The sequence below is a fragment of the Pinus tabuliformis genome, chromosome 3_1 (genome assembly GCF_031772625.1).
Source record: "Pinus tabuliformis cultivar Carrire ecotype Pingquan chromosome 3_1, CPIR1, whole genome shotgun sequence".
In the NCBI taxonomy this organism is placed as follows: domain Eukaryota; kingdom Viridiplantae; phylum Streptophyta; class Pinopsida; order Pinales; family Pinaceae; genus Pinus; species Pinus tabuliformis.
In genome coordinates this window covers 52634354-52922711 of record NC_142301.1, presented here as the reverse complement: position 1 = coordinate 52922711, position 288358 = coordinate 52634354, and the positions used below count along the sequence as shown (strand labels likewise).

At 38.3% G+C, this 288358-nt stretch overlaps 2 protein-coding genes across 2 annotated transcripts; one reads left to right on the top strand and one right to left on the bottom strand.

The window, feature by feature from the left end:
* Positions 1-215534: 215534 nt before the first annotated feature.
* On the top strand, positions 215535-219676 carry LOC149185729 (uncharacterized). The gene is made up of 2 exons (XM_089409126.1): positions 215535-216740; positions 216968-219676. Exons 1-2 carry the CDS (start codon positions 215535-215537, stop codon positions 219674-219676), a joined length of 3915 nt encoding a protein of 1304 aa, XP_089265252.1.
* Positions 219677-238505: 18829 nt separating this feature from the next.
* On the bottom strand, positions 238506-239297 carry LOC149185728 (uncharacterized). Its single transcript, XM_089409124.1, has one exon. It carries the CDS (start codon positions 239295-239297, stop codon positions 238506-238508), a length of 792 nt encoding a protein of 263 aa, XP_089265250.1.
* Between the last annotated feature and the right edge of the window lie 49061 nt (positions 239298-288358).

The following is a 288358-nucleotide window of genomic DNA, read 5'->3' as shown; positions in this document are numbered from 1 at the left end:
TGTTTGAGCGGGAAAACAAAGGGGGCCAGCCCCTAAAGGCCAGCCCCTATACCATATGACCAGCACCGAGAACCAGGCGCTTAAACACTAACCGCCAGCCCAAACGGTCATCACGCAATCCGAGGAAGACATTTAATTTGACTGCAGTCAGTTGGTGGAAAATTTGGCGGACATGGCAAATTTGGCGGTCCCGCCATATTTAGCGGGCTTAACTGGCCTCCACTACAGTTAACTGGGGTTTTGTTAGGCCAAACTGGCAGTCAGGAGTAAATGGCCATAACTTTGGCCCAGAAAGTCGGTTTTGGACGATTTTTTTTTTTGTTTTTGGGTAATTTCGACCTTCTGAAGCCATTGGTGCAAGTTTTACAGCCATCAGAGGTCATTTGCAAACGTTTTGAAGCCATGAAAGTTCTAGGAGCCACTAGGGGCCAGTATTGGGAAGACTGTACAGGGTTGCAGGTATCCATTGGAGGTGATCCAATAGTCAATCCTGAAGGATTCAAGTGTTCTGAATCCATTTCTACCATCTATTTCTCCTGTAGATGCTTCTATTAAGCTGTATTTTCAATTTGAGCATTTAATAAAAACAAGGACAAGCCCATTTGGGGGCTTTGGACCGAGCAGACGTAGCCCTGGAGGGGGTGAAATGCTTTATCAACTTCTTTTGCATATTTGGTTGATTTATTTTGCAGAACAAATTTGTTTTTATGTGTTAAACAGTAAAAGGAAATAATTCTGCTATGCTTAGATGGGTCATAAACAACTGAAAAGTTCATGTGTTTCCTTTCTGCAAGACATGGAAGTCTTTTAAACATGTTTATTTCTGAATTGAATACCTTGCAAACAAATTTCAAGTAGTTTCAAATTCAGATCAAGTTGGTATCAGAGCTAGATTGTTGCTTCTTTGTATCAAAATCAGTCAAATAAGCTATAGACAGAGCCTGAACTGAGCCAGGAAGCCTTCGAAATGCTCTTGTTATACAATTGCAAAGTAGATAAATGCTCTTTTCAGTCAATCTCTGGTGTAGTTGTCTTTTGATTGTTTTTGTGCAAAGATCTTCTAATTGTCTTGCAAGTATTGATGCTTACCAGGTTGAAACTTAAAAGAGGGGAAGGACAGTTGACTAGAGAACGAGAGAATCCTCAGTCAAGGAAGGCCAGAGAGCCATCACCTCCACCTTCAATTTCACCCTCAAGAGTCTCAGCAGAAGCTTCAAGGATGTCTGAACATGAAGGAGAAATTCCTATAGAGACAGATCCAAGAGAAGAAGAAAGAGTCTTCAGAAAGGCTTTCTTAGATCTCACTGAAATGGTGAGGATATTGTACCAAGAAAGAAATGAGAAATTGGCTGGAGAAGGGTCCAAACATCCACATGAAGGAGAGGGCTCTTCAGGAGGTAAGAAGGATGATGATCATTCCAAGAAAGGACATGGAGGTAATGGTGATCCACCACCCCCATCTTCACCTTCTTCCTCTTCATCCTCGTCTTCTTCTGTTCATAAGCATAGATCCTTTGGAAAAAGTCCTTTTTTGAAGCTTGATGTAAAATTCGAATTACCTATGTTTAATGGTGAAGTGAATGCAGAAAAGCTTGACAACTGGATTAGGCAGTTGGAAGTTTACTTGAGGATCCAAAATATGCATGATGATGCCACAAAGATTCAGTTGGCTTCTTTGAGAATGGATGGAGCAGCCTTGGTCTGGTGGGAGGCCAAGACTAAAGAGGAGATCAAGAAATTTGGTAAGGTTACCTTAACATGGCCTGAATTTCTGTTAGCCATTAAAAAACAGTTTTATCCTCTTGCTCACATGCAGAAAGCCATTATGAACTGGCAAAATTTCAGACAACTTAAGGGTCAGAGTGTCCAAGACTACACCTGAGAATTCAGGAGAAGAGCTCTCTTGTTAGGGGTAGATTTACAGACCCAAGACACCTTGCTGAAATACATTGGTGGCTTGCATAGCTACCTTAGACACACCATCTTGATGTTTAACCCTATTAGCCTGGAGGAGGTTTGTGTCCAAGCTACCCATTTAGAGGCAAGGGGAAAAAACACATTTGAAGAGGGTAGAAACAAGCCCCCCAAGGGGAAAAGAAAAGAGAAAACCTCCAAGGGAAAGGGCAAAAAGAATGCATCTGTCAAGCAGGAGAGTGAGAAAGTGATATGTAAACACTGTTCTAAACCAGGCCATGAGGAGAAAAATTGTTGGAAATTACATCCTGAAAAAAGACCTCAATCTAACAAATCCAAAGGAAAACAGAAAACTGCTGCTACTACATCTACACCATAAGATTTAGGGGAAGATTCAGGTGATGAAACCAAAATTACAGCCATGGGTTTGAAAAACTTGAAGGGAAAAGAAGTTGAAACTCAAGCCAACACTAGTACCTCAAACTGCCATGTACAAGCTCCTAACGAGGAAGAAAGAATTGAACTGTTTCATGTGAGGGTGATTTCAAAACATACTAAGATTGACACACTTTTTGATAGTGGGTCACAAGCAAACCTTATATCAGAGGACTTGGTCAAGCAGCTTAAACTTGAGACCGTTCCACATCCGAAGCCATATCCACTTGGATGGATTTGCAAGGATGCAAATTTACAAGTTTCAAGAAAGTGCACATTGCGCTTTGCAATTACTGCACATTTTATTGACACAGTTGAACTTGATGTGGTACCTTTTGATATAGCAGGAATTGTTTTGGGAAGTCCCTACTTGTTTGACAGGAAAGCTATCTTTCATCGCCATGAAAACAAATATCATCTTTTCAAAGATGGCAAGGAGTTCATTGTTAGAGCTCATCGCAAGAAGACAAATATAGTGATGGTGAATGCAGGACATGTAAAAAGGCTGGTCAATTCAAGTAAGAATTTTGTTCTTCTTATGATTAAGCCCAAGGTTGATGTGAATCATGAGTCATTTGAAAATTGTAATCCAAAACTTAAATTAGATCTATATGATGTATTTGATGCATATCATGAGATGTTTCAGGAGCCAACAGGTTTGCCTCCTAAGAGGGAGATTCAGCATGAAATCCATTTGCATCTAGATTGTCCTCTTCCAAACATAGGCATGTACCGCATGTCTATTATGGAGAATGCTGAAATAAAGAAGCAAATCAAGGACTTGTTGGACAAGGGTTTCATAAGGCCAAGTACTTCGCCATGTGGGTCACCGATTGTATTGATTCCAAAGAAAGATGGCACTTGGCGTATGTGTGTTGATTTCAGGGCCTTGAACAAGATAACGGTAAAGAATCGTTACCCACTCCCAAGGATAGATGATTTGCTAGACCAGCTGAAAGATGCTCGATATTTCACTAAGCTAGACTTGCGCAGTGGATATCATCAAGTAAGAATTGAAGAAAGTGACATTTGGAAGACAGCCTTTAAAATCAAACAAGGACTCTTTGAGTGGCTTGTGATGCCATTTGGTTTGTGCAATGCACCTGCAACTTTCATGCGGGTAATGGATGATGTCTTGCGTCCTTTTCTTGATGATTTCGTTATTGTCTACTTAGATGACATCTTAATTTTCAGCAAGTCTAGAGAAGATCATGTTAGAAAAGTACTTGATGTTTTGAAGAAGAATCAGTTATTTCTTAAAATGTCAAAGTGTGAATTTGGAAAGACTTCTTTGGTTTATTTGGGACACATAGTAGGAGGAGGTGCTTTGAGAATTGATCCTGCTAAGATTGAGGCTATTGTGAAGTGGCCTACTCCCAAATCCATAACAGAGGTAAGAAGTTTTTTGGGTGCAGCTCAATATTGGAGGAAGTTCATCTCTAACTTCTCTTCTATATCAGCTCCTATGCATGCAGTGACAAGTGTGAAGCATGCTTTCCAATGGGGAGGCAAGCAGCAAAAAGCTTTCGAATCTTTGAAAGAGAAGATTAGTTCAGCTCCAGTCCTTGCATTACCGGATTTGAGACAACCATTTGAGATACAAACTGATGCTAGTGATTATGCTATGGGTGCAGTTCTTCTACAACATGGTAAGCCTATTGCTTTTCATTCTGAAACTTTTAATGGTGCTGTTGTAAATTATCCTACATATGATAAGGAGTTGTATGCGTTGGTACAAAGCATCAAAAAGTGGAAACACTATTTGATGGGCAAAGAAACTGTTATACATACCGACCATCAGCCCTTACCGTACTTGCAATCACAAATCAAGTTACAACAGTCACGACACTTCAGATGGATGGGCTTCTTGCAATAGTTCCATTTGGTAATAAGGTACAAGAAAGGTACTTTGAATAAGGTTGCTGATATGCTTTCGAGGCCTATTATTGGTGCTGTTACTTTACTTAAGAATGATTCCATTGTACATGATAGTTACATAGAACAATATGCATCTGATGATGACTTTAAAGATGTGTATGATAACTTGAGTAAAGGGAATCATGTAGAGGAAAATGATTATCACATGCATAACAATTTGCTGTTTCATTTGGACAAGTTGTGTATACCACAGGGGGAGCGGATAAATGTCATAAGAGAAGCTCATTCTTCTCTTATTGCTGGCCATTTTGGTGTGAGCAAAACAGTTGCACATCTACAGAGGTATTGCTATTGGCCTCGCATGGTAGATTCTATTTCAAGGTTCATAAGAGGTTGTTCATTATGTGCTACAAGCAAGCCTAGCAATAGGAAGCTTGGTTTGTATACTCCTTTGCCGGTACCTTCTAGACCATGGGAGAGCATCTCTATGGATTTTGTAGCATGTTTGCCAAAATCTAGAAAGCAACATGATTATTTATATGTAGTAGTTGATCGTTTCAGCGAAATGTGTATCCTTATGCCTTGTAAGAAAACTATAACTGCTGAAAAAACTGCTGAATTATTTTTTCATCATGTATGGATTCACTTTGGTTTGCCTACTTCCATTATTAGTGACAGGGATTTCAGAATTGTGGGGAATTTTCGGTCCAACCTATGGGAGATGATGGACACAAAGTTGAAGAAAAGTACTGCTTTCCATCCGCAAACAGATGGACAAACCGAAGTTGTGAACAGAACCATTGTGCACCTCTTGAGAGGTTATTGCAGCAAGCATCCCAAGCTTTGGGATGAACATTTGCACTACATACAACATGCTTACAACCGTGCCAAGCACTCTTCCACAAACACCTCACCGTTTGAAGCTTGTTTTGGTTACTTGCCAAAATCACCTCTTGATTTCATACTTGAGAAAGATGTTGCCATTGAGGGACATAGTGATATTGACAAATCTCGTTCATTCATTGAAATAATTCAGCAAATACATCAACAAATTCAAGAACAGCTTGAGAAGAGTCAAGGCAAGTACAAGGAAAGACACGACAAGCATAGAGTCGATCACAAGTTTTAAGAAGGGGATGAGGTATGGCTGTACATTAGTAAGGAAAGGATGCAAGGAGAAGGTAAAAAGCTGAAGCCTATTCGTTATGGTCCATTCAAAATCCTTAAGAAGGTTGGAAATAATGCTTTTCAATTAGATTTGCCTTCCTACATGCAAATGTATTCTGTTGTCAATGTGGAGAACTTACGTTTGTATGAACCTCCTTTGATTGCTGATCATGAAAGTGCTGTTCAGCTTCCATCTATAGAAGATTTCTCGCCAGAATTCTTAGATGAGCTGAAAGAAGATACAATCCTTGACAGAAGGACATGCACTTCAAGGAGGGGCAGTGTAGATTATGTTTGGGTTGGTTTCAAAGGCAACAAACCAAACAAGGCAAAGTGGATGGAGGTGGACAGAGTGAGGGAGCTGTACCCTCACCTCTTTAACAGGTAGTTGAAGGCTTTTGGGGTCCAAAAGCTTCCCAATGGGGAGGCGTGATCAGGTGCTCATGTCCTAGGTGTCGTAAAAATGCTCAAAATTCAAAGTGCTCAGAACTGGTTCAAAGCTGAATGACTGCAAAGTGATCGTCCTCCCGATTCCGGCGCCACAAACGGTTCGAAAAACGGTCGCCGTATGAGGAAGATATGGCCAAAAGAATATTTTGCCCAAAACATTAGAAAATTTGAATTTTTTTTTTTTAAAATTAAAAAAAGAATATTCCGTTGAATATTAGTTGGAATATTCCAGAGAATATTCCCTCTGCAGCAACCAATCAGAGGCTGCCACGTGGCAGGCCCAGAGGGCGCCACGTGGCCCAGATGACATCAGCAGAATATATGGCGGTGTATGTAAAATGGGTTTTTGGTCGAATGGGGTTTTGAACCCCCGACCTCATGTTTATTAATTGAACGTGGTACCGTTAGCCCAAAGGGTCTGACGTTGTCCTGAAGGCGGAATAAACTATTATTAAAGTTTAAAAATGTTTGAGCAGGAAAACAAAGGGGGCCAGCCCCTGTACCATATGACCAGCACCCAGAACCAGGCGCTTAAACACTAACCGCCAGCCCAAACGGTCAGCACGCAATCCGAGGAAGACATTTAATTTGACTGCAGTCAGTTGGCGGAAAATTTGGCGGACATGGCAAATTTGGCGGTCCCGCCATATTTGGCAGGCTTAACTGGCCTCCACTACAGTTAACTGGGGTTTTGTTAGGCCAAACTGGTAGTCAGGAGTAAATGGCCATAACTTTGGCCCAGAAAGTCGGTTTTGGACAATTTTTTTTTTTTTGTTTTTGGGTAATTTTGGCCTTCTGAAGCCATTGGTGTAGGTTTTACAGCCATCAGAGGTCATTTGCAAACGTTTTGAAGCCGTGAAAGTTCTAGGAGCCACCAGGGGCCAGTATTGGGAAGACTGTACAGGGTTGCAGGTATCCATTGGATGTGATCCAATAGTCAATCCTGAAGGATTCAAGTGTTCTGAATCCATTTCTACCATCTATTTCTCCTGTAGATGCTTCTATTCAGCTATATTTTCAATTTGAGCATTTAATAAAAACAAGGACAAGCCCATTTGGGGGCTTTGGACCCAGCAGACATAGCCCTAGAGGGGGTGAACTGCTTTATCAACTTCTTTTGCATATGTGGTTGATTTATTTTGCAGAACAAATTCGTTTTTATGTGTTAAACAGTAAAAGGAAATAATTCTGCTATGCTTAGATGGGTCATAAACAACTGAAAAGTTCATGTGTTTCCTTTCTGCAAGACATGGAAGTCTTTTAAACATGTTTATTTCTGAATTGAATACCTTGCAAACAAATTTCAAGTAGTTTCAAATTCAGATCAGCCTCCCCTACCTCATTGAGGTCTGGTACCACAACATAAAAGGAGACTTGCATTAGTCTCGCCCCCTCTATCCCTATCCTCTTTCAAATTCAGCTTCATTGGTCTCTCTCTGTCTCTCTCTGACTTCCCTGTGTTGTCTAAGTGATAGTGTCTTTACAACGTACTTCGATCATATGTTTTGCTCCTAAAACTCGTACATTGGGGGTCAATCTGTTATCACCAAAAAATTGATCATCTAGCAAAATTTACTAGATGGATCGAAGTACACCATGTACAGCCAATTTTACCATAGTAAAACTTCTTTCAGTGTGAGAAATTACTTAATAAACCACCTTTGTTAAGTAATTTATGGTTAAACCTATGAAGAATAATTAAACAAATCATTATTTATTTTATTTTCTTCTAGGAATAATTAATTCAACCACTGTTTTATTATTATTCCTTGTCAAATTTGACCCAATCATGAAAAATAAACAGGTATATCATTATTTTTCTTATTTTTCTCTAAGAGTAATTAATTAATCACTAATTAATTATAATTCTTTGTTAAATTTGACTAAATCCCTTGAGAGTAATTAAATAAATCCTTATTTTTTTTATTATTCCTTAGCTAATTCTTTGAGATGATAAATAAATCATTTATTTATTTATTATTTCTAAATAAAAGTTTAAATACTTTTTCCCTCCTAAACAAATATAATAAAATATTCCAAATGGTTATTCCAAGAATGGGATCAATAATATTTTATTATTGCTCATTATTCGAGGATAACTCAATATTTTGTTATAAACAGAAGGGTTTACCATTCATTATTCACTTTTGATTATTTTCATTGTTACACTCATTGTTGTAACTCTGACTATTTTCATTGTCGCACACCATATTTTTATTGGGTTTATGCATTATAGAGGAGAGAGACTCTACACAAGCTGAAGACGTTTGAGGATAGCCAAGAACCCATCCCATAGAGGGGGATTGGTAACATTTATATGTTCCCTTCACAGGTGTTATAATAAAATTATTCTTTACATATCCGGTTTCCATTGGATGATTGGAGTTATTACTCTTTATTTTTCTTGTTTAACTATGATTGTGGCATAGATCTATACTTTGGCAGGTTTTGTTTATATCAGTTGCTGCAGATCTACAATGTTTAGCAGCAATTTATATTGTTGAGATTGTTTGTCATCCACAATATTAAGTGGGTTATTTTCCTACATCATTGATAAGAAACACTACAACACTTCGGTTCTACGTGAAACCACTCCCTAAAAGTCCAATGAAGGCCACTTTGTATGAAAAAGGTTCTTCCACAGGTCCTCCTGGATGGCCCAGAGGCGTGAGATGTGATATGGAGGTGGCCTTGGCTCAACTTTTCCCTGCAAAAGAATGTACCATCCTTCGGTTCTATTGTCCATTGATCTGGAATCGGGTGATGAAATTATTACTGGATGAGTTGGTTACCCACCGTAATCGCACGATAAGATGCATGCCCAACACCCACACCTCAAAAATCGATTATTAAATCAACAAGGGAGACATTCTAATCGTGTAACAACTCATCGGATGAAGCAAAGAGATGACAGGAGGGCAAGGAGGGGAGTTCATCCTTCAGCGAACGCCTTACGACATAATTATTGTGGGCCAAAAAATTATTCCCATTAAGTTTGTAATCTAGCTAGCTTTGCTACTTGTTATTTTCTAATTAATTGTGATTGACATTTTTCAAGTGTTGTAGGAATTTGCAGGGTAAGTTTCTCAGAAAGAATACCAAAAGGACACCGCTCACAACCAGATCTCAAATCAATACACCAGTATTTTTGACGTGGTTAAAACCCTCAAAGTGCAAGGAGGGAAACAGTCCACGGCCTGTCCCAACGTGGGTACTACAGGCAATTTATTAATCAAAGAATGAAAATTTACATAAGCTTCTCTCATGCACGGATTACCCGAACAATGACCCTCCATGCGCTTTAAATAGAACTCATGGACCAATCGGGTGTCAAGCCACGGATCAAGTGTCGGTAATACTGAGGTGAGAGTGAACCTTCGGATCACTACATATCGTGACCGTCGGATTGTAAGTTACAAAATGTACAACGGTAAAGAAACACACTTTACCTAACTCTAACCTAACTCTATACTAGACCAAGTTGAACTTAACTATATCCTATGTGTCGGAATATCCTAACATCCCCCCTTAAGAACAACTTGGGATAGGATTGAAGGATTTACAAATATGACACAATAGGAGAAGGAAGGAGGCACTAGAGCCTATCCCCCCTTAGTGACAACTTCCTGAACTCCAAGCATATATCGAAGTTTAGTGAACTTCGCCTCTGTGAGAGCCTTTGTGAAGATGTCTGCAACCTGATCATCTGTTGGACAATATTGCACTTCAAGAACATGGTCATGAATGAGCTTTCTGATGAAGTGCATGTGTAGTTCAATGTGTTTGCTGCGCTGATGCTGAACTGGATCTTTGCATAGCTGAATGGCACTTTGATTATCACACCAAAGTGTGGTTGGATGCTGCTGCTCAAAGCCAAACTCTGATAGGATCTGACGAAGCCACAAGGCTTCCTTACTAGCTTCCACGGCACCACGATACTCTGATTCTGCTGATGAAAGAGAAATGGCAGTCTGTTTCTTACAAGCCCATGTAATAGGTCCTGAACCAAGAGTGAAGACATAACCGGCAGTAGACTTCCGATCATCAGGGTCACTAGCCCAATCAGAATCAGTGAAACCCACTAACAGAGGAGTTGCTTTGGCACTGTAATGAATCCCAAACTGTACTGTACCTCGAACATAACGAAGTATTCTTTTAGCTGCTTTCCAATGACTTTCACGGGGGTTTTGCATAAAACGAGCAACAAGGCCAACAACAAAGGAAAGATCAGGACGAGTATGGGTTAAATACAAGAGTTTTTCGACAAGTTGACGGTATAAGGTAGCATCAACTTCAGGAGAAGTACAAGAGACTGAAAGTTTGACTCCAGACTGAAAGGGAGAAGGGGCTGGCTTACAGTCTTCCATGTGAAAATGACGAAGAATATCACAAGCATACTTGCACTGGGAAAGGAAAATACCCTCCTGGGATTGCAAGACTTGAAGACCGAGAAAATAGTGTAAGTGTCCTAAGTCTGTCATTTCAAATTTCTTTTTAAGGCTGGACTTCACATGGTTTATAAGGTTGGGATCACTACCAGTAAGAATAAGATCATCAACATAAAGAACAAGGATGATAAGAGAGTTGCCCACTTTCTTGGTGTAGACAGTATTGTCAGAATGACACCTAGAAAAGCCAGATTCTAAAAGAAAGCTATCCATTTTGGCATACCAAGCCCGAGGAGCTTGCTTGAGGCCATAAAGGGATTTCTTAAGTCGACAAACAAGGCTGGAGTCTGTTTGTATGAAGCCAATGGGTTGTTCCATATAGATTTCTTCCTGCAAGTCCCCATGCAAGAAGGCAGATTTAACATCCATCTGATGGACTTCCCATTTTAAAGAGGCAGCAAGGGAAAGAACAAGGCGGATAGAGTTCATTTTGGCAACAGGGGAGAAGGTTTCAGTGTAGTCAATGCCTTCAACCTGTGAAAAGCCCTTAGCAACGAGACGAGCTTTATGTTTATCAACTTTCCCATCTGGTCCATACTTGGTTCTGTAAACCCATTTACATCTAACAAGTTTGCGTCCCTTTGGTAGAGGAACAAGATCCCATGTATCATTTGTCATCAATGAATGATATTCTTCATTCATAGCTGCTTCCCAATGTGGATGGCCTGAAGCTTCTGCAAAAGTGTCAGGATCATGATTTACTGGAGCTTGAGCCAGTAAAGAAGAGGCTCTTTCAAACTGAGAACGTGTACGTCGCTGATCTGTAGGATCACCGGCAAGATCACCTGCTGCATCCCGAGTAGCACGGACCCATCTTGGAAGTTGAGGATCCTGAGAAGGTGGGGGAGGATTATCATCCTCGCTTTCATCATCTGAAGAAGAAATGTTTTCAAAAGTAGAAGAGATAGGAAGAGGTGGCACATCCGCCGGACTAGGCTCGCAGGCCGATTTATTTTCATCAAACTTTACATCTCTTCTAATGATAACATTTTTGGACTTAAATGGAATAAGTCTATAACCTTTTACATCTTCAGAATATCCAACAAAAGTACATTTCTCACTCTTAGGTTCTAAAGCTTTATGCTTTTCATCTGGAATATGGGCCCATGCTTCACTTCCAAACACACGAAAGTGACTTACATTGGTTTAATGGAACTCCAAGCTTCTTCTGGAGTGATATTCTCTAGAACCTTAGTAGGAGTGCGATTGATTATATAATTTGCACAATTAATTGCTTCGGCCCAAAAACTAAGACTGAGTCCTTTAGATTGCAGCATACAATTAGCCATTTCCTTTAAGGTGCGATTTTTCCTTTCAGCTACACCATTTTGTTGTGGAGTGTATGGAACAGTATGTTGCATTTGAATTCCATTTTCGGTGCAAAAGTTGATGAATGTGTTTTTAACATATTCTCCACCATTATCAGTTCTTAGCTTAAGAATTTGATGTCCAGATTGTTTTTCAACAAAGGCTTTGAAGGCCAAAAAAGTGTTAAATACTTCGCTCTTGAGTTTTAAGAAGTATACCCAAGTGCGTCTGGAGAAATCATCAATGAAAGTTAAGAAGTACTTGCAGCCAGAGAATGAAGCAACAGGAAGAGGACCACATAAATCACTGTGCACAAGCTGTAAAGGGGCTGAGGCGTGCCAAGAGGCACGTTTGTCAAAACTGTCCCGATGATGTTTTCCGAGTACACATAAGGAACAAACACCATCTCTGCAAGATACCATAGGAAGACCTGTCACCATATTTTCTTTACATAGATGCTGAAGGGAGCGATAGTTTAAGTGACCAAATCGCTCATGCCAAAGTTTGCTCACTTCATCATTATGAGCAACAAATACTGAGGGAAGATTTGATGACCCAAAGTTGTGAAACTTATACAACCTTTTGGAATCATCAGCAAGACCAGTAGCTAGAATCTGTTTAGGATCTTTTAGATCCTTGATTACAACATCATGAGGTGAAAATTCAACAATTTTACCTTCACCTGAATGAGTTATCTGATAGACAGATAGAAGGTTGCAGGATAAGGTTGGAACACATAATACATCATTAAACTGACCATTGTCTAGATGAACAGTTCCAGTCCCTACAACATTAAGAGATCTATCATCACCAATATATATATTTTTGGTGTTACAATCATTTAAAGAAGAAAACATGGCTTGGTTTTTGGCCATGTGACAAGAGGCTCCAGAATCAATGAGCCACTCATGAGAATGAGAAGAAGAAGAAGATACATTTAATGCATAACCAGACTGAGATGATTGACAATGACATGCAGAAAGTGCCATTCCGGAAGTTGAAGTTGAAGTAGGCTCCACATGGATGTTATGTTTCTTCATTGCGGCTTCCAAGGCTTCCATCTTCTTAAAGCATTTAGATTCTAAGTGGCCATCTCGATTACAAAAGTTACAATGTCTATCAGTCTTCTTCCATTTGTTTTTATTGGTCTTATCATTTTGCTGAAATGATCTTTCATTTTGAGGCTGAGATGGTTTAGGACCATTCTTTTGAGGATATGACTTCTTAGGATTCTTTGAATTTGGTTGCTGCTGGGCGGCTAACGCTTTCGTGGAAGAGTTTCCAAGATTAAGAAGACCAAGGTGTAAGAGTTTTTCTTGTTCTCTTATTAAGGAATCACAAAAGGAGTCAAAGGAAGGGGCCTTGTAGTCTTGTCCTTGACAAATGAAAGCTTCTCTTGTAGAATGGAAAGTGGAAACAAATACAGAGTAGGCTGGTCCCAACTTAGTAAGGATGGAATAAATAAGGTTACCATTGTCTTTCTTAACTTTAACACCTTCCAAGAGATATCTAAGGTTCTTGAATTTGGACAAGAAATCTTCAATGCAAGAAAAATTATTAGGATCCAAAGTAAGCAGCTCATTTTCAAGTTGATGGGCTCTAATTTCATTTTTAATCCCAAAAACTTTAGCAAGTTTTTCTAATGCTTCATGAGGAGTCTCAAGTTCTGCAATGTGGAATCTAAGATCAGGAGAAATAGACATCCCTATCAAACCACGTGCTTGATCTTGTCTATTTTCCCATTTTGCCGCCTTGTCTTCATCTTTTGGTTTCTTCTCTTGGTCTGTGGCTATTCTGAAGAGACCTTTACTTCTAAGTAAATCTTCGATGTAGGCTACCCATTGGAAGTAGTTAGTGCTGTCAAGAATGACTTGGCATGGGCTTTCCATTAAAAAAAAAAAATGAAGCTGAAGATGCTGAAAGTAAGTGTTCCAATGGATAGATCTCGAAAAAATAGGCGGTTTTAAAAAAAACGGCTCTGAAAAAGGCTTCCGGATGAAGAAGTTATGGCTTTTTGAAAAATAATTGTTGAAGTTGCCGGCAAAGTGCGCGAATGTGCGGGAATGAAAAAAAATCCGCCCCCACAAAATGGAGACTTGAACCCAAGACCTCTACTCTCTTAAAATAGCTTTGAACCAATTGATCTATACAAAAAATTTGAGAGAGAGAGAGAGAGAGAGAGGGGGGGGGGGCCTTGGTTTGCGTGCTTGCCTTGAGAAACCTCTTTTTCCCTACAAAACACAAAACACAAAACCCAACACGAATATGCAAAGAAAAACGAACCTTGCGGCTCGAAGTTAGCTTTAGCCAAAAAACTAGAAATTTTATAAAAAAAAATCTCAAAGTTAGCTTTAGCCGAAAAACTAAATATTTTTCTCAATGTTTCTGATTTTCCGAGATCACACTAAGGTGCAGAGAAAAGAGCATACGCATGAGAAAAATCCTTCCTTTCTGTTTCTGATTTGCCCAGATCGCATAGAGTCGCAGGGCAAAGAGCATACGCAGAAATGAAAGGTATAGATCCGGTTAAAAAAAAGGTTAAATAAACCGAAACCGAAATAAGCAGAGAGAAAATAACAGTAAACTGCAAAAAAAACACTATATACCTCCCGATCTGAAAAATGACGCAGCTAGGGCTACCGGAAACCTTTTCGCGTGAAACGAAAGGGGTTCCTCACTGGAACAGATGCTCCGAACTCAACAGAGCAGTCCTCTCGGCCCGAAAGCAGTCAGAAACAGCAGATCTAGGAAACAACATCCGCATGCAGTTCTACTGGCTTCAGATTTGGATCACCAATGGACGCGGCCCTCAAATAGCTCCGATACCATGTAGGAATTTACAGGGTAAGTTCCTCAGAAAGAATACCAAAAGGACACCGCTCACAACCAGATCTCAAATCAATACACCAGTATTTTTGACGTGGTTAAAACCCTCAAAGTGCAAGGAGGGAAACAGTCCACGACCTGTCCCAACGTGGGTACTACAGGCAATTTATTAATCAAAGAATGAAAATTTACATAAGCTTCTCTCATGCACGGATTACCCGAACAATGACCCTCCATGCGCTTTAAATAGAACTCATGGACCAATCGGGTGTCAAGCCATGGATCAAGTGTCGGTAATACCGAGGTGAGAGTGAACCGTCGGATCACTACATATCGTGACCGTCGGATTGTAAGTTACAAAATGTACAACGGTAAAGAAACACACTTTACCTAACTCTATACTAGACCAAGTTGAACTTAACTATATCCTATGTGTCGGAATATCCTAACAAGTGTTAGTATAGTGTACTAAAAACTATACAAATCATATATAATATTGTTACAAAAGAGAATTGATTATATTATTTATTAAAAAAAAAACTGTTATAATATGTGTGCTTTGTTTATAGTTAATTCCATGGAGAGGGGTTACATATGGTATTAGAGTGGAATCATATTTGCTAGTGTTTATGGACCCACATGCTTAGTAAAAAAAAAAAATCACTTAATTATATTTGTTTGATATATATTTTTGGAATCAAATATGTAGAGTAAGTCATTAATCTATGAATATGTACATAAGTATTAGTCTCAAGTGACCAATTTTTCATGATTTTGAATATTCCACTCATCACTCATTGCATCAAGTGATATGCATAGTGGTTGAAGAATGGGGATTGATACTAGTGAAATGAATCACATAGCATCAACCACTTTGAGGCTTGCACCCAGTAAACAATATTTATTTAAAACTAACCCATCCCGAGGCTCTTGATATAGGCTCAATCACTGTATATTTTTTTTCATGCATCTCAATCCTTTCAAGGTGGAAAAATTAGAGAAAGCATATTATAGGAGCAGTTTTAGTGGTGGGACCCAATTTGGAGAATTGGGGTCAAAAACCTTCTGGGGCTAGTTTGAGGCATTAAAAACAATTTTTTGGGGATTAAAAATATACCACTTGAGAATTGCACACTACTCTGCACTAAAATACCTTTTCAATGGTGCAATAATCACATAAATAGAAGTTCGAACGCAAAATTTATGCCTCCTGGAAGTTGATATATTATGATTGGCCACCATAATTCAACAAGACATAAATTAAATCTATAGTTTTTTGGCTCTAGTTTTATTTTTTATTTCATGTTGCAAATATCAACCACCAGTAAAATCATCAAGAGCCCCTCCATCAGTGAATGGTTGTTATCGGGAAATCTAGTGTCTATGTAAAGCTGCTAGTCACACTAAGGCTGGTAGCTACCTTAGAAACAAACAAACTAAAACCACTTTCATTTTCCTTTATGAGAGGTAGATAAGAGGGGAAAGAAGGAGACCAACCTCTGTCTTGCGCTTGGTTCCTTGCTTGATGCCTCTCCCTTCTGATAGATCTTTGCCACTTGCTTCCTCGTTTACCCAACTTCAAAGAGTACCTGCAGAATCAAAGCAGCATAACACTATCCAAGAACAGAGATCTATTATCATAAACAATATAGGACCAGATATATATTGACCACAAAAATGCATATATCATCAATCATACAAGAATGTGGAGGAAAAATCGAATAGCTTTATTAATAATCAAGAATAGCAAAGAGGATTACAACCAATTTTTCTGACCCAACGTCATCCTCTCAGCAGGAAAGCCCTTCTTCACCTCATGAAAAGCTTAGATCACCCAACACTGTGATGTTACACCAAGAAACCAGCAGCACTTCCTTACAAGATACAAAATTCCAGCCTCTAGATCTCTGGGATGAGGGATCCATATATAGATGTTTGAAAGGGGGTTGAGTCAGCTTCTGAGATTTGATTAGTGTCCTCTCTCTGATAGTTCTTGATTCCACTTGGAGATTGATGATCTCTTACTCATCCCTGGGCAAATGCAGAGAGGCAAGTGTCATAGGAGAAGTTTCTGGAAGATTCCATGATCCTCCACCTCACAGATTGACCCTGCCATTTGTCCACTCTCACCCATCGCACCCCATAGAAGGTCTTTCCAGTATGCATCGCACCTCCCGTGTGCATTTAGGTGGGATGCAGCACACTTTGACTATGGAGCAGGTGAGATGGTCCAGTTTTGACTAGTTCTGAGTAGTTTTTCATGGAGAACTTCTGGGAGATGCTGTAAAAAGTTGACCTTGTTCTTTTATCGGTTGGAACAACACTTTTAGGGACTTAGGAGCCCTTGGTTTATGGGCATTTATGATTGGGTTTGCAGTGCCCAAAAATGTCTATAATAGTTTCCCCCTAAAGCATGAGGTCGTTAATCTTTTGATGTCGGGTGAAATGCTTTATCATGAGGATCCGAAGTTTTTTCAAGCTGGAAGGCGACCTGTAATAAGATACAATACAATACATTATCTTCATAATATTTTCATGATCTAGCTGAGTCGGGCATTCCCATGCTCAGCTTTATAAATTCATTTTCATGTACATAAGACAGACAATCGTCTGAATGCAGATTGATGATTTTGGTAGAGCCATCATCCCTTGGATTGGATGATTATTTGTGCAGTAATGATGTACATTTGATGTCTTTATTTTCCTGAATATATATTGCAGCCTGGATGGATGAAACTAGATCCGGGGTCTTCAATCTCGTTCGATCTTTACTCAAAGTACAAGTCGATCCATGTGAGAGATGTTCTGGAGTCGAACATGGAAAGACATCGCCTGACTACCAGCCAATGATGTAAGTTGTTAACAGGCGCGAGAGGAATCACCGATAATGATGATGAGCCTCAAGGTACTATAGTACAATTCACATGGTGTGAATAAGGGACTTGGCGTCAAACACCACACAAAATCTTTCAGTCGAAGGCCATTGATGTAAACCTGTCGCCGGAAGTGAGAAACTTGCCATTGAGGCATGCAAGCTTCAAAGTACTGAAAGGGTTGTTCCTAGATCGACTTCTTAGATAATGAGCTGATGTCGACAAGAAGCGATCCGTCATAGGAGGGACTTAGTGAATCCCACATCAATGACAAGGGACGGAGCAAATGATTTTAATGGAGGTGAAAACGGTCTGATGACATAAGGTTCAGGGTGGCGGTCACGAAAGAATGGAGCGTAAATGTATTGCAGTGGATGAGACACAGGTAAATTCTCTGAGTGACTTCTCTTGAACATATCGGCGACACTAACATGATGGATTGGTAGTGTTAACCCCAAATATGGATGGTGTGATGGACCAATGGTGATATGACCAGTGAACGGAACAACCCAACCTGACTCGGATGCGGAGTGAAAGTGTCATGTTCAAGAGCGACTTGCTACCAATAAAGTTTCTTCAAGTTTTCTTCCCAATTTTTCCCCAGTCATTGCTAACCAGTACCTCTTTATTTTTGTCAAGCTTGAGGAGGATAACATATGCTTGTTCTATAATTTGCCCTTCAGGCAAACCCATCGCTATGTTTTAACGAGCCTAGTGATAGTGAAACTCGTTCTTGTATGTATGGACAAGTTTGTCGCTATTCGGTTTTAACGAGTTTAACGACAAAGATAACTTAGTCCTTTTCAATTTTAGAGAGTCTGAAAAGGGACGTAAAGAAAACTCCAACAATCCTTTTTCTTCATATAATCCCTTAAGTCCGAAAAAGTATAAAATAATACAGAAGGGATGAATTTTCGGTAATTTTAACGAGCCGGACAAAACAAGCACTCGCTCTTTTTGTGTAATAATCCCTCAGGTCTAAAAAAGATTAAAGTCTAAAGGAGGGATAGCACTTCTGGTCACTTTAACGAGCTGGAGAGGCCAATTGCTCGGAAATATTTTCATATTTTACGAGTCAGATGAAAAGAGCTTAAAGGAGACTCGTTTTTCGAGGAACGAGTGATAAATTTGGGTAGCAGCTAATTCCAGGTAAGGTTTGGAATTTTCCAAACAGCAGTGTCACAAGGATGGCTAACAGGATCACTCTTCGCAGCTGCTCCTAAAAAAGGGTAAACAATCGAATGGAGGTGAATGATCGGCCAATATAGAGTGGAGGTGATGATGAGAACACGACCAAGGCTTAAAAGGCTGATGATAATGCATTCACGATGGTTATTTACTGGAAATTGGTTCATTTTTTAATGAGCTTAAACTCTGGGGGAACATTTGCTCATTGCTTATGTTTATTTTTTAACGAGCTTGAATTCCACATTAAAATTGTTCGATCCAGTCGTATAATAAGGATGTCTCATCTAAAATGGCATTTTTTCAAAGCTTTGCCCCACATCCTTTGTTTATGCAAGTTAGGAAACGACCAATCTTACGAGTTTAAAGGGTTAGAGGACCTACAAAATTTAAAAAATAAATGGTCTCTCTTCGCTTGCATGCAAAAAGGTTTGCATGCCCCTGGGTATAACGAAAAATTTCCGGGTTACCAGAGACTGTTCTATCCATACTTCAGACAAAACACTTCCTCGGCGATGTCTACCAAAATAAACAAAGGTGAGTGGCGCAACTGGCTCCACTCACATAACTTTGATGAAGGAATCTTATTCCATTCTAATCTCATAAACCAGTCATATATCCTTAGCGGAAACCTACCCTATACCCAAGGTTTTCCTGTTGAAACAGGCCAGGGTGCATGCCCCTTGGGTTTCAGTCATGTCCTCCGAATCACTTGCGCTCATCAGGTGGACAGACTGGGGATTGATGAGACATTCCTTACGTGAAAAGACCATTCAAGGATGGTATTTGACTATTTGCTATGTGTGAAGCAGGGAATGAAAGCTGGTCTATGAGCTTGACCACTCTTCCTTCATGCGGAAAACACATTACACTAAAGAGTGAGGAGACAATGGCTCCCATGCAATAAATATAGTCGCGTCCAAGGAGTAGATTATAATCCAGGGGTCCTTGGACTACCATTATATTCAAGTGAACTTTTTTCCTTCTCAAAGTTATCGGCACATTGGGAAGGATCCCTAACGATCGACTGGTTCCTTTGTCAAAGCCTGTTAGATTTCTCATTTCAGGCAAAAGCGATGGCGAACCAAGCACTTTCCAAGCAGTTGAGGAAAGGATACTCACAGAAGCCACTTCATCTATGATGGTACCGACAATGACCATTCTATATATTTGAGCAATGATTCGAAATGGTACACTAGCCGGTAAATGGGGTCTTCCTAGCAGATTCCAATCGAAGGAAACAACTAGATTGCTTGGAGGTGGGACCAAATAGACGGTTGGATATGACTCTGACGAACTTCCTTCCTGGGGTAAAGGAATGGGTAGACTGCCCCCATGTTCGTCGAAGTCTATGCTTACGAATAGAATTTGAACGGTGTCGTTCTTGTTCTCTCCGGTGACTGTATCATCCGAAGATGGACCTTCTGAAGGAAAGACCGGGTCAACTACCACCTCGACCTTTTGACTTTCGTCTGGTGTGGATTCAGAGGGTTCGTCTTCAATGATAGATGCTTCAGCTGACCACAATGGCGTGTCAGCCGGGTTTTCAACTAGTGACGGACTCGACAAGAGTTTCTTATATCCAGGAGGAAGTTGTAACGGTAAAACAAGGCGATCGTCCAAAACTCTTTTGGCCTCGTCTAAGAAGGGACAACGGTGGACGGCGTGATCGCCTTCACATAGTTTACAACAAAATTTACATTTTCCTTTTTGTCTAGGGACTTCACTTTCGCTAGTTGACGGTGTATCTTCAACATGATCGTCAGAGGTTGATGACACCGGATTGTGAAAACGAGGAGACCAGTCCCTTAAGATCCAAGGGATGCAAGGACAATCTCGATGATAGTGGTCTCCTTTGCAAATGACACATGGTGATTTAGGCCTGGATGGTGCAGTGTGTGGATTTTCGCTAGATGATGCCTGGTTTACCCTTTTCGCCTTTGGCTCCTTCTTCTTCTTCTCTTTCTTCTTCTTCTTCTTCTTCTTCTCAGTTACTTGATTTTTGGCTTTACCAGCTTCATCAAGCGAAGAGGAAGGAGGAGAGGGAGAATTGGACGAAGTAGAAAGTTGGGGGGTAACTCTGGTATCATTTAGTTGCTAATTTGATTGTTCAGGAATCACGGTGTTCTGAATGACAGAGGTCGAGAAGAGCCATATGGGCAAGCCGAATGTCAATCCGAGAAGCAACAATGTGGCCATATGGGGTGCACCAACATCTCCCCAAGAGGAGAAAGGACTAGGATATCCTCCAAGGGGAAATCCTTGGTTGGTGGACTCCATTTTTATCAACCTAAGACCAACTTAGGAAGGGTGATGTTTATTCCGATTAAAATAAATTTTAGACGCATTGACACAACCTGTTTTTTCAATTTTTAAGAGTTGAGAAAAAGCAAAAGATGACTCTAGTTGCCTTTGTTTTTTAATGAGCTTGAAGTGACAAGTGCTCAGATGGACCTTTTAATTTAAGGAGTCTGAAAAGGAACAAAAGAGACTACTCTGGAAATCTAGACAGAGGGATTACCGAACAAATCACAAAACTATAGAATACTTTTTACGATACGGCAGCCAATCTTCCCGAATGCTGTGTTCAGTGCATTGCAATTGATAGGGTGGCAGACACGGCTTCCTATGGATAAAGGATAAATCCTTTTGTGGTCTCCCAATATATACTCGACGGTATGTGGGAGCACAAGTCCATACTGGCACTCGGCGTCTCAAAGTGGAGGAATCACCCAACCAGCAATGAAAACAATAGTTACCAGGCTTTACGACACCAGAATACGTCTCTAGCCTAGACTTCTAAATGTTGTGCATTAGGTTCCAAAGCGTTTTTAGATTCATTAAATTTATTTTACAGTTGATCACAATACATAAAAACATTTACAGTTCTTTGCACAATAGAGGCGGAATAATGGAAAGGAAGGGGGTTTCCAACAGAGGTATACTGACTACAGACAACAAAACTCCTGAATAGAGCTGAAAAGAGTGAAAAACCCAAAGTCTGAAGGCAAAATTAGCCCTTTCTGATCAGTGCACCTGTTTCACAGGGATTCCAGTATGCATCCCACCTACAGCACATGGGAAGTGCGATGCATACTGATATCCTTGAAGGGAGGGTGCGATGGTACAATGCGAGACTTTTGATCCAGTTCTTGATCACAGTTTGCAGCACAGTTCAGGGATTTTGACCGAGCAAGTGGTAATCAGTAAATAAATCACAGGGATAGATCTAAGAAGGTTACTAGAGCCACCACAAGGGCAATTAGAGAGCTTGTAAATCGATTGTTCAGTTCAGAAACAAAACTCGGAGATAAACTGAAGCAGCATTGATCTACATTGCACTTGCATAGCAAATGCAGTTCGAAGGCTAGCTGGCTTGACTTCAGGCTCCGTCTGTAAGTTTATAAAACAAACAAATATAGACACACACAACCAATCTATTCGTTCCCCAGTGGAGTCGCCATTTTGTTATCGGAAAATCTAGTGTCTATGTAGAGCTGCTAGTCCCACTAAGGCTGGTAGCTACCTTAGAAGCAAACAAACTAAAACCACTTTCGTTTTCCTTTATGAGAGGTAGATAAGAGGGGAAAGAAGGAGACCAACCTCTGTCTTGCGCTTGGTTCCTTGCTTGATTCCTCTCCCTTCTGATAGATCTTTGCCACTTGCTTCCTCGTTTACCCAACTTCAAAGAGTACCTACAGAATCAAAGAAGCATAACACTATCCAAGAACAGAGATCTATTATCATAAACAATATAGGACCAGATATATATTGACCACAGAAATGCATATATCATCAATCATACAAGAATGTGGAGGAAAAATCGAATAGCTTTATTAATAATCAAGAATAACAAAGAGGATTACAACCAATTGTTCTAACCCAGCGTCATCCTCTCAGCAAGAAAGCCCTTCTTCGCCTCATGAAAATCTTAGATCACCCAACACTGTGATGTTACACCAAGAAACCAGCAGCACTTCCTTACAAGATACAAAATTCCAGCCTCTGGATCTCTGGGATGAGGGATCCATATATAGATGTTTGAAAGGGGGGTGAGTGAGCTTCTGAGATTTGATTAGTGTCCTCTCTCTGATAGTTCTTGATTCCACTTGGAGATTGATGATCTCTTACTCATCCCTGGGAAAATGCAGAGAAGCAAGTGTCACAGGAGAAGTTTCTGGAAGATTCCATGATCCTCCACCTCATAGATTGACCCTTCCATTTGTCCGCTCTCACCCATCGCACCCCATAGAAGGTATTTCCAGTATGCATCGCACGTCTCGTGTGCATTTAGGTGGGATGCATCGCACTTTGACTATGGAGCAGGTGAGATGGTCCAGTTTTGACCAATTCTGAGTAGTTTTTCATGGAGAACTTCTGGGAGATGCTGTAATCAATTGACTGTGTTCTATTAGGGGTTGGAACAACACTTTTAGGGACTTAGGAGCCCTTGGTTTATGGACATTTATGATTGGGTTTGCACTGCCCAAAAATGTCTATAACAATGGTGGAAGATCATGCAGCTCTATAGTGCCTAAACAGATGGTGGCAAAGTATTTCAATAAATGCACTATTGAAAAATTCACATTTACATTGTCAATGGTCAATAATTCATAGGGTATTAAGCCCGTGAATATCTTGTTGGATTCAATTGATGATGTTTGTGTTGTAGATTTTGGGTTTGCTAAGATTTTGAACACTATCACCATCAAACTAATCAAACATAAGAAATGAAAACAAAGAAATTGAGGGACTAGCAATAATCAAGGACCTCTATTATCATCAAACTTCCCCCCTCGAAAGAAAACGAAGAGAGAAACAATAATAAACAACAAAAAATTGGAACTTTGTATGACTTCACAATCAATGAGACACAAGGGAATGAAGTCCGCACACATCTAATCAAATGATTCCATGAGCATCCACCGATAAAACCGCAATCAGAGATCAACCAAGCCCATTGAGGTTTATTGGCTCTCATCTTAATGTTTTTGGTACTTCTTGATTGGAGTGGGCTTAACAAAGTCACCAATCAAATGAGAACTATTGCCTCAAAATGAGAAATCTAGCCAAAAAAACATGAAAAACAACTTGAAAATTAAAACAATTGATGATGGAATAACATTTGTTTTCTTTCACGGTAAATTTTCAACATTTTTAAAAAATGGCAGTAAAAGCCAATAAAAGTCAATTTTTTTTGTGCAAAAAACACCCTGAAAACAAAAAGTGTTGATGCTAGAATAACACATTTTATTTTTTAAAGTAAGAAAAATTTTGGTAAAAATCACATCATCAGAGTGTTGTCAACGCGTTTTGAAATTTAAAATTTATTTTATTGTTTACCTATTATATTATATTATATTTTTATTTTTACCATTTCAAAATTTACAATCATATAAATTACTAAATAAAACATGGAAATAATTTTTCATTTGTTTTAGGCATATTCATAGAAACATTAGGCATATTCATGATGTTATGTATATACCCGGGATAAAAAAGAACCTGATTTCTGTATCTAGAATAACAGATCAGGATCTTAAGGTAGATTTCTTTAAATCTTATTGTGTAATTAAAGACATGTTGGATCAGATGAAGTCATAGCAATAGGTTGACATGTAGGAGGATTGTATAAACTAGATGTCAGAAGTGTGTCACATCAAGCATTGGCATCATCAGCCATGTTTGCAAAGAATCTCTGGCATAAGATACTTAGGCCTATAAAATTTAGTGACCTACTACTTCTTCAAAAAAAGGTAGGGTGAATGGTCTTCCTGTTTCGAAGAGTATGCATGTTGACTGTGAAGCATGTGCCCTTAGTAAATTACATAGAGATGAATTTCTTGCTATTGTTGATAAGAAGCAAAGGGATATACTTGAACTTGTACACATTGATCTATGTGGGCCAATGCAGACAAGGTCGTTAGGAGGGGCCTACTATTTTCTTATTTTTGTTGATGAAAATACAAGGTTCACCTGGGTGTATTTCCTAAAGAAGAAAATTCATTCGTTCGAATACTTCAAGCAATTCAGAAGTATGATTGAGAAGAAAATTGGAAAGTTCATCAAAATTCTTCGATCATACCAAGGTGGAGAATTCAAGAAGGGTGACTTCATCAAATACTGTAAAGAACATGGAATACAATAGTAGTTCACAACACCTTACACTTCTTAGCAAAACGGGGTTGCGGAAAGGAAAAACAGAACCCTCGTGGAGTGTGCCCGCAGTATGTTGAAAGGTAAGAATCTAACCAATGGTTTTTGGGCAAAAGTTGTAACACTACAATGTATCTTAAGAATAGGAGTCCTACTAAGTGTTTGGATTATAAAACTCCTTTTGAAGCATTGTTTGGCTTCAAGCCTGCATTAAGTCATCTTAGAGTTTTTGGATGTAAGGCTTTTGCTCATGTCCCGAAAGAAGATAGGAAGAAGTTATGTTCAAAGGCCATTAAGTGTACTTTTGTTGGATACAGCAGTGAGTTTAAGGCTTATAAGTTGTTTAATACTTCTACTCATAAGGTGTTTGTAAACATATATGTGGTATTCCATGAACAGGTAGACGATGGTAACCCTGTTCGGAGTGATGAAGAAGGGCATGTACCTTTACTGTTAGAAGAAGGTGATGAAACAGGGGTCGGTGAGCAGCAACAACAACAACAGAAACAATAACAATAGCAGGAAAAGGAAGAAGTGGCAAATCAAAACAGGTTTGAAGCCACTCCACCACTCAGAAGATCAAGCAGGAAGATACAATTACTGGCCAAATACAGGGATCATGCGCTAATTACTGGTATGTTGAACATTGTTGAACCTTCTAATTTTAATGAAGCTAGTCAAAGTAATGAATGGAGGGAAGCAATGCAGGAGGAATATGAATATATCATTAAAAATAATACCTAGGATTTAGTTCATCTTCCTGAAGGCAAACAACCCATAGGGTGTAGATGGCTATACAAATTAAAGTTTAAAGAAGACAAATCTATAAATAAATATAAAGATAGGTTGGTCGCAAAGGGGTATTCCCAAAAAGAAGGTATAGATTACGAGGAAACCTTCACCATGGTAGCTAAATTAAACACAACTAGAATGATTATTGCATTAGCTACTAAACACCACTGGAAAATACACCAGCTAGATGTAAAGTCTGCTTTATTAAATGGAGATCTGAAAGAGGAAGTATATCTAATGGAACCCGAGGGATTTATTAAGAAAGGGGAAGAGCATTTAGTCTGCAAATTAAAGAAGGCTTTATATGGACTAAAACAAGCTCCCAGATCCTGGTATGACAAAACAGATTCATTCTTTCTTAAGCATGGGTATATCAGGAGAAAAACTGATCCTAACTTGTATACTGTGTAAGATGATTAGGGGCGGATTGTATTGATTTATTTGTATGTAGATGATCTGATTATGACAGGAAATGCAGACAAACTCAATGAAGAAATCAAGCAGCAGTTATCACAAACATTTGAAATGAAAGACCTTAGAGAACTGCATTACTGTTTGGGCTTAGAAGTCTGGAGATATTCAGACCAGACTTTCTTGTCCCAAGGTAAGTATGTCAAGAGTTTGTTGAACAAGTTTAAAATGGATCAGTCTAAGGCTACATTTGTACCACTACAACAGAACATCAAATTACAGGTTAATGATCGTTCAAAAGAGGTAGATGCAACATTGTACAGAAAGCTGGTTGGGAGTCTCATCTATTTGACTACAACTAGGCCAGATCTGGCTTATGCAGTTAGTGTACTGAGCCAGTATATGTCTCAGCCTCATGAGAACCATTGGGTTGCAGCAAAAGGAGTGCTAAGATATCTACAAGGAACCTTAGATTTTCACATTTTATATTCTGATTCATTTGATGTTAGACTGATAGGATTTACAAACTCTGACTAGGCGTGAAACTTGGACGATAAAAAGCATTCCCCCTAATTACAATATCATTATGATTAGCATGTTTTAGCCAAGTTGTGCAAGCTTATCTTGGAAAAGAAAATTAGTCGTTGGTTTGAGATCCATTGTAAAAGAGCTAAAGGCCAAGCTATGTTTAGGAAATATCATTCAACCATGGACCATATTGTTACTCTTAAGATGATTGTAGAGAAATGCCACAATAATAAAATTGATCTTTTCTATTTTTTTTTTGTCTTTAGAAAAGCTTTTGATACAATTCCTAGAACAAAGTTATAGAAGATACTAGAAGAGATAATAGTTCCTCTTAAGTTGAGGGTTGTTCTGACAAGGATGTATGAGAATATTATTGCCAAGCTTAGGACCACTGAGGGTTGCTCAGAAGAAACTAAATGAAATATTCAAGTCAAGCAAGGGTGTCCCTTATCCCTCTACCTTTTTTGGCACATTGATAAGCTAGAAAAAAATTAGAAGAAGCAAGTTGTGTTGGCCCTGCACTAACTAGTATGGTCATAACTCTTCTCGTTTATGCTGACAATATTTTTTTTGCAATGAGCCATTGCAATCTTGGAAAGAAACTCAAAATCCTCCAATGTGGATATAACTGCAAATACCGACAAAACTAAAGTTATGATAATTGAATCTAGAAAGATCACTTATGAAACTTTCTTTTAGGACAACAAATCCTTGGAGAGAGTTCCCTCATATAAATATTTAAGAATCAACATCCATCATAAACTCAATTGGAATTATAACATTGAAAAAATGATAAATGGAGGTTGGAAAGCTTACTATGTGCTTGAAATAATTGTATGTTGGAAAATATTTGAATTTGGAATAAACAAAGCTCCTATTTGACACTCTCGTCACTCCTATTATTTTATATGGATGTGAGGTTTGGGATTTCACTATATCCAAAGAGTCGTGGGGAAAATTGAACAAATCCAAAAGAAATTTATAACTTATAACCCCAAGGTTAAAGAAAATACTCCATAACCTATCCTCCTAATTGAAGCAAGTATTTCCCCATTGCAAACATGGCTATGACTAGGTATCTTATGTATAAGCAGATGTACTTATACAACATCAATGTTAAGAGGTTTCCTAAACTTGCTTCTAACTATAGCCGAAACCCCCACCTTTGGCTCAAAGAATATGGCATGAGGTTGCCTAGTATTAAGGAATAAATGAGGATATAATCTTGTAGAATTTGGATAATACTAATTACTTTCAAAGTTAAAGAGAAATTGTGGGGAAATAAAGAGCTAGAGGGAAAAAGGAAACTACAATATCATAAGGAGGGGTTCAACCCCAATCTTCAAAACCAAAATTATCTCTCTATCTTCACTAGTGTTAAGAAGAAAATGAACATTATAGGGATTAGAAATAGTTCTCATGAGTTTCTTGAGGAATTGGGTCTCACTCAATTCCCAAAACCAGTTGAGATAAAAAAAATGGTCACCTATTCAATCCAAAAAGAATTAAGATGAAAAATATTTTCTCTTAAAGTATCCATCTTATACTCACATTAGATATATAAATATATAAATATAAATTCTTTATCTTCATTATATATAAATATAAATTCTTCATCATTTTCTTCGTTTTATATATATAATATTCATAAATATTAAATAATTAATGATAAGATGTATTTTCTTCATTTTATATATATAATATTCATAAATATTAACTAATTAATGATAAGATGTATTCTTACCATTATTGGAAAAAAAGATGTATTCCTACTGTATTCTTTGTATCTTTGATGCAAAACTTATTTATAAATGAATATAGAGGCTTTTTTTTATTCATTTGAGATGCCATTTAATTTATTTTTTTAATTCTATTCGTAATTTTAAACTTTCATTAAATTAAATTCGTTATCTATTTTTCTTTTTTATTTTGTGTACGGTGGAGAGTCCTTTTGTGTGGAGAATCAAACTCGGTCTCCCACAGGCAGCCGGAGTCAGATTCCGGGTGCTTCCAACTTCCAGGTCATGGCGGCCGTTGCGGCTTCCTTGACGACAATCGTTCCAATTCGTTGACGCCCTCCAATTCAAATTCGAAGACCCCACAACTGTGTTTGAAAACACATTTCCAACGGTGCCTGCTAACAACTGTGTTTGAAACTACTTCCCACATTCCAACTAGGTCGTGCTTGCCTCACAATTAACCCCCATTCCATCCTATTAAATCCTGGGTCCTCACCACCTTACTTCCCTTCTATCCATTTCAATTTTTCTTTGTGAGATCTGAAATCTTGCTTCTTCTAGAGTTGTGGGTTGTCGAGATGATGGACTTCATTTTCTACTTGGACACTCAGTCCCTGCGAGAAATAATGAGAAGCATAATTATAGCTTTAGGCTGGACCTATATTGCGTTGTGGTCGTTGGATCAGCATGCCCGGTAAAATTCTTTCCCCCTTTTCTCCTGAGGCTTTCTTGTCATGAATATCATTTGAATTTATATATGTCATTTTAGATATAATGTATCGTTTTCATTTTCAGAGATTTAGGATGTAAGGACAGATGGTTTAAACCATAAATGGAAACTGGATCGTCCACGGCCCGAAGTGTAGGTCAAACACTTTTCAATATTTACAAGCTTTGTCGATTCGCTGTGGACACAGGGTAGGTTTAAGCCATACTCAGAATACCCTGTTGAAATTATAATTTCAACTGCAATGAACAGTTGAACAGCAGCAGCTATTTTACTTTTAAAAAAAGCCACCGCCATTACCGTCTTTTCACCCTTTAATTGTTTTTGTGTTCCCGAAGGAGGAAGATCAGATCCAGCGCTATACCATTACTTCTAAACAACCACATTAAAGAGCAGAATGGCCGAAAGTGAAAAGAACCAGCCTCGAGCCATCGCAACATTTATCAGCCATGGGTTTTAACACCACCGACTCAAGAAATACAGCAAAAGATCAGATTTGTTCATCATGAGCAACAGATTGTAGAAGAGACTTCATCAGCAAGTTACAGCGGTTGGTGGATAAGTTATGACCGCTTCCCACACTGTAAAAAGCAGAAAATGTAATGCATTATAAAACGCAGACACAACAGTGTAGAAAATAATAGAGAGTTCCTTTTTAATGCACAACAGTGCAGAGGTTTTTTTTTGATAATACGCAGTAGCGCGTATGTATGAACAAAAATTTACACACAACAGTGTAAATTTTTTTTCAAGAAATAAACAGTGTTACTGCAGCGTTAATTTTGAGCAGAAACAGAGTGTGTTGTAGATGCACAAGAGTGCAGACACAACAATGCGAAGTGTAGACACAGTAAGTGCAAAAGCAGTGTGTTGACTTTTAGAGGAGATAGAATATTTTGCTTTCTGTAATGTACAACAATGAAGACACAATAATGTTTTTTTTAATGTGAAGCTTTTGAAGTTTTTTTTTGAACTGTCTTTAAAGCAACCTTGTAGTTATCCCTTTGTTAGAGGAAGTATCGTTAATGAATACAAAGTCCCTTTTGTTGTGCGTTGTTGAAACTTTGTTATCAGAAAATATTTTTTTTATTACGAGGCGTCAAAACAGAGTGTTGCTGAAACACCGTTGCTGAAACACTGCATTCAGCAATTGACGAAACTGCGTTGCTGAAACACCGTATTCCGCAAACAATTTTTATTTCCGCTGTTTAAAAACAGAGCATTTTTTTTGTTTTGTTCAGTTTTGTTTGGAATTATCAGAAATTCCCAACATGTTATTGGAGCTTGTCTAGGCTCTTTGAAGACATCAAAGAAGCTGAAAGAAGGTTTCTTGCTGCAGCAAATTATCCAGCAAAGTGAAAACACTGTCAAGTCAAGTATTGCAAGAATGGCCAGCACCAGCACCGGCGTGGGTATGTTTAATACCCAGCTCCCACAGTTCAATGGGAAAAACTATGACTACAATAACCATGAGAGCCCTGTTTGCCTCACAAGATTTATGGGAACTTGTTGAATATGGATTTGAAGAGCCAGCAAATGAAAATGAGTTTAATGGATTAACTCAGGCAGAGAAAGAGCTGTTGAAGAGAAATAAGAAGAAGGATTCAAAAGCCCTTGTATTTTTATATCAAGCAGTGCATGAGAGTGTGTTTCCAAGGATAGCAGTAGCCAAGACATCCAGAGAAGCATGGCAAACTCTCAAGACAGCCTATCAAGGCATGGAGAGAGTGAAGACAGCAAAACTACCGTTGCTGAGGAAAGATTTTGAGAACCTGCGCATGAAGGAGTCAGACAATATTGACTCATTCTTCACACAGGAAATTGGTTTGGTCACATAGATAAGGTCTCATGGAGAAACTCTTGAAGAAAGGAGGATTGTGGAGAAACTATTGAGGTGCCTACCCTCAAAGTTTGATGTGATTGTCACCACCATAGAAGAGACAAAGGATCTCTCAAATTTTTCAGTTGATGAACTTCATGCATCACTGATAACACATGAGCAGAGGTTGAGTAGAAATGAAAACTCATCTTTATAGCAAGACTTCAAGACCCAGATGTCATTTGGAAGAGGAAGAGGTCAAGGCAGAGGAAACAAGAGAGAAAGAGGCAGAAGCCAATACAGAGGTGGAAGAAACAGTTCAGCAAATGCTCAAGGAAGAGGCAACAATCCAAATCAGAACCAAGGCCATGGCAGCAGCCAACAAAGTGGACAACATCATGCTCAAGGACAAAGGTATGAAAAATTCAATGTCCAATGCTATTACTGTAAAAAATATGGGCACTATGCAAATGAATGTAGGAAGAAGTAGCATGATATGAGTAATAGATCTAGTACAAATATCACTAGAGATAATATCAGCCAAGATAATGTGTTGTTAGTTTGTAATATGGTTGAAACAAACAGTGAAGATATATGGTTTCTAGATTCTGGTTGCAACAACCATATGACAGGAAACATAGCCCTATTTTCTGCTTTAGATCAGAGTGTGCAGTCACAAGTCACACTTGGGACTGATAGTAAAATTTATGTTATGGGAAAATGAGAAGTTAAAATATTTACAAAGAAAGGTGAAAAGAAAACCATAGCAGATGTCTATTATGTTCCCGGAATGAAGTGTAACCTCTTGAGTATTGGACAGCTTGTTCAAAAGGGTTACAATGTTTTCTTTGAGAATGATGTATGCACCATCATGGATAGAAAACACAGCAAAAGATGTATTGCTAAAGTGAAGATGACGAGGAACAAGATGTTCCCTCTCAGAATAAGGGCAGATTTGAAAAATAAAGAAGTAATTGCAGCAGTGACACAAGAGGCTCTCCAAAGTGTACCAAAGGATGAAAATTGGTTGTGGCATTTGAGATTTGGACATCTCAACTTTGGAGGTCTTAACTTGTTGAGTAGAAAAGGAATGGTAAGAGGATTACCATTGATAGAGAAACCGGACAACCTTTGTGAAGGTTGTATCTTGGGGAAACAACACAGAGAAAGTTTTCTATAAGGGAAAAGCATAAGGGAAAAAGCACCCTTAGAGATTGTCCACTCAGATTTATGTGGACCGATGAAAACCCCATCATTAGCAGGCAGCCAATATTTTCTAACATTTATTGATGACTTTACCAAAAATACTTGGGTTTATTTCTTGAAGAATAAGAGTGAAGTTTTTGAAAATTTTCAAAATTTCAAAGCACTTGTAGAAAATCAAAGTGGGCTGCGTATCAAGGTTTTGAGAACTGACAGAGGAGGTGAGTATATCTCCAAATAATTTTTACGTTTTTGCAGAGAAAATGGAATACACAAACAATTTACAACTAGGTACACCCCGCAGCAAAATGGAGTTGCTGAAAGGAAGAATAGGACCATCATGGATATGGTGAGGAGCATGTTGAAGGCAAAGCATTTGCCAAATGATTATTGGGCTGAAGCTGTACATTGTGCAGTATATATTTTGAATAGGTGTCCAACAAAAGCAGTCATGAACAAAGTGCCGGAAGAAGCATGGAGTGGGAGAAAGCAAGGAGTCACCCACATGAAAGTTTTTGGTTGTGTGGCTTATGCACACATTCCAGATCAGCTAAGGAAGAAATTGGATAGCAAAGGGGAGAAATGTATTTTCATTGGATACAGTGAGGAATCCAAAGCTTACAGGTTGTATATCCCATCCACCAAGAAGTTTTTTGTGAGCAGAGATGTTCAATTCATTGAGGAGGAAGCTTGGGATGGAAGCATAGAGAAAACAGTGAATGTTAAAAACTGTTTGTCTCATGATGAAGATGATGAGGAGATGGCTGAAACACCCCAAACAACAGCACCAACACAAGGACAGCAAGAGACACCCTTGAGGAGAAATGAGAGTGCTTCTCTAAGCACACCACAAGGAGGAAATTCAAGTGTGTCCTCAAGCACTTGCACACCAAATGAAAGAGGTAAGAAATTCAAAAATTTAAGTGACATTTATGATGAAGGAATGAATTCTTTGTTTGCTTTGTATTGTCATATTGATGACCCTGTTCATTTCGAAGATGCAATTAAAGATGAGAAATGGATAGAAGCTATGGATGAGGAGATGAATGCCATAGAAAGAAACAAGACATGGGATTTAGTTGAGCTACCAAAAGGTAAAGAAGTCATTGGAGTTAAATGGGTCTACAAGACCAAGAGTAATGCTGAAGGAAAGATAGAAAGGCACAAGGCAAGACTTGTTGTCAAGGGATACAAGCAACAATATGGGAGAGATTATGAGGAGACTTTCGCACCGGTTGCAAGAATGGAAACCGTGAGAGCAGTGTTATCCATAGAAGCACAAAACAAATGGAAAGTTTACCAAATGGACGTGAAGTCAGCATTCTTGAATGGAGTGTTAATGGAAGAGGTTTACGTTGAGCAACCTCTAGGCTATGAGAAGAAAGGCCAAGAGCACAAACTTTGCAGATTGAAGAAAGCTCTTTATGGGCTGAAGCAAGTGCCAAGAGCGTGGTACAGTAGGATAGATTCCTATCTACTGGAGAATGGATTTGAGAAGTGTGAGGGAGAACCCACTATTTACATCAAAGAAAAGGACGGTAAAATTTTAATTGTTGTGTTATATGTTGATGATGTGATTTTTATAGGTAATGATGACTACCTCATTGAAAATTTCAAATCAGTCATGAAAGAAGAATTTGAGATGACTGACATGGGTTTGCTGAGATACTTCTTAGGAATAGAAGTAGATCAAAATAAAAATGGAATTTTTATTTCGTAAACAAAGTATGTAAATGAAGTGTTGGGCAGATTTAACATGCAAGACAACAAGGCAGCAATCACTCCCACAGTAATGGGATTAAAACTCAGGAAAGAGGACAACAACAAGGATTTTGACCCTAGCGTGTATAAGAGCATAGTTGACAGCCTTATGTATTTAACTGCAACTAGGCCGGACATAATGCATGTTGTTAGTTTAATTTCCAGATTCATGGAGAGGCCAAAAGAAACACATTGGCAGGCAGCAAAGAGAATTCTGAGGTATGTTAAAGGGACAAAAGGGTATGGCATTTTTTATACTGTTTCAGAATGTTTAGATTTAGTTGGATACACAGATAGTGATTGGGCTGCAATTGTAGATGACCGGAAAATCACAACTGGTTACGTTTTTCACATAGGTTCAGGAGCCATTTCATGGGCTTCCAAGAAACAACGAATTGTGGCGTTGTCTACAACAGAAGCAGAGTACGTGGCAGCTACAGTAGCAGCGTGTCAAGAGGTTTGGATGAGGAGAATGTTAAGAAGTCTATGCCAAGAGCAGGCAACAACAACATTTATTTTTTGTGACAATAGCTCAGCTATTGCGTTGTCCAAGAATTCTGTGTTCCACAAGAGAACAAAACACATAGACACAAAGTTTCACTACATCAGAGAATTGGTGAACAATGGAGAAATCATTTTACAATGTTGCAGGGCTCAGGAATAGGTTGCGGATATTCTGACCAAGCCATTGGACCAGAAAAGTTTTGAGTTTTTAAGGAAATGTCTGGGTATGACTGATAACCCAGCAGTTGAAATTAAAGGGGAGTGTTGAAATTATAATTTCAACTGCAGTGAACAGTTGAACAGCAGCAACTATTTTACTTAAAAAAAAAAGCCACTGCCATTACCATCTTTTCACCCTTTAATTGTTTTTGTGTTCCCGAAGGAGGAAGATCAGATCCAGTGCTATGCCATTACTATTAAACAACTGCATTAAAGAGCAAAATGGCCGAAACTGAAAAGAACCAGCCTCGAGCCATCGCAACATTTATCAGCCATGGGTTTTAACACCACCGACTCAAGAAATACAGCAAAAGTTCATATTTGTTCATCATGAGCAGCAGATTGTAGTAGAGACTTCATCAGCAAGTTACAGCAGTTGGTGGATAAGTTATGACCGCTTCCCGCACTGTAAAAAGCAGAAAATGTAATGCACTATAAAATGCAGACAAAACAGTGTAGAAAATAACAGAGAGTTATTTTTTAATGCACAACAGTGAAGAAGTTTTTTTTTGATAATATGCAACAGCACGTATGTATGAACGAAAATTTACACACAGCAGTGTAATTTTTTTTTCAAGAAATAAACAGAGTGTTACAACATCGTTAATTTTGAGCAGAAACAGAGTGTGTTGTAGATGCACAGGAGTGCAGGCACAACAGTGCGAAGTGCAGACACAACAAGTGCAAAAACAGTGTGTTGACTTTCAGAGGAGACAGAATATTTTTCTTTCTGTAATGTACAGCAGTGCAGACACAGTAATGTTTTTTTTAGTGTGAAGCTTTTGAAGTTTTTTTTTGAACTGTCTTTAAAGCAGCCTTGTAGTTATCCCTCTGTTAGAGGAAGTATCGTTAATGAATACAAATTCCCTTTTATTATGCGTTGTTGAAACTTTGTTATCAGAATTTTTTTTTTTTTGTTACGAGGTGTCAAAACAGAGTGTTGCTGAAACACTAGTTTCAGCGTTGTTGAAACACCGTTGTTGAAACACTGCATTCAACAATTAACAAAACTGCGTTGTTGAAACACCGTATTCCGCAAACGATTTTTATTTCCGCTGTGTTAAAAACAGAGCATTTTTTTTTTGTTTTGTTCATTTTTGTTTGGAATTATCAGAAATTCCCAACATACCCAGCTATAAGATGGATTTAGAAAGGGCATTCTAAAACCCTTTAACGTTTTTCATTATTTTGAGGATATTTTATGATAATTTATGTAGATGGTGTATTTTTATTGTTTAAAATATGTGGTTAAATATATAAATGGATTCAATTTCTTAAAAAAAAATTAAGACATTATGGAAAACACTAAAATTGCAAATTTAATGAATATATCAGTATTGAAATCAAATTTTTAAAGCATAAACAAGGGTACCAAACAGAGGTGTTTTCTTACCGCAAACATTACATGCTCACTTATGTCTTCTGTTACGAACTGTGGACAACCTTGTTGGGAATTTTCTGCTAAATTTCAAAACAAGATAAAGAACAGAGAAAAAAGCTTTGTTTTTAACCCAGAGAATAATACTCTGTTTTTGCATAAGATCTTAACACAGCGGAAACTAAAAATTGTTTGCTGGAGATGAAGAATGTAATTTCACACACCAAAATAAACTTGTATTCCTTAATCAAACCTGCTTGTTACAAAAAAAAAGATCTTCAACTTAACAGAGGGATTACACAACTGTTGTTACAAAAGAGTCTTCCTCTTAACAAAGGAATTTCACCAGCACTGCTTCAGATGCAGTTCCACAAACAACAAAAGAGTCTTCCTCTTAACAAAGGGATTTCACCAGCACTGCTTTTACAAAAACATCTTCCTCACACAGAGGGATTCTCCAAGGAATGCTTCACTTCCACAAAAATTTACTCTGTCTCTTCAGGAACATATACTTTGTCCCAGCTTACAAATTTACACTCGCGTGTTGCTGCGTTTTTCACCTTACATTATATTTCACTTGCGCTATTGCACATTCCCTTCCTGTTTTCTCTCAACGAGCAACCACAAAACATAACACACACTGCTGCGTGATCCCTCTCATTTTTCAATGTATAACTACACCATTATAATCGCACTGCGGTGCATAAAATTTTTCCTTGGCGCTGCTAACCTTACCTTTCAACGCTGCTCCTGTTCCCTCTTTCTTCGCACTACTGTGCGTTTTTTTTTACTTGCATATATCTGAATGAACAAAAACATAACATACCCTTTTTGTTTGAATTGTGTCGTGTTAAAAAAATAAAAATAAAATTAAAGCTTTTACCTAACTTTACTGACTGCCGTAGATTTATATTAATTACATTAATATGGTTTCCCCATTTGCTGGACAATTCTTCAGCAATATATCTCACGCTACCTTCTGCCAAAAAGTACCCTGTAACTGGTCTTAAATTCTTCACATGGAAATATAAATAATTTCTGGAACATAGGTACTCATCTGCAAATTCACTGCAGCAAACAACTGTCAAACAAAAACTTCACGCAAGCTCCATGTGCTGGATTTTATGCAGCTTCGGCTTCAATCAACAGTGGATAGCCATCATCTCAATCGAATGGCTATCGCTTGAACACAAAGAACGAACTTTATCGGCCGGGAAACAAGTGGTTTTGGAACCATACTGTGGACACGCGTCGCAGTTGGACGTGATCAGAGCTCTCAGAGGTAAAACCACAAACGACAAAAGGTGGTGTGGGGAACTGTAGTGGTGGTTTTCCAGAAATAAATGAAGCGGCACTGTTCAACTGTTACGGTAGTTGAAATTACAATTTCAACACTCCCCTTTAATTTCAACTGCTGGCTTATCAGTGATACCCAGACATTTCCTCAAAAGCTCAAAACTTTTCTGCCTATTTGTATCAGCTTTCCTTTCATCGCTTTCACTGCTGTGCTCAGGCACTCCAATCATGTAATATCCTCTTTCTCTCTGCCTCAGGCAAGATTTCCAACCTTTGCATCTCTAAGCTATCTTGCAACCTTTTCTTCTCTGCTTTTATGGCAGATTTAATTCCATATCTCTCCCCTAACTGTATGCATCGTCTCCTTTTGGCAAACTCTTCTCAAAATAAACTTAGATTGGCTGGAGAGCTCATGGGACTTTCAGACTGTATTTCCTTCCTTCTCCATACTTGTGTAATTTTCTTCTTTCGCATGGTTCTAGTTTGTGTAAGAGCCCATGTTAAGTTGCAATCGCGTGCCATATGACCAATGTTATGACACTTGAAGCATTCTACATTGTTCATGAATAAGATTTCATGATTTCTTCCTGTAAAATTGTTTCTTGGAGGTTGTCGGAGACTATAAGATCTATCTCTATGAGATGCCTTACAGTCTTTTGCCATATGACCAAAGTTTGTACAAGAATAACAATAACCCAAAAATGAACTTTGGTACCTGGGAGATGGAGGTTTCCTTGATGTACTTCTGAAGTCTTTCTGCTTTGAGATCCTTTGATGATAACCATTCCCTCTTGCCTCTTTGACATCATTTACATTTCTTTCTGGAGCTGGTTTTCTACATGGAGTAAGATTTCTTCTTGGAATAGGATTTCTTCTATTGTAGCCTTGATTTTTCTCCTTGCCTTTGTTGGAACTAGGAGCATCACAATTTCTTTCTGGCTTCTTCACATCTCTTTTGTTTAAAGCATTTTCATTCTTGTTTGAGGGTTCACCTGCATACCCGAGTCTTGATTTATCAGATGGACATCTATGATTGCTGAGCATGTCATCCAAGGCTTGAGAGCTCTTCATGATTTTATTCATCCCTTCAACCTTTTTTCTGAGGAGGACAATCTCTTCTTCCAATCTTTCACACTCATTATTCTTCTTTGCAAGTTTTTCCTCAGTTTCTTCCTTGCTATGAGTAGCTTCAGCTGCTACTATTTTAAGGGAGATGATATCTAACTTCATTTCTTTATTCTTTGCTTGACTGCTTTCCATTCTCTTCTCAGCTTCTTGTGCCTGTTTCCTAGCTTCTTGTAATTGAGACTTAAGGGAGGAGACCTCTACCTTGTAATGACCAATCTCTTCTTCAAGTTTGTTCATGCTCTTGTGCCTTTGTTCAAGTTGACTTGACAAGGTATTTTCTTGCTTCTTTGCTTTATTCAGTTCCTTCTTAAGCTTGGCAAGCTCTTCATCCCTTTCTTGTACTTGAAGCTTGATGAGGTCAACTTTCTTCCTTGTTTGATCTTGGTTACCAGCTGGATCTATCTTCTTAAGTGCCTCATTTTCCTCTTTCAAATTGTTAATCTTTTCAATGGTAGTCATAAGTTGAGCGAGGAGTTCTTCTACAAAGTCCGTTTCATTCTTTTCATCTTCTATGATGGGTTCATGATCTCCTTCTTGATTGATGGTCATGGTCAGTGCTCCTTTTAAGTGAAGGTCATGAAGTTTGTCCCATATATCCTTTGCTGATGAATATTTTCCTAGATTCTTCTTTACAGAATCAGGTAGCCCATCCAAGATTTTCTTTGCTACTTTTGCATTGTACTCCTTAGATTCTCTATCCATCTTTCTACCATAAATCACTGATTCCAAAAGTTCAATCCCTTGAGACTGTAAGAAAGTCCTCATTTTTACTTCCCATATATTAAAGTTCACATTGAGCCTTGGAGCCTCAAATAGAATGCTTTCTAATTGATTGTCTTCTATTTTAGTAGTAGAGGGAGACATATCCTTAGGAGGATTGAAGACTTTCTTCCTTGACCTTGCCATTCTTAACTATGCTTCAAATACCTGACTATGTATTTAAAATAACTGACTGTCTTCAATAGCAACACAGAAAACTAGTTTGAGAAATACCTTGGATTTTTGACTGAGTCTTCACTCTGCTGGAGAAGCTACTGCAACAAAATAAACCTTCCTTCAGCTTCTTTGCCACCTTCAAAGAGCCTGGAGAAGCTCTGATACCACTGTTGGGAATTTTCTGCTAAATTCCAAAACAAAATAAAGAACAGAGAAAAAAGCTCTGTTTTTAACCCAGAGAATACTACTTTGTTTTTGCACAGGATCTTAACACAGCGGAAACTAAAAATTGTTTGCTGGATATGAAGAACAGAATCTCACACACCAAAATAAAATTGTATTCCTTAATCAAACCTACCTGTTACAAAAAAAAAAGATCTTCCTCTTAACAAATGGATTACACAATTGTTGTTACAAAAGAGTCTTCCTCTTAACAGAGGGATTTCACCAGCACTGCTTCCGATACAGTTCCAAAAACAACAAAAGAGTCTTCCTCTTAACAGAGGGATTTCACCAGCATTGCTTTTACAAAAACATCTTCCTCACATAGAGGGATTCTCCAAGGAACGCTTCAGTTCCACAAAAATTTACTCTGTCTCTTCAGGAACAAATACTTTGTCCTAGCTTACAAATTTACACTGCTGTGTAAACATTTTCTCACGCGCTGCTGCGTTTTTCACCTTACATTATATTTCACTTGCATTGTTATGCATTCCCTTCCTGTTTTCTCTCAACGAGCAACCACAAAACATAACACACGCTGCTGCGTGCTCCCTCTCATTTTTCAATGTATAACTACACCATTACAATTGCACTGCGGTGCATAAAATTTTTCCTTGGCGTTGTTGCCCTTACCTTTCAACGCTGCTCCTGTTCCCTCTTTCTTCGCACTGCTGTGCATTTTTTTTTACTTGCATATATCTGAATGAACAAAAACATAACATACCCCTTTTGTTTGACTTGTGCCGTGTTAAAAAAATAAAAATAAAATTAAAGCTTTTACCTAACTTTACTGACCGTCGTAGATTTATATTAATTACATTAATATGGTTTCCCCATTCGCTGGACAATTCTTCAGCAATATATCTCACGCTACCTTCTGCCAAAAAGTACCCTGTAACTGGTCTTAAATTCTTCACATGGCGATATAAATAATTTCTGGAACAAAGGTACTCATCTGCGAATTCACTGCAGCAAATGGCGGTCAAACGAAAACTTCACGCAAGCTCCATGTGCTAGACTGTATGCAGCTTCAGCTTCAATCAACGGTGGACAACCATCATCTCAATCGAACAGTTATCGCTTGAACAAAACAAACAAACTTTACCAGCCAGGAAACAAGTGGTTTTGGAAGCGTACTGTGGACACGCGTCAGTAGCTGGATGTGATCGGAGCTCTCAGAGGTAAAACCACAAACGACAAAAGGTGGTGCGGGGAACTGTATTGGCAGTTTTCCGGAAATAAATGACGTGGCACTGTTCGACTGTTACGGCAATTGAAATTACAATTTCAACAAACCTCGTCTCTGTCCATGTAGTAACAATTAAAAAATCTAATATTAAGATTGCAGATATTCACAGTGCTAATTAACGACAATCTCCATAGAGTTTGATTAAGAAAAACCGAGTTGTGGAGTTGCTACACCTGTACTTTGTGGGCCTGTGCCCAGGGAGATCTACCGATGTTTTCCTTTACCTAATATGTCCAGGAACCCACAATCACCAGCCCTGATGAATCCATGTAATAAGAATTGGTGTACAAATCATGTGGTTGGCTAGTTGCAAGACCTCTCCATGAATACCGATTTCAAGATATTCACCTGTAATCTTCTTTGTTTTCATAGAAATGCGGGTTAGCACTTTCTTCATTATTCAACCTAAATCTGCAATTAGGATAAAGTTTAAAAACTATCTCTAAATGTTGATAGGCATATTGAATGGTATCAGAATCATGAATCGCTAATAATGGTTAAGAATAATGAATGAATGGTATGGTATAATATTATTAAAAGCCAACATTTCATATTTCATAAGAACAATGAGGAGAGTAGAGAGGCATGCCACTTTTCACTAATATAAAAATATTCACCTGTAATTTTCTTTGTTTTCATAGAAATGTGGGTTAGCACTTTCTTCATTATTCAACCTAAATCAGTAATTAGGATAAAGGTTAGAAACTATCTGTGAATGTCGATAGGCATAGTGAATGGTATTAGAATCATGAACAGCTAATAATGATATAAGAATAATGAATGAATGGTATGGTATAATAAGTATTAAAAGCCAACATTTCATATTTCATAAGAGCAATGAGGAGAGTAGAGAGGCATGCCACTTTTCACTAATATAAAGATATTCACCCGTAATCTTCTTTGTTTTCATAGAAATGCCGGTTAGCACTTTCTTCATTATTCAACCTAAATCTGTAATTAGGATAAAGGTTAGAAACTATCTGTGAATGTCAACCGAGATAGTAAATGGTATCAGATTCATGAACAACTAATAATGGTATAGGAATAATGAATGAATGGTATGGTATAATATTTATTAACAGCCAACGTTTCATATTTCATAAGACCAATGAGGAGAGTGAGAAGCACTCCACTTTTCAATAATATAAAGATATTCACCTGTAGTAGTCTTTGTTTCATAGAAATGCAGGTTAGCACTTTCTTCACTATTCAACCTTAATATGTAATTAGGATAAAGGTTAGAAACTATCTGTGAATGTGGATAGGCATAGTGAATGGTATCAGAATGTTGAACAGCTAATAATCGTATAAGAATAATGAATGAATGGTATGGTATAATAATTATTAAAAGCCAACGTTTCATATTTCATAGGAACAATGAGGAGAGTAGAGAGGCATGCCACTTTTCACTAATATAATATACAAAATTAGTGAAATGTTAAAATATAATTATAGATTTAAAAATTAAAGTTATTATTAAAAGTGTCATTTATTGATGGAAAGGAGATATAAGAATAAGTTAACATCTTGTATTTTGGATGCTAAGATTAAAAGAGAGATTAATGTGCAAACTTCTACTAAGAAAAGGAGAGGAAAGGATAGGATAGGATGGGATAGTTATGTAATTATTATTTTAGTTGAATTTTATTTTTGGATTTAAAATATTTAGTAAAAACAATTAGCTGTAATTTTAATTTAAAAGGTTAACAATTAAGTTACGATAGTTTTCTTATTGTTTTAAGAAAATTTCAATTTAAAAGTTTAGGAAGATGGATATTATAAGAAATATTTTGAAATTGTGCATTTTTAAAATTCAATTCTTTTAATATTAGAAATATGACAAACTCTTTTGGTATACAATATTTTTGGAATTGTGGAATGTCTTTTTTTGACATACACATGTTTTAAGAATTCTCAAGCACTCATTTCCATGTAAAGCTTATGGGAATTTGATCATATTTTAACAATGCTATTTTTTTTCTTTAAACTAGTCAAAAAGAATATTTTTTAATGTTTTTATTTGGGTTGATATCCTTTACAAGATAATTGCTTCTTGAATTTAGATATAAAAATATTTTTTATAATATCATTATTCTATAGAATGGCAGCTTCCATTTATTCCTCAATGATTTAACCAAGATTTGGCATCTTTATCTCAACACTAGTTAAGTCAAAAGGGGTTTTGTGTTAGACAACAAACACCCAAATAGTTTGAAAAAGGAAAGAAAAGTAACTACACCGTTGAGAATTAGATAAAAGAATGAAGGATAAGAATCTTCGAGTGGGAAACTTCCTTTTATAATAGAATAAATGTATAAGATGAGATGACTTTAAATCTAGGCCTCTTTTATATATATATATATATATATATATATATATATATATATATATATATATAGTAGATAGATAGATAGATAGATAGGTTACATTTATAATTAAAGAGTTTACGAGACAAAACCCAACACTTGATTGTTTATATATTTTGTACATGAAAAACTTATCTTCCCATGTCACCCCTTCTACTAATAGGTTCTTCCACTTGATGAGTAACTAAATAATTACTTGATTTTATAATGGCCTTATCCATGCCTTAAGGATTATTTCCAATTCTAATATCATTTGTCTTTCTTCATTAATATATGGTAAAAATTTTTGGACTAGGATCTTGTCACTCATTATCTTCTTTAAGCAAGAAATCTGTAATACTAGATGTACATGTGAAGATGGAAGAAACCCCAATTTGTGAACCATAGTTCCATTTTTCTGCGACACCTTAAAAGGACCATATTAATTAGGTGATAATTTATGTTTTTCTTTTATTTCTTGAGGGGCATCTATTATATATTATTCTAGCTTCAAGAGTACTCAATTCCCTACTTCAAATTTCCTTTCACTACTATATTGATATACTTTTTGTTTCATCCTATTTTGTGTTGTAACTAAGTTGTCATTCAATGGATTAAGAACATGTTGTTGGTGCTCTATGCAATCCTCCACTTCTTGAAGTTTTTCTTTCCCCCTCAAGGGTGAAGTGAATGAGAATAGATTATATCCACAAAGTACCATAAATGGGGACATTTTTCATTAAGTATGGAATGACATGTTGTACCACCATTTTTCCAAGGGAAACCTCTTGACTCATTTTATATTTTTAATAGTTGCAAAGCAAAACATACTTGTTTCTACATGTTTATTCACAATATCAATTTTCCCATGAGATTGAGGATGGTAAGAGGCGTCGAAATCCAGTTGAGTACATCTTACCCACAAAAATGTAGGTAACCCCATAGGAGAAATTTTTTCTCCTTCTTTGGACAGACAACCATCTAGCACCCCTACATTTCTCAATATATGTTGATATGTCATATTCCTCTATCATTTGCGTTGGTCAAACACCACTCACCATCCAACATTCCTCTTGAAGGTGGGTCATCATTCGGCGGTACTTTAACCATTTTGCAATCATGTTCTTTTACTTAATGTTTTGGGCATTTCTAACATGGATTAATGGTGATCTGGATGATTGACCAATTTTAACTGAAATATTATTCTTTCACCTTACTAGGGATGTTAGTTTTTTACCCTAGTCGAGTGAGACATCCTTTCAGGCCTTAGCATTTTAGGAGGGGCATTACTTGGGAAACCTTGATTGAAGTAGTGTGTCCATATTGATCCCATACTTACCACTTTCTATCATTCCCTAGATTTCATATCCATTCTTGATGCTTGTTTTCATTGGTTCATTGGGATTTGCACCCCCATATCCTCATCCTTGGAATTGGCCTAGAAAAACTACCTTAGAGGTTGATGCATATGAAAGAATGAAAAAAACATAATATCGCCACAATAAAAGAAAATGAAAAATATGGATGGTATATTAATTAGTGCATGGGAAAAACCCTAGCATGAGTTATACCCCTCTCATTAACCATCACCCGGGACATGAGCACTTAATGCTCCATCACATAATGAAGGAACCCTTTACCATCCAAGCCCTAATGAGCAAGAATCTACCGCATCGTTAAGGGGTAAATAAATTCTAAATAATTAAAAGAAATCTTGGACACCAAAGTTATGCTTCCTATCAAAGAATTATTAAAAATAAGCGCACCATAAGGGTGGAAAAAGCGGGTTGGGGAAAGGGTTAACTCATGGCTCCATCATTCCTCCCTCCTTAGATCTATAAAAGTAGGATGATAAACCTCCACATCTAGTCCCATGACCATGGTACCTCACCTTAAAGTTTTTCCTATATATTGCTATTAGTATGGCATGCACCTATGGATTAAATGGTTGACCTATGACATGTTGCATCCCCTTAGGGGTTGAAAACACTTAATAGGGTTGAACATTCATCCATCCCTAATATAAGTAGGGAACCATTTTACTGGACTTGTTCTAGTTAAATATTTTAAGGTGATCTTTGTTTGAAGTGTTATTATTCCCTTAACAAAAAACTATGGTACATTATGATGCATATATGGTCATTGCCCCTAATTATTGGTGAATTTCACTTAACTTTGAGATGGTTTTCTCATATGGTCCTTCACATAGTAGTAGATGCATTTCAGTGCACATTATATGTCTCTGCTACACATCATGTCCAGATCATTTTGCACTTCCATGGAGAAATGATGACCTTGCAGATGCACCATTTCCCCTCTAGAGCATAGAATTGGGAACTTTCATGACTCCAATAAATGATTGAAACCTTAGAGCACCCCCAAATGTTGAAACATTAATATCCTCTTTCTTGGTGTTGTATCCAATGTACCCAGCATGCCCCAAGGTTGGCCTTGACACCACTTGATGGGCATTACTTGAGTATGAGTTTAGACAACAATTGCCATCCCTAGAATCACAAGGGAGGGCTTTTAATTTCAATTGGAGCCCTAAGGCGAGAGAGAGGATACCATGTCACCTATCTAGCCCTTTAGAGGGTGACATAGAGCACCCAAAGCATGGTTTTGATACTTGAAGGCATTTTGGGGAATTTCTTGATAGCTTACCCTTACGGATTGGAGTCGATTATGATGATGGGACATCTTGCTAGCCCATCCATGCAATTTCATACCATTTATGACCCAAAAATGGCATTTTTCATGTTTATGGACGATGTTGAGCCACACTTGTGGGATTTTATGGCATTATTATGTTGTTTTGAGCTTTGAAATTGGCTTCTAACCCCTTGTCTTGGAAAACTCTCAAAATTTAACTTGCGTATGGGCTATAGGTTAATATTTTGTTGTGAATAAAGGTAATGGGCCTGATATAAATAGAGGGTCCCTTCATTATTTTTATTTATCATCACACTATAGAATTTAGCCCCTCTTCTGGGGCACAAATTAGCCTTTATCTAATTCGCTACTTTTGGAGATGACTTTTATGTAGTATTTACTATTGGAGTTTTTATTTTGCATTGGAGATGTTTTTTTTGGATTGAAATAAGGTATTTTCATGGAAAAAATTATAAGTTAATTGTTGATTTTTATTTTTATGAATGTAAAGAAATTTATGCTAAGGTCTTTCTATGATCCATGACTAGAGCATATTTTTGTGGGAAATCATAGTTAGATTTTGCATGTTAAATATTTCTTCCTTGAAATCCATAAGAGAAATCCTAATGTGTGTCTCCTATTTAATTTCTCCCCTCACAAAAAAGATAGTTAGTGCTTCAGAAACTAGAAAACATATCCCCCACCTACTCCAATCATCAGTCGTTTATCTTTAATAAATTTTCCCTACAACTCCATCACCCAAGTAGAATTAGGTACTATTAAATTTTGTGTTAGTCAAAATCCTCCAAAATTTAAATATTTTACTTTTTTCTATTTTTCCTAAGCTTCTTAAGGCAAGCCGGTAGTGTTTCTCACAAGGATGAATTTCTCCTAAGGCATTGTGGATACACGTTGGTGTATTAAAAACCTAAGATCTCATTTCTCCTTTTTTCACGCAAAATATTTTATTATGGTGAATCTTCACCTAATAAGGTTGATTTCATCCTCCCCTATTGAATTTTATTCCCTAAAAACCCTAACCCTAGCATAGCTCTAACTTGGAAACTATTTTGAGGGTTTTGTTCTATTTCCTTTTTGATCCAATTTTCTATCAAACCCTTTCCTTGAGTTCTATATTTCTAGCCATTCACTTATTATGCAAATCAAGAAACCCTAGTTTGTAAGAGTCTTCATCTATCCTACGTGTATGATACATTGTCCCTTCAAAAAAGAAGAACATAGCCTTCTCCAATATAGAGTATTCTCATCTAGCCTAATTTCCATCACCTTGAACTGTGTATTTAGAGTTTACTTATAAGTGAATATTCACTAAAGAGAGGGAGGGAGATTGTTGAGGTGATTATGGCATTATCTCCTCATTATTGTTACAAGGTCTATCCCTCGTCTTGTGAAACCTATCACAATGTTGGATTTTAACTCTCACCTCATTGGGAATCGATCAAGTGGATTAACCACCACTACAGGATCCACCCTAAGACCACTCAAAGAAATTAACAAAAATGGTTCAGAAGTTTACTAATTCTTGCAAGTTTTGGTGTAACGGAAAACCTAACATGGTACCAAAGCCTTAGCCAGGTTCGATTCCCCAATTTTCTTTTGAGGGGGGGTGTTGGATTTTCACACTCACCTCGTTGAGAATCGATCACGTGGAATAACCACCACTCTAGGATCCACCCTGGGACCACTCAAAAAAGGTAATGATAATGGTTTAGAATTTTACTAATGCCTGCAGGTTTTGATGTAACAAAAAACCTAACACACAAGGTTTTCTATATTTTGCGACAAAAATACCCAAACAAGAAAATAATTTAGTCCAAAGAAGTACCAATGAAACTAGATCTATATCACTTACAATAATATTGCAGACTCCATGTAGCTTCTAAACTATTTCAATGAATTTTGTAGCTTAGACTATACTTCCTTTAAAAGGACGAGAAAAAGACAAAATATATATATATATATGTTTTGTGAATCGATCTACCACTATGATGATAGAATTCTTTTCTTCAAACTTTGGTACATCCATATAAAATCCATGATACATTTTCCGAATGTTGAATTGGTATGTCTAATGGTTGTAGGAGATATGGGTGCTTGATTGTCTCTCCCTTATTATGTTGGTATACCGCACATCCAACCATAGAATTTCAAACATGAGTTTTAAGACTTTCCTAGAAAAATATGTCTTGATCTTATCCTATGTTTCAAGAACCTTGAATGACCACTTATACTAGAAGTGTGCAATTCAAAAAGGAAACTTTATTTTTTTTAATTCTTACATAAATGTAGGTGATTTTGATACCACAATAAAAAATTATTCCACATAAATTTATCCAATGCATTTGGTTCCTTTTATAATTGTTGAATAGCATTGCATGTCTTCTAATCTTGCTTTCACTCTATCATTGATTCTTCCACCCAACCAATTTTTTGGAATGGTAATACCACACAATAATACTATTATGTCTTTTTATTTCCTTGAAAGTGCATCTACAACCATGGTTTATTTTACTTTTTTGTAGATAGTTTTGAATTCATAAAATAACATCTTTGGAACATTTTTTGTTTCTCTTCTAAAGAAAATTGTTGTTCCAAGGAGCATTTCAAGTTATCATGATTTTCTTTTACCCTAAAGTGTCTTCTTATAGGGTTAAGACACCATTTCTTAACTTCATGTAATATAGATAACATGTCCTTTTCATAAATGGATTTGAGTAAGTTATTTTCTTTAAATTAGTTGCTTTAAAATCAAAGTGTACTCCCTACTTGCATTAAAAATGCACCACTTCCATGCATTGAGGCAACACGCTCCATAATAAATGTTTCTGTGAAGTTAGGTGTAGCGAAGAGATGAATCGTACACATAGCCTCTTTAAGTTTTTCCGAAGGTTTAGTTGTTTCTTGAGTCCAAGAAAAACCTCCTTTTCTAATAACATTATTAGATATGTTTCTATTTGACTATAGTTCCTAATAAAGTTGTAGTAATAACATGTCAATCGTAAGAATTCTCTAAGATTATTCAAGGTTTTTTAAATTGGTCTTTCCATAACAACTTTAATTTTGTTAGGGTCCACTTTGACACCTTTATGAGATAAAATATGACCAAATATTCTAGTTATTGAACCCCAAAGACACTTTTGGAATGCTTTGCATATAGTTGTTTCTTTTCCTATAGTTGAAATACCATGTCAACACATTGTACATGCTCTTCCCAAGATTTTTTGTACATTAATCAAGAAATAGTGATGCAAATTTTCTAAGGGAGGGATTGAAATTAGAATTAGTAAATTTTTGAATTATTGAAGGTGCATTTGTAAGGCTGTGTGGCATCACTGAAAGCTTATCATGACCCACATATGTTATAAAGCCTATTTTTTGGATGTCCTATTGTCTCATTCTGATTTCATGATATCTATAATGAAGATCCAAGTTTGAGAAAAAAATTATCCTTGTAATTCATCTAATAATGCATCAGTGGCAAGAATAAGAAACCTAAATGGTCATTTTGTTGTGCTTTTTATAATCTAGACACATACACAATGAAACATCCTATATTTGAACTAGTATCACTAGTGAAGAGAAAACACTTTAGTTATGTTGAATGATTCCAGCCTCTAACATTTCTTGAACTTTAAGTTCAATATCACTCATTTTTGCATATCGGTACCTATGATGCCTAATATTGAGTGGTACATTTCTCAGTTACAAATCAATAGCATGATAATGATATTAAGTAGTTGGATGACCCTTAGGCATCCCTCCAAATACCTTGGAATTATTGTCAATAACTTTGTAGAGGTCCACTAGAGTAGAAATTCTAGATGTTTAAACATCTAGTGAGCGCAATTGTGCAATTATACCATGGTCTCATTCTTTTAGTAATGCACTTTAAAGATTTTCCCTGGATAATTTTGAGTTCAATTTCCTTTTTTAAGGAAAATATCATGAAAATTTCTTGAAACTTAAGAGCCTCTATTCCCAATGATTGTAACCATTAGATGCTTAATATAACATCAACACCACCAATTTGTATTACAATCGCGAGACTATCCAATAATACTCACCCATAGTGAGCTTAATACTATGGTATTTCCTTAAATAATTTATGGTACTTCCACTAGAATTGTTAATTGAAACTCTGGCGCTAGATATATAGAGCAATTGAAAAGTTTCACTAATTTCGAGTTAATTAAGTTATGGGTTACTACAAGAATTAATCATCACTATTATATTTTTTCATTTCAATATATCCCTCTATCATAGGATTCATATAATATTGATGCTAGCTGATGCATGGAAAAATATGGTTGTAGTAGTCTATTTAAGTTCTATATCCTCTGATCGTTTTGATTCTTAATATTAATCTCTTCACAACTTGTAGGATAATTTATTCTCACCACAATTTTGCCCGTTACCATATTTTCTATACCAATTGAACCATAATACATCTTCCCTTATTTTATCCATTTGTTGAGGTGTTAACCTTATAGGTTGAATGATGTTAAGAGAGGGAACATGGTGCTCTCTATAAATGTTAATAACCACTTTTATAGTATCCATATTTTTACTTTCAACATTCCTAACTACACTGAAACGATGTTAAGGATTTAAGTTTGAAGAGATGAACCTCATGTTTCTCTCCTTTAAAGTGACCATAAAGATATCTAATAAATTATCATCTGGAATATTCTTTACCCTTAGACTTAGTTTTTGGAATTGTTGAATGTGTTATGTAATTGGACATATTTAATAAAGATAAATTTGTTTACTAAATAATATGTTGCTCTTAATATTCACATAATGTGTTATCAATTCATCCATAAAATCTACCAAGAGATTATAAAATCCCATTTTTTTCACAAAATTGTTGGTACAAAACAAATTTATTAGGGTCTAAATGCAAGGATGAAAGAGTTTCCTTCTGTAGTGGGAAATTATTGTAGATAAAAGAGTTCCTCCATTTGGAATATCCATGTAGTATGATCTATGCCATCAAATTTTCTCATATCATTCTTTGGAATTAAGTAGGTCCTTGATATTGATTTGAACCCCCCATGATGTAGATCTAAGAGTGACGAGTATTTATTATTCTTGAACTCAATCCTGATGTTCTTGAATTTGTTAAAATATTTCCAAAATATGACTAGGATTCAACAATTTTTTTATCACCATTTCAATTATTTTATTGTATTCCAATATCAATTTTAGGGAACCTCTCTTATAGGGTAGAAATTTGTGAAATTTCCATATTTCGGTGTATATTTTGTTCCGTATTTTCTATATTTTGTTCCAATTATCTATGTGTTTATCATATCATAACTTTTCATTTACCAATCACTCAAATTATTAAATTGATTCTATAATTTGGATAGTTCATTATATAACTCTTCACTTTCTTCATGAGTCATGGCTAAGTTATCTAGAGTTTTTAATTGGTGTAGTTTTTGTAACATCATTTGTCATGTAGAATAACAATAATATTTATCTATATTTATCATATTTACCACACCTTTTAAATCATCCAATACAATTATTTCAATCAAATATACGTCAATTGTAAGTTATGTACCTTTAAAATAATAACTAGACTTTCTTCCCAGCGTACCATTTTCCTAATGTATCTTTAATATTTCAATCCATATAAGTTTAAACTTTTGGCATATATTACTATGATATGTGTTTTTTAAATGCCATATGTTTTACCAAAATTTGATGTGCCAAGTGAAAGTTATGGTAACTTTCCTAAAACTTGTTGGTTCTAGGCCCTTTCTTAACGACAAACTTGTATGAAATTCCATGTATCTAATTTTTCTAATTCTAAGATATATACATCCTATTTCTAATGAAACTTGTGGCACTCAATTTGGATATTTTTAGAGTTAAATATGAGTTTTTTACCTAAAAAAAGTTTTGAGACTAATTGTTGGACTACTAAAAAACCCTACTATCCATAGCTCATAAATTTCAATGTATAGACCATCAAAATTTGAAACTTTTACAACGTGATCTATGATGAGTTTCCTTAGGAAATTGAAATTTTTTCACTTTGAAATGTCCCAAAAAAACATATAGTTGTTTTACCAATAACACATGTTTGAGACTAGTTTTAGGTATAATTGAAAACCTCAATTTCCATAAGCTATGACTGTAAAAGTATAATAAAACAAAGCCTAAAGTGTTTATCACGTGTGCATTTTTATGTCCTCTCAAACTTCCTAAATGTTTTCTCTCTTAAAATTCTTACAAAAAAAAATGTTAGAGTGAAAATTTCAAGGTGACTCATGTGAAGAAGAAAACCCTACGATCATGCCCTAAATCCAAATGCTAAGTAAGAAGCACCTAAATAGACAAAAAATAGAAAAAGAGGTAACTCCACATCTCTATAATTAGATAGAATAATGAATGATGTACCTATTAAAGGGGGAAATATCGTTTTACAATAAATAAATAAAATGTATATGATGAGATGATTTTGAAGCTAGCTCTCCTAGATATATATAGGAGACAAAGGGTAGAATTAGTAATAAGGGATTTATCCAACAACACTAACAATAAATAGAAACGTTTAACTCAATGTCTAGGCCTTTATCTAGGACCTAAACTCTAGCTTTATCTAAGACTTAACATTTTGGATCAAGTTTGAAGCAATCTTAGGAAGCCTATTATCTTACATGTTGTTTATATTAACCATATACATAAAGTACCTAATCGTAGCGATACCATCAACGGGGAGAAGTCTACCTTTTATGAGGAGGATAGGATAGGGTGTATTGTCTTTAATTTTGAAGCTATAAATTATAAAACAATTTTGTATTTTATCTATCTTTCTCCACAAGTATCTAGAGATGTTCCATCTCCAAAATTCACAACCATATAAGATAACATAAGCATGAAAGCCTCAAATAGGAACTTCATATTATCCCTTAGCAAACGGTCCATTGATTTACAAGTATTTCAAATCCATAATAATATTTCCACCCTAGATTCATCATTTTCTCAATAGTATAGTTTGATTTAATCTTGTGATGAAGATCAATTATAAGATATTTATATCAAGTCAATTCCTTTGAGTTGTTATTTCCATATGTTCAAGGGACTACTGATAAGATTGGAAGGATTCTTAGGAGGCATAATGTTCCTGTGACCTTTAGGCCCTTGAACACCATTCGAGCATCCCTTTCTTCTTTGGTTTGGTTTGCACATGTTTGAAGTTGGTTCGTACAGGACCAAAAGTGTAGGGTCTGAAGCTTTCATGTGTGGATTAGGGGTTTTGTTTCACAACCATAGGGTTGTCACAAGAAATTTTCAGCTGTAGCCGCATGCGTACAATCATATCCTCATAGCCAGAGCACTTCAGCTGCACACATGAACACTTGCTCCATGTGACTGAGACTTAGGGTTTTTGCGAATACTTGACCGAATATTTATTTATTCGCAAAAACCCCTAAGTCTCAGTCACATGGAGCAAGTGTTCATGTGTGCAGCTGAAGTGCTCTGGCTATGAGGATATGATTGTACGCATGTGGCTACAGCTGAAAATTTCTTGTGAGAACCCTATGGTTGTGAAACAAAACCCCTAATCCACACATGAAAGCTTCAGACCCTACAATTTTGGTCCTGTACGAACCAACTTCAAACATGTGCAAACCAAACCAAAGAAGAAAGAATAAGAAAATTCTTGATGATGATGTCCAAATGAGGGTCACCTGACTTTTATTTATAGGTGTTGGACGAGGGATAATTTTTCGTCTAGGTTGACCTCAACAAATGTCATATTGTGGGCTTCATATCAAAAATACACTTTCCCTTGTCTAAATCTAGGGCTTCAAAGGTCAAAATTGGTCCTCTCGAAAAGAGGAATCTAGTCTAATGGCTAGAATTTGTCACTGAGTTGAAAAATTAACATAATTATTCTACATAAATGATGGTCGACATGGAAAATTATAGGATAGAAAAATACCTTTCTCAAGTTCCTTATATCCTTTTCCCCCATCTCAGAAATCGTGCTCATAAGGAATCTTGGTAGCTACAATTTTGTTATGAAACCATCTCACAAAAAGATAGAAAATATGGATCAAAAAATTCAAAATTAGCCTCTTTGAGGGGGCAACCTCCTTTACATTACACAAATGAAAAATTCTTGGATGATACAAATGACTAAACCTCCTTTTTATGTATAGGAGTCTAAGGGGTCACAATATAATCAAAGTCGACATAACAATAATAATATAAGGGCACAAAAATAACAATAGTGGGCTTTTATGGGGCACACTAATAACAATATGGGGATGATAAGGGCACAATAATAACAATAAGGGCTACAATGACAATAGTAATGGGGGAATCACTAGTACTATAGGGACCTAACAAGCCCCTCTCCTTCAAAAAAGTGTTGTCCTCAATGCTTGATTAGTTCTAGATGCTTCTGTATAAAATTCTCATCCTCCCATGTGGAATCTTTAGCAGGTAAGTTCTTCCACTTGATGAGATACTCCAGAATTGATCGATTTTGTAGCTGTCGAGTTCTTGTTTCTATGACTACTTCAGGTTCCAATATTATTTTTCCTTCCCCGTCAAGTTCTGGAAATATTGTTTGAATTGGGAGCTTGTCACCTATAACCTTCTTTAAACATGAAATTTGGAAAAAGGGGTGCACTCGGGAAGCTGCAGAAAGCTCCAATTTGTATGCCATAGTACCAATATTTTGCAACACCTTGTATGGACCATAACACTTTGGTGATAATTTATTATCCTTCTTAGCTTTCTTGAGGGACATTTGTTTATATGGTTGTAGCCGTAGGAATACCCAATCACCTACATCAAAACTTCTTTCGCTGCGATGTTGATCTGCCTGTTGTTTCATTCTATTCTGCGCCAAAGTGAGGTTATCCTTTAAGAGTTGGAGAACTTGTTGTTGATGCTCGATGTGATCTTCCACTGCTTGAACCTTAGAATTTTCTCTTAAATATGATGTGATGGATGGTGGATGATATCCATAAAGTGCCATAAATGGGGTCATTTTTTTTGCAGTATGGAAGGAAGTGTTATACCACCATTTAGCTAGAGGCAACCATTTCACCCATTGTGCTTGTTTATCAGAGACAAAGCAATGCATATATCCTTCCAAACATTTGTTTACTATCTCAGTCTGCCCATCAGATTGAGGATGATGAGATGAGCTATGAGTTAACTAAGTACGAAGACAAGAAAATAATTATGTTCAAAAATTTCCAGTGAAAATGGAATCTCTGTCACTTACAATAATCTTTGGGTTTCCATGTAGCTTTTGAATTGTTTCCATAAATTCATTAGAAATTGTACTGGCTTTAAATGGATGAGATAATGCACAAAAGTGTGCATACTTGGTAAGTCTAACTACCACCATGATGACACTCTTTCCTTCAGACTTGGGTAAACATGTGATAAAATCCATTGAAACCTCCTCCCAACATTGGCTTGGAATGGATAAAGGTTGTAATAGACCTCAGGTCTTAATTTTTTCAACTTTATTTTGTTGGCAAACCAAACATTCCGCCACAAACTTTTGAATATCCAATTTAACGCCATCCCAAAAAATTCCTTCTTAACCTTGCGGTAAGTTTTTAAAAATCCTGAGTGCCCTCCTAAGGGAGAAGTGTGCAATTCCATAAGAATATTTTGCTTGAGTTGGGAATTCTTACCCAGGTATAAGCGATCTTTGTACTATAACGCATTTTTCTAGCTAAATGTATAAGATGTACTCGGATCTTGTTTTAACTTTTGAATGAGTGCCCACACTTCTTCGTCATTCTTCCATTCATCCCCTGCTTCGTTTATCCAATCTGGTTGGATAATAGAAATGGTGCAGAGAAATGCTTCCACATCCTCATCCTTTCTTAAGAGTGCATCTGCCACAACATTTTTCTTTCCTTTTCGGTAGATGATTTCAAATTCATAACCCAACACCTTTGTGACCCATTTTTGCTACTCTTCTGAAGATAATATTTGTTCTAAAAAGTATTTAAGACTATCATGATCTATTTTTACCTTGAAGTGTCTTCCCATTAGGTAGGGTCGCTATTTCTTAAGTGCATGTAGTATTGCCAACATTTCCTTCTCATAAATAGCTTTGTGTAAATACTTTCCTTTGATTGGACGAATTTCAAAAGAAATGGGTCTTTCTTCTTGCATTAAAACAACACCAATTCCATTTCTCAGGGCATCACATTCCACAATAAAGTTTTTTGTGAAGTCTAGCGTAGCTCAGACCGATGCTTGGCGCATTGCCTCTTTAAGATGTTCAAAGGCCTCCGTTGCTTCTGGAGTCCATGAAAATGCATCTTTCTTCAATAATGTTGTTAGAGGTGCTGCTATTCTCCCATAATTCTTAACAAACTTGCGATAATATCTTGTCAACCCGAGAAATCCTCGCAGAAGCTTTATGGATGTGGGGATTTTCCATTCCTTAATGGCTTGAATTTTGCTAGGGTCTACCTTAACACCTTCATGAGATACAATATGACCTAGATATTCCACCTCTTGTACTCCAAAGAAACATTTGGAGATTTTTGCATATAATTGTTTCTCCTCCAATAGTTCGAGCACCCTGTCAACATGTTGAACATGATCCTTCTAAGACTTGCTATAGATTAGTATATCATCAAAAAATAGTAACACAAATTTTCTAAGGAAGGGTTTGAAAATGGAATCCATCAAACCTTGAAATGTAGAAGGTGCATTCATAAGGCCAAAAGGCATGACCAAAAATTCATAATGACCCTCATGAGTTTTAAATGTTGTTTTAGGAAAGTCTTCTGTCTTCGTTCTGATTTGATGATATCCTAAACGAAGATCCAACTTGGTGAAGTAAATTGATCCATGCAATTCATCCAATAATTCGTCAATGACAAGAATGGGAAATTTATCTTTAATAATGAGCTTTTTGAGCTCCCTATAATCCAGACACATGTGCCATGACCCATCCTTCTTGTGCACCAATACTACTAGAGCATAGAAATAACTTTGACTAGGTTGAATTATACTGACCTCTAGAATTTCTGCAACCATATGTTCAATTTCACCTTTTGGGCATAGGGATATCTCTAAGGCCTGATGATTAGAGGAACACTTCCTAGAATCAAATGAATAGCATGATCATGATCATGAATAGGTGAGAGGCCTTTGGGAGTCTCAAATACCTTGGAATGATTTTCCAAGACTTTTTTGGAGATATGGAGAATTAGATTATTTTGATGTGGGAACCTCTAGCAAACATAATTGTGAAATTACTCCTCATTGTTCATTCTTTAGAAGTTTTGTCATTCCGTTAGAGCTTATTATATTTCTTGGTTTCCTTGTGATACCCCTTAATTCAACTTCCTTTCCATCCGAAGAAAATTTCATGAAAAGTTCTTGAAAATTAAAAGCTGTTGTACCCAAGGATTGTAGCCATTAGACTCCTAGTACAACATCAACACCACCCATTGGAATGGAAATCATTGGGCTATTCAATACATATTATCCCATGGATAGCTTGATATTATGGCACTTTCTAGAGAATTTTTATGGTTCCTCCACTTACCACCATCACTTGACACTCTGATGTTGGATATAGGAAGCAATTCAATTCCTTGGCTATCTTACAATGAATAAAATTATGGGTACTTTCCAAATCAATAAACACTATTACCTTTTTCTTCTTGATATGTCCTTCTATCTTGATAGTTTGAGGAGTGGTAATTCCGGCCAATGCATTACAATATATGGTCGGATTCAATTCTTCTTTCTCTAGGGTTTGTTCCTGGTGTATATCCTCTTCTTTTGACATTTCTTGTTCCTTTTCTTCCTCCTCTTCACAATCTATGTAAAATAATTTCTTCTCAACACACTTATGACCTTTAGTGTATTTTCTATCACAACTGTAACAAAACCCTTTTGCTCTCTTCTCTTCCAATTGTTGTGGTGTCAACCTTGTAGGTTGTGGAAGGCTGGGGGCAACAACAATTCCATCTTTATGGTTGTGAGTGGTAGGCTTCCTTGTTGCCATAATTTTTCTTTCCATTTTTCTTAATAACCTAAATGCCTTCTCCAATGAATCAAGTTCCCAAAGGTGAACCTCATGTTGGATGTTATCCTTTAAATTCCCTATGAACACATCAATCCTATGCTCCTCTAGAATATATTTTACCCTTATATTCAATTTTTGGAAGTCCTCAATGTGCTCCATCATTGAACCATTTCTTTTGAGATTTATCAATAGGCTAAAAATGTGTTTCTTTTTGTATCCTCATAATGTGCTATCATTTCTTCTGTAAAAATTGCCCAAGTGACAATTTGTTTACAAGAGAAAAGTCATCAATACAATACAAACTGATTTAGTTCCAAATATAAAGTTGCAATACATACCTTTTGTGTGTTTTTCACATTATGGAGATGGAAATATTGCTCCATTTGTAGTATCCATGTTACGGGATCCTTGCCATCAAACTTCCTCATATCGATATTTGGAATATGGTGGGTCTTCAATCCACCGTTAGAGTCTATGAAATCATAATTAACATTTATTTTTTTCTCATCATGAGTTTTTTCTATTACCTTTTCGCCATTAGGAAGCCTTTCTTGTAGCAACTTTGTCAAACCTTCCTTCAAACCTTCCATGGCCTTCTTCAAATCTTCAATGTTGTCTTTCATACCTTCCATCTTAGCTTCAATGCCTTTCTTTAAACCATCCATCTTATCTTCCATGCCTTTCTTTAAACCATCCATCTTAGCTTTTGATACTTTTTGTGAGAGTGAAATTTGTTGCACTTGGTCTTGTAATTTTGATATATCATGTTGCATTTCTTCCTCTTCTTCATGAGTCATGCTAGAGATTTCAGATTGCTTACTATGTGTTTCCATTTTCTTTCTTCAGGGCATCAATTAATGATAATTATTCTTCACTATGCCTTTTGAATTCCTTCAAACTAATTTTTCAAACCAAACTTATGCAAAATCTTAAAAAAACTACATGCCTTTTTTCACTTTGTAGGAGGCCGATATTGAATCTGATGTATCTATTAAATTTCAAATCTCCAAGGTCTAAAATTGAGAAATGTGGTATCCCTATGAGTGCTATTTCCAACGCCACCAGCCTTATTGAAATTGGATTCTCCAAGAAAGTGTTATGCCCAATCTCCCAAGATGACTTGATTATACACTTTTTCAGTAAAGCGAACTTGTACGAAGTTACACGTGTCACTGTTTTAACTTTCAGACCTGAAAACAATGCAAAGAAAACTAAATTTCATCCTCTTTCTATAACTTCTGATGAAATCTCAATTTGATACTTAGAGAGAAAGTTATGACTATTTTCCCAAGGTCACTTGTTTGGGATGTAATTCGGGGGCCTGAAAAAACCCTAACTTCCTTGGATCATATCTCAGAAAATATAGTGAGAGAAGATCTGAAATGCGGACCCAAGGATCATCGAGATTTTTTCTCAAATGGGTTTTGTTGTTAGCTTCTGAAACATCGCAGAAAAAAAGTTGTAGCACAAATTCCATAATGGCCTATTTTGGAGAAGTGAAACCCTAGAATCCAAACCTCTCATACCAAATGTTATGAAACCAACTCACTAAAAGATAGAAAAGATAGATCAATGACTTCAAAATCAGCCTCTTCGAGGGGGAAACCTCCTTTACATTACACAAATTAACAATTCTTGGATGATACAAATGACTAAACCTCCTTTCTATATATAGGAGTCTAAGGGGTCACAATATAATCAAAGTCAACATAACAATAATAATATAAGGGCACAACAATAACACTAGTGGGATTCTATGGGGAACACTAATAAAAATATGGGGACAATAGGGGCACAATAATAACAATAAGGGCTACAATGAAAATAGTAATGGGGGAATCACTAGTATTATAAGGACCTAACAAATTCTTTCAAAAGGACTTTCAACTTTGGCTTGAAGCTCAACCCTATTATACTCTCTGCTTTAACATTTCCTCAAAGAATAATCCATGGGTGGTAGGCATGGGGGTGGGTTGAACATAGAATTTTTATATTCAAGGGATCTATGATCAGTTTCCAATAATCAAGCAAAATCCTTGACTCTAGCAAATGCCCACAAGTTATCTTCTTTGATAATCATTAGATACTTCAAGCTTTGCATACACCATTTCGTTGTTAGTTCCCTCCCTCATGAAAATAGCTTGAAGAATATTTTGAAAAATATCAAACTTATATTACCCCTATTCCAAGCCATCAATTGTATCATTTTCCATGTATTAATAATCAAGAAGTTGATGACATGGTAAACGGTTGGAGCTTAGATGTAAACATTAGGATATTTGACGTAAAATTTAATGTGAATGTAAAATGATAATGAAATGTACCCCAGAAATGTAATTAAATGAAAATGAAATTAAGGGTAAATGCCATGTAAGGGACATATGTAATGGCATGAAAGTTAGTTATAGATATTTTTATGTAAATCATTAAAATAATCCCTTACATGCTTCTAGGGTGATAGGATTTTTGAGGAGTTAAGCGAGGGTTTAGAGGCTATATTTTTCCTATGAGATAGTTGCATAGGGTTCAAGTTTTGTGTGAGGAGCTTAGAATAGAAGCACAACCTCCCCTTCACCGTGGTAGGGAGGTTTGATTATCTTGATGTAAATCTCTGTTGTGTTAATGGAAAATATGGATTTTGTGTCATATGTGTTTATTTGTAGCAAGTTCTTGTGTGGTTCATTGTCCTTTTATTTACAACAATTTTTTTTTATGTTATTTGTTGGTTTTAGGTTCATATTTACAACTCCATATGTGCAGAAAGTATTGTGTTGTTCACTTAGTTGTTCAGTATTTTTAGTAGTTTTCTATGCGTTTGCGATAGTGTTTAATATGAAGTAGATTGTTGATTTGATTCGTTGTTGTCCATGTACAGTGTGTTTTTCTACAAGGAATTATTATGGTTACATGTATACTTTTAAGTTTGTTTTATTTTTATTTCTTGTTGGCCCTCTTGGCTAGAGGTGCCAACAAATTTCACTAGTCAGCTCCCCTGTCCAGCAAAGTGGCAGAAATAGTGGAGAGAAGTATAGGCATTTGAATCTATGGTCGGAAGGGAATTTTGGTCCTGGTCATCCTGTAACTTTGTGAAGAACGCAGAATTTGTTGTTTCCCGCCAAGATTTTTTTTATTTTGTTAGTTTGGTGGCTCATTGGTGGTCTAGTGGATGATTCTACAGTACTAAAGAACTGTTATCAGGTTTGGAGTTGTTATTGTGCTCTATATGGAAAGAGAGGTTGCTAAATATGGTTGTGGTGGCCATAGAGAGTTTGGTAAAAGATAGGGAAGGCATGAAGATTTCACTGATATTTCAAGGTCGTATTTCTTCCCAACATTTGCAACTGGAGCTATTGCAGTCGAAGCAGTGGTCTAATACCTAGCTGTTAGTGGAAAGAAGATAATAAGAGCATTATTTGGCAGGTGTCGGGACTGCCATAGCTTGGCTTATGTAGCACTGGTTTTTGAGATTGGATAGTGGGTTGAGATCATGTGACTTGCTAGAGGATGCACCTCAAGCATCGATGGGTAGGGGATAAGAATTCATGGTCACTACATAGGCAAGAGAGGTGGTGTCATTACCCATGTTGCGCAGGGGTGTCAGTACTACTCAATGAGACCGCATAGAGACCACACAGTGACAAGGTGATTGAGCAGTAGGAAGAGAATGCAACAAGGGTCGTCGTGCATGGAGAAATTCCTATGCAATATTGTGCGTTGAAAGAAGGTTGTGAGGTGTTTTGGGCTCGTGCAACATTGATACTAGCATGCTCTCACTTCACTCTGGTTGTTGTTGAGGGAGGGATGCTACAACTTCCTTTTCTCATGACCATGTACTTTTGTGTAGGATTTCATGTTGTAGAGCCTAGGTTATCCAAGTTTGAGTTGATAGTTGGCCTTTCTGCTACTACCCATGTGAAGATGAAGTAATCCCATACCTGAAACTATTGGGTGAATCGGTCGAACAACGTCGATAGCCAGAGATTTAATGAGATTCGCTGGAAAATTTGATAGGCGAGTAGTCCAGTAACTTTATGGCCTATTTAAAAAAAATTTAATGGGAAAAAGGCGGATTTCATTGGCATGATAGTTTTGTTGGTGGCAAGGTTCTTTGAAAAGAGTGTGGTCAATAATTGCGCAGCCTAAAGTCCAAAATGAAAATTCATGCATGATCGCACCGAAGGAAGGTCTACGTTGAAAATAAGATTTTGGTTGCTCTCTCGAAAGGAAAATACTCAATGTATGAGCCAACCACTATCGGGTGGAAAATTTTGGAGCAGACTGTGAAGTTGTGTGCACTAACAAGCTTTCTCAAGCAAGTATCAGTCATGAGTGTTTGGAGGAGGATTTGTTGGTGTACATCCACCTAGTTAGCCTTAATTAGCTTCAGTTAAACTCTAGTTTTTACATGTGATGCACACTTAGTCAGTGTTAGTTAAATTTAGTCCTCACATGTGGTGTGAACTTGGATTTAGTTAGTTAACTCTAGTGCTTACATGTGGTGCATGTGCAAATTAACATAACATAAAGCACACTTATCTTTAGTTACCCTTAGTTAGCCTTAGTTATTGAAGGTACATCTAAGCTTAACATTTTTTCTTTATGTATTTATTATCAAATCAATATTTTGTAATCAAATTCATTCTTTGTTCCAATTTTCATTTTCAATTCTTGCAATTTTTTGCAATTATTCTTCATCTAAATTCTTATCTGTGCTCTAATAAATTTACATGGTATCAGAGCTACAAGGGCCTGGAGAAGGTTCATGAACAATATTTTGAAGGATTGAAGATCAAGAATTGGAAATTGTTCGGAGATTGCTACATGTACAAGATGAAAGAATGGAGTTCCCATCTTCAGCTATTCTTACTTTGTATAACTACTTCCAATGGAAGCCAAAGATTTTTCTTCACATCTAAGGTAAAGGATTTTATAAAATAATTGTGGATACATGTAGAATAATCCTATAGATTCACAAGCTCATGCAATGTACTAAAGCATAAGACAAGAATCTACTTCTACTTACAACCAGCTGAAGCCAATAGATCAATGAAAACAATAATAGCAGGAGGAAGACAAATCAATGGTACATAACACAATAAGTATCTGAGGAAAGTCACAGCTTAAAACCCCTACTATATAAAATCTGAAATCCAAGATGATAATACAATGCTTGTTCTCACAAGAACAATCCCAACACTCAGTATGATCAATTTCCCAGGTCATAAGCAAGCTCAAGCCAAACCTTAGCCTCTTCTCCTCCTCTCCAAGCCCCTATTTCCTTGCACAATTCCTATGGTTGAATAGCCCATATTAATGGGAATCCAGTGCATCCAAAACTGTGCAATCCCTACTAGGTTCAGTTCCTGATTGCATGCATGATATATACAACTCAGTAAATCATACAACTAATAGTGCATTGTCCCTGCACTCTAGTCTCAACTAGGTCCTTCTCATAATCAACATGCATGAGTTTCTGATGAGGGAATCTTCAGTTAACTGGAGTAGAACTAGTTGATGAATTAGTTCACCAACTGACTGTTAACTCTCTATTAGTTCCACAAATAGTTTGGAACTAATTTAACTGAACATAACTCAGTCAACTGAGTTATTTAATTACAACTCATAATTAAACTAATACTAGACCCCTAAAATTTAGGGAGAACATATGCATGACTTCAAAAATACTTCCAACTCGAAATTCCTAGGCTAATTAAGTTAATTAAACTTAATTAACTATGTACAAGTTTCTATGAGAATAGAATTCGATTTTAATTCACAATTTAATTCAAGGAGAAATTAAATTGGAATTTTTGGATTCTATTTTTAATATTTCTTGTTGCTATTTTCAACACTCCCTCTTAACATGAAAGGAATTCAACTCGATCATGATCCTAAACCTTTGGAATGTTCTACATGCAACACTTCTCTCTAGTGTTGTTGCTCCAACAACTCTAGAAACAAAAAAAACATCCAACCTGAATCAAAATGATGCCTCTATCATCAATGTCTTTGAATATTTTTGCCTCTATCGATTAAAAAATTTCCACTTTTGTTGACTCTTCCTTTCTGCACTATTGTCAACCCTTCTCTACGCTCTTCAGTATCTGACTACTCTAGCCTTTGTCACTCTGATCTCTGACTACATCAATCCCACTGATTCATCCCGCTACTATGTACTTTGGGTTCCTGTAGCAAGGTATTATCCATGATATAAAACCTCTCAATGGACCTTTCCTAATTTTAGCCCTATTGGGAATATCACTTCAAATCGACCCACCTCACACCTGGAGGTATGGCTGCATGTGATCCCTCTGCACACTTGGCTCGAAATTTCCCCTTAATGGAGGTCTCTACATGAGTGGATGCCTCCACTCAGTCTCCTCTCAGCTTCTCCAATTGTGGTTGCTCCACAATTGTCTGAGAATGCTTATGAGACTGCTTCTTCTATGCTTGAGTGGATCTCTCCACTCGGTCTCCTCTCAACTTCTCCAATTGTGGCTGCTCCACAATTTCATGAAGCTGCTTCTAAGGCTTCTTCTGGGGTTGCATTTTGAGAGGTAATTTACTCTCCCTCTGAACCACCAAGTCTCTAACCTTTGCCTTGATCCTCAAGGCTTTGCATGCATCTTTAACCTCAAGAGCATATAGGTTCTTGACCCATGAACTGATATGTTTCACTTGTCCCCTGGTGATGTTGTTGGGTGTGGAGCCTGATTATCTTCTATAGTACCGGCATTTTGGACCCTAGTTCAAAATGGGGAGGCAACGCCGCCCGTAAAATGATCGCTACCGTGGGGGGTCCAGGGGGGGGGCGGCAGCAACTTTATGGAGCCCCCCCTGGCGAGGGGTTTCGGGGGCAGCGCCCCCGAAGCTAAAAACAACTGTAAAATTGCCTTGTAAAAGTATAGTAATTCCTAGTCAATCTGGGCCGTTCATTAGGCAGATGATCTGACGGTAGAACTTATGTTTAGTTTAGGGTTTTTTGCCCTAGAAGGCAACCCCTCTCTTTATATGAGGGTATTGTATTTGAGGCTGTGATATAGATGTGTATTCGGTGAGCGAGAAACATAGAGGTGAGACTGTGAGAGAAAACAGAGGATATTACAGCGGTTTTGCTGTAGGTTGTATCTCTTCATTTTGCTGGATAATAGAAAGGAAGGACTGGCTGTTCGGGGTGGACGTAGCCCAAACTGGGTGAACCACGTATATCTGTGTCTCTCTTGTTTTGTGCATTTTCTGTGTTTATATTTCTGCAATAATTTATGTATTCCATTGCTCCGTAATATATAATTTTCTAACAACTGGTATCAGAGCCGAAGGTCTATTTGGCTGATAAACTCGCAGGAAAGAAGGGTTCCTGGTTCGAGTGGGAGCAATGGCGGAAGATGGTAAGTTTAGGGTCGAGAAATTTAACGGCCAAAACTTCTCGCTGTGGAAGATGCAGATGGAAGATTATCTGTATCAGAAAGATCTATACCTACCATTGGGCGGAAAAACAAAGATGCCGACGGGTATGAAAGACGAAGAATGGAACCTTCTCGATAGAAAGGCACTCGGAACAATACGGTTGTGTCTTGCTGCGTCAGTCGCCTTCAACATTTCGAAGGAAACCACGACAGAGGGTTTGATGCAGATGTTGTCGAAACTATATGAAAAACCCTCGGCCTCAAACAAGGTATTTCTTATGAAACGGTTATTTAATATGAATATGTCGGAAGGTGGATCTGCTGCAAACCATTTAAATGATTTTAATACAGTTACAAGCCAGTTAAGTTCTATAGGGGTAAAATTTGATGATGAAGTTACAACTCTGTTATTCTTGTGCTCATTACCAGAAAGTTGGAATGGTTTGGTAATGGCCATTAGTAACTCCGTTTCTGGATCTAGTACTTTAAAGTTTGATGATGTTGTCGGTGCTATCCTTAGCGAGGAAATGCGACGGAAAAGCTCCGGTGAGACATCGGGAAATGCTTTGAGTGCAGAGTCTAGAGGAAGAAAAATGGAAAGAGGAAAGAGCTCAGGATATCGTAGTAAATCAAGGAAAGGCAGATCCAAGTCCAGATCGGGGATAGTGTGCTGGAAATGTGGAAAGAAAGGACACCTAAAGAAAGACTGTAGATATCGGAAGGGAAAAGAAGGAGATGCACAGCAAGAAAACAATCATGAAGCAAATGTGACGGTGAGGTGTTACAAGATGCTTTGATTCTTTCTTTCGAAAATATTACTGATTCCTGGGTGGTAGATTCAGGGGCCTCATTCCATGCCACACCTGAAAAGAAATATTTTTATGACTATGTTCAAGGAGATTTTGGACAAGTTCGTCTGGGTGATGACAAACCCTGTAAAATTGTTGGAATGGGTAAGGTTCTTGTAAAACAGCAGAATGGAAACCAATGGCTACTAAAGGAGGTAAGGCATGTTCCAGATCTAAAGAAAAATCTGATTTCAACAGGGCAGTTAGGCAGTGAAGGTTGTGTGACAACTTTCATAGATAAAGCTTGGAAGGTCACAAAAGGAGCCCTGGTAATAGCAAAAGGTGAAAAGGTTGGTACATTGTATTTATGCAATGGTATTTCTAACTCTGTTAATGCTTTGACTTCCAAAGGAGCAGATGCAGCATTATGGCATCATAGGCTCGGACACATGAGTGAAAAAGGGATGAAGATTCTTCACTCAAAGAATTTGTTTCCAGGTTTGAAGAATGTTGATTTGGACTTCTGTGAGAACTGCATTTATGGAAAACAGAAGAGAGTCAGATTTCTCAGAGTTGGGAAAGAAAAGAAGAACGAAAAATTAGAGCTTGTGCATACAGACGTATGGGGACCTGCTCAGGTATCATCTCTTGGTGGCTCTCGTTATTATGTTACTTTTATTGATGATGCAACTAGAAAAACTTGGATTTATTGTATTAAGAATAAATCTGATGTATTTGATACTTTCAAGAAATGGAAAGCTTTGGTTGAGATTGAGACAGGAAAGAAATTGAAGTGTCTTAGATCAGACAATGGAGGTGAATATTGCAGCAAAGAGTTTGATAGGTACTGTTCAGAGCATGGAATTTGCAGAGAGAAGACAGTTCCAAGAACACCACAAGAAAATGGTGTGTCAGAAAGGATGAACAGAACAATCATGGAGCGTGCAAGGTGCATGAGATTGCATGCAAGATTACCTTTACAGTTTTGGGCAGATGCTGTAGATACTGCTGTTTATCTAATAAACAGAGGGCCTTCAAGTTCCTTGGATGGTGGTGTTCCAGAGGAAGCATGGACAGGTAAAAAGGTAAACTACTCTATTTTAAAGCCTTTTGGTTGTGAGGCCTTTGTCCATATTGATAAAGAAAATAGAACAAAGCTTGAGGCAAAGTCAAAGAAATGTACCTTTATTGGATATGGTGTTAATGATTTTGGTTATCGCTTATATGATTACGAAAATCACAAAATCATTAGGAGCAGAGATGTAATATTCAATGAAAAGGTCTTGTATAAGAATCAGGTGCAGGAAAAGAAACAGGAAAAGGAGAACAAGGAATACGCAGTCCTTGATGAAATCACTGAAAAAGTAAAGGTGCCTGAAAATAATAATAATCAACAACCACAACAACAGCAACCACCACAACAGCAACAGGCACCCCAAACACCTGAAAGTGGTGTTAGAAGATCTACCAGGATAGGTAGACCTCCTAAACGATACTCTCCTTCATTATATTATTTATTGTTGACTGATTCCGGTGAACCTGAATGTTATGAAGAAGCAATGCAGGTTGAAAACAAGAAGAAGTGGGAGGTAGCCATGGAAGAAGAGATGGACTCCTTAATGCATAACCAGACTTGGGATTTAGTCAGGTTGCCTGCAGGAAAAACTACATTGAAGAATAAATGTGTTTACAGGCTAAAGGAAGAAGATGGAGGAAAGCAAAGGTACAAAGCTAGACTTGTGGTGAAGGGGTTTGCACAGAAGAAAGGTATTGATTTTGATGAAATATTTTCTCCTGTTGTTAAAATGACTTCAATCAGAACTATTTTAAGTCTTGTAGCAGCTGAAGATTTGCATCTTGAGCAGTTAGATGTAAAGACAGCCTTTCTCCATGGGGATTTGGAGGAAGAGATATATATGCAGCAGCCACAAGGTTATGAGGTGAAAGGGAAGGAGAAACTTGTGTGCAGGTTGAAGAAGAGCTTGTATGGTTTAAAACAGGCTCCAAGGCAGTGGTATCTAAAATTTGACAAGTTTATGTCTGAACAAGGTTATACTAGATGTCACTTTGATCATTGTGTTTATCTGAAAAAGCAAAATGATGGCAGCTATATTATATTGTTATTGTATGTAGATGACATGCTTGTTGCAGGATCTAACATGCAGGAAATAAATGTGCTCAAAAGAAAATTGGCAAATTCATTTGCAATGAAGGATTTGGGTGCTGCAAAACAAATCCTTGGTATGAGAATAACTAGAGACAGGAAAAATAGAAAATTAACATTGTCTCAGAATGAGTACATACAAAAGGTGCTGAAAAGATTTAACATGCAAAATGCAAAACCAGTTAGTACACCTTTTGCTAGCCATTTCAAACTTAGCAAAGAAATGTGCCCAAAGACCCAAGAAGACATGGATTATATGTCTAAAGTTCCATATGCATTAGCAGTTGGAAGTTTAATGTATGCAATGGTCTGCACAAGGCCTGATATTGCACATGCAGTGGGAGTTGTAAGCAGGTACATGAACAATCCAGGAAAGGAACATTGGATGGCAGTGAAATGGATTCTCAGATATTTGAGAGGTACCACAAATCAGGCATTATGCTTTGGTGGTTCAAACATATCCCTACAAGGATATGTTGATGCAAATATGGAAGGTGACAGAGATAATAGGAGGAGCACTACAGGATATGTATTTACTGTCGGAGGAACAACTGTCAGTTGGGTTTCAAAAATCCAAAGTGTTGTTGCACTCTCAACAACAGAAGCAGAGTATGTTGCTGCTATAGAGGCTAGTAAAGAAATGATTTGGTTACAAAGGTTTATTGGTGAATTGGGTAAGGAGCATGATATGGGAACGTTATACAGTGATAGTCAAAGTGCCATTCATCTTGCAAAGAACTCAACATTTCATTCCAGGACAAAACACATACAGCTCAAGTACCATTTCATATGATCAGTGTTGGAAGATGGAGAGTTGAAGCTGGAAAAGATACACACTAGCCAGAACCCTGCAGATATGCTAACAAAAGTTGTAACCAGGGAGAAACTAAGAATATGCTCAGTTTCAGTTGGTCTTCAAGGATAACGATGAAGATGAGAAACAACCAGGTCCAAAGAGGAGTCATTGTCCAGCAAATGGAGCAGCGGTGGAGTTGCTACAATCAGTCTCCAAGTGGGAGATTGTTGGGTGTGGAGCCTGATTATCTTCTATAGTACCGGCATTTTGGACCCCAGTTCAAAATGGGGCGGCAACGCCGCCCGTAAAATGATCGCTGCCGTGGGGGGTCCAGGGGGGGGGCGGCAGCGACTTTATGGAGCCCCCCCTGGCGAGGGGTTTCGGGGGCAGCGCCCCCGAAGCTAAAAACAGCTGTAAAATTGCCTTGTAAAAGTATAGTAATTCCTAATCAATCTGGGCCGTTCATTAGGCGGATGATCTGACGGTAGAACTTATGTTTAGTTTAGGGTTTTTTGCCCTAGAAGGCAACCCCTCTCTTTATATGAGGGTATTGTATTTGAGGCTGTGATATAGATGTGTATTCGGTGAGCGAGAAACATAGAGGTGAGACTGTGAGAGAAAACAGAGGATATTACAGCGGTTTTGCTGTAGGTTGTATCTCTTCATTTTGCTGGATAATAGAAAGGAAGGACTGGCTGTTCGGGGTGGACGTAGCCCAAACTGGGTGAACCACGTATATCTGTGTCTCTCTTGTTTTGTGCATTTTCTGTGTTTATATTTCTGCAATAATTTATGTATTCCATTGCTCCGTAATATATAATTTTCTAACAGATGTGTCTAAGGAAAACCTTTCCCTTACTAAAAACCACATAATAGCCATGGTCTTCCAATACCACTATTGAAACAAGATTCTTCTTTAGTCCTGGAACATACATCACATCTGTGATCCTAAGAGGGGAGCCAGACTCCCTCTGAAAGGTAATCGTACCGATCCCGGTAGCCCTATCCCTCTCGTCATCTCCAAACTTTATGCTCTGCTTGAGGTCTTTCTCCTCAAAATCACTAAATAGATCTCTATTCCATGTCATATGGAATGAGACACCACTGTCAAGATACCACACGCATCCCATGACAATGTTGTCCATGCATGAAATGATAGTGAAATCAAGTTTGAATTGAGAAGCTAGAGCTTCACCCGCTACCACTACTGTCGACTCCTTTTCGTTTTCTTTCTTCTGTGGGTAGTTCTTGGCATAGTGCCCATGCTCGTGACAGTGAAAACACTTGACTTTCATCATGTACATCTTCTTTCCACCCTCCTCGCCTTGGGACTTCTTTCCCTTGGCCTTCTTTGCCTTACTCGCTGAGGCAAAATCCTCTTCCACTTCCTTGGAATAGGTCTCATCTCTATTGTTCCTCTTGATCTCCTCCTTCATCAAATCCGACCACAGTCGTTACCAATCTAGTAGCTTCTCTTGACCATTGACAGAGTCCTGATAACTATGCCAACTCTTTGGGATTCCAAGAAAAGCAAGACTCACCATATCATCCTCGGCAACCGTGATTCCAACGCTTTCAAGTTCATCATGACATTGAGTGAACTTGGTCAAGTAATTTGGAATTGTGTCGCCTGCCTTCATCTTCATTTTTCGAATTTTATCTTCCAGTGCCAACTTCCTTTGGTCACTGTTGTTCTGGAAAAAGTCCTTCAATTATTTCCACATAGCATGCGATGTTTCCTTCCCATGGAGACTTGATACAATGTGGTCTCAAACTCCCACAAGGATTATCTGGCTCACCCTTGTCACACACTTCTTCCATTCAGCCATATTCTAAGCATTCGATGTTGGTGGCTTAGGAATGTCCTGATAAATGAATTCCTTCAGGCCATTGTCTTCCAACACGGCCTCCATCCTGTCCTTCCACGCTATATAATTTGAGTTTCCATCCAACGCATACTCAAGTCGCAAACCATAGAACGCCATCTGTCGATCCTGAAGTATGTATTGCAAATTCGAATTTCACCTGTAACCCTAAACTTAAAACTTCGAAATCTCATCTAGTATATTGTTCTCAACTCTAATACCATGTAGATTCACAAGATCATGCAATTTACTAAAGTACATGACAATAATCTACTTCTACTTTCAACTAGAGGAAGCCAATAGATCGATGAAGCTAATAATAAAAAGAGGAAGACAAATCAATGGCACATAACACAATAAGTATCCAGGGAAAGCAATAGTTCAAAACCCCTACTTTGGGTATTTCATTAAATCTGAAACCCAAGATGATAATACAATTCTTGTTCTCACAAGAACAATCCCAACACTCAGTATGATCAATCTCCCAGCTCACAAGCAAACTCAAGCCAAACCTTAGACTCTTCTCCTTCTCTCCAAGCCCCTATTTCCTTGTGAAATTCCTATGGATGAATAGCCCATATTAATCGGAATCCATTGAATCCAAAACTATGCAATCCCTACTATGTTTAGTTCCTGATTGCATGCATGATCGATACAGCTCAATAAATCGTACAACTGATAGTACATTGCCCCTGGACTCTAGTCTCAACTGGGTCTTTCTCATAATCGACATGCATGAGTTTATGATGAGGGAATCTTCAGTAAACTGGAGCAACACTAGTGGATGCATTAGTGCACCAACTGACTATTAACTCTCTATTAGTTCCTGTTGAGGCCCCGAAAATCATTGCAACAACATTGGGGAAACCACCCGGTCCGGACCTTAGTACAGCTCCTTTTCCGTTTGGAATAGTGGCTCCGACTGGGGATAATGGGACCAGTTTCCCAAGAATTATAAGTAAACGGGATGGATGAGTGACTTATGATATATGATGGTGATAAGCGAACAACTAAAACTATCGGCGAAATATACTAACTATAATCTAATCCCGGGACTTATCAATTTTTAAAGCGTAGCGTTTGATAATCTGTGCTTTAAGGCAGGCATATAGATGACTCTAACGCTAAAGCATAGATGTTTAAACCATTTAATATTGCTCTGCATAATTAGTTATGCAGAGCGATAATAGTGAATTACTACACTTTGTCATTCATATCATTGCTACATGCATGATTAAAAGAGAGGGCATATCACAAAACATCCAATAGTGGAAAATGAAGATTTGCTGTTACAGCGCATACATGTATTCAACAATAGAAAAAATAATAACACAACAATTGATATAAGAGGAAAGAACACAGATACAGATAAAAGTACCATGTAAGCTGCTTAACAATCCAGTATATTAATCGCTATGTCGCAGTCCTTCCTTCAAACCAGAAAGCATTCCAAACAAGAGACAATAGTGCGCAATTGTATAAAACAGCCTTCTCGTTAAATTAAGAACTATCGGTCGAGTTTCACAAAAGAATATAGGCTGAAGCACAGTAGTGCAAACTTCAGCCTTTAAGTCTATTACAAAATTTTACGACCCTTTCCAAAACAATGAAAGGGTCTATAAATAATAAGCTACTCTAAATATCTAAGAAACTGAAAAGCTATTAAATTGGCATCAATAAATTTTTCTTCCATTTTCCTTGGTGATCTGGCAGTCGGCGGCAATGCTTCATCAGGTGGCCTCTTTGCCTTTAAACCTTAGCTTACATATCGCCAGCATTGGCTCTACTTCCGGTGGAGTGTTGAAACGCGAAGTGAGCTGGGCATCATATGTGGCATCCTGAATGTCGGGGATTAGGCATCCGAGAGCATCTGTTAAACATTTGAGGGCCGACCTTTGAGTGTGTGGCTTGATTAGAAAAAGCCAATATGCCTCGGAGGTTAAAGTATTTACTCCAGCGATTAACCTTCCCTTTTCCTCCAAGTCATGATAACTTGTTTGTTCAATCATGTTTGCTGTTGTTATGCTTCCAGGTGTGCACTGGGAAATCATGTTTGCCAAATAGAGTGTGTTGTTGACTAAATCAATCATATTGTTGGCAATCATTTTACACCTTGAAGCTGCTCTTTCCGCTTTCATCACCTGAGTGTTCCATTCAGTGAAGAGTATGTCCTTGTATGTCTCATAGATTCTAGGCAAGTTCGCTGCCTTCCCCACATCAGAATCTTGCCAATCAAGATATCCGGCTATGGTTTCTTCGGCCTGATCTAGCTCATTTCTGGCTTTCTCTATTTGCTGACATACTGCTGTAGATATTTCGCATAATGGCTCAGCCTCAGTAAGTTGCCGGCATAGGAGTCTAATCTGAGATATTAATGCGCTATTTATTTGAGCTGCTTCTGCTCTGAAATCCTCCACTTTCTGGGTGCCCTTGATGTCTTCAAGCTGCGCTAATAGTTGAGCTATTTGCTCGTCTTTTGATTTCATCATCAGCTCATTCGCCGCTCTCAACTGTGCCAATGCCTCCGACAATTCTTTCTGCTTCTGGATTGCGCTCTGGTCGATTCTCTGTTTTTCAGTCTGCAGTTGCTGGGTTAATACATTGTTTTCTTGCTGTTGTGCCAGCAACTGCTCTTCTACCTGCGCTGCCTTGTTTTTCGCCTCGGTTACTTCTGCCTGTAATGCACAAATCTCCTGGTCCTTAGTCTTCAATAGAAGACTTACCTCCGATGCCTTGTCAATAGTCGCTGCAGAATAAGCTCCCGCATACTGCGACAGCTTTGTTAGATCATCGGAGGGATCCAATTCCTCCTTCCAGACTACATTGCCCGTGACTGTTTGCTCAGGAAAGATAGAAGGTTGATCAAGCCTTCGTCTCTTCCTTGAGCGCTTAACAACGGCTTTATGCTTTGGGCTGTAGAAAACATCCAGGGGAGGAATATCTTCCACCTGGAGAACAATTTGATCGGAAGGGTCTTTAGTAATTACTTCGACATCCTTTGAAATGGGTGGGCCGCTGGTTCCGCTTAGAACCTGAGAAGAAGTGGTATCTGGTGCATCGCTTGTCTTAGAGGTGTCTGTGTCTTTGGAGCCTTCCTTTCCACTGATAATGGAATCGAATTGGTTCCATTGTTTAAGCAATTCAGGATCAATGGAGGTCTGTTTATGTTGCTCTGTCTGGGATTTGCTCCGCTCTTTTTCTTGTTCTAACCTCTGCTGCTCCTCTAGTCCTTTTCGCTGCTGCTCCTCTAACTCTTTTCTTTGTCTCTCTTCTTGCTCCCTTTTCTGCCTATCTGCCAATTCCTTTTTCTGCCTATCTGCCAGTTCTTTCTTTTGTTTCTCCTCTTCTTCCTTCTTCCTCTGTTCCTCTATCTCTTTCTGCTTTCTCTGTTCTTGATCCTTCTGCGCCTTTTGCTGTTTTTCTATCTGCTCCTTCTTCTGCCTCTCAGCTTGCTCTTTTCTTTGCTTTTCTGCCTGCAGCTTCTTTTGCCTTTCCTCCTGTTGTTTCTTTTGTTCCTTAGTTGTAACAGGAGGTTGGCTCGTCTGTTGCCGACCAGGCTCGCTTGAGGAAGACGCTGGGGTTGTTGTCAATAAATCTAGAGGCAGAGTTTGCAACCTCTGCTCTCTAAGTTTATTGAACTCAGTTAACGTCTCATCATTGTATTTCATTCTAGCAAGCTCTTTGGCATGGCCTATTGTATCGGCGGCGACGAACAGGTCATCAAACATATCCTCTTGATGGTCAACTTTTGTTAATTTGGCCTGTTCTAGGGCAGTGTAGGCAGTTTTATTTGGATCATAGAGTCTGCTTGGGATAGTGGCCAGGGATAAAGCTTGCATCTTTGTTGCCTCTTTTTCTGCATGCTTGAGATCATGCAGAGTAAAAACACCAATTCTCAAGGGAAAAGAGGGCCAGCCCCTCTTCTTTTCTTTCTTGAGAGTTTGTGTGACACTCTCGGCCATAATCTGGTAGGAGATTTCTCGGGCCAACAATTTGTCTGGAACATATAAAGGGAGAACATGCGGCTTGGCTTGGCTCCCAAAAACCCTAACATAGGTAAAATGCTCTTCTCCGAACCAACTTGCTACAGCTGGTAAGTCGAAGGAAGCCAGATAGGAGATTTTGGGAATAGGCCGATCAAAAATGGAATAATGAATGGGAACCATAAAACCATTGCAAATTTGATACAAATGGTCCTTGTAAGAGGACTTCCACAATTTCTGATGGTACAAATGAATGGGTGAGGGGTCTTGGGTGGTCCACCTCCAACCGAGGATAGGAAACTCAGAATTAAAGCACAAGGTATCCATAATGTAAGCACTATAATAAAATGGTGGGATTTTCCTTTCGGTGACTACGGATTTGGCTCTAAAGTCACGAACAGCTACGGCCAACTTATCAGAAAGAATGGTGGCCCAATCCATGATTATACTATTAACAGCTGCTTCCATCAGGGGAACCATTTCTATGTCGAAATTAGCAGAGTCATGTAACCCCCATAGTCTACACATCATAATCCCCGCATAGCAATAGGGAGAAGCCAAAGAATCGACGGAGTACTTACCCGAGCTTTCGTGCTTGTGTTTGGCCGGATTCTGCCTCCAATCCCGGATGGGTTCAGATTGTACTTCATTTTCGGCTGCAAATTTCTCCACGAAGGCTTTGTTATAGATTTTCTCCGGCTCGGGCAAATGATACATTTGCCTTAGGTGCTCTGGCTTGAACGACCCGAAAATCCTTCCATCCCTTGTGTGAAACGTTCTATCGATGATTGGAATTTCCTCGATTGCCCATCGCACTACATCAGTGTAGGGAAGGACTTGCTCTCTGGCTGCTATCCTGTGAAGAAAGGAGTCGGCCAAGTCTTTGAGAGTAGCATCGGACTTCTTTAGTACATCCACACTAGCCTCTGTCACTGTCACTTTCGGTTGCTCAGCCTCTAATAGATTATATGTGCCCTGCCATGAAGTCCTAGTGAGACCAGTGCACGTAGTGTCTGAAATTAGGCCTTTCTTCTTATCTGCGGCAGCTTGTCCTGCAACAGATGTAGCAGCGGAGCCCGCGGTCCTCTTGGATTTCTTCCCCATCATGCTCAGGCTTCTCTCAACAGATGAATTCTACACAAATGCAAGAGAAATCGTAACAAGGAAATAACAATGACAATCCATAACGGGAAAGATATATCATTTGAAGCGTGGTGAGATTAATTCTCAAAAGTGGCTGCGGATCCAATCACTGGAAGATATTGCAGATGCATTAATGGTGATTTAAGGCCTGCTACCCATTAAATGACTATTACACCGTTATCCGGCTGAATGACCCCCTTAAGCGTGCAACAGATATTTTGGCGGTTAAACGCAAGTGTTCGTTAATCGAAGGGGCAAAGTTTTAAATACACATGCATTACCTTATCCCTGCATTTAACGGCATTTTGAAATTTGCGCTTTATCAACCGGATATCAATATAACTTTAAGGCTTCAAGCGATGACTTTTTGAGAATGCCGACCGCCGATGAGCGATATCGCATCGCATCGGGGAATAGATGCTACACAATCATTAGAAAAAGATCCTGCCGAGTGCCGATTGCGACATCGCATCGGACTAGCGCGTGGAAACATTACAAAGTGCATATAAAGTGATTTGCCGATTTCCGATTGCGATATCGCATCGCATCGGGGGTAAGACCCGAGCGCCTTATCAAAGTGCATGGGATTCTGCCGACGGCCGATAGCGATATCGCATCGGGTCGGGGTTTATAACTTAAAGCGTTTTTTCCCACATGAGGCAGCGCCGATAGCCGATCGCCGATATCGCGTCGCGTCGGGGCGTGAGTTATGTGCCCTTATTAGGTGTGCATGGAATATCGCCGATCGCCGACAGCGATATCGCATCGGCGGAGAACAAGGTGCCATTTTAATGTATTTCTCATGTCATTGCGATATGCGATCTTGCGATCGCTTTATCGCAATAACAAAAGATTGTTTTATTATTGGAACACTATTATTCAAAAAGGCTTAAATACATAAACTCATTTGATTATCATACCTTTTTGAACACAAAAGCATTGATGCCAATTAAATTTTAAAAGGGACCCATTCCATATGTTAATTTTTTGTGTGAATGAAAATGTTATGAAATGGGGGGTTGTTGTAGAGCACAACAATTGGCGATTCGCTGGAAGAACCAGTTATCTCTGAAACTAATACAAACACTTAAGCTTTTCCAAAATAGAAACTCAATCAGAAGGGGAAACTTCTAATATAACTGGATATTCATGCGTTCTGAACAAAGTGAACTTATTCTGTTAACTTCTTCCCATTTAGTTTCAAGAAAATAAATACATTCTAAGTTTTTAAAATAGGCCTTTATTGGTTTATAATGATAAAACAGAAAACTTTCCCAAATCAGCTTTTATAATTAACCCCTCTGTCATAGGTAGAGCCTCTGTTGCCAGCAAACGTTTATAGTCTCGACAGGGATACCTTTTAACCATAGTATTGTCCACTTTTCCATTCACATAAGAGTGTGATTAACAGAATGAATCCAAAACATGTTCTCATATTTTATTTTTCATCTGTTTTTCCTTCTTTGTCATTGATAAGATAAAAAGCCATTGTCCTGGTTTGGTGGCCAGCTGTTGACAATGCCATTCACTGGTAATAATTTAACTGAACAAGCTGGCTCGTGATGAGACCTCTTGTCTTGAAATTTCAAGCCATTACCCTGTTTTGATAGGCAGTATTGGTAATGTCAGTCAAACTATTTTCCTATGAACATGGTAAGCAGGCTTGTAATAAGACCTCTTATCTTTAATCTTTTATATTTTAGAATTACACTCTGAGTAACCATAAACTTTAGTGAATGGGGTGAACAATCTTCTCCTTAAGAGCAAATGGATGACAGGTGAAGAGTTGAAGATGCTGAAAATGGGTTAGTTTCTATCTTAAAATGGATAACCTTTGGAGACCAGTTTTGAAAACAGAAAATGATTCACAGAACTTTTACATCTTGAGAAGAGTCTTCAAAAGTTAGATTGTAGTTTCAGAACACAAGGATATCTAATTTCCTAAAAATTATTCCTTTTGATTGAGGGTTCTACTATCTAAAAGCAAATATTCTTATTATTTTTGTGAGACAGCTTCTTCAAACACAGCAAAAGGTCAATGGGGATACTCTACAGTTTTATTTCCTACCAATCCTACAAACTACGCAAATCTACAAAGAGGAGAAGGGATTACCTTCTCAATTAAAGAATTTCTTCAAGATCAGGCCATTAACAGGGAGAGAATCTCTCAACCCTGATAAGTCTTGCAATATAAAGGTTGAATGGCCTATCTTTTCACAGATCTGAAATGGTCCAAGCCACATTTTCTGAAATTTGGTATGCTTACCTTTATCTTCATGGGCCTTGTCCCATTTGAGAACTAAGTCACCAACTTGAAACTGTTTGGAACCGGATGAGGCTGAGTCAAAGGATGCTTTGATGATTTGTTGATGTTTGGCATGAGTGATTCTGGCTTTTTCCCTTTCTTCTTCTAATTTGAGAATTTGGTCATGTCTAAGTTGGATAGAAGAAGAAGGAGTCTCTTCAATGTACTGTACTAGGGCTAAAGAGGGTAGAACAAGATTCGTAGGCAATACTGCTTCTTTTCCATATACCAGATTAAATGGGGAGGAACCTATAGAAGCCTTTTGTGTTATTCTATCAGCCCATAATGCAAACACTAAAGATTTGTGCCAGTTTCTATGATTCTGTTCAACAGTTCGCTTAATGATTTTGATGAGATTCTTATTAGTAGATTCGGCTAAACCATTTCCCTGGGGATAATAATTAGCAGAATACTTCAGTTTAAACCCCCTCTTAATAGCGAAATCATATATAGCATTTCCTGAGAAATAGGAAGCATTATCAAAAACGAGAGCGTTTGGGACACCAAACCTGGTAATGATGAATTGGTCTATGAACTCGATGATTGCCTCTGAATTCGCTGCCTTCAAAGGAATAGCCTCTACCCATTTAGTAAAATAATCGGTAGCAGTGAGGATATACCTATGTTGTTTGGAAGATGGTGGAGTAATTTCCCCGATGATATCTAATCCCCATTGTTCAAATGGCTGTTCAATGTTGACAGGTTGCAGAGGGAAAGCTGATTTCCGTTGTCTTCCACTAGAAGTTTGGCAATTGAAACATTTTCTTACGTATTCATGAGCATCTCTAAACAGAGTAGGCCAATAATATCCAGCATGAATAACTTTGTGAGCTGTTGTGTCTGCTCCAAAATGTCCTCCTGCTGGTCCATCATGTAGCTCCTGCAAAACCTTTTGAGCTTCAGGTTTCTCAAGACATCTTAACAGGATAGAATCATAATTTTGTCTAAAAAGCACATCATCAATAAGAGTGAAATTCTTTGCTTTTAACCTAATGGCCCTTTTATTTTTGTAAGATAAATTTGGAGGAGCATAACCGTTCTTCAAATAAAATATTAAATCTGCATATTGAGATTCAGAATCAGTGACACTTATCTGATTGATTGATTCAGTCTGATCCATATCGCTTGATTCAGGAATGTTTGATGCTCCTGCCAATATCCTGCAAAAACCTTGGCCCCTAACAATCTTTGCTGGCTTTATTTCTAAGTCATACTCTTGAAGCGCTGTGACCCAATTGGCCCTTCTTTCACCCAGTTCTTTTTGAATTAATAGTTGCCTTACCGCTGGGAAAGGGACTATAACTTTTGTGTGAGTTTTCAAAAGGAAGGGTCTGTAATGTTTGACTGCTTTGAATACAGCAAAGGCTTGTTTCTCCACATCGGAATAATTTAATTCGGCACCCTGAAGGTTTGAGCTAAAAAATGAAATGGGTGCTTCTAAGTTGTTGTCATTCGGTTGTGTGAGTACAGCAGCATATGAAGAGTTGGATGCGATAGTATACAATGTAAAATGATTAGAGAAATTTGGAGTATTTAAAGAAGGGGCATTGATTATCGATTGCTTAATCAAATCAAAAGCTTCTTTTTCTACCGATCCCCACTTAAAGACTGAATTCTTCCTAATCATCGTTTGAAGTGGCAAAATAATTTGAGAAAAATCCGGAACAAACCTTTTAACGAAATTGATCTGGCCTAAAAATGACTGCATTGATTTCTTATTGTGGGGAAATGGGATTTCAGAAATTTCTTTGATTCGATCAGGATCAATGTAAATGCCATCTTTGGATACTATAAAGCCCAAGAGCTTCCCTTGATCAAGAGCAAAGAATGACTTTTTCGGGTTCAGAGAAATACCATATCTTTTGCAGCGTTGAAAAATCTGATTTAAGTCGTGCAAATGATTAGATCTCTCTTTAGAGAATACAGTTATGTCGTCTAGATAGACCACCACTGTTCTATTAATTAACCCTCTAAAAGCTATATCCATAGCTCTTTGGAAAGTCGCTCCTGCATTTATTAGTCCAAAAGGCATTTTCTGATATGCATAGGTTCCCCATTTTGTTCTAAATGTAGTTTTAAGCTGGTCATCAGGATGAACCAGAACTTGATTGTACCCTGAAAAACCATCTAGAAAGGACATCAATTCAGAGCCTGCCACTGATTGGAGAATTTGCTCCATAGTAGGCAATGGGAAATTGTCTTTTAAGCTTGCTTTGTTCAAGTTTCTGAAATCAATACAAATGCGAATGTCACCATTTTTCTTCCTGACTGGCACCATATTAGAGACCCAGTTTGAATGTCGGACTGGAAAGATAATCTTGGCTTTCAAGAGTTTGTTAAGTTCCGACTTAATCTGGCTTTCTAAGTTTGGGTGTATCTTTCTTAACTTCTGCTGAATTGGTTTCTGCTCTGGAAGCATGGGAATGGTATGTTGGATAATGGACGTATCATAAGTCTTCAGATCATCATATTTCCAAGCAAAAACTTGTTTATTCTTCCTTAACAGTTTAATGAATGCTTCTTTTTCCTCTAAAGAAAGTCCTAATCCTAAGTTCACATTTTGAGGAGCTTGCTCAGTTCCCAAATTAATCAACTCAAACCTTAGGGTAGAGCTTTGGATCTTTGCATTGGTTACAGGTTTAAATCTGTCTTTGATATCATAAAGATCTTCTAGCTTTACCACAGGCTTAGGAATTGAATTTTCCAGAGGTGTTTCTTTCATTTGGGAATCATGCTCATCTTCTTCAATGATTTGATTATCATAAGACTTCTCAGAAGTTAAAAATTGCAAAATATCATCATCATGATTAAATACTCTCCAATTAGTGACATTATCAGGGATTGAAGGCCTAAAAAGTAATTCTACAGAAAATCTATCAAGGCTGTAGTCTTCAGAAGGTAGAAGCTTAGAAGCTACATTGGCTAGTAGGTCTGCTGCCGAATTCTGGGATCGAGGAATGGAGGAAATGTTGAATGCCAAAAAGTGTGAGGTAAGCTCTTGGACTAGCGATTGGTAATGCTTAAGGTGAGTCGAAAGGCAATGAATTGCATTTCTAACCTGTTTGACAATGATTTCTGAATCGCCGAATACTTTTAGATATCGCACTTCAAGGCCGATTGCTTTATATAATCCCTGGACTAAAGCTTCATATTCGGCTGTGTTATTAGTGCACTCAAATTCTAACCTACAAGACAACATTGTCTTTTCTCCTTGCGGACTAACCAAAATGCAACCTGCTCCTGAGCCTTCACTGGACTTAGAGCCATCAAAATATAAAGACCAAAATAAAGGAGTATTAACAAAAATATCTACATTTTTCTCAGCATCATTAAAACATCTGGACTTATCAGTTTGTGAAAAATTTCAATCTGAGATGTAAAATGATTGACTGAAAAAGGAGATGGTTGGGCAACAAAGTTGCCAAAGAATGATTCTGACGAATAGTTCCCCAAAATGTTGTTGTTGAATGCCACAGGTTGGTTTTCTTGCTCAAATTCAGTAACTGTGTGGGTCATATGCTTCTCTCGATCGATCCTTATTTGATTTGGCTTTCCCTTGTAGGGAAGCCACATATGTGACCAATCTGTGGAAATATACCCATGCAGTTTTTCGGACCAATCTCTGCTCAAAATTAAACCATAAAATTCAGGTATGTCGGCAATTAAGATGTCAATCCTCTGTACAATCCTGGGGTCGGCAGACAACCTGATGGTTACAGAATTAATTTCTCCCACAACCTGCACTTTAGTCCTATCCAACTGTACAATATGAATGGCAGACTTCTGGGGTTCTATGTTCAGTTTAGAACAAACTGAAGCTGGCATTATGTTAGATGATGCCCCAGAGTCAATTAAACAGTTGTGCAGATTTCTGTTATAAATCTCATAAGTCAACAGGAAGGGTGGAGTGTGAGAATTTGATTTATCTCCAATTAGAACTGAATCGGTAGCTTCAACCATACCTGCAGGAGGCTGGCCTGAATCGTTGGCAGCTTTTGCACTGGGAAGGGGAGTAGAGGGAACAGCATTTAATTCTTTAAGAAGTAATTTTTGTTGATGCTTTAATTTGCTAAGCTCAAACATGGTTATATTTGCCTTAGTTTTCTTCATGTCATCAACAATGTTATATTCCATTGAATCAGATACCACTAATGTCTTGGATGTTGAAGGAGAATTAGAAGTTGAAGGCTGGTTTTGGGGAACTACTACAGGCGACTTCTTTGGGGGGACTTTTTCCTTTGCTGTAGCAGCACCTGCGCTCCTCTTCTTTGAAGTTGCCTGGGCAGGTTCAGAAGTACTTTTACTTCTTGTAGTAACCGGAAAGGCTTCTTCTTCATTCTCGGTATCAGAGTTTGGGAGTATAAAATCCCACATTCCGTGGCATTCAGCTACTTCTTCTTCATCATCGGTTTGTGAAGTTGTTTCCTCTTCCTCTTCTTCTTGCTCTGAATCTGCGTTAGATATAACATTGGGCGGCTTTGATTCAGTTTTCTTATAAGTTCTAAATGGTCTTTTGTTTGAGGTTTCGGCCACCTGCTTCTTTATCTCGACCATTTCGTTAGACAATGTTTTAAGGACCTTTTGTAAACCTTCCATGTCATACGGGTCCTTTGGGGTTTTCTTCTTGGAATCTTCTTTAAATGAGACTTTTTTAGCTTTTCTATCTTCCAAAGCAGCTTTCTTTTCTAGAGCATTGATGCGCTTTTCAACAGCAAGTGCTTCTCTCATGTTTTCAGCTAAGGTAGGTTTCCCAGCCCTGTCTACAAAAATAGCTATGTTGGCAGGTAGGGCAGTAATATACCATTCGCTTCGGATTTGTTCACTTGGTTTAGAAGCGGTAGGGATTTTATTCAGGAGTTTATTAAATCTGGCATTAAACTCCTTTATTGGTTCCCTGTGCTCTATTCTCAGATTGGAGAGGTCGTTTATTAAAGTAGCTAAGGACCTATCATCTCCATATTTGGTAAGAAACTGCTCTTGGCATGTGTTCCAACTGGTAATTGAACCAGAAGGTAAGGAAAAATACCAGGATCCTGCTGATCCTTGTAAGGTGTAGGGGAAGAGTCTTACAACAACATCTTGCTCTGTCACTCCTTTTAAGTTAACTGCTAACATAAAATTGTTAATGTGTTCTTCAGCCTGGGTCCCGTCATCTGGATTAAATTTAGGCAGCCATTTTTCGGGAGCATCTGGTAGATCATGCAATGGTGCAGGCATGTTGACTGCACCTGGCCTAGTCCATGGGTCTGCCATTATGATAGCGACAGTGGTTGACACTACTGTTGGGATTCCAGATGTATGGGAAGGGATCAAAGATGAGGAGTGAATAGGTTGGGATATTGAGGCTTCTGATCCCTGATGAACGACAATTTGTAATGGGGGAGTGGATGGTTGACCTCGCAGAGGGAAAATGCAATGGAGGACGTGGATGAAAGCTCTTCACTATCAGATCCTTCAGTAATTTTCTTCGCCCTTTTCCTTTTAGGTAAAGGAAACTCAGTGGGTTCAATACCGAGTTTTTCGCTCTGAAGTCTGGTGAGAGGGTGAGTGAGATTGAACTGCGAAGTCGCACTGCTTTCTGATACCTCAGATTTCTGTGGTGAAATCGAGAAGCTCTGAAGTTTATGGATTAGAGACTGGACTTCAGGTGATTCAAGACTTAATTGTTCTGTGGTATGATGGGTTTGAGCAGTGGTAGTTGATTCCCCTTCTCCTTGTTTGGATACCGGCGAACCAGTATGCAAATGGGAAGGTCGAGGGGATTCGGAGGGGGAAATACTCTTGGAATGGCTTATAGGTTTGGACTTATGTGCCATTCACAGTTGAAGGCCCTCCTTCTAGCGCCAAAAATGTTGAGGCCCCGAAAATCGTTGCAACAACATTGGGGAAACCACCCGGTCCGGACCTTAGTACAGCTCCTTTTCCGTTTGGAATAGTGGCTCCGACTGGGGATAATGGGACCAGTTTCCCAAGAATTATAAGTAAACGGGATGGATGAGTGACTTATGATATATGATGGTGATAAGCGAACAACTAAAACTATCGGCGAAATATACTAACTATAATCTAATCCCGGGACTTATCAATTTTTAAAGCGTAGCGTTTGATAATCTGTGCTTTAAGGCAGGCATATAGATGACTCTAACGCTAAAGCATAGATGTTTAAACCATTTAAGATTGCTCTGCATAATTAGTTATGCAGAGCGATAATAGCGAATTACTACACTTTGTCATTCATATCATTGCTACATGCATGATTAAAAGAGAAGGCATATCACAAAACATCCAATAGTGGAACGAAATGAAGATTTGCTGTTACAGCGCATACATGTATTCAACAATAGCAAAAATAATAACACAGCAATTCATATAAGAGGAAAGAACACAGATGCAGATAAAAGTACCATGTAAGCTGCTTAACAATCCAGTATATTAATCGCTATGTCGCAGTCCTTCCTTCAAACCAGAAAGCATTCCAAACAAGAGACAATAGTGCGCAATTGTATAAAACAGCCTTCTCGTTAAATTAAGAACTATCGGTCGAGTTTCACAAAAGAATATAGGCTGAAGCACAGTAGTGCAAACTTCAGCCTTTAAGTCTATTACAAAATTTTACGACCCTTTCCAAAACAATGAAAGGGTCTATAAATACTAAGCTAATCTAAATATCTAAGAAACTGAAAAGCTATTAAATTGGCATCAATAAATATTTCTTCCATCTTCCTTGGCGATCTGGCAGTCGGCGGCAATGCTTCATCAGGTGGCCTCTTTGCCTTTAAACCTTAGCTGACATATCGCCAGCATTGGCTCTACTTCCGGTGGAGTGTTGAGACGCGAAGTGAGCTGGGCATCATATGTGGCATCCTGAATGTCGGGGATTAGGCATCCGAGAGCATCTGTTAAACACTTGAGAGCCGACCTTTGAGTGTGTGGCTTGATTAGAAAGAGCCAATATGCCTCGGAGGTTAAAGTATTTACTCCAGCGATTAACCTTCCCTGTTCCTCCAAGTCATGATAACTTGTTTGTTCAATCATGTTTGCTGTTGTTATGCTTCCAGGTGTGCACTGGGAGATCATGTTTGCCAAATAGAGTGTGTTGTTGACTAAATCAATCATATTGCTGGCAATCATTTTACACCTTGAAGCTGCCCTTTCCGCTTTCATCACCTGAGTGTTCCATTCCGTGAAGAGTATGTCCTTGTACGTTTCATAGATTCTGGGCAAATTCGCCGCTTTCCCCACATCAGAATCTTGCCAATCAAGATATCCGGCTATGGTTTCTTCGGCCTGATCTAGCTCATTTCTGGCTTTCTCTATCTGCTGACATACTGCTGTAGATATTTCGCATAATGGCTCAGCCTCAGTAAGTTGTCGGCATAGGAGTCTAATCTGAGATATTAATGCGCTATTTATTTGAGCTGCCTCTGCTCTGAAATCCTCCACTTTCTGGGTGCCCTTGATGTCTTCAAGCTGCGCTAATAGTTGAGCTATTTGCTCGTCTTTTGATTTCATCATCAGCTCATTCGCCGCTCTCAACTGTGCCAATGCCTCCGACAATTCTTTCTGCTTCTGGATTGCGCTCTGGTCGATTCTCTGTTTTTCAGTCTGCAGTTGCTGGGTTAATACATTGTTTTCTTGCTGTTGTGCCAGCAACTGCTCTTCTACCTGCGCTGCCTTGTTTTTCGCCTCGGTTACTTCTGCCTGTAATGCACAAATCTCCTGGTCCTTAGTCTTCAATAGAAGACTTACCTCCGATGCCTTGTCAATAGTCGCTGCAGAATAAGCTCCCGCATACTGCGACAGCTTTGTTAGATCATCGGAGGGATCCAATTCCTCCTTCCAGACTACATTGCCCGTGACTGTTTGCTCAGGAAAGATAGAAGGTTGATCAAGCCTTCGTCTCTTCCTTGAGCGCTTAACAACGGCTTTATGCTTTGGGCTGTAGAAAACATCCAGGGGAGGAATATCTTCCACCTGGAGAACAATTTGATCGGAAGGGTCTTTAGTAATTACTTCGACATCCTTTGAAATGGGTGGGCCGCTGGTTCCGCTTAGAACCTGAGAAGAAGTGGTATCTGGTGCATCGCTTGTCTTAGAGGTGTCTGTGTCTTTGGAGCCTTCCTTTCCACTGATAATGGAATCGAATTGGTTCCATTGTTTAAGCAATTCAGGATCAATGGAGGTCTGTTTATGTTGCTCTGTCTGGGATTTGCTCCGCTCTTTTTCTTGTTCTAACCTCTGCTGCTCCTCTAGTCCTTTTTGCTGCTGCTCCTCTAACTCTTTTCTTTGTCTCTCTTCTTGCTCCCTTTTCTGCCTATCTGCCAATTCCTTTTTCTGCCTATCTGCCAGTTCTTTCTTTTGTTTCTCCTCTTCTTCCTTCTTCCTCTGTTCCTCTATCTCTTTCTGCTTTCTCTGTTCTTGATCCTTCTGCGCCTTTTGCTGTTTTTCTATCTGCTCCTTCTTCTGCCTCTCAGCTTGCTCTTTTCTTTGCTTTTCTGCCTGCAGCTTCTTTTGCCTTTCCTCCTGTTGTTTCTTTTGTTCCTTAGTTGTAACAGGAGGTTGGCTCGTCTGTTGCCGACCAGGCTCGCTTGAGGAAGACGCTGGGGTTGTTGTCAATAAATCTAGAGGCAGAGTTTGCAACCTCTGCTCTCTAAGTTTATTGAACTCAGTTAACGTCTCATCATTGTATTTCATTCTAGCAAGCTCTTTGGCATGGCCTATTGTATCGGCGGCGACGAACAGGTCATCAAACATATCCTCTTGATGGTCAACTTTTGTTAATTTGGCCTGTTCTAGGGCAGTGTAGGCAGTTTTATTTGGATCATAGAGTCTGCTTGGGATAGTGGCCAGGGATAAAGCTTGCATCTTTGTTGCCTCTTTTTCTGCATGCTTGAGATCATGCAGAGTAAAAACACCAATTCTCAAGGGAAAAGAGGGCCAGCCCCTCTTCTTTTCTTTCTTGAGAGTTTGTGTGACACTCTCGGCCATAATCTGGTAGGAGATTTCTCGGGCCAACAATTTGTCTGGAACATATAAAGGAAGAACATGCGGCTTGGCTTGGCTCCCGAAAACCCTAACATAGGTAAAATGCTCTTCTCCGAACCAACTTGCTACAGCTGGTAAGTCGAAGGAAGCCAGATAGGAGATTTTGGGAATAGGCCGATCAAAAATGGAATAATGAATGGGAACCATAAAACCATTGCAAATTTGATACAAATGGTCCTTGTAAGAGGACTTCCACAATTTCTGATGGTACAAATGAATGGGTGAGGGGTCTTGGGTGGTCCACCTCCAACCGAGGATAGGAAACTCAGAATTAAAGCACAAGGTATCCATAATGTAAGCACTATAATAAAATGGTGGGATTTTCCTTTCGGTGACTACGGATTTGGCTCTAAAGTCACGAACAGCTACGGCCAACTTATCAGAAAGAATGGTGGCCCAATCCATGATTATACTATTAACAGCTGCTTCCATCAGGGGAACCATTTCTATGTCGAAATTAGCAGAGTCATGTAACCCCCATAGTCTACACATCATAATCCCCGCATAGCAATAGGGAGAAGCCAAAGAATCGACGGAGTACTTACCCGAGCTTTCGTGCTTGTGTTTGGCCGGATTCTGCCTCCAATCCCGGATGGGTTCAGATTGTACTTCATTTTCGGCTGCAAATTTCTCCACGAAGGCTTTGTTATAGATTTTCTCTGGCTCGGGCAAATGATACATTTGCCTTAGGTGCTCTGGCTTGAACGACCCGAAAATCCTTCCATCCCTTGTGTGAAACGTTCTATCGATGATTGGAATTTCCTCGATTGCCCATCGCACTACATCAGTGTAGGGAAGGACTTGCTCTCTGGCTGCTATCCTGTGAAGAAAGGAGTCGGCCAAGTCTTTGAGAGTAGCATCGGACTTCTTTAGTACATCCACACTAGCCTCTGTCACTGTCACTTTCGGTTGCTCAGCCTCTAATAGATTATATGTGCCCTGCCATGAAGTCCTAGTGAGACCAGTGCACGTAGTGTCTGAAATTAGGCCTTTCTTCTTATCTGCGGCAGCTTGTCCTGCAACAGATGTAGCAGCGGAGCCCGCGGTCCTCTTGGATTTCTTCCCCATCATGCTCAGGCTTCTCTCAACAGATGAATTCTACACAAATGCAAGAGAAATCGTAACAAGGAAATAACAATGACAATCCATAACGGGAAAGATATATCATTTGAAGCGTGGTGAGATTAATTCTCAAAAGTGGCTGCGGATCCAATCACTGGGAAGATATTGCAGATGCATTAATGGTGATTTAAGGCCTGCTACCCATTAAATGACTATTACACCGTTATCCGGCTGAATGACCCCCTTAAGCGTGCAACAGATATTTTGGCGGTTAAACGCAAGTGTTCGTTAATCGAAGGGGCAAAGTTTTAAATACACATGCATTACCTTATCCCTGCATTTAACGGCATTTTGAAATTTGCGCTTTATCAACCGGATATCAATATAACTTTAAGGCTTCAAGCGATGACTTTTTGAGAATGCCGACCGCCGATGAGCGATATCGCATCGCATCGGGGAATAGATGCTACACAATCATTAGAAAAAGATCCTGCCGAGTGCCGATTGCGACATCGCATCGGACTAGCGCATGGAAACATTACAAAGTGCATATAAAGTGATTTGCCGATTTCCGATTGCGATATCGCATCGCATCGGGGGTAAGACCCGAGCGCCTTATCAAAGTGCATGGGATTCTGCCGACGGCCGATAGCGATATCGCATCGGGTCGGGGTTTATAACTTAAAGCGTTTTTTACCACATGAGGCAGCGCCGATAGCCGATCGCCGATATCGCGTCGCGTCGGGGCGTGAGTTATGTGCCCTTATTAGGTGTGCATGGAATATCGCCGATCGCCGACAGCGATATCGCATCGGCGGAGAACAAGGTGCCATTTTAATGTATTTCTCATGTCATTGCGATATGCGATCTTGCGATCGCTTTATCGCAATAACAAAAGATTGTTTTATTATTGGAACACTATTATTCAAAAAGGCTTAAATACATAAACTCATTTGATTATCATACCTTTTTGAACACAAAAGCATTGATGCCAATTAAATTTTAAAAGGGACCCATTCCATATGTTAATTTTTTGTGTGAATGAAAATGTTATGAAATGGGGGGTTGTTGTAGAGCACAACAATTGGCGATTCGCTGGAAGAACCAGTTATCTCTGAAACTAATACAAACACTTAAGCTTTTCCAAAATAGAAACTCAATCAGAAGGGGAAACTTCTAATATAACTGGATATTCATGCGTTCTGAACAAAGTGAACTTATTCTGTTAACTTCTTCCCATTTAGTTTCAAGAAAATAAATACATTCTAAGTTTTTAAAATAGGCCTTTATTGGTTTATAATGATAAAACAGAAAACTTTCCCAAATCAGCTTTTATAATTAACCCTTCTGTCATAGGTAGAGCCTCTGTTGCCAGCAAACGTTTATAGTCTCGACAGGGATACCTTTTAACCATAGTATTGTCCACTTTTCCATTCACATAAGAGTGTGATTAACAGAATGAATCCAAAACATGTTCTCATATTTTATTTTTCATCTGTTTTTCCTTCTTTGTCATTGATAAGATAAAAAGCCATTGTCCTGGTTTGGTGGCCAGCTGTTGACAATGCCATTCACTGGTAATAATTTAACTGAACAAGCTGGCTCGTGATGAGACCTCTTGTCTTGAAATTTCAAGCCATTACCCTGTTTTGATAGGCAGTATTGGTAATGTCAGTCAAACTATTTTCCTATGAACATGGTAAGCAGGCTTGTAATAAGACCTCTTATCTTTAATCTTTTATATTTTAGAATTACACTCTGAGTAACCATAAACTTTAGTGAATGGGGTGAACAATCTTCTCCTTAAGAGCAAATGGATGACAGGTGAAGAGTTGAAGATGCTGAAAATGGGTTAGTTTCTATCTTAAAATGGATAACTTTTGGAGACCAGTTTTGAAAACAGAAAATGATTCACAGAACTTTTACATCATGAGAAGAGTCTTCAAAAGTTAGATTGTAGTTTCAGAACACAAGGATATCTAATTTCCTAAAAATTATTCCTTTTGATTGAGGGTTCTACTATCTAAAAGCAAATATTCTTATTATTTTTGTGAGACAGCTTCTTCAAACACAGCAAAAGGTCAATGGGGATACTCTACAGTTTTATTTCCTACCAATCCTACAAACTACGCAAATCTACAAAGAGGAGAAGGGATTACCTTCTCAATTAAAGAATTTCTTCAAGATCAGGCCATTAACAGGGAGAGAATCTCTCAACCCTGATAAGTCTTGCAATATAAAGGTTGACTGGCCTATCTTTTCACAGATCTGAAATGGTCCAAGCCACATTTTCTGAAATTTGGTATGCTTACCTTTATCTTCATGGGCCTTGTCCCATTTGAGAACTAAGTCACCAACTTGAAACTGTTTGGAACCGGATGAGGCTGAGTCAAAGGATGCTTTGATGATTTGTTGATGTTTGGCATGAGTGATTCTGGCTTTTTCCCTTTCTTCTTCTAATTTGAGAATTTGGTCATGTCTAAGTTGGATAGAAGAAGAAGGAGTCTCTTCAATGTACTGTACTAGGGCTAAAGAGGGTAGAACAAGATTCGTAGGCAATACTGCTTCTTTTCCATATACCAGATTAAATGGGGAGGAACCTATAGAAGCCTTTTGTGTTATTCTATCAGCCCATAATGCAAACACTAAAGATTTGTGCCAGTTTCTATGATTCTGTTCAACAGTTCGCTTAATGATTTTGATGAGATTCTTATTAGTAGATTCGGCTAAACCATTTCCCTGGGGATAATAATTAGCAGAATACTTCAGTTTAAACCCCCTCTTAATAGCGAAATCATATATAGCATTTCCTGAGAAATAGGAAGCATTATCAAAAACGAGAGCGTTTGGGACACCAAACCTGGTAATGATGAATTGGTCTATGAACTCGATGATTGCCTCTGAATTCGCTGCCTTCAAAGGAATAGCCTCTACCCATTTAGTAAAATAATCGGTAGCAATGAGGATATACCTATGTTGTTTGGAAGATGGTGGAGTAATTTCCCCGATGATATCTAATCCCCATTGTTCAAATGTTTGTTCAATGTTGACAGGTTGCAGAGGGAAAGCTGATTTCCGTTGTCTTCCACTAGAAGTTTGGCAATTGAAACATTTTCTTACGTATTCATGAGCATCTCTAAACAAAGTAGGCCAATAATATCCAGCATGAATAACTTTGTGAGCTGTTGTGTCTGCTCCAAAATGTCCTCCTGCTGGTCCATCATGTAGCTCCTGCAAAACCTTTTGAGCTTCAGGTTTCTCAAGACATCTTAACAGGATAGAATCATAATTTTGTCTAAAAAGCACATCATCAATAAGAGTGAAATTCTTTGCTTTTAACCTAATGGCCCTTTTATTTTTGTAAGATAAATTTGGAGGAGCATAACCGTTCTTCAAATAAAATATTAAATCTGCATATTGAGATTCAGAATCAGTGACACTTATCTGATTGATTGATTCAGTCTGATCCATATCGCTTGATTCAGGAATGTTTGATGCTCCTGCCAATATCCTGCAAAAACCTTGGCCCCTAACAATCTTTGCTGGCTTTATTTCTAAGTCATACTCTTGAAGCGCTGTGACCCAATTGGCCCTTCTTTCACCCAGTTCTTTTTGAATTAATAGTTGCCTTACCGCTGGGAAAGGGACTATAACTTTTGTGTGAGTTTTCAAAAGGAAGGGTCTGTAATGTTTGACTGCTTTGAATACAGCAAAGGCTTGTTTCTCCACATCGGAATAATTTAATTCGGCACCCTGAAGGTTTGAGCTAAAAAATGAAATGGGTGCTTCTAAGTTGTTGTCATTCGGTTGTGTGAGTACAGCAGCATATGAAGAGTTGGATGCGATAGTATACAATGTAAAATGATTAGAGAAATTTGGAGTATTTAAAGAAGGGGCGTTGATTATCGATTGCTTAATCAAATCAAAAGCTTCTTTTTCTACCGATCCCCACTTAAAGACTGAATTCTTCCTAATCATCGTTTGAAGTGGCAAAATAATTTGAGAAAAATCCGGAACAAACCTTTTAACGAAATTGATCTGGCCTAAAAATGACTGCATTGATTTCTTATTGTGGGGAAATGGGATTTCAGAAATTTCTTTGATTCGATCGGGATCAATGTAAATTCCATGTTTGGATACGATAAAGCCCAAGAGCTTCCCTTGATCAAGAGCAAAGAATGACTTTTTCGGGTTCAGAGAAATACCATATCTTTTGCAGCGTTGAAAAATCTGATTTAAGTCATGCAAATGATTAGATCTCTCTTTAGAGAATACAGTTATGTCGTCTAGATAGACCACCACTGTTCTATTAATTAACCCTCTAAAAGCTATATCCATAGCTCTTTGGAAAGTCGCTCCTGCATTTATTAGTCCAAAAGGCATTTTTTGATATGCATAGGTTCCCCATTTTGTTCTAAATGTAGTTTTAAGCTGGTCATCAGGATGAACCAGAACTTGATTGTACCCTGAAAAACCATCTAGAAAGGACATCAATTCAGAGCCTGCCACTGATTGGAGAATTTGCTCCATAGTAGGCAATGGGAAATTGTCTTTTAAGCTTGCTTTGTTCAAGTTTCTGAAATCAATACAAATGCGAATGTCACCATTTTTCTTCCTGACTGGCACCATATTAGAGACCCAGTTTGAATGTCGGACTGGAAAGATAATCTTGGCTTTCAAGAGTTTGTTAAGTTCCGACTTAATCTGGCTTTCTAAGTTTGGGTGTATCTTTCTTAACTTCTGCTGAATTGGTTTCTGCTCTGGAAGCATGGGAATGGTATGTTGGATAATGGACGTATCATAAGTCTTCAGATCATCATATTTCCAAGCAAAAACTTGTTTATTCTTCCTTAACAGTTTAATGAATGCTTCTTTTTCCTCTAAAGAAAGTCCTAATCCTAAGTTCACATTTTGAGGGGCTTGCTCAGTTCCCAAATTAATCAACTCAAACCTTAGGGTAGAGCTTTGGATCTTTGCATTGGTTACAGGTTTAAATCTGTCTTTGATATCATAAAGATCTTCTAGCTTTACCACAGGCTTAGGAATTGAATTTTCCAGAGGTGTTTCTTTCATTTGGGAATCATGCTCATCTTCTTCAATGATTTGATTATCATAAGACTTCTCAGAAGTTAAAAATTGCAAAATATCATCATCATGATTAAATACTCTCCAATTAGTGACATTATCAGGGATTGAAGGCCTAAAAAGTAATTCTACAGAAAATCTATCAAGGTTGTAGTCTTCAGAAGGTAGAAGCTTAGAAGCTACATTGGCTAGTAAGTCAGCTACCGAATTCTGGGATCGAGGAATGGAGGAAATGTTGAATGCCAAAAAGTGTGAGGTAAGCTCTTGCACTAGCGATTGGTAATGCTTAAGGTGAGTCGAAAGGCAATGAATTGCATTCCTCACTTGTTTGACAATGATTTCTGAATCGCCGAATACTTTTAGATATCGCACTTCAAGGCCGATTGCTTTATATAATCCCTGGACTAAAGCTTCATATTCGGCTGTGTTATTAGTGCACTCAAATTCTAACCTACAAGACAACATTGTCTTTTCTCCTTGCGGACTAACCAAAATGCAACCTGCTCCTGAGCCTTCACTGGACTTAGAGCCATCAAAATATAAAGACCAAAATAAAGGAGTATTAACAAAAATATCTACATTTTTCTCAGCATCATTAAAACATCTGGACTTATCAGTTTGTGAAAAAATTTCAATTTGAGATGTAAAATGATTGACTGAAAAAGGAGATGGTTGGGCAACAAAGTTGCCAAAGAATGATTCTGACGAATAGTTCCCCAAAATGTTGTTGTTCAATGCCACAGGTTGGTTTTCTTGCTCAAATTCAGTAACTGTGTGGGTCATATGCTTCTCTCGATCAATCCTTATTTGATTTGGCTTTCCCTTGTAGGGAAGCCACATATGTGACCAATCTATGGAAATATACCCATGCAGTTTTTCGGACCAATCTCTGCTCAAAATTAAACCATAAAATTCAGGTATGTCGGCAATTAAGATGTCAATCCTCTGTACAATCCTGGGGTCGGCAGATAACCTGATGGTTACAGAATTAATTTCTCCCACAACCTGCACTTTAGTCCTATCCAACTGTACAATATGAATGGAAGACTTCTGGGGTTCTATGTTCAGTTTAGAACAAACTGAAGCTGGCATTATGTTGGACGATGCCCCAGAGTCAATTAAACAGTTGTGCAGATTTCTGTTATAAATCTCATAAGTCAACAGGAAGGGTGGAGTGTGAGAATTTGATTTATCTCCAATTAGAACTGAATCGGTAGCTTCAACCATACCTGCAGGAGGCTGGCCTGAATCGTTGGCAGCTTTTGCACTGGGAAGGGGAGTAGAGGGAACAGCATTTAATTCTTTAAGAAGTATTTTTTGTTGATGCTTTAATTTGCTAAGCTCAAACATGGTTATATTTGCCTTAGTTTTCTTCATGTCATCAACAATGTTATATTCCATTGAATCAGATACCACTAATGTCTTGGATGTTGAAGGAGAATTAGAAGTTGAAGGCTGGTGTTGGGGAACTACTACAGGCAACTTCTTTGGGGGGACTTTTTCCTTTGCTATAGCAGCACCTGCGCTCCTCTTCTTTGAAGTTGCCTGGGCAGGTTCAGAAGTACTTTTACTTCTTGTAGTAACCGGAAAGGCTTCTTCTTCATTCTCGGTATCAGAGTTTGGGAGTATAAAATCCCACATTCCGTGGCATTTAGCTACTTCTTCTTCATCATCGGTTTGTGAAGTTGTTTCCTCTTCCTCTTCTTCTTGCTCTGAATCTGCGTTAGATATAACATTGGGCGGCTTTGATTCAGTTTTCTTATAAGTTCTAAATGGTCTTTTGTTTGAGGTTTCGGCCACCTGCTTCTTTATCTCGACCATTTCGTTAGACAATGTTTTAAGGACCTTCTGTAAACCTTCCATATCATACGGGTCCTTTGGGGTTTTCTTCTTGGAATCTTCTTTAAATGAGACTTTTTTGGCTTTTCTATCTTCCAAAGCAGCTTTCTTTTCTAGAGCATTGATGCGCTTTTCAACAGCAAGTGCTTCTCTCATGTTTTCAGCTAAGGTAGGTTTCCCAGCCCTATCTACAAAAATAGCTATGTTGGCAGGTAGGGCAGTAATATACCATTCGCTTCGGATTTGTTCACTTGGTTTAGAAGCGGTAGGGATTTTATTCAGGAGTTTATTAAATCTGGCATTAAACTCCTTTATTGGTTCCCTGTGCTCTATTCTCAGATTGGAGAGGTCGTTTATTAAAGTAGCTAAGGACCTATCATCTCCATATTTGGTAAGAAACTGCTCTTGGCATGTGTTCCAACTGGTAATTGAACCAAAAGGTAAGGAAAAATACCAGGATCCTGCTGATCCTTGTAAGGTGTAGGGGAAGAGTCTTACAACAACATCTTGCTCTGTCACTCCTTTTAAGTTAACTGCTAACATAAAATTGTTAATGTGTTCTTCAGCCTGGGTCCCGTCATCTGGATTAAATTTAGGCAGCCATTTTTCGGGAGCATCTAGTAGATCATGCAATGGTGCAGGCATGTTGACTGCACCTGGCCTAGTCCATGGGTCTGCCATTATGATAGCGACAGTGGTTGACACTACTGTTGGGATTCCAGATGTATGGGAAGGGATCAAAGATGAGGAGTGAATAGGTTGGGATATTGAGGCTTCTGATCCCTGATGAATGACAATTTGTAATGGGGGAGTGGATGGTTGACCTCGCAGAGGGGAAAATGCAATGGAGGACGTGGATGAAAGCTCTTCACTATCAGATCCTTCAGTAATTTTCTTCGCCCTTTTCCTTTTAGGTAAAGGAAACTCAGTGGGTTCAATACCGAGTTTTTCGCTCTGAAGTCTGGTGAGAGGACGAGTGAGATTGAACTGCGAAGTCGCACTGCTTTCTGATACCTCAGATTTTTGTGGTGAAATCGAGAAGCTCTGAAGTTTATGGATTAGAGACTGGACTTCAGGTGATTCAAGACTTAATTGTTCTGTGGTATGATGGGTCTGAGCAGTGGTAGTTGATTCCCCTTCTCCTTGTTTGGATACCGGCGAACCAGTATGCAAATGGGAAGGTCGAGGGGATTCGGAGGGGGAAATACTCTTGGAATGGCTTATAGGTTTGGACTTATGTGCCATTCACAGTTGAAGGCCCTCCTTCTAGCGCCAAAAATGTTGAGGCCCCGAAAATCGTTGCAACAACATTGGGGAAACCACCCGGTCCGGACCTTAGTACAGCTCCTTTTCCGTTTGGAATAGTGGCTCCGACTGGGGATAATGGGACCAGTTTCCCAAGAATTATAAGTAAACGGAATGGATGAGTGACTTATGATATATTATGGTGATAAGCGAACAACTAAAACTATCGGCGAAATATACTAACTATAATCTAATCCCGGGACTTATCAATTTTTAAAGCATAGCGTTTGATAATCTGTGTTTTAAGGCAGGCATATAGATGACTCTAACGCTAAAGCATAGATGTTTAAACCATTTAAGATTGCTCTGCATAATTAGTTATGCAGAGCGATAATAGCGAATTACTACACTTTGTCATTCATATCATTGATACATGCATGATTAAAAGAGAAGGCATATCACAAAACATCCAATAGTGGAATGAAATGGAGATTTGCTGTTACAGCGCATACATGTATTCAACAATAGCAAAAATAATAACACAGCAATTCATATAAGAGGAAAGAACACAGATGCAGATAAAAGTACCATGTAAGCTGCTTAACAATCCAGTATATTAATCGCTATGTCGCAGTCCTTCCTTCAAACCAGAAAGCATTCCAAACAAGAGACAATAGTGCGCAATTGTATAAAATAGCCTTCTCGTTAAATTAAGAACTATCGGTCGAGTTTCACAAAAGAATATAGGCTGAAGCACAGTAGTGCAAACTTCAGCCTTTAAGTCTATTACAAAATTTTACGACCCTTTCCAAAACAATGAAAGGGTCTATAAATACTAAGCTAATCTAAATATCTAAGAAACTGAAAAGCTATTAAATTGGCATCAATAAATATTTCTTCCATCTTCCTTGGTGATCTGGCAGTCGGCGGCAATGCTTCATCAGGTGGCCTCTTTGCCTTTAAACCTTAGCTGACATATCGCCAGCATTGGCTCTACTTCCGGTGGAGTGTTGAGACGTGAAGTGAGCTGGGCATCATATGTGGCATCCTGAATGTCGGGGATTAGGCATCCGAGAGCATCTGTTAAACACTTGAGAGCCAACCTTTGAGTGTGTGGCTTGATTAGAAAGAGACAATATGCCCCGGAGGTTAAAGTTTTTACTCCAGCGATTAACCTTCCCTGTTCCTCCAAGTCATGATAACTTTTTTGTTCAATCATGTTTGCTGTTGTTATGCTTCCAGGTGTGCACTGGGAGATCATGTTTGCCAAATAGAGTGTGTTGTTGACTAAATCAATCATATTGCTGGCAATAATTTTACACCTTGAAGCTGCCCTTTCTGCTTTCATCACCTGATTGTTCCATTCCGTGAAGAGTATGTCCTTGTACGTTTCATAGATTCTGGGCAAATTCACCGCTTTCCCCACATCAGAATCTTGCCAATCAAGATATCCGGATATGGTTTCTTCGGCCTGATCTAGCTCATTTCTGGCTTTCTCTATCTGCTGACATACTGCTGTAGATATTTCACATAATGGCTCAGCCTCAGTAAGTTGTCGGCATAGGAGTCTAATCTGAGATATTAATGCGCTATTTATTTGAGCTGCCTCTGCTCTGAAATCCTCCACTTTCTGGGTGCCCTTGATGTCTTCAAGCTGCGTTAATAGTTGAGCTATTTGCTCATCTTTTGAATTCATCATCAGCTCATTCGCCGCTCTCAACTGTGCCAATGCCTCCGACAATTCTTTCTGCTTCTGGATTGCGCTCTGGTCGATTCTCTGTTTTTCAGTCTGCAGTTGCTGGGTTAATACATTGTTTTCTTGTTGTTGTGCCAACAACTGCTCTTCTACCTGCGCTGCCTTGTTTTTCGCCTCGGTTACTTCTGCCTGTAATGCACAAATATCCTGGTCCTTAGTCTTCAATAGAAGACTTACCTCCGATGCCTTGTCAATAGTGGCTGCAGAATAAGCTCCCGCATACTGCGACAGCTTTGTTAGATCATCGGAGGGATCCAATTCCTCCTTCCAGACTACATTGCCCGTGACTGTTTGCTCAGGAAAGATAGAAGGTTGATCAAGCCTTCGTCTCTTCCTTGAGCGCTTAACAACGGCTTTATGCTTTGGGCTGTAGAAAACATCCAGGGGAGGAATATCTTCCACCTGGAGAACAATTTGATCGGAAGGGTCTTTAGTAATTACTTCGACATCCTTTGAAATGGGTGGGCCGCTGGTTCCACTTAGAACCTGAGAATAAGTGGTATCTGGTGCATCGCTTGTCTTAGAGGTGTCTGTGTCTTTGGAGCCTTCCTTTCCACTGATAATGGAATCGAATTGGTTCCATTGTTTAAGCAATTCAGGATCAATGGAGGTCTGTTTATGTTGCTCTGTCTGGGATTTGCTCCGCTCTTTTTCTTGTTCTAACCTCTGCTGCTCCTCTAGTCCTTTTTGTTGTTGCTCCTCTAACTCTTTTCTTTGTCTCTCTTCTTGCTCCCTTTTCTACCTATCTGCCAATTCCTTTTTCTGCCTATCTGCCAGTTCTTTCTTTTGTTTCTTCTCTTCTTCCTTCTTCCTCTGTTCCTCTATCTCTTTCTGCTTTCTCTGTTCTTGATCCTTCTGCGCCTTTTGCTGTTTTTCTATCTGCTCCTTCTTCTGCCTCTCAGCTTGCGCTTTTCTTTGCTTTTCTACCTGCAGCTTCTTTTGCCTTTCCTCCTGTAGTTTCTTAGGTTCCTTAGTTGTAACAGGAGGTTGGCTCGTCTGTTGCCGACCAGGCTCGCTTGAGGAAGACGCTGGGGTTGTTGTCAATAAATCTAGAGGCAGAGTTTGCAACCTCTGCTCTCTAAGTTTATTGAACTCAGTTAACGTCTCATCATTGTATTTCATTCTAGCAAGCTCTTTGGCATGGCCTATTGTATCGGCGACGATGAACAGGTCATCAAACATATCCTCTTGATGGTCAACTTTTGTTAATTTGGCCTGATCTAGGGCAGTGTAGGCAGTTTTCTTTGGATCATAGAGTCTACTTGGGATAGTGGCCAGGGATAAAGCTTGCATCTTTGTTGCCTCTTTTTCTGCATGCTTGAGATCATGCAGAGTAAAAACACCAATTCTCAAGGGAAAAGAGGGCCAGCCCCTCTTCTTTTCTTTCTTGAGAGTTTGTGTGACACTCTCGGCCATAATCTGGTAGGAGATTTCTCGGGCCAACAATTTGTCTGGAACATATAAAGGAAGAACATGCGGCTTGGCTTGGCTCCCGAAAACCCTAACATAGGTAAAATGCTCTTCTCCGAACCAACTTGCTACAGCTGGTAAGTCAAAGGAAGCCAGATAGGAGATTTTGGGAATAGGCCGATCAAAAATGGAATAATGAATGGGAACCATAAAACCATTGCAAATTTGATACAAATGATCCTTGTAAGAGGACTTCCACAATTTCTGATGGTACAAATGAATGGGTGAGGGGTCTTGGGTGGTCCACCTCCAACCGAGGATAGGAAACTCAGAATTAAAGCACAAGGTATCCATAATGTAAGCACTATAATAAAATGGTGGGATTTTCCTTTCGGTGACTACGGATTTGGCTCTAAAGTCACGAACAGCTACGGCCAACTTATCAGAAAGAATGGTGGCCCAATCCATGATTATACTATTAACAGCTGCTTCCATCAGGGGAACCATTTCTATGTCGAAATTAGCAGAGTCATGTAACCCCCATAGTCTACACATCATAATCCCCGCATAGCAATAGGGAGAAGCCAAAGAATCGACGGAGTACTTACCTGAGCTTTCGTGCTTGTGTTTGGCCGGATTCTGCCTCCAATCTCGGATGGGTTCAGATTGTACTTCATTTTCGGCTGCAAATTTCTCCACGAAGGCTTTGTTATAGATTTTCTCCGGCTTGGGCAAATGATACATTTGCCTTAGGTGCTCTGGCTTGAACGACCCAAAAATCCTTCCATCCCTTGTGTGAAACGTTCTATCGATGATTGGAATTTCCTCGATTGCCCATCGCACTACATCAGTGTAGGGAAGGACTTGCTCTCTGGCTGCTATCCTGTGAAGAAAGGAGTCGGCCAAGTCTTTGAGAGTAGCATCGGACTTCTTTAGTACATCCACACTAGCCTCTGTCACTGTCACTTTCGGTTGCTCAACATCTAATATATTATATGTGCCCTGCCATGAAGTCCTAGTGAGACCAGTGCACGTAGTGTCTGAAATTAGGCCTTTCTTCTTATCTGCGGCAGATTGTCCTGCAACAGATGTAGCAGCGGAGCCCGTGGTCCTCTTGGATTTCTTCCCCATCATGCTCAGGCTTCTCTCAACAGATGAATTCTACACAAATGCAAGAGAAATCGTAACAAGGAAATAATAATGACAATCCATAACGGGAAAGATATATCATTTGAAGCGTGGTGAGATTAATTCCCAAAAGTGGCTGAGGATCCAATCACTGGGAAGATATTGCAGATGCATTAATGGTGATTTAAGGCCTGCTACCCATTAAATGACTATTACAGCGTTATCCGGCTGAATGACCCCCTTAAGCGTGCAACAGATATTTTGGCGGTTAAACGCAAGTGTTCGTTAATCGAAGGGGCAAAGTTTTAAATACACATGCATTACCTTATCCCTGCATTTAACGGCATTTTGAAATTTGCGCTTTATCAACCGGATATCAATATAACTTTAAGGCTTCAAGCGATGACTTTTTGAGAATGCCGACCGCCGATGAGCGATACCGCATCGCATCGGGGAATAGATGCTACACAATCATTAGAAAAATATCCTGCTGAGTGCCGATTGCGACATCGCATCGGACTAGCGCGTGGAAACATTACAAAGTGCATATAAAGTGATTTGCCTATTTCCGATTGCGATATCGCATCGCATCGGGGGTAAGACCCGAGCGCCTTATCAAAGTGCATGGGATTCTGCCGACGGGCGATAGCGATATCGCATCGGGTCGGGGTTTATAACTTAAAGCGTTTTTTACCACATGAGGCAGCGCCGATAGCCGATCGCCGATATCGCGTCGCATCGGGGTGTGAGTTATATGCCCTTATTAGGTGTGCATGGAATATCGCCGATCGCCGACAGCGATATCGCATCGGCAAAGAACAAGGTGCCATTTTAATGTATTTCTCATGTCATTGCGATATGCGATCTTGCGATCGCTTTATCGCAATAACAAAAGATTGTTTTATTATTGGAACACTATTATTCAAAAAGGCTTAAATACATAAACTCATTTGATTATCATACCTTTTTGAACACAAAAGCATTGATGCCAATTAAATTTTAAAAGGGACCCATTCCATATGTTAATTTTTTGTGTGAATGCAAATGTTATGAAATGGGGAGTTGTTGTAGAGCACAACAGTACCTTAGAGCTTGCATGCCTCAATGGCAAGTTCTTCGCACCTGACAATCAACTTTCATCATTGGTCATCGATTGGGTGATTCCACGAGTGTTCGACTTCAGCTCCTTTTTCACACTTCGTGGATTGTGCTAGATAGTACCTTGAGAACCATTGGCATTATTGGTGGTTTCTCTCGCACTTGTTAACAGTTTTCATCATTGACCGGTAATCAAGCGATTTTCTATCATGCTCGACCTCAGCACATCTATTCGCATGCTAGGATTTGTACTACGATCGGTTGGGTTCAAGACCCCGAACTCAGATTACACATGTTCGGGTTGCGTGGATTGGTTCGTGATTACATGACTCGTTGATGGATGGCTGCAACCATACCTTTATCATTATCATGGTCTTATTAGCTGGATGGCTACGTCCATACCACAGACCTAGTTCGTATGTCTTTTGGATGGCTACGCCCATGCCTAGACTACATGTATTTCATTATCAGAGATATTAGTTGTACTTGCGTGCAGGTTCTTCCAGATGGTGTTCCAGCTCAGTCGTTTTCGTAAAGCATTTCACCCCTCCCACTCTCTTGGGCTTCATACTTTAGGGGGCATCTATTACACAGTGATTTGTCACTGCTTTCACTCCAGTCCTTCTACTGTGTCATGTGTCCAAGTCAAACATGCTCATATTGAAAAAATGCTCTCTGATGTTGCCAAATGACCCACTTTTCCAAAATTTATCTACCTCATTGCGACAGTGGACTTAATATACGCACTGAAGGCTGCTCATGAACAGTCCAGTCGCGCTGCCAGCGCAGAAGTACATCTCATTCCTGTGATGGGCCGATTTCATGTTCCAATGCGAGGTTACTTATTATCTTTAGTGATGATCTGACTAGCTACATTTCTCACTAGTGATGTCAGCGCTAAAGCTCAGTTATACACCCGCAATGATCTAGATTGGGCAAATTTGTTCTAACAGTCGGCCTTCTAGATGACTCTAGTCCTGGTTGTTGGCATAGTTTGTTTCGTCTTTCCTCCTCTGGTGTGGCTATTCTGCCATTTGTGCTACCTTCCTTGGAGACAAGCTCACTCTTCCACCTTTCATGGAGACTCCTTCTCCTATTTAAACTCTCACCATTGCTATGCACTGCTAGTTTTTGATAGTTGGCTAGTTGGTAAATTCTTGGATTGAGTAGTGTTGTTAGTGTAGCTGGTGTGAGTGTGACAAGTGTGGGATTTTTGATAGTTTGTGGAAGGTTTTGAAGTGCCCTTAACTTTGTGTAAAGCTTATGAGTGAGAGAGAACCTTGCATGTTTGGAGATCCATCTTCAAAGAGTGAATGCTTGAAGAACATGCTGGCTGGATCCCTCTGAGAAGGCTTGCGACGTCAAGACTTTGGTTGTAAGCTTGCCCTTATTTCATTATTAATACAATCAATGATGTTTTCCTATGTCTTGTGTGTCATTTACTTGATATCCCATGACTTCTTGACTTTGTGAGTAAATAGATCATTGTTGTTTTCCGGTTACATGCTTTGTTGTATTTCCTTTGCATTGTTTCAGGTTGATCACTCATTGGGGAGAAGGAAGCGGAAGTTGGAGTAGTGCAACGGAACTCCATCGACCACCGATTGAGGTAGGCCTCCAAATATGGCTGTTTAAGGAAAGCTATTGTTGATCTATCCTTGTTTGTGACTAGACCCTCTCTAGGGCTAGAGGGGTTGCCTCTATCCGTAGAGGGAACACTTTCCTGCATCACAGGGTGAATAACTGAAATTGATGTAATTAAATAATAGAAAATATGAAGAGTCACCAGGAGATCAAATGAAAAATCTCTCCCTCATGTATATAATAAAGACCAACCTATATGAATATTATGAATGTTTTTTAGGAGTTACCTCCTGGTCTGACAGATCTAATCAAATACTCGACTTAGAACTTGCTCTAGGGAACCTTGTTTCATTTTTTAATGAGATTGACAGAAGACAAGGAGCTCTACTCATACACTTAGTTTCATTTTTTAATGAGGTTGAAACAAGACCGGGAACTGTCCTCATGGGAGCTGTTTCATTTTTAATGAGGTTAACACAGAAAAAGAACCATCCTCATATCCTTGGTTTCATTTTTTAATGAGGTTGACACAAGACAAAGAACTATTCTCATATCCTTGGTTTCATTTTTTAACGAGGTTGACACAAGACAAAGAACTATCCTCATAGGAGCTATTTCATTTTTCAATGAGGTTGACACAGTAAAAGAACTATCCTCATATTCCTTTGTTTCATTTTTTAATGAGGTTGACACAAGACCAAGAACTATCCTTGTATTCAATCACAACTCATAATAGGTCATGAAGGAGAGATCTGGTTCCAATGCCCCCAGTACATGATGTACAACATCACTGAATTGATCGTCAGTCGATGTAGGTATGGAACAGGTTGCCACATAATTAGCCCATGGCAGGGATGATACCATTGGTACAAAAGGACCATTTAGGGAAGATGGTTGACTAAGAGCCATATTTGGACCGGGAAATGAAAGTTGGTCAACAGTGACAATTCTGCCTTCATGCAAGAAACAAATCACTTGAAAGAGTTTTGAAACAATAACGGCCATGCCGTAAACATAGTCACACTCAAGTAGTAAGTTATAATCTAAAGGGCCTGGGACAACCATCATGTTCAAATAAATGATTTTTCCTACCAAAGTAATAGGTAACTGAGGGAGGATCCCTAATGGTCGAATGGTTCCTGTGTTAAAAGCCAACAAATTCTGGGTAACATGCACAAGCAGCAGAAAACCGAGTGCTTGCCAAGCAGTTGAGGAAAGGATGCTCACTGATGCACCTTCATCTATAATAGTGCCAGATATAATCACATTACAAACCTGTACTATGATCTGAAAAGGCACATAAGAGGGAAACAGAATCCAACCAGACAATTCCAATCAAATGAAGTGACTAGACTACTTGGAGTTGTTACCATAGAAACAAGAGAATTAACCCTTGGAGTTACGCCAGCGAGAGGATTTTCTTCCTGCCTTGATGGAATAGGAAGATTTTCCCCAAGCTCATTAGAATTTGAAGAAACAAAAATAACTCGAGTGGTATCATGTTCACTCTATTCGAGAAAGGTACAATTAGCTGAAGGTGAAATCGGGTCAATTGTTACCTCGACCTATTGGTTTGGATTGGGTATAGACTCATAGGATTCACTTTCAGAGAGAATGGTTTCGCCCAACTATTGATTTTGGTCAGTGAATTCATCAACTAGTGAAGGATTTAGGGAGAGTTTCCTGTAGCCATATGGAAGTCAATACGGTGAAGCAGGATGGTCATCCAACACTTTTTGGCTTCATCTAGATAAGGACGAAGGTGAATGGGGTGATTCCCTTCACATAACCTACAGGGAAACTTGATTTTTCCCTTCTTTCCATGAACTTTACTACCACTAGTTGATGGTGTGCCACCAACATGATCTCCAAGAGTTGATGACACAAGATGATGTGAACGGGAAGACCATTCTTCTAAGATCTGAGGAATATCAAGAAAATTTCGAAGAATATGGTCTCCCGCACAAAGTTTGCATGGATATCGAACTTTGTGAGGCTTGACGGACGATTTTTCATCAGATGTTGCATTCAAAGCAATGGTTGCTTGATTGCCCCTCTACTGAATTTTCTTCTTCTTCTTCTTCTTCTTTCCTTTCTTCTTCTTCTTAGCCACCTAGTTACCAGCACCAATACTTTCACTAGGTGAAGAGGAAGAAGGGGAGGAAGAAACAACCGAGGAAGAAGGCAAAGGGTCAACTTTAGGATCAACTGGAGGTTGATTTTGTCTAGTTGGAGGTGTACTCGATTACAGAGAAATGACAACATTTTGAACCAAGGAGGTTGAAAACAACCATATTGGAAAGCCAATGGTAAATCCTGGAAGGGACAATGTATCCATATAAGGAGCACCAATATTTCTGAAAGGAGGAAAAGGACTAGGATTCCCATCAAAAGGAATTCCTTGATCAGTGGACTTCGGATTTGTCGACATATGATTCAACCTAAGATCAACTAAGGAGCGAGTGTGGAGGATGTTATCCGCGGTCAATTAATTTATTTTAATCAAAGTAACACAACAAAAAAAAAAGAGGGATGATCTAGGAAAAAGGTTTACCAAGCAACTGTGAACTGTAGAATACCTCCTGGCGAACCAGGATATATGGGCAGGAAATCTCCCTGAATGTTGTGTTCGGTATATCACAGTTTACAAGGCATCTGACTCTGTTACTTAAGGATAGATAGAAACCTAGAGTTGTCTTCCCATATGTTATAGACATTTTTGTGCCTTACAGCATGAAGCATGAAATGTCGATAATCTAAGGGATCCAAAGTCCCTAAACATGTTGTTCCTACCCCTAGAGGAACAAGGTCAGCAAACCACAGCACTGAAAATCAGTTCTCCACCTGAAAACACTCAAAAACAAGCTAATTCTGGATCATATCAACTGCTCCACTGATCATCTGCGCTGAATTTCAACTGCTCCACTCTGTACCTGTGCTGAATGTCAACTCTAATGAAGGCTACCTGCGCTGGGCAAGATTGGCCAAATGGCACAGTCATTCTGCAAGGTGTCAAATGCCCAGGAAGCTTCCAAAATGACACTTGGATCAGGGAATTCGCCTTGTGATGAGTAAGAGGATCTAGATCTCCAAGTGGAAGCAAGAAACTCCAAGTGGACTCAAGAACTGAAGTATAACTGAAGTGGGAGAGGAAACTAGTCAGCTTCATGCCAAACTCAAGCTGACTCATCCTTTCTCCAAATCTCCTATATATAGAGCTCTCTCATGAGGTCTAGGGAGGCTGGAATCTGGTGAATGTAAGGAAGTGCTGTTGGTTTGAGTATAGAACTATTGGGTGATTGCTTTGAAGGAGGTGAAGAGGAGATTTCTTTCTGTTGGGAGGTGTTGCTGGATTGGGCCTATTATGGTTGTAACACTCTCAGAACTTTACTTCTTCCATTAATAAAGCATTTGAGGTTCTTCTATATGCATGTGTCTTTGTGGCGTATTGATGCTTGTATATTTGATTTATTCTAATCCTTGAATCAATTATGGATGTATGCTTCTTGTAGTTTCCCTTTCTTGTGCTTTTGCAGGATCTTTGTGTAGCTGGGCCAGTGAAAGAGCAAGGAGCTGGGAGCAAGCAGCAAGGAGAGAAGATTGGGTCAAACATTAGCGGAAGACAACGGTTAGTGGATCTCTTTCTCCCCTCTCTTACATCTCATAAAGAAGTAATCTTGAATAGATTTGCATTCGGTTGTTGCTGAGGTACTATCACCCTTAGAGTGAGATAGGGTCATTCCGTATTGGATACTTTTCCCAACAACACCATATATACCCAAAGGTACGTGGAGGCCCAGTCTGTATAAGCGTTGTCTAATGCAAAATCGCACAGTGAGAGCATTCCCATATACTTCACGTATTGTAAAACCACCCTATATACCCGAAGGTACGTGGACAAGCTATGATATACTCATGTATGTGGAATGAGGTATCACACTCGGGATGTATTGCAGACAAGTCAGTGACATCTACTTTTTTTTGCGACACTAGAACACGTCTCTAGCCTAGAACTCTAAATGTTTTTCGTTAAGTGACAATGCTCCATTAGGTAAATTCAGATAAATTTTAATTTGATCTTCTTTAAAATTTTCCTTTCAAGGTTCACCACATGATGTATGTTCACAATTCCTAAAATGCAACTAATATGATAAGCATTCTTAAAATCCTAGCTACTAGGGATAGAGCAATCAGGTCTTTGACAAAGAGAAAAGAGCACATCTAATGCAACTTCCCTAGCTATTCCTTTCAAGCATTCACAAACTACAATATGAATGATGCAAGTTTTTATTTTCAAATCCCTTAATGTTATGATGAACAAAAAGGAAATATGCACAATCGATCAAAAATCTCTTTTCATAAAAATGACGATTTTGTGACAATTTCTTTTCAAGGAAAGGAAGAATTTATGAAACTTTCAATTTCAAAGAAATGAGGAATTACAAAACTTTCGACGAAAAGACTAATCATATGCACATATCAACCAATCAATCTTTCATGAATGAAGATTTGACAACAATTCAACTTTCGAAGGAAAAGACGATTTTACGACACTTTCTTTCGCTAAAGATCAATCGATTAAAACTAACTTTTGACTATAGATTGAAAATGAAAAAGTAAATACATAAGAAACATTTATCAATCCTAGTATAAGTAGGGCCAAATTAAGGAGATGAAAAACTATTTTCAGAGACAAAACATCATTGATATTTAGCAACTCATTCAAACAAGAGAAAAATTGGCAAAAACTTTGCGTTCCTAGATGGGAAATTGACCCTCAAGGGATCAGCGTAGGCAACAGTTAGAGATAGTGCACTGAATCGCACTGGATCTATGCAGGAAGTGCACTGTAGTGCACTGTGTCCTTTATTGGACTGCGCTGGTGATAGTAAGACATTCTGAGGGCAATTTTGACACAGTTTCAATTCAATTTTCAATGAAAGAGGACCGAAATAAATCAATGACCATAAGTACAGTATGTAGAAATGTCTTAAGGGACTGATAAGCTACTAAAGATGGATAATTTCTCCCCAGTGGAGTCATCAATTTGTTTTGGGAAGTTTTAGTGTTCTTGGATAAACGCTTAATCCCTCTAGACTAGTAGCTTAATCTAGAAACAACAGTACAAAGCATTCTCTACCTTTTCTATAAACAATAGATAAAATAAGAGAATAAAGAACCTACTTGTAGCTTCTGCTTGTTCCTTACCTCCCTTGACTGATTCTGTTGCTCCTTCCCATACTTAAGCCACTTGAGAAGTACCCGTACACAAACATAAACAAGAACCATCAAAGCATATGATAATGATCTATTTGATTAACATAACATTGAATCAAGTACATGATAAGCATATGAAAGCATCAAAAGAAAATACAAGCATATGGAAAAATATTTGAACACTTTATTAGTGAAAGGAAGAGTTACAACCCAATTTTCCTGATTCAACATCACTCCTCCAGTTCAATCCCATCCTCTCCTCACAACAAGCAAGACACTTTGACATCATTACAATACTTGCAATCAACTCAAAACTCATATCAACAGCATCTCCCTATCATTCAATAATTTCCAGCCCCTGATCACTTAGATGACTGGTCTTTTTATAGGTGAATGAAGAAATTTATGCCATCAACGGTGATAATGAATGCCCTCCTATATTTAGAAATCAGTTCCATGGAAGAAGGGATAAGGGGATTGATGTTCCTTAACTCCCTTCCTCGTCCAAATGCGAACTCAAAGGAGTGGGTAGTTTTGAGAAACTTATAGAGGCATCCAATGGATAAGGAATCTTTCAAACCCTCACGAAAATTCGCTCAAATTCACCTAGCACGGGCCAAAGAGGGAACAAGTGCGTTGCATATCACCCTAATAGTGTATGGTTTGCATTGCAGTGCATCCTAATGAAGGCCTACCTGCACTGATCTTCTTAGAGGCAGTTTTTGGATGTTTTCAGTGATGGAACTTCTTGGGAAGTGAGGCATTCTAATGACTAACTTATTTAGGGAATGTAACAACTACATTAGGGGTTGATGGGCCCTAATAGTATCGATCTGTAAGTTGGGGTTGATGTGCCCAAATGGATTTGTAACAAAGATGTCTCGGAAGAATATGACACCTTCGAGCATTCTCCTTTGATGTATGTCAAGCCTGCAAATTGATGTCTCTGAACAACCTCCAATGGTTGAGTTATGCCTTAGTTATTAACACCAAGTTCTTTTTCCTCCTCGTGCCTCATCCTGGTAAGGAGCCTCATGTTTGTCCCTGTAATTGTGATCTCAAAATCTCTAACAAAAATCATACTATGTGAAGACGAAACCGAAAGGAAATCAACATTTTTACCTCCTTTGTCAATTTGTAAAGAACTGATGAGAGCTACTCATCATGTGTTGTTGGTGATTCGCTAGTTGTTTCAACACATTCCCCAACTTCCTTTTTGACATACCCAAGTCCTACCTGACAGAGTAATTCTTCTACTTGGATGGGGTTGACAATGCCCTGGCCATTAATGCCCAAGCCTTTTCCTTCATGCCCCATTTTCTTCAACAGTTTGGAGCCAATTCCTGTGGTATGATTTTCAAAAAAAGTGAAATCATCATCAGGAAACATACATGAAGATGGAGAACGACCTTTTACCTCACATGGATCACACTGCAACTTCTCCAAGGCCTCGTCCTTAGCTTGCAGTTGTTGTAGAAAACTTTGTTTTTCCTCTTTCTCTTCATGTAGAAGCATCTTCAATTCAACGTTCTCTGTTTCAAGATTTTGGTTGTTGTTCTTTAGTTCCAGGGCCTCTTCTGTGGCTTGAAACTAAAGCTACAATCACTCCTTTTCCTCTATCTATTTTTGTAGAGCTTCATACAATATTTCCACCCTTTTGGAAATTTTGAGCATGGTTTCGTACATTGCTTTTTCATCCTCTTTCGCTGCACATTCCATTGTTCACGCTTGCAATTCACATCCACAAAAAGACCGCTCTAATACCAAACTTCATCCGAATTGACTCAACTCCTAGATTTAACCAAGATCTTTTACTTTCATGATGTGATTAGAATTGTGATTAAAATAGCATAATTGAACATGTATGCATGCTATAAAGAAGAAGGAACATGACAATCATCAGCAACATAAAATAACAAGATGTTGATAACGGAGTTCATCCAGGAGGGACTATGTCTCCGAGCCCCAGTGTCAAGATGGTGTAGGCTGCTACATTAAGTGTTGTCAATAGTGATGATGTACATAAGAGGTGACGTTGCTATCATACAAGGAAAATTCCCTCACGCAGGAGTGGCTCCAAGAGATGTCTGCTACAGGAACTCTCATTCAAAAAGTACTCCTATCAGTATGACCTACACTCATGCATGATGATAATGAGCATCCTGCCAACATGGCATAAAAGGGATCTCAATGCAAACATACATGGCGACACATGAGTATCACATCAACATAACAACAAAGGGATCTCAAACAAACATGATGCATCATGACAACAAGTACATCTCACAAATGATTATGTATCACATCAAGTAGGAATCATGAAAACAAGTAAGAAACAAGATCCCTCATCAAACATCAAACAGGGATCTGTGCAGCACAATTCATAAAAAAGAAGTACATGAACACATTGCATATACCTCACATCCTAAGGCCATCTCAAGAAAAGGATGTCAATCTTCTGACTTTGGTTGTACCATCAATCTCACGGCATCGAATCACATGGAAATGACTGCTTGCACATGAATGCTGACACCTGCATTCCACTTTGAAAAGTGGCCAAAAAATGAAATGAGCAAATGGAAAATCTGAATGCACCATCAAATTTGTGGTGTCAAATAGTGCAAAATCGACTATCAAATTTCTGAATTCTGAGAAAATGGAAATTTGGGGCTCAAGGAATCTTTTATATTCCCCCTAGATTCCTCAAAGATTCCCTCCTCCGGGAAATCTGAAAATTTGCTGCTCATATCAGGAAACTGACTATGCCATCAGGTTCGTGTCACTGAGACATGTAGGATGGACATAAAGTTTGTACAATTTGGACATTGCAAAAAATTTGCCCTCCTGAGAATTTTGCTCAATCATGGTTCTGCCTACCTCTTCTCTGGGCTCATGGTTCCACCTGCAAATAAATTAATTAAAAATTACCATCACGGTTTCCGTGCGCACTCTTGGCTCCTCCATTCTTGGGCGCACTAACGAAATGACGGGTTTTTATATAAATTATTAGGCGGACTTTACCACGTGGTTTAGTTTGGTGTAGTGGTTAAGGCATACCAATGGAGGTGGAGAGGTCGGGGGATCAAATCCTGACCCCTCCAAAAATACACACAGTCTTATTTAAAAACATGGCAGGTTTGTTTTTTCTGTTGGTGCATTAAAGTGTTTGTTTGGTGGCGCGTTGTTTTATTGGTTGGATATGGTGTGGGTTTGTTGGTGTATGCACCATATATGGGGCCGCCCAGTGGGGGCCAACCCACATGGGCCAGGTGGGTTCGATCCTCGCCGGCCTCGTACTTAATTCACGAAGGCTGTGTTGTGGGCCGGGTCCACCAGAGGTGGCTTTCCCACCCATTCTAAATGTGGTTACATGTTGTTGGAGTGTCTAGCAGGGTCACGGCCGTCGGCCCATTAATTATATATATGTTTTGTTATGTGGCTAGGGTGGGCCGACGGGGGTCACGGCCTATCATCCCAATTTTAATTAACTTGAGTGTTGGTTCATTGGGGGGGTGGTGAGGTTGGTGGCTCGCCACCCCATAATAAATATTTTTTTCAATTTTTATAACAACAACACATTTTTTGAATTTGTCTAATATAGGGGATATTAGACAAATTAACTATCCAACAAATTCGCCTGCTTTCCGAAGCTAGGTTTCATGCCTCAGGGTCAGTCAAATTGTAGGACACTTAAACCTGGCCCACAGTCCAACTTTGACCAAAACTTTGACTGGATTGTTCTCCCTCATACGAGCTCGGATTGACGAACCGTTCACACCGTTACGATCAGGACAACAAGATATACGCTCTGGTCCTAGTTCAAAAGAATTCTTATCACTTTGATTTTCAAGCTTCCATAAGCCCTCTTTGTCCTGTGTGTGTCTCTGGAGCCACCTAGATCATTGAACAACATCAATTTATTTTTCGTTGTTTGTTGTTCAATCAATTGAACGATCGTTGTTCAATTGATTGAACGATTAATATTCAAATATTGTTGTTCAATTGATTGAATGATTGTTGTTCAATCAACTGAAAAACCCTGATTCCTTTTTTTTTCAAATCGATTTCACGATTGTTGTTCAATCAATTGAACAACACTAATTCTTTTTTGTGTGTTTTTTGTTCAATCAACTAAACAGTTGTTGTTCAATCGATTGAACAACCGTTGTTCGGTAGAATGAATAGCTTTGATTTCTTTTTTTGTTCCATCGTTAGTCATTCTTTTTCGCCATTTTCTTTTTCTTCCATGTTTTGAGTGAAAGCTATCTAATTGGATTTGGAATTTGTACCTGAGATAAAGAAAAATAGTAATATTAATACCATTATGACTTATAAAACCTTTTGATGGTCATCTTTATTCCAAAGCTAACATGGTGCCCCTATCTTCTCTTTGGACACATCATAAAATGATTTATTATCTTAATAACATGTTGGTTTATCTTTTACACTTTCAAATGGATAAATCCCTTTGATATGATGATATAGGGATAAAAGAATAACTTTCATTGGCATTTTTTTTTACCTTTTACGCCATCCCTCACCCTTAAGGAGTAAATGAGCCTCCCTCCCTTTACAATAAAAGCATGAAAATATGAAAATGAAACAAACATTGTCTTAAAGAGGATAGGGGGTCTCAGTACGAGCCAGCCTACCATGAGCATAAGGATGTAATAGGTGACATTCCATTATGGCCACCACACCAAGGTAATGACCTTCTTGAAAGATAAAACCGTTAGAAGGATAGGGGGTCTCATCACGAGCCAACTTGATCACTTTTTTATATCCTGGTGAATGGCACTTTAATTATCTGGTTACCATGCCAACATAGTGGTCTCTTTATAGCAAGGAAAAGGAGGACTTTGGCTCATTTTTGGGGTTAAAAAGCAACCCTGTTGAGGATATGAACGCATGTTGGCAGAAGTGGCTCTGCTTGTGGTATTGAAGTACTATGTTACACTACCAAATATCCTATATACTTTTATCCCCTATGGATTCATTTCTAAAGGAGAATTTCCCATTTGAACAGCATTTCTAATTCAATTAGCCAACATGCATTGTAACCTATATATTTATATGGATTATATTGTTATTGTCCAATCACTTTACCAACAGTCATTAACATTTATTGTCGGTCATGTGTTTGTCACCTTTCCACCCAAGGTAAAAATCTATTTACATAATGATCTAAATCTTTGTTTTATTCCTTTTATGGGCATTTCAAATATTTTGATGTGTACAGCTCTGATTGCCTTTGTTGTATTTTACGCTGCTTTTATTTATTGTTTGCATGCATTTATGACTTCCCGATGCCTCCTCCCTTTTTCCCATGCTTGGAGGGTGTGGACGCCCTTTTCTAATTGGTGGGGGGATGGTCTGTGTTATGAACAACATGTGCGATAATTTATGGATAACCTATGTGGGGATTATTAAACTGATTTCTGGTTAATGGATTGCATTATGAATACGCGTGTGTAATAATTATCAAACCATTTTCTGATTGAAGGGGGGAAGGAAACCATTATGGGTAGCATGTGAATTAATTATGATCCTGCACCAAATATTCCTGATGAGACAGATAACATAATTGCCCTTGATATTAACTCTCAAAACAACATCACTACTCTATCAATTGTTTTAACATTCTATGGTGTTGTTCCAAACTATGAAAGTGTGAGAGGGGTGCATGAAAAATTGCAAGTGAACCAGCTACTGAGAAACAGCAACCATGGGAGGAAAATCCATTCGAATTGAACCCACAGTTCTCAAGGTATCAGACCAATCTCATGCGATTCTTGAGTGTGTCAGCTGGTTACAATACTTGACCAAATTACAAGGATTTCATGAGGAAATGACACGTGAATTTCTACAGAATTTATATAATGGCCGCACCATGGTGAAAGGCAAGAACATAATGGTCTCTGAGGTAGTCATAGTTGAAGTCTTTAGACTCCTAGCAGAGGGAACAAGATGGATGGACAAACATGTTCTTCTATAGGATGCAGTCACAGTATTTCAATACCCAAAGGAGCAATTGGTGTGAAAAGGAAAAAGGATTCAGCCTACAACTTTAAGACAACCATGGCATGAATTGAAAGCCATTGTGCAGAGGTATATCATGTGCGATAGACATCGGGATGTGGGAAAAATTAGACTGTTAGCTATTTTGAAACAGAAAATTTACAGTTAACTTGCCACTTTATTTAAATTCTCTATTGCATGATATTTCTCATCAGATCAGAAAGGAAAAGGACCCACATCTTGTTATCAGCCATCATGGGCTGATCAAATTAATCATCATTCATGGACTAGCCCAGCAACATCTAACTTGGGATAACCTTGTAAATCCTACTTTGACCCCACCTATAGAAAACCCAAAGATTGAATAGCAGGGGACAAGAGTGACAGGTCCGAAAAGGACACAAAAAAGAAAGAATCCCTCTTTGGCCTCAGGCCCAGTAAAGCAAAGATGCTCTGCGAGGATAAAATCGCAGCGACACACCCCAATTCAAATAGAAGAGGCAAGGCCATCTCACATTCCCCCTCGAAGTCCATAAGATGACCCTTTGCAGGATTATGAGGAAGAGGTTGCTCGAGTACTGGAGAACATGGGGGCATTCTTTGAAGGAAGGGAGCTATCTGAAAATTTTGAAGGGAAAAATTATGCCCCTAACTAGTCTACCCCTACTAGATGTTCTGGTCATAATGAAACCTTGCCATGTACTGATAATTTGGAGGGATAGAGGGAACCAGTTCCTTCCATGGAGAAGCCCCTTGAAGCAGGGATTCATGCAGAGGAAACCCTCGGGGAGGGACATCAAACAGAAGGAACCCCCAGCAAAGGAAAACCCTACAGAAGAAACCCTACAAGGTGAAAATCAACCAGGGGGCACTATTTTTATGAAGTCCCCAGAGGACGAGGCCCATATAGAAGAAGACCCTGAAAATGACAATTTCTCAAGAGACACCACTCCATTGGAGTCTCCTAAGAGGGAATCTCATGAAGAAAGATACCTTGAAGGTGAGAATCCATCGGGAGACATGGTTCCATTAGAACCCCATCCTGATATTGGAACAATTCCACCTGAACCTGAAGTAAATATAGCTATGCCACCACCGATCAAAGACCTCATGACAAAGACAACATATAAGGATAGATTGAGGAAGTTGCTCAAAAAGTACAAGAAGCAGAAGAAAACAGTTAAGCAACTGATAGAGTGGTTAAAGGAAGCAGTTAAGTTCCATAAATTGAAAATAGAATTGGAGACTGTAGGGACCCAAACAAAAAACTGCTCTTGGGAAGATATTGAAGCCCAGACTGAGATCCCTTCGATTTGTTCAAAATGAACCCAAATAGAGCAATATCTTTTACAGAGTAGTGAAATGCAGACAAAAGATCCTTGTGTTTTCCTAGTGGAAACCCAAACAAATTTCCCCACTACTGGCGTTGTTGTCCAAACCAATTCTATAGAAAATATTCAGGAAGACTGCCATATGCCCCAAGGAACAGCTGAAGTTGTTGTTCAAACTGATACTGAAGAAAACACCCAAGCTGATTGTTATATGACCCAAGAAGCAGCTGAGGCTGTTGTTCAAACTGAGTCAATGGTAACACAGGATGATGAATTCCAAACAGAGGAAACGCCTGATTACATTCCTCTAGCAAGGGAAGCGTTCATTATAAAATTGCAAAACGAACTAACCAAGGCTCAATAGGAGTTTTCTTGGCATAAAGAAGAAGTAGTGCCACTACAAGTACACCAGGAATTGCGAAATAAATTTGAGGCACTTACTGTCACAAAGGATGAGACTTTCACTAATTACAAAGATGAATAGAAGAAAGTCAAAAAATCACAGGCCAAGTTATAGAAGGTTAAGGAGAAAATGGAGACTGTTTTCTCTCTCTACTCAAATGCCTTACCTACCACCAACTATGTACTATTCTTGCTAGAAATATACCTCTTACTGAAGGTTAAATCCGTTAAGGCTGGTAAGTCAGCGGAAATTAAGACCACTCCAAACTTTGTCAAATGTTTCAAAGAACATAATGAACAGGTAAAACACCTTTTATGTGAATTGTACATGCATAATTTTTTCTTAGAGGATGACTTAGATAGTAATCCTAGCCCCTTCATAGGGGATATCCAATTTCAAGATTTTCTTTCCTTTGCCACTAATCAGATTAAATGGGATAAAGCCCATAATACTTTTCAAAAGAGGGAATATGGTATAGACTTATGGGTTAGGGGAGAACCCACAAAACCCCTACACCTCTCTATCCAGCATAAATAGTTCATGAAATGAATAGGTGTTGTGGGTCAATTAGGACCACTCCATATAGACATCATATAGGAAGGGAAGGAATACTTTCAGGAAATTAAATAAGAATCTTTTTCTGTAGATAGACAAGATGGGAAGCCTCCAATAACAATGTAAGGAACAAGGAGCCATTTGGGTTTAGAAATTTCAAAGTTGCCTCCACTCACCTACACAAATATAGCAATATGGTCCTAAGCATGGGCCCTAACTAGATAGGGTGCCGATACAGAAGTCTGAGTATCTAGTATCCTCCTGATGGGTGTTACAGGTATTATAACTTGCCATATCATCGAGTGAACCAAGCTTTTGTAGTGCTCAAGTATATCCTGCTTATTCCTTGACTCTACTACACCTCATTCATCTTATTTCATGAGGACATGCAAAAAGGTAAGCAGGGGAGTATGTTGAGCCGAGGAAAATGTATGTTTTCTCCTCGTAATAGCTTAATTAAGCTTTTGTCTTCATGTGTTTATCTTCGTTTTAGGAATAAATATAGAAGAAACAATGGCAGAAGCTGGGTAAAATCGATTATTAACAAATTGGATAAATCTGGGCACAAAAAACTAACTTTCACTATATTTATATGCAGGGACATGGATTGGATGATTGTTGTTCAAACGACAGAACAATAGCAGCCAAGAAAGGAAAAGGACAACATATTAAGTAGGAAGGACAGCAGAAGACCAAGAGGACCAATGCTATTCTATGATGAAATCAGATCGAGGGTTGTGAAATCCTCGGGATCCCCTGATCCTGAGGATTCACTTCTATCCATTTATTTTTCCAAAAGTTATATAAAGCCATGAGGCGAATTGAACAACTAGTTAGGAATTTTGAGATTGTAATTATTCTTTTTGGACACAAATACTTTCATTACTGTGATGATGTAACTATGTTATTAATTTTAATGAAGAAGACTATGTTTCATCCATAATCGTATTCTAAATATCTTTCAGCAGGGAATTCTGGAGACTTCGGCCCAGTCGATAGGAGATCTACTACCTCAATTGTGTTATAATCATTTCTATTTATTCTTATAGGTGTTCATTAATGTTAATTTGTGAAGTTAGCACTATTCTAATTGTTGTGAGGATTGATGATTCTAGTTTGCGTTTGTTGTTCAGACAAGATTCTAGATCTAGCTGTGTTACATCTATGTGATAATATTTATCAAATTGATTATGTTCATTTAAGCATTTGACTGATGTTCATTCTAAGGTAATATTATCATATATCTCAATGTTATAGTTGATTTCTTTCCATGACATGTTTACATAGTTACTTGTTGTTCAATTGTTGTAGCTTTCCTTCATGTTAAATGAATTAGTGTCAATACCAATTAGATTTTTTAGAGTTATTCTTTCTACTTGCATTCCGATTCAATTTCTTGTAGAATAGATTAAGTAGATTTGAGAATGCTCTAAAGGTTTCTTTCAGAATTGTTTGGATTGAAATTAATATTAGTGATTTCAACGAGGGTTGATGATTAATGTAGGTATTAAGATTGCTTTTAATAGACATCTTAGTGCACCAACACGTACACCCTCAATTTTGGTTGGATCAGTGGCTAGATTAGTGGGGGGGGTGATGTAACAGGACATGTGATGGAACTCAAATTACATGCAGATAAACCCAAACCCGATGCAACAATTGATAAATTGGAATATTTAGAACTAAAAACATTACAAGATATGGGAGGAGAGTATATGAGAGCACCCGAAATGTGTCCAGTGCCAGAGGAGTGAGATTGAGTGACCCTTGCATTAGGAGTCCGAGCATCTGGTTGTTGAAGAATGGTCCCAGTCTCTCTCCGCCCCCTTGGAGGTTCTGTTGATGTATTATGTGTAGGAGTTGATCCAAAATTCAATTGTGTTTGTGTGCTAATTGTTGTTTATCTTTTTGGGGACTCGATGCACACAGTGGTGATCAATGGGCAGTCTTTATACAAGTGACTGACTTCGTGGCAGTGCCTGCACCAGAATAGTACCCCCTCATAATCTAGGATCTACCATCTAATGAGATCCCTATATTGCAAGCAGAGACTTTCTACTAGCCCTTCTCTGGTATCCAGATGTACCAGAATTTTGGCAATGGCAATGTTGTTGGATTCAATGTATGATCTATCGTGGTCTAGATATATCCCCAGATCATCCCCAATGCACCTGAATACATCCTTCGACCAAAAATTGAAGAGGTAGACCTGGTAGTCAAACCCATATAGGTCCCGGCCCCAATTTTTATTTTTCAGGGTTGAAAAGTGGCGACCATCGCTTAAGTAGTACGGTGTCATTTTTATGTGCCAGTACTTGGACAACACCTAGTTTGCCTAGTCGGGTCTTGCGAAGATGAGTGCAAGCCATCCACACATAATAGTAAGGACGCCCAAAAGTTGATCTAGGATGTGGTCCTAAATCTCCACAATCCATCATTTTAACCTAGCCATGGAATATTTCTGACCTCTGATTCGGCCGACTATCACTGTGCTCTCAGTGTCTACAGCTTGTACCATACTTATGCCTTCTCCAAAAACTAACAGTCGCCTACGTTCCCACACCTCAGTGCACTTGGATTTTTTCCCGCCCATCCTTTGTGGGTGATTTTCTGGGGAAAGTTCAGGCACCTTTGGCTGGTTATCATCTAAGTCTAATACCCTGGTTTCCTCTTGTGCTAATATTTGTTGTGATATGCCCTTGAAACATCCATAAATGCAAACCGGGTGTTGTGGGCAAGTAACCCTAGTGTTAGCCCCTATGTTGTCCAGTATGTTGAGACCTAGGTTTTCTATGCCAAATGTGGTTGTTTCGTAACCAAGTAATCCCCAAACTTCCACGGATGTTTTCATAGTACCACATGTATGGTGTGCATGTTGTTCACATTCCTAATATTGCAGCTCGAAAAGAGACAATATTTTTAGTACCGATTGTTGTTGTTCATCTCGTAATTTGTATATGAAATCTGAAGTCAGTGTAGGGATTGGTTGTTCAAACCCTAGGTCATTGAGGGTGGCCACTTCATCCTCCATATCAGTTATAAATGCCCTGACTTGGACATCCAATACATGGGGGTTCTTTGGTGTTTTCCTGGATGGATGTTGAGGTGGATCAATTGTCCAAATTGGTGTTGTATCCATTGAGTTTGATGAGTAGTCAAACATCTCTTCCTCCATGCAAACCGTGTTTGTTATGGTTGTTGATGTTCTAATGAAATGTGCTCAAAAACGATGCTACCTTCTTCCAACAAAACCCTGGCCCAGTGAATATTCTAAACAGTCCACTCGCTGAACGGTTTCCCTTCCATAACTTGATTTCCAGCCGCACTTGTGCCAAAACTGTTATCTCCATCCAAGTCTATCAGATGCCTGAAGGTCGCCGGTCATAGAAAATGGCATCGCCATTTTGGTTGTTAGCCCTTGTCATCCCTAGGTTTCTATCGCAATTCTAGGGTTTATCCTCCACACCAGAGCCATCTGCCACTTTAGAAACTTATTATTCAACATTCCTAACCACATATCTTGAGGAAATGATTTAATCAATTAAATTAGTGCTTTAAAAGGAAACAATGTTGATATATAACTAAAAACAAAATTAATTTAATTTTAAAGTTTTATTGTATGCATACATTAAATTAGTTTATGGTATCCTATTGTTTATGGTATAGAATATATTTTGTGTTTTTTTTTAATTTAAACATATAATTTATAGCGGAAGAGCTCTGTTAGGGCTTTTGGTTCATCCACTCTTTGTTATATGAAACTGGGCAGTGATAGACATTTTCAGCTTCTCCCATTTGTAGTAGAGTAATATTATTCATCCCTAATATTGAGCCCTGGTAATGGAAACCCTTAGATGGAGGGGTGTGAGCCCCTCTATAACAACCTCCTCCCACATCTAACTAAGTAACTAGCCAACCGGGGTAAACATGTGACGAGAGGCTACTATGATATGATTCAACCTCCTAGGTGACCTTAAGGAATTGGAATCAACGGAAACACATCAAACATACCTTCAACATCAACATTAGGACCCTCAGGAACCATCCCAACCTTCCTGCCAACCAGCCTCTGGGTCCCACTGAGATTTTTCACCACTTGACCCTGGGACACTCCCATGCTATAGGCATGCCAGTGTCTAGGAGGCTTTGGACACTCTCATGACAAGGCATGCTAGCATCCAAGAACTATTTTTCTCAATGTTGTGTTAGTGTCCCTGATATTTGAGCCACTTTTTCAGGCCCAGAGCCTAGGTCACTGCCTAGAATTGGATGACACCTTCAAAACAGTAAGATAACAGGGAAATGACAATACAAATGTAGTTACTTGAATAAGACCTTGAATGGACCCCTACTAGCCATGATAGACATTTCGTTAAACATATCACGAATATGTAATCTAAAGGTGTAAATAACATATCTAAGCATAGGGGCTCATACTAATATGAGATTCGCTATGAGGCATTGTCTCCTTATCACATTAGTTGCATTATCATCTATTAGGCCATAGATACATTATTCATTCATTTACAAGTAAAAACATGATGAGATCCATACATAGCCACTCTCATAATACATGTGCATAACCATCATAATAACAACAAAAATACCAAGGAAACAACAACGATATATTCCACATATGAGCTAGTACAATGCTCATGAAATAACGAGGAATAACCTTGTATTAACGATGCAAAATCCAACCTGGTATGGGACTACCACATTCCACCCGACTGTAGACATGGTTGAGCTAAATCTCTCTTTAGCTAGTCACCCTCGCGCCATATTCCAAGCATGAATGTGGGATCTCGTAAAACACATCAATCAAAACCATCCAAGGCTTCCAGAGGCCAAACCACCTCAACCCAACAAAAAGGAATTCGACCTCGTGGTCAGACATCACAAAATCATCATCAGATTGGTCTCTACCCAAGCCTTCCAGGGCTTTAGAGCATTTTTTCTAGCTTGGCTTTTACGACTAGTAACTCAACCCATGGTTGTTATCGGGCTCCAGAGTGTTTGTCTAACCAAGGCTCCAAGACTAGTAACTCAACCCAAAACTTATATAGGGCTTCTAGAGAATTTGTCCAACCAAGTCTCTAGGATTAATAACTCAACCCACCAAGGGCTCCAGAGAATTTTTCCAACTAAGGCTCCAGGACTAATAACATCAACCCAAGTCGTTACATGGCTTCCAGAGTGTTTGTCCAACCAAAGCTCCAGGAAATAATAACTCAACCCAAGCTAAAGGAAACATGAGAACCAACTAGAAAAATAAAGAAATAAACCCACAACACCATGGCTATCCAGGAAATGGTAAGGCTAGGAAAATCCACTGTCAATCCAAGCAATCCTCCATGCCAATGATAGATCAAAACCAAGAAACCACATGCATGTGCCATTTATGCCAAAACTAGTAAGGAAACCATAGATGCAACTCGATATCTGCAAAGAAATCTAGTTGTAGCAGCTGAGCCCAATGTCCTCTTCCACTTTCCGGATCTTCCTTTGTCTTCTTGCTCCAAAACTCCAAGTATGCCACACTCTCAAAGAGTGCTCCAAGAAAAATCTAAGTGTCCAAGAGTATGAGTGAGAGAGAAAATAGAAGAGAGCTCCACCAAAACCTGACAAAAGCCTACCAACTGATCCTCAACATCTTTTTTATTAATTAGACCTCTATTTTCTTCAATTTCCATTATTTTCCTTCATTTTCCTCCTCACTTGCAACCTACGACCTTTCACCTTCATTTTCTCCTAATTTCCTTTACTTTCATAAATAAAATGCCCATAAATGCCTCATTTCTTTCCAAAGTATTTGCCTTTGCCAATTTCCTTAGCCATAATAAACCGAAGTGAACACCCAGTAGGTTGCTTTTCCCAACATTCAGCTTGGAATACTTGTCCCATGACCTTGGGCTTATATATTTTACATGAATTTTTAACTAGGGTTGTTACAAAACCCTCCCCCTTGGGGGAACACCATCCTCGGTGTTTAATCACACCTATAACCAGCAAGACTGTTGAAAACAAAACATATTGCCCATAGATCTTTATAACATAGCTCGTTGTAGTATTTATAATGACCATGTGCTAAAACATGACAAACATATCATTTACTGGAGCTTTATAACACATCTCAGTACGATATTTACAATAACAACCACATATACTGATACACATTTTCTTCAACCAGAAATAGCCATACTGCCTATGGAGCTTTATAAATCCATCTCGATAAAATATTTACAATAAATACACATATGCACATTTTCTCAACCAGCAAATAAAAAAATAAGATGCCTGCATCTGCAACAAGGGAATACAGAGGCTCACACCTCCACCCTCAAAGTAATACTAAGATTCACCTACTTCCCATTAATTCCATGTTATACAGGAAAATGACCTTCTCATCAGCTCAGGCGAGGAAGACAGTTTGGTTGAAGACATGACCAAGTTCACAACCCTATTTTCTAGGGTCCCCAAGAACTAGCAGGATGAGTTATAACGCTTGCCATGCATGAGCCAGGGGCATTAGTCCCTAGGGTAACTCACCGTTTTGACTTAAGGACAACGTTAGTCAACTTTTTTGAGGTTCCAGAGATCAAAGGAGCTAGTTGACTGAATAATATCCCAGTTTTTACTCATATGTCAGCCTAAAAAGTGGGAAACATCCATCTTTGACCTATTTAAGGATACTTCTATTTCTAACAGAGTCTAATAGAAAGGGAAAGAGAAATAAAACAAGGAAACATCCTATCTTTTGCCAAAGGGAACTCATGAGAGAGTTGGCAAGGATTAGCCTCTCATTCTATATATTGGAGGCTTGGGGCATTGTGAATGGGAGGTTGGAAGGTTGAAGGATTGCCAACTTATTTTTGAAACTTTTTATGAGACATAGTGGTTTACCAAGAGGTTAAGAAGAGATAGAGAGAGACAAAGAGAGAGAGAAAGGAGCTGGAGGATTAAGGCAAGCTTGATTCACCAGATGGTTGTAATCATCCTTTCCTATTAATAATATGGACCTACAATTATGTTGTCTACTCCATGGTGTTTATATTGTGTTTTGTTACATGTTGATCCAATGCCATAGTTTATGAGTAGCTTAGATGCATGTTATTTGATATCCTTATATATTATTGTCTTGATTATCAAATTTTATATGATGTAGTATTACTTCTTGTCTTTTTTATATGGAGGTGTTGATCTAGGAGCTAGCAGAGAGGTCTTTCACTCCACCACATTGGGTTCTCTAGTAAAAATGCATCAAGATTTCGGGTAATATCTTCCCTCCTGCTTTGAATACCATACATTAATATGGATATGTATATGTTTCTTTGTGCCAGCTATAGCTAATATGATCTATTTTCTAAGTATCTCGAGAATATCCCTGAGGGAATTCTAGCCACAACCACCAGTGCATTAATCCTAAAGCAGAATTGGTGACTCCACTAGGGACTATACTTAGTTCCCGGTTTTCTCCTACCAAGTTCCCGGATCTCTCTTTCTTCCAGGCCCTCCTATTCTTCTTGGTTCCCTTTCTGACCATTCAGGACTCTACAACACCCTCCTCACTGTGCTTAGCCTTTGTTCTGACTCTAAAAGACTTTGTTTTGAGCTTCTTCCCCCCTAACACACCCCAGTAGTGAAACCAGAGAGTTATAATGCTCTGCTAGCTTGTAGACAAAGCGTTAGTGTAGTCACTAACTCTTTGTGCCATCTTCTGAAGTGCGTTAGCCAACCATATCTTGGTCAACAGCCTATTCTGTGAACTCCTGGGTTGGGGAAGCTGGCTATAGTTTGTTCAAGGATCTGCAGTTGTGCACTTTTGTTTGGTTGCCTATTTCATGAGCATTTTTTCTTTTCAGGAAAATAGATTAAGCGCTTATGTTTTTTATAAAAAGAAAATAAAAATTTTGTTTAAAGTTTTTTTCTTTTTTTTCTTTTTTTTTTCTTTTTTCTTTCTTTTTTTTCCTTTTCTTCTGTTTAGTTGGTTAGATTCTACATTTATTGGGTTAGTTTTTAGAGAGTGTTGCATGTCTACAATTTGTGCTTGTGTTTGCTGCAATGGATGCATGGTACTGGTTGGTGTATAAATGATTCTCTCCTTGTAGAAATAACTCATTCATCGAATTGAAATTGAAAAGCATTTTCTGCATGGTTTGTGTCAGAGTCCTACAAAACTCTATACGTCAACATCCCTTCCAATGACATTAATAAAGTACATTTAAAATCTATCTCATAATAAAATAAATCAACAACTATTTTGAGTATACACATATTATTCTAGGATATGATCTTGGGCTAGGCAGTTGTGAGTTAACTGCCTAAGATCGTAAAATCAAGACTAGTGTCATTAAAGAGGGAAAATCTTGTTGCACTCATATTATCTGGGACCACTCCATTCAAAGCGGAGCTAAATTCAAGACAACATTAGAATTTGAGAGACGTTAGCCCACCCTTGATCGCATCTCCATTGGCTATTGTATGTATCGGGGATCCCTTAGGGGGTATCGGAGCTGAGTTGGGGCCTCAGGTATCCTGCCCACACAGCACACTATATGCGACCATGTCCCCACCAATAGTGTCTGTGATTTGAGGTAGCAATAATGGCCATACTTTTTAGGGACAAGCACAAGGCGACTGGGGTAAGTTGCCCTGGTACCTAAAAAGATGAACCTACTATGTATTTGGTTTCTAGGAGGGTGCTCGTCTTCACGAGAGTACTTGGCTGCATAATCTGAGGTTAAGACGAAGCTTAAGAGTAATCGTAACTATACATTTGGCCATCTTCTTTTTTATCCATTGTGATACTGGGTTTCATCTCTAGAAAATGGTGGTTATCAGACAGAGTCATATCCCCAGATTACTAATTGACTTTTAGAGTATTTATTTTTATTGTTTAGGTGTCAGTTTGTTATCACTCAGACTATAATCAATATCACTATAAAAGCTTTTGATAAAATATATCGGTCATTGTGGCTACATATGGCCCTCATCGTCAATCTTGGCAACAACAAGGTCTTCCTTCATTGACAATGGAGGATCCGCCAAGCCTCGGTGAACCGATTACCCATCTTCAATAATCAGTCTCTAGTATCTAACACTGAATCAAACAATACATCACAGGACTCAATACTGCCGGGAGATTTTTTTACTGAAGGTTTTGAACCTCCTTATAATCCTCCCATCACTGATCCTTTGGGACCGCTATTGATTCAATTTGCACCTGTACCTACCATGTCTTCAACTATACCTACATCCACCATTTCGTCAGTGACAAACAAGCCATGGGATTTTATGGACAAATTTGGTCCACCCTCACTTCCCCAGTTGACAGTCAGTAATACACAACTGATCAGAAACTTCACTATCCAAAATATGCCAAGTCCGAGAAATTTAGTTACACCTAACATGAGCAGAACCTAGTACATACTGGTTTCGGCCCCTTTTTTGTCTACTCCTGGACCTTCGGCTAGTGCTCTAAATAGCATTATTAGCATGGGTCTCTTCAGTAATCCCTTTGGTTGGAATCCCTTGATTAGTTCAAACCCCCAAGTTCAAATGCCAGGTGGCACTATTCCCAACATGAACATACGAGCATGGAGCATTATGTTCCCCCTCCTCTTATAGGACAAGTTGGACATTCATTAATTGACATCAATCCTCCATATGCCATTCAAGATCCTACAGCCAACTACGTGGCTGACGGGATCCCTCAACCTGGTCTCGCGCAATCCATTTGGTCACCCCATTCACAACCTCAATTGAGTCAAGGGGGAAATTATTATCCTGGGGGGAATCAAATTTATATCCCCCAACCTAACATCCCATATGGACAACCACACTATATGAATGTTCTTCAAGGAAACTATTCTTCAACAAACCCTATGTATAATTTTGGGAATAATATGATGGGTGGAGCACAAGGTCCCTCAAGCCACTCGTCATCACCATAGTCAGACTCGGGGGCACCAAATACTTTTCCTATTTTGGCAACACTTGACATCCTCGATCTATACAAACTGACCAATGATCCCATCTACCATAACTTACATTGGCCCCCAATCCCACACAAAATACCTGCCGACATCTCGAAGTTTGAAGGAAAACAAGGGGATGATCTGGGTACACATGGATCCACCTATCATTTATGGTGCGTATCAAACTCCATGGTGGATGACATTATCCGACTTTAGCTCTTCCTTGGCACCCTAATTAGCAATGTCGCCAAGTGGTACATTGAGTTACCACGCGCATCAGTTAATACCTTTGGCGCCTTGGCGATGGAATTTTTAAAACACTTTCAGCTACCCATCCACTACAAAACCGGAACGAAAATCCTTACTACGTTATGCCTAGACACCTCCACCTGCATCTCTGATCATATTCATGAATGGAGATGTAGGTGGAGGTTAGTCAAAGTCCCCATTTTGGATTATCTATTAGCAGTTTGGTTCTGTAAATCTCTTCTTCCCCAAATCGCCAAGGACGTTGCCTTAGGTGATGCAGACATTGAAGACCAATCCATTCGTCATGCCCAGCACTTAGATTTGATTTATTCACAGTCTAGCACATTATACGATGTAATCCCCAATGCACCTAGAAATTCCAATGCTCTCCCTACTCAGAAACGCAACACGCATGTTGATGGTATAATTGGCACTACCTCTAGGTATGCTATAAAACAACTTAGCGGGCACATTGCCCAATTTTTTGTTGATTCCGCTACACAATTGGCTGCTCTTCCTACCATTGTGATAAACTTTGTGCAGTCTACACAAAAACCCAACGGTAAGAATAAGAAGAATAAGAAAAAGACTGCTCCTTCTAAGGAGCAGTCAGCCAAGCAATGCAACCCAAAGCAGAAAGATGTTGGACCACCTGATAGTGGAAAGGAAAAATATTTCAAGTTCGCTTGAAAAATCTATGTGGGAGACCATATGACACATCGTTGCCCACATCTCCAACTATGAACATATCTTCTTGCTCAGAAGGACACTGGTTGGACCCCCGCGGTCCTACACAACCCTTTCCCTACTCAGCAGCAGCAACATCTTGTTGCAAACCCGCCTCAACCCCCGCAAGGGGGCAACAACAGTTGACATCATCCTTCAGTTGGTGAAGGATCATCAATTGTTTACACCTTTGAAACGGTTGATCTTCAAACGCAAGCCAAAACTTATGGAGATCTAGTTGCTAATGCTCAGGACGCTGCCTCAAGTTCAAATCCACCACCCCCTGACGATCTTCATATCGAAATGCTTGTTTTTGATCTTGTAATTCATCCCCTAAAAGGGGCACTTCGTCGCATAACACATAATACATCTACAAGTGTTGCCCAGAACTACAGTACTGTAGAAGACTTGGCACAAGCACTGCCAGCTATGTTGGCACTCGAAGTATTGCAAACATGTCCAACACAAAGGAAAGCTTTTCTTTCAGCTATTGGTGCAATTGACCCTCAAGATTCCATGCTAGCAATATTCGACATGGAGAAATGTAAACATCCCCTTTCCCACCATCTTCCATTTCAAGTGAATTTTTTTTCGAAAGGACAAGGTGTACATAGAACTGTCATTGATGAATGCGCTTCAACTTGTGCCATGTCTACTTCATCTTGACTCGCCTTGGGTTCTCCAAACCTCTCTCCATCGTTGAATTCCATTGAAGCATTCGATGTCCATACATTCATCCCAAAAGGTTACCTTGCCGACTACCCCATCACTTTGAGTGGGAAAACGATAATAGTGGACATTGAAGTCGTGGATCAAAAACTCAACTATAATTTGCTTTTGGGCCGCAATTGGACTTATGCCATGATTGCCATCATTTCTACAGTTTTCTGCATCATCCTATTTCCATTAGATGCAAGAATTGTCACGGTGGACCAACTGTCCTTCTACACCCCAGATTACTCCCTGTTGCCTAGCGGAACTATACCTTTAGTGGGTGGAATACCTGATTCTTATGTCAATATTGGTACAGGTCTTTCAAAGGGTTCTTCCCTGATGGGTTGTTTTCCTCTCCCACCACCCATGATCCTACAAATGGTTTCTATGGTCTCCACTATTCCTCATTACCCAAGCGATCCTTTGATCCTCTCGGCCCCTTCAGACATTGACTCTTACCAAGAACAAATTTCATTGTCACCAGTCCAATTGGCCTATCAAGCCATTCAATATACATCTGATTCTCTTGTCACTTTGGTCACAGATAACGGTACCATCTCCTCTCCCATAACTTCTCCATCTAACGATCCCCTCAATCAAGTCCTACCTTTTGACGAAGCTATTCAAGAGATCACGTGTTTAGAGGAGCGACCTTGGGAAAACTCTCACCATCGCATTTTGATATCTCATTCGGACGTGACCCCTATACAAATCTTTTCCTTTGAACCACCTAAGGTTGTTCCCTTGAGTTATACAACCGTCCAAACTTTGGACTCAAAAGGGAACATGAGCAATATTTCAAAGACAATTCTCATTGACATCTCATTCAAGATAGGCATTGTGGAAAATATATAGATTGGAGTGGATTGCAATCTTGAGGAAATTTCAAGCTTCACCTACCTTTTCAAGGAATTTTGTGATCTATTCGCTTGGTCTTATAAAGAAATACCCAACATAGATCCATCTATCGTCGATCATGAGATCAACGTTTATGACAATGATGGGCTTGTCTGCCAAAGAATTCGACCAGTCCAACCCCGCAAAAATGCAGCCATCAAGACTAAGGTGGAAAAATTATTACATGTTTGTTTTTTTTACCTCATTCCCTTAACGGAATGGGTTTCCAACCTAGCTCATGTAGATGAAAAACAAGGTATGATCTGGGTCTGTGTCGACTAATGGGATTTGAACATTTTGTGTCCAAAAGATAATTATCCAACACCGTTCATCGACCAGATAATCGAAGATTGTGCCGGTTGTGAATCCTTCTCCTTTATGGATGGTTTCTTAGGCTATAACCAAATCTCCATAACACCTGTGGACTAGCACAAAACCGCATTCATTTTCCCTTGGGGAATATTTGAATATAGAAAAATCCCATTCGGTCTAAATAATATTGGAGAAACCTTTTAACAGGCCATCCATCCCATTCCAAGAAGTGATCCCAACACCTAGTTCATCTCCGAGCAATTTTTCTTAGGTCTAGGTTCTATAACATACGTCTAAATCCACAAAAATTCATATTCTTCGTCAAGTCTAGACACCTACTTGGTTTCATTGTCTCCAAACACAGGATTAGGGTTGATCCTGATAAGGTAAAGGCAATTACTCACTTGCCTATGCCACAATCCATTTTACAGCTCCAACGTTTGCAACGGAATGCAAACTTCTTACGACGATTCATCATGAACTATGTCGAGCTGAAGAAAGGCTTTATCTGCCTACTAAAGAAAGGAGTACCATACTTATGGGATGATCAAGCTCAAAAATCATTTGATGCCATGAAAGAGGCACTTATATCTGCCCACTGTTTGTGCTCCCAATTATTCCCGCAACTTTCTCCTATACCTGGAAGCCTCACCATCCTCCATTGGTATGGTGTTGGTTCAAACCCATGATGATCTTAGTGAGCATGTGATCTATTATCTCTCAAAAATTCTAGCTGGGCATGAACTCCGATATTCACATGTGGAAAAGTTGTCCTTGGCAGTTTTCTTTGTTGTCAATCGCTTCCAACACTATATACTGCTGCAACAGACTACCATCGTCGCTTTTAAGAATCCCATGAGACACATTTTGTCTCGTGAAGTCATCAGAGGAATATACTCCAAATGGATTGTTATCCTCCAACAATTTGATTTGGTTTTCACCACTACCAAGGTGAAAAAATCCTTAGTCTTCACAAAACTATTGTCAGATCTTCCCATAGTCGATCCAAATGAGATAGACCATGATTCTCTTTCGGATGAAGCTATCTATCTGATTGACTGAACTGACCCTTCGTACGGTGACATTCTTGTCTACCTCCAAGTGCAACAATTCTGCCCTTATCTATCGTCAGGTGACCGTCGTCACATCCATCACTAAGAACAGCACTATTTAGTGTGAAACAATACTTTATATCGTCATGGCACTGATACAGTTCTTTGATGTTGCCTCACTCATGAAGAGGTGGAACACATTTTAAATGACTTCCATGTTGGGGCATGTGGGGGTCATCTTTCTGGCATGGCTACAGCCTAGAAAATTCTATGCACATGATACTATTGGCCGACCTTGTTTAAAGATTGTATCAAGGGAATCTAGAAATGTCACCCTTGTCAAATATTTACCAAGAAAATTTGTGCATGCGGGGCCCCCTACACCCACTTATCTCCATCGACCCCTTTTCCAAATGGGGCATTGACTTCGTCACATGAAACCCCACTTCCTTTGATGGACAAAACTACATTATTGTCGTTGTGGACTAGTTTATGAAATGGGTCGAAGCCATTCCCACTTTCTGGGACAATGGAGAAACCGTGACGTTATTCCTATTCAATCAAGTGATCTATCATTTCAGCATACCCCATACGATCATTACAAACCATGGTTCTCACTTTCAGAACCACATGATGTTTGACTTAACATCATTGCTTGGTTTTAGGCAAGAACATTTTTCCTCCTACTACCCCCAGGCTAATGGCCAAGTGGAGGCAGTAAATGTTATCCTAAAAACCATGATCCATCAGTTAGTAGGTAGTCACAAAACCCACTGTCACCATATGTTATATTTTTTGTTGTGGGCTTACCGAACCTCAATCAATATTGCTACAAGCTTTACACCATTCCAACTCGCTTATGGCCTAGAAGCAATGGTACCTATCGAGTGCCAGATTCCTTCACTAAAACTCATTGCTGAACTCTTTCCTAGAACCACTACCGAAGAAGAGAACTTACTATCTCTTAATCGGCTAGATGAGACTCGTCAAGATGTCGCACTGGCCCTCGAATCCCATGAGCATTGAGTCAAATCCCAATATGACAAAAATTTCAAGCCATGTTATTACCAAGAGGGTGATCTTGTTCTACTCTTTGATCAAAAGAATGACCTTTTGGGGGCAGGAATGCATCAACCATTGTGGATCGGTCCATATGTAGTCACCAAGGCCCTCTCAAAAGGTGCCTATGAACTTTAGAAATGTGAAGGAATCCTGCTCGTGAAGCCTCAAAATGGGCTCTATCTGAAAAAGTATTATGCCTAGTATTGCACTAGGCATTTGCTTTGTAATTTTATGTATTTATAAGTTTTTCTTCTTTTGTTGTGACTAGATTTTTTGGATTTTTATGAGTATTTGTCTCATGCATGTCTCTTGTTGCACAAATGTCTTCATTACCCTTACCATACATAGGATACATGGATGGTGCCAGTTGTCACACACGACACATTGCATCAACTGCTTGGGTCATTTACACACCTGAGTCGGAACTACTTAGTTCCAGGGGAGTTTTTCTTGGCACTGCCACCAACAATATTGTTGAGTATATGTCTGTAATTACACTTCTTATTGAAGTGTCATCTCGGGACATCTCCAATCTGGTGATCAGGTTAGACTCTCACCTAGTCATTATGCAATTGACAAATCATTATCACATTCACAATCTAATCTTGTTACATCATTATTTAAGGGTACGACTCTTGGAATGTCAATTTGATTTTATTACATATAAACCAGGTAAAATTTTAGGGGCTAATATTCGCAAGTGGGCTAATTTTCCATCCTTTTTCCAAAAAAGGATTCGTTAATTGCCATTTTTTCTAAAAATTATTTGCCCAAATTTTATAATATAAATAAATTTTACGTTAAAAATTGCCAAAATTTTATATAGAGACTATATAAAATTATTAGAAATTTGAATAATTTTACAAAAACATTGTCAATTTTTTTACAAATTGCATATTATGTACTAGTGAGATTCGTCGATGATTTTAAACTTTAGAATAATTTCCATCCTTAAAAGTTTCCCTGATATGAACACATTCCTCGAGAATTTAATGCAGAAGTTGACTCGTTAAAAAATTATTTATTAGATTGGCATATGTCTCATTCATTATAGATACATGCATGAAAGTAAATTTTCACATAGTTGAAAATTTACAAAAAAATAAAAAACACATTTACATCATAAATCGCCAAATATATATATATATATATCAAGTTTAGTCTTTTTACATCACAAATTCCCAAAACTTGGGTGTGTGAAGTACAAAATGGCTTTACTAAGCCTTGCTATGACACCCGTTGGCCATACCATGCTACTGCTAAGACTACTGCTCATGAAAACTTAGAACAACTCTAGCTAACCTCCTAAGAGGAACCAGAAATCGCTCAGGCACACCCATGGTGTGTCGCTGCATATGAGAAGGTATCTCCCTCATGGGAAAAGGTCGCACACCCATGTTTAGATCCTCGAGGTTCCTTAGAACCTCGCGGAGACCCTGTGTGTCATCTCCCTCTTCGGTAGCTACTGCACCCGCTCCAGCCCCAGGTAGCTAGTCCCCCCACCTCGCCTAGCAGGGCATCCCTGTAGGACATGTTATCACTGAAAATTCCAATGCCAAAAGTTCAAAATCGCTCACATTAGTTTGATGCACATAAAGCCTTTTTAACAGTTTCGCAGCGCGGCATGTTTTAGGTGATTTCGTAACGCATAATTCATATTTTGCACTGGCTGCGCTACGAAATGGGGGAAATGGCTGCATGAGTTGGAGAGAGAATTTTTGTAGTGATTTTGCTGAAGTAAGTATCATCAGCCCCGCTCAAAGCACAGATATTGACAGGGAATGGGCAAACACAATAAGAAAACCTCCTGTGTGAGGATTCCCCTATGCATTCTCCGATGGAGAGCACAACCTTGAAGGATTATTCTAATGGAAGCATAGGTTATCCCAGTGTTGCAAATATCTCTGATTCATGTTCTGTTTCACAAACTAATTCTTTGCAACAAGAAGCATATGCATAAACTGAACATCGGCAAAAAATTGTTCATACAGGGAGCTCTTCCAAGCAGCTGTTAGTTCAAGATGCTTTTAGTTATCCTCTTAAAACTCATCTTATTTATAGTGAAGGTTTTGAAGAAATCACATGGAATAAAGGTGACATGGATGCTGAAGAGAGTAATGTCACACGTTCTACAAGGAAAAAACCCTGTTGCTGTTCAGGTGCAGCTGCATCTCTTTCGAGCAGTGGGAAGGATCTTGTGAAATTTGCAAACAAGTCTTCCAGCAGTCATGGCAATGCTTTTCTAGAAAGGCCAACAAATGTTAGCACAGAATGTACTTCAAGTAGCTACAGTAATGAAGCCATTAATCATTTTTATCTGAAGAACATGTTTTTGATGAAGATTGTGTTTTTGAAACTGTTGTAGGAGATGTTTGTTACAGGCATAGTTATCTGTTTTAAGCAGTCAACTTCCAGGAGGTATTTAGAGCAGCTGAAAGAATATTTTAGAAAACTGAAAGAGGTTTTTATTCCTAACATACTGAACTAGAAAAACCTCTTTCAGTTTCTTCAAATTGATTATGAGCTGGGAGAAACGAGTGACTAAAGGTTGCGCTACGAAACTGCTGTAGGTGCAGTTTTTAATTTCCTGTTTTACACATCTTCTTCAAGGATCGATTCTGGGCAGCTGGAGTAAGGTTCCTTAAAACTAAAAGAGGTTTTTGTTCAGCACGGAATGGTTCACAAAAGCCTCCTTCAGTTTTTCCAAATACGTTTTCTGTGTGAAGTTATGAGCTCTGTCCCAAGAGCTATTTTTCAGGCAGAACAACAGTTTCGTAGCAGCTGAAGCTAAATAATTCAATCTCAAACTAGAATTGAAAACAAAGGATTCAGTCCTCATTTGGATGATATGGGTGAAATTAAAGGTGACCAGCTGTCTTGCAATGAAAAATCTTTAACACAGTTTGAGGATGGGAACATCCTTGAAGATGTCAATGTTGACAAATGTGGCAGTGATTCCATCCATGAGTGCGTTGGTAAAGCCAGAGTTTTTAAGGCACCAAGACAAAGATGTCAGGCTCATTGTTGTTACTTGCATTAGTAAGAATCACAGTGAAAACGTATATGCTTCAATGCAAACAATTATGAGTTTGGTTTGAATGAAAGGAAGACTGTGTTTTTTTTTTAATTTACACAGCAGTTTCGTAGCGCGCTGCGAAACTGCTGTAGATGACTGTTTTATAAGAAAACAATGAAGTTGATGCTGAGGTCAGCAAATTTTGAAAGGAATGCCTCGAGGGCAGGAAAGAGACCATACAAGGCTATCTAAGCATTCAAAGAGTGACAGGTGTGAGTTTTGGAGAAAAAGGTGAAATATTTTGTTTTTGCTAAAAGTTTTCCTAAAGCTACTTTATGACCGAATTATTAGGGTTTTGGTTTTAGTCTTCGGTGATCCAGTTTGTACACCTGTTCAGCTCATAAGGCTTCCAGCTCATTTGAAAGGTGTGGTGATATGCGTTGTTTGGGAAGAATTAAAGAGCAGAGGACATGTTTTTAAAGTGATGAAGAGTGATGGGAGATAGAGGCCGTGAAAACAGAGCACCTTCCTTGGTTAATTAATGAAGCCATCTACGTGACTGGAATCCAAGGCCAGCTCATTCAGTGTGTTCTCCTTCAAGATACCTCAACCGAAACAGAAAGAGGACATGTGGCAGCATTCACAAAAGCATCATGCATACGAGGAGATAGAGTTAGAATGTCAATGTGATTAGGACTCTATGTATTTACAGCGCAATACCTTTTGTATTTAATAAGTTTGTTTAAAATAGATAAGGATAGTTAATAGGAACCTTCGAGCTCCCCTCATGTTGGAGGAGGAGACTCAAGGTAGTTTTAGTTTGGTTTTCCTATATATAGGAGAAACTCTGATGTAAATGAGGTTGGAGATTTCTATAAAAACAGAGTTTTCATATTGGCTTATGTAAAAGACTTTGACAGTAATAGAAAGAGTACTTTTTCTTCCCAAGATTCATCTTGTGTCTCAAATGCTCAGATTATATGTGGTTTGGTTTTATTCATCTTGTTTTACAGTTCACTAAACATGCAATCACTCTGAATTCACCTAGTGCTCAGACTTCCTGTGTATGTTTTTTGAGTTGAGGTTCTTCTTGGTAAATGTTTTGAGCATTTAGACATTATATGCCTTGGTTTCCATGATTGAGTAGCCACTTGTTTACTGCAGAAGTGTATGACTCCATGAGCCCAATGGGAGAAGCCTAATTTTGTTGTTCCAACCAGCTTAAATTTCATTTACTGTTTAAAGAGTTAGCCATCTGTTGTTGTGATTGATTTTTATCAAAATTCTGTGAGAGAGCCCTCTCTGACTAAGGAGGCTAATCCTTAGTCTAAAGTCTGGTTGAAAGAGTTACATGAAATCTTGCTTGGCTATAGCCCTTAGTACTGATTTTGTGATAACAGGACATACTAGTGCCACATCTGTGTCAAGAAAATGCTTCATGTCAGTACTTGTTCACCCATAAATAAAAATCATTACATAGCTTTCAAAAGTTAAAAAATACTTTTTGTACTCTAATGAAATCCTCTTACCTTGTGGCCCCCACTAAGTTCCAGGTGCCAATGTCATTTCTAGATCTCTCGTGAAATTCATGCCTGCATAGGCATAATCGTCAATCATGAGAATCTAGCCGCTAATCCACTCGAAGAAATCATCTTTGAAGAAGTGTCGAATTAGTCCCCCTCTTGTCGAGGAACTAGGGAAGCCCATCGCCTACCTTGGCTCCCTGTGATCAACCTGACCCAAACTCATCTGTGGCCTTAGTACGGGCACTCTCTCCAGAAATAAGGATACATTAAGAGTACCATACCCAAACTCTCTTTGGGTACAAGTCTTACAAGCTGTTAGTTATGCCTTCACCTGGCGAAGAACTCCACCACACCAATTGAATATATGGGGCTGCAAACTGTCAATGGCTAGTACCAGTTGAGCTTTTGTAGTTAAATGTAGGCTTTTAGACTCCACCAAGCACACGATCATCCAAAGAATGGCCCTCATAGGCCTAATCTCGATCCGCTCAATGGGCACCTTGTTACTAACTAATCCACTGGGTGGCCTCTAGTGAGTCTAGACCAACTCAAGGGTGCTTCGTGGATCTACTCTTCCACTGGTCAAGTTTAATCGTGCACCTCCACATGATAAATCTATAAGAAATTAAATGTCATCTATTTCAATCGTAAGCTCATGATCCCTAATCATGAACACAGCTTGTTGTTCATCCCATCATTGGATAATCCAACTGAGAAGTCCTTCCTGACCATTCATTAGGTCAAGTTTGGCATACTTAATCAAACTGCATCTATGCAAAGTAAGTAATCATGTTGGATCATTAAGCATTTGTAGTTCTTCACTGTCGTGAGTTGTTTCTCTCCAAAGACTCATGTTGATGGCTCAAAACCTACATCAAATCACCCAAAAATCAGTTAATCTGACAGTAAAATCCCTAGGAAATCATGCATGGGGGTTTTGAATTGCACCTAGATAGCCTAACACTGCTCCCCAAGGCCCATAGGGTGTGCTAACACACCCCTGTGGGTTGTGAAGAGAATTTAACGCTACTCCAGCCCTGGCAGGCAACGTTAGGCACAATAAACTGACTAGGGCTTCCTCAAAATAAAAAATTTCACCCCAAAAGTAGCTAAAAAGGGTAAAGAATGCAAGATGAGGGTTAGACCATATACCTGGAACAAATGGTGCGTCGAATGGTCACCTGGATTGCTTGTAATCGCTCGGCTAAGATCTGCTCCTTTTTCATTCCAGAACACTCTCACATAACTCAAATGGTGAAAATAAAGGCTTCCAAACCTTCTTATAGTCACTCTGGAGGTATGGCTCACCTTAGCTAGTCATTGAAATCAAATTTTTTCATTCTTATGTCGTTTATCATGCTCCATTTTGATATGTTGGCAATATTACTTATGCTCTGATGAAGAATTTTAGTGTTGAATTACAAAAACGACCATGTTTGAATCAATATGAGCGCTTTCTTTTATGGGATCTTTTCTCACTCTTGAACTGAAAAATCCCTGATTTACCGTCGTCGAGCTCGTAAAACTCCTACGACGACGATATGAGCACTTTATTCTTTGGGAAATTTTCTCTCTCTTAAATTGAAAAATCCCTGATTTTTTCCCTTCTCCAGGCTCGTTAAATCTACGAAGAAGTCATGAGAAGTTATTTTATCTCTTTTTCCTCACTCACTAAACTAAAAAAGATATATCAAGTTTTCTTCGTTTGACTCATTAAAATTTGAAAAAGATCTATTGAGTTTGTCTTCGCGTGACTCATTAAAATTTCATGAATAATATCAAGGTTACTCTGTCCCCTCGTACTCGTAACAAAATGAGGCACACACCTATTGAGCATAGGTTTATCACTTTATCCGGAATCAATAGACTAACTTATAGAAAAGGAATTGTGTTAGGTATACTATTAAACCTTTGTCATGCTTGGTTATCAACTATGACAAAGGGACACCCCTGGAGTTGCTCTTTACGATCTTTTCAGACTCTCTAAATATGAAAAGACCATCGAGTTTACCCATCTAGACTTGTTAAACTTAATCAGATGGGGAAAAATTGGACAACACATTGCTCTATGTCTATATTTGGAAAGATTTTTGGCAGCAGTCATTCCCTTGAACATGGCACTCCCTCAGTAAAACCTCCTTTTTTTTCAGCCTCTCAGATGAACCTTACCATCCTATGAGTTTAGCCTATATACTTTGATGTTCCTACATCCCTGTATCCTAACACTCTTTGGTGTTCATGAGTCTAAATCTGCCTAGTTAACCTTTGTGTCATGCCTTCTATTGTTCAAGGGATTCCTTTATCCTATGCTTCCTGCTTCAACCATCGCTCATATACTTCCATCATGCCCTCCGTTTGTTTGATCCATTACTCAAAATTTATCTTAAAAAACAATAATTCTTGTCCCGTTTCGTGTCAACTGATGTAGGACACATTTCTTCCTACCTTTCGACAGGTCTCTTCCTATCGACTTCAACACTCTATCTAGGAAGCATATATAGAGATATATCAGTGCCTTAAAACTTGCAGTCATTAGTGGCAGGTTATCTTGTGTTTGATTGGGGATTTTCATTATTGGCTCACAATTTAATGAGTCTACGAGTGTTCAATGACAACATTATTCACACTCGCTAGATTGTACTACGCATCTTGGATACCATCTTCATTATTGGTGTCTATCCTCACTTTTGTTAACAATTTTCATTATTGACTGGTAATTAGACAATTTCACATATGTTCGTCCTCAACACCTTTATTCACATGTGACAGAATATGTTGTTGAGATGAAGTGGTGATCAAGGCCTTGGGTAAAGGCTTACATCACTTAGCCTTGTTTCCTCTCCCAAGCTGGGTATATTTCTTTTCGAAGGCAGCTCATCAAGATGATCCTATTATGACACAGTTCTGCATTGTGCCTATTGGTGTATGGGATCCTCGTACTTCTTTGTTGATAAATCACTCTAACATATCTACTGAGCATGGGAATGCCTGACTCAGGACATGATTTTAGATTTTAACATATGTGGTTGTATCAGGTTTCTCGTAGTCTTGAAGCTCCGATCCTCTCTCTCTCTTTTCTAACACGACAATTCTAAAGTATTTTGGCCATCATCTTCGTCTCTAATATCACACTTTAGGGGGCATTTGTTATACAGGAAAATGACCTCCTCATCAGCTCAGAGGGGAAAGATAGTTTGGCTAAAGACATGACCAAGTTCACAGCCCTATTTGCTAGGGTAGTGCTCCCCAAGAACTAGCAGGATGAGTTAGAATTCTCCCCATCCATGAGCAAGGGGCGTTAGTCCCTAGGGTAAATCATTTTTTTTGCCTTAGGGGCGGCGTTAGTCAACTTTTGTGAGGTTCTGGAGGTCAAAGGAGTAGGTTGACTGAATAATATTCCAATTTTTACTCACATGTCAGCCTGAAAAGTAAGAAACATCCATCTTCACCCTGTTTAAGGATATTTCTATTTCTAATGGAGTTTAATAGAAAGGGAAATAGAAATAAAGCAAGGAAACATCCCACCTTTTGCCAAAGGGAACTCATGAGAGAGTTAGCAAGGATTAGCCTCTCATTCTACATATTGGAGGGTTGGGGCATTGTGAATGGGAATTCGGAAGGTTGAAGGATTGCCAACTTATTGTCAAAACTTTGTATGAGACATAGTGGTTTACCAAGAGGTTAAGAAGAGAGAGAGAGAGAGAGAGAGAGAGAGAGAGAGAGAGAAAGGAGTTGGAGGATTAAGGGAAGCTTGATTAACGAGATGGTTGTAATCATCCTTTCCTATTAATAATATAGACCTATAGTTGTGTTTTCTACTCCATGATTTTTATATTGTGATCTGTTACATGTTGATGCAATGCCATAGTTTATGAGTAGCTTATATGCATGTTATTTGGTATCCTTATATATTATTGTCTTGATTATCAAATTTTATACGTTGTAGTATTACTTCTTGTCTTGTTTATATGGAGGTGTTGATCTAGGAGCTAGCAGAGAGGTCTTCCTCTCCGCTGCATTGGGTTCTCCAGCAAAATTGCATCAAGATTTGAGGTAATCTCTTCCCTCCTGCTTTGAATAGCATACATTAATATGGATATGTATATGTTTCTTTGTGTCAGTTGCACTACAACAAACCCCTATGATTAGCGTCCCTTTTTTCATCCTTTTTTGCGTATAGAGCCCATTTTTTGTGCTATTTGTGTCCATTTATCAAATATGGTGCAAAAATTGATGCAAAGTTTGCAACGAGTTTTGCACCAATTCTTACACCAAGTTTAGCACCAGGCCCTTGTAATAGGTTTTGCATTAGATTTTACACCAGGTTTTATGCCAGGTTTTATGCCAAGTTTTGTCCCATCCTTTGCACCATGTTTTGGATCAAGTTTGGCACCTAATTTTGTTTCACCAACTTTTTCATCCTCTATTTCATCCACTTTTTGCACCCTCACTTGCATCAACTTTTTCATCATCTCTTGCATCCGCTTTTGCATCATTTTTTGCATCCCCTTTGCGCCAAGTTTTGCATCGAGGCTTGTGTCTAGTTTTGCATCTACTTTTGTTGCATCCACTTTTACATCTTATTTTTCATCCATATTTACATCCTATTTTTCATCTGTTATTGTGTCCACTATTGCATCTAATTTTCTTGTGCCATAATTTGCACCTAGTTTGGCACCTCCATTTACACCCATTTTGCTTCTAAATTTGCATCCATGATTGCATCTTCATATACATATAGGATTTCATCGACTTTTACATCCATTTTTTCATCCCTTTTTGTATCCACTTTTGTGTCAAGATTTGCATCAAGTTTTGTGTCTCATATTGCATCTACTTTTGCATTGAATTTTGTTGCATCAACTTTTGCATCCTATTTTGCATCCATTTGTGCACCCATGTTTACGTCCACTTTTGCATCCCTTTTTGCAACTTATTTTGCATCTTCATTTACTTCTTTTTTTTCATCTATCATTACATCCACTTTTGTTGTGACACAATTTGTGCCATGTTTTGTACTTACAGTTGTACCCATGTTTACTTCTAATTTTGCATCTATCTTCGCATCTGCATTTGCATCAAATATTGTATCTATGTTTGCATCCACTTTTGTGTTTGGTTTTGTGTCTCATTTTGTATATTCTTTTGCATCTACTTCCATTACATCCATATTTTTCATCTTATTTTGTTTCTCTTACTGCACCCATGTTTGCATCGACTTTTACATCCCTTATTGCATCTTGTCTTGCATCCAAGTTTGCATCTTTTTTGTGTCTATTATTACATCCACTTTTGTTGTGCCACAATTTGTGCCATATATTGTGCCTATCATTGCAACCAACATTTTCTTCCACTTTTGAATCCACATTTGCATCCTCTTTTGTGTTCAATTTTGCATCAAATATTGTTTATTTTTTTTGCATCCTGTTTTTCATCCACTTTCGATGCATCCAATTTTACATCTAATTTTGTGTCCACTATTGCACTCATGTTTGGTCCATGTTCACATCCATTTTCACGTCCAAGTTTGCCTCCTTTTTGCATCCAAGTTTGTGTCCTTTTTTGTGTTCATTGTTGTATCCACATTTGTTTCACCACAGTTCATGCTAAGTTTTATGCCTACTATTGCACCCATGTTTTCTTCCACCTTTTCATCCATGTTTGCATCCTATTTTGTGTCCAAGTTTGCATCTACTTTTTCATCCACTTTTTTGTTAATTTTTCTATCTTGTTTTGCATCTACTTATGTTGTGCCCACTCTTCATCCCATTTTACATCTATTATTGCCCCCATTTTTTTCGTTCACTTTTTCACCCCTTTTCCAACACTCATCATATTTTTTGCATTGATGATATTTATAATGACATTGACAATTATAAACCACCGATGACAATGTCAATAATTATGACAACAATGATAATGAATATGATGTCGATCACATGAATTGTGATTATTATGATAATGAAAATGATGATAAAGATGATGGGGGTTACAATGACAATGATGATGATGATGCTAATGAGTCCAGGGAAAATTTTAGGGGCTAATATTCGCAGATGAGCTAATTTTCCATGATTTTTCCAAAAAAAAGATTCGCCAATTGCCATATTTTCCTAAAAATGATTCGTCCAAATTTTATAAGAAAAAAATATTTTAGCTTTAAAATCGCCAAAATTTTATAGAAACTATATAAAATCATTAGAAGTTTGAATATTTTTACTAAAATATCCCTAAGCATTTTATAGCTTTCATATTATCGATTAGTAATATTCGCCAAGGTTTCTAATATTAAGATAAATTTCCATCCTTAAAATTATCCCTGCTAATGACCTTGGCCAATATTTCCAATTTTTAAGTGTTGTCATGGTCATAATCATAATCATTATCTTTCGCGTTGTCTTCCAAGTAATCAGCATTTGATCATCATTATCATTATTGTCATCTTGGTCATCATCAACAACAATACAAGCATGAATGATGATTATTATGTTTATGACAAAGATGACAACAATATGATAGAAATTACATTAATTATGATGATGGGGATGATGAAAATTATAATGATGCTGACAATGGTAGTCATGATGATGATCATCGATCATCTCTCAAAAATAAATTTTTCATTTCTATTGCATATATCATGTGTCCTAACAACCCTTTTTGAGCACTCGTAAGATTTTTTGGGTTGATGATATTTCTTACGACTCCTATAATTATGAACAATTAATGACAATATCCATAATCATGATGATGTTGATGATGATGATGGTGGTGATGATGATGATGATGACATGAATGGTGATTATGATGATAATGCAACGATGACAATAATGATGATGATGATGGTGGTGATGATGACGATAATGAATATGACGACACTCCCTAAAACTAGGGAGGTACTCATAATGAGACAAAAAATTACTCTCTATTAGAGCCTATATTGACCTCAAGCTGAAAGGAGGCAATCCTAGGATAACCACAAACCAAGCTTAACCTAGTAGCTAGCCCTACCAGGTCGAGAGAGGGCTCTCTCTTTGTGAATCTCAGTCTAGATGACTGAATCAAATATGGATTTTAGACTAGGTATAGTAGCTCTCAGGTTTTTGATTGATTTTGTTGGTTCTGTTGTTGGATCAAATGGAGCAGGCAGCTTCGGGTCCGGGAAATCAAGTCAGGAATGCAGGGTGCTCTATGGGACGAGGTAGGTAGGTGTTTTGGCACTTGAAATTGAGTGAAATGGTAGGTCTAAGACTGGTGAGGAGTTGAGAGGGGCATGTAAATATCATGTATCCTTCTCAAATAGTATAAAACATCAAAAACTAAATGGTTTCCCAAGGCAGAGCACTGTAAGTAATGTATTCTACCTATCTATCTTGATATCATTTAGCTAGAAGAAATGAATTAGATTGTGGCACACATAACACAAGAAAAACTAATAATAGAAGAAGAAACTATGCAAAAAACACTTTACCACAAGTATCCCATAAAAATAGCTGCAAATCCTGGTTTATTTCCTTGCCAAACTGTTGATAAAGGTGTACAATGTAGCTCAAGGCATCCAAGAGAGTCGAACCTTTGCTAATGACAGAAAAAATACATAATATAGACATCAAACCACCTATGCTATCCATCAAGGGTCGAATCCAAGAGATAAGGAACTGTTACAACCATTTCCAAATAAGGAACAGGAATATAGGCAGTGGAACAGCGTGCCTCTATAAGCATGGAAATTGATTCATTGACCCCCAAACCACCTCAAACTAATGAATCTATCCTCTAAGATCATTTCTCAATTACATTTACATAGCATATCATTAATTACAATCATAAATTAATCCATGAAGATAGAAAAAGTCAACTTGCAGAGAAACTAGGCGAAAACTGGATTTTTGGGCAAACTAGCTCTATGCGCAGCACCACTGGCCAGGTGCGTAGCGCCGCTTCACAACCAATTTTGGAGGCCTTCCCCTTAGCCAAATTGATCCCAAGATAGCTCATTTGAAATGTCTTCCTATCTAGTTTCTGGAATATCTTGAATTTTTTCATTTGGATGTCATTTTCACCTTCAAAAATGAAATCTCCCAAGGCTGCATATGTGTGTCCAAAAAGAGGCAAAGAGATCATTTTTTGATGGTTTTTTGACCTTTTGGTGACCAAGTTTTGCTCCAAAATTGCTGAAATTTTCTAGGTTTGATGCTCTCTTCATGTTGGATCTAGATATTTAAGCCATTTCTTCAAAAATTCCCCTAGTGAAAAGCATAGCGCCGGTGGCGCTACGCACCTAGGGAAATTTTTTGTGTTTACTATTTCAAAATTTCAAAATGACAAAAACTTGCCCAGATTTGGCACAAGGCATCATCATTAGTTGCTTTGATGGGCTAATGAGGCTTTAGCCAATATTTTCAATTTATCTTGCTCCTTGTTGCTCCTTAAGGCCTTTCTCAACCTAGCTTTAAGCTTCATCATTCTTATGTTGTAGATCTTATTGCGAGTCATGTAGTGGTAGGCCATGTGGCAAAGCATCTTCTTGTCTCTGTTGTCCTTCTCAATCAGCCCCTCAAGGTGTATATTAACCCTCTCAAGCCAAGTTTCCCTGTCATTCTCAATCTCTTGTTCAATTGAAGTCAACTTGACCTTTGCCTCCTTGGCCCTTTGCTGGTTTTCTTTGATCATTAGCTCCATGAGGACTTGCTTGTTGCTCAATTGTTTGTTTTCTTGCTCTAGATATTTGATGAACCAATTAGCCCTCTCTAAGTTGTCTGACAAGGCTTTTATCTCAGCCTATTGTTCTTTAATGATCATGTCTTCGATAGTTTTTGGATCTTGAGTTTCTAAGTCAATGACATCAACTCCTTGTGTCTTCTCATGATCAACAAGGTCAAAATCTCTTTCTCACTCATCACCAAGATCCTTCTTATCCATGTTTTTCTTGCCTTTACCTTTTTTATTGCTTTGCTGCTCCACCTGTACCTATTTAGCTGAAGAAGAAGGCAAAGCCCCTTCCACTCCTTGTGGAGATAGCATTTGCCTGTAGCCTGATGATGAAGGCAAGACCCCTTCCACACCTTGTGGAGATAATACTTGCCTAGTAGCTACAAAAATTTTCCTAGTGCCTCTCCCATATGTCACAAACACTGGCACTCCATCAGTTTCAGTCTCTTTAACCTTTTCATGTTTTGAAGGTCCACCTTCTTCATGATGCACTGATGAAAAGATTTGTGGGCCTTTGAAAATCTCATGAGAAATGAAAGACTCCCATGGCATGTTAAGAAGGTTCAACTGATGTAGAACAATGATTTTAATTAAAGAGAAGTGGTAAATGCTAGTCAACTGCTGGGGATATGGTTTATTCTTTACAAAAAGTGCCATCTTCTCAATGTTTCTAAACATGAAGTAAGGGGTATTCATCATCCTTACTCTAGTAAAATGCATCAGCAGTCTAATGTGGTAAGCATACAATCGGGAGAACCTACCTTCACAAGTAATGTACTTGATGATGATCTTCATCATTGGAGCAAACCTGTCTTCCAAGAACTTAAAGGGGAATACGCTCTTGATTTTGTCTTTGTACCTAGCCTTGATGTAAGGCTCATAGTACTTCCTGTCAATATCCTGACCTTTTTTCCACTTTTCACCCACATCTGGAATACCTATAACCTCTAAAATAACAGCTGGTGACAAAGTGAATGTAACTCCAGCAAGGTTTACTTCATTGTTGTCCAAACGTGTCATAAACAACCTTGCCAACTCGTGATGAAATTTAACCCTTTCCACCATTTCACAAAAACCAAAACATGACTGGTGTTTAAAACAAGAAATGGAAAATGGGCAAGCTTGCAACTTCCTCAAACTGGTAGGCTCCTCTCTGATATGTCATCCTCCTTTATGAGGCTTCATGTCCTATATGTTTCTCTCTCTGGAACTATCACTAAGGGTGTCTTCTTCAAGCTCATATTCACTGTCTCTTTCCATTGTTCTTATTGTTGTGATCACTTGTGGTGAATGAAGAGATAGGGTGGATGAAAGATGAGTATGAAGAGATTTTATGGATGAGTAAGTGAGGGTGAATGAGAGTATGAATGGGATTTAGGGAGTGAGTAGGGTTTGGGAATTTGGGACAATATATGAGGGAATGATGTTTAGGGAACTAATAAATGAGTGAGCTTTAAAATTTATGAGACAGTTTGGTGAAAACTAGGGTTTGACTTCTTGAGAGACAAAATCACCAAAGACTAATGCAAAAACCCTTTTCAACAAGAATGATTGAGTTACTTACTTGAAAAGAGGTAATTTGGAAGTTTTGAGGTGAATTGGGGTGATTTGGAATGATTTGGAGCTTAGCTACGAGGTGCGCAGCACCTCACCTAGGTGTGTAGTGCCAGTTAGGTGCATAGCACCCGTTCAATTTTGCACTGAGGAAGTCAGCTAGGTGCGTAAAGCCAGCCAGGTGCGTAGCTCAACTTTCAAACTCACTTTTGACAGCCTTCCCGATGTCCAAATTGGGCATTTGATAGCTCGTTGGAAATCTTGTCAAGTCTACTTTCTAGAACATCTTGAACTTTTCAATTTGGAGTTCATTTTCCCTGACAAAAGTCTAATCTCCCAAGACTGGTCAAAATGTGTAGAATGAGGCTACCAAAATGCAAAGTGTTGTTGCAGTCAAATTTTGAAGGTCTTCCTCAACTCCAAATTGAACTCATTATAGCTCACTAGGAAGCTATTTGTGTATAATTATCATTTGACTCATCAAGCAATTCATTTCGTCATTTCATCTAGGAAAAAAATTGATTTTACCAAGGTCACTCCAGAGGTGCAGCAACCCTTCTGAGGCAAATAATGTTTTCGACATTGCTCCCAAACCATGAAACCTGTGTAAAAAATGAAAGAGGTTTTTCTTCTTGGGTCAATTATGGACAAAAACCTCTCTCACTTTTGTCAAATTCATCTTCCATTTCTCAGAAACATTATTTGAATAAAACCTATCCCGATATGTGTAACAGGGGATTTGTAGAAATGAACGGGAAAAGGGGCTTCTAAATTCTTGAGAAAATTTTCAAAAATAGGGAGGGATGTTAGGAAGCAAGGGAAAGTTGAATTTCAAGGATTCAGTGAGGGGAAGGGGTCCAAAAGGGCAAAACACAGGCCTAACCTAGAAAATTGTCAAATTGTAGCAATAAGCTAGGGTTTGTGGGAAAATGATGAATTTGAGGGATATCAATGATGGGAAGTGCTTAAGAAGGTATATTAAGGATAGGGAAAGGTGTATGAGCATCAGGATACAAGTTTTGTTGATGATTTGAACATCCAAGAAAAATTACCTTCAAAACCATGGGAGAGGGAAATGAGCCTTACCCAAGTACAACTAAAGCACGAACAAGGTGTAAAATGACCCACTGGAACCTGAAATGATGATGACAAATTTTTGAATGATGGTACACTCAGCCAAATGGTGACATGGACCAACACTTGGAAAACTTTGGAAGGAGTGAAAACAAATCCTAGACCTAATACCTAATGACCAAATTTTACTTGAAGACTCACTGAAATGACAAAATTTGACTTTAACACCTTAAGACCACTTCGTAAGACCATGTTTGATCACTGGTGGAAGGCTTCAGAGACTGACACTAACAGTGGCTCCATTGGGGATGGTAGCTCCTTGGAGGTGCCAAGAACACCATAGACCAAGTAGCCTTATTCATTGGGCATGGAGTCAAAAACTCAAACTAAAATGCATGATTGAAAACTGACAACTTGACATCACAAACTAACTTTTACTCAACTAAAAACTGTCTCAATACTAAAATGCAACTGACAAACTGGAAAATATACTCAAAATGGAGCTTATTCAATAAAACCTACTCTAATTGTTCCATTCATCATCTGATCAAGTGAAATAAAACAACTAATGCAACCAAGTAATCATTCTAGCTATTGTTTGAATTCTCTGCAAGTGCTTGTTTATGAGAAAGAAGAGAAAACTACTGCAATGCAACTCCCATGAAAACTTGTAAATAGATCCGTTGAATAATATGGATTCTCTATCCGACTCCAAAATTACTGCATAAGGATCTTGAAATTCATGTACACTGGGACTTAACTCATCAAATGGATTACTTTTCTTCTCCTCATACCATGAATGCAAACTTTCGTCTAAGCTTGTGACGTGACTCCTACTGAAAATGACAAAGAAACTGGCTGTCGGATCAAGTTTGTATCAATACTTGTTTCAAGCTCACAGTTAGCTAATGGAGAAGGACTTTGACTATAGACATCATCCAACATATCAGCTATTGGATCATGAAAAACTTCGAAAGACTATTGCAACCCATTTTCTATTGGTTCTAATGAGATTTCATGATTTTCTACAGGTTTCTCATCCTTTATTGAAGATATACTATGCAAATTTCCCTTCAAAAACTGAAATGATTCAAAACAGAATGGTACGGAATCATCTTGCATCATTTGATCATATGTTCCAACTTCCAAGTCTTCATCTGCAACCTGACATTCAATGGAATTCAGTGGCTGCAAATCTAGATATGAGAAGTCTTGAACAAGGATTTCATTGCCCTCAAGATGGCCCAAATCAAAACTTGTCGACAGTTGATTCTTGATTGCATGAAAGTTATCTCTGATGAACTGAAATGAAGTAAAAAAAAAATGCAAATATCCTTCACTTAATTCAAAATTTGCTAAACTTTCCTCCTCACTTCCCTAGCTGATATGTAACGGTTGATCACTGTATTCGAGCTGCTGAAAGTGAACTTCCTTCTTCCACAAACTAGCTGTTGATTTGTCTACAAGACTAGCTTCTGTTTGGAGAACATAATCATCATCATATTGATCAAACTTAGGGAAATCATCAGTATAAAACACATCATCAAGCATACATGTCAAGTCAACAGCTCTCTCTTCTCCAAGATGATCTATAAAACAATTATTATCAGATCTATGACAACTAGGATAAGAAAGGAAATGTTTTGGATCAGCCACTTGTTCTTCTTCAATCAACGAGCCATGGTCTTGAACATCATACTCATTCCTTGTGGTGATCTTTTTCATCATCTCTTCCATTGCACTTACCAAAATTTCGAGCTTTACCTCTAAATATGTCGATTCCTATGGATCTATGTTCTTCATCTCTTCTTCCTTCAACCTTGCCCTTCTGATCAGTAGATTAGCCTCTACATCTACTGCACTATTTTGCATCTCTTCAAGTGTTGCAAGTTTCCTTTCTCTTAGTTGAAACTCATTTCCGGATCAAAGGCTTCCAGGTAGTGCAAGAGAGCGGATCCAGGAGGAGGTCTTATAGTAATAGGCATCGAACAATAAATTGGTTAAATCTAGTAGAAAACTGTTGCACTGTCTCCCCTAGTAGTATTTTTAGTTGGTTATACTCTTCTAGAATCAAGAAAGGGTTTTGTCTAACCACCCACTTGTCGAGGAAAACTTTGAAAAACTGATAGAAATTTGAGATGCTCGCATCAAGCAGGGTTTTGAACCAACTCTTGACTTTTCCTTGCAAAGAATGAGCAAAAAGCTAATACTGACATCTTCTTCATCCACTTCATAGAGGTCAAGAAAACACTCAAAATTCAGTACATGTCTCTCAACAGTGATGTTGTCACATTCACCATCAAATCTTGGTAGATATAGGTAATGATTTTTAGGGAAAGCATGGGATATAGGAGGTAAGATGAGTGGTTTGTATCTATCTGGAATTTTACAAGATGTAGGAGTATGTACAAAAGCTGTAGAATCAGTCTTGGTCTCTTGAGGCTCATCAGTTTGAAGACGGTCATCACAAGATTCGAAAGAAAGGTCTTGATTAATATCAAAGGCATGTGAATGTTTTGTATTCACAATCTTCAAAGGGAAGGAATCAAATGCAGGTCTAGGATCTTTTCTCAAATACAGTATACTTTGTAAAGCCTTCTTGACATTCTTGGGAAAAGAGAAGAAATAATTTATAACAAAGAACATAATGTCTTGGATGAAATTCCAACTTGAATACCAAATCTTTCCATATTGTCCTTTCATGTTTTTTCTGGTCAGGTTCATCCTCCAGTGGAGTCCTTGGATCTGATCTCGAAACTGATTTAGAGTCGCTAGGTGAATGATTTCATCCTTCTGGTGTCTGATCGTTGTCCACCATCAACAATCAGATCTAAACTTGATACATTTTACTAAGGAACATAAAACTAGGTCCCTAGTGGAGTCGCCACTATGTTAGAGCCTAGATTGACCTTAGGCTGAAGGGAGGCAATCCTAGGATAACCACAAACCAAGCTTAACCTGGTAGCTAGCCCTACCAGGTCGAGAGAGGGCTCTCTCCTTGTGAATCTCAGTCAAGATGACTGAGTCAAATATGGATTTTAGGCTAGGTATAGTAGCTCTAGGGTTTTTGATTGATTTTTTTGGTTTTGTTGCTGGATCAAATGGAGCAGGTAGCTTTGGGTCCGGGTAATCAAGTCAGGAATGCAGGGTGTTCTATGGGACGAGGTAGGTAGGTGTTTTGGCACTTGAAATTGAGTGAAATGGTAGGTCTAAGACTGGTGAGGAGTTGAGGGGGGCATGCAAAGATCGTGTATCCTTCTCAAACAGTAGAAAACATCAAAAACTAAATGGTTTCCCAAGGCAGAGCACTGTAAGCAATGTATTCTACCTATCTATCTTGATATCATTCAGCTAGAAGAAATGAATCTATCTATCTTGATATCATTCAGCTAGAAGAAATGAATTAGATTGTGGCACACATAACACATGAGAAAAACTAATAACAGAAGAAGAAACTATGCAAAAAACAATTTACCACAAGTATCCCATAAAAATAGTTGCAAATCCTGGTTTATTTTCTTGCCAAACTGCTGATGAAGGTGTAGAATGTAGCTCAAGGCATCCAAGAGAGTCCAACCTTTGCTAATGATAGAAAAAATACATAATATAGACATCAAACCACCTATTCTAGCCATCAAGGGTCGAATCCAAGAGATAAGGAACTGTTACAACCATTTCCAAACAAGGAACAGGAATATAGGTAGTGGAACAGCTTGCCTCTATAAGCATGGAAACTGATTCATTGACCCCCAAACCACCTCAAACTAATGAATCTATCCTCTAATATCATTTCTCAATTACATTTACATAGAATAGCATTAATTACAATCATAAATTCATCCATGAAGAGAGAAAAAATCAACTTGCAAAGAAACTAGGCAAAAACTGGATTTTTGGGCAAACTAGCTCTATGCACAGCGCCACTGGCTAGGTGCATAGCGCCACTTCACAACCACTTTTGGAGGCCTTCCCCTTAGCCAAATTGAGCCCAAGATAGCTCCTTTGAAAGGTATGCCTATCTCATTTCTGGAACATCTTGAATTTTTTCATTTCGATGTCATTTTCCCCTTAAAAAGTTAAATCTCCCAAGGCTGCTTCTGTGTGTCCAAAAAGAGGCAGAGAGGTCATCTTTTGATGGTTTTTTGACCTTTTGGTGAACAAGGTTTGCTCCAAAATTGTTGAGATTTTATGGGTTTGATGCTCTTATCATGTTGAATCCAGATATCTAAGCCATTTCTTCAAAAAGTCCTTTAGTGAAAACGCACCTAGGGCAATTTTCTGTGTTTACTATTTCAAAATTTTAAAATGACAAAAACTTGTCAAAGCTTGCCCAGATTTGGCACAAGGCATCATCATTAGTTGCTTTAATGGGCTAATGAGGCTTCAGCCAAGATTTTCAATTTATCTTGCTCCTTAAGGCCTTTCTCAACCTAGCTTTAAGCTTCCTCATTCGTATGTTGCAGATCTTGTTGTGAGTCATGTAGTGGTAGGCCATGTGGCGAAGCATCTTCTTGTCTTTGTTGGCCTTATCAATCAGCCCCTCAAGGTGTATATTAACCCTCTCAAGACAAGTTTCCCTGTCATTCTCAATCTCTTGTTCAATTGAAGTCAAATTGACCTTTGCCTCCTTGGCCCTTTGCCAGTTTTCTTTGATCATTTATAGTTCCATGAGGACTTGCTTGTCGCTCAATTGTTTGTTTTCTTGCTCTAGATATTTGATGAACCACTTAGCCCTCTCTAAGTTGTCTGACAAGGCTTGTATCTCAGCCTCTTTTTCTTTAATGATCATGTCTTCGGTAGTTTTCGGATCTTGAGTTTCTAAGTTAATGACATCAACTCCTTGTGTCTTCTCATGATCAATAAGGTCAAAATCTCTTTCTCGCTGATCACCAAGATCCTTATTACACATCTTTTTCTTGCCTTTACCTTTGCTCTTACTTTGTTGCTCCACTTGTACCTGTTTAGCTGAAGAAGAAGGCAAAGCCCCTTCCACTCCTTGTGGAGATAACATTTGCCTGTAGCCTGATGATGAAGGTGAGACCCCTTCCACACCTTGTGGAGATAATACTCACCTAGCAGCTGCAAAAAGTTTCCTAGTGCCTCTCCCATATGTCACAAACACTGGCACTCCAACAGTTTTAGTCTCTTTGACCTTTTCATGTCCTGAAGGTCCACCTTCTTCATGAGGAACTGATGAAAATATTTGAGGGCCTTTGAAAATCTCATGAGAAATGAAAGACTCCCATGGCATGTTAAGAAGGTTCAGTTGATGTAGAACAATGATTTTAATCAAGGAGAAGTGGTAAATTCTAGTCAACTGCTGGGGATATGGTTTCTTCTTTACAAAAAGTGCCATCTTCTCAATGTTTCTGAACATGAAGTAAGGGATATTCATCATCCTTACTCTAGTAAAATGCATCAGCAGTCTAATGTGGTAAGCATACAATCGGGAGAACCTACCTTCACAAGTAAAGTACTTGATGATGATCTTCATCAATGGAGCAAACCTGTCTTCCAAGAACTTAAAGGGGAATACTCTCTTGAGTTTGTCTTTGTACCTAGCCTTGATGTAAGGCTCATAGTACTCCCTGTCAATATCCTGACCTTTGTTCCACTTTTCACCCACATCTGGAATACCTGTAGCCTCTGAAATAATAGTTGGTGACAAAGTGAATGTAACTCCAGCAAGGTTTACTTCATTGTTGTCCAAATGTGTCACAAACAACCTTGCTAATTCATGATGAAATTTAACCCTTTCCACCATTTCACAAAAACCAAAACATGACTGGTGTTTAAAACAAGAAATGGAAAATGGGCAGGCTTGCAGCTCCCTCAAACTGGTAGGCTCCTCTCTGATATGTCTTCCTCCTTTATGAGGCTTCCTGTGTTGTATGTTTCTCTCCCTGGAACTATCACTAAGGGTGTCTTCTTCAAGCTCATATTCACTGTCTCTTTCCGTTTTTCTTATTGTTGTGATCATTTGTGGTGAATGAAGAGATAGGGTGGATAAAGGATGAGTATGAAGAGATTTTATGGATGAGTAAGTGAGGGTGAATGAGAGTGTGAATGGGATTTAGGGAGTGAGTAGGGTTTGGGAATTTGGGACAATATGTGAGGGAATGATGTTTAGGGAACAACAAATGGATGAGATAGAACAGCAATAAATGATTGAGCTTTAAAATTTATGAGACAATTTGGTGAAAACTAGGGTTTGACTTCTTGAGAGACAAAATCACCAAAGACCGATGCAAAAACCCTTTTCAACAAGAATGATTGAGTTACTTACTTGAAAATAGGTAATTTGGGAGCTTTGAGGTGAATTGGGCCAATTTGGAATGATTTGGAGCTTAGCTTCCAGGTGCGCAGTGCCTCACCCAGGTGTGTAGCGCCAGTTAGGTGCATAGTACCCGTTCAATTTTGCACTGAGGAAGTCAGCCAGGTGCGTAGCGCCAGCCAAGTGTGTAACACCACTTTCAAACTCACTTTTGACAGCCTTCCCCATGTCCAAATTGGGCATGTGATAGCGCGTTGGAAATTTTGTTGCGTCTAATTTCTAGAACATCTTGAATTTTTTAATTTGGAGTTCCTTTTCCCTGTCAAAAGTCCAATCTCCCAAGACTGGTCAAAATGTGTAGAATGAGGCTACCAAAATGCAGATTGTTGTTGCAGTCAACTTTTGAAGGTCTTCCTCAACTCCAAATTAAACTCATGATAGCTCATTGGAAATATATTTGTGTCTACTTATCATTTGACTCATCAAGAAAGTCATTTGGTCATTTCATGTAGGATAAAATTTGATTTTACCAAGGTCACTCCAGAGGTGCAGCAACTCTCCTCAGGCAAATGATTTTTTCGACATTCCTCCCAAACCATGAAACTTGTATAAAAAATGAATGAGGTTTTTATTCTTGGTTTATTTATGGAGAAAAACCTCTCTCACTTTTGTAAAATTAATCTTCTATTGCTCAGAAACATTATTTGAATAAAACCTATCCTAATATGTGCAACAGGGGATTTGTAGAAATGAAGGAAAATGAAGGGGAAAAGGGGCTTCTAAATTCTTGAGAAAATTTTTGAAAGTAGGGAGGGATGTTAGGAAGCAAGGGAAAGTGGAATTTCAAGTATTGAGTGATGGGAAAGGGTCCAAAAGGGAAAAACACGGGCCTAACCTAGAAAATTGTCAAATTGTAGCAATAAGCTAGGGTTTGTGGGAAAATGATGAATTTGAGGGATATCAGTGATGGGAAGTTCTTAAGAAGGTATATTAAGGATAGGGGAAGATTTATGAGCATTAGGATACAAGTTTTGTTGATGATTGGACCATCCAAGAAAAATTACCTTCAAAACCCTAGGAGAGGGAAATGAGTCTTACCCAAGTACAACTGAAGCACGAACAAGGTCTAAAATGACCCATTGGAACTTGAAATGATGATGACAACTTTTTGAATGATGGTAAACTTATCTGAATGGTGACATGGACTGACACTTTGAAAACTTTGGAAGGAGTGAAAACAAATCCTAGACCTAATACCTAGTGACCAAATTTTACTTGAAGACTCACTAAAATGACAAAATTTGACTTTGACACCTTATGACCACTTTGTAAGAGCATGTTTGATCACTGGTGGAAGGCTTCAGAGAATGACACTAACACTCTCAGGTTGAAATATTCATATAAGAAGGGACCTAGATTGATAATCATCAACGATGATTTACATCATCATAGCCAACATTGTCAAAATAGCAAGGCCTTGACTAACATGTTCTATCTCTACATTAGATCAGAGCATAATGTTGGGAGGCATAAATTTGGACACCACTACCTCTTTAGGAACTTACCCCACTAGGATGTTCACCAAGTATATCCTCGCATGATTATTTCCTAATCCACTGTCATAATATTTTACACCAGGAAATGTCGATCCTCATGACTATTCTTATCTTGGATTAATGTACTTGACTTATGGCAGTTATTCCTAGTCAAAGTACAAATTCTCAAAGAATATTGGTCCCAGATATTTATCTAATCCACCATTCTCCCTATTGGTGTCTTTACTAGGCTTATGACTATTAGTCCTGGTCATAGTACATGACACATGGATAATATGGTTTCCACCCTCACTCTTTCTCAACTAGGGAGGAGACATCCACAAGCATAAGATTTTCTCAAGAATACCCATAATTTTCATAGAGAATAACATCATAATTTGTTTTCATCGCGATCCAGCTCCTTTATCCTCTTTCTGCATGGTAAAGTGTTCTAAGACGGTCGTAGATAGTTCCTTCCATGGTAGAGACCGGTATGGAACTCGGAAAAAAGGGGGTAAGGAATGAATTGGAGATCAATGCATTTGATACTATGTCTCTACTGTTCCATGTGAACGCTATGGATCTTGAGATCGAAATCCAATTGATGAACAAAGGTGTTTCCACCTTTATGCCTTTTGGAGGGCTCGAGCTGGATAAATTGTTGGAATTCCATGAAAGAGTCCCAGGCATGAAAGAATGAATCTCATCCGGTTCCGTAGATGTAAGTGAGGTAGGAACCCCGTGTTCCTTAGCGGTAAGTGAGGTTGAGGGTCGAGGGTAAATGACACCTTTATGATTAAGAATTCATAGATTTGTGGCAAAGTATTCCCCTTTTTTCGTTTGTGATGAAAGAAAATCAAAAAGTGAAAGTAAAAATCATTAAAGATACACTATAATGATTTATCTAAGTATAAACCCTAAGGTTGAAGTGAAAATTCATGTAAATATTATATCTATGAGTTGTTCCAAACTTATGAAAACCTTATTCCCTAAGTCCTATATATAAGAAAAATAAAAAGAAAGAAAAATAAGGCCCAATGAATGGTAACTCATGTATTCACTCCCTCTTTGGAAAACACATGAATATATACACTCCTAGTCACATTTGGTCACATGTTTGTGATGGTTAAATCATGAAGTCCTCTTTTCCCCTTGCATTTTTACTTCATCATTTAAACACCTAATTGAGGATCTAGGGAATGTTTTTTGCCTAAGGTTTTCATTTCTACTCTTGGTTTACTTATGTCACACTATTGTTAATTTATGTGACAGAGTGAAATAAGTCTGTGGAGTTATTAGAATAGTGTATTAAGTTAGTCACCACACACACATGTATTACATCTCATTGATCCACATGTGTGGGTTGGAGACTCATTGCTTAAGAACTTTAGTGCTTTGATGGTACAGCTTACAAAATCTCTTGGTAAACATTGTGATTCATCCTTTCTTTTCTTCGAGACACTTGATAATATTGAAGTCACTCGCAATAATCCATGGAGATGGGGAGTATAAATTACTTGTACTAGAAATAGAATTGAGAAATAGAGGTTTTCCATTTACGATATTGGAGTCATAGACATTGCATACATGGTAGTAGTACTCGATGTCAATTAACTAAAATTGTATTGTCATAATGCGAAAATAGGTAAACATATTGGTAACTTTGATGTCCTAATCATTCCAAATAATATCCATTCCACCCAAGTATCTCTAAGCATCAATCACTACTACTTGAAAATTCCTCCCTTGTTTGCTAATTATATGAGGTAGAACCTCACTTAATATTTTTGTTTCTTATATCAACATTATTGATGGGTGCTTTGCATACCATTTTTCTTTTAGGGGCCTTTGTTTTACTTTACTATTGAGACCCATCATGTTCCATGAGACTATTTTCATGGAGAATTTACATAAAAAGGAAGTATAATGTGACTAAAAAAAACATGTTCCAAGATTTAAGTGCTTGGACAATGCCACTTCATGACTCCTATATTTCCTTAACTTGGCACTGAATGGTGAACTTGATGGCCTTAAGGGAAATTGACCAATGAAAATCTCAAAAAGAGGTGACTTTTAACTTTATCACATACAGGTTAATATACTAAAAAAGATATCCATAATAATTTCATCAATCAATGAATCATTAAAAAAATATCCAAAACAATTTCATCAAGCAATGAATCATTACATTATAAAATACAATCTATAAACCTTTTGGGAACTTTTTCCTAAACCATTCTCAAAACCAACATATTTAATATTAATATTTAACAATAATATGGAAAACAACACATTTTCATAAATTAAATAACATGTTTTCAATCCTAAGAAATGTCACTAATAGAAAACTAAAAAGCGTGCAACTAATGGGAATGACCACTCAAGGCCAACAGAAGACAATTAATCTATTAAGACCAAGATTAATGGGGACACAAATCTACAAAGGACAGAGGCAAACTTATTTTAACTTTATTGTTTTATTAGGAGCAATTTGAACATCTCAAGATATAATAAAGAGAAGAATTAATTTTATTGCATTAAGAAAACCCAAGCACATTCTATAACTTAGCAACGAAGAGATGTAAATGGGGACACAAATCTATAAAGGACAAAGGCAAACTTATTTTAACTTTATTGTTTTATTAGGAGCAATTTGAACATCTCAAGATATAATGAAGAGAAGAATTAATTTTATTGTATTAAGAAAACCCAAGCACATTCTATAACTTAGCAAGGAAGAGATGTATAATACCCATCTCAGTGACACAACACATGGCATTAAGTTACTTTTTTATGTATAATTTAAACTTTTATCACAAAATCACAAATTTAGCATGAATGGATGTTTAAAATCCATTTTTATAAAAACAAAATATAATTTTTGTTATAAAAAAAATATCAAAAACTAAATATTTTTTTAGAAAAATAGAAAAATAAAAAAACTGAGTATATATTAAAAAAAAACTAAAACATAAGCAAATGATTTTTTTTAGTTTAAAATAATTTTTAGATTTTTTTGAAACACTTCCCTCCATTCTAAGAAGCAAAAATAATAATATAAATAAGGACGGACCACAAATCCTCATTTCCCTGGTAAGTGTTTCCCACCATTCATTCCACTCACTCGAGTTATTTCATAAAACAAAGATAAGTGTTATTTCACACTCTTTTGGCAAAGCCTATTGAGCTTCGCCTATGATATATCTATTCCTTGATGGAGTACTTGATATATTGATCAATTTTGATTCCTTGGAGATTAATTAGAGCAAAGAAAACATAAGTACTCTTAATTCCAAGTTCAACGCCTCTGAAAGGTGGACACGAGGCAAGGGAGGGGTTGCTATCGTGGTCATAACTCCAAGTTCATTGTCTCTGATGGTGGATGAGGAAAGGGAGGGGGTTGTGGTCATGGTCATGGTCATGGAGTCTTCTCTTTTACATTATATTTAGGGAGTTCAAAACAATTTGAATGGAATTATTGTCGTCACTGGGTATAATGGATTAAGTGTGATAATGGATAAAATTAAGTAATTATTTGTGATCATTTGTTCTTGAATGAACATTAGGATCCATTTTATCATAGATAAAAGTACATGCATTAAAAACAACTCAATATTTCATGTGACATTCATATTGTATGAGACTTATTTTTCATTAAAAACAATTTACTTTTTCATGTGACATTCTTTTTTTGTTAAAATTTCTTCTATTTCTAATCTGAACTACAATTGTAATTTGAAATAAAGCTTATATTAAATCTTAATTTACCAATATTGCATGGACATCATAAGAAACATTCACAATATATATGAAGAACAAATGGGTACCTACTTCATATGCATTTAAAAATGCTTCTACTACTTAATGTGAATTACAAGTATAATCTTAGTTGGATCTCCAATATATCTTAAACCATATTTTCATTTTATTTTTTAGTACTATTAAATTTTATTATGCCCTACCTCATTTTATGGTTAGCATTGTAATAAAAATATGCATTGTGCTATAGAATTAGTACTAACATGTAATATTGAATTTTTTTCCAGAACGCTACAGGTAATGACCACGAAGGTGATGATACATACTATGTTTAGATAACATCATATATAGAAGACGATGATGATGAGGATGGCTATGGTGTTGGTGATGATTATGTGGATGATATTATCAGGATGGTTAGGATGATGATCATGGAAATGATCATGAGGATGATCTTGACCATTATTTTCGTGGTGCTAGCTAGCCATGCATTATTTTTTACATTTAGTTGGGATGTCTTAATATGGTAATAATACATTTGAATTTTAGTAGATTCAAATAATGATGATGATACTATCGGTACTGTATTCTTATCTTGTGAATATGTTGAAGATTTTTTACATTTTTTTAATGAAGAATTATTGTGTATGATGAGATTCCTATTTTTTTATGGATGTTGTGAATTTACCTTAGCATAATGATATCTATGAAACATTTTTATTTGGTAATCATACATTGACTTTTAGTTGATTTTATTAAATATGATGATGGTATTATCATTTTTATCTTGTTATTTTATGTATATATTGAAAATTATCAATTTGATGGAGAATTATTATGTATGATGATATTACTATCTTTTGATGGATGTTGTGAATTTACCTTAGAATAATGGTGTTCACGAAAGATTTTGATCGGATAATCACACATTTGAATCTTAGTTTATTTGATTGAAGATGTTGAGGATATTATTAGTATTATCTTGTTACTTTATATATGTGTTGAAAATTGTCAATGTGTTTTGATGGAGAATCATTATGTATGATGATATTACTATTTTTGGATGTAATGTTGTAAATTTACCTTGGAATAATGATGTTTGTGATAAGTGTTGATTTAGTAGTCATATATGTATATTAAAAATTTTCAATGATTTTTTGATGGAGAATTGTTATATATGAGGATAATGTTATATCTTTTATGAATGTTGTCAATTACCTTTCAATTTTTTACAAATATTAAGTTATCAATTTGAATGATATCTTCTTAAATGTGTTATACATGAAAATACCTCCTCATCATCTTGGAGGAGAATACTATGATGTTGGTTGAAATACCCTTTTCTCCTAGGCTATATAAGACTGTAATACAAGTTATGTACCATGAGGACCACGTTATCCTAATTTATAACAAGTTGTCCCCTTCATCTACTTTTGTTATCAAAATTTTCACTAGGAAAAAAGCTCGAGTTGACTATAATTTGACACTCTTGTTCACTTTTGGAGACTCATATGGTGGAATGTGATCTCTTTATCCTCATATTTAGATTTTTCTTAAAAGGAAAAGCATACAAAAGTGAGAAAGAGCCATAAATCATGGGGAAGCTTTTTCCTAAGAACAAAAGCACCTAAAAAGTGGAAAAGGCCATTTTTATGTGAGGAAACATTATTTACCCAAATTATTTTGCCCAAATTGAACTAATGAGGAATTTGGGAAATCTTCATAGCCTTCAATTTCCTATATATTGGAGGCTTGGCCATTAAGAAAAGGATGGGAATTCTTGTATTGTCATGTTGCTGAGATCTATCTTGAGAGGGAAATCTTTGGAGCTAGGAGTTGGGGGAGGTGTTGCTGCAACTGCATATGATGGTTGTAACTTTCCTACAACTCCTTTATTAATATAGATCGATTATTCTTCCTTCCATATGCTACTATTCATTCTTTACTTATTTTATTTAACTAATGAATGTATGGGATTTTGGTTTATATTTATTTATTCAGTAATATTTATATGTTTATGATAGTTTCGATTATCAAGATATTATGTTGTGAAGGTTACTTTGTTCTCTCTCTTATGTGTATGACCAAGCTTTGGAGCTAGCTAGGATCACTTCCCAGCTACTCTAAAAATGCCAACAATACCTACATGCAAGGACTCATAGGAATTCCTTCTCTTTTTCTTAATTTATGCTCTACATCTTGATCTACTAAGAATTTTGAGCCTTAGAACAACCTTTCTCTTAATCGGTTTGTCCTAGGTTTCCAGGATAAAATGAGAGGGTTTTATGTTCATATAACCGTGCATTAAATCCTACAGTAAAATGATATTTAGAAACTATAACATACTTCACTATGTAATTGAAATTAGTAAAATGAACCCATAAAGGGGGTCATAAATGGAAATAAAAGTAAAACTCTAAACAAGAAGCCAAAAGTGGATGTAACCATGGATGCAAAATTGAGAGTAGAATTGGATATTAAACTAGCCATCAAAATAAGATGCAAACAATGACACAAGAATGGTTTTAAAGTAGCATTAAAAAATAATGCAATACTAGACATAAAGAAGGGAACGAAATAGGGCATACAATATGATACCAAATTGGGTGCAAACAAGGATGCAAAAATGGACACCAAAATGAGGATGCAAAGAATGGTGTAAAATTAGGATGCAAAATTGGTGCAAAAAGGATGTAAGAAAATACACAAAACAAGATGAAAAATGGGACTAAAAAAGAACCAAGGATGCCAAAAATGATGCATAACTAGATGAAAACTCAAACTAAAATCTAGGTGCAAAACGAGATGCAAATGTGTACACAAAATGTGGCAGAAGAAAGGATGCAAATTTGGATGCCAAAAAGGACGCAAAATTAGACACCAAAAAGGATGCAAAATTGGACACAAAAGTAGAAAAAATGGTGCAAAAATGAGCATAAAAATGGCTCAAATTTGGATGCAAAATGAGGTGCAACAAATGATTCAAAACTTGGTACAAAAACAAATGCAAAAGTAGACGAAAAAATGGCTCAAAATTGAACATAACATTAGACACAAAATAGGATGCAAAGATGGATGCAACACATGGTTCAACATAGGATGCAAATTTAGATGATCAAAAGGATGCAAAATTGGATGCAAGAAATGGTGTTAAAAATTATGTTAAATTGGATGCAACAAATGATGCAAAATTAGATGCAAAATATGGTGCAAAATAGGATGCAAAAAAGGGAGACAAATAAAATGAAAAAGTGGATGCAAAAAATGGTGCAAAAACGGATGCAAAATTTGGCACTAAATCAGATTCAACATATGGTGAAAAATTGGATGCTAAAAATGGTGTAAAAAAAGGCAAAAAAAACTCACGAAAAATATATGTAAAAATAAGTACAAAATTAGAAGCAAAAAAGTGCAAAAGACTAGATGCAAAAACTGGCACAAAATGGATGCAAAAAATGGCACTAAATCAAATACAAAAGATGGTGTAAAACTCTATGCAAATTATGACACAAAACTAGAATCAAAAAATGGCACAAAACATGAAGCAAAAAATGATGCAAAAATAGATGAAAAATGGAACAAAACTAGAAGAAAAACCTGTTGTAAAACCAAATGCAAATCTTGGTGCAAAATATGATGCAAAAAATGATGCAAAATTTGGCGTAAAAAAAGATGAAAAAATTGGTGCAAAAAAGGATGCTTTAAAAATTGTACAATAGAGCTAGATTTAGCACCAGGTTTTTCATCCAAATTGAGAAAAAAATGCACTAAAATATGGTGCTAAATCTGGCGCAAATTCCCTGTTTTGTTGTAGTGTTGCAGCTAATCTAATCTGTCTGCCAAGGATCCCTAGAAGATCCTTGAGGGTATTCTAGCCACAAACACCTGTGCATTAATCCTATAGTAGTCCAGAATCCATTGCAAGTTCAAATATGCATCCAATGTCCAACACTACAATCCAGCACCACTTGTCCTCTCAGTGGACAGTTACCAGCTCATTGTTCTAAGGCACACTCCCAATGTGCATGTGATTCCATTTGGTAATGATAATGAAAAAAAAAAAACCATCCCCGGCTTTCCCTTCTCTACTACACAGTCCCTCGGGAAATCTAGTTACCCCCTTCCGTGTAGTCACACACCTTCCAAGTTCCACTCGCACCCCCATCCCGATCAATCCATCCTTTGGCAAGGATTCCTAGCATCGGAAGATACAAAAACCAAAGCATATCCCTGCCTTAAAACCATCATACCGGTCATAGCATGCTCATGGAAATCAATGGACGTTATTGGGCACCAGTGTCCCACAATGGCCCTACTCCTGAATACTTTACCAACATAATGTTGCATGTTCCAATTCCTTTTATTGTTGTTGCTAATTTGTTGTAGTCGGTTTCAGCCACCCAACCAGGCATTTCATGCTTTATTGTACCAAGCACATAATTTCCATTAGACTAAAAATAAATTGAAATAACTTCAAATCATACCTCATTAGTGGCCCATCAACAAGGTACACTTGCAATTCTATTTGTTTCCTATCACAACAAGTCCAATTAGCATCTTTGACCAAATCATCATGTATAAACATATCACATCGGGTTAGTTCAAAACACAACCATCATAAATCACATGTAACCATCATAAACCAGAATCATAGATCACATGTAATCATGATAGACCATAATCATAAATCACATGCATAATAAAACTGAAATAGCATATTGATACTTATCTTTCACCGATCCTTACTTCTGCCTTTGTTCTTTCAGTACACACACCGATCAATTGCCACCCAAAGTGAGTTTTTCTTTTCTTCAATCACATACACATACACAATGTACATTACAACACATACATCCACACATGACATACAACACCATGTAATACATACACCTACCCCTAATATACAACACAACACATACATCTATACCTGATAAAACATCGCCACACAATACATGTACCTGCACCTGGCATACAACACAACACAATGCATGTACTACACATAGTACAACACAATGAGTACACATGTCACAATACCACAACTACACAATGCACATACATAGTACTGCATGCCCACAACACATCATGTACGTCATGCATACAATACCACATGTACACTAGTACCATATGTACGACATGTACGTAATACCACCTGTACAAAGCACCACCTGCACAACATCACATGTACACGGCACCATCTACACAATGTGTACACAACACCACATGTACACCGCACCACCTGTACAACATGTACACAATACCACATGTACACAGTACCACATGCACAATGTGTATACAACACCACATGTACACAACACCACATGCACACAACACCATATCTACATAACACCACATGTACAACATGCACACAACACATCATGTACATATCATTGCATATCCAACATGTACATAGCATCATATGTACAAAACATTTCATATCCAACATGCACACAACACCATATGCACACAACGTTGCATATCCATCATGCACACAGTACAATATGTACGCAGCACCACATATCCAACATGTACCCAACATTGCATATGAAATATTGACACAACACTATTTGTACCACCTTGTACATAACATTGCAGAAACAACATGTACACACATTATATACACAACACCGCATGCACGCAACATCACATATGCAACATGTACAACATATACAACATCTACACAACAGTAGTACCACACATCCAAGACCACACCGCCTCTACAAAGAAACCTTGCTTCCAATGTCTCTCTATCATCCATGCTTATCCTAGCATGTCGTAGATCATGCTATTTTCATTCTGTTGATGTATACCTTAGAGTTACCTATCATAACATAAACATAGGCATAATACAAGCATACAACATCAATTCATATCCACATGATATTGACCTCATATATTTGTCATGACTACTCTCTCCACTTGATTCCCCATAAGACTAGGAACCTCGTCATGTCATTCACCTGCATAAGCAATCATTCCTCCACAAGAATGATTCCTGAAAACCATGTCGGACAGTGACATAGATACATGGATACATACATACATATACATAAACATTAGCATAAAACAATCATGATCATGTTAGACAACAACATACATACACATATATACATATAAACATTAGCATTAAACAACCATGATCCATGATGACTCTGTCATACATGACATACATACATACTTGCATACATATATAAACATCAACATAATCATGATCATAACATAATTACTAGATACCATAAGGTCAAGGTTAATAGAACTCCCTTTTATCTGTTCACAACATGCAGAACATTGAGAATAACAATTCTCACATAACCAAGGCATCTAACACCTCAAATATATTTACTTTACCTTTCCTAATTACTTTTATCATGATTGTCCTGCCATTGTCCATTTACACCAATGGACCCAACCAATCCAACTTGATATCATACTCTTGCCTTCAACTGCCCTTATACATGCACCAACTTCATATGAGTCTTACATTGCCTGCTAAATTTCATTCATCTCTCCCCGATATCCACTAACTTTCATATTCCCAACTAATTCCCAAGACTCAAAACAATAAAGGAAAGACCAAGAAGAAAACAAGAAGAAAAACCATGGAAAACCAACAACAATATGACACCACAAACAAAGTGGCATGGCCATGCACAAGATGCAAACAACACTAAAATCAAGCACAACAAATCACAAAATAACAAAAGCACAAGACTGATAGTCGACACCTTGACTCAGTTCCCATTGTTCCTAGTGCTTCCAAGGGAAAGCTCAACCCGAGCCTTCTTCAATATTTCATTGAAGTCTCTTTGCCATGCAATCCCCTACACTATACTTCCATCAACACATTACTGTTAGTGCATAAATAAACATAACAATATACTGGTTACCTTACCTTGTTGCGCCAAACACGTTGCTTTCAACTGAACACATCCATTCCATCTCTCAAGGGACTCCAATTCCCTTGACAGATCCACCTGTAACTAGAGACTAGCTAATATACCTGCCAAGTACATGTTCATGAATCTAGCACACATACACATAATGTCAGACAATATTAAGGTTAAGAAGACTTCATGTCTTCAAAGAATTCATTCGTTTGGAATTAGGGTTTTCAAACATAGCCAAAGGAATTCTTGTCTAATTCCTTTATTTTACCTTTTTACCTTGTTGCAATCGAGGCTTACTATGTATTGTCACATCACCCAATTGTTAGTTATTTAAACACATCAATTGTTACCTTGTCACACTAATACCAAGCATGTTTCCTGCAACTGTTTACATATGTCAACCACATATTCCAAATATCAAGACAATCATTTCTATCAATTTGAAATCAACCTTTACCAAGACTAACAATCTGTTGTACTACGAAACAACCCCCCCATTTATAAAGAACAAAAGCTAAGGTTAGAGTTATAAATGGGGACCCTTTTAAATTTTTAGGCTTAGGATAATAATACCTAACTCTAAGAAAATACCTAGCAAAACCTTGCAAAACAAACTAAGGATGAAATCCACATCGCAAATCGCACTTTTCTGTATGACTATTTTAAAACACCTTCAAAAAATTGTGATATGCGATTAGGTCTCCCACTGCGATAACAACATCTTGTCATTTCGCAATTGCAATTCGCGCTTCGCAGAGTTCACAAGAAAATTAACCATGCCATTAGAATGACTGTTAGCGATTTGCGAAATGCGATATTGTGATATCCGCAATCAAATTTCGCTTGATGCATCTAGTAGCGTTATACCGTATCCCTTTAAAGATTGCAATGTGCGTTTAAGAGCGGTAAAAAGTGTGAAATAATTACGTTTTAAATACCAAAACAAACGACTTGATAGGTTAATAAATATTTAGCGGCCTGAGGAAGGATAATCATTTTCTAGGTTATTGGTAGTTATAATCAAGTATCTCATTAAACCTTTCTCATGATTCAAAGTCATTTCAGAGAAGCTTTCAGTATTAATTACCTAATATCATCTGCGCTGATATATCTTGTCTATTTAAGGTAAGAGACAAAAGACATGTCACTAAGAAAGGTGATGCAGAAACAAAGCAAACAGACCATTGTTGAATCTGAGTTTACAGAGATGGATCCTATCTTCGCTGATACAGTTTGTGATGTTGTCAGAGGCACAACAGCTTGGGAAGTGATTTACAATAGGCTAGAGGACGAGCATCCTAAAATCATTGTTATGAGAGCAACAACTGACTCAACAAGGCCTTCAGGACTTCAATGCAGAGATGCTTCCTGTTCTTTCCTTCATAGGATAGGAGCAAGAGCTAAAATCCTCCCATACACATATATGAATAGATGGGTGATCGAAAACCTTATCATTAAAGATAGGCAGTTCAAGAATTCAAGAATGGAGCTCATATGGTCATTTAAAGCAAAGGACTTGAAGAAAATGTACCACATACCTGACCTACAGGATATCTACGACAACACATTGTGGCTAACTTCGCAAAGAAGAACCCAAACCCCTTCAAGCTAATTCAGGGATGGAGAGTGTTGGACAACAAATTCAAATATGAAAAATCTGGTATGTATGTTATAGCCTTGTCATGCGGAAAGAGTCAATTTTGCGGACAAAACCGACCTCCCTAGAAGCTAAGTCTTTCTAGTGACAAACAAGACAATCAAGCACTATCTTTCCCTAAATATGCATTTAAAATAAAAGCAACCAGGTGTTTAAAGCATACCTTTAGTCCAACACTGTTTGTAGCAGCCAAGCCTCTCCAATCCAGATGAGCTCCTCCTTCTCCTTGAAGCCTGCATTCACTAACAAGCAAACGATTACATAGCACCTGAATAACTCATATAATAAAACATATTCATCATAAAGACCAAGGAGTTTATGAAACAAATTATATATAACAACTTGTTGAGAAAAATGAACTTAATTGTATTAATTGGAAACAAAAGAAACCATTACAACCAGTGCCTTTGTGTTGTGCAAGTCCCTCCCAGGGTCCAGCAAGAGTTCTCCTTTACTTTGATCAGCTCACCCACTTCCAAATGAAGCTAAGAAAGGATGGGAATCTCTCCTCTCAAGCTCTAAAAGGGAGTCCTAATTTCAGCAGCATCTACCCTTAGGAATGTTCAACTTTTCAACCTCCCCTCCCTCTGGCCCAATGCCTATATTTATAATGCTTTGGAGGAAGTTAATCAGGTCCACCATCAATGGGATAAGCCCCTCTTTCAATGGGATAGCTCCCCTCTTGATGGGATAAGTTCCTCTTTCTTTGGGATGCATGAACCATCTGGAGGCGCTCAATCCACGTCAAACCATCTTCTAGAATGCTCTAGATTCGACCACAAGTAACTTTTTGAAGTAAAACTTGCGCCTTTTGACGTTTACAGGAGTACGCACCCACCCCTTTACAGACAGAGCGTACAAGTACACAGGTATTATGAACTTGAGGTGCGTACACGCAGGTAAGGGTAAGAGAAACTGCGTAACTAGAGTTATATTGACTTTTAAGGACTTTCTCTCTTTCTTGGAGTTTGACATGAGGAACAGAGGTATAAGACTTGCCAAGGAGGACAGTATGACAGTTGATGGAGCCATACTGACTGCAAATAGTCATGGTGACAAATTTTAGTGTAACAGATTGCCCCCTAAAGTGTGAAGCCTGTAGTAGATTAGGGTTTCATATCATCTAGGAAGGGTGAAGCACTTTATCATTTCAAGGATTATCTTATGGAGAGCCCAGTCGGAACCTACAAATATTCAACACAAAATACATATATAAAATCATATCATCGCTGAGGTAGGCATTCCCATACTCAGAATGAAAACTTTAACTAACAAACTAACTACTGCTCTGATATAGGAATGATTTTGCAGTACATCATAATCATAGACTCATGTAGACACAGTATGGACGCAACCATCTGTTTATGATTAGTCTATTGTATAATGAATACAAAACTCCTCGCAGCCTGGATGGTGGAAACTAGATCCAGGGTCTTCATTTCTACTTCCCGAAATAGTACGATTCTATCCATGCGAATAAATGAGTTGATGTCGAACATGGTAGAAACCACTTGATTACCAGTCGATGATGTAAACTGTTAACAAGTGTGAGAGAGACCACCAGTGATGTCAATGGTTCTCAAAGTACCCAGTACAATCCATGAGATGTGAATGAATGTGTTGATGTCGAACATGTCACGGAATCCTTTGATCGAAAGTCAATGATGTAAACTGTCGTCAAAGGCGAGAAACCTGCCATTGAGGCATGCAGATCTCAAGGTACTGACAATTTCTAGGTCATCTTTCTAGATAATGTGCTGATGTCGATAGAAAGCGACCCGTTGCAGGCAAGCCCACAACATGAAATCATAGATCAAGTTGAAGAAATGTAGCTGTAAGGACTGACTCAGGGATGGTCAAGATGGATGACAGGTATTTTGCAGATGAATGGTTTATTTACAGTGACCTCTTGAACACATAACGACACAACAGATGGCTTGGTGACAATTGACCCAAAGTTAATACCCAGAAACTGGCTGAAGATTTTCAATGTGGTTTGATCAACTATTAGGCAAAGGATTTCCCAACCCAGGTGAATGAAAAGTGTCATGTTCAAGAGTGGTGATAAGGTTTTTCTGAGACAGAGGATAACAAATAGGTTCATTTTTCTCTCTTTTCCCCCACCATTTCTGGCAAGTACCTCTTTATTTTTTTACAAGCTTGAGGAGGATAACATTTGCTTGATTATAAGCTCATCCTTCGGATGAGTCCAACTTAATTTAGATTCGAACCCTAAGAAGGAGTGGTCCGTTCTTGTTTGTAATCGAACAGGTCCTTTACTGTGAAATTTTAACGAGTCCAGTATAGGAGAAACTCGGTGTTTTTCAATTTTAGAGAGTCTGAAAAAACTTAAGAAGACTCCAGGGTTGACCTTTTTCGTAAATTTGCGTCTCCCAAGCCCGAAAAAGTATAAAATAATACTTGAGAGAACCGCTTGATCTTTACGACCAAGGAGTAATTTCATGATTAGTGTCTCTGATCTGAAAAGTAAAAAGCGATCAAGGACATGTCGTTTTATTTCCAATATCGAATTTGAAACGACAAAAATCTGGCAATCTTTTCATGTTTTTATGGTCAGAAAAGGGCTATAAGAGGACCGTCTTTTAATTCCGTTTTAACGTGTAAAAGAAACGCTCGGCAATATTTTCATGTTTTAGGAGTCAGAAAAGGGCTTAAAGATGACTCTGATGTTTTTGTTTGTAAAAAATGACAATTTCCCCTGAAAATCCTTTATCCTGCACAAAAACCAACACATTACTCATACCTGTTGAAGATAGATAAAAATACTTTGAAAAATACCTTTTCATGGTGAAAAATAAACAAATTTACCATTTATTTACCCAAAAAACCTATAAAAAGGGCTTTTACCAATTCATTTTTACCATTTTACTGTTGAGGAGAGGAAAAGGGCTTTTGGCAAGAAACTTTCAGTGGACATTGCGGAGAATCCGACCGTCGAAATCGTACGTCGTCTCTTTCAGGTATTCTACAACATCCTCCTCTTCATTTTCATCCGTTTAGAATTTTTTTTTAAGCCCTCGATTTTATTTTTGGAGGCTTTGGGGTTTCAAGATCCACCTTTCGGGGTACGCAGGTGCCACACTAGGGACCCGCGTACCCCGACATTTTCTCAGTTGGGAAAATGTCGGGCGTACGCACCTTGCCTTAAGGGAACCCGCATACCCACGCTCTGTTCCTAAAGGCGGGGTGCATACTCCGCGCAAAGAGTTTTCAAACCCCAAATTCTCTAAATTGGACCAAAATTTTTTGATTTCATGGATTCTAATGGATGTTTTCTGGTGTGTAGATTGTTCACCATGCTTGATTGGCGCGAGAGAGAGCACGAAGATGTTGATTTGGCCGCCATTAGTCATCAACCGTCCATTGATGCTTTGAAGGCATGCGGCCTTTATAAATACTGGGCCATACTTGGCATGAGGGCCCAAGTGCGCTTTCTAGAGTGGCTGGTAGAAAGATGGAATGTTCAGGAACAGTGTTTTTATATTGGAGGGCACCAGCTCGAGATAGAGCTCACAGATATCTACTTCCTCACTGGTTTGCCCAAGAGAGGCGAACACTTGACTCTGTTCGGGACTAGGCTGGGTGGCCAGTCCATCGCTAGTCTCACTAGAGTGGTGTAACACTCAGACTCAGGAGAAGGGGATAGAGATCAAAACTATATCCCGCCCTGAACTTATGGTGATTGCTTTTACAGTTACCAGACTTTGCGGGGCTGCCGCTTTACACATTGCCACTGGATCCCAGATGCGGATGGCGATTGATTGCTATCGAGGTACCATTTTCAACTGGTGTGATGCTGTGTTGGCCAATTTAAAGGGCCAACTGACTAGAGCCAAAAACGGACAGCTAAAGACTTTTGGTTATGGACCTTTAGTTGTGAGTTTTGGCTTAGAGAGGGTTTCGATGCTGATCCCACAGCAGCCCACTGTTGAGGCTGGGCTTCCCCGAGAGCCCAAATTGATGTGATGGGTTGCGGTTATGGCCCGTCATCCTGATGAGGGCACGGAGGTTGTCTGATTTACTCCGGAGTACTTTCACTGGTTAGAGGACCAGGTCTTTTCTATACAGGATTTTCCTTACGCTTGAGTTGATTTTCGTGGAGATCCGGACATGGTTCTTCCACTGGGAGAACAATGGGATGACACAGGTAATTCATTTTTCACAAGTTTTTTATTTTTAAACTATCTATTTTTTTGTTTGTTTTTATATCGTCTCAAAACTGATAGTAATAATTTTCAAATGCAGATGTAGGCCCACGTCGTCCAGCCAATCTTCGGCCTTTCGAGAGGAGACTACTAGTTGCAGCAGCACCGGCCCCACAGGACGAGGCCACAGAGACTTTAGCTAAGTTGGAACAAGACCTAGAGCGTCTTACAGCAGATATACCGGAGACTACTATAGATGATATTCCTATCAGGCTTCAGCGCTATGTAGTCGGGGTCCCAGGACCTTTTAGGAGGTTCTTGTGTAGGGTGGCCTGTGCAGTGGTGTCATATAGAGATCATAACCAATGATTGGATGGTCGTTTTGTAGACACATGTGACATTTTGGTTTTTTTGTACTTATCATTTTTGCTGATCATAAGGTGTTTTTCAGCCTATGATCGAAGACGATGTATTTTTTGACACTCCTATCTATATATATCATTATTACCGGCTTATCTGTTGAACATGTGTGATGAAATGTTTTTAAATTTACATTTATGATTATTGCAAATGTCTATTTAACATTCGAGAAGCAATTGCATCTGCTAATGTATTTAAAGACCTTGGAATATGCTGATATTCAATGTAATCAAACTCACGTTCCAAGAGACGCACTCTCAAAAATAACCTTAATAACACTAGATTTCGAATGGCATACACTCTATTAAGCTGTAATACAATGAGTTCAGAATCTAACCTCACTATCAAACTCCGAATCCCAATAGATTCAGACAATAACTCAATCACTGCACTGTATTCGGCAATGTTGTTTGTTGTTTGACCGAGGCTCACCCCATGCATAGAAACTAACTCGTCAGAGGGTGAATAGATAACCCAAGTTGCGGAAGAGATATTCCGTGTACTACGACAAGCACCATCAGCAAATCCAATGTATGTTTGGAGAGGCATCGACATCTGCAATATCAAGAGTAAAACCAAGATAAGCCAGAATAACGACGAAAAACACACTCTCTAAGCTAAGCACACTGTCTAAACTAACAAACACACCAGCTAGAAAGAAAAACTAACCTAACTAAAAAATTCTCCATACCCATCATTTAAGCATAATACCTCTTTAGGTAAATTCCATTTCTGGGTTTACCCAAAGAGTCCCCGTCAAAGTATACCAGCTCATAGGCCCCTTTTGCTAGCTTTCGCTTGACAATATAGGGCCCATGCCACATAGGAACGAATTTTCCAGCACCTAATTTATCATTAGCTTGATCATATAATAACACTAGGTCTCCTTCCGAAAAATTTCGAGGGGTAACATTTCGATCATACTGAGCTTTCATACGTTTTGCGTGAGTCTCAATCGCCAATGCAGCATCACGTCGAGTCTCATCTAATTGAGATAAGTATAATAAACGCTTCTCCTCTTCAGAAGTAGCTGGAAGTAACTCGATGGCCATTTGTAGTGACGGGATTTCGCATTCAATGGGTAGCACAGCTTCCAAACCATAAACTAGTTGGAAAGGAGTGAACCCTGTTGATGTTTTCACTGAGGTTCGGTATGCCCAAAGCGCTGAAAATAACATGTTGTGCCAATTCGACCGATGAATACCAATGATTCGTCGGATCATGATAACTAAAACTTTGTTGATGGACTCAACTAGACCATTCGCTTGTGGATAATAAGGAGTTGAACTATCGTGACGCAAACCAAGCTGGCCTGTAAGTTCTGTCATCATAACGTTTCGAAAATGGCACCCATGGTCAGTGATTATCACTTGTGGGACACCAAACCTAGCAATAATGTGATTGAACATGAAAATTGCAGTTGTCTTGCCGTCAGCCTCGAATGTAGGCATCGCCTCGGCCCACTTAGTAAAATAATCTACCGCAAGGATGATATACGCATGCCCCCCGACTGAGTGAGGGTTACATGTAATAAAATCGATACCCCATTTGGAAAAAGGACCAACGGAAATTATAGGGTGGAGAGGAGCAGGTGGAGCGCGCATCTTTCAATCAAACACTTGACAGTTGTGGCATTTTCGGACCGCAGTAATACAATCTTTAAACAAGGAGAGCCAGAAGTAGCCAGCGCGCAATATCTTTTGAGTTGTGGCATACCTAGACATATGACCGCCACACGCTCCAGAATGACAGTCATTCAAAACCCTTTCAGCTTCTTTGTGAGTTAAGCAACGTCGAAAAACCAAGTCCGCCCCACGACGATAAAGAGTATCTCCAATAATTTTGTATTGTTGGGACTGGAATCGAATTTTCCGACGTTCCGACTTTGAAACTTCAGGCCGAAAGGATTGGGTCTGGAGATAGACGATGATATCCCCATACCACGGATCTAAAGTGCTGATGAGAAACAAAGATTCATCCGTAATGGGCTCCTTTGCCACAGTTTCCGTGTCAGCACGCGGGAAGTCACACATTAACTCTGCAAAAACTAAAGATTTCTTAGACTTAGATTTCTCAAACTCCAAAAACGGCGTAGATTTCTTAGACTTAGATTTCTCTTCTTTGCCATCAACAGGACTTTTACTACCATAATCTTGCGATCGAGTCACAATCCTTACATGAGACATCATCAATATGGGTTCTTCACTGGCACTCAAGGAAGAACCTATCATCTTACTCTCCTGCTTTGGAAATGGATCTTTCAAAACAGCAGGAGTTTGGGAACCTTTAACATTCTTCGCAACCTCTGCCCGATGAGGGCAATCTCTTGTAAAATGATCCTCTTCACAAATAAGACAAGGATAACGAGGTTTGCGCTTTTCGTCATTGGTTTCCGACTTTTCAGTTTTCTCCTTTGGAGTTTTGTCTGCTTTATTCTTCTTCTTGCCTTTCTTTTTCCCACCGGATTTTGATTTAGCTGTAGATGACTCTACAGCGTGAATATCGGCGGAAACTTCAGCAGAAGAATCTCCTATCGAGGAGTCAGGCAAGGTTATAATAGGAGAAGAATTCTTGGAAGACTTCTTCTTACTTTTAGTGTTCACCGTACCAATCATACCATCAGCGGCATGAGACCCCGGAGGAGCAGCAGCGATTTGATTTGACTTAGGAAGATCTGGGATCTTTTCGTGTAACGTACTTGACTGAGTATAAACTAAGTCAAGGTACTGCGCTTGAGCAATCACTTGCTCCTCAGTAACTACTCTGGCCTTAGCTACGTCTTCATTAATCTTCAGTAACAATGATTTAACAAACCATTCAGCTAAGATCTGGTCCGGGATAAAAACTTTCACTAACCGCCTTCGACGTCTCCATTCATGAATATGATCGGAAATATATGTGGACGTCGATTGTTTTAATGAAGTTAGTAACTCCGTGCCATTATCATATCTGACCGACAACTGAAAATGAGTTAAAAACGAGGTAGCTAACTGGCTAAAATTATAAAAAGAGGCCCGTGGTAACTCAATGTACCACTTGGCCGCGAGACCAATGAGAGTACGCTAGAAAAGACGTAAGCGGATCGAATCATCCGAGATGGAATTAGAGGCACACCAGAGGTGGTAAGTCATCACATGATTTGAGGGGTCCTCCCCAGACTTACCTTCGAACTTGGGAATGTCACTGGGCAACTTATTTGGCATTGGCGGCCAAAACGGAAGATAATTTATTGGATCGTTCGTGAGGCGCGACAAGTCTGGTAAATCCAAAGTTGCGATAAATGGTAACTGCCGATTAGGATCCCTAAAACTCTAGGTCACGAGACCAGTCCCAGGAGGAGGATATCCAGGATAACTAGGAATGGGAGTTGCGTTCGGGATATTGTATCCTCCCGGAAAACCAGGATTAACCGGACCATACTGGGGTTGTTGTGATTGTTGATAAGTGTACCCAGGATACGGTTGATACTGGTAAACTGGCTGCTGGACAGCAGGACCGAATTGGTACTGTCCCTGGTACGGTTGATAAGTGAATTGTGGTTGACTTGTGACAACCGTACTTAAACCAGGTTGTCCTACAGGCATCTGAACCGTAGCTTGAATGGTGGATCCAGACGATGGTAAAGATGTCTGAGGAGTAGTTACAGAGACAGTAGAAATGGGAGTTGTCGATACTCCAGAAGTAAGTGGGGTAGATTGAACAGATGTTGCGGTAGTTGCAGCAGTCGTTTGAGATGGAGTACTAGGTGCAATAGGCCCAGACTGAGAAACTACCGAAGGTACATAAGTTTGAATATTAGACTGGACTGGTTGCTAGGGTGAACCAGAAACTAGGGGTTGTCCAGCTTGAGATGACAACTGTACACTTGGCTGCAATACCTGTTGAATTTGCGATGGATCCCACACTATGTTCATTCCGGGGTATTGACCCATAACAGGTTGAGGATATTGAGATCCATAACCGGATTGAGGATAGGATTGATAATTGAAAGGTACATTTCCCATACCTTGAACATAAGATTGACCTTGGGGTGGTTGGAAACCTTTGTTCGAGTACTGACCTTGGGGTAGATACCCTTGAGGTAGGTACTGATACTGGGGTTGACCTTGAGGTATAAATTGATACTGAGGTTGACTTTGGGGTACATATTGAGTCTGGGATTGACCTTGAGGAATGTATTGTACCATGGGTACATACTGTCCTTGAGGTTGCCCCCCAGACACAATTTGTGTACTTTGAGGTTGCCCCCTAGGCGTTAATTGAGGCTACCCCCCAGGCGGTAACTGGCCACCTTGAGGTTGAGAACTGGGAATTGAACCTGACATCATGTAAATGTCTCCTACGCTCAACGGTTTATTACTATTGTTTCCAGTTAATAACCCATGTTCAATGGGTTGAGGAGATGCTCCCGCAAAAGTACCAGAAAGTGACTGATACCCAGAGGGAACAGAAGGACCGCCGTACAAAAAGGATTCAGGCGATTGAGTAAACATGGACGACATATTTACGGGAGTATAAAGACCTCCAGGTGGATAAGGAGCACGAGGTGGAGAAAAAATTAACCCTGAGTTGTCCAAATAATTAGTTAAAGAAAGATACCAAGTAGTACTTCTAGGTGGACTGTAAAAAATGGATTCACGCTCCCTTAGATCAATAGTAGGTTGATTTTCAGGGATAGGGATGCCTATTTCTTCTTCTGGGGCAAGTTCTTCAATAGCTATCAAACCAGAAGGAAGATTTTCGGTGATGACTCTTTCTACCCTAGGTGAATCAGGAGCACTAGAAGTTGGAGAGACTAACCCCGATGTTGGAGTAACAGGTTCAGATATCTCAGGTTCTTCGCCTATATCACTAGTAGATGAAAAACTACCGGCAAGCTCGGAAACTGAAATAGCTTCAGGATTATAACCTGTTTCTAGAGTTTGGTAATGAGGATGAACTACCAACGAAGACTCTCCTTCTTCAGGTGAACCTACTTTACTGCCACTAGGAGTTACGAGGACTTTCAACCTTCGTAATGACCCAGGACGTCTTCAGGAGGTTGGCCCCAAAGTCTACGGGACTTCCTCAACAAATCGGCCATGGTTACAACCTCAGGAGACTGGCCCCGAAGTCTACGGGACTGTCTCGGTAATTCAACCACAGTTAAAACTTTTAACTACTGCACACGCAAGCAAAATAAAATCTCAAAGCAAACCGCCTAAAGTCTCTAAAGAACCAAACAAATTCGAATCACACGCCTAAAGAATCTAGGGCGTCAAACCATACACAAACAGTAACCTTCCGGACCGAAAACACTAGTTAGTGATGAAATCCAACATCGCAGAATTCAGTACAGAAGTGGCGGGTGGAACAGTTACCCCGGCAACCTGCTTAATGAATAGACTGGCACAAGTTCCTCCACTTTAACCGTCTCGAGTGAAGTGAACCCCCCAGAAAATCCAAGTGAGTCTAGCCGACGTCTGCTCCAGGTACAGTGGGATCTTCCCTCCACCGTCACCTTGGGTAGAACCCTAAAGATAATAGTCACTAAGGTTACCAACAGAAACAAATATACCTGGGGGAACAGTCTACGATCCGATAGCACGCAAGGGCAGAGTAACAAGCTCAATCCCCTTGCCGGTTCCTTGACAATAATCCAAGGTTTATCGACAAGTGACCCCAAGCTCCTCGACAATGGTTAATCCGAGGTTTACCGTTTGTAGTACGTGCATATCTGGTGTCGTTCCCAATGAAGGAGGATTGATCCCCTCACTGGTTCGGACACGATCTCGTGCTTCTCCTTTAAGAGGAGCTTTCCCAGAGCATAAATGTAACTATTGGATTTATCCTACCACAAGATGAGCTACTTGTTTGGTTTTGCTGTCTTGGAGAGTTAATTACTCTCCTACTCCAAGACACTAGCATAATCTATGTTGGTGTTTCAGAGCCCTAGTAAATAAAAAGTTACTAAGTTAATTTTACTTTAAGCGTTAATTTTTATGGCTTTTCTTTAGGACAAAAGGTAGTGGAGATGAAACTGATGGTGTGTAGACTCGACTCAAATCCACTAAAAAGATGCACCTTAGATGATTTAAACTATCTTTCCTTTTCAATGAATTCCCTAGCTAAGAGAGTTGGAGAATGCAAAATTTATAAAGACAACTTTCTTGGCAATGAAAATCAAAGAAACAATCTCTTTATCTTTTCCAAAGCATACAACACATGACCACTAATTATTTCACGGAAACTTCCCTTCTCTTTTCAAATACTTCAAATGCTACTAAAACAAACTTTTCTTCAAAAGAGATTTTTGTATTTTTCCCTATGTTAACAAAGCATGTAAAACTACTTAAAAATCAATTTTAATATCTATGAAAATCTAAGAGAAATTTACCTAAAAGCAAATCTAAGAGAAATTTACCTAAAAGCAAACCTAATGAGGTAAAAGCCTACAAAATATAATTCCAGGATGTTTTACTCAGTTACAATTCAACCAAGGACTAATTCATGCAGAATCATAAACCAGTCAAAAACAAAAATGAAAATTTTTTGTTCTTTTTCTTAAGAATGAAATTCACAGCTTAACCAACGAGCCTTCTCGAAATTCCGCAAAGAGACAACACAAAGGTAGGTTTCTCACAAAGGTGGATTTTATGAAAGGTCCGACTCCTAAGAAGACTGAAAAGACCAGGGATATCCAAGGTTTTTACAACTTCTAAAGCCAAAGTCACTACAAGACCAATACAAAAATCAAACCTAGGGCTAGAACTTCTATGAACTTCACTAAAACCCTTGATGCTAATGAAACAAGCTTAGATGAAGACTTCTGACAGGTAACCAGTGGATCTGGGCAGCAAAAAACAAATTATAAAAAAAATCCAATGGGTAAAAAAGAAAAAATGGAAAATTTCTCGACTTTTGACAGGGTACGCAGGCAGCCTGTTTGCACAGGTGCGGTCACGCTCTGTGTACACAGCAGAAGTGCGTACAGGTACGCACTGTGCTTAACACAGAGGGTGCGTACTGCTCTTAAAACCAAGAAAAATAAAAACTAACTCAACCCTAAGCTATTCCACCCAAATTCACAGTCAGTCAGTCAAAAACTAGAAAGAAATCGACTTTTCTCAAATCAAAGTATCAATCAAAAGAGAAATCAATCAAATCCATGGATTCCCCAGTGGAGTCGCCATTTTGTCATGCGGAAAGAGTCAATTTTGCAAACAAAACTGACCTCCCTAGAAGCTAAGGCTTTCTAGTGACAAACAAGACAATCAAGCACTATCTTTCCCTAAATATGCATTTAAAATAAAAGCAACCAGGTGTTTAAAGCATACCTTTAGTCCAACGCTGTTTGTAGCAGCCAAGCCTCTCCGATCCAGATGAGCTCCTCCTTCTCCTTGAAGCCTGCATTCACTAACAAGCAAACGATTACATAGCACCTGAATAACTCATATAATAAAAGATATTCATCATAAAGACCAAGGAGTTTATGAAACAAATTATATATAACAACTTGTTGAGAAAAATGAACTTAATTGTATTAATTGGAAACAAAAGAAACCATTACAACCAGTGCCTTGGTGTTGTGCAGGTCCCTCCCAGTGTCCAGCAAGAGTTCTCCTTTACTTTGATTAGCTCACCCACTTCCAAATGAAGCTAAGAAAGGATGGGAATCTCTCCTCTCAAGCTCTAAAAGGGAGTCCTAATTTCAGCAGCATCTACCCTTAGGAATGTTCAGCTTTTCAACCTCCCCTCCCTCTGGCCCAATGCCTGTATTTATAATGCTTTGGAAGAAGTTAATCAGGTCCACCATCAATGGGATAAGCCCCTCTTTCAATGGGATAGCTCCCCTCTTGATGGGATAAGTTCCTCTTTCTTTGGGATGCATGAACCATTTGAAGGCGCTCAATCCACGTCAAACCATCTTCTAGAATGCTCTAGATTCGACCACAAGTAACTTTTTGAAGTAAAACTTGTGCCTTTTGACCTTTACAGGAGTACGCGCCCACCCCTTTACAGACAGAGCGTACAAGTATGCAGGTATTATGAACTTGAGGTGCGTACACGTAGGTAAGGGTAAGAGAAACTGCGTAACCAGAGTTATATTGACTTTTAAGGACTTTCTCTCTTTCTTGGAGTTTGACATGAGGAACAGAGGTATAAGACTTGCCAAGGAGGACAGTATGACAGTTGATGGAGCCATACTGACTGCAAATAGTCATGGTGACAAATTTTAGTGTAACAAGCCTCTTTGGAAAACCCCTACAACTATGCAGCATCCATGTTATGTAGATTGTATGGGCTACCCAATAATACTAAGTTTTCAATAGAATGGATTCCTCTGGTTGATTCCTGCGTTAATTCCCATATCGTGAATTGGCCTTCCATCCTATCTGACAACCTAGACACCACCATTTCTGAATATCGACAAAAGAAAGCCTCTTCTTCTGATAGCCTCTCTCCCTTCTATTTTAGTACCTACATTATGAATGCTATCTGTTTTTGCATAACATTTCCAACCATGGGTTGGAAATGGACCTTACAAGATCCTTACCCAATCCATCTCAATCATTAAAAAATATGGGAATCACATTACATACCTCACTTCTCTAAGACAGCAAGTCATAATGGCCCACTTTCCCTATCAAATGTGATTGTTTTTCTTTAGCAAATTTTGTTCATGCCACTAAGGAATCAGCACATATGGAAGCCCTAAGAGGCAATTTGATCCAAACAAAGTGGCGTATAATGTCACTACTGCAGTAAAGCACAAGCCATACAATGATGAAGATAATTATTTTGAGGATTTGTTACAGTCGACTGTATCCTTCGAACAAGAATTCAAATGGGTAAAGGAGAATCTAAAACCTGGAGATTTTCAAAGATTTTAGGAATTCGGAAATGAGAGGTTCCAGGTGATCCCAATGCATTTACTAAATCCCAAGGATAAGTCTACACCAAGTTTCACTATTAATAGTGGAGGTCCTAGCTCTTAAGTAGACTCTCAGGTAAACACTGAGAAGACACCAGACACAGGGAAACCCCAAGACGCAGACAACATGGCTGAGTCCAGCAGGAAATCAGTTGAGAAACAAGTGATGAGCACCCCGACTATAGAGATCAATTCAGAGGCCAAAAATAGTAGTTTGGAGCAGGAGTGGGATCAGTTTAATCAGAAATTGCAAGGCACTCCCAAAGCCTCAAATACCCAAGAAACAGAGGAATGTAAAACTCCTCTGCATGTTCATAAGGATACAGATCCCAAGTCTATCAGCGAATAGTCCACACCTATGGAGGAACAAGCAACAACGTCCCAACATATTGAAATTATCCCTTCTCTGCCCACATCATAAATTGTTCTGAAAGTAACTGAAATACCTCCACTTGATGTGTTCTATAGCCCTCTCCACAAGGTTATAGTTAGAAGGCAAAGAAAAAGGAGAAGGGTAGATACACCTGAATTCCCACCTGGAAACGAGCCAATGGACGTTGTTTGGAAGGACATTCCTTTCAATCCAGCTGAAAATTTGACTAGATTATCATAGTTCACAGGAGCATATGCATCGGCCACTATGGACAAGGCTACTGAGGTCTCTACTTTACTAAGGGAGAAAGAGGAGAGGATTTCGCAACTCGAACAAGAGCTCGAGACAGAGAAAGCAAGCGCAAATAGGCAGGTGGCTGAGCAGCTCACACAATTGCAGCAAGACATGGAGGTCCTAAAAATAAGCCATGAAGCCGATATATCAGCCAAAAACATGCAACTCCAAGAAATGCAACAATCCATGGAAAGATACAAGGATGTTCCCACTACTGAGGAGTTTATTAAAGAGGCCCTGGAATTAAATTCCCTTATGGTGAAACAACAGGAGTATTTCTGCCAGAAGATGTCACACATTACTCCCTATCTGACTACTAGCGACCAGCTGATAGATAAGGCAATCGACCAGAGAATGGAGTTTAATGATTTAAACACCAGAATCTCTGAGTTCATTGAATGGCAGGAAATAGAAGATGGAAGGAAAGCCAATCTACCCAAGATTGAGGAAACTCATAAAGACATTCTCTTCACATATTGGGATGTGAGAATCAAATAGGCTGAGCTAGCAGTCACAAGGGCAGTCGGGTATCGAAGAATATCATTAAGGCAATAAATCACATCCTGTTTGCCACCAATCTCATTAAAGAAGGCAATACAAAAGAAATGCCTGATTTAAATGCTCTGTATAAATGCTAGCAAGAAAAGGCAGGGAGTCAAAGAGAGGTAATTACAACACTGACCACGACCAACTAGGGGACGTATTAGCAATATCTTGTTAAGCCCCGCAGCCAGATTATGACTCTCAATTGTTCCCTTCATACGACTCAACGGATGTTGCCACCACTCATCGATGCGATCTTCATAGGGCAGCTCAGGACACATTTCAGGGCACCTCCTCAAATTCAACTGATGATCGATATTTGCGATTTAAAGGACAAGCTGGTAGATAGCAAGTCTTCCTCTTAGTTTTGTTTATTTAGCCTCTATTTATTTTTGGAGTTAGTTACCTAGTTAGGAGGAAGGTTGTTTGAAACCTCCTCAAATTTTATATAATCTATTTTTGCACATTAGTTAGAATAGTATTTATTCCCTTCTCATGCATTTGGAGAAGGGTCCAGAATTTTATCAAAAACATTTTCAAAGAATGCACTATTGTAAGTTTGTGAATGCTTTGGTGAAATTATGGAACATGATCGTTTCTTTTAGATATCAGACTACTTTCCTTTGTTGATGCACTTTTGTATTCTTGGGAGACAATTTGATTTGAAGAAAGAAGTTGGTCTACGTCATTTGTCAAATGAGCAGGACTTCACACATATCGTACTAGTATCTTGTATGATTGATTATGTTTACATTTAACTAGTGGAAAAACTTTACTTTCATGAATTATATGTGAAATTTATTGCTTATGTTAAGCGTTAATTACACTTTTGTATGATGCCTAGCTGAAATTGTGATTTTCATATATAACTCATCATATATGCGATATATTTCATAAATTCCTTTGACTAACTATTTAGTCAAAGGAATTATCTTTTACGCTATTATCTCTGTTTAGTTGTGTTCAATTATTATCACATGTTAAACAGATATCTTTGTAGATCGCATACCACATAGTAATACCCAAGTTTATATTAGAATAAGTTAGTTAAATAAATTGCATCATAGAATAGGTCACTTAGATCATCATTATTCTATTGTGAACACTCATGAACCACCCACTCTCATCTTAAAACCCACACTGGGAAACTGGTCCCATTATCCCCAGTCGGAGCCACCATTTTAAATAGAAAAGGAGTTGTCTTAAGGTCCAGACCAGGTGGTTATCCCCCATGTTTCGACAGCAGAATTTTGAGGCCGCAACACAATCATGTCATAATCCATAGCCAACTCATAGTCATTAAACATAATGCTACAACTGTCACCTACTACACTCAAGTACATGTCAATTGTCTCAACACATGTGTTAGTACAATCATCTTAAAACAAGATCATTTGAACACATACTCATGTTATCCAACATCAAACATCCAACCAACTTTCAAACATACCATGTTAAATTAATCAACTATACGACATAATCAAATAGTCAAGCACCAAATAGACGACGTGATCAGACATTCAAGCACAAGGTAGACGACATCAACAAGCTCATACCTTGATGTATCTAAGAGGAGTTTATCTTGTTTGCATAGTCAATCTAGTTTAGCATGATATAACTTCACAAGGCATCAACTCAAACACAAATAAGATCATGATATCCATGATAGTCACTAACTAGCATGTTCATATCATAAACTCATAAACAATTATCATTCATACATAATAATCACATCTGCACAGTCGGTCTAGATTAGTATGACATAATATCACATCATATTAGATCATATCTGAACGTCATAACCCTAACCATTTGCATAGGCCAATCTAAGTTAGTGTGATACATATAACATCAAGATATTAAATGCAATAACCCTAATCATCAAGTTACTAGCATATAACAACAACATGTTATATATCATGCTCATCAACAACATATAATCTAATCATAAAGCTAACTATCATATAACAACAACAAGTAACCTATAACATACTCAACAACAACATACAACATATAACATATAACATAATCATAACAATTTATCTAACATGAAACAAAAATACCAATGCATAAAACCACATGTTACTATCATTCATGACTATGCAACACATGTACATATGACTATACTAATCAACTAGCATTTATCATGTATGTAACTATAACATCAATAGACATGTACATAAACCTAATGTATATAACCCTAATGCATATAATAATCCATTAACTAACATACCTGCATGCCAAAGATACAAACATGTATGACGACATGATCTTGCCTCGAGGTCCAGTGTTGCAACTTCACTTTGATGATCTACATCTCTTGATCTATCTTAGCAAACACATTAGCATCATAACATACCAATGAATTCATGATGACCTAATTGCATATAATGACCTTATGCACAACAACCTTCACCATGAAAATGCATGCATAACAACATATAGACACCAACATGCATGACAAATGCATATACAACCATACACTCATGATGACACATCCCACAACAGAACCATCCACCTTCACATGGCAACATCACTACAACCATGATCAACACCATGAAAATGCAACAAGCACATGGACTACAAGCATAAGCAACACATATGCAACCGACATAAATGCATGACCAGCACACCGCCTGTCTAGTCTGAGGGGTAAACCATGCACTTATACCACTCTATAACACCCTCCTCTCACATCTACCCAAGTAACCAACCAACTAGAGTAAACATGTGATGAGAGGCTACTATGATATGATTCAACCTCCTAGATGACCTTAAGGAAGTGGAATCGATGGAAACACATCAAACATACCTTCAACGATAGCGTTAGGACCCTTAAGAACCATCCCAACCTTTCTGCCAACCAACCCCTGGGCCCCATTGAGATTTTAGACCACTTGACCCACGGACGCTCCCATGCTATAGGCCTTCCAGCATCTAGGAAATATTTTTCTCAGTGTTGTGCTAGTGTCCCTTGGATTTGAGCCACTTTTTCAGGCCTAAAGCCAAGGTCACTACCCAAAATTGAATGACACCTTCATAATAATAAGATAACAGGGAAATGATAGTACAAATGTAGTTACTTGAATAATACCTTGACTGGACCCCTATTAGCCATGATAGGCATTTTATCAAACATATCATGAATATATAATCTACAGGTGTAAATAATAGATCTGAGCATAGGGGTCTCATACTTATCTGAGATTTGCTATGAGGCATTGTATCCTTATCACATTAGTTGCATTATCATATATTAGACAATAGATACATTGTTCATTAATTTACAAGTAAAAACATGATGAGATCCATACATCGCCACTGTCATAATACCATGTGCATAATCAACATAATAACAATAGAAATACCAAGGAAACAAAAACCATATAATCCACATATAAACCAGTACAATACTAATGAAATAACAAGGATGAATAACCTCATAATAATGATGCAAAATCCAACCCGGTATGGGACTACCAAGTTCAACCCGACTGTAAAGATGGCTGAGCCAAAACTCTCTTTAGCCAGTCACCCCCATGCCATATTCCGAGCATGAATGTGGGATCTCATAAAAAACATCAATCAAAACCATCTAGGGCTTCTAAAAGCCAAACCACCTCAACCCATTAAACAGTGATTCCATCTCATGGTCAGACATCACAAAACCATCATTAGATTGGTCCCTACCCAAGCCTTCCATGGCTCCAGAACATTTGTCCCAACATGGCTTCTAGGACTAGTAACTCAACCCAAGGCTACTACCAAGCTCTAGAGCATTTGTACAACCAAGGATCCAGGACTAGTATCTCAACCTACAGCTTATACAGGGCTTCCAAAGCGTTTGTCCAACCAAGGCTCCAGGACTAATAACTCAACCCAAGTTGTTACAAGGCTCCAGATCATTTTTCCAACCAAGGCTCCAGGACTAATAACTCAAACCAAGCCGTTACAGGGCTTCCAGAGCATTTTTCTAACCAAGGCTCTAGGAAATAATAACTCAACCCAAGCTAAAGGAAACATGAGAACCAACCAGAAAAACAAAGAAATAAACCCACAACACCATGGCTATCCAGGAAAAGGAAAGGCTAGGAAAATCCATTGTCAATCTAGGAAATCCTCCATGCCAATGATAAATCAAAACCAAGAAACAACATGCATGTGCCATGCATTCCAAAAATAGAAAGGAAATCGTACATGCAACTCGATACCTATAAATAAATCCAGTTGTAGTTGCTGACCCCGATATCCTCTTGCACTTTATGGCTCTTCCTTTTCCTTCTTGCTTCAAAACTCCAAGTATGCCACACTCTCCAAGAGTGATCCAAGAAAACTCTAAGTGTCCAAGAGTATGAGAGAGAAAGAAAATAGAAGAGAGCTCTACCAAAACTTGACAAAATCCTACCAATTGATCCTCGGAAGCCTTTTTATTAAAGAGGTCTCTATTTTCTTCAATTTCCATTATTTTCCTTCATTTTCCTCCTCACATGCAACCTTTGACCTTTCACCTTCCTTTTCTCCTAATGTAGGTTTTAACCCCGTACAAAAATTACCTGCATATGAATTCTAAAACACAGAAAATAAATAATACGAGAGCAGAACACATAAAACACATACACACAAATATTTTCCTCTGGATCCCAAAACCGGGACTACCAGCTTGATTTTTCATTATGTTCCTTTCAATGTTATAATACATATTTATACATGTTGAAGCATTCAATACCATCGCATCCAAAAAACATGTGCGAAAATCATGCACCAAACCATAGGTGGGTCCGCCCAACCTAACATAGGGTCCAAAACCAAAATTTTCCAGGGTGCTGCCCTGGACCCCATAAAGTGGGGTTACGGGTACACCTCAAACCCCCTGTGACTTCCCCACTACACAATCTGCGCAATGAAGGGGGTGCTCCGCCCCCCCTCTAACCCCCTGGTTAACTACGTGGGCTAGTCGTGGAAAGAATATAACAGAACCCAACATTCTCCCACTTGTTGTTTTCTTTCCACAGGGGGCCACAACAGAGCTTAGTCATTTTTCCAGCCCTGAAATGCCCATTGTTTCTCTACACTAAGAGAACTTCTCAGAGCTCACAGATTTTTTCAATGCATCTGCAGTATTCTTCAAAGTGTCCACCTTTACCAGCAACACATTTTTGTCTTCTATCATATCCCTCACAAAGTGATGTTGAACATCAATGTGCTTTGTCTTTGAATGATATGCGAGGTTCTTTGCCAAGAAAATTACACTTTGGCTGTCACAGTCTATCCTTATAGCTTCCTGTACTAACCCCATACTTGAACACAATCTCTGCAACCAAACTGCTTCCTTGCCTGCATGAGTAGCTGCCATGTATTCTGCCTCTATAGTTGACAGTGCCACTAAAGATTATTTCTTACTCATCCAACTGACTATACCTCCAAATAGGTTAAACACATACCCACTTGTAGATCTTCTCTGATCCAGATCTCCAGCCCAGTCTGCATCAACAAAGCCATGAATATCCAACACTCTGTCCAATCCTGGTCTTCCTTAGTAGCAGTGCTCCTTCCCTGGTTTTGAGATAAACCTGCTCAATACTCCGACTGCATGTGCAATGTTTGGTCTAGTACAAACCATTGCATACATCAAGCTACCAACTGCACTTGCATATGGAACATGGGACATGTCCTCTTCCTCTTCTTGTGTCTTGGGACACTGTTCAACAGATAACCTCACACCTACAGGAATAGGAACCTTCACCGGTTTACTATCCTGCATATTAAACCTCTGCAATATTTTCTCGACATACTTCCTCTGGTTTAACCAAAGCTGCCTCTTTGCCCAATCTCTTTTAATTTCCATGTCCAAAATATAGTTTGCAGCACCAAGATCTTTCATGTCGAATTTGGAGGAAAATTAGGTCTTCAAATCCTGGATAACTTCTTTGTCATTTCCAACCAACAACATATCATCCACATACAAGACTAGATAAACAACATGGTCACCAATTAATTTAAAATACACACAGTGATCTTCTTTGCTTCTGGTGAAGCCAAGTCCCCGTATATATGTATCAAATTTCTGATACCACATCCTTGGTGACTGTTTTAACCCATACAGAGACTTCTTTAGCTTGCATACCAGTTCTTTCTTACCCTTCACCGCAAAGCCTTCAGGTTGCTTCATGTAGATCTCCTCTTCCAGATCCCTGTGAAGAAATGTTGTCTTCACATCCATCTGTTCTACCTCAAAATCAAAAGCAGCAGCAACAGATAAAAGTAATCTAATAGAAGTTACCTTGGCAACAGGAGAAAAAATATCACCAAAATCAATTCCCGGCACCTGGGAATAAGCTACCAACCGAACTTTGTATTTCTCCATTTTTCCTTCTACATTTGTCTTTGATCAGGTGCTCATGTCCTAAGTGTCGTAAAATGCTCAAAATTTAAAGTGTTTAGAACTGGTTCAAAGTTGAATGACTGGAAAGTGCTCGTCTTCCCAATTCTGGCGCCGCAAACGGTTCAAAAAACGGTCGTCGTATGAGGAAGTTATGGCAAAAAGAAGAATTTGTCCATAACATTAGAAATTTTAATTTTTCAAAAAAAAAAATTAAAAAGGAATATTCCGCTGGGCACGAAATCCGAGGCAACCACCAAACATTAAATGTAACTGCAGCTAAGTTGGCGGAATTTTGGCAGGAGCGCCAAATTTTGCAGACCAGCCATAATTGGCGGAGCTAACTGGAGTTAACTAAAGTTAGCTGGAGTTTTTCTAGGGCAAACTGGAGAAACTTTAAATGGCCATAACTTTGGCTAGGAAAGGCAGTTTTGGACGAATTTTCTTTTGATTTTGGGTATTTTCGACCTTCTGAAGCCATTGGTGTAGGTCTTACAGCCATCTGAGGTCATTTGCAGAGGTTTTGGAGCCGTGAAAGTTCTAGGAGCCACCAGGGCCCAGTTTTGTGAAGACTGTATAGGGTTGCAGGTATCCATTGGAGGTGATCCAATAGTCAATCCTGAAAGATTAAAGTGTTCTGAATCCATTTTTGCCATCTATTTCACCTGTAGATGCTTCTATTCAGATGTATTTTCAATTTGAGAATTTAATAAAAACAAGGACAAGCCCGGTTGGGAGCTTTGGACCCAGCAGACGTAGCCCTGGAGGGGGTGAACTGCTTTATCAACTTCTTTTGCATTTGTGGTTGATTTATTTTGCAGAAAAAATTCGTTTTAATGTGTTCAACAGTAAAAGGAAATAACTCTGCTATGCTTAAATGGGTCATGAACAGCTGAAAATTTCATGTGTTTTCTTTCTGCAAGACATGGAAATCTTTTAAACATGTTTAATTCTGAATTGAATACCTTGCAAACAAATTTCAAGTAGTTTCAAATTCAGATCAAGTTGGTATCAGAGCTCAGGGTTTTTGCGCAAAGATCTTCTAACTGTCTTGCAAAGTATTGATGCTTACCAGGTTGAAACTTAAAATAGGGGAAGGACAGTTGACTAGAGAACGAGAGAATCCTCAGTCAAGGAAGGCCAGAGAGCCATCACCTCCACCTTCAATTTCACCCTCAAGAGTCTCAGCAGAAGCTTCAAGGATGTCCGCACATGAAGGAGAAATTCCTACAGAGACAGATCCAAGAGAAGAAGAAAGAGTCTGCAGAAAGGCTTTCTTGGACCTCACTGAAATGGTGAGGATATTGTACCAAGAAAGAAATGAGAAATTGGCTAGAGAAGGTTCCAAACATCCACATGAAGGAGAGGGCTCTTCAGGAGGTAAGAAGGATGATGATCATTCCAAGAAAGGACATGGAGGAAATGGTGATCCACCACCCCCATCTTCACCTTCTTCCTCTTCATCCTCGTCTTCTTCTGTTCATAAGCATAGATCCTCTGGAAAAAGTCCTTTTTTGAAGCTTGATGTAAAATTCGAATTACCTATGTTTAATGGTGAAGTGAATGCAGAAAAGCTTGACAACTGGATTAGGCAGTTGGAAGTTTACTTGAGGATCCAAAATATGCATGATGATGCCACAAAGATTCAGTTGGCTTCTTTGAGAATGGATGGAGCAGCATTGGTCTGGTGGGAGGCCAAGACTAAAGAGGAGATCAAGAAACTTGGTAAGGTTACCTTAACATGGCCTGAATTTCTGTTAGCCACTAAAAAAAGGTTTTATCCTCTTGCTCACATGCAGAAAGCCATTATGAATTGGCAAAATTTCAGACAACTTAAGGGTCAGAGTGTCCAAGACTACACCCAAGAATTCAGGAGAAGAGCTCTCTTATTAGGGGTAGATTTGCAGACTCAGGAAACCTTGCTGAAATACATTGGTGGCTTGCATAGCTACCTTAGACACACCATCTTGATGTTTAACCCTACTAGCCTGGATGAGGTTTGTGTCCAAGCTACCCATTTAGAGGCAAGGGGAAAAAACACATTTGAAGAGGGTAGAAACAAGCCCCCCAAGGGGAAAAACAAAGAGAAAACCTCCAAGGGAAAGAGCAAAAAGAATGCATCTGTCAAACAGGAGAGTGAGAAAGTGATATGTAAACATTGTTCTAAACCATGCCATTAGGAGAAAAACTGTTGGAAATTATATCCTGAAAAAAGACCTCAATTTAACAAATCCAAAGGGAAACAGAAAACTGCTACTACTACATCTACACCACAAGATTTAGGGGAAGATTCAGGTGATGAAACAAAAATTGCAGCCATGGGTTTGAAAAACTTGAAGGAAAAAGAAATTGAAACTCAAGCCAGCACTAGCACCTCAAACTGCCATGTACAAGCTCCTAATGAGGAAGAAAGAATTGAATTGTTTCATGTGAGTGTGATTTCAAAACATACTAAAATTGACACACTTTTTCATAGTGGGTCACAAGCAAACCTTATATCAGAGGACTTGGTCAAGTAGCTTAAACTTGAGACCGTTCCACATCCGAAGCCATATCCACTTGGATGGATTTGCAAGGATTCAAATTTACAAGTTTCAAGAAAGTGCACATTGCGCTTTGCAATTATTGCACATTTTATTGACACAGTTGATCATGATGTGGTACCTTTTGATATAGCTGGAATTGTTTTGGGAAGTCCTTACTTGTTTGACAGGAAATCTATCTTTCATCGCCATGAAAACAAATATCATCTGTTCAAAGATGGCAAGGAGTTCATTGTTAGAGCTCATCGCAAGAAGACAAATATAGCGATGGTGAATGCAGGACAGGTAAAAAGGTTGGTCAATTCAAGTAAGAATTTTGTTCTTCTTATGATTAAGCCCAAGGTTGATGTAAATCATGAGTCATTTGACAATTGTGATCCAAAACTTAAATCAGATCTGTATGATGTAGTTGATGCATATCATGAGATGTTTCAGGAGCCAACAGGTTTGCCTCCTAAGAGGGAGATTCAGCATGAAATCCATTTGCATCCAGATTGTCCTCTTCCAAACATAGGCATGTACCGCATGTCTATTATGGAGAATGCTGAAATAAAGAAGCAAATCAAGGACTTGTTGGACAAGGGTTTCATAAGGCCAAGTACTTCGTCGTGTGGGTCACCGATTGTATTGATTCCAAAGAAAGATGGCACTTGGCGTATGTGTGTTGATTTCAGGGCCTTGAACAAGATAACGGTAAAGAACCGTTACCCACTCCCAAGGATAGATGATTTGCTAGACCAGCTGAAAGATGCTTGATATTTCACTAAGCTAGACTTGCGCAGTGGATATCATCAAGTAAGAATTGAAGAAAGTGACATTTGGAAGACAGCCTTTAAAACCAAACAAGGACTCTTTGAGTGGCTTGTGATGCCGTTTGGTTTGTGCAACGCACCTGCAACTTTCATGCGGGTAATGGATGATGTCTTGCGTCCTTTTCTTGATGATTTCGTTATTGTCTACTTAGATGACATCTTAATTTTCAGCAAGTCTAGAGAAGATCATGTCATGCATGTTAGAAAAGTACTTGATGTTTTGAAGAAGAATCAGTTATTTCTTAAAATGTCAAAGTGTGAATTTGGAAAGACTTCTTTGGTTTATTTGGGACACATAGTAGGAGGAGGTGCTTTGAGAATTGATCCTGCTAAGATTGAGGCTATTGTGAAGTGGCCTACTCCCAAATCCATAACAAAGGTAAGAAGTTTTTTGGGTGCAGCTCAATATTGGAGGAAGTTTATCTCTAACTTCTCTTCTATAGCAACTCCTATACATGCAGTGACAAGTGTGAAGCATGCTTTCCAATGGGGAGGCAAGCAGAAAAAAGCTTTCGAATATTTGAAAGAGAAGATTAGTTCAGCTCCAGTCCTTGCATTACCGGATTTGAGACAGTCATTTGAGATACAAACTGATGCTAGTGATTATGCTATGGGTGCAGTTCTTCTACAACATGGTAAGCCTATTGCTTTTCATTCTGAAACTTTTAATGGTGCTGTTGTAAATTATCCTACATATGATAAGGAGTTGTATGCGTTGGTACAAAGCGTCAAAAAGTGGAAACACTATTTGATGGGCAAAGAAACTATTATACATACCGACCATCAGCCCTTACAATACTTGCAATCACAAAGCAAGTTACAACAGTCACGACACTTCAGATGGATGGGCTTCTTGCAACAGTTCCATTTGGTAATAAGGTATAAGAAAGGTACTTTGAATAAGGTTGCTGATATGCTTTCAAGGGCTATTATTGGTGCTGTTACTTTACTTAAGAATGATTCCATTGTACATGATAGTTACATAGAACAATATGCATCTGATGATGACTTTAAAGATGTGTATGCTAACTTGAGTAAAGGGAATCATGTAGAGGAAAATGACTATCACATGCATAACAATTTGTTGTTTCATTTGGGCAAGTTGTGTATACCACAGGGGGAGAGGACAAATGTCAAAAGAGAAGCTCATTCTTCTCTTATTGTTGGCCATTTTGGTGTGAGCAAAACAGTTGCACATCTACAGAGGTATTGCTATTGGCCTCACATGGTAGATTCTGTTTCAAGGTTCATAAGAGGTTGTTCATTATGTGCTACAAGCAAGCCTAGCAACAGGAAGCTTGGTTTGTATACTTCGTTGCCGGTACCTTCTAGACCATGGGAGAGCATCTCTATGGATTTTGTAGGAGGTTTGCCAAAATCTCGAAAGCAGCATGATTATTTATATGTAGTAGTTGATCGTTTCAGCAAAATGTGTATACTTATGCCTTGTAAAAAAACTATAACTGCTGAACAAACTGCTGAATTATTTTTTCATCATGTATGGATTCACTTTGGTTTGCCTACTTCCATTATTAGTGACAGGGATTCCATATTTGTGGGGAAACTTTTGTCCAAACTATGGGAGATGATGGACACAAAGTTGAAGAAAAGTACTGCTTTCCATCCGCAAACAGATGGACAAACCAAAGTTGTGAACAGAACCATTGTGCACCTCTTGAAAGGTTATTGCAGCAAGCATCCAAGGCTTTGGGATGAACATTTGCACTACATACAGCATGCTTACAATCGTGCCAAGCACTCTTCCACAAACATCTCACCATTTGAAGCTTGTTTTGGTTACTTGCCAAAATCACCTCTTGATTTCATTCTTGAGAAAGATGTTGCCATTGAGGGACATAGTGACATTGACAAAGCTCGTTCATTCATTGAAAGAATTCAACAAATACATCAACAAATTCAAGAACAGCTTGAGAAGAGTCAAGGCAAGTACAAGGAAAGACACGACAAGCATAGAGTCGATCACAAGTTTCAAGAAGGAGATGAGGTATGGCTGTACATTAGTAAGGAAAGGATGCAAGGAGAAGGTAAAAAGTTGAAGCCTATTCGTTATGGTCCATTCAAAATCCTCAAGAAGGTTGGAAATAATGCTTTTCAATTAGATTTGCCTTCCTACATGCAAATGTATTCTGTTGTCAATGTGGAGAACTTACGTTTGTATGAACCTCCTTTGATTGCTAATCATAAAAATGCTGTTCAGCTGCTATCTATAGAAGATTTATCGCCAGAATTCTTAGATGAGCTTAAAGAAGATATAATCCTTGACAGAAGGACATGCACTTCAAGGAGGGGCAGTGTAGATTATGTTCGGGTTGGTTTCAAAGGCAGCAAACCGAACAAGGCAAAGTGGATGGAGGTGGACAGAGTGAGGGAGTTGTACCCTCACCTCTTCAACAGGTAGTTGAAGGCTTTTGGGGTCCAAAAGCTTCCCAATGGGGAGGCGTGATCAGGTGCTCATGTCCTAAGTGTCGTAAAATGCTCAAAATTTAAAGTGCTTAGAACTGGTTCAAAGTTGAACAAATGGAAAGTGCTCGTCTTCCCGATTCCGACACCACAAATGGTTCAAAAAACGGTCGTCGTATGAGGAAGTTATGGCAAAAAGACGAATTTGTCCATAACATTAGAAATTTTAATTTTTCAAAAAAAAATTAAAAAGGAATATTCCGCTGGGCACGAAATCTGAGGCAACCACCAAACATTAAATGTAACTGCAGTTAAGTTGGAGAAATTTTGGCAGGAGCGCCAAATTTTGCGGACCAGCCATAATTGGCGGAGCTAACTGGAGTTAACTAAAGTTAGCTGGAGTTTTTCTAGGGCAAACTGGAGAAACTTTAAATGGCCATAACTTTGGCTAGGAAAGGCAGTTTTGGATGAATTTTCTTTTGATTTTGGGTATTTTCGACCTTATGAAGCCATTGGTGTAGGTCTTACAGCCATCTGAGGTCATTTGCGGAGGTTTTGGAGCCGTGAAAGTTCTAGGAGCCACTAGGGCCCAGTTTTGTGAAGACTGTATAGGGTTGCAGGTATCCATTGGAGGTGATCCAATAGTCAGTCCTAAAGGATTCAAGTGTTTTGAATCCATTTTTTCCATCTATTTCACCTGTAGATGCTTCTATTCAGTTGTATTTTCAATTTGAGCATTTAATAAAAACAAGGACAAGCTCGGTTGGGAGCTTTGGACCCAGCAGATGTAGCCCTGGAGGGGGTGAACTGCTTTATCAACTTCTTTTGCATTTGTGGTTGATTTATTTTGCAGAACAAATTCATTTTAATGTGTTCAAAAGTAAAAGGAAATAACTCTGCTATGCTTAAATGGGTCATGAACAGCTGAAAATTTCATGTGTTTTCTTTCTGCAAGACATGGAAATCTTTTAAACATGTTTAATTCTGAATTGAATACCTTGCAAACAAATTTCAAGTAGTTTCAAATTCAGATCAAATTGGTATCAGAGCTCAGGGTTTTTGCGCAAAGATCTTCTAACTTTCTTGCAAAGTATTGATGCTTACCAGGTTGAAACTTAAAAGAGGGGAAGGACAGTTGACTAGAGAACGAGAGAATCCTCAGTCAAGGAAGGCCAGAGAGCCATCACCTCCACCTTCAATTTCACCCTCAAGAGTCTCAGTAGAAGCTTCAAGGATGTCCGCACATGAAGGAGAAATTCCTACAGAGACAGATCCAAGAGAAGAAGAAAGAGTCTTCAGAAAGGCTTTCTTGGACCTCACTGAAATGGTGAGGATATTGTACCAAGAAAGAAATGAGAAATTGGCTAGAGAAGGGTCCAAACATCCACATGAAGGAGAGGCTCTTCAGGAGGTAAGAAAGATGATGATCATTCCAAGAAAGGACATGGAGGAAATGGTGATCCACCACCCCCATCTTCACCTTCTTCCTCTTCATCCTCGTCTTCTTCTGTTCATAAGCATAGATCCTCTGGAAAAAGTCCTTTTTTGAAGCTTGATGTAAAATTCGAATTACCTATGTTTAATGGTGAAGTGAATGCAGAAAAGCTTGACAACTGGATTAGGCAGTTGGAAGTTTACTTGAGGATCCAAAATATGCATGATGATGCCACAAAGATTCAGTTGGCTTCTTTGAGAATGGATGGAGCAGCACTGGTCTGGTGGGAGGCCAAGACTAAAGAGGAGATCAAGAAATTTGGTAAGGTTACCTTAACATGGCCTGAATTTTTGTTAGCCACTAAAAAAAAGTTTTTCTCCTCTTGCTCACATGCAGAAAGCCATTATGAATTGGCAAAATTTCAGACAACTTAAGGGTCAGAGTGTCCAAGACTACACCCAAGAATTCAGGAGAAGAGCTCTCTTATTAGGGGTTGATTTGCAGACTCAGGAAACCTTGCTGAAATACATTGGTGGCTTGCATAGCTACCTTAGACACACCATCTTGATGTTTAACCCTACTAGCCTGGATGAGGTTTGTGTCCAAGCTACCCATTTAGAGGCAAGGGGAAAAAACACATTTGAAGAGGGTAGAAACAAGCCCCCCAAGGGGAAAAACAAAGAGAAAACCTCCAAGGGAAAGATCAAAAAGAATGCATCTGTCAAACAGGAGAGTGAGAAAGTGATCTGTAAACATTGTTCTAAACCAGGCCATAAGGAGAAAAACTGTTGGAAATTATATCCTGAAAAAAGACCTCAATTTAACAAATCCAAAGGGAAACAGAAAACTGCTGCTACTACATCTACACCACAAGATTTAGGGGAAGATTCAGGTGATGAAACCAAAATTGCAGCCATGGGTTTGAAAAACTTGAAGGAAAAAGAAATTGAAACTCAAGCCAGCACTAGCACCTCAAACTGCCATGTACAAGCTCCTAATGAGGAAGAAAGAATTGAACTGTTTCATGTGAGTGTGATTTCAAAACATACTAAAATTGACACACTTTTTGATAGTGGGTCACAAGCAAACCTTATATCAGAGGACTTGGTCAAGCACCTTCAACTTGAGACTGTTCCACATCCAAAGCCATATCCACTTGGATGGATTTGCAAGGATGAAAATTTACAAGTTTCAAGAAAGTGCACATTGCGCTTTGCAATTATTGCACATTTTATTGACACAGTTGAACTTGATGTGGTACCTTTTGATATAGCAGGAATTGTTTTGGGAAGTCCTTACTTGTTTGACAGGAAAGCTATCTTTCATCGCCATGAAAACAAATATCATCTGTTCAAAGATGGCAAGGAGTTCATTGTTAGAGCTCATTGCAAGAAAACAAATATAGCGATGGTGAATGCAGGACAGGTAAAAAGGCTGGTCAATTCAAGTAAGAATTATGTTCTTCTTATGATTAAGCCCAAGGTTGATGTAAATCATGAGTCATTTGACAATTGTGATCCAAAACTTAAATCAGATCTGTATGATGTAGTTGATGCATATCATGAGATGTTTCAAGAGCCAACAGGTTTGCCTCCTAAGAGGGAGATTCAGCATGAAATCCATTTGCATCCAGATTGTCCTCTTCCAAACATAGGCATGTACCGCATGTCTATTATGGAGAATGTTGAAATAAAGAAGCAAATCAAGGACTTGTTGGACAAGGGTTTCATAAGGCCAAGTACTTCGCCAGGTGGGTCACTGATTGTATTGATTCCAAAGAAAGATGGCACTTGGCGTATGTGTGTTGATTTCAGGGCCTTGAACAAGATAACGGTAAAGAATCGTTACCCACTCCCAAGGATAGATGATTTGCTAGACCAGCTGAAAGATGCTCGATATTTCACTAAGCTAGACTTGCGCAGTGGATATCATCAAGTAAGAATTGAAGAAAGTGACATTTGGAAGACAGCCTTTAAAACCAAACAAGGACTCTTTGAGTGGCTTGTGATGCCGTTTGGTTTGTGCAATGCACCTGCAACTTTCATGCGGGTAATGGATGATGTCTTGCGTCCTTTTCTTGATGATTTCGTTATTGTCTACTTAGATGACATCTTAATTTTCAGCAAGTCTAGAGAAGATCATGTCATGCATGTTAGAAAAGTACTTGATGTTTTGAAGAAGAATCAGTTATTTCTTAAAATGTCAAAGTGTGAATTTGGAAAGACTTCTTTGGTTTATTTGGGACACATAGTAGGAGAAGGTGCTTTGAGAATTGATCCTGCTAAGATTGAGGCTATTGTGAAGTGGCCTACTCCCAAATCCATAACGGAGGTAAGAAGTTTTTTGGGTGCAGCTCAATATTGGAGGAAGTTTATCTCTAACTTCTCTTCTATAGCAGCTCCTATGCATGCAGTGACAAGTGTGAAGCATGCTTTCCAATGGGGAGGCAAGCAGCAAAAAGCTTTCGAATCTTTGAAAGAGAAGATTACTTCAGCTCCAGTCCTTGCATTACCAGATTTGAGACAACCATTTGAGATACAAACTGATGCTAGTGATTATGCTATGGGTGTAGTTCTTCTACAGCATGGTAAGCCTATTGCTTTTCATTCTGAAACTTTTAATGGTGTTGTTGTAAATTATCCTACATATGATAAGGAGTTGTATGCGTTGGTACAAAGCGTCAAAAATTGGAAACACTATTTGATGGGCAAAGAAACTGTTATACATACCGACCATCAGCCCTTACAGTACTTGCAATCACAAAGCAAGTTACAACAGTCACGACACTTCAGATGGATGGGCTTCTTGCAACAATTCCATTTGGTAATAAGGTATAAGAAAGGTACTTTGAATAAGGTTGTTGATATGCTTTCAAGGCCTATTATTGGTGCTGTTACTTTACTTAAGAATGATTCCATTGTACATGATAGTTACATAGAACAATATGCATCTGATGATGACTTTAAAGATGTGTATGCTAACTTGAGTAAAGGGAATCATGTAGAGGAAAATGACTATCACATGCATAACAATTTGTTGTTTCATTTGGGCAAGTTGTGTATACCACAGGGGGAGAGGATAAATGTCATAAGAGAAGCTCATTCTTCTCTTATTGCTGGCCATTTTGGTGTGAGCAAAACAGTTGCACATCTACAGAGGTATTTCTATTGGCCTCACATGGTAGATTCTGTTTCAAGGTTCATAAGAGGTTGTTCATTATGTGCTACAAGCAAGCCTAGCAACCGGGAAGCTTGGTTTGTATACTCCATTGCCGGTACCTTCTAGACCATGGGAGAGCATCTCTATGGATTTTGTAGGAGGTTTGCCAAAATCTCGAAAGCAGCATGATTATTTATATGTAGTAGTTGATCGTTTCAGCAAAATGTGTATACTTATGCCTTGTAAAAAAACTATAACTGTTGAACAAACTGCTGAATTATTTTTTCATCATATATGGATTCACTTTGGTTTGCCTACTTCCATTATTAGTGACAGGGATTCCAGATTTGTGGGGAATTTTTGGTCCAACCTATGGGAGATGATGGACACGAAGTTGAAGAAAAGTACTGCTTTCCATCCGCAAACAGATGGACAAACCAAAGTTGTGAACAGAACCATTGTGCACCTCTTGAGAGATTATTGCAGCAAGCATCCCAAGCTTTGGGATGAACATTTGCACTACATACAGCATGCTTACAATCGTGCCAAGCACTCTTCCACAAACACCTCACAGTTTGAAGCTTGTTTTGGTTACTTGCCAAAATCACCTCTTGATTTCATTCTTGAGAAAGATGTTGCCATTGAGGGACATAGTGACATTGACAAAGCTCGTTCATTCATTGAAAGAATTCAGCAAATACATCAACAAATTCAAGAACAGCTTGAGAAGAGTCAATGCAAGTACAGGGAAAGACACGGCAAGCATAGAGTCGATCTCAAGCTTCAAGAAGGAGATGAGGTATGGCTGTACATTAGTAAGGAAAGGATGCAAGGAGAAGGTAAAAAGTTGAAGCCTATTCGTTATTGTCCATTCAAAATCCTCAAGAAGGTTGGAAATAATGCTTTTCAATTAGATTTGCCTTCCTACATGCAAATGTATTCTGTTGTCAATGTGGAGAACTTACGTTTGTATGAACCTCCTTTGATTGCTGATCATGAAAATGTTGTTCAGCTGCCATCTATAGAAGATTTCTCACCAGAATTCTTAGATGAGCTGAAAGAAGATACAATCCTTGACAGAAGGACATGCACTTCAAGGAGGGGCAGTGTAGATTATGTTCGGGTTGGTTTCAAAGGCAGAAAACCGAACAAGGCAAAGTGGATGGAGGTGGACAGAGTGAGGGAGTTGTACCCTCACCTCTTTAACAGGTAGTTGAAGGCTTTTGGGGTCCAAAAGCTTCCCAATGGGGAGGCGTGATCAGGTGCTCATGTCCTAAGTGTCGTAAAATGCTCAAAATTTAAAGTGCTTAGAATGGTCCAAAGTTGAATGACTGGAAAGTGCTCGTCTTCCCAATTCCAGTTCCGCAAACGGTTCGAAAAATGGTCTCTGTATGAGGAAGTTATGGCAAAAAGAAGAATTTGTCCATAACATTAGAGATTTTAATTTTTCAAAAAAATATTAAAAAAGGAATATTCCGCTGGGCACGAAATCCGAGGCAACCACCAAACATTAAATGTAACAGTAGTTACGTTGGCATAATTTTGGCAGGAGCGCCAAATTTTGCGGACCCGCCATAATTGGCGGAGCTAACTGGAGTTAACTAAAGTTAGCTGGAGTTTTTCTAGGGGCAAACTGGAGAAACTTTAAATGGCCATAACTTTGGCTAGGAAAGGCGGTTTTGGACGAATTTTTTTTTATATTTTGGGTATTTTCAACCTTCTGAAGCCATTGGTGTAGGTCTTACAGCCATCTGAGGTCATTTTCAGAGGTTTTGGAGCCGTGAAAATTCTAGGAGCCACCAGGGCCCAGTTTTGTGAAGACTGTATAGGGTTGCAGGTATCCATTGGAGGTGATCCAATAGTCAATACTAAAGGATTCAAGTGTTTTGAATCCATTTTTACCATCTATTTCACCTGTAGATACTTCTATTTAGCTGTATTTTCAATTTGAGCATTTAATAAAAACAAGGACAAGCCCGGTTGGGAGCTTTGGACCCAGCAGACGTAGCCCTGGAGGGGGTGAACTGCTTTATCAACTTCTTTTGCATTTGTGGTTGATTTGTTTTGCAGAAAAAATTCGTTTTAATGTGTTCAACAGTAAAAGGAAATAACTCTGCTATGCTTAAATGGTTCATGAACAGCTGAAAATTTCATGTGTTTTCTTTCTGCAAGACATGGAAATCTTTTAAACATGTTTAATTCTGAATTGAATACCTTGCAAACAAATTTCAAGTAGTTTCAAATTCAGATCAAGTTGGTATCAGAGCTCAGGGTTTTTGCACAAAGATCTTCTAACTGTCTTGCAAAGTATTGATGCTTACCAGGTTGAAACTTAAAAGAGGGGAAGGACAGTTGACTAGAGAACAAGAGAATCCTCAGTCAAGGAAGGCCAGAGAGCCATCACCTCCACCTTCAATTTCACCCTCAAGAGTCTCAGCAGAAGCTTCAAGGATGTCCACACATCAAGGAGAAATTCCTACAGAGACAGATCCAAGAGAAGAAGAAAGAGTCTTCAGAAAGGCTTTCTTGGACCTCACTGAAATGGTGAGGATATTGTACCAAGAAAGAAATGAGAAATTGGCTAGAGAAGGGTCCAAACATCCACATGAAGGAGAGGGCTCTTCAGGAGGTAAGAAGGATGATGATCATTCCAAGAAAGGACATGGAGGAAATGGTGATCCACCACCCCCATCTTCACCTTCTTCCTCTTCATCCTCTTCTTCTTTTGTTCATAAGCATAGATCCTCTGGAAAAGTCCTTTTTTGAAGCTTGATGTAAAATTCGAATTACCTATGTTTAATGGTGAAGTGAATGCAGAAAAGCTTGACAACTGGATTAGGCAGTTGGAAGTTTACTTGAGGATCCAAAATATGCATGATGATGCCACAAAGATTCAGTTGGCTTCTTTGAGAATGGATGGAGCAGCATTGGTCTGGTGGGAGGCCAAGAATAAAGAGGAGATCAAGAAATTTGGTAAGGTTACCTTAACATGGCCTGAATTTCTGTTAGCCACTAAAAAAAAATTTTATCCTCTTGCTCACATGCAGAAAGCCATTATGAATTGGCAAAATTTCAGACAAATTAAGGGTCAGAGTGTCCAAGACTACACCCAAGAATTCAGGAGAAGAGCTCTCTTATTAGGGGTAGATTTGCAGACTCAGGAAACCTCGCTGAAATACATTGGTGGCTTGCATAGCTACCTTAGACACACCATCTTGATGTTTAACCCTACTAGCCTGGATGAGGTTTGTGTCCAAGCTATCCATTTAGAGGCAAGGGAAAAAACACATTTGAAGAGGGTAGAAACAAGCCCCCCAAGGAGAAAAACAAAGAGAAAACCTCCAAGGGAAAGAGAAAAAAGAATGCATCTGTCAAACAGGAGAGTGAGAAAGTGATCTGTAAACATTGTTCTAAACCAGGCCATGAGGAGAAAAATTGTTGGAAATTATATCCTGAAAAAAGACCTCAATTTAACAAATCCAAAGGGAAACAGAAAACTATTGCTACTACATCTACACCACAAGATTTAGGGGAAGATTCAGGTGATGAAACCAAAATTGCAGCCATGGGTTTGAAAAACTTGAAGGAAAAAGAAATTGAAACTCAAGCCAGCACTAGCACCTCAAACTGACATGTACAAGCTCCTAATGAGGAAGAAAGAATTGAACTGTTTCATGTGAGTGTGATTTCAAAACATACTAAAATTGACACACTTTTTGATAGTGGGTCACAAGCAAACCTTATATCAGAGGACTTGGTCAAGCAGCTTAAACTTGAGACCGTTCCACATCCGAAGCCATATCCACTTGGATGGATTTGCAAGGATGCAAATTTACAAGTTTCAAGAAAGTGCACATTGCGCTTTGCAATTATTGCACATTTTATTGACACAGTTGAACTTGATGTGGTACCTTTTGATATAGCAGGAATTGTTTTGGGAAGTCCTTACTTGTTTGACAGGAAAGCTATCTTTCATCGCCATGAAAACAAATATCATATGTTTAAAGATGGCAAGGAGTTCATTGTTAGAGCTCATCGCAAGAAGACAAATATAGCGATGGTGAATGCAGGACAGGTAAAAAGGCTGGTCAATTCAAGTAAGAATTTTGTTCTTCTTATGATTAAGCCCAAGGTTGATGTAAATCATGAGTCATTTGACAATTGTGATCCAAAACTTAAATCAGATCTGTATGATGTAGTTGATGCATATCATGAGATGTTTCAGGAGCCAACAGGTTTGCCTCCTAAGAGGGAGATTCAGCATGAAATCCATTTGCATCCAAATTGTCCTCTTCCAAACATAGGCATGTACCGCATGTCTATTATGGAGAATGTTGAAATAAAGAAGCAAATCAAGGACTTGTTGGACAAGGGTTTCATAAGGCCAAGTACTTCGCCATGTGGGTCACCGATTGTATTGATTCCAAAGAAAGATGGCACTTGGCGCATGTGTGTTGATTTCAGGGCCTTGAACAAGATAACGGTAAAGAATCATTACCCACTCCCAAGGATAGATGATTTGCTATACCAGCTAAAAGATGCTCGATATTTCACTAAGCTAGACTTGCGCAGTGGATATCATCAAGTAAGAATTGAAGAAAGTGACATTTGGAAGACAGCCTTTAAAACCAAACAAGGACTCTTTGAGTGGCTTGTGATGCCATTTGGTTTGTGCAATGCACCTGCAACTTTCATGCGGGTAATGGATGATGTCTTGCGTCCTTTTCTTGATGATTTCGTTATTGTCTTCTTAGATGACATCTTAATTTTCAGCAAGTCTAGAGAAGATCATGTCATGCATGTTAGAAAAGTACTTGATGTTTTGAAGAAGAATCAGTTATTTCTTAAAATGTCAAAGTGTGAATTTGGAAAGACTTCTTTGGTTTATTTGGGACACATAGTAAGAGGAGGTGCTTTGAGAATTGATCCTGCTAAGATTGAGGCTATTGTGAAGTGGCCTACTCCCAAATCCATAACAGAGGTAAGAAGTTTTTTGGGTGCAGCTCAATATTGGAGGAATTTTATCTCTAACTTCTCTTTTATAGCAGCTCCTATGCATGCAGTGACAAGTGTGAAGCATGCTTTCCAATGGGGAGGCAAGCAGCAAAAAGCTTTCGAATCTTTGAAAGAGAAGATTACTTTAGCTCCAGTCCTTGCATTACCGGATTTGAGACAGCCATTTGAGATACAAATTGATGCTAGTGATTATGATATGGGTGCAGTTCTTCTACAGCATGGTAATCCTATTGCTTTTCATTCTGAAACTTTTAATGGTGCTGTTGTAAATTATCCTACATATGATAAGGAGTTGTATGCGTTGGTACAAAGCGTCAAAAAGTGGAAACACTATTTGATGGGCAAAGAAACTGTTATACATACCGACCATCAGCCCTTACAGTACTTGCAATCACAAAGCAAGTTATAACAGTCACGACACTTCAGATGGATGGGCTTCTTGAAACAGTTCCATTTGGTAATAAGGTATAAGAAAGGTACTTTGAATAAGGTTGCTGATATGCTTTCAAGGTCTATTATTGGTGCTGTTACTTTACTTAAGAATGATTCCATTGTACATGATAGTTACATAGAACAATGTGCATCTGATGATGACTTTAAAAATGTGTATGCTAACTTGAGTAAAGGGAATCATGTAGAGGAAAATGACTATCACATGCATAACAATTTTCTGTTTCATTTGGGCAAGTTGTGTATACCACAGGGGGAGAGGATAAATGTCATAAGAGAAGCTCATTCTTCTCTTATTGCTGGCCATTTTGGTATGAGCAAAACAGTTGCACATCTACAGAGGTATTGCTATTGGCCTCACATGGTAGATTCTGTTTCAAGGTTCATAAGGGGTTGTTCATTATGTGCTACAAGCAAGCCTAGCAACAAGAAGCTTGGTTTGTATACTCCGTTGTCGGTACCTTCTAGACCATGGGAGAGCATCTCTATGGATTTTGTAGGAGGTTTACCAAAATCTTAAAAGCAACATGATTATTTATATGTAGTAGTTGATCGTTTCAGCAAAATGTGTATACTTATGCCTTGTAAAAAAACTATAACTGCTGAATTATTTTCTCATCATGTATGGATTCACTTTGGTTTGCCTACTTCCATTATTAGTGACAGGGATTCCAGATTTGTGGGGAATTTTTGGTCCAACCTATGGGAGATGATGGACACAAAGTTGAAGAAAAGTACTGCTTTCCATCCGCAAACAGATGGACAAACCAAAGTTGTGAACAGAACCATTGTGCACCTCTTGAGAGGTTATTGCAGCAAGCATCCCAAGCTTTGGGATGAACATTTGCACTACATACAACATGCTTACAATCGTGCCAAGCACTCTTCCACAAACACCTCACCGTTTGAAGCTTGTTTTGGTTACTTGCCAAAATCACCTCTTGATTTCATTCTTGAGAAAGATGTTGCTATTGAGGGACATAGTGACATTGACAAAGCTCGTTCATTCATTGAAAGAATTCAGCAAATACATCAACAAATTCAAGAACAGCTTGAGAAGAGTCAAGGCAAGTACAAGGAAAGACACGACAAGCATAGAGTCGATCACAAGTTTCAAGAAGGAGATGAGGTATGGTTGTACATTAGTAAGGAAAGGATGCAAGGAGAAGATAAAAAGCTGAAGCCTATTCGTTATGGTCCATTCAAAATCCTCAAGAAGGTTGGAAATAATGCTTTTCAATTAGATTTGCCTTCCTACATGCAAATGTATTCTGTTGTCAATGTGGAGAACTTACGTTGGTATGAACCTCCTTTGATTGATGATCATGAAAATGTTGTTCAGCTGCCATCTATAGAAGATTTCTCGCCAGAATTCTTAGATGAGCTGAAAGAAGATACAATCCTTGACAGAAGGACACGCACTTCAAGGAGGGGCAGTGTAGATTATGTTCGGGTTGGTTTTAAAGGCAGCAAACCGAACAAGGAAAAGTGGATGGAGGTGGAAAAAGTGAGGGAGATGTACCCTCACCTCTTTAACAGTTAGTTGAAGGCTTTTGGGGTCCAAAAGCTTCCCAATGGGGAGGCGTGATCAGGGGCTCATGTCCTAAGTGTCGTAAAATGCTCAAAATTTAAAGTGCTTAGAACTGGTTCAAAGTTGAATTACTGGAAAGTGATCGTCTTCCTGATTCCGGTGCCGCAAACGGTTCGAAAAACGGTTGCCGTATGAGGAAGTTATGGCAAAAAGAAGAATTTGTCCATAACATTAGAAATTTTAATTTTCCAAAAAAAATTAAAAAGGGAATATTCCGCTGGGCACGAAATCCGAGGCAACCACCAAACATTAAATGTAACTGCAGTTAAGTTGGTGGAATTTTGGCAGGAGCGCCAAATTTGGCGGACCCGCCATAATTGGCAGAGCTAACTAGAGTTAACTAAAGTTAGCTGGAGTTTTTCTAGGGGCAAACTGGAGAAACTTTAAATGGCCATAACTTTGGCTAGGAAAGGCGGTTTTGGACGAATTTTTTTTTGATTTTGGGTATTTTCAGCCTTCTGAAGCCATTGGTGTAGGTCTTACAGCCATCTGAGGTCATTTTCAGAGGTTTTGGAGCCGTGAAAGTTCTAGGAGCCACTAGGGCCCAGTTTTGTGAAGACTGTATAGGTTTGCAGGTATCCATTGGAGGTGATCCAATAGTCAATCCTGAAGGATTCAAGTGTTCTGAATCCATTTTTGCCATCTATTTCACCTGTAGATGCTTCTATTCAGCTGTATTTTCAATTTGAGTATTTAATAAAAACAAGGACAAGCCCAGTTGGGAGCTTTAGACCCAGCAGACGTAGCCCTGGAGGGGGTGAACTGCTTTATCAACTTCTTTTGCATTTGTGGTTGATTTATTTTGTAGAACAAATTCATTTTAATGTGTTCAACAGTAAAAGGAAATAACTCTGCTATGCTTAAATGGGTCATGAACAGCTAAAAATTTCATGTGTTTTCTTTCTGCAAGACATGGAAATCTTTTAAACATGTTTAATTCTAAATTGAATACCTTGCAAACAAATTTCAAGTAGTTTCAAATTCAGATCAGTCTTCTTTTTGAACACCCATTTGCTGCCAATGGGTTTCCTTCCAGCCGGAAACTCCACCAGATCCCAAGCCTCATTTTTGTGCGAAGATGCCATTTCATCAACCATGGCCTCTTTCCAGAGTTTTCCATCCTCTAAATCCATTGCTTCCTTCACAGTTATAGGATCATCATCAATAACAGACAAATCAAAATTTGAACAAAAAGAAGATGGACTATACCTTTCTGGTTGCCTTCTTTCTTGAACTAATATTCTCATAGCTGAAGTTTGTGGCTCTTCATCTTTTGATTCCTCCTCTGTTATAGAGTCTGATTCTTCCTCCTTTAGCTCAAACTCTATCTTCTCAGGTTCCTTTCATTGGACTTCATGTTTAATAACATCTTTCACCTCTCTGAACACCACATCTCGGATGTACACAACCTTCCTTGTTACTGGGTTCCAAAGCTTATAACCCTTTAAACCATCCTTATACCCAATAAAGATGCACTTTTCAGATTTACTATCCAACTTGGTTCATTTCTCCTTTGGAACATGTACATATGCATCACATCCAAATACCCTTAGATGTGAAAGAGAGGGTTTCTTACCAGTCCATACCTCTTGTGGAGTCTTATCCTCCAATGCTGATGAAGGTGACCTGTTGACCAGGTAACATGCAGTATCCACCGCCTCTGCCCAGAATTCCTATCCTAACCCGGCACCACTGAGCATGCTTCTTGCCCTTTCCATCAACATCTTGTTCATTCTTTCTACAACTCCATTTTGTTGAGGTGTATATGGAGTAGTCTTCTGTCGTACTATACCACACTTCTTACAGAATTCTTCAAATTCCTTACTAGAAAACTCTCCACTATTATTTGTCCTCAGCACCTTTATCTTGTTCTCTATCTGGTTTTCCACCAGAGCCTTAAATTCTTTAAACCTGTCAAAGACTTCAGATTTCTTCTTAAGGAAATATATCCATGTATTCCTTGAGAATTCATCTATAAATGATACATAGTACATAAACTTACCCAGTGATGGAACCTTCACATGTCCAAACACATCACTGTGCACAAGTTCTAATATCTGTTTCGCCCTCTTACTACCAGAGGGGAAACACACCCAATTCTGCTTCCCATATACACAATTTTCACATAAATCAAAATCCAAAGAGCTATTACTCATACCTTCTACCATACCTTTACCATGAAGTATTCGAAGGCCCTTCTATCCAATATGTCCAAGCTTTTCATGCCACAACATGGTCTTTTCTCCAGAGACCATTAGATTTTCTGCTCCACTTTCAGGAACCATAGAACTATTACACCCATCAATAACAGTGCTACCTTGCAGCTTGTACAGAGTTCCAATCCGAACTCCCTGCATCAATACCAGTGCTCCCCGAACCATTTTGCAGGTGTCCTTCTCGAACACTGTTTTTACACCTACATCATCCAGCTTACTAACAAAAATCAGATTTCTGGCTAATGCGGGAATATGCAAAACACCCAGAAGTGTTCTAACCCTTCCACCTTACAGCTTCAACTTTAATTTTCCACAACCAATGATTCTAGCCTTCCTGTCATCCCCCAAGAAGACATCACCACCATCATATTTCTCATAATCACATAACCACTCTCTATGGGAAGTGAAGTGAAAGGATGCACCTAAGTCAATCAACCATGCCTCATGATCTACATGTGTACTTGAAGAAGCCAAGTACACATCCCCACCTTCATTTGAGGTGGTTTTCGCCTCTGCAGAAGGAGCATCATCAGATCCCTTTCCTTTGTCAGAAGCTTGGATTTACAGTCCCTTTTGAAGTGCCCTTCCTTTCCGCATTTCCAGCACACCACCTTTACAGCTTTTCCTGGAGATTTAGATCTCCCTCTAGATTTAGATCTCCCACTTGATGATTTATTTTTGTTTCTGTTTTGGGACCGTCCTCGTACAGACAAGGCATCACCATTCTGGTTCTCCATATTTTTCCGTCTCATCTCCTCCATCAGCAAGGCTGAGACTATTTCATCAAACTACAAGGCAGTTGCATTGCTACCTATTGCAATAACCAGACTATCCCACGAATCTGGTAGAGAACACAACAAACTGATGCACTTATCTTCATCTGAAATTTTAATATCTACAGACGCTAACTGACTTACCACAGTATTAAATGCGTTCAGATGCTTTTTCACCGAGTCTCCATCTTTCATCCTCAGGTTATACAGCTTTTTCCATAGGAACAGTTTATTCACCAGAGACTTAGATTAGTACAAAGTCCCTAACTTGTCCCACAAAGCCTTCGCCGTAACTTCCCCTGATACATTCAACAATACTGAATCTAAGACACACAAACGTATTGTGCTCTTTGCCTTCCAATCCAACTTCTTCCATTCTTCATTAGACACTCCCATTGGTTTAGTACCCGGATCTACCGCGATCCAAAGATCTTTATCCACCAACAAACCCTCTAACCTGAGTTTCCACAACTCAAAACTCTAACCATTAAATTTCTCGATCTCTATCTTTCCACTTCTCGCCATCTTCTTTCACCACCAAAATTGATCTCGCAGATCTCCCACTGAACAAGGTCTACCACAGGCCCGAGCGAAACCCCTCAGTAACAAAGGCGTCCCCTTGAAGCCAAAATACCTCTGATACCAAATGTAGGTATTAACCCCGTCCAGAAATTACCTGCATACAAATTCTAAAACACATAAAATAAATAATGCGAGAGCAGAACACATAAAACACATATAAACAGATATTATCCCCTGGATCCCAAAACTGGGACTACCAGCTTGATTTTTCATTATGTTCCTTTCAATGTTATTATACATATTTATACATGCCGAAGCAATCAATACCATGGACCGAAAACCATCGCGTCCAAAAAACATGTGTGAAAATCATGCACAAAACCATAGGTGGGTCCGCCCAACCTAACATAGGGTCCAAAACCAAAATTTTTTGGGGCCCTACCCCGGACCCCATAAAGTGGGGTTACGGGTACACCTCAAACCCCCTGTGACTCCCCCACTACACAATCGGTGCAACGAAGGGGGTGCTCTGCCCCCCCTCTAACCCCCCAGTTAACTACGTGGGCTAGTCATGGAAAGAATATAACACAACCCAACATGCCACACTCTCCAAGAGTGATCCAAGAAAACTCTAAGTGTCCAAGAGTATGAGAGAGAGAGAAAATAGAAGAGAGCTCTACCAAAACTTGACAAAATCCTACCAATTGATCCTCGAAAGCCTTTTTATTAATGAGGTCTCTATTTTCTTCAATTTCCATTATTTTCCTTCATTTTCCTCCTCACATGCAACCTGTGACCTTTCACCTTCCTTTTCTCTTAATTTCCTTTATTTTCATAAATAAAATGCCAATAAATGCCTCATGCCTTTCCAAAGCCTTTGCCACCTTAGTCATAATAAACCGAAGTGAACACCCACTAGGATGTTTTTCCCGACATTCATCTTGGAATACATGTCCCATGACCGTGGTCTTATATATTTTACATGAATTTTTAACCAGGGTTGTTACACCCTCCTACTAAAACATTGTTTCTTGTGATGGCAACAATAGATCAGATTCACGCAGTGCGTTTCATGCGGTTAGGGGAAAAATGGAAAACACAACGCTTGGTGCACAATGGAAATCCTAATTCAAGAGTAAATGCCTTATGAAAGCTAAGAAATTCCCTAAATATGAGGTAAGATCCACCAAACTTGATGGCTATATACAATATATGAAAGACCATGCTCTTATCTACAAATTTGTCTAACTTTGGTGCTTTGAAAGTGACATAGTAAGATGGATACAATATAAATGGAAACCTAAATGACATGTAGATCTAGAATTAGGATCCAAAGGCTTCTTCATAGCCATTTTCAAGAATTTGGAGGACGGAGCCAAATTTTTTGAAAATTGTCTATATGTCTTCAACAATGTTGAGTTATTTACGAGATTATGGGAAGAGAGGTATTTCCTATAAATGCAATTCCTAACAACACCATTATAGGTTCGAATGTTTTCTCTATCCAAAGAATTATGGGACTCATAAATCCTTGAGGGAATTCGAAATGTCATTGGCTCCTTTATGAAAATATCACAAGTAGAAAATAAAGGGTGTTATACTTCATACACCAGATTCTATGTATATGAATATTTCACAACCATTACCAAAATCCATTGAGATCTTGTACCAAGATGAAATATGGAAACAAAGCCTAGACTATGAACATGCGCCCTTATGTGACCATCATTGTCATGAATATGGTCATTTATTTTGGGATTGCCCACTTCTTCATGTAGATCCTAAGAATTACCCCCAACTAATAGATACAAACAGATTCAAAAGAACCATGACCAAACAAAGAAATCAAACACAAAAAATCCACTTGTTAAACAAATAAAGGAAGAGAATCCAAAAATAAATTATCAGTCCTCACTAATAAAGAGGAAGAGTCTTTTACTCCAAAAGATATTATGATACTTGATCCAAAAGAATAGGGCATAAAACAAAAGGTAGTATCATAAAAAAGAGAAACCCTAGAAGGTAATCAAGAAACTACATCCCAGGATGATGAACTTCTGCCTTATTTTTCTATAGTGGAACTAGATGAGGAAACTCAATGAAGGAATTGGGCTCCACTAATAGAGGACTATTAGAAATTAAAGTGCATATCAATGGAACACATAAAATATTACAGAAAAACAAACACAAAAAAGCATAAAACAAGAGAGACATAGATATATGCGGTTGACCCAATTTAGGCAACATCCACGAAAAAACAACCAATCCTTACTTTTATATTATTCAACAAAATGAAGAGATACAACCTACAACAAATCCTTCGCAATTTCCTCTTCGCTCTCACACAGTGTCCTCTTTTTTTTCTTGCAAAAAACAATATACATTCGCAATAAAATTCCTTCATATAAACTAAGGGTTGTCATCTACGACAAAAAACCATAAATTAACATAACTTCTACCGTCAGATCTTCAACCTAATGAACAACCTGGATTGACTACAAAATTACAATATTTTACAAGGAAATTTTTCATCTAATTTTTGCTTCGGGGGTGCTACCCCCAAACCCCTGCCAGGGGAGGTTAGGAGTGTTGCCATCCCCCTAGACCCCCCTAGTGACACTCCTAATAGGGGGGAAATCCCCCTCACACCCCACTATTAGGGACTAAGATCCAACCACAACTGAAACAAAAAACCTATGTACTAGGAAGATAATCAAGCTTTGCACCCAAGAAGGATTTGGGGTTCAAACTTTCTCTAACAAAGAACAACCTTATAGGGTGATAATTTCAAATTTAAGATTTCCAGGATTCTTAGATTGCTGTAATAGGTTTTCCAAATTAATCCTATTCATATTTATTATTTAGATTGATGTTTCGAACCTTCAACTTAGGTTCATCATCAGGATGGAAATATGTGGAAAATTGATAGCTATTTCATGGTTAATAAATACATAGAAGGTATTAAGTTTTAAGAGAAAATGACTGACAACAAAACTAAAAAAAAAAAAATATGTAATTAAATAAATTAAATGAATTAAATGCCTTTATTTATTTTTAAAAATGAATATATTTTATGAAATTAAATTATGATTAAATATTTAATTAAAAAAAAGTGATTAATTGTATATTTTAATATTTTTAATATGTTAAAACTATATATTAATGAGGGAAAATGTGGAAAGTGATATAAGGAATATTTATAATAAAATTACATAAATAAATAAATTTTACAAATATATAAATATTAGGGAATTCACTCAAGTTATGAAAAAGAGATGAGTTGAAGGGATGGCGATCGCAGCAGGGAGGTCTCGACAGCTGGCGCAGAGTTGATCTTAGGCCCGTAGGGCCGAGGGGCCCAGAAAGCACGGACGGCGGTGGAGGCAGTGGAAGTCTGTCCGCATCGGTGAAGGTAAGGCAGGAGATCGGCAGGTGGAGGTTTCGGTCTACATGCAACAGGCACTTGGAGGACACAGTAAACGGTAAATCAAGAAGACAGTTTACCTTTGGGGAAAATAGGATCAGGACTTTTGGACAGTGATTCCTCAGCCCTCGACAAGCCGACAAGAGAACAGTGACCAGTGAAGTAACCATGGTTAACTCAGACGAGGGTATTGACCTAGACCCAGCTATGGAAGACATTCTCTCTGTCTGGGGGAAAGATCCAACTGCCCAAAACATTGAGCGTTATTTCGGAGAGGTGGAAGCCCTCGATTCTTCTCCGTTCTGTCCAGATTCACAAATAACAACTCAAACCCTCTCTGATTCGGCCAAGGAGTTGCAAGGGACAGCAGCTGTGCATCAAAAGGGAGAGCTCCAGCATCAGCTTCAAAGAACGAGCAAGGAAGAACATCAGTCAAGCCACATCAATCCGCACATTGGGAGCAAAGGGAAACTAGGGTTCGTAGGCCCGACTCTCTCCGGCGGCTTGGAAGACATTGTTAATCTGGGATCTAAGTTAGGGTAGAGCACTGTAGGCGTTGCGGGAAGATCTGCAACAATTACAAGGGCCTCAATTGCAAAGAGCCTAATCAGCCCGAAGGAGATTGGATGGAAGGAGCAGGGTTCTGAGGAGTGCCAGGACCCTAGGGAGGGAAACAGTCGTGCATACCAGGAGTCTCAGGTAACCAACCAATCTCTCTTTGCGTCCTTGAATCTTCCCCCAAATGTTCTAAATGAGGGTTTCCCGGAGGCAAGAACCCTACCCTAGTCTTTTGGCCTGTGGCCCCAAAGACAGCAAGGGAATGAAGATCTAAGAGACTCGGCCAGAGGAATAAGATCCTCAGAGGGGCAAAGGAAAAAGCAGAGACTGATAAAATCCCAAGGGGTCGAAGGAAATCTAGTATTGGGGATGGATGTTCAAATTGAAGAAGTGCTGGAGGTAGCAGAATGTACCCTGGTCGGCAGAGCAAGAGGAAGGAAATTCACTTCCGATTACATCAAATCTTGGGGGAAGCAGAACTGGCAATCGGAACTAATCGGAGATTTCCAGGTCCTATCGTTAGCAAAAGGGTGGTTCTTGGTTCGCTTTGATAACAAAGAGGCAGCAGATTGGGTACTGAAGAGGAATTGGTCACTCGGGCACATTCCGGTGCTGTTCAAAAATTGGAGCCCCATGTTTGATGCAGCCCATGAAAAAGCCGATGTTTTTCCGGTCTGGGTAAGAGCGCCTGGGCTTCCATCGTTCCTCTGGGTCGAGTCGGTGTTCAAGGCGATTGGGAACAAACTGGGCACTTTTTTGGAGGCAGATATGACATTCCTGGAGACAAACAACAGGGCAATGGCATGAATTCTGGTAAGCCTCAATCCAAGCGGAGGTTTGGCAGAGAAAATAAACCTTCAATACAGAGAATATGTATTTGAACAAATTTTGGATTACGAATTCTTGTCGTTCCACTGCCATAGATGCCACGAGTATGGGAACTTGGCTAAGGAATGCCCCCTAGGAAGATGATGGAGGAGGTTCCAGAGAACGAAGGAGAGGCCAGAGAAATCCAACAGGCACTTTCAGAACCAAAAAAGCAAGGAGATACCGGATCTTCAAGGCGACGAAACAATGGATATAGATCCGCTGCAGGGGAGCCAATATCAGCGAGCAGACTATCAGGAAACCACGAAGGATTTGGCAGAAGACGGTCTGGATTCAGGGAAAGCAAAGGAGATCGCAGTCGAAGGCCATCCGAGCACATCTCAAAACCCACTCGAGGATCCAAAGGGTATGATCTTAAATCCAAACCATTCTTCTTTTCTTCATAATGAAAAAAAAGATGAATGCTTGGATGAATGTTTAGTCTCTGAGCCGTTCAACAATATCTCCCATTCTGAATTAAATGTTAAAAATGCAAAGATGTCCGATGGCACTTTTGAAAATTGTATTGATATCATCTCTGCCGCTATACCCTCGTTAGATCTAAATTGTGACGGGTGCTGCCCCGAAACCTCCTCTCAGGTCCAGCTACTTTCATGTCCTTATAACCTCCGCTCTCAGGACCATAAACCTATCCCAATGACATCTCTGGGGGGCATAGATCTTTCCTCCTCCCTGAGTCAGCCCGAGAAAAAAAGGGGTAGAAAATCCAAGCTTTCTATGGCCCAAGTGCAGGCAAAATTTGATGTGGTAGACGGGAAGCAAAAATCTATCACAGGGGCACTTAGAGCAGTGCAAAGCCCCGTCTCTGTCAAAAAATGATCATTACCTCATGGAATTGTAGGGGTTTAGCCAGTAAAACCAAAAAACTGGCTCTTAGGGAGTTAGTTTCGAACTCCAAGGCGGATATTCTCATTCTTCAGGAGACCCTGGGGTCCGGAGAGGAAATTGAATCAATGTTAAATGCCCTTCTACCTGGGTGGAAATTTTCAGCTCTGGACTCTGATGGTCACTCAGGAGGTTTGGCTGTTGGGTACAGAGAAGGAAGAATTAAGATCAGAAATCAATGGGGAATGAAGCAGGTGATGGGGCTAGAATGTCAATCTACAGAATTTGATTTTCCTCTAACTATTCTAAATATTTATGGGTCGTGCCAAGGAAGGATACCATTCTGGAATGGTTTGATGGAGAACTCGCTAGTGAAGAATAATTACCTGGTGATGGGCGGTGATCTAAATTTCTCATTAGGAAGGGCGGAAGCATGGGGCCCTGCTGCAAGAGAGGATCCGCAAACCGACTTTTTTCTGAACTTATTAGCTGCAAATAATCTCATAGAAGCTAATCTTATCAAGCTTAAACCAACTTGGCGGAACAGAAGAGTAGGAGAAGCTCGGGTGGCGAAGAGACTAGACCGCTTCCTACTCAATGAGGCATTATCAGCTAAGATTCCTTTATTCAAACAATGGGTGGAAGAAGGGGGTCCTTCGGATCACTTTCCTATATTCCTGGAGCTCTCCAAAGTACCCCCTAAACCTCCTGCCCCTTTTAAATTCAACGCTTCTTGGCTCCAAGATGAATCCTACAACAAACTCTTTAAAGAAATATGGTCACATCCCGACAGAGGATCACAAGAGAATAAAGGATTTTTATTCATGGAAAATCTCAAAAGACTGAAAAAGGCAACAATCTTATGGGCAAAGGACAGAAAATCAAAGCAGACGGAGGATTTATCCAGGATAAACGAGGAACTCCAAAAGCTTGAAAGCATAGAGGTGGATGGCTATGCGACACTTGATTCTAAAGAGAAAATTGTAGCCCTGGAGAAGCAAAAGAATCAAATTCTGCTGGCTAAGGAGGAGGAATGGAGACTTAAGAGTAGAGCAATTTGGCTCAAAGCAGGGGATGATAACACAAGCTTTTTCCATAACTACGCAAAAGGGAGGAAGAGTGCCAATACCATCTGGCAACTAAAGGATGAAGAAGGAGGGGAGGCTAAGACTTTTGAAGCCCTATCAGCCCTTGGGGTAAATCACTTTCAATCCTTATTTAAAGACAATGGAGAGATCACCATTTCGGAAGTCATCCAAACAGTGCAATGCTTTCATAGATATGTGGAAGAGGAAGAAGCGGACCATCTAATGGACCCAGTTACAAAGGAGGAGGTGGAAAGCGTTATTAAATCTATGGCAAAAGAGAAAAGCCCGGCCCAGATGGCTGGTCTGTAGAGCTCTTTCTTCATTTTTTTGAGCAGATAGGAGAAGAAATCACGGAGGTTGTTGAGGAGTCAAGATCGAAGGGAGAAATATATAGTCCTTTCAATGCAACTTTCATAGCTCTCATCCCAAAAAAGGAGGCCCCGGAATCTTTTGAGGACTTCAGACCTATCTCATTATGTAACAGCATTTATAAAATAATTGCAAAAGTGATAGCTCTGAGGATCAAACCAATCCTATCAAGGCATATTTCACCTGAACAATTTGGGTTCCTGAACGGAAGGCAAATTCATGAAGCAATTGGTGTGGCTCAGGAGGTTATTCACAGTGTTAAGGTGAAAAACAAGAAGGGTGCAGTAATCAAAATTGACCTATCAAAAGCATATGATAGGATAAACTGGACATACATCCGATTGCTTCTAACACATCTTGGTTTCAAAGTGGACTTCATCAGATGGATCATGGGGTGTATCACAGATGTCAGCTATGCAATCCTCATAAATGGAGCTGCTACCACCTTCTTCAAAGGACAGAGAGGGCTGAGGCAAGGATGCCCTCTGTCCCCATTGTTATTTCTCTTGGTAGCTGAAGGATTAAGCCAGCTGATACAAAAATGCAAAAGGGAAGGTAAGATAAAAGGTATAGAGGTAGCAGTAAATTTGTTTATATCTCACCTTCTCTTTGTAGACGATATTCTGGTTTTTACAAATGGATCCTCCAATGAACTCAAGGAGTTAAAGAATATCTTTGAATTTTTTCTGAAAGCTACTGGAATGCAGATCAACCCCAGAAAATCCCAGATCATAGAGGAAGGCCTAAACAGGCAAGAAAAAGAGCAGCTCAGTTCTCTTTTTCCTTATGAAATGTGCAATATGGAATCCCCTTTTAAGTATTTAGGTTTCTGGTTGAAGCCAAATGCCTACAGGAAGGAGGACTGGTCCTGGCTAATTGCAAAAATTGAAGCAAGAATCAACCACTGGAGCTTCAAATGGCTCTCCAGAGCAGGGAGACTGACTCTAATAAAATCTGTGCTACTAGCCATCCCAGTTTACTGGGCAGCCCTGACATGGGTTCCAAAAGGAGTATTGGAGAGAATAAGGAGAATATGCAGCAGATTTTTATGGGCAGGGTCAAAAGAAAATAGGGTCCTCCCTTGGGTAGCCTGGGAGAAAGTGGCGAGGCCAAAAGACTGGGGCGGTTGGGGGGTAAAAAACCTGCTCGACTTCAGACTTTCACTGGCAGCCAAATCAGGGTGGCGTCTTATCAAGATGGAAAACCTCTGGACAAGAACGGTAAAGAGAAAATATATAGACCCAACTCCATTGGAAGAATGGATAAGGAATCCAGTCAAGATCCAAAAGAACGCTTCTGCAATTTGGAAAGCAACAGTGGAGTCCTTCACAGTGATTGAGCAAGGACTTGCTTGGAAGATTGGTAATGGTGAAAAGGTTAAGGTAGGGAAAGACCCCTGGGCAGGTTGTAATGGAAACTATGCCCTCTCTCCTAGCCTTGTTCAGCACTTAGAAGAAAAGGGTCTTCTCTTTCTAAGCCAAGTGGAGAAACCGGGCTTCTCATCCATCTGGGGACAAGCATGGAAGAATGGAGAAGATTTTGAGTTAGAGCAAAGATGGTGGCTTGAATGGAGAGCTTTCATCCAGGAACTCTCTAGATCCAATGTTAGGCTGAGCGACAGACAGGATGAGTTAATATGGGCACATGCAGACTCGGGGGACTATGCACCAAAGAGTGGCTACAATTTCCTCATGACTAGGAAAGGATGGGGGGATCCGGAGTGGTGGTCGAAACAGCTATGGAAACTCAAAAGCCCTCCAAAGTCAAAAATCTTTTTCTGGTGCATTTTAAAAAGTAAAATTCCAACTTGGGACATTCTGCAGTCCAGATTCATGCACGGGCCTGGGAGATGTACCTTATGTAAATCTGAAGCAGAATCCATAAACCACCTTTTCCTTAAGTGCTCAGAAACTCTTAAGATATGGGGCAAGGCAGGAAATATCTTGAACAAAAAGCTTGAATGGGAAGGCGACAGTATACAAGATGCATGGCAGAAGTGGTGGCACTCACACCCAAATGGAAACCTGCGCAACCTTCCATTAATCATTAGCTGGGGAGTCTGGATAGCCAGGAACAGAAGCATTTTCCAGGATAAAGAAACTCCTGCATCTATCACAGCAATCCAGAGCACTGCCATCTTTTCCTGTATCCCTGAACCTAAGGTGTCCCACTCTCAAAGAAATGCCCCGGAAGTGCAGATTTCAGAGGGATCCCCTTGGGCCTTCTTCGATGGTGCATCTCAAAACAATTCAGCAGGCGCAGGCCTAGTCATTCATGAAAATCCAAATCACTCTCTCAAAGCTTCTGTGGGCTTAGGATCAGGTTCGAACAACTATGCAGAATTGACCGCCCTTAAACTCCTTTTATGCTGGCTCATTCAAAGGCACACCCTCACAATTCAGATCTTTGGAGATTCCCAAAACGTGATCAGATGGGTTAATGGTCAAAGTACATGCAGCAATCAAGTCTTAAAACAAATCCTGGGAGAAATTCAGAGATTAAAATCATTTTTTAACAGCTTCACTCTATGTCACATTTTCAGGGAAAGAAATGACACAGCGGACAAGCTATCTAAAGACGGTCTTCAGCAGGATTTGGGCAGCTGGAAAATTCTAGAAGACAATCAAGGCCAAATCAGCAGGACCGATCAGCCTCCTCACAACCATCTTTTCTGATATTCTGGCAGTAACACTTTTTTTCCATTCTCATCTCAAAACTTTTTCAGCTACGGCATCTTGGTTTATACAAACTCTTTATATATGTAATGGGTTGTTTTCCTCTCTGTTGAGGAGGCCCGATTTTGCTGGCTGTTCATTTTTGAACAGCTCATAGTTTTGTTTTTTAGTGATCAAAGGAACCTCCGCTCAGGACAAATCAAAGAACAGAAGAAAAATCAGCGACAGTTTTTCTCTTTAAAAAGAAACTGGCCACAGGCAAAAGATAGCATTTTTGTAAATCAGACTTGATAGACATAGGATGATCAGTGATGCATCAGCATGTGCAATGTAAACTTTTTATAATCTTAATAAAAAGTTTCGCTTTTTCCTTTGGAAAAAAAAATATAAATATTAGAAAATGTATTGAAAGTGTTATTATGAAATTAAATGAATTAACTTTTATTATTGTTTTCAAAAATGAATGTTATAGTTAAATGTTATATTGTTAATCAATAGGAATGATTAATTGTATATTTTTAAGATTCTTTTATAATATGTTAAAAATATATTAATGAGGAAAAGTGATATGAAGAATATTTAGAAAGTATGTATTAAAAAATAAATATTAATATATATATATATATATATATATATATATATATATATATATATATATATATGAATGGAAATATAATTAGAGTTTTTTTAAATAAATTAGTTTAGGGGTTACAAATTACAAGATTTGGATTTTAGAGTGGGGATCCAGTTTTTGCTTATGGCCCATCCATCATCCCTGTTTAGGTTTTTGGGATGTTTACTGATTTCAATGGCTTCTCTAAATTTTTTGTGGAAATAGTGGTCAATTTTGGTAAGGATGCGGGTTTTTTCAACGAAAATATGATGCTTTGTATTGTTGAAATGTTCATCTAGTGCAAAAGTTTTTGATTGATTATGTTTGATGTCAATGGAATGTTCTAGGATGCGGGTATTAATAGATCGCCATGTCTCACCCACATAGAATTCCACAAGAACAAGAAATCAGATAAACTCTTTTTTATTCTAAAAAAACTCTATAATTATATTTTCGTTCATTTTCTAATATATATAGTATTTATTTTTTAATAAATACATTCTAAATATTCCTCATATCACTTTTCCTCATTAATATATTTTTAACACATTATAAAATCTTAAAAATATATAATTAATAAGACACTTTTCCTCCTTAATATATTTTTAACACATTTTAAAATCTTAAAAATATATAATTAATCATTCTTATTGATTAACAATATAATATTTAATCATAACATTCATTTTTGAAAACAATAATAAAGTTTAATTCATTTAATTTCATAATAACACTTTCAATACATTTTCTAATATTTATATATTTTTAATATTTATTTATGTATTTTTATTATAAATATTTATGATATCATTATCCTCATTTTCCCTCATTAATATATTTAACATATTAAAAAATCTTAAAATATACAATTAATCACTCTTATTAATTAAATATTTAATCATAATTTGACTTAATAAAATATATTCATTTAAAATAATAAAGGCATTTAATTCATTTAATTTATTTAATTACATAATTCTTTTTTTAATTTCATTGTCGGTCATTTTCTCTTAAACCCTAATACCTTCTCCCTATTTATTAACCACAAATTGGCAATCAGTTTTCCACATACTTTCATCCTGATGATGAACCTTAGTTGAAGGTTCGAAATGTTGATCTAAAATAATCAATATGAATGGAATTAATCCATAAAATCTATTACAGCAAAGAACAACCTATGTAGAACAAAGAATGGAAAAGGTGGGGATGAAGGACCAACAAATCCTTAATCAAATTAGTTGTATATCATCTAGTTAATATAGCCCAGTCAGGATTATTTTGGAGGTGTTTTCCTCCTTTAAATACTCTTACCAGTGAAAATAATCTCATGGAATATTATAGGTCTCAACAACAAGGGAATGAAGAGACTTCTTAAGGAAAGAATTCAGAATGAATGTCCAACAGTAATTATAATAAAAGAAACAAAGATCTCTAATGAAAAAATTAATGAAATAGTTCCCATTTTTGTTAATCTTGTGAGTCGATAGGTCTTGATGTTGTCAGAAGTGTCAGTGGCTTGGCAATGTTGTGATTTGTAACTTGGGAGGTACTCCAAGACCTAGGGTTCGGGGTTTTTGAGGAATGGGTTCCACAAAAGTGATTTCGGGCCTTAGAACCCAAGGTGGGGTTTTGTACCCAAAAGAGTTGGGCAAAAACCATGAGGGAATTTGGGCTCTTGGCACTTAAATATTGGAGGGCATCCTTAAAGGAGCAAGGAGCCGCTTGAAGCACCAAGATAGGATGTCTAGAAATAGAGAAAATAATTTTTATAAGTTGTGTGGGCTAATTTCTCTAAAGATTTGAAGTCGACCTTGACTTGTGGAGAACCTTTCATGGGCTAGATGTTGGCCTAATGAAATGTATAAATAGAGATTAGGAGAGACCTCATTCTCACCATCCTATGAGCACAACATCACATAAACATACCTCTAAAGTGGCCACAGATCCTCGGAGACCTCAGCAAAGGAGAGAAGTAGCATTTGTTTCTATCATGTTAAGTTTGTCTTGAAGGCCAAGTATGGAATGAAGTTGGATGAGGTTGTAAGGGAAAATTGTGGGAAAATTTGTGCCATATTTGTGAGGGCTAATCTGTATTTTCAAGTCGAAGTATCTCAGTCACTGTGGAGCATATTTGAACTCCTATTGCAAAGATTTTGGGTAGGCTGAAAGTGCAGAGAGTCATAAGGAAGGTGATCTAGAAGACAACGAAGGGAAGGAGTTTGTAGAAGGAGACTAGTCACAGTTGATCAAGGTATATTTAGGCTAAATTGAGGGATTGTAATAGGAATTACAGCCACCTCTAGTAGAGGTTTGAGTACCTCATTCAAGTGCATTGGAGCCCAAGTAAGAAGGAGCAGCAAAAAGTTGCAAAATATGGTATAGTTTGGTTTCTCCTTGTTTAATGTTGTTTTCTAGAGGATAGGGTCCACTTTGGACAAAAGTATAAGGTCATCTTGAGATTGTAAGGAGGGAATCAAGTGGATGGACTTGGGAGCCATAATTATAGAACAAAGAAGTACATTTGGAATGCTAGGAGAGGCGGATTTGGATGCTCAGTGACTGATATTTGAAGGACGAAAGAAGGAGCTCAAAGGGATCTATTTTACTAGCTCTATATTGTGTGTTAGAGAAGGAGATCTGTAGTAGAAGTGGGAAGCCCTCCATGCCCTAAGCGTGTCTTCATTGGGAAGCACAGGAAGGAACTAGTGGGAAGAATTCCTTAAGAGTTATGTCCTTGAAGGACTAAGGAGTAGCTAGTGTGCAAGAAGTCCCAAAGGAGCTATGGAGAAGAAATGGGTAGTCTAGAGTTGTTTACAAATGGAGTTGTGAACAACTCGAAAGAAGATTGTATGTGTTTAGTTATTAATGGACGAATGATCAACTAGAGGGCATATTGGAGCCGTGTTTAGTGACCTAAAGGAGTTGGTACATTGATAGATGCAGAGAGGTGTTGTTGCAGATCAGAGAAAAATGACTAGGCAGATGTGTTTATGGTACGTGGATTGAAAGGGTTGTGTGTGTGGCCACCATCAGCAAGTAGGCCAGATTGTATCTTGTTCAGGGTAGATTAGTCGTCGAAGTACTAGTACCAAACCCTAGTTTGTATTCTTGTATTAATGGATGTATGAGGGCCATTATCCTTGGTACAAGAGCCCTATACAATTGTATTATGGTTGTTAATATAACGAAGTTGGGTTGTTAAAATTGTTACAAGTTATCTATATTGTGCACTAGTTCATTTACTAATGTTTATATTCCACTATGCAAAGTAGTTTGTTATGGTATTTGGATTGGTAGTGTCAGTGATTCTAAGACCCTAACCTAGAATCTAGTACCATGGAAAAACAACATGGTATCATAGCTATTTTGAAGGGCCAGTGAATCAAAGTGTGCACAACGAAGCAACTCAAATGGAACTGAGATTGTCTAGATCATGGAGCATAAGGTTCAACTAAAGGCATAGAGATGTGGTCTTGATTGGATTGGCAACAAGATTGGCTAAGAGTAATGGTGGATTTGTGGTGAGCCTGGTGAACAACAGTTTTTTGTAGGGCAGTTTGTTGATCATTGACTTCCTATGAATTACCATGGATCGTTGGGACAACTCAAGGATTGCTTTGGCATGGATGAGATTGGTATGATCAATATTGCTTCATGTGATGGACTACATTTTGACAAGCCAGTTTCTTCATTGGATCATGATGTTGTGGATTTGAGATTGGAGGGATGTACACAAGTTATGTTTGATCTAGGAGGATGAGTGCTTACAGGCTTGGGTTGCGGTGATGACTATATGTGTTCGACTACAGCTCATACTGACCTTGTAAGACACAATATCAGTAGCAAGTTGAGCCAATGGAGATCATGTAGACTCAGAGGGAGTCTAGCTTCAGAGGGAGCAGCCCTATAGAAGTGTTGACGTCTTCAGGTTCAAATGTGATGAGACAGAGACACTACCGAGATAGAAAGGTTCATTCTACAGAGTACGTTGTAGTGATGAATGCTATATGGGCTAGTATCATTAGTGATTATGATGGAGACTTCCTAGTGTTGGAATTACCTCCCTCGCTAAGAGTGAGTGTTGATATTTGTAGCTTGGGAGGTACAAAAAGACCTAGGGTTTGGGGTTTTGGAGGAATGGGCTCCATAAAAGTCATCTGTGGGCTTGGAAACTAAGGTGAGGGTTTTTCACCCAAAGGAGTTGGGCTAAAACCATGAGGAAATTTGGGCACTTGGCACTTGGATATTGGAGGGCATCCTTAAAGGAGCAAGGAGCCATTTGAAGCACTAAGAGAGGAGGTCTGAAATGGAGAAAATAAATTTTATATGTTGTGTGGGCTAATTTTTCTACAAATTTCAAGTCAACCTTAACTTGAGGATAGCCTTTGATAGGCTAGACATAGAGTAAGGAAATGCATAAATAGATATGAGGAGAGACCTCATTCTCACCATCCTATAAGCAAAACATCACATAAACATACCACTAAAGTGGTTGCAGATCCTAGGAGACCTCAATGAAGGAGAGAAGTAGCATTTTTTTGTATCTTCTTAAGTCTGTCTTAAGGGCCAAGTATGTAAGGAATATGGCCGAGGTCATAAGGGAGAAATTTGGGCAGATCCATGCATATTTCTGAGGAATAATCTTTGTTTGCAAGCCAAAGTATCTCAGTCACTGTGGAGCAGATCCAAACTCCTATTGCATAGCTTTTGGGTAGGGCAAAAGTGTGGATAGTGGTAAGGAAGGTGCTCTAGAACACAATTAAGGGAAGGAGTTTGTGTAAGGAGCCTATACGTAGTTAATTGAGGGAGATTTAGGCCAAGTTGAGGTAGTATAATAGAAATTACAGTTAACCCTAGCAAGGGTCCGAGTACCTGAGTCAAGTGCATTAGATCCCAAGTAAAAAGAAGTAGCAGAAAGTTGCAAAATATGGTATGGTTTGGTTTCTCCTTGTTTGATGTTGTTTTCTATAGGATAGGGTCAAATTTGGACAGAAGTATAAGATCATCCTAAGGATGTAAGGAGGGAAACAAGTGGATGGACTTGGGAGCCCTAAGTATAGGACAAAGAAGGACTTTTGGACTACTAGGAGAGGTAGACTTGGATGCTCAGTGACTGATCTTTGAAGTACGAAAGAAGGAGGTCAAAGGGAGCTATTTGACTAGCCCTGGATTATGTGTTAGAGAAGGACATCTATAGCAGAAGTGGGAAACTCTCCATGCCCTATGTGTGTCTTCATTAGGCAACACAAGAAGGCACTAGTGGGAAGAAGTCCCTAAGAGTTGTATCCTTGAAGGACTAAGGAGCAACTACTGGGAAAGAAGTCCCAAAGGATCTGAGGAGAAACAATAGGTAGTCTAGAGTTGTTCATAAATGGAGTTGTGAACAAATTGAAAGAAGGCCCTTTGTGTTGAGTCATTGATGAGGGAACGATAAACTAGAGGGAAGATTGGAGTCGTGTCCAGTGACCTAAAGGAGTTGATACATTGATAGAGGCAATGAGGTGTTGTTTCATATCAGAGCCAAAGGACCGGGAAGATGTGCTCAAGGTACTTGGATTGAAAGGGATGTGTGTGTGGCAACCATCAACAAGTAGATCAGATTGTATCTTGTTTAGGGTAAATGGGTTTTCGAAGTACTGACACCAAACCCTACTTTATATTCTTGTATCAGTGGATGTATGAGGGCCATTATCCCTGGTATGGGATCCCTATAGCATTGTATTATTGTCATTAATATAACGAAGTTGGTTTGTTAAAATTATAAAAAGTTATAAGAAGAGTTTCGACAAAAAATCACATGAAGAAAACCTTTGTCGACGCGTTTCGAACCAACCAGTGTGGTTCATCGTCAGGATAAGTTGAGGAGTCAGATCATAGCTGCAAAATAAATAGGGAGAGCAAATGTTCAAACGGCTAGGTTTACCATCAACGGCTATATAACAACTAGATTATTTAATGTTAAAAAGTCAAAAGTAAATACAACTAATAATAGAATAATATCCTAATTTTGGGGAATAATAACTAATTATATAATAGAATGTTATAATTATTCAAATATTTTCAATAAGATATTAATTTATTTAATTGCTTTTTAATTTTTTTTATTTTTTTTTAATATATTTTTTTTTATCATATGGAAGCTTGAAGGGGATTTTTTATTTTTATTCTCATTATATATTAATGTGATATAATATTAAATTTATTAAGTATTGAATTACTTAATCCAAATCACATTTAATCCAATGTGAAAATTAATAAATAAATAAAGGTTCTGTTAATATTAATATGTTATAATATTAATTTCATTTAAAAAAATAATAATAATAATAAATAAATAAATAAAAAGATAAAAATAAATAAATAAAAGTTCTATTTATATTATAATGTTATACTAATAAATTTCAAAAAAAAAAAAAAAGAAGAAAGAGGGAGGAGAAGAAGTTATGGTTATATTTTTATGTTCTAGTATCAATTTCATTTAAATATTAAATCACTTAATTTTAATTTAGAAGAAGAAGAAAAAAAAAAGAGAAGGGTTTTGTAAATCAAAAGTCATTCTATTCTTTATTGATATACTTAATCATTAAGCTACTAGGGAATAAATTACTATTGAGTATTAGTTAAAATTTAATTTCTAATTCTTAATTTATTTAAATTTTATTCATAAGGTCAAGGAAAAAGCTTAATAACAAAAAATATGAAAAGGAAAAGTAATAAAAATAGAACAAGCGACAAATTATAAACACTAGAAGGACAAGAACAGGACGATTATAAAAAATAAAAAAAAAGGAGAAAGACCTCGAAACTTTAAAAAGGGGGGAAGGGGGAAAAAAGGGAAGGACTAAGAAGAAAGGGCAGGGATCCAGCAACTACTGATCTTCCAGCCTTCATCTCTATTGAGATTGTTGGGCCTTTTTTCAATTTCAATCGCCTCCCTGAATTTACGGTGATGGAATTGTGCCACCTTGGTAATAACCTTGGCTTCCTCAATACAGACTTGATGCTTGGTCTTTTCTGCATGCTCTGCTAACGTTGAAGACTTAGTTCTCCCATGTCTTAGGTCAGCTGCATGCTCGTTGATCCTTTGATGGATAGAGCGCCCTCTACCTTTAGGCCCCTCAATACCATTCGTAAATCCCTCCGATCGGTGAAAGATCCCATTGACCCTAAGGACATGAAGGGCGTCTAATTAATCCCTTGTTTTTGTGGGACCCCCTATATCGGAGAAACAGGGCGCTCTATCCATCAAATGATCAGCGAGCATGCAACTGACCTAAGACATGGGAGAACCAAGTCTTCAGCGTTAGCAGAGCATGCAGAAAAGACCAATCATCAAGTCTGTATTGAGGAAGCCAAGGTTATTACCAAGGTGGCGCAATTCCATCACCGTAAATTCAGGGAGGCGATTGAAATTGAAAAAAGTCCCAACAATCTCAATAGAGATGACGGCTGGAAGATCAGTAGTTGTTGGATCCCTGCCCTTTCTTCTTAGTCCTTCCCTTTTTTCCCCCTTCCCCCCCTCTTTTAAGTTTCGAGGTCTTTCTCCTTTCTTTTCTTTTTTTCTTTTTTTAATCGTCCTATTCTTGTCCTTATAGTGTTTATAATTTGTCACTCGTTCTATTTTTATTACTTTTCCTTTTCATAGTTTTTGTTATTAAGCTTTTTCCTTGACCTTATGAATAAAATTTAAATAAATTAAGAATTAGAAATTAAATTTTAACCGATACTCAATAGTAATTTATTCCCTAGTAGCTTAATGATTAAGTACATCAATAAAGAATAAAATGACTTTTGATTTATAAAACCCTCCTCTCTCTTTTTTTTCTTTTTTTTCTTCTTCTAAATTAAAATTAAGTGATTTAATATTTAAATGAAATTGATATTATAACATAAAAATATAACCATAACTTCTTCTCCTCCCTCTTTCTTCTTCTTCTTCTTCTTCTTTTTTTGAAAATTATTAGTATAACATTATAATATAAATAGAACTTTATTTATTTATTTTATTTATTTATTTATTTATTTATTTTTATCTTTTTTATTTATTTATTTATTTATTATTATTATTATTATTAAATGAAATTAATATTATAACATATTAATATTAATAGGACCTTTATTTATTTATTTATTTTCACATTGGATTAAATGTGGTTTGGATTAAGTAATTCAATACTTAATAAAATTAATATTATATCACACTAATATATAATAAGAATAAAAATAAAAAATCCCCTTCTAGCTTCCATATGATAAAAAAATTATATTAAAAAAAAATAAAAAAATAAAAAACAATTAAATAAATTAATATCTTATTGAAAATATTTTAATAATTATAACATTCTATTATATAATTAGTTATTATTCCCCAAAATTAGGATATGATTCTATTATTAGTTGTATTTACTTTTGACTTTTTAACATTAAATAATCTAGTTGTTATATAGTCGTTGATGGTAAACCTAGCCGTTTGAAGATCTGCCCTCCCTATTTATTTTGCAGCTATGATCTGACTCCTCAATTTGTCCTAACGATGAACCACACTGGTTGGTTCAAAACGAGTCGACAAAGGTTTTCTTCATGTGATTTTTCGCCGAAACTCTTCTTATAATTGATATGGATCACAGAAGCCTCAATTCAATAAATTATAAAAAGTTGTCTATATTATGCACTAGTTGATTTATTGTTGTTTATATTCTGTTGTGCAAAGTAATTTGTTTTGGTATTTGGATTGGTAGTTTCAGTGATTCTAAGACCATAGCCTAAACTCCGGTATCATGGAAAAATAACAGGAAATCTTATGGAAACCCCAATAAGTAGCCTTTATAGACCGGATTGCTAATCCTCACATTATCTCATGAAGGTTTCAATATGCAAGAGCCAAGGAGATTGTTTTTCTTACTGTAGTCTATGGCCCCCATATCCCTATAGAAAAATCTAGTTTCCTAAAAAACCTAGTAGTCATCAAAGACATTCATCTAGAATAGCTCTAGATCTATGGTGGGGACTTCAATCTAATAAAATCCTTAGAGGAGTAAAAAGTCAGTATCCAAATATTTTACTTTGAGTCCTAGCAGTTTAAGGCTTTATTCCTTCAAATCTAAGCGACATATTTGCACATCATAAATGGAACATTCACCAAGAATAATAGATGTGGAGGTAAACATCAAATTACCTTTAGACTAGGCATATTCATGGTGTCTAAATCACTTATTGAAAACTATAATTTAGTGGAAGCCATTATTCTACCATGTACATGCTCATATAATTGGCCCATATGTCTAGAATTGAACCTTACAACCACTGTTGATAACTAACCCTTTCGCTTTGAAAGTTTATAACTACAAGATCCATCCTTCTTAACTAAGGAAAATGAATGGTGGTTAGAAATAAACAATGCTGGGTGAAATAACATGCATACTTTCTAGTTTAAATTAAAGGCTTTTAAATCCAAGCTAAAATTTTGGAATAAGATCGAGGTTTGGCAATATATTCATACAAAAGCAAGCTCTAGAATCCCAAATGCAAGAATTTCAACTAAAAATAATCACATAGGGCCAAACAGAAGATCTGTTCAAGGAGGAAGGATAGCTATTCACCAAGATTGAGGAGCGTTGCAAGCAAGAAGAAGTGTTGTGGAATAAAAATTCTAGAATAAGGTGGTTAAGAGAAGGGGAAGATAACACCAAATTATTCCATAAGGAAATGATCAAACATTGACACAACAACAAAAAAAATTCTCTTTAATGACTACGAATGGGAACCAACTAATTTCTCATGTAGATTTATAATAGTAATTAGTAGCTTATTATCACTCTCTTCTCTTGGAACCATCTCCCAACCATCGTTTTGCAATCTAACTTCAAATGTTCAAACCCTAATATAGCCAGCCCAAAATGATCCTATGATGAGGGAAATCACTTTTACAAAAGTGGAGGAAGCCATAATTCCTATGCCTAAGAATAAGGCTCCTAGGCTAGACGGATTCACAACAAACTTATTTCAAGCATTTTGGCCTTTTTTAGGTCCATAAATTCACTCATGTATTGAAGAATACAACACTCCTATTTTGTATGGCCAAACCTTAATGCTACGCTCCTCACTTTGATTAACAAAGCTGGAAATGTTAGTGCAGCCAATGGTTTTTGTTTTATAGCCCTTTGTAATTTCATCTATAAAGTCATCTCTACAGTCATTACTAATCACCTCAAGCCCTATTGAGTTCTATTATCTCTCTCAAAAAAACAAAATTTGTAGAAGGTTGTTAGATTTTGGATGGTATCATAGTAGACCATGAAACAATACACTCTTTGAAAAAAACAAAGAAGGAAGGGATGATGATCAAGCTTGATTTGTTAAAGGCTTGTGATAGATTAAGTTGGGATTAATTACTTCAAGTATATTAGGCTTTTGGTTCTTTGAACAATGGATCAAATGGATGGATATTTGATCTGAACCACTTTTTTCTCATCCTTTTGAATGGATTTTCTACATCCAACTTCAACCCCTCGAGGGGGATCCACTTGGGAGACCCTCTATCCACATTTCTATTTACTCTAGTAGTGGAGGACCTTGAGAGATCTCTTAAAGCAGTTGTGGGCCAATATCAACTCAAAGGGTTGCACCTATATGATGATGTTCTTTCAAATACACATCAACAATTCATAGATGACATCATTTTTTGGCTTACCAATGGCTAGAGATTCTAATGTTTTAAAAAGAAACCTCAATGATTTAATGGCTACATCAAGTACCTTCATTAATGCTAAAAAAACTCAAATGTATTTCTGTAATGCTAACTCGACTTTGCAACATCACCTAGCTTAATTAATGGGGTTTTAGATAAGCTCTCTACTTTCTAAATATCTTGGTGACCTATTAGTTGGAAGTTCATTATGAACCAACCATTGGTATAGCACCCTACAATGCATCTCGCAAAAGTTAGATAACTAGAATTTTTGGTCATTAAACCTCGTTGGCCAGTTGGTGCTTTTAAAATTAGTTTTACAAGTTCTCCCTTTGCACCTGCTCTCTATTATGGAATCCCCCAAATCAATTCTTAAACCCATCGTAAATATTTATAGAACCTTTCTTGGGGTGGGGCCACCAGGGAAGTAAAATGGTCATTAGTTGCACGGGAAAAATTATGCCTTCCAGAATTAGCAGGTGGTTTGGGTTTGTTAGATCCTGAAACACTCAATAATGTTCTTGGAGAAAAGTTATAGTGGAAATGGATTCAAGGTGGAAAATAACTATGGAAATAGATATGTAATTGACAATATAGTCCATAAGATTCTTAATCGAATAAATTACGTACTCCAAATTTCCCTCCAGGCTCTTCAATTTGGAATCTAGCCAAATAAAACAAGCAAATAATACAAGAACACTCATTCTGGGAAATTAGAAATGGATAGATAGCTCTATTCTAGAATGATGCATGGAAAAAATTGCCTAAGCTCAAATCCTAGGAAGAATTCACGAAGATAGAAAACCTCATCCTTGCTCAAAAATGTTAGATTGTCTTAGAGTTTTGGAAACCGTCCACTAAATCCTTAAAGTGGAGAAACTAGAAATCAAGGGAGGATTGGCCAACCATATCAGTTGTAGAACATTGGACCAATCTTAATTAGGAATCACAAAACAGGAAAATCCCCATAATAAATAACTTAAATAAGCTCTACTGGGGATACCAAATGAAAGGAATGTTCACAATAAAGGAGGCCATTTCTTTGCTAGCTAGATATAACTCTCTTTCTAAACTCTCTATCTGGTGAAAAATTTGGCTCCAGGGTCTCTAACCCAAAGTTTCACAATTCCTTTGGCTAGTTTCCAGACACTGTGCTCTCTCCTAGGATACAGTAAAAAAAAAATGAGGGTCCTTCAATCTGCTTACTTTATAGAGACGATGAGGAAGACATGGAGCACCTCCTTAATTCTTGCCCTTCGAAAAAATTATGGGATCAACTTTTGGTACTCGTTGGATATTCATACCAAAAATATACCAGTCTCATAGAAATTGTTAATTAATGATGGCCCAAAATATTCAACAACCCCATCGTTAATAGAGAATGGGTTATGATACCAAGATTTCTAGTCTAGCTCATATGGAAAGAGAAAAACAATAGGATATTCAAATAAGCTAATTTTTTGAAGAATGTGATGTGGAAAATCATCTTGCTTTACATGTGGGAAACAATATTTCTATTCTCATCTTAGACTCAAGTAGATTGGTAAGAAAACCCACATGAGTCAACTATTTTATCGCTCGAGCTTTCCCTAACCATGTGTTCCCCTTCAATCCCTACTCTCCCCCATCTCAGAATTGGCTCATAATAAACCTTTATCTCCCCCCTAGCAAGATTTGTCAAGTTAAATTTAGATGGTGCTTTGAAAGGGAATTTGAGGCTAGTTGGCTTCAAAGGAATCTTTAGAAACTATGATGGTCAAGCCTTATTTCCTTTTACATGTAATTGTAGGGTCAACAACAATAATCTAATGCAATTCTTTAACTTGGATTTTGGCCTATGACTAGTTATTGCAAATGAATTTACAAGTATTCAAGTGGACGAAGATTCTTAGTTGGTAATTAACAGTTTGAAGAGGTTGATTAATGGATCCTCTCTAGAAAATATCTATCAAAGTTGGAGATTAGAAAACTTCATCTCCCGTTTTAACTCTTTGATTCCCTCTTTCCCTATCATCCTTCCCTCAAACTCTCACTGATATGGAAATAAAGTGGAAAACTATCTTGTGAATATGGGATGTAAGAATAGTAACATTAATCTTGCCTCCTCTTGGAACAATGAAATATGGTCAGAGTGGTGGGACTAATTAAACAACATCATCACCTCTAATCAACAATCCCATATGGGGGTGTTGGAATATGTGCCAAGGAGGGAGAGGGGAATGTTAGTCACATCACCACCACCCCATGCATTAAATAGGGGGATGTTGTGGCCAACTAACCCCATGAACTCACACATATTCACAAGTTATGATGACTCAAAGCATTAAACCAAAAACATTCACAACCACCTCATATTCTTGGTGATATTGATGGCACTATGCAGTTATATAAAGCCTTTGTTGTATCTTCAAGTTGTTTGTGGGATTTTTCCTCCCTTGCGATTGAACTTATGGTATGCCGGTTGAGGAAGATCTAGGCCCTCCTAGTTTGGTCTTCCATTTCTCATTGTATACTACCGATTGGACACTCTACAACTCTCAATCATCAGGTGGGGTGAATGTAGATGGGTTATGCACTCAAAGGCGAGATGGTCGATGCTAGGATTCTTCTAGAGTAAATTTGAACTCGTCTCCTTCAAGCTCGTTCGTAATATTTTTTATTTACGACCCTTCCAAATGGTGTTATAGTTTTAATGTTGTGGTTATGGTTTTTGGTTCAAGAGACTGGTTTTGACCCTCTTGCTAGTAATGAAGGCTTGTTATATCATGTGGGGAGGTTGTCAACATTTCTCTATCTCAAGGAGGAATATTTGTTGCATAGAGTTGCTTCCAACACTTCCCTACGACTCCCTTGGTTTCTTCTAAACTTGACACCCCCATCCCCTAAGCTCTTCACTTTGCCTGCCTTGTGTTGTTCTCCCCTTGGTCTTCAACCTCACGCCCTTCTCATATCTCCTGAGTCTCCTCTAGTTGGGAACTTACCTCTTCGTATTACCATGTCATGACAATGCATGTGTTTGAAGCGTGGATTTGGGGGTTGAGGCCCCACTTACAGGCCTTAAGCTGAATCTTAGGATAATTCTGCAGCTTAGCTATACCATTCATCCACCACCATAGAAATTCAGGATGAAATCTATTTACTTGAGGCTCGGGTAGTGCACATTAGGAAGTCCCACTGCGACTTAGAGATTTAGGGAGATGTTTCAAATTGGATTCTCAACCCTAGACACACCATGGGTCACAAGAATCAATAATTACACTCCATAACTTTGTACTAGCAAATGAAAATAATGTTGGGCCATGTCATTCAGGAGAAGTAGGAAGACCATAACAAAATCATCGTTCACTTCAACAATATCTAATGGGTCCAAAAGCATATGTGCTCTTGTTTAGTTAGCCTGTATGCTTGACTGGCGCATATAGAGACACATTTATGGTGTAAGAGACTGGATTTACAAGGTTTGAGAAAACAAGATCCTGCCCCTGAAACTTCTTCCAAGGAAGGATGATAGCCCAGGTCCACTATAATTTTATGTTTTTGTTTTCTTAATTTAATTCTCCAATTACCTATGTTTTATAATTGTGATCTATTTTTTATTCTCCACTACTATTTTGTAATATCTATGATGACTTTCCATACATCTCTCATGGCTAAATATAACTATGTAGTAGATCTGGTATGGGTAATTTTGATAGACAAAAGAACTCTACAATATCTTTACTATCATTGGTCTGGTTTCCCTTGTGGCATGCCACGATAGTAAAATTACTATTTTTATATGATTAAATTATGAATCAATAAAAGCTAGAAAATAAACAGTCCTCGGCCATTAAGTTCACTAAGGAACAAGAAGTTGATGGTTGCCTCCCTTTCCTTGATATTCTTATTTCTAATAATAATGATGGTTCCCTCTCCCACCAGGTGTTTCGAAAGAAACCACATACGGAGCAGTATCTTCATGCAGGTTCCCACCATATCCCGACTCAAAAGATGGGTGTTCTCAATACCCTTGCTACTTGTGCCCTAAGGATCTCAGATAAAAAGAGCTTTGAGAAAGAAAAATCCCATCCCCTTGATGTCTTTGTTGAGAATGGTTATAGTAGATACATGGGTCAGAAAGCTTTCCTCCAAGCTGCCAAGAATTCTCTAACTAAAAGAGAACCAAAGGAGCGGATTCCAAGTGTCCACCTTTCGTTTGTTCAAGGGACCACTGATAATATTGCAAGGATTCTTAAGATTCATAATATCCCCGTGACCTTTAGGCCCCCTAACACCATTCGTAAGTCCCTCAGATCAATGAAGGATCCTATCGACCTTGAGGATATGAAAGGGGTGTATATTATCCCTTGTTCATGTGGGACCCCCTATATTGGTGGGACCGGTCGCTCCATTAATCAAAGGATTAGTGAGCATGCAACTGACCTTAAACATAGGAGAACCAAGTCTTCCACTTTAGCAAAGCATGCAGAAAAAACCAAACATCATGTTCGTATTGAGGAGGCTAGTGTTATTGCTAGAGTTTCACAATTCCATCATCGGAAATTTAGGGAAGCCCTTGAGATTGAAAAGAGGTCGAGCAATCTCAATAGAGAGGATGGCTGGAAGATCAGTAGTTGCTGGGTCCCAACACTCCCTTCCTAGTCGTTTTCCTCCTTTCCCCCCTCCCTCGTTTTTTGGCTTATGCTAATAATTTTAACTGATAGAAAATATAATTACTTGTATAATAATAAGTTAATTTATCAATTAAATATACGATTAATTATATCTGAATATTTAAAATATTTTTATTCTTTCCTACCCTTGTCTTTTTCTAATGTTATTATTTTTAAACTTTTAATTCCTTTTATCTTAATAAAATTAATTTATTTTATTATATTGTATAAAGTAGTTAAAACCTTGTGGTATATTCATATAAACAATTAATTAAATCTATATAATTTATTAAATAGTTAAAAAAATCCTCTAGGTTAATTTAACAATTAAATAAACAATTAATTTAATATGAATATTTAAAATATTATAATCTTAAACTCTTGACTTATTCTAATATTTATATTTTTATATATTTATTAAATAGGTAATACTTTATATAACTAACTTTTAACCTAATAACCATTTAAAATCTACTTTATTTTATTAAATATATATATATATATATAAAATAATAAAAGGTGAAGTCATGTGTCCCTCTGATTTAATATAACTAATTTTCAATTTAATATATTTATGCCTCTGGGCCAACTAACTGATCCCCAGTCAAATTTAGCCGTTGGTCAATATAATCGTTGCCTGGTCAAGAATTATAGTCGTTGGAGGTTCTGCTCTGACTATTTAACATGCAAAGCTTGATCTGATTCTTCAACTTGTCCTGATGATGAACCACACTGGTTGGTTTGAAACGCGTTAACAAATGAAATATCATGTGATTTACGCAGAAAAATCTCTCATAAACTTGATATGGATCATAGAAGCCTCAATTCAACAAAAGAAATATATAGTTTTTATTGTTAAATTTTCTTAATCAGTGGAAAAAGTTATCATAACTTAGTTGTCAAATTAACAATGGGGATAATTGTTACTAGTTATTATCTATAAATGCAACGGACTCATCACAAATCACTACTTTTCAAGGAAAATCATACCATCTAAAATAATCCACTAAAAATTCATAAAAAAGTTAACTTTTTTGAGACATTAACTTATTTCTTTACATTTTAAAAAACAAATGCTTTAACCATGAAACTTATATATTATACATTTTTATTTAAAATTTTAAAAACAATATTAATAATCATTAAAATATATATATATATATATATATATATATATATATATATATATATATATATAATAATAAAATAACTCAACATTATTATTAATTAAAATTCTATTAATTTATTTAAATTTGAAAATAACTATCCTATCTTTATCACGTTCATTTCTCAAAAATAATATAAATTATATATATTTTTAGGTGCCTTAAAATATTCTTTGAGAGAAAGCACATCTAGTAGCCATGGACCCACTTCCAAAAATCGAGATGGAAGCCTATGGACATGTGTGGTAAAGGGAAAACATTGAGTGGCGTATGCTAATTCATGTCTAGAGCAGCCCACCGCTGTGATAGAGGATTTACTATCATTTACCATCATTCCCGTGGCTTGCTGGAATAGGAGAAAATTATTGTGAAGGGCTGTGACATCTCCAATGCCTCCATTGAGGAAAATGAGGATATCGTCCACAAACAGAAGGTGCGTGAGGAAAAAATTTTCCGATATGTTGATCCCGGTTATCTGATGCCTCTCCCTGGTAGCAATGATAAGCCTACTAAGCCCCTCCATGACAAGTAGAAAGAGTAGAGGGGAGAGAGGGCATCCCTGTCGGAGTCCTCTTCCCGAAGTGAAGAAAGGTGTGGCTTCCCCATTGAGGAGAACACTATATGGCACATCAGTAATGCAGCTCATGACCCATTTAATAAAGAGGTAAGGAAAGCCAAGGTGAGTAAGAAGCAATCTGATATAGAGCCAGCTGACTCTATCAAAAGCTTTGGATAGGTCCACCTTCAATATCATACCTTTCTGTTTTTTAGTGTGGAGGGTATGAAGGAGTTCCTGAGCTGTGGCAATGGCTTCATGGATCTGCCGGTTGCTTAGGAAAGAAAATTGTTCTGAAGAAATGTGACGAGATAAGATAGGCTTCAGACGGTTGGCAATGATTTTAGCTACAATCTTGTATAGGCAGTTGCAGAGGGATATAGGTCGGAAGTCGTTGAAAGATGCAGGGTGGTCAGCTTTGGGGATGAGGGCGATGAATGTAGATTTTAAGGTCGATGAAACATTACCCTCCAACCTGCAGTGTTCGACGACTTTCAGGAGATCAGCTGCCAGGATGTCACAGAAGGCTATATAGAACTCAATGGACCATCCGTCCGGTCCTGGACTCTTGTCTTTTTTGAACCATTTGATGGTCGCTTCAAGTTCCTCCATAGTCACTTCCTGAGTGAGGTCGATATGGTCCTCTTGCAAGACGAATCTGGGGAAATGTTCGGCCACCCTCATGATTTCGAGTATGTTGATCTCCCTGGGTGCCTTGTATATGTTTTTGAAATGATCAGTAGCTAGTTTTGCCAGGTGCCTCTGAGATGTGACTGTGTGGTCCTAATCATCTTTTAGTTCCCAAATTGTATTGATTGCCTTTCTGCCATTTTCATAATTGTGGTAGAATTTGGTGTTGTCATCCCCCGCAGTAAGCCATATGGCTCTGCTGCTCAGCCGCCAAATTTCTTCTCGTTCTTTCAGGATCTGTGATCGTTTGGATATGAGAGAAGTGTATAACTCCTTACTTTCCTGAGTAGGGAAGGTGCCACCCTCATCTTCCTCATGTGTAGCAATGATCCTCTCAGCCTCGCTTAATGTGTGGTCATCCCGGATTCGCTTCTGATGGGCCCAATGTTTGGATATACTTTTGAGCCCTGTTAGCTTCCTGGTGAAGCCGTCAATTATGTTTTCACCATCTGTGATGGGGTTATTCTACCAGTACTCAGTGACCAATTGCACGTAGGAAGGGTCCTGTAACCATGATGAATTAAACTTGAAGGGGCTCTTCTTCTTTATGTGAGAGTCTGAGATCTCTAGGTAGATAGGCCGATGATCCGATAATCCTCCAGATCCAATCCACTGTCTGATTTGGACGAAACCGTTGTGGAGGGGTTCTTTGATCAGGAACCTGTCGAGTCTTCTGGCTAAGCTCTGATCTCCGCTTCGGTTGTTAGACCAGGTGTGTTGGATCTTTGCCATAGGCATGTCTATCCAGTGGTGGTCTTCCAATAGAGAAGAAATAGTATCAGAAAATGGGTCCACCCTGGCTGCATGTCCCCATGTTTCACAGAATCCCATGGTGAAGTTAAGGTCTCCTCCCAATATGATGTTATCCTCACGCAGTAGGGCTGATCCCAGAAGGGAGCTCCAGAAGTTCGCCCTATCAGAGCATGGCCCGTATACATTGATGAGGCGAAGTTCTAGTTCCAGGGAGCTAGCATAAGCATCAACTCCAATGTACCCACGTCCTCCCCAAGAATTGATAAGCCTCATGGATTTATTATTGATGCCGATAGCCAATCCACCAGATCTCCCGGCAGCATCGATAGCGAAGAAGGTCCAATTGGGTAACCAGGACTTGAATATGGGAATAAGAGTGTCTGCCGGACAAAGAGTCTCTTGTAGAAAGATTATATCCAACTGTTCTAGGGAGAGCAATCTCCTGAGGGCTAGTTTTTTGGGGTTACTAGCAAACCCTCTGCAGTTATAGGATAGAATCTTCATGATGGTAAGGTGGCAGGGCCAGTCTGTGCTCTAAGGGCCCTAAAGATGGTCTGCTGTCGTCCAATGGCGACTTCAGCATCAGCAGTGTGTCTAGCTTTTGATATGCGCAATGGCCTGCCCCTGGTGTGTTTGAGAGAGGAAGGTACAGTATCCAGGGCAAGTCCAACTGCGTCCGGGCCTCTGTCTTTGGATCTGGGCTGGAGGGAGTATCGGGGGGGAGCAGGGGAGGATAGGGTCGGGAGCGCTTCAGATAAATGGGGGAGAGACGGTGAAACAGAGGAGGACACCAGCGGAGGGGAGGGGATGGGGCAAGTGAGAGGGGGAGATAGAGGAGCGATGGATGAGGCAGATGAGAGTGCGGTGTGTAAGTGATGCAAAAGTGCAGATGCAGAACTATGATGGTAATGTATGGGCGATGAAATGCGAGGAGGAGATGGGACAGACGTACCCAGTATGACGTTCCGCATCGGTGCAGTGTCTATAGGAGCAGATGTCGTTGATGCGCGAGTCCGGACCCCAGTCGAGGAACTCGGCAGTTCTGGAGGAGTACTATCAGCCTGTCTCTGAACGTCCCTAGGCTCCTCTGTAAGTGGATGAGCAGGTGATGGGGGGGTCGAGCCTGAGTATCTCCATGGTCCTGTGCTGATCTTTTATGAAGGAGAGGGCAGTCCCGATACAGATGTCCTACTTTTTGGCATCTACGACATCTGTAGGGGATTCCTTCGTAATCTATGATCTGCCTCCAGGATGTGTCCCTCCATTGTATCGTGATATACTCCAGAAGGCCGCCCCTAGTGTCCAGGTTGATGAGGAGGCGTGCGTAAGCCATCATACTTGTGTGTAAATACGACTTGTCGTAGTCCATGAAACCGCCAATGGCGTTTCCAATTCTCCTGAATATGTCCTCAGACCAGTACTGCAGGGGGAGTCCGGGAAGCCTGATCCATACTGGTCCAATCCCGATCTGTTCAGTCGCTGGGTTGAATAAGGGGGTCCATCTCTTGAGAAGGACAGGGGCATGTTCGAAGTGCCAAAACGAGGATAGGACCCAATTTGTGTGGTTGGCACGAGCGAACCGAAGTGCAAACCATCCTCTCACAAAGGTTTGTACAAAGGGTATGTCAACCAGATGGTGCCCCCATATTTCCATAGCCCAGGCTTTGAGTCGTTCAGCCGAATAATGTCTGCCTCTGATGCTTCCCACGAGGACTCTGTCTGCGAAATCCATAATCTCACCCCACTGTATATCTTCTTTGAGCCTGAGAAAGGTGTCCTCAGCCCTGGATTTGAAACAACAGTGCTTCTGATTGTGGCCAGATCTCGCCGGAGGGTTTGTTACCGAGGCGGGGCCAAAACCCTGGGGGGGGAGCGCTGGGTGCAGGGTGCAGGGGATCGGTTCTGGAGGTGAATTGAGGTCCAGAGAGAGGCGGAATCCCAGTGATACTACCCGATAGAGCTCCAGTAGTAGAGGAGGCGGTCAGGGGGGGGCGGAATGCGGAGGGTCAAGGGATGACTGGAGAATCGAGGAGTGGTGAGGGGCGGAACTAGGGTTAGGGTTTATGCAGTCCGCCACAAAACCCAAGGTGGCCGGAGAGTGAGGAGGGGTGGATAAAGCCGGCCAGGTGGGGGGGGAGTCCGGGAGAATAACGGGATGATGACCAGTCGGCAGCCCATCGGAATAAGAAACCATATTTTCCGGGAGATCAGTATGGAACATACCTTGAGCTGTAGGGTAGGGTGTACGCCAGATGGAGACGCCCTCCAGCGGGTCCTCGGAGTAATCGACAGCGTCCTGTTCCTCCATGTTGATAGCGACAAACCTCGAAACAGCGAAATCCTCGGAACAGTTAACCGCAGAGGAGCTAGGGTTAGGGCAGATTCCTTTGTCGGTGCAGCGGTCCGGTAGCGAAAGAGGCGGGCGCGGTGCAGGGGAGCAGGGGAGAGCCCGTGCCCGTGAGCGTAAAGAAGAGTATACGGTGAGCGGCGACCGGGGTTTGTCAGTGCGCGTGACCGGGAAGAGAAAACAGTGTGAACCGCAGAGATGTGAACAGAAACCCTAACCGCAGCCGTCGCGCTCCATTTCGCCTCCACATCATCTTTGGTGGTTCGGAATAATAACTAATTATATAATAGAATGTTATAATTATTCAAATATTTTCAATAAGATATTAATTTATTTAATTTCTTTTTAATTTTTTTTTTTTAATATATTTTTTTTTTATCATATGGAAGCTTGAAGGGGATTTTTTATTTTTATTCTCATTATATATTAGTGAGATATAATATTAATTTTATTAAGTATTGAATTACTTAATCCAAACCACATTTAATCCAATGTGAAAATAAATAAATAAATAAAGGTTCTATTAATATTAATATGTTATAATATTAATTTCATTTAAAAAATAATAATAACAATAATAAATAAATATAGATAAAAATAAATAAATAAAAGTTTTATTTATATTATAATGTTATACTAATAAATTTCAAAAAAAAGAAGAAGAAGAAGAAGAAAGAGGGAGGAGAAGAAGTTATGGTTATATTTTTATGTTCTAATATCAATTTCATTTAAATATTAAATCACTTAATTTTAATTTAGAAGAAGAAGAAAAAAAAAAGAGGAGGGTTTTGTAAATCAAAAGTCATTCTATTCTTTATTGATATACTTAATCATTAAGCTACTAGGGAATAAATTACTATTGAGTATCGGTTAAAATTAATTTCTAATTCTTAATTTATTTAAATTTTATTCATAAGGTCAAGGAAAAAGCTTAATAACAAAAAATATGAAAAGGAAAAGTAATAAAAATAGAATGAGCGACAGATTATAAACACTAGAAGGACAAGAACAGGACGATTATAAAAAAAAAAAGGAGAAAGACCTCGAAACTTAAAAAAGGGGGGGAAGGGGGAAAAAGGGAAGGACTAAGAAGAAAGGGCAGGGATCCAGCAACTACTGATCTTCCAGCCTTCATCTCTATTGAGATTGTTGGGCCTTTTTTCAATTTCAATTGCCTCCCTGAATTTACGGTGATGGAATTGCGCCACCTTGGTAATAACCTTGGCTTCCTCAATACAGACTCGATGCTTGGTCTTTTCTGCATGCTCTACTAACGCTGAAGACTTGGTTCTCCCATGTCTTAGGTCAGTTGCATGCTCGTTGATCCTTTGATGGATAGAGCGCCCTCTACCTTTAGGCCCCTCAATACCATTCGTAAATCCCTCCGATCGGTGAAAGATCCCATTGACCCTAAGGACATGAAGGGCGTCTACTTAATCCCTTGTTCTTGTGGGACCCCCTATATCGGAGAAACAGGGTGCTCTATCCATCAAAGGATCAGCGAGCATGCAACTGACCTAAGACATGGGAGAACCAAGTCTTCAGCGTTAGCAAAGCATGCTGAAAAGACCAATCATCAAGTCTGTATTGAGGAAGCCAAGGTTATTACCAAGGTGGCGCAATTCCATCACTGTAAATTCAGGGAAGCGATTGAAATTGAAAAAAGGCCCAACAATCTCAATAGAGATGACGACTGGAAGATTAGTAGTTGCTGGATCCCTGCCCTTTCTTCTTAGTCCTTCCCTTTTTTCCCCCTTCCCCCCCTTTTTTAAGTTTCGAGGTCTTTCTCCTTTTTTTTTCTTTTTTTTCTATTTTAATCGTCCTGTTCTTGTCCTTATAGTGTTTATAATCTGTCGCTCGTTCTATTTTTATTATTTTTCCTTTTCATAGTTTTTGTTATTAAGCTTTTTCCTTGACCTTATGAATAAAATTTAAATAAATTAAGAATTAGAAATTAAATTTTAACCGATACTCAATAGTAATTTATTCCCTAGTAGCTTAATGATTAAGTACATCAATAAAGAATAGAATGACTTTTGATTTATAAAACCCTCCTCTCTTTTTTTTTCTTCTTCTAAATTAAAATTAAGTGATTTAATATTTCAATGAAATTGATATTAGAACATAAAAATATAACCATAACTTCTTCTCCTCCCTCTTTCTTCTTCTTCTTCTTTCTTCTTCTTCTTCTTTTTTTTGAAATTTATTAGTATAACATTATAATATAAATAGAAGTTTTATTTATTTATTTATTTATTTTTATCTTTTTTTATTTATTTTTTATTATTATTATTATTATTAAATGAAATTAATATTATAACATATTAATATTAATAGAACCTTTATTTATTTATTTATTTTCACATTGGATTAAATGTGGTTTGGATTAAGTAATTCAATACTTAATAAAATTAATATTATATCACACACTAATATATAATGAGAATAAAAATAAAAAATACCCTTCTAGCTTCCATATGATAAAAAAATTAAAAAACAATTAAATAAATTAATATCTTATTGCAAATATTTTAATAATTATAACATTCTATTATATAATTAGTTATCATTCCCCAAAATTAGGATATGATTCTATTATTAGTTGTATTTACTTTTGACTTTTTAACATTAAATAATCTAGCTGTTATATAGCCGTTGATGGTAAACCTAGCCGTTTGAAGATCTGCTCTCCCTATTTATTTTGCAGCTATGATCTGACTCCTCAACTTTTCCTGACGATGAACCACACTGGTTGGTTCGAAACGCGTCGACAAAGGTTTTCTTCATGTGATTTTTCGCCGAAACTCTTCTTATAATTGATATGGATCACAGAAGCCTCAATTCAATAAATTATAAAAAGTTGTCTATATTATGCACTAGTTGATTTATTGTTGTTTATATTCTGTTGTGCAAAGTAGTTTGTTTTGGTATTTGGATTGGTAGTTTCAGTGATTCTAAGACCATAACCTAAACTCCGGTATCATGGAAAAATAACAGGAAATCTTATGGAAACCCCAATAAGTAGCCTTTATAGACCGGATTGCTAATCCTCACATTATCTCATGAAGGTTTCAATATGCAAGAGCCAAGGAGATTGTTTTTCTTACTGCAGTCTATGGCCCCCATATCCCTATAGAAAAATCCAGTTTCCTAAAAAACCTAGTAGTCATCAAAGCCATTCATCTAGAATAGCTCTAGATCTATGGTGGGGACTTCAATCTAATAAAATCCTTAGAGGAGTAAAAAGTCAGTATCCAAATATTTTACTTTGAGTCCTAGCAGTTTAAGGCTTTATTCCTTCAAATCTAAGCGACATATTTGCACATCATAAATGGAACATTCACCAAGAATAATAGATGTGGAGGTAAACATCAAATTACCTTTAGACTAGGCAAATTCATGGTGTCTAAATCACTTATTGAAAACTATAATTTAGTGGAAGTCATGATTCTACCATGTACATGCTCATATAATTGGCCCATATGTCTAGAATTGAACCTCACAACCACTGTTGATAACTAACCCTTTCGCTTTGAAAGTTTATAGCTACAAGATCCATCCTTCTTAACTAAGGAAAATGAATGGTGGTTAGAAATAAACAATGCTGGGTGAAATAACATGCATACTTTCTAGTTTGAATTAAAGGCTTTTAAATCCAAGCTAAAATTTTGGAATAAGATCGAGGTTTGGAAATATATTCATACAAAAGAAAGCTCTAGAATCCCAAATGCAGGAATTTCAACTAAAAATAATCACATAGGCCCAAACAGAAGATCTGTTCAAGGAGGAAGGATAGCTACTCACCAAGATTGAGGAGCGTTGCAAGCAAGAAGAAGTGTTGTGGAATAAAAATCTAGAATAAGGTGGTTAAGAGAAGGGGAAGATAACACCAAATTATTCCATAAGGAAATGATCAAACATTGACACAACAACAAAAAAAATTCTCTTTAATGACTACGAATGGGAACCAACTAATTTCTCATGTAGATTTATAATAGGAATTAGTAGCTTATTATCACTCTCTTCTCTTGGAACCATCTCCCAACCATCATTTTGCAATCTAACTTCAAATGTTCAAACCCTAATATAGCCAGCCCAAAATGATCCTATGATGAGGGAAATCACTTTTATAGAAGTGGAGGAAACCATAATTCCTATGCCTAAGAATAAGGCTCCTAGGCTAGACGGATTCACAACAGACTTATTTCAAGCATTTTGGCCTTTTTTAGGCCCATAAATTCACTCATGTATTGAAGAATACAACACTCCTATTTTGTATGGCCAGAACTTAATGCTACGCTCCTCGCTTTGATTAACAAAGCTGGAAACGTTAGTGCAGCCAGTGGTTTTTGTTTTATAGCCCTTTGTAATGTCATCTATAAAGTCATCTCTACAGTCATTACTAATCACCTCAAGCCCTATTGAGTTCTATTATCTCTCTCGAAAAAACAAAATTTGTAGAAGGTTGTCAGATCTTGGATGGTATCATAGTAGACCATGAAACAATACACTCTTTGAAAAAAAAACAAAGAAGGAAGGGATGATGATCAAGCTTGGTTTGTTAAAGGCTTGTGATAGATTAAGTTGGGATTAATTACTTCAAGTATATTAGGCTTTTGGTCCTTTGAACAATGGATCAAATGGATGGATATTTGATCTGAACCACTTTTTTCTGATCCTTTTGAATGGATTTTCTACATCCAACTTCAACCCCTCGAGGGGGATCCACTTGGGAGACCCTCTATCCACATTTCTATTTACTCTAGTAGTGGAGGACCTTGAGAGATCTCTTAAAGCAGTTGTGGGCCAATATCAACTCAAAGGGTTGCACCTATATGATGATGTTCTTTCAAATACACATCAACAATTCATAGATGACATCATTTTTTGGCTTACCAATGGCTAGAGAGTCTAATGTTTTAAAAAGAAACCTCAATGATTTAATGGCTACATCAAGTACCTCCATTAATGCTAAAAAAACTCAAATGTATTTCTGTAATGCTAACTCGGCTTTGCAACATCACCTAGCTTAATTAATGGGGTTTTAGATAAGCTCTCTACTTTCTAAATATCTTGGTGACCTATTAGTTGGAAGTTCATTATGAACCAACCATTGATAGAGCACCCTACAATGCATCTCGCAAAAGTTAGATAACTGGAATTTTCGGTCATTAAACCTCGTTGGCCAGTTGGTGCTTTTAAAATTAGTTTTACAAGTTCTCCCTTTGCACCTGCTCTCTATTATGGAATCCCCCAAATCATTCTTAAATCCATCATAAATATTTATAGAACCTTTCTTGGGGTGGGGCCACTAGGGAAGTAAAATGGTCATTAGTTGCACGGGAAAAATTATGCCTTCCAGAATTAGCAGGTGGTTTGGGTTTGTTAGATCCTGAAACACTCAATAATGTTCTTGGAGAAAAGTTATAGTGGAAATGGATTCAAGGTGGAAAATAACTATGGAAATAGATATGTAATTGATAGTATAGTCCATAAGATTCTTAATCGAATAATCTAATTTCCCTCCAGGCTCTTCAATTTGGAATCTAGCCAAATAAAACAAGCAAATAATACAAGAACACTCATTCTGGGAAATTAGAAATGGATAGATAGTTCTATTCTGGAATGATGCATGGAAAAAATTACCTAAGCTCAAACCCTAGGAAGAATTCACGAAGATAGAAAACCTCATCCTTTCTCAAAAATGTTAGATTGTCTTAGAGTTTTGGAAACCGTCCACTAAATCCTTAAAGTGGAGAAACTAGAAATCAAAGGAGGATTGGCCAACCATATCAGTTGTAGAACATTGGACCAATCTTAATTAGGAATCACAAAACAGGAAAATCCCCATAATAAATAACTTAGATAAGCTCTACTAGGGATACCAAATGAAAGGAATGTTCACAATAAAGGAGGCCATTTCTTTGCTAGCTAGATATAACTCTCTTTCTAAACTCTCTATCTAGTGAAAAATTTGGCTCCAGGGTCTCTAACCCAAAGTTTCACAATTCCTTTGGCTAGTTTCCAGACACTGTGCTCTCTCCTAGGATACAGTAAAAAAAAAAAAATGAGGGTCCTTTAATCTGCTTACTTTATAGAGACCATGAGGAAGACATGGAGCACCTCCTTAATTCTTGCCCCTCGAAAAAATTATGGGATCAACTTTTGGTACTCGTTGGATATTCATACCAAAAATATACCAGTCTCATAGAAATTGTTAATTAATGATGGCCCAAAATATTCAACAACCCCATCGTTAATAGAGAATGGGTTATGATACCAAGATTTCTAGTCTAGCTCATATGGAAAGAGAAAAACAATAGGATATTCAAATAAGCTAATTTTGTGAAGAATGTGATGTGGAAAATCATCTTGCATTACGTGTGGGAAACAATATTTCTATCCTCATCTTAGACTCAAGTAGATTGGTAAGAAAACCCACATGAGTCAGTTATTTTATCGCTCGAGCTTTCCCTAACCATGTGTTCCCCTTCAAACCCTACTCTCCCCCATCTCAGAATTGGCTCATAATAAACCTTTATCTCCCCCCTAGCAAGATTTATCAAGTTAAATTTAGATGGTGCTTTGAAAGGGAATTTGAGGCTGGTTGGCTTCAAAGGAATCTTTAGAAACTATGATGGTCAAGCCTTATTTCCTTTTACATGTAATTGTAGGGTCAAAAACAATAATGTAATGCAATTCTTTAACTTGGATTTTGGCCTATGACTAGTTATTGCAAATGAATTTACAAATATTCAAGTGGACAAAGATTCTTAGTTGGTAATTAACAGTTTGAAGAGGTTGATTAATGGATCCTCTCTAGAAAATATCTATCAAAGTTGGAGATTAGAAAACTTCATCTCCCGTATTAACTCTTTGATTCCCTCTTTCCCTATCATACTTCCCTCAAACTCTCACTGATCTGGAAATAAAGTGGAAAACTATCTTGTGAATATGGGATGTAAGAATAGTAACATTAATCTTGCCTCCTCTTGGAACAATGAAATATGGTCAGAGTGGTGGGACTAATTAAACAACATCATCACCTCTAATCAACAATCCCATATGGGGGTGTTGGAATATGTGCCAAGGAGGGAGAGGGGAATGTTAGTCACCTCATCACCACCCCATGCATTAAATAGGGGGATGTTGTGGCCAACTAACCCCATGAACTCACACATATTCACAAGTTATGATGACTCAAAGCATTAAACCAAAAACATTCACAACCACCTCATATTCTTGGTGTTATTGATGGCACTATGCAGTTATATAAAGCCTTTGTTGTATCTTCAAGTTGTTTGTGGGATTTTTCCTCCCTTGCGATTGAACTTATGGTATGCCAGTTGAGGAAGGTCTAGGCCCTCCTAGTTTGGTCTTCCATTTCTCATTGTATACTACTAATTGGACACTCTACAACTCTCAATCATCAGGTGGGGTGAACGTAGATGGGTTATGCACTCAAAGGCGAGATGGTCAATGCTAGGATTCTTCTAGAGTCCATTGGAACTCGTCTCCTTCAAGCTCGTTCGTAATATTTTTTATTTACGACCCTTCCAAATGGTGTTATAGTTTTAATGTTGTGGTTATGGTTTTTGGTTCAAGAGATTGGTTTCGACCCTCTTGCTAGTAATGAAGGCTTGTTATATCATGTGGGGAGGTTGTCAGCATTTCTCTATCTCAAGGAGGAATATTTGTTGCATAGAGTTGCTTCCAACACTTCCCTACGACTCCCTTGGTTTCTTCTAAACTTGACACCCCCATCCCCTAAGCTCTTCACCCTGCCTGCCTTTTGTTGTTCTCCCCTTGGTCTTCAACCTCACGCCCTTCTCATATCTCCTGAGTCTCCTCTAGTTGGGAACTTACCTCTTCGTATTACCATGTCATGACAATGCATGTGTTTGAGGCATGGATTTGGCGGTTGAGGCCCCACTTACAGGCCTTAAGCTGAATCTTAGGATAATTCTGCAGCTTAGCTATACCATTCATCCACCACCATAGAAATTCAGGATGAAATCTATTTACTTGAGGCTCGGGTAGTGCACATTAGGAAGTCCCACTGCGACTTAGAGATTTAGGGAGATGTTTCAAATTGGATTCTCAACCCTAGACACACCATGGGTCACAAGAATCAATAATTACACTCCATAACTCTGTACTAGCAAATGAAAATAATGTTGGGCCATGTCATTCAGGAGAAGTAGAAAGACCATAACAAAATCATCGTTCACTTCAACAATATCTAATGGGTCCAAAAGCATATGTGCTCTTGTTTAGTTAGCCTGTATGCTTGAGTGGCGCATATAGAGACACATTTATGGTGTAAGAGACTGGATTTACAAGGTTTGAGAAAACAAGATCCCGCCCCTGAAACTTCTTCCAAGGAAGGATGATAGCCCAGGTCCACTATAATTTTATGTTTTTGTTTCTTAATTTAGTTCTCCAATTACCTATGTTTTATAATTGTGATCTATTTTTTATTCTCCACTACTATTTTGTAATATCTATGATGACTTTCCATACATCTCTCATGGGCTAAATATAACTATGTAGTAGATCTGGTATGGGTAATTTTGAAAGACAAAAGAACTCTACAATATCTTTACTATCATTGGTTTGGTTTCCCTTGTGGCATGCCACGACAGTAAAATTACTATTTTTGTATGATTAAATTATGAATCAATGAAAGCTAGAAAATAAACAATCCTTGGCCATTAAGTTCACTAAGGAACAAGAAGTTGATGGTTGCCTCCCCTTCCTTGATATTCTTATTTCTAAGAATAGTGATAGTTCCCTCTCCCTCCAGGTGTTTCAAAAGAAAACACATACGGAGCAGTAACTTCATGCTAGTTCCCACCATTTCCCGACTCAGAAGATGGGTGTTCTCAATACCCTTGCTACTCGTGCCCTAAGGATCTCAGATAAAAAGAGCTTTGAGAAAGAAAAATCCCATCTCCTTGATGTCTTTGTTGAGAATGGTTATAGTAGATACATGGGTCAGAAAGCTTTCCTCAAAGCTGCCAAGAATTCTCTAACTAAAAGAGAACCGAAGGAGCGGATTCCAGGTGTCCATCTTCCATTTGTTCAGGGGACCACTGATAAGATTGCAAGGATTCTTAAGATTCATAATGTCCCCGTGACCTTTAGGCCCCTTAACACCATTCGTAAGTCCCTCAGATCAGTGAAGGATCCTATCAACCCTAAGGATATGAAAGGGGTGTATATTATCCCTTGTTCATATGGGACCCCCTATAGTGGTGAGACTGGTCGCTCCATTAATCAAAGGATTAGTAAGCACGCAGCTGACCTTAAACATAGGAGAACCAAGTCTTCCACTTTACTAGAGCATGCAGAAAAAACCAAACATCATGTTTGTATTGAGGAGGCTAGTGTTATTGCTAGAGTTTCACAATTCCATCATCGGAAATTTAGGGAAGCCCTTGAGATTGAAAAGAGGTCGAGCAATCTCAATAGAGAGGATGGTTGGAAGATCAGTAGTTGCTGGGTCCCAGCACTCTCTTCCTAGTCGTTTTCCTCCTTTCCCCCCTCCCTCGTTTTTTGGCTTATGCTAATAATTTTAACTGATAGAAAATATAATTACTTGTATAATAATAAGTTAATTTATCAATTAAATATACGATTAATTATATCTTAATATTTAAAATATTTTTATTCTTTAATACCTTGTCTTTTTCTAATGTTATTATTTTTAAACTTTTAATACATTTTATCTTAATAAAATTAATTTATTTTATTATATTTTATAAAGTAGTTAAAACCTTGTGGTATATTCATATAAACAATTAATTAAATCTATATAATTTATTAAATAGTTAAAAAAATCCTCTACGTTAATTTAACAATTAGATAAACAATTAATTTAATATGAATATTTAAAATATTATAATCTTAAACTCTTGACTTATTCTAATATTTATAATATTTATATTTTTATATATTTATTAAATAGGTAATACTTTATATAACTAACTTTTAACCTAATAACCATTTAAAATCTACTTTATTTTATTATATATATATATATATATATATATATATATATATATTATTTATTTATTTATTTATTAATAAAAGGTGAAGTCATGTGTCCCTCTGATTTAATATAACTAATTTTCAATTTAATATATTTATGCCTCTGGGCCAACTAACTGATCCCCAGTCAAATTTAGCCGTTGGTCAATATAATCGTTGCCTGGTCAAGAATTATAGCCGTTGGAGGTTCTGCTCTGACTATTTAACATGCAAAGCTTGATCTGATTCTTCAACTTGTCCTGATGATGAACCACACTGGTTGGTTTGAAACGCGTTAACAAATGAAATATCATGTGATTTATGCCGAAAAATCTCTCATAAACTTGATATGGATCATAGAAGCCTCAATTCAACAAAAGAAATATATAGTTTTTATTGTTAAATTTTCTTAATCAGTGGAAAAAGTTATCATAACTTAGTTGTCAAATTAGCAATGGAGATAATTGTTACTAGTTATTATCTATAAATGCAACGGACTCATCACAAATCACTACTTTTCAAGGAAAATCATACCATCTAAAATAATCCACTAAGAATTCATAAAAAGTTAACTTTTTTGAGACATTAACTTATTTCTTTACATTTTAAAAAACAAATGCTTTAACCATTAAACTTATATATTACACATTTTTATTTAAAATTTTAAAAACAATATTAATAATCATTAAAATATATATAGATTGATATATATTTTTAAAAAATAATAAAATAACTCAACATTGTTATTAATTAAAATTCTATATACTTATTTAAATTTGAAAATCAACTATCCTATCTTTATCACGTTCATTTCTCAAAAATAATATAAATTATATATATTTTTAGGTGCCTTAAAATATTCTTTGAGAGAAAGCACATCTAGTAGCCATGGACCCACTTCCAAAAATCGAGATGGAAGCCTATGGACATGTGTGGTAGAGTTGGATGGGTGTTTTGTGGCCCTGATCCTATTCACATGGATGAAGCAAATAGAAAAAAGGATATGATTTGAAAGATTTGCAAGTCCCTTATAGTTTAAGATAAGGGCGCTTTCTAAACATGAGATAAGAGGTGGGGTTTAATAATAAAGTCATCAAAGTGTCGGAAATACATGATAAAGGTATGATTTGAAAGATCTGCAAGTCACTTGTAGATTAAGGTATGAGTGTAATTTTTGGTAATCGATATGATGATTTCAATATAATAATCGTTGGCACATGGTCTTTGTCCATTCTCATCGACCTTTACATGGTCAGAAATGAAGCTAATTGATGTTTTTAATGACAATTGTCTATTTCAAAAGTTATTTAATATTTAGATTTTGTATACAACTTTTATGATATGATAGGAGAGTTTTTATTATTTAGTTAATATATTTTGGAATCTTTTTGCTTTTAATTTTGGATTTGGTGGGAGTACAAAGTTGGCTTAATAGCTTATGAATAAATTATATAAAGGTTATTAATAAATAATTTAATTAAAGTAAATACATGACGAGTGAAATTTAAATTTGAGTGGAGAGAGTAGTAACCTTTTCTCACACCCACTTAAGTATATCTAATTCATTTCGATATGTGTTGTGTTAATCTATTAAAATGATATTTTTGTGGTAAATAAAATAATGCAACTTTATATTATTTATGTATATTTTTTATTGTCCATTAGTGATCCAAAGCAATTTGGATGACAATTTAACAAAATGCGATTAACTAAGTTATGAGAGCAAAAATATGTACAAATTGATGTAAAAGATGCACATAAAGTAAATAGATAGAATAATATTTTTATTATTGTATAAAATATTTGTACATGGAGTTGTGTGTGAGAGAGTATATGTGTTTGTGAAAATGGAAGAAAGTTCTATGATTTATATGTTAATTTGAGACAACAGTGATTATATCAGTTGAGGGATAGAGTGTTGGAAGAAGGGGCCACAGACCAGGAGGGTGTAGAAGTTAAACCCGATAGTGATTGGCAGGTAGCTGTACAGGTTGCGCAAGAGTTGGAAAGGAAGAAAGAGGAAAAACAGTTTCAGGTTGTTCTCGAAGGTCTAAACCGTGCATTTGGAGACTAATTGCGGCTTCAGAAATTACTGAGGTACAGATCGAGAGTTTAATAGTTATGAAGGACTTGGAAGGGGTTGAAGGATTGTCACCACTGAGAGAGATAGAAGATGCTCGTCTTGCAAGACTGGAAAGGAAGTCTATTCGAGGACAACTGGAGCAGCAGTGATAAGAAGAAATGGCTAAAGCACGAGTGATACAAGTCAATGATAAAGGACAGGTATATGGAACAGGAAGAAGAAAGACCAGTGTTGCTCGAGTGTGGATCCAGTCAGGGATTGGCAGGTTCATTGTCAATGAAAAACCCTTTGTTGCATATTTTACACAGCTAGCACACTGCGTTGATGTTCTTGCGCCATTTGATAAGACGAAGAATTTGGGCCTTTGGGATGTGTTTTCTACTGAAAAAAGAGGTTGTGTCTGTCCACGGTTTAAAGGAAAATGCCTAAAGAGAAGCGTTTCCGATAAGCTTTGAGGGCCATAACCCATAGGCCTCAAGATCGATTTATTAGGCAAATGGGATTTTGGATCACCCCCAAAATCTGGACCCCATCAAGTGGTATCAGAGCGGGAAAAGATTTCCTGCGAAAAGGAGTTTTTGCATGCGAAGAAAGAAGAGGTACAGTTTTGCTGAAGATTTGTAAGCTTGTAATTTTTTAATTTATTTTGTGAAGGTGAGAAGATTGCAACAAACCTAGAGCAGGAGTGCTCAATTGGTTCGAGAGGAGAGAACCAGAGAGATGCCGAAAGACTAAGCTCAGGAGAGAAGCTTGGTAAGGTATCTGGTAGCAAGGAGGACTTGCTATTGCAGAGGTTTGGTTGCAGCTCACAGAAGACCATGAAGGCAGTTCCACTGAAGAAGTGAAACAGTGGGTAGAATTACTAAGGACAAGGAAAATCATATGACTAGGAGGTCATAAATTTTTGTACCTCGGGAGTCTAATGCAGGAGCATTCGAGCACCTTAATGAAAAAAACTAGAGGAAGAAGACACGTGGACAACCAGGCCAACCATGAACAAATTTCAGTTAAAAATTCCGTTAAAACTGCCATGTATGTATAACGAGATATTAAGGAAGAATTCGTTCGTGCATCAAGAAAGAGAGGACCTGTGTGTGTGAGGAGACAAAGCTAAATTGCTAGAAGTGATATGGTTTAATTAATCAAAATTATCTATCATGAGTGCTAACTAAAAATCGTTATGGGTTTGTTGAGCGATTTTGGGAGAAAAAATCATGGATCTTAACTGAGTCACGCTCTTGGAAAAAAATAATGTTTGTTGTGTGAGGAAGATAGAGTGTAAGTAAGAGGATACAATGTAGTTGCAGGAGAATTCGTGATTAAGGTTGAGATGCCTTAAATTGTAATCGAGTTTGTATATAATGGAAATGCGTCTTATGTGAATTTATGTCTATGTGTGTATTGTTTATAGGTTCAGGTTTATGAGTTAATTATGTGTTACGAGTTTACTGATCCAATGATATTATTAGATTATAGAAGAAATTGTTATATTCTGGACTGTCATGTGGAGCAGCAAGTAAAATGTACAGGTCCATTTTAGAAGAACCAAAGATTGGAATTGAATTCAATTGAATTCAACTTGTGGATTTTAATTTGAGACAATAGTGATTATATCAGTTGAGGGATAGAGTGTTGGAAGAAGGGGCCACAGACCAGGGGGGTGTAGAAGTTAAACCCGATGGTGATTGGCAGGTAGTTGTATAGGCTACGCAAGAGTTGGAAAGGGAGAAAGAGGAAAAACAGCTCCAGGCTATTGTCAAATGTCCAAACCGTGCATTTGGAGACCTAACTGCGGCTTCAGGAATTACTGAGGTGCAGATCGAGAGTTTAATAGTTATGAAGGACTTGGAAGGGGTTGAAGGATTGTCACCACTGAGAGAGATAGAAGATGCTCGTCTTGCAAGACTGGAAAGGAAGTTTATTCGAGGACAATTGGAGCAACAACGATAAGAAGAAACGACTAAAGCACGAGTGAGACAAGTCGACGAGAAAGGACAGGCATATGGAACAAGAAGAAGAAAGACCAGTGTTGCTCGAGTGTGGATCCAGTCAGGGATTGGCAGGTTCATTGTCAATGAAAAACCCTTTGTTGCATATTTTACCTAGCTAGCACACCGCGTTGATGTTCTTGCGCCATTTGATAAGACAAAGACTTTGGGCCTTTGGGATGTGTTTTCTACTGAAAAAGGAGGTGGTGTCTGTCAACAGTTTAAAGGCAAATGCCTAAAGAGAAGCGTTTCCGATAAGCTTTGTGGGCCGTAACCCACAGGCCTCAAGATCGATTTATTAGGGAAATGGGATTTTGGATCACCCCCAAAATCTCGACCCCATCATAAATACATAAAATTGTATATCAAGATATTAGTTATTAATAAGTGCATCATATTAAAAATATAAAAATTTCAAAAATGACCATACCACTCATCATGTTGCTAGGATAACATTTCCAAATTTGTATATCCACCTTAACAACATCGTATAAGGCATTGAATTCATTATTTACATATTAAGCATACATAATAATATAAGTACTCATGAGACAACTAATTTTTTCATTGATAATTAAATTGAAATATCTTTTTTGTTTTTCATGTAATGAATCACTCCACCCTATAATCCATAAGTAGGGTCAAGATATTCTTTAGGGTTCAAGGCTTTGCAACAACAAGGATTGAAGTCATTACAATAATACACTTAATATGAACTCAACATGTCACTTGCGAAATCAAACTTGAGTGGTGAGGATAATAATAATCCCTCTAAACCACCTAAAATAAACTTAATTGACAATTGAATTGAAATATTTTTTTCAATAATAAATTTGATTTGTTTAATTAACTATATGTATATTGATTTTTATGGAGGAAAAAAAAAAACCTAAAAACGAAAATGTTGATTATATTGTTTTAGAATGTTAAATTTGATAATTTATTTTTTAGTAATAATTTTTTCCCTAATAAAAAAATTCCTAAAACATTTACTCTTAATTTAAAAATAATATATAAAATAAACACCTATATTTTTTAGGATATATGGCCTAGTCAACTAATAATGAATATATCATAGGTACTTTTTAAACAAACCAAAAAAACAACTTCTATTCACAATCACTCAAATTATATCCCATTTACATTTTCTAATAATAATATAAGCACTCAAATTATATCCCATTTACATTTTCTAATAATAATATAAGTTGCCTTTTTACATTTTCTAAAGGAACACTCTTAATATATTACTAAAACAATTAGACAAATTATAATTATCAAATTTTGTGTATTTAGAATGTTTACCTCATATTACAACCACTTTAGAGACCAAACAAATCATAATTGTTAAATTTTGTGTAGTTAGAATGTTTCCCTGATATGACAACCACGACTAAGCAAAGCCTCGTTTTACATTTAAGAAATTGACCACGTTAACAAACGATGAGTAAAGACAAGAAACCCCAACCATAAGGCAACACGAAATCCAAATCACAAGGCAACAAGGACTCAATACCCTAACCAACTAGTTACATCAATCCATTAATTGTGTGTCCCATGTCCACACAATAATGAGGTTAACGACCTTGCACGATACATAGAGACAATCATTTTCACCGAAGAGAGATTTTGAAAAGCAAGGGTGATCAATTGGTTCAATTATGACATTTTATAAAAATCATTTTTACTTAGAAAAAGTTGTGACATTTTATAAAAAACATTTTTAATTAGAAGAAGTTGTTGAATTGCACACTTAATTTCAAAATTCAATTTGATCTAATTTATATTCATGTATTTTAATATCCGATTTATTTTTAATAATGTGTAAAGTGAGTAAAGTAATTTAATACCATAGAAAAAATAGATGTTTAATTATAAATTTGATAAAAAGTATATATATATTTAAATATATAAATTATGATATAAATTTTATATATTAGTGTAGATTTATCTTAATTATGGATTTAATTAAGTGTTAAAAGGGATTGAATTTATTTTTATTTTAAAAGAAGTTTGTATTTCAGATTTGATCTTTAGATGCTTGGTTAGATCGAGAGTTAAGATGGATCTATGTTGGTTCAATTATTAATTGTAATTATAATTATAATTATTAATTTTTTTATTTTACTGAGTCAAAATATCTTAATTAACAATTGTAAAATTAATACCTTTGTGTTCAAGCCTCTGTGATTCATGTTGTTTAGAGAAAAGTCTTCCAGTGAAATCACATATACACTTATATGGTCAACATGTTTCGAACCACCCAATGTGGTTCATCATCAATACTAAGATGATTAAAAATTTTGTTATTTTTTTTAATTGTATTTTATTTTGATCTGATTTGATCAAGTCAAAATGTTTACATAACATAACGAACAAGACAACTTCTCTTCCATAGTGGGCTAGAGAATGCCTCTCGACACAATGATGAAATAATGTTTTTAGGGGTTTTGTATATTTTTAAGTTAATTTAGATTCATTTTAATTTTGGATTTAGCAAGTGTACAGAATGATTACATTTTTCAAAGTATAAAACTTTCCTCAAGTTTTATAGTTTGAAAGATATTTACCCCTAAGAGATTTGATTCCTCTCAACATTTTATAAACCCACAGTTACACATGGATTTAAACTAGTTGTGTGTGTATGTGTGAGAGAGTGAGTGGTATATGCCAAATTTTGTTGAATTTTAGGCTATAACTTCATGTAGATGATTTTAATGTGAAGTCACTCATTGTGAAATGTATCGACTTTTGTTGTTTAGTCAATTCTCTATTCTATTGTTTTTAGACCTACAAATGTAATATGAATTTAAGTTATACTTACACGTTGTAGTTGTAGAAATTCCTTGTAGATACAAACTGCATATTGCAATATGCTAAAACAATTGACTTGAATCTACTCTACTCATCAGCGGAAACAATAAATGATCGATGAAATCACGAAGCATAAAAGACAAAGAATTCAATCACACATAACACAATAATTTTCTAGGGAAAGCCACAGCTAAAAACCCATGCTATATGTATATTGCATTAATCATAAAATATGAGAAGATTACAATGCTTTGCTTAAGCTCGAGCAAACTCTGCACAATCTCAATCTATCTCACTGCTTCACAAACAAGCTCAAGCCAATACTTATCCAAATTTGTTTCTTGCCAAGCTCCTATTTCCTTGCATCGTTTCCTAGGGAATTATCCCATATTTAATTGGGAAATTCCTCATCCATAACTGCACAATCCATCATAGGCCTTCCCCTGATTGCATGCACCACCTGTACAATTTAGATGATTATACAACTGATAGTACACTGTCTCTAAACTCCAATCTCAATTGGGTCTTTCTCTTATCTGACATGCATGAGTTAATTATGAGTGAATCTTCAGTTTACTGGTTGAGTAGTGTTGGTTATACCCCACTACTGGATCTCCCACTAATTCCTCTATTAGTTGGAACTAGTTTAACTAAATTTAACTCAGTTCAACTGAATTACATAATTACAACTCAAAAGAACTCAACCTAGGCCCCTAAATTTTAGGAACCATTCTACATGACTATAGATAGACTCCCAACCCGAATCAACTGAGCCAACTAAGTCAAATTAACTTAGTTAATTATTACAAGTTGCTATGAATTGAGGCAACTAAGTCAAATTAACTTAGTTAACTATTACAAGTTGCTATGATAATTAGGATTACAATTTAATTCCTAATTTAATTCAAGGACAAATTAAATTAGGACTTTTCTTGATGCTATTTTTAACATTTTTTATTGTTATTTTCAACACTCCCTCTCAACAAGAAAGGAATTCAACTCTATCCCGATATGGTACCTTTGGAATGTTCTGCATGCAACTCTTGTCACTGTTGTTGTTGCTACTGCAACATCTGCAACCAAAAAGCATCCAAACAAAATAAATAGAATCAACTGTGTCTGCGACTTTCTACGCGGAAAACTGTGTTGTTGTTAACTCTTCTATTGAGCCTCCTGCTCTGCTGTCGACACTACTCTGCACTCCTTAGTATATCACTGACACTGATCCTCCTGCTATCAAAAATTGTGGGCCCCCGTAGCAAGGTAATGATCCATGAGACAAAAAGCACCTCAATGGATCCTGCCCAATTTATAAACTCTTGGGACTATTGTTTAACATTGCCCCATCTCTCACTTGGAGGCATGGCTACATGTGCTCCCTTTTCCCACTTGGCTCAAAATTCCCCCCTACTGGAGGTCTCTGCTTGAGTGGATGTTTCCACTCTGTCTCCTCTATGCTTCTCTAATTGTGGCTACTTCTCAGGTTGCTTCTGAGGCTATATGTTGAGAGGTAATTCATGCTCCCTCTCAACCACCAAGCCTCTAACCTTTTCCTTTCTCCTCAAGGATTTGCATGCATATTGTACCTCAAGTGCATGCAGGTTCTTGACTCGCACATCTATCTATTTCACTTGTCTTGTCATGATGTGTCTAAGGAAAACCTTTCCTTTGCTAAAAATCACATCGTAGCCACGGACTTCCAATATCGCAATGGAAACAAGATTCTTCTTTAGTCCTAGAACATACATCACATCTGTGAGTTTGAGAGGGGAGCCAGACTCCCTCTAAAAGTAACGGTAATGATGTCGCTCAAGCTATACCTCCCATCATCTCCGAACTCTATGTTCTGGTTGAGGTCTTTCTCCTCCAAGTCACAGAAGAGATATTTATTCCCTCTCATATGGAACGAGGCACTGTTGTCGAGATACCACATTCTTCCCATTACAGTGCTTTCCATGCATGCAATGAGAGTGAAATCAAGTTCAAATTGTGAAGCTACAGCTTCACCTATTGTTGCTACTGCAGGCTCCTTCTTGCTTGCTTTCTTTTGTGGGAATTTCGTGGCATATTGCCTGAACTTGTGATAGTGAAAACACTTGATGTTCGACAAGTCCTTCTTCTTGCCACCCTCCTTGCCTTGAGACTGCTTTCCCTTGGATTTATTTTCTTTGCTGACTAAAGAAAATTCCTCTTCCACCTCTTTGGATGAGGTCCCATCTCCGATGTTCCGCCAAATCTCTTCTTTTACTAAGTCGGACCGCAATCGCTCCCACTCTAGTAGCTTCTCCCTCCCATTAACTAAGTCTTGGTAACTGTGCCAGATCTTGGGAAGTCCTAAAAGTGTTAGGCTCACCAGATCATCTTTAGCAACTATAACACCAACACTTCCAAGCTCATCCCGACATTGGGTGTGTTATCATTTCGTAGTTTTCCTAGGCTGAGGAAGAAAACTCCAAAGCTAACCACAAAACCGCTTTTAAAGTTGGGATTTAGCCCTTCCAACTTTAGAGAGGGATCTTTCTTTATGATTTAGATTTATGTTTCAAATTTTAGGCTAGCTATTTGAGTTTGAGATGGGTTTTCAAAAGTTTGGTTAAAAGATGCAGGAAAAGTCTATTGGGTATGGAGTCATGAACCTTTAGGTAATCAATTACAAAATGATAGAGTAGTTGTAACCAAGCAGGATAGGCAAACTTTTGGATCTCTTAGAGTGTTTGTGGGGTGAATAGGATGAATATGATTTGAGTTCAATTAAATATAGAGCATACTAGGATGAATTATATATTTAACATCAGAAAGAAAACATGGATATTGCTAACAAGCCAGAGCAGAGTACACTTAAGAAAATTCGACCCTTAATCTTCTTGCAACAATAAAGAGGGAAAAACATATGGAAACTCAGAAAAGAAACAATTTAACATAAGAAAGCACATAACCAATTGTCTAACACTGGAATCCTGGAACAAAACTCTTTTTATTTCTGTAAATTGATCACTTTGAGTACAATCCACAACTTACATCAATGTACAACTCTTTTCTTCATACAAGTTTCAACCCTTTCTAAGTTTTATTACAAAGTATTTATAGACTTCTTGTTGAATTAACTTCGAATTCAAAAAAGGAATCGATTATAAAATAATATCTAACAATTTCTAGAAAAAATCTAAACAATACACTAAAAATAAAAATGATCACTAGAAATATTCAAGAAATATGGAAATTGGTTCATTTATGCTAATCCTTTTCCTTTAAAACTGGAGTGGTTGTAGTTATTTTCACATAGACTTGTTGACTGTGCAACTAAAACCACTATTCCTCTCTTTTTTGTATTTAAACAACTGCCTACCCATACATATGTTTCTTTAGCATTTCTTATTTTAGTGACCGGAGGTGAAACTGCAAGCCAATACATCAAAGCTTTAGCTAAATCAGAGTTTTTTGTGTATTGCTACTTTGAATTGTGTAGGAGTGTAAAATCTCTGATGCCCCTAACCCCCAAGGCTTAGGTGAAATTTGTATGACCAAGGCCCGGAGACTCAAGGCCAAAACCTTTTTAGGGGCTAAACCCTTTGGCTGGGATGAGACCGATTCTTTAACGTGTTGTTGCATTATAAATGGTCTCCATGTATAATACATGGAACCACACCACATATGCACCTAGGCCTTTTATAATATCTGAACTTTCTAATCGTTTATTTTATAATGTTGCATCTGGTTGCACCCCCCCCCCAAGACTTGTGATCTCTGATATATGACATGGCCCGATCCACGTGGAGAGGGGATAGGGGAGGACCCACGCCAAGTTTTATCATATAAAACCTTTGTTAAACCTCTTCCGTCAAAGCTTTGACTTTAACATAAAACATATATTCATGTCGTCGCCTACCTTTGCAATCGCTGATGTGAGATAGCCCTTAGTTATCAACCCCAACCTTTGATTCTTCAAATTATTCGTGATCGTGGGCCAACCCCCACAACAGAGCCCCTTAATCGTAGATTCTCAATCAGAAGATTTAACTTTAATGTAGCGATGTGCCTCACAACCTGCGATCGTTGATCTGTGACCTAAATTCATCCTCTGCCACGTGTCACCTTCTGAGTGGTGATGCATGTCACTCTAAATTTCCCCCTTAGGACCCCTTAAAATGCCAAATATGCATGCCATGTGTCCACCGTACAACCACGACATTGTTGATGTCATATGCCACATGGCATATCGAAACCAATCGCTACTCACCGCGTGTCCCATTGTAGGAGAGAGAAAAGGTCTTGTCTTGCTTTGTTTCTCCAATAAAATCCTTTGTTAAGTTATATTCAATCCTCCCCAATGGTTTAACACTAGTAGTTTTAACAATATCGCATATCGCAACTTTTGAAAAGTTTTCACCCCTACGACATGTGAATGTCGATTTCCGATCGCAGATGTGCCTTCATTGTTGCGATGTGCGATATGTCTTGGACCCTACGATGTGTTGATTTGCCAATATGATTGATCATTCATCACTAATCGACAATATGCCCTCACTGTTGTGCTTGAACCTTTGATCGCTAATTCACTTTGCTCTGCTCCTTCTCTCTTGAAATGCTCCGATGTGTGAAATTTGGGACTTATACTTAGCCCGTTTTTCCTTTATTTTCTGGATTTGAGGAAGGATTTTCATTTAGCTATAACTTTTGATCCAAAGGTCAGTTTGAAGAATCAAATATATCGTTGGAAATTTGGAAATTTACTTCTGAGCACTTCATCATGAAAACCCTTGCAACATGATCTGAACCAAACTTCATATGCAAAAAATCTCCCAAATATTTAGACTTGTTTTGACCACAAGACTTTAAGAACTAAATGGCTCCTTTGACAAGTAAAAATTTAGGCTATGACACCTTAGTGATTCATAGGCTAAATTGACCATCAAATTCTCAAAATGAATAATAGGAAGGAGACACTTCAACCCTAAATTATATGACCCTAATAGGGTGAACTTGGTCAATTACTTTAGTATTATGTCGCCCTTCTCTATCTTGATCTTTTTGAGCTTGTCCTTCAGTGCCAACTTCCTGTGGTCATTGTTGTTTTGAAACAGGTTCATTAAGGCCTTCCATAGTGAAAATGGAGTTTCCTTACCATGGAGGTTTGAGACAATATGATCTTGAACTCCTTCTAGGATAATCCTTCTTGCCTTTGCCACACACTTTCTCCACTCTGCCAGATCCTAAGCACCAAATGGCTTAGGAATATATTTGTCTATGAATTCCTTAAGCTTGTTGTCTTCCAACACTACCTCCATCCTGTCCTTCCAAGCAATATAGTTCGATGTACCCTCAAGATAATATTTGAGTCTCAATCCATAGAACAACACCCTGCTGGCTCTGAAGTATGATACTTCAAATTCATTTTTTGCTGCAAAAGACAAACTTATATCTCCTCTTCTATAGTGATTTCACATGTGATACTATGTAGAAATTCCTTGTAGATTCAAACTATAGATTGTAATATGATAAAACAATTAACTTGAATCTACTCTACTCATCAGCGGAAATAATAAACGATCGATGAAATCACGAAGCAAAAAAGAGAAAGAATTCAATCACACATAACACAATAATGTTCTGGGAAAAGCCACAGTTAAAAACCCCTCCTATCTGCATATTGCATTAATAAGAAAATATGAGAATATTACAATGCTTTGCTCAAGCGTGAGCAACCTCTGCACAATCTCAATCCATCTCACTACTTCACAAACAAGATCCAACCAATACTTAGCCAAATTTGTTGCCTACCAAACTCTAATTTCCTCGTTACCTAGGGAATTAACCCATAATTAACTCAAGTAGGTCAGATCAGAGAAAGACCCAATTGAGATTGGAGTTCAAGGACATTGTACTATCAATTGTATAATCATCTGAATCGTACAAGTGGTGCCTGCAGTCAGAGGAAGTAATTTTTCTTGATGTTATTTTAACATTTCTTGTTTCTATTTTCAATAATAGTGCTCAACCTAGCCTAATGCTTATGTGAATGAAAATGAAAAACTACAATGATGAAAGTAAGTTGGCAGGGAATAAAGAAGACTTGCATGCAGTGAATCAACTCTCTCTCTCTCTCTCTCTCTCTCTCTCTATATATATATATATATATATATATATCATATTTATTTATTGCAATACATATATTTATTATAATTTTGTATTTATTTATCATATGTAAAAGGTTAATGTTTCTCTTTTGATTAATGAGTTTTAGTTTCATTTAAAATACCTTTCAATCAATTAGTTTTGATAAAAAATTAAATTTATTTTCTATATATTAGTTTTTATTTGATGAGATTCAATATATTCGAAATAAATTACTATTATAATATTTGATTTAGAAGGAAATTGGAAGATCATACATTGTACATAGATTACTCACAAAATTATTCGTTTATTGCATTCAAAACCAAATTACAAGCCACATAAATAGTGCTCATGAGATCCAATAGATTCCAAACAAAGAGAATATTATTGAAAAAGCCTCTCAACAAATTCCAACAACTAACAAACCTAATCTATCAATTTGCTAATGCGAGCATTATTTCCAAGTCCCCCCTTTAATTCTTACATTACATCATTACAAAGATTATTACAACAATCATAAATTACATGTAGTCAAATATGTTTGACTAGTCTTCATTAGCACTCATATCAACTTTGGAATCTTGCAAACACTACTCTTACTTTACCACCTCATCTTTGAGTTGTCACTTGAACTCCATATAAAACATAAATGTCTTTGATAATCTTTGACGAACTTTGTATAATTGATGCTTCTCGATCTCCCGAAGGACAATCTCAATACTGGACTGTATCTAGTAGTCAATTATGCAACTGACCTTTCTACACACGTGGATCTCATAATATAAACTATAACTGATGCTCTTGAAGCCCGGAGCACAACAAGACCTATCAACATATAACAAACTCACACAATCAAATTAGTAATACATTCTATTGGCACCGAAGAACATCGAGAACCCATAATTTAATTATATTCCTTTGTTCATGACTTGTTTCTTTGTCATATATGTTTTACAAAAAATAAATACACAGAAAGTATAGCTAAATTCTAAACACAACGACATTTACTACAACTATGAATAAAGTCCAAAGATATCTTGGTCCCGATTTCAAATTCATAGCTTTACTTTGATAGCATGAAATTTACTTTAGAGGATAAGAGAGAGTGTTGAATTTATCCTCATGGAACTTGAGCATAGAACCCAAGCTAATTTGATCTGGGTCGATGGTGTAAAGCTTGATGAGCGAAAGAAAAAAAACCTTCACCTTGTCTCTACTCATGCAGAGAGATGGATCGGAAGTTGGCACCATTGTAACATCAGTTTGTTTGGATGGTTAGTCATCACCCAACAGAAACACCATCACACATATTTCCTCGCACCCGTTAATAAATCCACTGCATTATCGCTACTTCACTGCCCAAGTATTAACATCATCGTTGACATCCATCACACTCACGTACACCGTTAGATAATAGTCACGTTGCTGCCTATACGAGATTCGAACCTGAGACCACCGTTAGATAATAGTCACGTTGCTGCCTATACGAGATTCGAACCTGAGACCACCAATGGGAACTATCTTTAATAAGGCACACAATGAATATCAATTGAGAGTTCCCTAGATCCTGCCACAATAAAAACATGGAATCTTGTTGCATAGATGCCATGGTCTCCGTCCATTCTTTCCATTCTCAGTGCAAATTTGAATTAAGATAATTGACATATAGAAGGCCTTGTTCTTTGCCAATCCATGTTCGAAAGAAACAACGTGATGCATCTAGGAGTGTTTGAATGTGCGACGCTTGACATAAAACAATCTTTCAGAAGCGTATGATTTAATTTGTATTCCAATTCTGCTAACTTGCTCATGACCCACAAAGAGTTAGCAACATTCGCCATTGCAATATAGGAGCAATTCTGGACCTTCACGATTCTCCTTTTCTCACAACTCCATGAATCTTCTTGACAACCTGGCAGTGCTGGCAGTGCTTTGCTGCAGTTACACAGTGAAACCCACAAGAAATTATGAAATTCAAAACTACAACAAAAGAAAAACACTCTCATATACTCCCTAATAAATGTAAATATGATTTAGGAATTTACAACTTCCCATCTCCTAGGCCCTCCCTTGAGGGAGTCAAGAACCATATGGGCTCTGATACCGAGAAGGAAATTAGATGAGAAGACATTGTACAAAGATTACTCACAAAACTATTCATTTATTGCATTTAAAGCCAAATTACAAGCCACATAAATAATGATCATGAGATCCAACAGATTCCAAACAAAGATAATATTGTTGAGAAAATATCTCAACAAATTCCAACAACCAACAAACCTAATCTATCAATTTACTAATGTAAGCATTATTTGATTTTAGCAATTGAATTTTAAATGTTAAAAAATGTAAGCTATCTATGCTATTTATATAAGAAAATATTTAGTTTCTTTCCTAAGAAATCTCTATCAACTCTTTCTTCTTTCAGATTGGGGTTTGGATCACGAAAAAAATACTTAAACGTGTCATGTTAAAAGAACAAATTAGAAGTATTTTTATGGTGATTGCACTATTAGTAAGCTTCAACACCCCCCAGTTCCAATTTCCAAAATATAAGTGTTTTGATAGAACCTTAAGCAAATCCATTCTAACCGCCAAAATATAAAAATATTGTGGCAAAAAGTTAAACAAATCATTCTAATCTACAATAGAACCTTAGATAATCTATTCCAATCTTGGGAGAAACCTTAGACTAGTTATAAAACATGGTCCATCATTATTGAGAGCATGCAATACACAAATCAAAGGATTATCAATATGTCCATATGACAAATCCCTAGGTAGTAGAGAATGGGATCAACTCCTAGCCAGTGTTTCTTGTTTGTTTCCATGCCTCACCTTTCCTCTTGAATTTTCTCATTCCTAATTTCAAATTTTGGGATGGAGTGTGAGTGTGTGTGTGATGGAGTTGACTTATCCATAATTGTTCAAAGTATGAATATTTTTTTGTAAGTAAGAAGATTTATATTATATATTGAAGTGATAATTACATTCTATATGGTGCTTGAATGGTCTAACAGAGTCTAGCCCTGACCATCCGCAGAAGAAAAGTTTACTGTGCTTCCTTCCCTTACAAAATTTACAAAATTCGCAATTCAACCTGGCATCTGTGAATAGAGAATTTCTGAGCTCATCCAGGTGTTTTTTAGTGTGTCTGGTTGCAAAATTTACGGAAGTAATGACATTTACATTGGTTTTTCCAAACAGGGGCCAAAACAATAGAGAGTGAGCCCATAGGGCGTATATCCAAAACAAAAAATAGACACAATACATCAAATAAATTACTCTGAAGGGCCCTCTTCCAACCTTATTGGATTTTTTGGGGTGCTATTAGCCAGGGCTTGCTCAAAGGCTTGGTGACTAGTAGAAGCACCTCTTCTCTCTCGCTTAATGTTCAGTGATCCACCCCCACTTGCTTGCATGATTTCCATATGACGCTTCAACAATGTGTAGTGAGGCGAGTCCTTGGTTACAAAGCAACGATGGTGAACAATGTCCACATAAACAATAAATTTTTCATTCAACATGTCAAGCTTGACCTCTAAGGTCTTTGTGTTCTTGCTTTTCTCCTGTAGAGCCAGACCAATCATGGTTTTGAGTTGCCAATAATGTTCAATAGTGCGACTGTAAAGCTTCTCCCTGGCTCTGATGAAGCCAGGGTCAGGAATCCATTCGAATTTGGTGTCAACGTCCTCATTGTTGAGATGATGTCGAATGTTCCTAGCTTGGAGTTCCATGTCTTGAATGTGCTCTCTTATCTCCAGAGAGACCGAACTGTTGTAATTGACTGCTGATCTCTTGGTCGATGCTTCAAATCGATTCCTCAATTGCATGTTGACATCATTCCAACGTTCATTATTTTTGCCCCTACCTCAGTGGGGGGCGGGAGCCGAGCAACGAAGAGGGGCTGTGCTGAGGGAGAGGGAGTCAGGGTGATGAGAGTCAGTGTCAGAGCAAAGGATGGGGGGTCGGGCAGTAGAGGCACAAAAGCAGTAGAGGAGCAAAGGCAGAAAGAGTGATGAATAAGAGCCAAGGGATCGAGGTATTCATAGGCAATTCGGGCAACGGGGAGGTTGAGGAGGAAAGTGGTTATAATTAAGCCATTGAATATGAATAGAGCCAAGTACAAAGAATTCATAGTAGTGTGATAGATTTTATTGGGTATCAGGCCAGAGTGGAAGTGATTAGATATCAACATCACGATCGAGATTTTCAATCCCACAGGCAGATTGTTGGAGTTGATGCCAAGGATGGAATTCATGATAACGGATTAAGGAGAGTATACCATCCTAGTCTGTGAGATCTGATGAACCCCTACAAAGCTATGATTATCGCGTACAACATTAGCCTTAGCATTTATGTCCTCACACCCTTTGTTGAGGGGACCTTCCTCCAAGTCCTTCCATGCAAGGGAGTGCAACCTATAGTTTCCAGTTGTACCCTCGTTGGCGAGAATGTAAGCCAAATTGTTTTCCTTCCATCTGACTACTTGGAGATCGAGCCCATTGAGATCACTGACGTGTTGGCTGATACGAGGAAGCATTTTTATCAACCTCCAGTTGTTCATAACCTTGGTCATGGTAGTGCCTTGCTGGAGTTTGTGACTGGCCAAGGTTACCTGCATCGAGTTGCCTTCGACGATCAGGGGGTAGAAGCCTTGCTTTTTGAAATGAAAAGATCATGTTCCATTGCCTGAAGTTTTGCGACATTGTTAGTGGCAATACTGAGGTTGCCTGCATAAATTCACATGATTTCCACATTCACGTTTCTGAAAACACCTCTGAATCTTGCAACCCCGGGGTTACCTTTAGCTGCTCCATCATAGTTCAGTTTCACCACATCTTTCTTAGGGGGGACCAGTGACAGAGAGCTTTAGGGTTGACATTAGCAGGGTTGGGGTTGGCCAGAGAAGGATAATTCAGGTCCAAGAGGAGTGTAATATGCTAATCAGCAGGTCGAGTGGGGCTAGTGAAGCTGGGAATTTAGGAAATGACGATTGTTTCACGGACAACTTGCTTGATGGAGGTAAGTGGGATTTCCTCTGTTTTTTTGTCATCTTCAAAGGTTCTAGCATTGCATTCTTTCCATATGGTCTAACAAATGGTTCTAGGTAGAATATTCCAAGCTCATTTTACCACAGGATGAGGGGATATACTAGAACGCCAATTTTCAAGAGTAATATGAATTGAAACTCTGTCTATGTCTATAGTTCTGAAAATCTCAGCTGCTCATTCCCATATCCTGTTGGTGTAGTCACAAGTGTTTAGGAGATGGTTGATGGTCTCATCTTGTGACACACAAATGACATCTCGAAGGACTCGTAAACCCTTTTCTCCAAAGATTGTCCCAGGTGAGAATTTTCCCCTACATGACAAACTAGAGAAACAAGGTGATTTTGTGCCAGAGCTATCCTTCGCATAAAATTTTCCACTTTTGATGTTTCTGAAGTTGATCATGATTGGAAATGTAGCAATAAGCCTTCTTGGTATTGAAGAGCCCGACTGAGTTCTTGCCCCATCTTAGCTTATCTTCCCCCTAATCGATATGAATTTTCCTTTCTTGGATGGTTCGAGCAAAGGCATCCTAGTCGAGATTTTCTGGCAGGGGTGCCTAATCTTGAGCGTCCAACCATTGTCTCCACCTAGCCTCCAACAGGTTAGGCTTCTATTAGTGGGCTACATGAAGTTTCCCTTTAGCTTTCAAGGACGTTCGAAGAGAGGAGTATTGATCCCTGTCTAGGACCGGTAATTATTGCCAGGCATTCTCCCAGAAGAGGGTCTTTTCTGCATTGCAGATTTCCCAAAAGTTGTGTTCTTGAATGTTGGTTTTGTTCTTCCATGCCTGGTTCCATATGGCTAATCCATTGATGTTTCCTACGAGCTGGATGAGATCATCGTTGGACTTGTTAGGCGCATATTTCACTTTCCAAATAAGACCCCAAGGTGTGAGTGGGTTGTCCAGCCACCTCCATGAGGTTTGAGCCCCAAGGGCTTTGCCTAGAAGTTTTGGGTGTCTTAGACCCGACCCTCCAACATTCTTGGGCTTGCAGACATGATCCCAAGCAACAAGAGCCCATTTTCTCTTTGTATCTGGACCTCTCCATAAGAAGTTGCATATTGTTCAAAGTATAGTTGAGTCAACTTGTAATTTTATTATTATTATTTTTTTTAATGTAACATTATATATGATCATGATAACATCTCCCCCATATTAAACTATACAACACAATCGATTTAAATTGTTAAAAGTTTGATCAAAATTCCATATTGATGAGAAGTTCATGGGACCAACCCTGTCCTATAGTCCGGACATGAATATTGATTAATGAAATTATATGAATGTTGATTAATGAAATTATTAAATGTGTGATTTGAGGGCAGCTAGATATTATGTTGATTTTTTTTGTTTGATTGGTACGCGTTGGTTGTGAGGGAGACACATGTCTCTGCCTCTGTTTCCCTCCTCCCACCTTGTATTGTGCTATGGAACCCTAATTGCTCTATTTACTCCGTCTTTTTCTCTTTGGCTTGTCTGCGCGGTGCTCTGGTTCACATGGGTCTCTGCAAGAGGTTTTGTGACCTTTCTGTTTGTGCTTCCGTCCTTGACTTGACTCTATCAACTGGACTCTGTTTACACTATTCGGTCATGGCTCTGTTCTGCTAGCTGGGTTTTATTGATATAATGGCACTGTCTATTCTCTTCTGTCCGTCGGTTAGCTTGAGGGTTTCGAAGCTCGACTCTCTGTCTTCTGCAAATGGGTTCCTTTGCCCTAAAGGTTTTGTGGGTGCTATCTACAGTTGCTTTCTCCTGAGTACATTTGCTCCTATATTGTTTTCTTTGCTCGCTGTGTTTGTTCTGCGATGTAATTTGTTATTTGGTTCGGTGATTTCAGGTCACAGCCACCAGGTGACCCGGCATTCGACCTCAACTCGTCGGCTACAAGCGGTAAGTCTTCATTCTCTACTTTAGTTCTGCAGTTGGCTTTTTCTGTTGTGCTAAGGTTCTTGCTCCTTTGTGAGCAGCATTCCCTTGCTCGTTGGCGACCTGTCGATACCTTCCTCCGGCTCGACACTACTCCCGGGTAAGCGTAGGCTTACAAACCCTCGATGTTCTTCAAGTGGTTAGACTGGTACGAGGTCGTGGTTCCAAACTTGCTGGTCAAGGTTTTCAAGTCACAGTTCAATCATTCTTTAGCTTTTACAGTTTGTATGTAGGGTTTTTATGTTGGGGTTTCGAACCCGGCTCCTCTGCTGACATACAATGTATTTTTGGTTCTGTCTTCGAGCTGTAGCACTTGGACATTCTATGTATGGACTTGAATATGCTTGAAAAGGAAAGAAAAAGATGTATTTAGTTTTATATTGTACTTGTAAATTCGCGTAGTCTCTTTGCTGTGATTGTATTCAAGGGTGCTCTGGAACCCTCCTTCGTTTAGTTGTAGTTTCCTTTTTCAAATGCTTTATGTGGTGTTTATGAACTGTATTTATTTGCTATAAGTCGTATTCGATTCTCCAACTGGCTGTTCATCCTTCTTGCTTGGTGCTGGTGCTTTCACGAGACCTCATTTACTTGCTGGCTTTGATATTGTCACTGTCTGTTAAGAAACAAAAAGCTCATTCACTATTTCATATTGTTATTAGGAACACACTTAGGGTAGTCTTCAAATAGGAAAATATATATGTAATTTGATGCTGCGATGGATTCAGATGTTCACAGGAAATTTGATAATGCTATTCTTATTTTTATTATGCTGGATAACAACCCTACAATGTTTCATGCTTTTTGTTTTTGTAAGATCTGTTGAATAGTTTCAAGAACTGTCAATCAGTTAAATGTAGTTACATTTAATAACTGTTCTTTCATCCAAATTCTGTAATTGATTTAAAACGGTAACTAAAAGAAATTAAAAACAAAAGTGAAGCATATCCTGCTGTTAAGTCCTAAATGCTAGAAACTAAAGAAAATTAAAAGATTCAGGTACCAATGACCTGTCAACCTATCAATCCTATGAGACAAACACTTTCATTTTGTTCACCCTGAGCTGGATGCTCCTGCATCAGGCTCCCGGGGTAACAAAAATTCATGGCTTCGTTCCATGAGCTCCTCGACAGAATATCCTGCACGCTGTATCTGTGTCGCATCAAGCCATGAACTATCCTCAATGGGACGGTTCTTCCACTTGACAAGGTACTGAAGGTACTCTTTCCTTCGAGTCTGCTTGGCCACCTATGTGTCGAGAATTCTCTCAATCTCAAGGGGCTGAGCCAAAGGCATTTGCCTCATCCAAGAACCACTTTCTATCTGGGTGTCCTGTTCTGGTCGTGCCAAACTGTCGTCTTTAGGACTGGCAGTGTATGGAAACAAATCTGCCATGTTGAAGATGGGTGATATGCCTATCCCTAGAGGCAGCTGTAATTCATAAGCATTTGCAGAGAATTTACGCAGAATTTTGCAAGGGCCAATCTTCTTATATTTCAGTTTGTGGTATTCACCCTTAGGGAATCGTTCTTTGTGCAAATGTGCGAGGACTTCATCCCCCACATTAAATTGTACCTCTCACCATTTCAGATCTGCCCGCTATTTATACTTTTGACTGTTGTCCTGCAACTTCAACTTTACCTGCTCGTGTAGGTCATTCATTGCTTTGGCAAAATCTTCCCCATCAGCACTCTGTCTTTCCAGTTGTCCCAGATCCCGTAACTCATGTGCTCCATGAGGATGCATGCCATACACGATCTGAAAAGGACTGTACCCCGTGCTGCAATTCGGTGAATCGTTGCAAGAGAATTCCACCTAGGCAAGTACACGATCCCACATCCATGAATTTTCTCCGATCAGGCTCCGTAGCAGGTTTCCCAAGCTCCTGTTTGTTGAGTATACGACCAAAGTCCCACATTGACTAGAAGTGGGAAGGATCATGGGTATATAAGGATGGACAAATATCTCCATTGGTATGAGGCCTTTTGGGATAAAACCCAAAAACAAATCCATGAGGGCTTAGGCCCAAAGTGGACAATATCATACCATTGTGGAGATATGTGGTGTCAAGAGTCCTTACAACTGGTATCAAAGCCAGATATTGGCTTCAAAGGGATTCTTTGATGCCAAGGGTTTATAGTGCTTGATGAGATCAATGCAGCCTTCTCCTGATGAGATCAATGCAGCGTTTTTACAGATCTGGGTCTGAAAATAATGGTGGAACAATAGTACGCGAAAGATAGTGTCGTAAATGGTGGAACAATAGTACGCGGAAGAACCTCGAGGAGAATGCGCGGAAGATAGTGTCGTAACTGCCAGAGATCGCAGTGCATTTGCGATATTTACCGGTTTGGAACATGTTGACGAATTGTTCGGGATTCATGCGCTTCGAAAATTGTTCGTTTTCTGCTACGTGAGGCCACCGATGCTGGAATCTATGAGGTTCTCATCGGGCTCGCAGTTGGAGCGGTTTGATAGAAGTTTTTGAACAAATCAAATTGAGAGAGGATGGATCAGAATCGCAGCAGCGATAAACAATTTTTTTTTTTTTTTTTTTTAATGAAGTCAAAATTATTGCATGTAAATGGGCATACTACTGTAAGACCTGGTAAGGCAAGTGTACCCCTGGGTAATCACCAGTAAAATTTGGGCTAGAATTAGGTGATAGGGGGATGTCGGGTTAACAATAATCCGGGTAAAAACTCTGAGGGGGGTTAAGAGCTAGAGTGAGCGGGACTGTCTCACTTAGCAGGTTTGGGTGGAGTTAGTCAAGGAACCCCAAGTCAAGTTTAAGGGGGGAATTGTTCCCTAAACTTGACTCGGGATAGAGTCAAAGTTGACCAGGTTAAACAGTGATGGTTTTGGGGCACATTGTATTGTGCACCCATAGTATTCTGCCTGTGGTATTATATGTAATGGAGGTTATAAAAAGCTGCAAGGACTTCATTGTAATGCAAGACCTGGAGGTGAGCAGTGAAGGCTCACTTGGTCGGATTGGCCAGGGTTTTGGTCAATGCTAATGAGATTTTATTAGGTTGGGTTTTTCCCCGGATTTGGGGTTTTCCCGGATAAACATTTGTGTTTGTGTGTTTATGGTTGTTGTTGGTTATTTTTATATTTATTGCTCTCAGTAATTATTTATGTTATGTAGTAAAATTTCTTAACAACTAGTATCAGAGCCGAAGGTCTATTTGGCTGATAAACTCGCAGGAAAGAAGGGTTCCTGGTTCGAGTGGGAGAAATGGCGGAAGATGGTAAGTTTAGGGTCGAGAAATTTAATGGCAAAAACTTCTCGCTGTGGAAGATGCAGATGGAAGATTATCTGTATCAGAAAGATCTATACCTACCATTGGGCGGAAAATCAAAGATGCCGACGGGTATGACAGACGAATAAAGGAACCTCTCGATAGAAAGGCACTCGGAACAATACGGTTGTGCCTTGCTGCGTCAGTCGCCTTCAACATTTTGAAGGAAACCACGACAGAGGGTTTGATTCAGACACTGTCGAAACTATATGAAAAACCCTCAGCCTCAAACAAGGTATTTCTTATGAAACGGTTATTTAATATGAAGATGTCGAAGGTGGATCTGTTGCAGACCATTTAAATGATTTTAATACAGTTACAAGTCAGTTAAGTTCTGTAGGGGTAAACTTTGATGATGAAGTTAGAGCTCTGTTATTCTTGTGCTCATTACCAGAAAGTTGGAATGGTTTGGTAATGGCCATTAGTAACTCCATTTCTGGATCTAGTACTTTAAAGTTTGATGATGTTGTCGGTGCTATCCTTAGTGAGGAAATGCGACGGAAAAGCTCCGGTGAGACATCGGGAAATGCTTTGAGTGCAGAGTCTAGAGGAAGAAAAATGGAAAGAGGAAAGAGCTCAGGATATCGCAGTAAATCAAGGAAAGGCAGATCCAAGTCTAGATCAGGGATAGTGTGCTGGAAATGTGGAAAGAAAGGACACCTAAAGAAAGACTGTAGATCTCGGAAGGGAAAAGAAGGAGATGCACAGCAAGAAAACAATCATGAAGCAAATGTGACAGGTGAGGTGTTACAAGATGCTAAGATTCTTTCTTTCGAAAATATTACTGATTCCTCGGTGGTAGATTCAGGGGCTTCATTCCATGCCACACCTTATAAGAAATACTTTCATGACTATGTTCAAGGAGATTTTGGACAAGTTCGTCTGGGTGATGATAAACCCTATAAAATCGTTGGAATGGGTAAGGTTCTTGTAAAACAGCAGAATGGAAACCAATGGCTATTAAAGGAGGTAAGGCATGTTCCAGATCTAAAGAAAAATCTGATTTCAACAGGGCAGTTAGGCGGTGAAGGTTGTGTGACAACTTTCACAGATAAAGCTTGGAAGGTCACCAAAAGAGCCTTGGTAATAGCAAAAGGCGAAAAGGTTGGTACATTGTATTTATGCAATGGTATTTCTAACTCTGTTAATGCTTTAACTTCCAAAGGAGCAGATGCAGCATTATGGCATCATAGGCTCGGACACATGAGTGAAAAGGGGATGAAGATTCTTCACTCAAGGAATTTGTTGCCAGGTTTGAAGAATGTTGATTTGGACTTCTGTGAGAATTGCATTTATGGAAAACAGAAGAGAGTCAGATTTCTCAGTGTTGGGAAAGAAAAGAAGAATGAAAAATTAGAGCTTGTGCATACAGATGTATGGGGACCTGCTCAGGTATCATCTCTCGGTGGCTCTCGTTATTATGTTACTTTTATTGATGATGCAACTAGAAAAACTTGGATTTATTGTATTAAGAATAAATCTGATGTATTTGATACTTCCAAGAAATGGAAAGCTTTGGTTGAGATTGAGACAGGAAAGAAATTGAAGTGTCTTAGATTAGACAATGGAGGTGAACATTGCAGCAAAGAGTTTGATAGGTATTATTCAGAGCATGGAATTCGCAGAGAGAAGACAGTTCCAAGAACACCACAAGAAAATGGTGTGTCAGAAAGGATGAACAGAACAATCATGGAGCGTGCAAGGTGCATGAGATTGAATGCAGGATTGCCTTTACAGTTTTGGGCAGATGTTGTAGATACTGTTGTTTATCTAATAAACAGAAGGCCTTCAAGTTCCTTGGATGGTGGTGTTCCAGAGGAAGCATGGACAGGTAAAAAGGTAAACTACTCTATTTTAAAGCCTTTTGGTTGTGAGGCCTTTTTCCATATTGATAAAGAAAATAAAACAAAGCTTGAGGCAAACTCAAAGAAATGTACCTTTATTGGATATGGTGTTAATGATTTTGGTTATTGCTTATATGATTACGAAAATCACAAAATCATTAGGAGCAGAGATGTAATATTCAATGAAAAGGTCTTGTATAAGAATCAGTTGCAGGAAAAGAAACAGGAAAAGGAAAACAAGGAATACGCAGTTCTTGATGAAATCACTGAAAAAGTAAAGGTGCCTGAAAATAATAATAATCAACAACCACAACAACAGCAACCACCACAACAACAACAGGCACCCCAAACACCTGAAAGTGGTGTTAGAAGATCTACCAGGATAAGTAGACCCCCTGAACGATACTCTCCTTCATTATATTATTTATTGTTGACTGATTCCGGTGAACCTGAATGTTATGAAGAAGCAATGCAGGTTGAAAGCAGGAAGAAGTGGGAGGTAGCCATGGAAGAAGAGATGGACTCCTTAATGCATAACCAGACTTGGGATTTAGTCAGGTTGCCTGTAGGAAAAACTACATTGAGGAATAAATGGGTTTACAGGCTGAAGGAAGAAGATGGAGGAAAACAGAGGTATAAAGCTAGACTTGTGGTGAAGGGGTTTGCACAGAAGAAAGGTATTGATTTTGATGAAATATTTTCTCCTGTTGTTAAAATGACTTCAATCAGAACTATTTTAAGTCTTGTAGCAGCTGAAGATTTGCATCTTGAGCAGTTAGATGTAAAGACAACCTTTCTCCATGGGGATTTGGAGGAAGAGATATATATGTAGCAGCCACAAGGATATGAGGTGAAAGGGAAGGAAAAACTAGTGTGCAGGTTGAAGAAGAGCTTGTATGGCTTAAAACAGGCTCCAAGGCAGTGGTATCTAAAATTTGACAAGTTTATGTCTGAACAAGGTTATACTAGATGTCACTCTGATCATTGTGTTTATTTGAAAAAGCAAAATGATGGCAGCTATATTATATTGTTATTGTATGTAGATGACATGCTTGTTGCAGGATCTAACATGCAGGAAATAAATGTGCTCAAAAGAAAATTGGCAAATTCATTTGCAATGAAGGATTTGGGAGCTGCAAAACAAATCCTTGGTATGAGAATAACTAGAGACGGGAAAAATCGTAAATTAACATTGTCTCAGAATGAGTACATACAAAAGGTGTTGAAAAGATTTAACATGCACAATGAAAAACCAGTTAGTACACCTTTTGCTAGCCATTTCAAACTTAGCAAGGAAATGTGCCCAAAGACCCAAGAAGACATGGATTATATGTCTAAAGTTCCATATGCATCAGCAGTTGGAAGCTTAATGTATGCAATGGTCTGCACAAGGCCTGATATTGCACATGAAGTGGGAGTTGTAAGCAGGTACATGAACAATCCAGGAAAGGAACATTGGATGGCAGTGAAATGGATTCTCAGATATTTGAAAGGTACCACAAATCAAGCATTATGCTTTGGTGGTTCAAACATCTCCCTACAAGGATATGTTGATGCAGATATGGTAGGTGACAGAGATAATAGGAGGAGCACTACAGGATATGTATTTACTGTTGGAGGAACAGCTGTCAGTTGGGTTTCAAAAATCCAAAGTGTTGTTGCACTTTCAACAACAGAAGCAGAGTATGTTGCTGCTACAGAGGCTAGTAAAGAAATGATTTGGTTACAAAGGTTTATGGGTGAATTGGGTAAGGAGCATGATATGGGCACGTTATACAGTGATAGCCAAAGTGCCATTCATCTTGCAAAGAACTCAACATTTCATTCCAGGACTAAACACATACAGCTCAAGTACCATTTCATACGATCAGTGTTGGAAGATGGAGAGTTGAAGCTGGAAAAGATACACACTAGCCAGAATCCTGCAGATATGCTAACAAAAGTTGTAACCAGGGAGAAACTGAGAATATGCTCAGTTTCAATTGGTCTTCAAGGATGATGATGAAGATGAGAAACAGCCAGGTCCAAAGAGGAGTCATTGTCCAACAAATGGAGCAGCGGTGGAGTTGCTACAATCAGTCTCCAAGTGGGAGATTGTTGGCTGTGGAGCCTGATTATCTTCTATATTCAGAGGTATCGCCACATTGGACCCCAGTTCGAAATGGGGGCGGCAATGCCGCCCATAAAATATTCGCTGCAGGGGGGTTCCAGGGGGGGCGGCTGCGACCTTTGGGAGCCCCCCCCTGGCGGGGGGTTTTGGGGGCAGCACCCCCGAAGCTAAAAACAACTGTAAAATTGCCTTGTAAAAGTATAGTAATTTCTAGTCAATCTGGGCTGTTCATTAGGCGGATGATCTGACGGTAGAACTTATGTTTAGTTTAGTGTTTTTTGCCCTAGAAGGCAACCCCTCTCTTTGTATGGAGGTATTGTATTTGAGGCTGTGTGATAGATGTGTATTTTTAGAGAGCGGGAAATAGAGAGGTCAAACTGTGAGAGAAAACAGAGGATATTACAGCGGATCTACTGTAGGTTGTGTCTCTTCATTTTGCTGGATAATAGAAAGGAAGGACTGGCTGTTCGGGGTGGACGTAGCCCAAACTGGGTGAACCACGTATATCTGTGTCTCTCTTGTTTTGTGCGTTTTCTGTGTTTATATTTCTGCAATATTTTATGTGTTCCATTGCTCCATAATATATAATTTTGTTATGAACCCAGCTCAAGAAAAGGTAGAAAAGATAGATCAACGCCTTAGAATTCAGCCTCTTCGAGGGGGCAACCTCCTTTACATTACATAAATGAACAATTCTTGGATGATACAAATGACAAAACCTCCTTTCTATATATAGGAGTCTAAGGAGTCACAATATAATCTAGCCGACCTAACAATAATAATATAAAGCCACAAAAATAACAATAGAGGGATTCTATGGGGCACAGAAATAATAATATGGGGGTAATAGGGGCACAACAATATAAATAAGGGGTATAACTACAATAGTAATGGGGTAATCACTAGTATTATAGGGACCCAACATGCCCCTCTCCTTCAAAAAAGTGTTGTCCTCAACGCTTGAGTAGTTCTGGATACTTCTGCATAAAATTCTCATCCTCCCATGTGGAATCTTCAGCGGATAAGTTCTTCCACTTGATAAGATACTCTGAAATTGATCGATTTCGTAGCTGTCGAGTTCTTGTTTCTGTGACTTCTTCCGGTTCCAATATAATTTTTCCTTCCTCGTCAAGTTCTAGCAATATTGTTTGAACTGGGAGCTTGTCGCCTATAACCTTCTTTAAACATGAAACATGGAAAACTGGGTGCAATCGAGAAGCTGCAGGAAGCTCCAATTTGTATGCCATAGTACCAATCTTTTCCAACACCTTGTACGGACCATAATACTTTGGTGATAATTTATTATCCTTCTTAGCTTGCTTTAGGGACATTTGCTTATATGGTTGTAGCCGTAGGAATACCCAATCACCTACATCAAAACTTCTTTCACTGCGATGTTGATCTGCTTGTTGTTTCATTCTATTTTGTGCCAACACGAGGTTATCCTTTAAGAGTTGGAGGACTTGTTGTTGATGTTCGATGTGATGTTCCACTGCTTGAACCTTAGAATTTTCTCTTAAATATGATGTGATTGATGGTGGTTGGTACCCATAAAGTGCCATAAATGGGGTCATTTTTGTTGTTGTATGGAAGGAAGTGTTATACCACCATTCAGCCAGAGGCAACCATTTGACCCATTGTGTCTATTTATCAGATACAAAGCAACGAAGATATCCTTCCAAACATTTGTTTTCTATCTCAGTTTGCCCATCAGATTGAGGATGATAAGATGAGCTATGAGCTAACTGAGTACCCAGACAAGAAAATAATTCTGTCCAAAAATTTCCAGTGAAAATGGGATCTCTGTCACTTACAATAATCTTTGGGTTTCCATGTAGCTTTTGAACTGTTTCCATAAATGCAGTAGAAACTGTACTGGCTTTAAATGGATGTGATAATGCACAAAAGTGTGCATACTTGGTAAGTCTGTCAACTACCACCATGATGACACTCTTTCCCTCAGACTTGGGTAAACCTGTGATAAAATCCATTGAAACCTCCTCCCAACGTTGGCTTGGAATGGATAAAGGTTGTAATAGACCCGGTGTCTTAATTGTTTCAACTTTATTTTGTTGGCAAACCAAACATTCCGCCACAAACTTTTGAATATCTGATTTAAGGCCATCCCAAAAAAATTCCTTCTTAACCCTGTGGTAAGTTTTTAAAAATCCTGAGTGCCCTCCTAAGGGAGAAGTGTGCAATTCCATAAGAATCTTTTGTTTTAGCTGGGAATTTTTACAGAGGTATAAGCGATCTTTGTACCATAACGAATCATTTTGCCAGCTAAATGTATCAGAAGTACTGGAATCTTGTTGTAGCTTTCGAATAAGTGCCCACACTTCTTCATCATTCTTCCATTCCTCCTTTGCTTCGTTTATCCAATCTGGTTGGATAATAGAAATGGCACACAACAATGCTTCCATATCCTCATCCTTTCTTGAGAGTGCATCTGCCACCACATTTTGCTTCCCTTTTTTGTAGATGATTTCAAAGTCATAACCCAACATCTTTGTGACCCACTTTTGTTGCTCTTCAGAGGATAATCTTTGTTCTAAAAAGTATTTAAGGCTATCATGATCCGTTTTTACCTTGAAGTGTCTTCCCATTAGGTAGGGTCGCCATTTCTTAAGTGCATGGAGTATTGCCAACATTTCCTTCTCATAAATAGCTTTGCTTAAAAACTTTCCCTTGATTGGACGACTTTCAAAAGCAATGGGTCTTTCATCTTGCATTAGAACAACACCAATTCCATTTCCTGAAGCATCACATTCCACAATAAAGGTTTTTGTGAAGTCCGGTGTAGCTAAGACCGGTGCTTGGCACATTGCCTCTTTAAGATGTTTAAAGGCCTTTGTTGCTTCCGGAGTCCATGAAAATGAATCTTTCTTCAATAATGTTGTTAGAGGTGCTGCTATTCTCCCATAATTCTTAACAAACTTGCGATAATACCCTGTCAACCCAAGAAATCCTCGCAGATGCTTTATGGATGTGGGGATTTTCCATTCCTTAATGGCTTTAATTTTGCTAGGGTCTACCTTAACTCCTTCATGAGATACAATATGACCCAAATATTCCACCTCCTGGACTCCAAAGAAACATTTGGATCTTTTTGCATATAATTGTTTCTCCTCCAATAGTTGTAGCACCTTGTCAACATGTTCAACATGATCCTTCCAAGACTTGCTGTAGATTAGTATATCATCAAAAAATACTAACACAAATTTTCTAAGGAATGGTTTGAAAATTGAATTCATCAAACCTTGAAATGTTGAAGGTGCATTGGTAAGGCCAAAAGGCATGACCAAAAATTCATAATGACCCTCATGAGTTCTAAATGTCGTTTTCGGAATGTCTTCAATCTTCATTCTGATTTGATGATATCCCGAACGAAGATCCAACTTGGTGAAGTAAATTGATCCATGCAATTCATCCAGTAATTCATCAATGACAGGAATGGGGAACTTATCTTTAATAGTGAGCTTGTTGAGCTCCCTATAATCTGGACACATGCGCCATGATCCATCCTTCTTGTGCACCAATACTACTGGAGCTGAGAAAGAACTTTGACTCGGTTGAATTATACCAGCCTCTAGCATTTCTGCAACCATACGTTCAATTTCACTTTTTTGGACATATGGATATCTGTACGGCCTGATGTTTGGAGGAACACTTCCTGGAATCAGATGAATAGCATGATCATGATCACGCATAGGTGGGAGACCTTTGGGAGTCTCAAATACCTTGGAATGATTGTCCAGGACTTTTTGGAGATCTGGAGAAATAGATGATTCCAATGTGGAAACATCTAGCGAACATAATTGTGCAATTACACCTCTTTGCTCCTTTTTTAGAAGCTTTGTCATGCCATTAGAGCTGATTATCTTTCCTGGTTTCCCTGCAATACCCCTTAATTCAACTTCCTTTCCTTCCACAGAAAATTTCATGAAAAGTTCTTGAAAATTAAAAGCTATTGTACCCAAGGATTGTAGCCATTGGACTCCTAGTACAACATCAGCACCTCCCATTGGAATGGAAAGCATTGGGCTAGTCAATACATATTCTCCCATGGATAGCTTGATATTATGGCACTTTCCAGAACAATTTATTGTTCCTCCATTTGCAATCATCACTTGACACTCTGGTGCTGGATATAGGAAGCAATTCAATTCTTTTGCTACCCTACAATGAATAAAATTGTGGGTGCTTCCTGAATCAATCAACACTATTACCTTTTTCTTCTTGATTTGTCCTTCTATCTTGATGGTTTGAGGAGTGGTAATTCCCGCCAATGCATTACAAGATATGGTCGGATTTATTTGTTCTTCATCTAGGCTTTGTTCCTGGAATATATTCTCTTCTTTTGACCTTTCTTGCTCCTTTTCTTCTTCCTCTTCACAATCTATGTAGAATAATTTCTTCTCAGCACACTTATGACCTTTTGTGTATTTGCTATCACAATTGTAACAAAGCCCTTTTGCTCTTTTTTCTTCCAATTGTTGTGGTGTCAACCTTGTAGGTTGTGGAAGACTATGGGCAACAACACTTCCGTCTTTATAGTTGTGAATGGTATGCTTCCTAGTTGCCATAATTTTGCTTTCCATTTTTCTTGCTAACCTGAATGCCTTCTCTAATGAATCAGGTTCCCAAAGGCGAACATCATGTTGGATATTATCCTTTAAAGACCCTATGAACACATCAATCCTATGCTCCTCTGGAATATCTTTTACCCTTATGTTCAATTTTTGGAACTCCTCAATGTGCTCCATTATTGAACCCTTTTGTTTGAGACTTATCAATTGGCTAAAAAAAGTGTTGCTTTTTGTATCCTCATAATGTGCTATCAATTCTTCCGTAAAAATTGCCCAAGTGATAAATTGTTTACGAGAACAAAGCCATTGATACCATACAAACTGATTTGGTTCCAAATATAAAGTTGCCATACGTACCTTTTGTGTGTTTTGCACATTATTGAGATCGAAGAATTGCTCCATCTGTAATATCCATGTGGCGGGATCCTTGCCATCAAACTTCCTCATATCGATTTTTGGAATATGGTGATTCTTCGATCCAACATTATCTATGGAATCATGATTAACATTTCTTTTGTTCTCATCATGAGTTTCCTTTACTACCTTTTCACCATTAGTAAGTATTTCTTGTAGAAAATTAGTCAAATCTGTCTTCAAATCTGCCATGCCTGTCTTCAAATTTGTGTTCAAATCTATCTTCAAATTGTCCATCTTAGCTTCCATGCCATTCATCTTAGCTTCCACGCCATTTATCTTAGCATCTGTTAACTTTTGTGAGCGTGACATTTGTCGCACTTGTTCTTGTAATTTTGATATACCATGTAGCATTTCTTCCTCTTCTTCATGAGTCATGCTAGAGCTTTCAGGTTCCTTACTAGGTGTTTGCATTTTCTTTCCTCGGGGCATCAGTTACCGATAATAATGCTCTACTATGCCCTTTGAATTCCTTCAAAATAAATTTTCAAACCAAGCTTAAGCAAAAATTTAAAAAAATCTACACACCTTTTTTCACTTTGTATGAGCTCGATATTGCCTCTGATGTATCTCTGTACTTTCCAGTCATCTAGTTCTAAACTTGTGACCTGTAGTAGCTCTCTGTGTCCTCTTTCCAATGCCACAAGTCTGACCCAAATTGGATTCTCCAAGGAAGAGTTATGCGAAATCTCCCACAGTGACTTGATTATAGACTAGTTCAGTAGAGCTAACTTGTACGACGTGCCGCGAGTCACTGTTTCGACCTTTGGATCTAAAAAACACCCAAAAGAAACTACAGTCCATCCTCTTTCTGCACCTTTTTACGAAATTTCAATCCGATCCTCAGAGAGAAAGTTATGACGATTTTCCCCAGGTCACCTGTTTTGAATGTAATTCAGGAGTCTGCAAAAAGACCAATTTCCTCAGATCATATCTCCGAAAATATCGCGCGAAAAGCTCTGAAATTCAGACCCAAGGTTCAGCGCCAATTCTTCTCAAATGGGTTTTTTTTGCGACTTCTGAAACGTCACAAAAAAAAAGTTATAGCGAAAATTCCACGATGACCTGTTTGGAGCAACGAAACCCTAGAATCCAAAGCTCTGATACCAAATGTTATGAACCCAGCTCAAGAAAAGGTAGAAAAGATAGATCAACGCCTTAGAATTCAGCCTCTTCGAGGGGGCAACCTCCTTTACATTACATAAATGAACAATTCTTGGATGATACAAATGACAAAACCTCCTTTCTATATATAGGAGTCTAAGGAGTCACAATATAATCCAGAAGACCTAACAATAATAATATAAAGCCACAAAAATAACAATAGAGGGATTCTATGGGGCATAGAAATAATAATATGGGGGTAATAGGGGCACAACAATATAAATAAGGGGTATAACTACAATAGTAATGGGGTAATCACTAGTATTATAGGGACCCAACAAATTTTCTTACAAGTGGTATCAGAGCCAGGTTCAAAGTTAGCCAAGTGGATGAATCCTCGGAATGCCGAACGAAGGTGGTGAGCCTCGGTAATATCACAATGGGATCCGTGGATGAGCTCGTTTAGAGCAAGCTCTCGAGGCAGGTGGTGCTTCCATGTAAGACGTGTGCTTCCAACGCATTGGAGCGGAGAATCCTGGTTGGTAGAGAGTGGACGGATGGATAATCGTTCGAGGGGAGGCTCAATGGTCCTTTGTTCGAGGGGAGGATTGTTGAGTATACGACCAAAGTCCCACATTGACTAGAAGTGGGAAGGATCATGGGTATATAAGGATGGACAAATATCTCCATTGGTATGAGGCCTTTTGGGATAAAACCCAAAAACAAATCCATGAGGGCTTAGGCCCAAAGTGGACAATATCATACCATTGTGGAGATATGTGGTGTCAAGAGTCCTTACACTGTTCACCACCTTCGTCTGCACGTCAGTCTGTGGGTGATAAGCGGAGTTGAAGTTCAACTGTGTGTCCAACTTCTTCCACAGGGTGCACCATAAATGTCCTGTAAATTTCACATCCCTGTCGGAAATAATGGACTTAGGCAAGCCATGCAGTCTGACAATCTCCGTGAAAAACAAGTGTGCTACATGAGTGGCATCACTGGTTTTTCTACAAGGAATGAAATGTGCCATTTTTTAGAACCGGTCCACTACCACCATCACAGAGTCATAACCGCGTTGTGTTCTTGGCAGACCCAAGACAAAGTCCAAGCTGACTGAGTCCCACGGTCTACTCGGAATAGGCAGTGGTGTGTAGAGTCCCATATTTTGACTGTGTCCTTTCGCCAACTGACACACTTTACACCTGGTTACAAATTGCTGCACATCTCTTCGCATCTTTGGCCAATAATAAAAATGACTAAGCTAATCTAAGGTCTTGTCAATGCCAAAATGTCCGGCTAGACCTCCACTATGCTTCTCCCAAATGATGTTCTCCCTCACCGAACAATCGGGAATACATAACTGTCCTCCTTTAAACAACAGCTTCTCCTGTAAGTTATAATCCAGCCATGGACTATTGTTCCTCAACAAAGGGTTTTGGCAGGCTTCATAAGCCTCCTTGAAATCCACATCTATCTAATACAAGTCTGTCAGATGTTCAAAACCTAGCACTTGTATCGTACTCTCATGTAGGAGCAAAGCTCTCCTGCTCAACGCATCTGCTACCTTGTTGGCCTGTCCACTGATATACCTAAAAAAAAAACATAAAACTCTGTAAGTACTCAACCCATTTCGCATGCTTGTGGTTCAGCTTATGTTGCCGCATAACATATTATAATGCAGAATTGTCAGAAAACAAAACAAATTCATTACCTAGCAAATAGTGTCTCTAATGGTTCAATGCTTGGACGACAACATAGAACTCCTTGTCATAAGATGAGCACTTCTGCCTGCTTTCATTCAATTTCTCACTGAAATAAGCAATAGGTTTGTCTTCCTAGCTGAGTACGGCCCAAATGGCTATACCACTGGAATCACAATGAACTTGGAAAAGTTTGTTAAAATCAGGCAACCTCAAAATTGACCTTTCAGTGATCTTCTTCTTCAAGGTTTGGAAGCTTTTCTCTGCTGCTTCAGTCCAATAGAAAGGCTGACTTGCCTTTTTTATTGTGTCCAACATAGGTGCGCAGACCTCACTAAAATTCCTTATGAACTTACGATAGAAACTTGCCAACCCATGAACCTCGAACAAACTCTTTGGGGATGGCCAGCTAATAATAGCTGCAATTTTCTCAAGGTCCATTTTCAGCTCGTTTTTTGCAATTACAAAACCCAAGTAAACTAATTCTCTCTGAAAAAAAGAACATTTTTTCAAGTTTATCAGCAGCTTGTTTTGTCGCAATTTTTCTAGCACACTTCGAACATGTCGAAAATGTTCCTCTTTAGTCTTACTGAAAATCAGTATATCATCAAGATATACAATCACGAACTTCCCAATGAATTCTTTCAACATCTCGTTCATCAGGCGCATAAAGGTACTAGGGGCATTACTTAACCCGAATGGCATCACCAGCCACTCATACAGTCCTTCATTAGTCTTGAAAGCTATTTTCCATTCGTCCCCTTCTCTGATTTTGATCCGGTGGTATCCACTCTTCAGATCGATTTTCGAGAAATATGTTGCTCCACATAAGCAATCCATCATGTCATCCATCCGTGGCAATGGAAACCTATACCTGATGGTAATCTTATTGATGGCTCTCGAATCTGTGCACATTCGCCATTCTCCACCTTTCTTGGGAGCTAAAATTGTCGGAACTGCACAGGGGCTTAAACTCTCCCTTATCAACCCCTTGTCCAACAATTCTTGTACCTGTTTTCTAATCTCCTCGTTGTCCTTAGGACTCATTCGATACACTGCCTTGTTTGGTAAACTAGCTCTGGGTATAAAGTCTATGTGATGACTGATACTTCTCTTAGGAGGTAATTTATCTGGCAAATCATCCACTACAATGTCGTTGAACTCCTGCAACATGTCCTGAATTTCTTCAGGAAAATCTGCAACTTCAGTGTGTAACAACATTGTTTTCGGCCTCCTTACAACAACATATTTTATCTCGTTGTTTTCAATCTGTTTCAAAAATTCCTTTCCTCCCACCAACAATGCTTTGGTTCCACTAGTTTCTGTTGTTTCTTCCTCCTTGATGGGTACAAGCGTGTGCTTAATCCCATCCTTGACAAACTTGTAACAGTTTGTCTTTCCATCATGCACTACCTTTCTGTCATACTTCCATGGTCTTCCTAGCAGTATGTGACACACATCCATAGGCATAACATCACAAATAACCTTGTCCCTGTATCTGCCAATATGGAACTCAACCTCACACTGTTCATCAACCAACAGTTGATGTCCTTTTTGTAACCACGACACCTTATAAGGAGTAGGGTGCTTCAACCATTTCAAGCCCAACTTCTCCACCATCTCTGTGGCAACTAGATTATCCGTACTCCCACTGTCGATAATCAGCTTACAACATTTCCTATGTGACTTGCAAACAGTCCAGAATAATGCCTTTCTTTGGGTTTGGTCAGTTGTCTCCTTTGCTGGTTTCAGCAACACCTTATTCAAAACTAAGGCCTCCCCTGTCTCTGGCACATTCTCTACCTCCTGAGGTGGTGTCTCTGCTTCCTCTGTTTGAGCAACATATGCTCCTCTTGTTCTAGCCTGTTCACCTTTAGGACACTCATAGGACTTGTGCCCCCACTTGTGGCACCTGTAACACTGAATGACATCTCCTCTGCCTCTGCCACTACCTCTTCCGTGCTGGTATGGCCTTCCTCCCCTAGTGCTACTGTCCTTCTCTCTATTGTCCCTGAGGTCTTTGAACTGCTGCCCTCTTCACTGTTGTTGGCAGCTTTTCCTCTGCCAAAGGATTGTCCTCTCCCTCTACCAGTTCCTCGTCCTCTCCGGGCATTCTGCTTTCTTGTGATCTTTTCTTCTACCT

What these genes read in the sequence shown, in the direction of transcription:
- LOC149185729 (XM_089409126.1), top strand. Translation starts at nt 215,535, where the DNA reads ATGATCATTACCTCATGGAATTGTAGGGGTTTAGCCAGTAAAACCAAA. An exon ending in AAGCCCTATCAGCCCTTGGG is followed by an intron (nt 216,741 to 216,967) that starts GTAAATCACTTT and finishes TTTTTTGAGCAG; the next exon opens with ATAGGAGAAGAAATCACGGA.
- LOC149185728 (XM_089409124.1), bottom strand. Translation starts at nt 239,297, where the DNA reads ATGAAGATTCTATCCTATAACTGCAGAGGGTTTGCTAGTAACCCCAAA.